This window comes from Semicossyphus pulcher, unplaced genomic scaffold (assembly GCF_022749685.1).
Source record: "Semicossyphus pulcher isolate SPU_LCO1_2020_fin unplaced genomic scaffold, fSemPul1.0.p SCAF_12, whole genome shotgun sequence".
Lineage (NCBI taxonomy): Eukaryota > Metazoa > Chordata > Actinopteri > Labriformes > Labridae > Semicossyphus > Semicossyphus pulcher.
This window is the reverse complement of record NW_027211626.1, coordinates 13,663,279-13,951,636: the sequence shown is the minus strand read 5'-3', so window position 1 is coordinate 13,951,636 and position 288,358 is coordinate 13,663,279. Positions and strand designations below refer to the sequence as shown.

The following is a 288,358-nucleotide window of genomic DNA, read 5'->3' as shown; positions in this document are numbered from 1 at the left end:
TAATCTAACTTGTCAGAGACACCTGAGCTCAGTCCACAGCAGCAGAGAACCACGTCTATAGAGAGCATGTTATAAACAGCACAGAGGGGGACCACAAACCTTGTCATTGACACAACAGTCTGAGTGAGCGTGTGTGTGTGTGTGTGTGTGTGTGTGTGCCTGCCAGCTCCCAGTCTACCGCTATTGTCTAACAAGGTCTAATTAGCACTATGGCACAATGAATTAGCATAATTATGCAAACAGGGCTCCGCTAAAGGCTTGGCACAAGGGGAGGCTACGGGGGGCACCTATTACAACACACACACACACACACGTACACGCTCATATGCACAGACATACACAGTCAGGAACAACACTTAGACACCAGTACAGCACATTAAACACGCATACATGACTGTGACAGATTTACTGGATACAGAAAACACACACACACACACACACCTGTCTACTGCTGAAACAGGAAGTGACAAGATTCCTGGCTGTCATGTGCAGCGATGATTGGCTTATTCAGGGTATTTGTGTGTGGTTCAGACACTAAATATGACACTTATGCTGACATTCATCCTCTGTTCTCTCCTGTCACAATCAGACCTCATACCACAGGAGACACACACACACACACACACACACACAGAAATGACCACCTAACCACCCCCCCGCTCTCCCCTCTGCTCTCCCTCACACACTCAAACATTCTGGGCTTATAGTATTTACCAGCAGGGGTGATAGGTGAAGCCTGTGGGAGATAATAGGGATGACTGAGAGGCTGAAAGGCTAGTAGCCATTCAGACAATGACAGCTGTAGTGAAGAAGGCTCTATTAGGCTTCATTAGGGCGCTTGGCTCTTGATTACACGCGCTCACAAAGACGCACACACACTAAAGCGGAAACAGAGAAAGCATGGCGACAAATTAATCTGAGCTAAGTGCATCTGAGGCTTTCGGGGGAAGAATCAAAACACAAAAACATGCAGAAAATGTGATTTATTCCCGTTTGTGTATGTAAATATAAGTGTTTGTGTGTATTTGTGTCTCATACTGTGACCTTTGCCTGCATCATGAACCCGACAAGTAACCCCACGGCCCAACAAGCCCTCTTACGGAAAGCCCTGCAATGTCAACAAGCTGTACCTAAACCCTCTTAAACTCACATGCACGCACACACACCTCCTCTGATGCATTCTTAGTCACCGAACCCCAAGGGCCTGTATTGTGTCCTAAAATCCTGATCCCTAGCAGGAAACAAGTACCCCTAAAACCCCAAACAACAGCAGTACAAAGCTCTCTTACAATTACAAGCCCCCGCTGTCAGCTAGAGAAGCAGGAAGGTCGCAAGTTCAGAGTTCAAATAGTTCTGAGTGATCAGGACCAGTCTGATACGGGCAGAATTATTCATTGAGAACATTTAACAAGTTACAAATGTAACTGAAGATCTATGACTACGTAGAGGGGGTTCTGTGGTTGGATACGTCATCAAAGTGAGTTGCTACAGTATCAACAAAGCAAAGATCCAATAGCCCCCTGTATAACACAGGTATCCCCAGGAAGAGGTGTTCAAGGGTTCACATTTTGAACCGGATGCAGTCGACCCACTCAGACTTAAATAAAGAGAGACTGAGTAGCAGCATGATGCTCGAGCAATTAACAAGCAGCAGAACAAATTTTAAGTCAAAATATTACCAAACATATTTCTTTATGTGCTTTAGACTACTTTTTTAGTAAGTCATTCTTTCACCTCCTGTTCAACCCGAACAACATTTTGTAGCATACTGGTTAAAAAAGACATGCAGTTTAAACCCTGTAAGACCTGAACCATGACATTATTTTTAGAAAATTCTAGTTTTTTGAATCTTTTTTTTAGCCTTCTGACAAATGTATGTATGAGTTTTATCAGGCATTTCTGTTTTGCAATTTGCTGGTTATATATATTAATTTTTTTTTTATAAAAGCATAGACAACAAAACATTTTTACCCCTTAAAAGTACCTCACAGAGCAAATATAACCACCCTCAGAAATGTAGCACACGTCTTATAGAACACAATTTTTGAACGCTTAAACTTAAATATTTCATTAAATTGTCACTTGAGCGTCTTCATACTTAGAAAAATTTGTTATATATTGTACAACAATATTTTTTTGAAAATCAATTTGCAAAACAAAACTACAAGCAGGAGAGCCGATTACTCATCCATTATTGTGATAAAGCAGATTGGGTATGTACAATGAATATTGATACATTTACGGATACATTATCTTAAAGCTCCTGTGAGGAGTTTTTAGCTGGTTATGAAACAGACTGAAATCAACTCTGATTACTCTATATGAGCTACAAAAGCAAACCAGACCATCAGCAACATTGATTGTTTCTCCATAGTTATTTTTAATGTCTGAGTCTGCTGGCGAAGTGTCAGACGAAGTGATTACATTTTCCAGGGCAGAAATTTAAAGTGAGAGATACATATAACTGATTTTTTGTTAAAAACCACCACTTAAGCAAAAAAAAAAGGACAAAATCAGCAAAGAGATAAGAGGTACAGCTTTGTCCACAGGGGGCGCCAAAATCAACACAAACAGAAAGTTCCTCACAGGAGCTTTAAATACCAGCTGTATCTAATTTGATAAACACACTTATGACACAATTTTACTATAAAATAAGTAAAAAATATTAGGTCAATATATGTTGCTTTAATCCAGTACATATTCCTTTTGAAGTATCAGAAACAATTTCAATGTCTGTCTTGCCTTATCAGAGAAAAACCATGTGTCGGTCAGAGACTGACAACCTCCATTATTGATGTCTCATCGAAAGGTCTTCTGGGTAATATATTTACCTTTTGGATTATCCATTCACTGCATGTATCTGGTTGTATTCAACAGGTTTTTCAGGAAAAATTATCACACTAATGATGCAGAGGTCTTCAAATATGATACCCTTGGTTATAAAGGGTTAATTTCCTTCCCAAATCAATATTTGTTTTTCATAACACTGGAGATTTCTAAATACACTATGATTTATTAAAATATTTCTTATACGAGTGAATGCCCTTTGTTACATTAACAGACAGATAAACTAAATTGGTTTTGGCTGTAAATTTCCTTCCAAACCACTATTCCCCATTAAGTGATGCATTGTTTCATTTGGGCTTGAACCTTCTTTATAAAGTGGTTAATCAGTCGAGGCAGAAGTGCCTTTATATCCCCCATATAAAAAAATCTGTTTCCTCTCAGTGACACGATCTCTCAGATACACTCTCCATTTCCTAAAACATCTTCATTAAGCCTGCTTGCTGCACCTCTGGTGTTGAAATGAAACCATTGACTCCAGCTTATCGTCACCTTAAGAAACAGCATATTGTTCACATAGGAGCACAGTGGAGGGACAAACACAAAGGCCGGCAGAGAGGGTCATGCTGAGAGGGGGTAGCAATTTTAAGCTGAGTCCACACATTTTGGAGGCAGTGGGCTAATCCGGCCGGGCTTTTTAGCCTGCTATTCAGGGGGACAAGGACCCCTAGGATTTGGGCTTGTCCACACCTCAGGGGTGGAGGATTATCAAGATAGCAGGAGCCGAGGAGAGGGTGTGATGCTGGGTGAACTGAATATGTGCTTATTAGCAAGGCTGTGTGGAGTTCTGTGTGTGGCTGCATGTCTTTGTGAGGTGCACACACAGGCAGGTATGTGTGTGTTTGTGTATTTAGAGGGGTTTCTCGCTGACTCCAACCCCCTAAAATACACCCCAGAGCTCTGACAGGGTCACCTCTGGGCCTTTCAGATCCTCCTCTCAACCAATCCTAATTGATCTCACGCATTACTAGTCCCAAACATGGGATGGAGAACAGGAGGGAGATGGCTGGCTCATTGTCTGAGGAAAGAGGTACCCTTGCTAGTGGCTCTTCACTCCTTACACACACACACACATACACACTCCACCTCTGGCATGCCCACCCACCAACTCCCCCTTCTCCCCCCTTTCTCCTCTCCCCTCCTCTATGCTCTCATCTCCGGCTGTGCTAATCCACCGGCCAAGTCAGGAACTCAGTTACCCATCTGGCCGAGCATGTCTCCAGCTGGGAGGAGAGAGGGATGGAGGCGTGGAGGGGAGAAAGAGGAGAAATTGTAAGAGGGGTAGATTGCGAAAGAGGGATATCATTAGTTTGAGGGAGGAAATGTGAGAAAGAAGAACGGAGGGAATTAGGTATCTTCAAAACACAAAGAACAGAGTGAAAGCTGCTGGAGCGCCAAAAGGCAAAAACATGATGACTTCTTCTTTTTCTCCGTGCAAATCAGAAAGTATTGATCCTATTGTCTACTCGTACATAAAAGGGATTATCCATTCTAGCAGATTGGAATGAGAGCTGCCACTGAGCCTTGTCAGGACTTATATAGTCAGATCCCGATGTGCAATGAAGTAGCCTCTAGTCATGACCTTCACCTCTGATCCTGACTCCTGTGGAGCCATCTGGCTGGTTAACTCTAACCCCTGACCTTTGTCTCAGCCCATCACATGCCTGCAAAGATGGACCTGCACAAAGAGGGGTATATAAGGGTTTGAAAAGGGTCGCTTACTACAAATTTTTTATTTAGAGAATCCTTGAAACCATGTTTTTATGCAAATGTTGTAAATATTCGTGTCTTATTTTTAGGTCTGGTCAAAGACAAATTTCCATTAAGGTTGTATTGTAAACATGTTGCTAAGTAACTAAAATACACAGATGAGCCATAACATTATCCACCTGCCTAACACTGTGTAGGTCCCCCTTTTGCTGCCAGAACGGCCCCGACCCATCGAGGCATGGACTCCACCAGATCTCTGAAGGTGTTCTGCGGCACCAAGTCGTGAGCAGCAGATCCTTTGGGTCCTGTAAGTTGCGAGGTGGGACCTCTATGGATCGGACTTGTTTGTCCAGCACATCCCACAGATGATCAACTGGATCGAGATCTGGGGAATTTGGGGGCCAAGTCAACACCTTGAACACCTGAACCATTTTTTCAGTGTGGTAGGGCGCACTATCCAGCTGAAAGAGGCCACTGCCATGAGGGAATACTTGCCATGAAGGGGTGTACTTGGTCTGCAACAATGTTTAGGTAAGTGGTTCGTGTCAAAGTAACATCCACATGAATGGCAGGACCCAAGGTTTTGCAGCAGAACATTGCCCAAAGCATCACACTGCCTTCGCCGGCTCGCCTTCTTCACATAGTGCATCCTGGTGCCACTTCTTCCAAAGGTAAGAGACACAGACACACCTGGCCAGCCACATGATGTAAAAGAAAACGTGATAAGTCCGATCAGGCCTCCTTCTTCCATTGCTTTGCGGTCCAGTTCTGATGCTCACATGCCCATTGTAGGCTCTCTCGGTGGTGGACAGGGGTCAGCATGGGCACCCTGACTTTTTCAGCAAATTGAGCTACAGTAGTTGTTGGATCCGACAACAGGGGCCAGCCTTCACTCCCCACGCACATCAATGAGCCTTGGCCTCCTATTTCCTTCCTTGGACCACTGTTGGTACTGACCAGACCGGAATAACCCCACAAGAGCTGCAGTTTTGGAGATGCTCTGACACAGTCGTCTAGCCATCACAATTTGGTCCTTGTCAAAGTCACTCGCATCCTTACGCTTGCCTATTTTTCCGGCTTCCAACACATGAACACTGAGAATAAAAGATTCACTTACTGCCTCACATATAGCACCCACCGACAGGTGCCATTATAATGAGATGAACAATGTTATTCACTTGACCTGTCAGTGTTCATAATGTTATGGCTGTTCAGTGTATATTTGTAATGTAAATAAGACATACACAATGACATGTATGTTAAATATATAATCGTTTGCAATTCCATTAAGAATCCTCCTTTGCACCATCTACATCGCTAAAGCACACATGGTGCGACTAAAAAGTAAACTCAGTCAAGCTGAACGCCTGAAAAACACTTCGAGAATGAAGGTGAAGTCAAGGCTCTTGTGTGTCAGGTGAAGCTATTCCACTTCATATCATGGAGCATGTGCAAATCCCTGCTTGAGTCATGCTCTTTCCTTTCTCCCAAACCACTCATCACTGTCGGCTAAAGCAATAAGAAGACTGCAGCCCACTTTCCATCCAAAGGACATTTGAAGGTAGTTGGGAGGAATAAGCACATGATAAACCACTGCAGAAAGCCACGCAGGAGACATACCCCCATTCTGAGAGATGGAATCAAAGCACCTCCATCAAACCATCAATCAAACACTAACAGCACGCAGCATGAGGCTAGCCCAAAGTTAGTGTGTGTGGGTGTGTGTTTGTGTGTCAGGATGGGATAAAAGCCAGGAGGCAGTGCAGATGAAACCAACTTTGAACTGAACCGAACATAATCACATGTACAGCCCCACTCTAATCCACAAACAAACACAATGCCTTCAAGTAGAAAGATAAAGGATGTACTTACAGACATTCCCGGTGTTGTCGAAACTCTTGAGCACTTCATTAACTCTAAGAGGCCCCAGGTTATCCCTGGAAGACAAAAAATAAGTACATTATATTACCTGTACAGCAGTCTTTAGGAGTCCTACTGTATATTATGATTTCTTACAGGCAGTGAAAGAAGGCATATATCTTAAACCCTAATTCAACTTAATACCATTGTTCCTCCTGAAAAGCATCAAAAAGGATTTTACATTTTATGTGTAAAAAAATCTTCCAATATTCATAAAATTAAGTTGTAGAGGGAGTGTGAAACAGTTTAAAGCTGCTGTGAAGAACTTTCGGTTTGTGTTGATTTTGGTGCCCCCTGTGGACAAAGCCGTACCTCTCATCTCCGTGCTGATTTTATCCTGTACATGCTTAATGGTAGTTTTTAACAAACAATCTTATCCTGCTTTTTCTAACAGTCATATGCATCAATCACTTTAAATTTTCAGCCCTGAAAAATGTAAACAAAGGCAGCGTGCAGTTAATCGCTCGCCTGACACCTACCCCCTGCCAGCAGTTTCAGGCATTAAAAATAACGATACAGAAATAATCACTCTTGTCGCTGATGGCTCGGTTTGCTTTTGTAGGTCATATAGAGTCATCAGAATTAGCTGTTTTGACGCTGTTTGTTGGCAATGACTGACTTTGTTCCCTCCTGTCTTGATCGTTGCTTGTGTTGTAGTAACTCTCAGATGTACGTCGCTTTGGACAAAAGCGTCTGCTAAATTACATTTTAACATTGTAATTAATTTCAGTCTGTTTCATAACCATCGAAAAACTCCTCACAGGAGCTTTAAACAAAGTGTTTCTGCTAATCAATAACTATCATAGGTTTTAAGTTTAGACCTTTTTCAGATACTTTCTTCCAGCCTCCATGCCCAAACTTAACACCTTTCTACAGTAGTGTAAAGATTCCTGTTGTAGACATCAAAGTTACATATAGCAATTAATTCAACAGCATCATACACTACATCATAGTGTCCACATCTGGAACTTGTTTAATAATGACTTTTAGACAACTATTCGAAAGGCCCGTCTTATCCTGGCCCTTTGTGTGCATGTGTGTGTGTGTGTGTATGAAACTAGAGCCTTATGTGCATTCATTCAAATGTACTCACCTGAGTAAGGCACTGTACTCAGGAAAGTGGACACTTCTGTACTCCACCCACTGGTCATCTGAGGTATCACTGGGGTCTTGCGTCGAAAGTATTTTCCTGCTGAAAAGGTCAAACGTGGCGAACCTGCGAACAGACACCTGTTTGACTTCTGGACTCTCCATCTGCTTCTGACGCAACACCTACGAGTGACAGGAGTGAAATGCAGGTGAATTGATGAACTTTAGTTTCCAAAAAGGAGCACGTTCCTTTACCAGTAGACCTTCTCAATGGCTGTAAAGTCTTTGCAGAATGAATGTCACGTTTTCCTCTTTCAGCAACATTAGGTTCCAGTTCAAAACACTAGAGTATTTAATGTAACCAAATGATGAATATGCTTAACTCTCTGGTGTTATAGACAAACTAAAAACTGCTAACAGTTACATTAAATCAATGTTTGTCAATCTATCTATCTATCTATCTATCTATCTATTTCTTGTAGGCCAGGAGTAAGAAGTGTAGATTGTATTGTGGCCCCATTGCAGGGAGCTTTTCTTGTCAGCAGAGTGTAACGTCTGTGTAATGCCCATCTATGGGAAAAAATAAAAGCCCTACTTTAACAGCTGCTGCTCTAGTGTGAACAAGGTTCTTGTGCACAGCTAGACAGATTCTGTGGCCAGAACAGAAATAGGTTAAAACTGTCGGCAAAGTTACTGTAGAGATGGAAGTAATATAGTTAAAGAAGTACTTGTTGATATTATTATAAATGCTAAATGCTAAGATATAAATTACAGGCGCACAGCATGGTAGAGCAGATCAGAGTACTTAAGAATCAAGACTGCTGGAAAAAATAGTCGGCTGTCATACTGTTACAGACTGAGTTACACAGATATATTTAATGGAAAATGTCATAACTGTTGGATTAGTTATTGTAATGACATCTGCACAAATCAGACACAGAGACAATGCTCCAAAACATCCCCTAATATCCCCTAACCATATTCACATTGCTAAGGGTAGATGTAAAAACTATATTGACTGCATTATACAATTGTAAGTCAAATCTATCAATAGCTTTGTAGACAACATGTGGAAAACAAACCTGACATGGAGAGACTGTCTTCTAAAATATGTTCCCATCACTTCGTTCATCATAATTATTTCACAGTTATGACGAACTAAGATTCTAACCGAGCTAGACAGTCAGAAATCCATGTCGAACAACACTAGATGTTGAACATTCTACACATGTTGATGATGTGTCTGTGATAACAGTCTAACACCATAACAGGTTTCTTTTGAAGCTAACTATACCTGTCTCAGCAGAGTCCACCTTGCTCTTGCGACATCAGTAGAACCGCAGGTCCCAGCTGGGGAGGTGTGGGAATTAGCGCAGGTGTCTTCATTAATATTTTTCCTCAAAGGCGAAGCCGGCTCGGTCTTTTCTGCAGTAGCGGTCCTGTCCCTCTCCATCTTCTCTTCGAAGCTCTTGGCGAAAACAAAATGTAAAAAAAAATGTACTGACGGTAGAGCTGTCACAGTTTTCGGTGGCAATTTGGTAATACAAAAATAAGGCTTTTACAGTAAACTAAACCAACGCAAAAATCATCGCAGATACAGCTTGACTGTTGTCACCTGTTACACCCACAATGAATGCATGCCACTTCCGTACACTTTTGGCAAACAAGGAATAGCAGTCGATTATCAAAACAATCATGATCAAATTTCAGTTACGGTGGCAGCAGTGCATTTCAGAGTTTGATTATTTTAGTCTGGCAGTGCTGGCTACGTCATCCACACCCGGCTTTGTTTAGGAAATCATGCACGTGCATAGAATTTTCTTACCGCTGTCAACGGTTAAATAACGGAAAAATGTTTGTTTTAAATAACGAAACATTAATATTACAGGTTGAAAAACAATGATCGTTCGTTATATGAAACGTGTGAGCGTTTACTGTCGTGACTGTCAGTTCCTGTCAGGGACATGTTAAGTAAAACCATGTAACAGCTAACTTATGACTTGTTAATGTAGCAGGTTAACCGTTAAATCTTCGTTATGGCCGTTATATTTTCTCTGGTGCGTTTGTCTGCACGTGTCATTTCACCGTCTCAGCTACGATTTTGGGAATTCGCCATTTGTAAACGGATACGGTGGCTCTCCTTGTCGGTCCAACGTTGTTACACGTCGGTAAGGGTGTTAAGTTAACGTTAATAATGCTGTTTTTACTCACCTCAGGCTTGGTGTAACATTTCTGACTGGCTCTCGTCGATAACGTCAAGTCATTCATTATTCAGAACGGTGTCCTCTCACCAGGCTGACAAAACTGGTCTTGTACAGAGGCGCAGAGAAGGGCAAAGGTCTGAAATCGGACACTTTTGGATGTGGCTCACTGGACTCAGACAGGGGATTAGAAATTAAAGGGACAAATAATCACATTAATGTCCAAGAAATGCATGTGTGTCATCTATAATGAGTGCAGGGAAAAATCTGATATGTATTTTAAAAGGCTCAAATGAAGTCTGAGTCTGAAGTTTGAAAACATGAAGTTGTCAGTGATTCACTTTTGTTGTAATTAAAGGGCATCATAAATCACCACTTTAATCACCAATCCTGAAAACCTAGAAATTTAACCTCATACACATAATGTCACCAGGTAAGCATTTAAGACTAAGTGTGGTGAAAGAAGAGGGGAAAAACCCACTGTCAAGTAAAAGTATCATATTAGACATGAGCAGGTTTCAAAGTACTTACTCCTTTATTAAACTACATTAGATTACACAGAGTAATGACAAATGTCACTGTATGTTGCAAAAACTCTAATAAGCAGTTATGTCAGATGTATTTTTTATAGTCACAATATAATGAAATAACAGCTTTAGAGTATTACGGATGGGATTCTGATTACTTTGTATCTCCTACAAAAGCAAACAAGACCATCAGCAACAGAATTGATTATTTCTATATAGTTATTTTCAATGCCTGAAACTGCTAGCGTGGGGTAGGTGTCAGACAAAGCGATTACCTGCACGCTGCCTTTGTTTAAATTTCCAGGGCGAAAATTCAAAGTGAGTTGATGCATTTAAAAACCACCACTTAAGCATGTACAGGATAAAATCAGCAAAGAGGGACGGCTTTGTCTCAGAGGTCGCCAAAATCAACACAAACGAAAGTTCCTCACAGGAGCTTCAATAAACTACATTCCAAGTTTTCAAAGGTTCAGTGTTTGGCCCCAGCGACACTTGCACAGAATACAAGAATCTTATCATAATTTGAACATTTCTTTTGTTTCAGGACACTTCAAACTCATCAGTCGATCGTCACAGTTGTGGACTTGAGAGGTACAAGGACTTGCAGAAGTATTTCAACAGGAGACTCAAGGCAACATACCGCAGGTTCTCCAACATACCTGATCACTCAGTGGTAAGATCTGTCCTCTGCTTTGGATCTGAACCATTTCATTATAACTTCATCAACATCAGTCATCTGGCTACCTGATGCACAAGGATGACAACTAAGTGTATTATCACAACCAATCTCCTAGAGTTAAGAATAACCTTGACCATTGTGGTGACAGGAACACATGGTGTGTATTTCCTAGTTGAATCAGTAGGGTTTGAAAGGTCCAAGTTACACTCAGCTATCAGTTGCTAACTTAAGGCATTAATGAAATTCCAAATTACTTTAACGGTTAAGTGTGATTTTTCTTGAAACAGGTCTGCGGACAGCACCATGTGTATTTCATTGAAGATGATGGCATCTACAGAGTGGACAACAAACAAAGTAAGCAGAAAACCTTAATGTAGCATCATGTTAACAAGGCAGGAAAACTCTATTCTCACATCTGCATCTATAACTTCTTATTTAATCCACTAGGAGGAATAGTAGCTTCCCCTCTTTTGTGAATGGCTAAGTTTTCTGTGTCTGAATGTAGGTGAGCCAGGGCAGGTGCTGAATCTAGGACAAGTCTCTGAGCGGGAGAAGAAGACAAGGCTTGAAAATGAAGAGAGGAAGGAGAGGATCCAGTGGAGCGTCCAGAGAATACGTCTGTCCCCGCGGGAAAAGCATCTTGCTGCCACAGTAAAAGCTGATCACAGAGATGAGCTAAGGTGAAGACCGAATTAGACGTATGAAATATAATTTATAATGCAGTAAGTTCTTTCTTAAAATGTTACATTTGAAACTGAATATTGTCTTTAAACCAGGTGTGTGGTTGTGAGCCTTGAAAAGAGAACTTCCCCTCCTCTGGATTCCCCACATGTCTTGTGTACACTGGACAAAGTCTTCACCTTTGGCAAGTTTTACATAGTTTGCATTTAAAAAATGTATTGTAGTGACAAAAGTGCACTGGCTATATTTAAGAGATATTATTGTGCGTCTCTGTCTGCATGGGTAAAGAATGGGTAACAGACGAGGTCCTGTACTACACCACTCTTGAGGGTCTACGCTGCAGCAGAGTGCTTCGTCTGGACCTGACCTCCGGTGGCAGCAGGATCACTTCTGTGTATGAGGAAACGCATCCTGAGTAAGTGTAATAATGTGATCTAAGACTTCTCTACCACACATAAAACATCTCTAATGGAAACACTCTCATCGCCACAGTGTGTTTGTAGAGGTTGCCCTTTCCAGAGACCGACAGATACTGAGTATCAACTGCAGCAGCAGGACCAGTTCAGAGGTGCTGCTAATTGATACAACTACATCCCATTTAGAGCCTTTCCTGGTTCAGGCCCGCCAGCTGGAGCTTCTGTACCATGTGGAGCACTGGAGAAGGCGTTTGATTATACTGGCTAATACAGGGGCTGGACAGGAATATCAGGTATGAGTTTTTATAAACACACGCTATTTATAGGGTGCAGAAATGTCACAGAAATAATGCACAATGTGGAAACAGTCATTACAAGTGTGATTACACGTTATCACAAAGGGAACCCGCATATATGTTTTGCTTTCTGGATGGTGAATACTGCCAACAAACATTCAATGCCATTATCACAAATGGGGTTTTTACAGGTTTCAGGCTGAGGTTGGGTTGGTTGGTCTCACAGGATGACATTCTTACATTTATAGTTTATACACTTGTACATGCACAGACTGGATACATGTCTGTTGTTGCTAATTCCTTTTATCCTAAAAAATGTAAATGTTATAAAAAGGTTAATGTACCTAGTAATTAGTCCTATTTGTTGTTTTTATTCAAAGTTGGTCCCTGTTTGTTACTTCTATCTGCTGTGATAACACAGAGTATATTTGGAATAACAAAAACATGCACATAAATATTTAATGTTTTATATTAAAAGACATATTTTCATTTCTCAAGCTTGCAGACTTATCCTTCTGTGTGCTCACTAGGTGGTGCAGGCTCCTCTCACAGACCCATCCATGGTCGCCTGGGTCCCTTTGTTTGCCCCTGCCCCTGGCACTGTTATCAAAGACATGGACGTAGCTGGAGACCACTGTGTGTTGGTTGCAAGAACACCTGCTGGTGAACTCTTCCTAATCGTGGTCCCGCTGACCAATCCAAAGGAAGCATACACTGTACAGGTCAGTGTGACAGAAACTTTTTTTTGTTTCCGTCTCGCTTGGTCTTGTTTTTCTGTCATGTTTCTGCATACTTCTTGATTCATGTTTATATCGTCCTAGAGATTTTTATTCACAGCCCGCACATATGCCGCATAGACACAAACAGAGAGCCACATGAAATACATTCTTGGATATATAGTACATTTATTCCGTTTAAGTGTTAACCTCTTATAACTTCTATTTTATCACTCCCAAGCTCCCCTCCTGGGCCTGTGCCATCCAAACCAAGAACCCCGGCGTAGCAGACCAACGCGGTGTGTTAGAGTTCTTAATTTCATCTCCAGTCGGCTCCCCTGTGCCCTACTGTCTACACCCAGAGGAAGGACTACTGTTATCAGGAACCGAAGATGGATCCCCCCCAGAGAACCAGGGCAATTATACCACCACATGCTTAGAGGCCCCTAGCCAAGTAAGAACACCTGACACATGAGACGCATGCACACACTGAAACTCTATCTGCAGGGAGGGAAGTATTTTGTGTCCACAGATAAAGACCTCAATCGTTCACACTCTGGCATGCACCTCTACACTATTCTTCTCACAAACATAACACATAGAAGGGGAAGTGATTATGTTGTATGTATGTACTAGCCTCTTTTTCTCTGTAGGATGGTACCTCAGTGCCAGTGACACTGCTGCATACAGTACCTGTGCAGGGTTTAAGACAGGTGCCACTACTGGTCCATGTTTACGGAGCTTATGGCAGAGATCTCAGCATGGAGTTCTGCCCAGAGAAAAGGCTGCTGTTGGAGCAAGGCTGGGCTCTGGCCTACTGCCATATCAGGTAATGTATCACCTCCGCAGCAGCATCAAACTTAACCCAACTCAGCAGGATATTGGCTGATTATGCTGGAAAATGTCTGTGAGGGCTTATTAACTTGTGTGTTGAAGTGAATCTATGTTCTTTACCTTTATGCCTTCTAGAGGTGGAGGGGAGAAGGGTCTATCGTGGCATAGACAAGCTCGTGTGGAGGGGAAGGTTAGATCAGTGGAAGACCTGCAATCCTGCCTCCATCACCTCTTCTCTTTAGGAGTCTCTTCTCCTTCACTCACTGCCCTCACAGCCTGCAGTGCTGGGGCTGTGCCAGTGGGAGCGCTGTGCAACACACACCCTCACATGATGCGTGCCGTCACACTGCAGGTAAGATAGTAAATCATTACCAATTTGTGTGTCTTGTCCTGCAGTCTATAGCCTTTGGTCTTATCCTAAGAATTTTGGGGATTCCTCAAGGGACCTTTGACAGAGCAGGTGTTTGCCAATATGTAACTGTTAAATAATGGCAAGTGGCTTCACTCATTGAACCACACTGTCTCTACATTTGAGAAGACTTAAACACAAACAAACAAAACATAGCACCTCTCTTCCTGTCTTTAGGCTCCTTTCCTGGATGTGTTGGGAACTATGGAGGATCCCAGCCTTCCTCTAACTTTGGAGGATAGAGAAGAATGGGGGGACCCAGTAGGAAACCCAAAACACAGACTCACCATCTCCTCCTACTGTCCCCTTCACAACATTACTCCTCAGGTATGTTGAGGAAGAAAATGTAGCAGCAGTTTTTTGTGCCTTCACTGTAGTTTTTTTCCCTTATCTGTTACTACTTGCGCTAATTTTTTCATTTGCAATGTCGTTTTAGTCAGTCTCTCTCTGAAAATAAAGGAGGGTGACTTCTGTCCAACAGAGGACCAGAAGCTTTTTGTGTTGTTTAGCTCAGCACAAAAGCACCAACGCCTTAGAGATGTTGATATCGGGAACACAAAATACCATTAATGAGTATAAACTTTTGCCAAGCACCAAAAGAAAAACTACTGATGGTTAATCATCTGCGTGTGTTCTGTGATTTGTTTGGGCTAGTGCTACCCATCCATTTTGCTGACAGCATACAGCGATGATGCCAGGGTTCCTCTGGCAGGTGTCCTAAGATACTCTGAGAAGTTAAAGGAAGCCATTCATATACACTTCCTGACAAAGCCAAAGTCAGGTATGTTCACACATTCGCTCTCACACATGCTACAACATGCTAACTTCTTGATTGTGAAGATGCATTTGTGTGTACTATAAATGCATGTTTTTGTGTACATCTGTCTGTGTGTGCACCCCAGTATGGTATCGTCAGGGTTTTAATAGTTCAGGGTCAGCTCCCATTAGGAGTGTCAATGTGCATGTCTGGAGAGGCAGCAGTAACAAACTTATGGCTGTCTGTCTCGGGAGATTGCTAACTGCATTTGAAGTTCATGACTAAGGTATAGCACAAGTCACCTTGTAGTATAGCGTGTATGTGTGTGTGCGTGTTTACGTGTGTGTCAGCTAATTGCTCCCGTTTCCCCTAAGACAGGCTCTTTCTCCCTCTCACTTATAATCTGTCTTCACTGCAGTGGTGCTACTCCTCTTTACACCCCTCTTCCTCTCTCCAGCACGCGTTATCTCTCTCTTCCACCCTCTCTCACTTTTTCTGTTGTTCATGCACACATGCGCCAGGCAGCTTAAGTGTCTGTGTATGTGTGTGTGTATATGTCTCCCTAATCTGTCTCTCTCTGTTCTCCGGAGTCTTTGATAAAGTGCTGATGGCATAGACACATGCAGGCAGTCGGCAGGCCCATTAGCATGGTAAAGAGATAGTGTATCAGAGTAAGAGATTAGACGCCACAGACTGGGAGCTGTCAAGGTCAAGACCGCACTTGTGAAACAGCCTGCACCACAGAGACAGGGAGGGGGAGGGGGGGTAATATTGAGGGGTTTGAAAAGAGGGAGGGCTATATCAGATGAGAGAAAAATGAATGAAAGGAGAAAAAAGACTGAGTCACAAGAGAGACAAGAATTGGGGCAACTGGACAGAAGGAAGGAGAGCAGAGAAAGTGGACATACAGTAAGATAAGAGGAATCTGCCTTTGACCTCTGTCTCTCTGTCTTCATCTTTCTTTTAGAAAGTCAACCAGCACCAAATGTAGTTCTGAATATCCAACCTGGAGCAAATCACCACGGGCCAGAAGACTTTGCACAGATGCTGGAAGAGGTAAGCTTTTCCCTGGCAGAAAAGCGCTGGCAGGGTGCTTTTGCAGTGGTAACCAGGGTGGCAAGCGGCGCCCCGTCTGATTGGTTGCCTGAAAAAAGCAGCAATGACGACACCAGAGGCTATCTGAAAAGTTTAGAGATTTTCAACTCTAGCGCTCGGAGTGGCCGCACAAAAAAGGCGGCGCGCTCTAGGCGCATGTGCTCTGTCCTCATTGAGAACAAGTGAAAAAATACACGGTGCCTAATGCACCTTAATACGAGGAATTTTTTAACTCTTTAAGTACTTTTTTGCCACTGAGCTATTAAATGTGTTCTTCCAAATAAACCCGCCAATAAGGCAGTTTAGTCTCAAATATGTCTTTTTTATTCATTTTTTTCCCCAAAGTAATTTATTGATAATTATTGACTGCTCTAATTAAATTCTCCATCAATGCTAAAAAAAGTTAAGACAACTTGGACCTGATGTCGGCTGGGTCAGATGGGGGGTCTAATTGTTAATTGTTTGTTTGTATGTACTCTCTTGTTCTTATTGTTAAAAAAAACACATTCTGTACTGACATTATTAAATAGAACTATTATTAATACGTAAAAGCAATAAAGAAAGTTAATTAAAAAAATTAATTAAAAAAAACCCCGATGTCGGTATGGATGCAGTTTTCGTTTTCCTACACCTGTATAAAATCAAGGTTTTCAGTGTACAGAAAAAGTTTCATTTTGGGAAACTTAAACACAATAAAGGTGAATGAAACTTTAATTCTATTTACCACCAAAAAATGATTCTTTTTGACCAGTGTATAGGTGTGGACAAAGGTCATTTGCTTATGAGGCGCTGGTTTGGCTCAGTTGGTGGAGCAGGCACCCCGTGTGCAGAGGCTGCGGTCCTGTTTAATGTTGCTTTCATGCCAACATTAAAACATTGACATTACTTCTGTCAGCTGACTTGATCGGTGTAGACTTACAAAATCTATCCTCTGTGTTTTCTCCCCAACACAGGAAGCCCTCAATCTAGCATTCCTATACACAGAGCTGGGACTGGAGCCACCTCGGCTTCAACGCAAGAGAAAGAGATAGCAAAGCCGTCAGGAGGCGGTCAGGAATCAAACCACAACGACCCAAAGATCTGCCATTGCAACCGGGACAAGTAGGACGGCATGATGGTGCTGAAATCTTTAAAAGAACTAATAGAAAAGAAAACAACAACAGTGAATGTATCTGCAATGGTCTTCTTTAATGTGTGATATACATCCCTTAGAGAGGAAGAATCTTAATGATTTAAAACTGTAATATTGTATTACCATTGTTCACTTCTATTAGCATTTATAAAGTATATCCATGACATTCATATAGCAGGCTTTCTCAGAGATGTAGCACTCTGCAGGGTGGCTGGGATTGAACCGAGTGCTGGTCGAGTACTGAATCACCAAACCCTCCCCTGCCTCTGTCTGGATACGAGACTTTTGGAACACCTTCCCGTTGTTGATTTGCTTCGTGCTCATCAGCACCTTCAGCTGGCCTGGCAACTCATGAACAGAGGAGAGATCTGTCATTACGGATTCTTTGCCAAAGTTAAGCACCACAAGGAAAGCTCGGTCCAGCCCGTCCAGCTCTCTGATATAAGAGAAGACATTTGCGTCAGCGTGGACGTAGCAGAACCAACCGCGGTGGAGGGGGAGCTCTGACTGACGCAGGGTGTTCAGGAAACGGTACTGAGCCAGGACAGAACCTTCATCTTTCTTCTGAACCTAAAGGAGAAAGAAGGGCAAAAGGATACATCAATGAAAAATACAAGCTTGAGCAAGCTCTGGCCAGATGTGTCTCAACTGTTCTGTACCTCGACATTGACGGTCCTGTAGTCAGGGTGCACAGGCAACCAGGTGATGTTGTTTTTGTCGTTAAAGCCTGCAGCCATTTCATCATTCCACTGCATTGGCGACCGCTCAGGGTCTCGACTGAGACTCTGCAGTGACAGGACAGGAATCATTTTGGCACTTTCAATCCTTCTTATAATAAACAGGTTGACAACAGATGCATATGGACACCATTTAATGTAGGCACTCTATGTTACGTGCACCAAGAGAAAGTACATGTAGTATGACATGTCGTAAACCTGCAATAACTCCTGCCTTCATGATAATGATGTTGTTTAACTTTGTCAAAAGTTATATAAAGAAGAAGTAATTTATCACTGTCCTGTTTGTATACATTGTCAATGTTTATGCACCTGCTGTATGGAGCCATGCCATATAATTAAATACATTTTGATTCAGATTAGAATTCTTGCTCCACTTGGTTGAGACGTCACAGTGACTATTAAACTGTTTTCCGAAGAACTCACTGAATTGTATTTTCCTGCAGGGTCCTGATTCTCACTGTCCGTGACATTAATGTTCTCCATGCCGATCTCCTCGCCGTAGTAGGTGGTGGGCGTGCCTGGAAGGGTCAGCAGCAGCATGTTGATGACACGAGTATAGCGCTGACCAGCACTGGAGGCAATTCGAGGTCTGTCATGGTTCCCAACCTGATATTATCAGATGTAAGAAAAGTACAATTGACGTGGAGAGGTGAGTAAAATATGTCGGATGAAAGAAGGGGAGGCGAAATGGATGGAGAAAACTGTAAAGGAAAAATGGTGTTAAAGCAAGAGAGACATCTGAGACTGGCTGGATGACTCACCACCCAGTTGGGCCATTGTCCCTTGGGCATGTTGGACATCCACAGGTTGACCAGATGTTGAGCCCACAAGCCGCTGGTGTTCTGAGGCAGGTCCAGCAGGTAAAAGTTAAAGGGGAAGTCACTTTCTTTAACCAATGGGGTGCCATAGTACATCATGGTCTTCTCGACCTCGTGGTAATCATACGACTCTGTCACCATGACCCTGGATTGGAGAAAGAACATATTTTGGGCATGATACAAAGAAACTGATCCTAATGTGAGTTCCATACTTTTACACTTGCCCTACTATTTGGTCCTGTAGAAAAAAAGGATTACATTTAGTCTGAATTTGCAAACTCTTAATATAATCTCAGAGCTTAATTACGTGCAATCCAATACACTGGTCTGTTTAAAATCATTGCAAAAGTATGAATGAGTTATTTAAAGCTCATATGGGGTCTTACCTGTATCTGCCAGGCTCACGGCTGAAAGTGTCCATATCAGCCCTCCACTCCCTTATCAAATCATGCAGGCCCACCTGACTGGTGGTGTAGTCATGGTAGAGGTCCCACTCTGTAGTTACAGACTCCTGGTGTGTACAAATATAAAGGGGTATGATGTAATGCATTCTAAGACTGACCTATAGGCCAGGTGTTACAGTCAGGTTTTGCATTTGGTCATTCCTAGTAAAGCTGCCCCACTGAGGTCATGGACTACAGTGGATAAAGAGTGTAACTGTATTCTCCTCTGCCCACTAGGAGTTTGGAGAGCTTGGATGTCAGTGTTTTCCTTTGTCAGGCCAAAGCACCGGGTCCAGTCACAGGCCAGGGAGTTGGGAAACAAGTAGAAACCAGATACAGACAGAAGAAGCCAAGCAATAACAGACTGTAAGTCCAACAATAAAAAAAAGGGTTGTTAAAAAAATATTCAGACTTTAGTGTTTATTTTATTGCTTGATACAAATTGGCAAGAAGACAAAAAAGAAAACAAGTAGAAACCAGATACAAAGAGAACAAGCCAAGTGATAACAGACTTTTAGATCCAACACTAAAGCTATGCAGGCAGGAACTGGTAGAAAACTAAATCATTATTAGGTTGCATCAATGTGGAAATTCAACCAAAAGGGTTCTAATGTGTTCACAAAGACCAGCGTAAAGCACTAGTTAACTATCTGAGCTGACATGCTGCCAGAAGAGCAAAACAGCCAATAAAGCTGTTTTTTTTGTTGGTCTACAACCGGCACTAAACCACTAAAGCAATAATAAAAACAGATAGCTGCTCACTTATGATTAGCTGAATCATCTTCAAGGCCGAGGCAAAGTTCCTCATAAACACACTCTATCACATGTGTAATGCCGGACACTGACTCAACAATTCAGCTTGTCAAGTGCAAACTTTCACTCAGCTGTTGATTTTGTTTTTATACTGGTAGGCACCGCCTCAGGGAGCTGCTCAGATCATTAAACTCTGACATGTCACACATTAAGTAATTCAACAAAATAAGAATCAACATATTTATAGAACTAAATGTTAACTAAACTGAACTTTGATCTGCTGAGCTCGGAGAAAAAGATGTTACGTGAAGGGAGTTCATTAAAGTAGTAAAAAAAGACCTCCTGAATACTGTTTGATACTTTCACTATTAAAATTTAACCAGACCGACCCAGATAATTTAAAGATTGTATTGAAAATATAATAATAAAAAATTATTCAATGATTCAAAGGTGAACTTTTTACAGCCACAGTACCAATCAGGTGGTGGGTCTCAAGCACAGTGTAACAAAGTGGTGGGGACTGTCTACATCAAAAACATTTTTTTATTTTTATCGATTAATCTGTGCGTTATTTTCATGATTTAGCAATTTTTTTGTATAGTCTATAAAATGTCCCCAAAAAATGCGCGTCACAGGGTGCTGGTTTAGCTCAGCGGTTAAAGCGAACCCCATGTAAAGAGGAACAGTCATCTACAACCCTCGACCCTTTGCTGCATGACATCCCCACTCTCTTTTCTCTTATATCAGACTCTGTCCACTGACCTATACAGTAAAGGCAAAAGGCCCCGCCTACTCCCCGAACAAAGTCTCCAGAGCCGTATAGAGAGTCGCGTCAGTGGAGATCCAATATGCTCCATGATCCGCCATTGCGATGTCACAACTATCTCTCTCTAGGGCTTTGAAGGTACCGTCACTCTCTCACTCACTCACTCAGAGTTACTCAGTCACTCAGTCAGTCACACACAGACCCATGTGTAGGGCTGATGTCTAAAGGTATAAGTGTTGCAACTATTATTTTCATTTGTAAATTAAGCTGCACATTATTTTCATGATTTAGCTTTTTTTTTGTTTAGTCTATAAAATATGAAATAAATTCTAAAGAAAGGTGCGTCCAACCAACAGTCCTAAACCCAAAGCTTGTAATTTACACTCATTGGTGACTGAGTAAAAGCAGTAAATCCTTCAATTTTAGACCCTGGAGCCAGCTTGAAGAAAAGGCTGAAACGATAATTCAATCATCAAATTAGTTGGCAATTTTTTAAATTTTTTTTTATGGACTCATCTTTTCAAGGTTGATTTATCCCAAATAAAAACTACAACTATTTAGGATCTAGGAATTCTGCAGCAGCCCCAGATGTCGATCACTGAAGACAAATCTGACTTGACCTGACACTTGGCCTCACATGAGGCTAAACGTGTTTGTTACAGCTGCTCTGCCATTTGATACAGATCTATTTCAATCACAGCAGACAGGCCTTACTATTTTTTGTGTTCATGTCGAGTCAGCGTTAGCAGCAACAGCTAAGAGAATTGTAATTGAGGTTGGAGGTTTGGAATTGGAAAAGGTTAACACTCACTGGTGGTTTGTTCGGGTCCACCTGTGGTTCGTCTCTTAAGTGTGCAGCTTCCAGGATGTGCTTCACTGCATCCATTCGGAAGCCATCCACACCCTTCTCCAGCCAGAAGTGAATGATATCCTAAAGTAAAAGAAAACATAAAGTAAGACATTTTTTTGTGTAACAGTCTGGCATAATCTGCTCCTTTAGTTGTACTTTGTGCGGTGTGTAGCAGAGCTGGCCTACGTTAATGTGTAATTAGATGACACATGAGTGTGGATAACTCAATAATTAAGGGAGTCTGAGAAAAAGAAAACAGCCGAACACTGATAAAGGCTTTAATATGAGAGTGTGTGGTCATGTGATCTTACAATCATCTCTCTGTGGACGTGTGGGTTTCTGAAGTTCAGGTCTGGTTGCTCCTTGAGGAACTGGTGCAGGTAGCATTGTCCTCGAACGTCATCGTAAGTCCATGATGAGTTCCCAAACACACTCACCTGGAGGAAAACCAATGAGGACAGGGTTAGGATGTGTAGACAATTGGAAACTACCCAATTGATGGCTGTATTGTTGAGAAAAGACGTATAATGCACCCAAGATGAAAACAAACACCAGGTAGAGAATACCAGATTATGTACCAACCCAGTTATTTGGCTTTGAGGTGGCATTGCAGTCAGTCCAGATGTAGTAATCAGCGTAGTGAGGATCTCTGGTCCGGCTCAGGTTGAACCAGCGGTGACGGTCACTGGTGTGATTAGGAATGAAATCCATGATCAGCTTCAAACCTGGAGGAATCAGAGAGACATTAGGATGAATCAAAGACCAAACATGTCACCAGCCTCCAAATCTTTACATACTTCAGGATATTTAAATACACACCTTTGTTGTGCATTTCAGCCAGCAGATCTTCAAAGTCCTTCATGGTTCCAAAGAGCGGGTCGATGGCGCGGAAATCTTCCACATCATAGCCGAAGTCCTTCATAGGAGAGCGGTAGAAAGGACTGATCCAGACTGCTTTAATGTTGAGGTACTGGAAGTGATCAAGCTGTTGGAGAATTCCTGCAAGACCAGAGAAGAGACATCACAGTGATGAGGACTGGACACTGCAGGTTTTAGCCCCAAGACAAGTCAACATGTCTTTGGATCATATGGTTATAACTCATATTCAAAACAATGTAGTAAGCAACAACCAAAGAGCTTTCCTTCAATAGTTAAAAAAAAATTTAAAAAAAAAGGTTAAAAACCATCATGTTATCAATCATCTCAAAACAGGGTTTTAAATGAAATCCTGAATGCACTATTTTACACTTTGGCCAGTTCCTAGACATTTGAATTTGTACAAATGTTGGTGTCTTTAAAATAGTGCTGCTTACACTACTTAAGGCTTAACATCAATTGAGTCATTTTATAAGCAGTTTTGTGCAAGGGCAGTATCCCACCTTTTTGCATCATAATTAAGGTCACTTTTTTTTTTAATTGTTAAGAAAAACACAAGTCAAAATCAAGTGTTTAGAGATACTTCTGAGTTGATGTTTTAGGCTGACTGAAGTGTCAATAAACCCTTAATGAATAGTGAATTATTATTGTTGCCTTGATGTGGGCAGGACTTAAGACCTGCTTGATATTATACTTGATGAATTATGTTTTGTTATGGGTGTTAAGAGGAGGGCCCTTTGGTTCTGGGTTGCAATAAGGATTGAGGTTCTGTTACATGCAACTGATTACATTGATTGCCATGAGGGAATCTTGGCATCACTGAAGCTCTAAACAAAGATTGTCTTCTTGTACCTTTAAAAAAAAAACTACAAACAGTAGTTTTGTACTGTTTTTTTTAATTTTGATTTTCTGTCTTATTTATCTTTTAATACTTTTAACTTCATATATTCTTTTATCAGTCATATCTGGGTTCTTTTTTTTTCAATAAAAAAAAAGTTGTCAAGAAAGATGATGTATATAAAAACTCTTTAAATTTAAACGGGAGGGTAAAGTGTCATTTTACCTTTGAGGTCACCGACTCCGTCTCCGTCCGAGTCTTTGAAGGACCGCGGGTAAACCTGGTACACCGGGGAGGCCTGCCACCAGCTCAGACACCGCGGAGACATCGCGATCACGGTGATGGTGAGAGCCACCAGCGCGAGCGTACAGGCCACCATGAGCCAGAACAGGATCTCCCGGGGCACTCGGTACCGGGCCTGAGAGGAGTACAGCAGCAGCACCTCCTTCGGCATCCCGGCGTACGGTTTGATCTGCGTGTACTCCTCCTCAGGCGGGTCAAGCTTCACCTCGGAGGAGTCCTGCTTGTCCCCGGGGACTGCGTTTATGTCCGCCTCAGACTCACCGCCTTCTGCATCCTGAAAGCCCGGGTTCCTCGTGCACTCCCCCTCGAGCTCAAAACTCCTGGTGGCTTTTTTAGATCTCATTTTATTTAATGTTTTAAAGAAGAAGACCTGAGAACAACCCGTACTGCTTCAGCTCTTCTACAGTAAGACTGAGGTACTCACAGAGCCAACATTTAGTAATAAAACTGGTGTTTGAGGGTCAGAGTACACACACTCCTGTTTTCTTTATCCCCCCCCCCTACACACACACACGCACACACGCAGAGAAAGAGCGCAGAGCCACTTGAGGAATGTGGGAAACTGGAGAGTATGATGGGAATGGTTGGAGATTAACATTTCATCTGGCAGTGCAGGCTGGGAAAGTTGGTGGGACAAGAATTCATGCCCTTTACTTACTTCAGTTATAGTAGCAATACACTGAATATAGCCTATTACAAGAGGTTAGTCTTTAAACACATCACACACAGAATGTAGGCCTACCTTTGAAACAAAAGTTAAAGTACTAATTATGCAGAATGGACAGTGTATCAATCAGTGGTGGAATTTAATCAAGTACATTTACCTTAAAGGGTCACTAAACCCCAGAGTTTCGGCTGAAGTGCATCTACTCTGGAATAGTAGCTGATTGTGCGCAAGTAAAAATCTGAGGTTCCTTTACTTTCCTTAAGTCTTTACGCCACTTTCTTCTTTTAATCAACCACATTTCAGAGAATATATTGTAATTTTTACTCCACCACAACTTTTTGACAGCTTTACAAATTGAGATTTTTGCACTCAAAACTTTTACAATAATACAAGACGAGATGTAAAAAGTCAAAGATCAATTAGTGGATTTACAGGAAACTGTTTCGATAGTAAGCTAAAGCTAATTTTTGGGTACGTTTTTAAGGAAATGCCTTTGTTTCTTGGAGCTTGAAGAAAAAAAACACTGAAATTAGAAACTATAACCTTTTAAATAAAAAGTTAAGTATATTATAAAGTACAATATTTCCTACATTCTAGAAAAGAAGTAGCTCAAACTACTGAGCATGTCTAAACATTAGTCACTCAAAAAGGACTATGCTATACTAAAACGCTCCACCTGCTCAGCACTGCAACGTTTGGATGCGGGGTACAGAAAAGACATTTCAAGGTAGAATATTATGGAACAATAGAGTGATGCAGGCACCTCTTGGGCCAAACGCCAAAAACTGACAAGAAGGAGTGCACGTTAAATGACGAAAAAACATTGCAGAAAACTGCGTTGGAAAATTGTGTTGGATTACTAAATTTCATATGTATAAATACAGATGCTGCTTATTTGAATTGCTGCATTCATTTTCCTACAACCCAGTGGAGAATCTGGACATTAGAGAAAAACAGGTTGTGCACACTGACACACTTACTAACTTAGCATAATATAATTGAAAAACCTTCCTTTTTTCAATAGATTGAGATTTTTTTCTTGTATTTTGTGTCCAATGGTCCAGAGCAACGACATCACATAGGGCCAGAACTGAAATAAATGAACAAATGCTTTCAGGCATTTCAGGTTGGTAACAAAAAAATAAAAGCAGTTCAAACCGTTTAAACTTAAATCCATCTTTTATTGACGTTTATGTTCACTGTATGGTCTGTAACATCACAATAGAATACTGGGAAATTAGTACAGGAAGAAGGGATGGTGAATACCCTGGGTGTTTTTTTTTTTTTATAAACCTCACCTCCCTTTAGTGTCCTCAAAGGTGAAGGTAAGTGTGTTGTAGGTAACTCTGAAATGCACACAAGCTTATCATTACCTCATTCTGTTTCAAAATACAGCATTTTATAAGAGCTAAAAAGCACAGGAATAAATAAAAAACAAGTGGAATTAATTACTGCCATCACACATCTGTCTAACAGTATGTTTATAAAGAGTGAGCAGGGAGGACAGAAGGAGGAGGCAAAGATTACAGGGGTTCATTTCCTTACTTAAAAGCTCACATGAGGAATGTTGTAGTTTTGTTGCTGCTGTGTAGCCGTCTTCAAATTTACATGACACAATATCCTGTGTAAATTACCTTTACTTAACATCTTCTGAAATTGTTCAGGCATCACCAAACCCTCAAAGCCTCCTTTGAAAAAGAAAGAAAAATGTTCCCATGTGAGGTTAATCCTCATCCAGAATAATGATCAAGTAGTTTCCTTTGTTCCAAAATAAAGAGAGCTTGTTTTGTCATTAAATGACGACATAATGAGGAGAGACTGTGATGCAGCAGGGCTGCTTGTATTCAGTCCATGCAGTGGAATCAGTGTGAATAAAGACAAATTACATTCAGAAAATAAAAGTTTCTCCCTCCTTCCTTCTTATGCGATTCCTCTCCAAACCCAGTGTCTGATATAGCTTAAACATAAACCTCAACTTAAGGGCTGAGTTCAGTGTGGTGACACCTGTTACAATGTTAAAAAGCCGGGAAATATGATGTCCAGAATTGGAATTAATTTCAGGATCAATATTAAATCAGATACTATGAAAAATGTTAAAGATATAATCTCGAAGTTTCATCCTATTTGGAGGCACCTAATGGCGATAAAAGGCGATTGCGGGTGTTTTACGTCCCAGATAACGTCTACAGTTGGCTCCCTTTGTTACGGTTGTAACTCTTGATTTTCCTCGCTGACGGTTGCTTTCCTTTTCAGACTGTTTGCCTTCATCTGAGCGATGAATTTGTTTCTTTTTCTTTGGATTTTCACTTATTTTTGAAGTCGTATCTGAATCGAGCGATCTTTTCTTTGTTTGTTCAGCCATAGTAGATTACTGTTTACTCGCAACACTTGCAGAGACCGGAACAGCAGCCGCTTAGCTCCGCCTACGCTCTCTGGCAGACCAACCACTGCTGGGTGATGGAAAACGCATCACTAACTGGGCGCCGCTTGTGATTTCTTCCGGGAAAGCTGCCACAGACACCCAGTCTGTAATAATACTATATACTGCAAATGCAAAGGCTTTCATCAGTGGGCTATAGTCTCAATCACCCCTGTGTTACCTCATTCAGCGACAGATGGTGACTTAACAGACATCTTTGAGATTATATCTTTAACTATTTTGGGGTTAAAAAACTGGACTGATCAACTTAAAATAACAAGTGTTGTTCTTTCATCACCTCTCCTCTAACGTTGTGTTCCACCACACTGAACATGCCCGCGTCACCCCCATCCGCCCAGTAAGTACATCTCCCACTCACACACATAATACACTCCTCCCTCAATCACAAAACATGCACATCTATAGAGATCCCACCCCTCCCGCTCCCTCCACCACAAAACAAAAGAAAAAAAAAAATCAATCATCCCATTAAAACAACTCAACTGCAAAAGAACTACACATTCAAGTACCTATTTGTCATATGGCACCGAGAGCAAGTGTACCACGAGAATGTAAATCAGCCTCTGAACTCCTGTCGGGCTGCTTCTCTTTCAATACTGCCACTCCAGAGAGCACAATGACTTTACCAGTGAATGATTGAAAACAAGTGTATATTACAGTTTTGTATATGCTATTTGAATGCTTATACAGAAAAGAATACACATGCAAAGTATGTGTATCCACTTTTTTTTTTAAGAGGCTTTTCTGACAGATCTCAGGTTTCAGGTATTAGTGCTTTAGTTGACAGAAATGAAATGGACTCCTGGTTAATCCAGAGTCTAAACCAGGGCTTTCCCAGCTATCATCCTGCGCCTGTAGGGTGAAGTCTATGTCGGTAGCTGTGGAAAAACAAGGACAGGAACACAGCTCTGGGCCTTTTCTCATCTGTCCTAAAGTCGCTCTTTTCCTCATACAGTGAAAAACCTACTCATCTCCCAATCTGCTGTACAAGGTGTAGTTTGTGCTCCCCTTGTTGTTTTCTTATCCATCTATAATAAAACCACAGCCACGGTACTCTGAAAAGCCATATCTATAAAAAACATTATAAAATTAACTTTAAAAAAAAAAGAAGGTAAATATGGAATTGTTTCAATCAAAACAAAAGAGGCCTCTAAGAGGACATTTAAGCGATAGAAAAGGCGAGCTGTAGCCGAAGCAGGATTGTGCACGTGTTTAGAAAGTGAAGAAGAAGAAGAAGGTGAGGCTGGAGTTCCTTAATTACCACAAACCCTGTCTTTGGAAAGCTGCTGTGTGTGTTTCAAATTGTCTACACACAGGCCACACGCACATTAGGCCACAACGAATACCATGGCTGGGAATTAAGATGAAACAAAATATATTTCTATCTTTATATATATATGAATTTAATATATAATTCCTATCTTTCTATCTCTTAAACAACAGCAGGATCAGAAGCGTACAGTTCGGAACAAATGACAGCCGAGAGTCTCTTCTGTCACATGATGAAGCAGAGGAAAGCGAAAGAGACGAAAGGGAAGAGTGAGAAAACAGCTGTTTGGAAATGTCCTTTAAGAGACAGGAGGAGAGAAAGGTGAGCAGGGACGTGCAGGAAGAGTCAAAGGTCTCCGCGGGATTCCTATTCCTGGTTTAGTTTAGACTCGGTACGGAGAAGCCAAACTGGAGATTTGACAGTTTTCTGGTCAGTGCTCCCCTCGTGCTCAGGTTTTCAGCCTCTGGGGAAACTGAGGCTTTAACCCAGAAGTCTTTGGATGGGAGTTCTGTGAGGCGTTCTCCAGGGAGGTGCCCTGTATGCGTACCAGTAATGCCCAGAAACCCAAGCTTGCCAGGGCTGTAGAGCTTGAGGTGTGTGGAAGTCACAGGCTTGTGTGGTCGATTGGCTGCCAGTTTGGTTTACTCATCAAAACGCACAATGCCAAAAATGCAGCCAACAAACTTGAGTCCGTTCGGTTTCTTATTTAGAAGTGGCTGGTTTGAGTTGTGAGGTCGTCCCTTTTCTCTCAGGTCTAAGACAGGCACCAAAGCGTTCAGAGCAGCGTCTCAGGAAATCCACGACAAAAACAACCACCACAAAGAAAGCAAGAAAACGACAGGGGATAGAAAACTGTGCTTGTTGCCTCTCCTCTGATCTATATGCTGTATATGTAGCTCTGCTTTACGAACATCAAAGCAGTTCTTCTTATATTTTTTCCCTGTTTTATTCTACAAAAAGAACCAAGAAAGTCTGTTTAGCCGTCCTCCACATTGGGTGTGTTGTGTTGTTTTTAAAACCAGGATTTCCGATGCGATTGATCTCTTAGTGTGTGAAAAATAAAATTGATCCCAGAGGAAATTAAAAAGGTGACTATGGATGTGATCTCGTGTGGAGAAGTGGTCCTGTTTTTCGTTTTTTCCTTTTGGATCAGGCAGTTGTGCTGGGCAGCTACCAGTGGCACTCCAACTCCGCTCCGTTCTGCAGGAGGAGACACAACGGGAGACGGGGGAAAGGATAGAAGGGGAAAGAAGGAACACAAGACAAGGGAGGGAGAGAAAGGTGAAAAGGGAGGGACAAAAAGAGGGCACACTTTTGTCAAATCTAAAAATACAATCTTTACGGTCACATTCAATGCTTTCGTTCCTAAACCTGGACATCCAAGGCCAGGTTTTCTTCTGATCAACACAACAGAAAAATAACAAAATAAAAGGGGAGAAGCAGTTACAGCAGTGTAAGCCAGGGCACACTTTCAACCTCAGTGTATACGTTCTTTCTGCAACAATACGCCAACACAACAATCCCAAGGTTTTTCGTCTTATTGCGGGGAGTCACACAGAAACGCAGACCGTTGTTTACTTGCGTGCACATGTGGAAAAAAGACTGAGGGAGACAGGGTGCATGCGTGTGTGCGTGCGTGTGACGTGAGAAGAGGGACGGACAGGACCAGAGACAATGACCATTCATCCTCGTCAAACCCGGACAGTCGCGTCTGCACACGGACGTCTTAGACTCTAAATGGAGCTCCACATGCTAAAAGAGAACATCAGAGCGGGGAGTACAGACTGACGAAGGACTGACAGGGGGATAAATGTAGCAGGTCGCCACTCGCATGCCTGTAAGAATGAGTGTGTGTGTGTGGATGAGGGGTTGAAAGAAGAATGGGACAGGGGTGTAACAGTTATATATGTCATCACTTACCAAATGAAACAGGAGGGCTGCGTTAATCAGAGGGTGAACACACAGTTAGACAGATCGATATATCCCTTATCAACGTGTGTGTTTACGTGTGTACTTAATCAATTTGTATTATATATTATTAACTGTATCTCTTATATATAAGTATAATTGAATGACTAAAAATTGCACTAATATTTTTCCTTCCACAAAATATATCAACAGTGGTTTGCACTGCTGGCGTGCTTCAATAACATCTAGGTAGCCCCAGAGGAAACACAGGTGTTGCAGCAGCACAAAACAGATAAGTACAGATAAATACAGAAATATACTGCAGAGTGTGTCACCTGCCTGTAAACTGTAAACAAGCACGCAACGCTGCTGCCGTCACAGACCATGTCAGTGGGATGTTTCAGGCAGGCTTTGGTTATGCGTGGCGGCTTTTTGGTGTGTGTGTTGCCATTATCGGCTGCACCTCTGTGGCTACATATAGGAACTGTTAAGGGAGCAGATGTGTCGCAGACTGTTTACTTTTAGCGGCTACACCTGCAGCACACACACGGCGTGAGGATGTGTTGCTCCACCTGAGCTCTCTAATTTTTAATGCGAGTGATAAAAGTAGTAGAGGGGCTTTGTTGTGTTAAAAGCCCTAAATAATAAAAAGTATGATCATTAATCGTATATGTAGATGAAAATGGTATAATTTCCTGTTTTTTTAATGTCACAATAAATATCGCTAAACAAAAAGTTATCGCAATGTCACTTTTTTCCCAATATCGTGCAGCCCAACACATAACCATAACTAAGGTTGTACGCAGGGCCCGGGAAAAAAAGCCTAAACTAAAATCTCTGATGTTTTTTACCTCTCATTCAATTTATGGTTTCAAACTATTTCTGTTTTTCAGCTGCTGCTGTCTTGTGCAACTCACAGACTGCTACCCTGCCGCCTTCCAGGAAACATTAGTGGCATAACAATACAATTTACAAACTGTACACACAGTGGCTTTAAGCTGAGTGAGTAATATCCTTTTTAGGGATAGACCGATTATCGGCCGGGCCGATATTCGGCATTTTGACGCATATCGGCATCGACCTTTTTTTTCCTTTTCTTTTTTTTATAATTTTTTTTTTTTAATCCGACGGCCGATAAGAGTTAATTTCTTTCCAAATTTGATTTAACTTTGTTTTATTTACTTCAGGAAAGTTATTTATTTATTTATTTAAATTTTCAGTTAACTTTATAAGAGATGCTGCTGACCCTGGGAACTCCCTGCGCCTTTTGTTTGTTTGTTTAATAAACGTATGCTTAAAGGCATTTAAACAAAGTTAAGTGTTGGAGTTTGTATTATTCAAAGTTTTGACGCCAATATTTTCACTTTTACTGCAAATGAATATCGGCTCCAAATATCGGTTATCGGCCTCCTTGACTACTAATAATCGGTATCGGTATCGGCCCTGAAAAAACCAAATCGGTCTATCTCTAATCCTTTTCATATGTATTTTAGTGTGCGTGTGCCGTGCGCATAACGCAAACAATCACAGTATTTCTGCGTCCTTACAGACAAACTAAGACAACACTATGAGGTGAACGTAACCTCCAGCACAAGCTACAAAACAAGATGAACAAACACACACACAGACCCTTTCTCAGAGTTAGTTCGTTAGAGGACTTTTGCTACATCCAGCAAATGAAGACACACACAGACTTACAGGAAAACATCACACACAACTGGTTACAAACAACTGGACGGAGCTTTATGACTGCAATGCTTTTAAATACTGTCATCTTTGTAGCATTTCCTCACAGACAAATCTGATCCATCATTTATAAACACACACGCTCACGTTAGCACACATCCACTGCAACAGCAGAAATCAACAAAACCACAGGTGTCATTGATTTCCTGTTTTTAAGCTATTATTACAGAGAGGACAGACTAAATCCTTAAACACAACATGCAGAGCATGAGTCCAACATTTGTTCTCAAACAGTGGCCACGGCCTTTACTCACCTCAAAGAAGGTACATTTAAGACATGCTACTATATGAGTCAAGGGTTTATTTAGTTCCCATTTTTTAGGTAAACTTTATTGCTTGTTGTTCACAAACAAAGTTGCATGGGATAGAGGTTAACAACTTACTGCACAGGAGCTGTGTATTCAGATCTCTGGAACATTTTAGCAAAAGGACAGGCAGCCAGGAAGTGGTGACTTCTGCTACAGCAATGGTTTAAAAATGACTGCATTGTTGGATATTTTGATACCGACTCTTAAATTGCTGATTTCCATTGAGTATTCCTTCCTCCAAGCCATTGTTCCTGGTGTTGTTAAGACGAAGAAAGGTCGTAGCTGTGTGTTTGATGTGTGTCGTGAGTTTCAAAACAATTTGAAAGGAGAAATCCATATAAAGAATTCCCTGTGGGTCCATTTGTTTGTGTCTGGGTTTATTTCTTAAGGCTACCGATACAAGCTGTAAGAGAGGATTTTAAAGATGAAGGTTGCAGATGTTGCATTGGCTCATGTGTTTGACAAATTAGCGCACCTTTACGTCTGGAAAAAACCACAAACAGATACATCACTCAGAGATCCTCTTAAGCTGGGAGAGGTCTCACTCTGAAGTAGTAGCTGAAAATGTCGCTCTTAACTGGTTATAAGAACTACGACTATTCCCAGTACTTGGGGAAAAGGGGGGAAAAAAACCTTTACCCCAAAAACACCTGGTGTGTTTGCAATGCTGTCTATAACTATGTGTGTATCCAAGTCTGCCACTTGATTTTCCAATATTCCTAATAACACAGTACAAAGTACAAAGTAGAGGTTTGCAGAACCACATTTGCATGTATTTAGAATTTGCCGTATACTATTTTGGCATCTAATAAATACAGACTGATTTATAATGACTCCTCAAGGATATCTTTATGTCAAGTTAATACAACACAGACATAAAAACTAGGTGTGTATGTGTGTGTTCCACTAGAAATACTTTTGACAAAGCTGTGTTGTCATGCATGCTATTATGAGAGCTGACAGGAAGGTGTGCATCATGCGCCGCGCACAGAAAAAACAGATGTTTATCATGATGGGAGGGTGTGGTGGGCTGAATGCCATAACTGAAGTCAGTTGTAATACTTCATCTGCTCTGACTTTGGAGTGTGAGAATAACTACAACACACGCAAAGCGCCAGCCTGGTCCACCAGACGGGGACGAATCAACATAAGAGTAGCAGGCTTTCAGAGAGCACTGAAATGAGTATGCGAAGGATAAACTTGACAAATATGACAGCTTGTATCTCAGACGTGTCACAAAGCCGCAAGACTTTGACAGAACACTCACACAAACTCTTATTTCAAAGAAGGACAAAGCTCCTATTTACCACAGTTACTGACACTCACCCCATCTTCCTCCTTGTACGGGTTCAGACGGTTGTAAACTGCTTCGATAACACTGCGTCTGTAGGAGGAACACAGATACATGAATGTGATTACGTCTCAATTCAAAGCAACGATCAAAGCTTCAACAGAGGGGATGTATGTGAGAAGACGGTTCGGTTAGATGTAGCTATCAAAAAGGGAAACATCTTGCTGGCATCTTATAATGACTGCAAACTCCAGGAAAGAAAGGTCGTCCCAATGACGTACAAAAATACATGCATAAACCTAAGCTGCTGAGCATTGGAGATAGATTAAACTTGCATACGTTTTCTTTACTTCTTCAGCTTTCCTGATGTTTATGAGAGCGCAACTATTTACTAATTATCCCTTTAATTGGCAGTGGTCCTTACTTGCTGGCGAGACCTCCACCTGGTGGCAGAGTGGGCATGCAGCTGTCGGTGGAAAGGTTCCTCATCACTGTTACCAAGTCAGGAAACCCCTCCTCCGCTGGCCGAGACAGCATCTCTAAAACAACAGCAGACATGTTGTTACACAAGCACAGCATTAACCGACCTGGCGGTTGCCAAGAACAGCTGGGAAAAGAGAGAACAGAGGAAAGAAAAATGAGAATAATTAGGAGTAAAGGAAATGAGGATGAAATACAAGTGAATTTGTGGAAATGAGTGTGTGTCTGAGACGGAGAGGGGGAGAGACGGTGACAGAAAAGAGGCCTGCAACTGAGCGGAGAGTGGCTTGAGGCCAGGTCAATGTTCAGCCAGAGCATTCCTCTCCCTCGTTCTTTTCTTCTCTCTTTCTATTCACTTCTTTCTTTCTATGCTCAAGTATTAGACAATACCTGAAGCCAAACATCTACTCTGCAACCAAACCAAACTTCTGCATAACTGTACTTTACCCTGCAGGGCCTGGCAAACTCTTTATCAAGCGTTGGCAGAATTACACACATTAGCTATGAGTTACCACCTGTGTTACATCATCTTACAAGTAATAAAATGACATATCTTTCTAATATTAAATGCAGGTTTTTCATTCTGTGGATTGGAGACAGAGCTGGTACCTTGTTTTGCTCAAATCTATAACAGCTGATCAGCCCTGGTTTCGCACAAACTAACAGTAGCCAGGGGAGAGAGCTGACATCACCACCACAGGCTTTAAAAGTCTGCACTGTGTTCATCATCAGCGCTGGGCCTCATGCATCCTAAGAAAAAACAATTGGTTTGAAATGAGAAAGACAAGAAGAGAAAGAAAGGCAGGAGGGGGGCAGGGAAGCCGTCCAAACAAGACAGGAAATAGGGGAGAGAAAGATGCGTTTACAGAGAGGGAAAGGGAGGAGAGGAGCAAACAGGGAATAAAGAGGGGAGATGCTTGCTGAAATGAAAAAGGAGGTCATGATGGTGTCATTCCTCTGCTGTGAACCGGAGAAAACTTGGCTGGAGGTTAGACAATAGAGAGTACCGGGGTCAGTGAGTGGAGAAAACACGCATACAGATATGATACAGAGTTTCAGCTGGAGAGAGCCTGTGTCTCCAAGAAAAACGTTTGTAAGAGCGAAGATCAAGACATGTTTTACAAGTACATGTTAGTACTTTATTAACACAGCATTGGGTATATTTGATTATAATACCTCTTTCAAAATTAGCGCCCTGACGTGGGTTTTTCAAATGCAGATTGTGTCTTTTCCAATTGCCAGTGAAGTATACTCCTGTCGGTCTCTTTTCTGCTGCGTCACGGTCTGACGTCACAAACGCACCCGAAACAGGGTTAGCAAACAGTGAAGATGTTACGGTGGTTAGGTCTTAATTGTATCTATTACTCATTCAGTCTGTGTCAAACTCGGCGCCGACAAATATGGAACGATGTTCGAGCGCTGCTCGGAAGGAGACGGGCGAAAGTTGTAGCTGAGATGAGCTGAGTCGCAAAGTCGAAAGGGGGCGGAGATTAGCGTGTCGACACAGGTTTTGTGTTCCCATCAATGCCGATCGGAGCCGAGGCGATAATTACCCGGGTCTACTGCAGAGTCATTTTACCCGGGTCTGAATGCCGATTGTAACCTTTCCCACAAAGCAAAAAAGCCAGGTGTTACCAGGTTTTTTGACCAGTGGGAAAGGGGATTAAATAAGAAAATAAATCCACAAAAACAGTATAAATTACCACATGACAGTAGGATGCATACTTATAATTTAATAATCTGAATAATCCAGTGCTGTTTTCAGAAGAAATGAAAGAGAGCTTAAGAAAATTAGCAACATTCTGTAGCAACAATCTGTTTGGTTTGCACATAAAATAAACACTGGTTCTTTTTCTCCATGCATCCATTCTCACCTTCCACTCGAGACTCCAGATATTTGTTGAGTTCAGCGTCTTTCCTCACGGCCTCCTCTGATACTTTGGGTGCGCTGGCCAAACACACTAACACAATACTCATGTTATCCCGACTCCCCTAAGATGGACGAGAGGAGAGAGGAACGAAGAAAAGGCAGGTAAGAGAAGGAGTGAAGATGAGTTCCTGGGCACAAGTGATTAAGCAGTTTACACTCACACAGCTAACCGTACAGATGGCTATTTGATAGTTAACTGAAAGAACCTCTTGGTGACAAAATAAGTGTTTATAGTCATTTCAACAAAAGGTTTGATGGAGGACTCAACTATGCCAGATATCACACAGTTCAATCTCTATAAGCCATTTGCTAAATCACAGCAAAAACACACAAAACTTGTTGCTCTAACACAAATTTGTACACACCTTGTGCAGACAGGTGTCCACCACTTCATTGCAGACTCTCTCCAGGTCATCAGAAACCTCAAGCCTTGATTTCACAAACTCACACAGCTCCTCGTTGGACATAACATCCCAGATGCCATCACATGCAAGGATCACAAACTGATCCTGTTCTGGGGCCCGAATCATCTCGAACACAGCTGGTTCTGGACTAACCAGCTGCTCTGTCGGGCCCTTTCCTTCCACACACTTGTAATCGTAGTCCCCCAAGGCCCTGGACACGGCCAGTGACCCGTTAACCCTCTGAATCATCACTGAGCCGCCCGCGTTCTGGATGCGCTCCCTCTCACGTGGGTTGCAAGGCTTGTGGTCGAGTGTGGAGAAGCACACGTGGTAATTGCGGTACAGGACAGCTCGAGAATCCCCACAGTTTATGAAGAAGAAGTGATCCGGGGACAGGAGGACTCCCACTGCTGTAGAGCCACTACGGTCCATGCCATTGCGAAGGTCAGAGGAGCTGCGCATGTGCTCATCGATCCTCAGGAAGCCTGTCCGGATCCCGACTTTCACAGCCTCCACTGGAGGAGGAATCAACACTTCAATGTTGGAGATGTCTGAACCTGTCTGGGAGCCTTGTGACCCTCCGGCCTCTAAGCTTGCGCTGATTATGTGTTTCAGAAGGTGCTTAGAGCAGTAGTTGGCGACCCTTGATCCAGCGTGACCATCATACACGGCGAAGAAGGACCAGTCAGTCATACCGGGAGCAGGAAGTTCTAACACAGCTGTGTGAGCGTCCTCCATCTCCACCCGCCAGCCCTGCATGGAGCTGAGTCCGAAGCGAAGGCCATTGCCCTCACCGTGTGAGTTGTGCTTCTCCGTCTTGGGCTTGTCCAGGAACGCACCCATGGCTCTGCCCTAGAGAGAACCAGGAGGACACAGGACAAAACAAAAACAAAAAAGACACCGACTTAAAACCAGTATTTAATCTCTGATAACAAAACAGAGTTTGAAATGTTAATCCTCAAGATTAGGAAGTTTGGTAGATTACAGGACATCCCTGGTGACTCACTCTTTGCATAATTTTATAATCACAGATCCAAAGTTGTGCTATAATTACATAAAACATCTTTATTTTAGATCTATACTCATTGTGCAGTTAGTTAAGTAACTGCAATTCCTAGTAAAGCAAGAAAGCTTAACTTCTTCTTAAAGTTGTATTAATTATAAATGTTTGTTTTCAAAGATTTTCTGATCATTGTTAACTATTAGTTCCCAGCTGTGAGAGTAGGTTCTCCATCTCTATTGGATAATGTACTGTATGACAACTGGCCTCCTTCAAGTAGACATTTTGACACAGGTGATGGCAGTTACATTAATTAAGGCTTCATTAACAGCGAGTCAGGGGCAGGACCTTGTTATATTGCATGCTGGCCTTACTAAGTTGCTTAAACAGAATGTGCACTCCAGTTCAAATACGAGTGTGTTCATCATATCAGCACACGGTTACCATGTAAATGTAGGTAGTGTACAGTAGCAGAATTGAAAGAAACTCTGAGGGATGAAATAAATAGTGGCTTTGTGATATAATCATCATATAAATAAGACATAACTCGGTGTCCGCAAACATTTTAACTCAGATCAGTTCTTTACATGCTTCTGAAACTAAAAATGTACACATAAACCTGTCGCACAGATTTTTAAGCATGTGTGTGTGTTTCTCATACAGTTTACTTTATAGGCCTAGAGGTATAATTCACCCAAACAGGGATCATCAATTCACATCATTTCCAGGAATAGCACAGCCACTTTGGTTTATGCTTAAAGTGATTGAGGAGCGAGTTTAAAAGCTTCTTTGGCCAGCCGCATCTGAACACTGAGAGCATTAACAAACTCCACAGTGATTCAGAGGATGTGTTATCACATAACTGCACATACATTAGCTGAATGAACAGCAGCATCAGGTTGCTCGATGGAGGAGAGACATTCTGTATCAAGCCTATGGTAATTGATTATATAATGCAAGACCATAAACTTATACAGTGGCATTGACTGTAACACCACTTAATGGCTACTTAGCCTTGGAAATAGCACTCTTAACTTGTACCTCTATATCAGTGAATGGTACTTAAGACTAAGTTGTGGGTTTAATCCATTTTAAAATTTGGCTGAAGGCTAAAGGTACCTTTTTTTTTTTAAAACAAAGAACGTCCCGACATGGTTTAGATTTAATAACAAACTTATCAAATAACTCAATAACATCTACCTTGCAATAGATGAATGCAGTCAAACACCCCCTATCTATACAGGAAGCTTTTGGACTGCCCACAGCTTTTAAACTACACAAAGATAGTTAACAGAATCATCGTGCAGGTTTAGTACTTTCTGTTCTCATCTAGAAAAGAGTGGATGATCAGTACCAAAGTGTTTTGTATGACTTCCAGTTCATTTAACTGAGATAAAACAGGTGTTATTTGTATTTTTGCATATCAGCAGACACACACACACACACACACACACACACACACACACACACAGGCACATTTGGCCACTGATCACATATCAAAGGGCTGAGAAGCATCACCAGTACACACCACTTGAATTATTACCCTGAGCACAAATACATTCACACTCACATTCAACCCATTATTGAGCAGATATCAAAGCCATGTGCACAAATCACCAAACCAAATCATTTGCTCTTTCACCTGTGTATCAACCACAAACACACTCAGTACTAAGGCTCATTACAAGCCAACATAAACACACGGTTAATGTGTGCAATACCCTGATGGTCTCCATGGAAAAACATATACCAGCATACATAACTTATAAGCAGACTGATGAAAGCATTGATAACTCCGGGGAGTGATGTCACCCGGTCTGATGTTTCCATGGTTACACAGCTTGGAGTGGCAGCTGAGTAGTTTCCTTAGCAACAGTAGCAGTAGTTGTTGGTGGTGGTTGCAGCATGCGACACGAGAATATCATGGCCATGCTTCTGCCTGTGTGTTTATTCATGTGTCCATATCAGGGTGAGGTCCCCACAAAGGTGCCAAAACTGGCCTCGCTCTTACTCTCACCACACAACTGTTTCTTTAACATGGCACACAGGGTAAGTTAAAGTGGATGGCTGATGCTGTTTGAAAGCCAAAGTTTAAAGCTGGTTAACAGAAAGGTACACTGGTCTCAGACATCAAGACAAGCAGGGTAGCTTTAACAAGCTAACTCAATTTAGTGTTCAGCTGCTGATGGGATCCACACTGGGTCGGATTAGCCTGTCAAACAGACTACACAGCAGTGGACTACACAGCAGCGGGCCACTCTCTCTAGTTTAGTAAAATGCAGAGTATTAGGGGTTTGGACGGGATTCCGTGATGCAACTTCTCTGTATAATTATCGAGAGAAAAATGCAGCCGCTGAGAGATACTTCGTCAACGATAACTAAAGTAATGCACAGTACAAGATGTCTAACTTGTGTATAATAAAACAACTTCTTCAATGATCGACCAGCACCTAATTTGCTAAGAGTATTAGCACAATTTGTAATATCAGCAGGGCCGAGAAGATGAGCCTGCTCCTCATGCAAATCGTGACTGGACATTTGCTCTTGTCAAAGCTTATTTGTAAGGCCTCCGTAAACTGATGAGGTTTGTTGAGCCGGAGTAAAAGCTACCATCCTGGCAAACAACTGCAAGTGAAGAAGATTTCCGAGCAAAGCGCGGTGAAGGGCTCTGCAGACTGCCGACAAGGTAGATATTACTAGAGGCGGATAACAAAAGAAAATAGTTTAGACTGCTTTTGCGACGGTGTACCAAATGAGGAACAAACGGACACAATATGGTCAGATTATAGCAGGTCAACACGAAACCTTTTTAACAGGCTAATGGGGAAAAAAGCATGGTGGTGTAGAAGAAGCCAGGTACTGTGCAACAGGTAGAAGAGAAGCTATGTGTAATTCTAAACAACTGAAGCGGGAATAATTTTGCATGTCATTCCCTAAAGAAAAAAAATACAGTTTCACCCCAGAAATATAGTTGGCACAGCTGTCAAACAGGCTGGTTCAATCTGAAGTACAGCAGAAAGTATGGCTAATTGGCATTTAATGTTACTTGTGTAATTTGTGGAGGCCAGTGCTGTGGCTAAAATCAAACACCATGTAATGTCTCCGTCTATTGTTGCCTGAATGTCTGTTGAAATCTTTTTATATTGAACTTTTGCCCTACTGCAAAGTTATAAGTAGTGGAAAAATCAATGGACACTGACTAAAGGGCTAACTACCATCATGCACTGTGCAGACAGAAATGATACCGTCAGATGGAAGGATTGACCTGAATACTGTCTGAATATTGTTCGTCTGATCTGACACGCTTTATTATCTGATACAAAATACCCCCTGTGTGACGGCCAATTGTAGAAAGAGAACAATGTTGGACACAACCCAGGTACAACATTGGCCAACAGCAATGTTCCATAAACGAAGCTTGAAATATATTTTATTACAAAGTGCAGGATTTTCCCATAAAACTGTGTTTAATTCTCAGACTTATAACTAAACTATACCTGAACAGGTTTACCACAAAAATAAAGACTGCAATAAGAAGTACATATCCGTATGTTGTTTGTGATTCTATCAGTAGTTCATTGATAATGAGGAGAGCTTAATGTTTTTGACTCTATTCCTCTTTGCAGTTTACATCTATGGTTAAAAAGCCAAACCTGGCAGCATTGGCTGAAATTCAAGATGACAATTTCTACTAATTTGCTTCGATGCCATTCAGGCAGGACATCATCTTTCTATTGATTAAGCACAGGGGCTGAAGCACCAGTGAGGATAAGTCCAGAAACTGCTTTCTTACATAGTGTTTGTGTATTATAATCAATCATCAGTTTGACAACATATGCGGGGAAGGGTGAGTGGTTTGCGCCAACCATTCTGTATAAAACACACTGATTCTTCCTTCGCAGCTATGATCCAACTTAAAACAAAAAATGCAACTTGCGATGAGGAGTTTAGATTCACAACTCGCTGAAAACATTCAGGGCTTAAGCCTAATAAGCCCTCCCCGGGTGCCGGCTATGAATAAGTTAGCAATATCGGCATTTGAAAGAACACAAAATTTCATGTATCTGGAACAGTTCTAATGCACTGTACAGGGTTTTGGATAAACATTGTAAATACCATTAAATCAGGTATTCTTCTCAATAAGGGATCTCTTACAAATTGGAATGGTGAAAGAAAAAAACAGCCGGGGATATCACAGATCCCCCTCTTTGATGACTCATCACTTAAGTCGCATCAGAAGCAGTTAGTTTCCCTGAACAAGATCTCTTTGAACAGACAGCTTCTGTCATCTTCAGTGCAGTGGCGTCAGGGAAGCTGGGGCTGATTCTTGACCAGACTGGAGTCTATCAGACTACAGCCAAAGAGGAGGAAAGTGTCAGGTTATACTGGATTGTGAGTGAGTTCTCTGCAACAAGGCTCTCTCCATCAGATTGTTCAATTTTTCTTCCTGGCCTCAAACATGAAAAACAGAGGGATGTTGTGAACAGCAAGGCAGAAGTATGAATGACATGTTATTGCATGGGTTCAACATTTTCCATAAGGTACGTGGAACACATAAAATAATAACAAGTGCAACTACTTGCAGTAAAACTAATCTAGATGACTTAATAACCCTGCTTGAGTCTCGGTCACATTTACCTCGTTTATGAGATTTAAAGCAATACACCAGTGTTCTAGATAATTATGCATATCACAGAGTTTGTGCTCTTGTATAAATTGGGATATTAGAGTATTTCTAATAGCTAATTCTGACATAGAAAAAAACAATTCCCATTCTTCAACTCTGTCTGTTTCTCTTCACAATATTCATCCCTCTTGGAACATATTATGAAATATTCCAAGCCTGCCAGTTAAAACTCTATCTGAGTGTACATCTGCATGTTATTATTAGTTATTCAATCATCAGAAACAACTAAAAGTGTACAGATGAATACCTCTGGACGGGGTTAAACAGTATGGTTAGTGCAGGATTTCACATCAAGGTGCCAACACAAACATGCCACTGATGATGCTGCCATTTCTGGAACACACTGTCACACAAATACTGCCAGACACACCAACCACATACACACCAACAACGCAATAAACCTAGCCACAACAAGGCAATAAAACAAGTTAATTCATGTACTACGGTTTCATGAGCACTCAGCACAGAATAGGGAAACAAAACATGAAGGAAGTGTCCTTTTTAATGACATTAGACTGTGCTATGTACACCGACAGTTAATAATAGATTATGAATTTCAAATTGACACCGTAGGGTGGCATATAAAATGTTCTCACTGCCCTTAAAGTAAATGAACAGCTTCTCACGTGAGTCCCACTTGATACACACCAGTATTGTGTCATTAAACTGTAGACAACAATAAAAACATGACGTGTTTATTTACAATTTGAGGCGTGTTCATCACAACATGAGCAAACTAACATTATAAACCAAATAATGCTAAACCATTCACTTATTTCAACATATTATGGTTTGACACAGCGATGGTGCACTGTGATACATTTAAAATTTGTCCTGCAAAATACAAGGTAGCAATATTTCAATCACTCGTCAAATCACCACACTATTGGACCTTGGCATAATAATAACTGGCGCAACATCAGAGGAGCAGATAATATAATACTTATCAGCACCAAGATACATACAAGCATGTTTTAAATGACGGTAGTGGCATTTATAATAACGTAAGCTGAGAGTCAGTTGTCCCCAAATAAACACAAGGCCACTTATGTTGCTAGCTTACCAGCTAGCTAAGTTAACAGTTGTCACAGTGTTAAACACGTTAGCGGGCAACTAGCCAATGTTAGTGTGTACTAAACGTTACTTACTTTGTAGGAAAGCAGCTATCTCTATCCGTCTTTCTTGTGGCTTCTGTGACAGGTATGTTAAAGTACCCAGGCTTGTTGTGATAGGCTTATCTCTCGTTAACGTTTGCCACTTTCGCTTCTCGGCCGCTGCTCGTCAGCTAGCTTTGATGAGGCTAGCCAGCATTTCACACGGTCAGTTCTGCTTTCAGCATGTCTCTGCATCGGAGTGAGGCTTTAACGTACATGTTTGGCACCGCAGACCAAAGGAGCACCAATTAATAACCGTTACGTAGGCTGTCGGTTAAAAAGGAAAACAGTTGTTTCGGCAAGATGTAGGCTATCTGTGATTTTGTAGAACTAGCTAATTTTGGCTAAAGCTAAATGTATGAGGCAGATGACGTTCTTTCTCAACATGCAGTTTAGGGCAGAGGCGAGCCTCTCGCGCTCTTCTGTGATTGGACAAACGCTGCTTCGACGCTAAGACACGATTGGTCAAATCATGAGCCACTCAGACGGACCTCTCCTCTGATATACTGTAAACAGCAACAATCAAGATGTTTGATTGCTCTTTTACTCGCTTCTATTGACAGTTTATATTCTATAGATATTACAATATTCTACATTTTTCATGGCAGACAAATTGAAATGTCATACCGGAAAAAGCACAGGTCAAGTCAAGTTTTATTTGAATAGCCCCAAATTTCAAATATTTGTTTTCTCTATGGCAGCAACTTGGACATACAGCTTGCACTTGCCTGTGAATGGATACAGAGGTTAACCATCTTCTACCTTAGCTTACTGCAATATCTATATTGTTTTAACCTATCCATCATAATTTATTTACAGTGTATGAATAAAACACAGGCTAAAAGTAAACTTAAGAAATATTGAATGTTTATATTTGACATCAAATATGACAAAACTAAAACATAAAGTTCTACTTAGCAATAAGACAAAAACTACTCTGTCCTATAGGCAGAGGAGTTGCTATGGTTAAAAAGCTACGTAATTATTTTATGGTCTATTGCAGTGGGATTACTTTGTTTTAATTTCGTGTGTATTATAAAGTAAAACGTCAAACATTTCACTTTAAGCTCCCTCCAGTGTATACACTATGTGCTGAGCATGATGTCATCGTGTTGGCACCTGTCTGGTTGCCTGTGTGTTTATAAATAGAAAGAACACTTAAAGTATATCATCAATCATAAATGTGATCATTTTGTAAGTGTGTAATAAACTTCCTACCTACACTTAATGTGCCTTCTTTAGGTTGGATTACATTTTATTAATCACTTCTTAAGTCATATGCATTTAAGAAAGCTGGTTGTAAAAGTACAATGTAAATACTTAATACCATAATACCTCCAACTTTGACGATATGACAAGAAATAAATCAAATTACTAAGATATGCAATCTTGAATTACAAAGCAACTCAACCTTAAATATAGCCTTTATATTGATGAGTGAGCTAAGTACTTGCTGCTTGTTTCTGCACTAGTTAAATGACATCTTAGAATGGTGAGTGGTGCGTCAGCTGGCAGGCTGCAATACCATGATTGAGTGTTATTCCTAATCACAATAACATTAAAGCAGTGCCCTTTTTTAACTGTGATTTAAAACAGATGTTTCCAGCAAATTTAGAAGTTTTAGCCATTATCCTAATGTATGTGTTATTTATTTATTACTTATTGTATTCAGGCTGCAGTCAGACTATTATATTATATGCACATTATCATCGTCTATCTTGCTTGTTTCCTTCTGTGTGCAGGCTTCACGGAGAAGTAATCGCTCCACACCCCGTCCCAGGACACAGACTGTAACTGCTTCCCTCCCTGATAATTGCAGAGTGCAAAATTAATCATGACAAAATGATGGTGCTCATAATATGACTACAGCTTAGTGAGTAAGCCCAGTGGCCTTGAAGGAATATTGTTCCAAGTGTTCTTGTTTAAATAAAATGATCCAAGCAGAACTTTTAAACCTGCTCTCCATCTGTGAACGACTTCTATGGTCACATATTTACGTCTGCCAAGGCAAGGCAAGTTTATTCAAAAAGCACCATTCATACATAGAGCAATTCAAAGTGCTTTAAACAGAGCATTTAGAACATTAAAAGAAACATGACATAAATAAGGCATTAAAATGCAAAATAACTTAAAATATAACAACAGGTCCATGCAACAGTGTATGCTTAGGCTTATGTCTACTTTGTCATAACTAATAATTTACCTTAGTTTTTAGAGTTCCCAGAATTCTTTTCTCTTGGGTCCCAGACCCTGGAGTCCCAGACTCCTTTATCTTTCCACACTTATACTGTTGTAAGTATTATCCAGTAACTTGTACAACATTGTTAGAAACTTAAGTTAACTCATCAGTTAAAACTGCTCTCTTATTAGTTCCCAGAACTTTTGTCTTAATGGGTCCCAGACCCTGAATTGTTGCATTCATTTCATCTCATGGAAGACACTGAGATACAGATCTTCAGTTGACTCTATGAACAACACTGTAACAGCCTGTGTCCGTATAAATATGCATTGCAGATTCTAAGTATGTGCATCTGCTTCCTGCATACTATTCCATGCATATTCATGTGCTCAGTATGGCGGATTCATTTAATGATATGTTAACGTCTCCTGTATGATGCACTTGTTTTTTGGTCACCAGCATTATATAAATGAGGTGAAACACACATAAGCTTTAGGCTTACAGCCGCCAGCTGGAATATTGAATTGTTTTTTTTCATTGTACTGAAGACGGAGACAGTTCTTTATCCATATTTTTCTCAACACAAGTTAGCAGAGTAAACACTGAGTTAAGTGCCTTCCCTGCGTTTTCTCTGCTTGTATGAAATCACCCCATGTCTGATCCTCTCTGCAGAGTGCAGCAATCACGCCTTGCCTTGCCCTCCACTCTCCAAACACAAGAGCACTTGAAAAGCTGATTTCCTGCTCCTCAGAGAGAGCAGATTTTCTTTTGTCAACTGAGGAGCCGGGTCAAAACAATAATTGTGCCTGAAAATATACGACGCTCATTTGATTTACATGTAACTCTCATAAGACTGCTCTCAGGGCCTCCTTAGCAGCGCACAGTGTTACATTAGGGCTTTAGTGAGGGCAAATCAATTTCATATGCTGGGTATGATGTACAGAGCGTACGTCCTTATGTGTTTGTGTGTGTGTATGTGAGAGGGAGAAAGAAAACAACCACACACTTGTATACATATTAATGCATGTTATGTGAGGGGGCAAGCTGCTCCCCCCGCCTAATGGGATTAGAGTCATTAACCAACTGTTTACTACATGGGAGAGGACCTCTCTCTCTCTCTTTGTCTCTCTATCTTCCTCACTCTCTTCCATTCCTCTCCCTCCATCTCTCCCTCTCTCTGATCACTAATCAGCGAGACGGCCTAGAAGTGCCTCGGGGCTGAATACGAATGAGCGCAGCTGCCCAGTCCGGATTACTATCACACACAGGCTACAGAGTGACATACAAACACATGCACACACAAAGAGAAAACAGTGCATGTAAACATAGCAGCCTATAGATGGAAATATTCCATTCACATGCATGTGCCCACCACTTGCTGACACATGTATTTTCCAAGCATATGTCAAACTATGAATATATCCCAGACATGCATGCACACACTCACACACGCACTGTTCTAATCACATGCCTGTATAACGTCCAGTAGCAGACATATGCTGGGTCACACCCACTACTTTAGTGTGTCACCACGACAGGAACATGTGTGTACATGCAAGGCCTGTATATTAGTGTCAGGGGGGCATGTGCTTCAGCCAGATGACACCAGTCATCAGGATGTGAAGGGTACAGCTTTATATTTTCTGGTGTGACTGCATTAATCTCAAGCATTGCACATCTATGTCACATTTAAAGTCTTATCCCAATACTCTTCATGCATCCTTTAGAGCTGAAGTTGAAGATGTCATATTCAAGTCAACAGCACACAAGTTGTTGGGCTTTAATACCTTGCTTAAGGGTACCTAAACAGGAAGGTACAGTTACTCTTCCTCTCCCAGATGCATCCCACTACTCTAGAAGTGAAGTCACAACCGTCCAATCACAGGTCTCCCTCTGTAAACTTCACGCCTCCTTCTGTGGCCTACAGACTTAAGAGGATACAGCATCCGGTGCAGTGCTTGTAAGGTTTAGGTGTAATTACAGTGCTATTAAAATGCCCTGCTATAGAAAGGTCGGCCTAGGTTAGTAAATGTGAGCCCTTGCTAAGTTCACCTGCTGAGGTGGGTCAGCGATGGATGGGATGCTGGGGACTATGAGTAGTATCACACCCCCATCTAGTGGCAGAGAGAGGTACAGCTGACAAACAAGTTGGAAGAGATGGGGATTGGAGAAGAAAAAAGGGGGGGGGGGGGAGACAACTTCCAGGTCTGATACAAAGTGTTTGTAAAACTGATGCACTTGAAAGTCTAAGAATAGTTGCTTAAAATAAGTCTCTTGTTGGAGTGGAAAGGCATCTCCTTGATATGATTACGATAATTACTTCAAGTCACTTCTTTTTTTGCTCTGCATTGCAGCGGCCTCTAATCCATATTTTGACTGACTGACTGTAACGTGGCCAGTGCACAGCACCTGGTGACAAAAACAACCTCAATGGCTATTGAAATGGCAATAACCGGATTGATTCACTGAGTGAGCCGTATGCCAAGGTGACCCGGGGTATACATGCAATCTTCGTTTTCTCTCCGAGATCTCTCTCCGACTGATATTGGGAGAAGAGTTCAGCTGGAAGAAATCGTTTAACAAAGCAAGGACGATCTTCTCCCTGAGCAGGCAGAGAGAAGGCCACCACCTCTGAAGCTGCAGCCACTTCATCTCCATAGTTTGTCCCAGCTCTCTCTCTCTCCTTATGCGTTTCTGCTCGGCCCTGAGTCTGCAGTGTCACGTCGATCCCACCCAAGGGAACGCAGCGAGGTAGATTTGTTTGGCTTTGTGGAGAGATGCTCTTGAGATGGAGGGTTCAAGGTAGAGTAAAGAAGAAAATGATGCATAAAGCAGAGAGAGTATTGAAGTGGTGATGTCAGACTCAGCGGGCTCTGAAGGGGAAACAATCTTCTTTAAATCTTTTTGTCATTGTAGATGAACTGTGTCAGGTGCCATTACATAACAGAGCAAAATTCATATTATATTAAATGTAGAAATCATGTTAAAGTTAAGTAGAAAAACGTAGCCACTGTGTTAATCAGAGTGCTAGTAAACAGCACACTAATGGGTTCACTAACAAACCAGCCGAACCAGAGATCGTTAATTAAAGATTCAAATTTATCTAGTGTGACCCACATCTGTGTGTGTGTGTGTGTGTGTGTGTGTGTGCGTGTGTGTGTGTGTGTGTGTGTGTGTGTGTGTGTGTGTGTGTGTGATAGCGCTGTGAGATCCTAGCTCGCCCTGCCGCAGGATGGGTGTGTGTCCATTATTGATGATGTCATTAAAATATGCACAAGGACAAAATAGGCGATGCTGTGGAGGGGTTTGAGCGATAAGGCTTCTTGTGTGTATCTCTGTGTGTGTGTGTGTGTGTGTGTGTGTGTGTGTGTGTGTGTGTGTGTGTGTGTGCTTCACAAGGTCATTCAGATGTGTCCCAAAAGCATTTGATGAGAGTTTTACAATTACCAACTGTAACTTGTATAATTGTATCTGTACTATAAATTATATTTATGTGGTTGGTGTAGTATTATGAGACATTGTACATATAGTATGTATGAAAAGCTAATATAGTAATTCTATACAACAGTTAGTTCCGACCAAGTAATCTGATTGGACTAGAGGCATTCCATGACTGCTGATATAGAGAACAACATCACTGGGACTTTTCACTCTGTGTATCACTCCGCCAGTGGCAGGTGTTCTGAATACTCTTAATTAACATTATAGCAGACCGTGTATGTTTACATTGATCAAGCTGGTACCGCTGAATCACACAGCAGACTCTTATTTCACTGGTTGATGATAAATTAAAACAAACAGATAAATGTACATGATAAAAAAAACAGCGGATCTGTGGTAACATGTAGACACAGAGTGCAGGAGAATGTTTGGGTTGCTTGGCAACAAAGTCCAGTTTCAGTTAAGTTGTGGAACTAGTTGGTGGAGCAAAAGTTAGTAGTTACTTTTTACTACTATTTGCCGCTTGTGTAACTGTGGTATAAAAGCAATATCACACTCAAGGTCGTGATGTTGTAGTAAATATCAGCACAGCTGTGGTTCGGTCGTTGTATATGATGTTTTTGAATTACTGTTACTTCTGCAAAAATGTCTGTTGCATTTTACTGGTTTTAATGTTTCAGGTTGTGCTCATTTCAACTACTTTATAATTTTGTTTGTGGTTTTTTAATCTATAAAGATTAAAATGATTCCATGAGATCATCATGTGATTGTAACATCCTGTTAGAACCATCTATCTCTACCGTTAAAAAGGAAGGTTTGACAAATCATAAGCTGAAAGGTAACTAAAGCTGTCAAAAAAATGTATACTTGAGCATAAGATAGTAAGATTCCACCACCGCTAAAATAAAGCTTATCAAGTCATTCAATACCAGAACTCAGCAGCTCAATATTTCCCACACTATCAATGAGTGCAGCTGCGACACATAAGTAACTTTCACTAATCGTATCCTCAGTGTAAGTTTGTATTCAAGTCTGTGTATATGTGTGTGTCTGTGTGTGTTGTGCTGTCGGCCCAGTGCAGTGTGATCTAACAGCAGCTGACAGGCAGGTTTGAGGCCTCTCTCTAGGGTCCTCAGTGTGTGTTTGTGTATGTGTGCCTGTGTGTGTGTGTCCTGCTCTAGTGGTGTGTGCTAATTGGAAGCTCAGCGGGACAGGCAGCAGGTCCTCTGTAGTGCCTGTGTGCGCCTGTAGACTCAAACACACTCCCTCTCTCGCTCCCTGTCACACACACACACACACACACACACACACACACACACACACACACACACACACACACACAGAGCTCAACAGCAGTCTGGTCTGTTAGCCTTTCTACATTTAACATGAGTCCAGTCTGCAGTCTCTTCACTTATTCATCCCTCTCCACCTCCTCCTCAGCCACCTCTCGCCTGCGCTAACCTGAAACGACAGCTGCGGTGTGGCCGACGGAGACCTGCCCGCCTCCCCTGTCTCGCTGGACATCAGAAACAAACACACACACACAAAATGACACACATATACCACAAAGAAGCTGTGCAGGCATTTCATGATAAAGAGAAGAGAAGAGATGTGTGTGTGCGGGGGGGATCGATGGTGTGCGCAGTGGTGTGTGAATGTGTTATTTACCTGAACAGGCTGGGGACTGAAGGGATGAGACATTCACCTTCTCCTGAGAAATCCCACAATGCACTCACACTTGCATGCAGTCATGAAGACATAAACTACTACACATGCACATATTGTAAAGAAAACGAGAGGTGAAAAGTGAATGGGGTTTGGTGCAGTGATGGTAATTCTGTCGTCTAATCGCACAGAAAAGGTTAAGGGAACTCCTCTCTTTACTTTGACCTCTATCAACAGATGTTAGAGGCCGGGGTCAGCATCCCCAGAGCTCACTTAAAGACTCTTCAAATGTTTAGTTAAGAAGCAGATCTACTGCCCCTGATGAAAAGAAAAGACACGTTTTTGCTGCTTCACAACTCGGCTTCATTTAACCTTGTTTATTGTACGATTGAATGCAAAGTGAATTTATTTTAAGTCCAGTTTTTTGTAAGAATATGTCTCTAAATGACTTGAAATGAAGGCAAAAGCTATCACATCTTCAGTGAAAGTAAAGAAAGGTTTTCAAACAGTGTTCTGACATGACTCCACGGTGTGTACACGCGTGTGTGTGTGGTGCATGTATGTGTGTTTGAGGGGGTGGATGTCACTTTTTTTACAGCATGTCTGACAGCCAGCATATGATCCTGAGATAGCATGACAGCTCCCTTCACACCCCTCTCACCATACACACACGCGCACCCACACACACACCGATACATGCACGTGCACGGTGATTGACAGCTTTGCCACCCTGTGACAGACCTGCTACATCCACCTGCAGCCAACAGGCCCAAGGATAGGGAGGTGAACAGGGTTGAGGGTAAAACAGAGGTTGGGATTAAGATTATGACTTGACAGATACAGGGATGGACAAGACACCACAGGCCTGGTGGATGGATGGATGGATGTCAAAGGTCAAGAGGAGATATAGGCAAAGCTAGAAGAGGGAGGGAAAGAGAGAAAAGGGAGGAAGATGTGTGAGTGATGGGGAATGAGAGGAAATGGTACAGAGAGAGTGGAAAAGGAAGACAGATTCGTCCGAAAAGTAAGTGCGGCAGAAATATCCGTCTATGAAAGAAGCCAAGTTGACTAATAGGCTGTTAATTAGGCTGAATCATGAAGCTGTAACATTGTGTAGGGGACATGAGCAACAGCAAAGAGGCAGTAAGTTACCATTGACAACATTTCACGTCATCATGGCGTTTGAAATAAAAAAAAGTAGTTCCTCCCGCATCTCCGCAGGCCCATTTTTTACATGCAACCCGCATCCCTAATCCCCACTGGGAAAATGTGGACCCTCTAACTGATAAGTGCCAAGGGTTCGGGGTTGTTGGGGGCGTTGAAGGGTGTTGGGATAAAGTGTATAATCCATTGTCGAGGCGCCTTCATCGGAGCACGATTTCACGCAGTGTCCTCCTCCACTCTCCCTAATGTGACGAGACACGTCTGACATTCCACACCTCATAAATCAAAAGAGTGCTCTGGCCTCCATATGTGCTCAACAACAAACATGTCAAGCGCACAAACACACACGTACAAGAATTGAGAAGAGAGCGAGAACAAATGACAGACAAACAATGATTGTTAGGGCAGATTGCAGATGTATGAATTCTTTTCCCCATTAGTTTGCTGTGTATCATTTTGTTGACCGTCTCTTCTTCTTCTCCTGTGTACCGATTGTCACGGTTGAGGGGGCCTGCCGTGTCTCCTCTGATGATGACAGGCGTGTTGTTGACATAAGCGCCGGGTTATTCATCTGCATGCTTGTTTGTTTGCGTCTTGCTGTCCTCTTCCATTCACTCAATCCTCCGGAGTTGGCACGGTGACAATTTGTGGAATATAAAAAAATCTTGATTTGATTCGGATTTGATTTCCATGTGAAAGTGAAGTCAACAACAGGCTTGCACAAGGTGAAAATCAACACTCAACACACAAACATGGAGTCCTTGTGCAATAAAAGCTGTGATACAAATAACTGAGAGGGGAGATTAAAGCTGGAAAAGGTTTTAAAGATTTGTGTTTCATCTTCATGTTTGTGTTAAAAACTGTGAAAAGGAAGCCTCAAAGTAAAAGCCTTAACTCACACCAGAAACTACTTTCAAAGCTCTCTTCAGCGCATGACACACCAGAAAAACCAGACACTGTGAATTAATTTATCTTTCAGCCTTTAATACACACAGGGTCGCCCAATTATGCATTAGAAAGCTATAAATGAATCTCTTTCAGGCATTGGCAGGTGCTTAAATCATTGTAGATGTATCTGGTGCTTTTACTGTGAAAATACTATAAATGTGTATAAAAACTACACACACTCACACATAGAGTACCCCGTGCTGTGCTCGAGGGCAGCCTCACCGTAGGCCTTTTCCCAAAGCAGAGGTGATGTGTCCCGGTCCACTAATGTCAACATCGCAGCCAGGGTCGGAGAGCTGTCAAACACGCTAACACACAACCTTTTCCAGCTAACACTAACGCAGTAAGAGTGTGTGGCTATGTGCATCCCCAAAATGCCAAGTGCCCCCCTGTACCATTTCAATATTTGAAAGAGTTCGTCTTTTGTGTTGCCGCACTTTGCCTGTGAGCTAAACATGAACGTGCATCATGTAGGTATCCCGGTTTTGTGTGTTGATTCCATTTTTTCACTGGGGTTAAAAATGCAGCATATTGACAGATATCAGCTCAGATGAAACATAAAAAAAATAATATTTTTTACAAATTCAGAGACAATTCACAATTTCACATGGCAGCCATTTTCCTTTTTTGCCATGCTAAGGGTTGGAAGCTAAAATTCCGATATTGTCGTGCTGCTGTATTCCAGTCATTTAAACGTAAGGAATCTAACAATCTTTATCATTTCACCGGTTGCAAAACTCAAAAGACAATGAACAGTTTGGACCTCAGGCCATATTTCAAGTTAAAACAACATATGTGATAATGCATTTGCTACTATCAAGCAGGTAGCTAATGTTAGCATTCAACCACTTCTTTGCTAACTGTAATGTTAGCTTCAAATGTATGCTTTTCCTATCGTATCATGAAATACTTAAAAATGGTAATGTTAGCATTCAGACGCTTGCAGTAACATAAGCTAACATTAGCTGTTGTCTGATCATAGCTAGTGGGTTATCAAATATGGCTGTTTACCTTCAAAAATGGCTCAAATCCATTTGGATCATGTTTTCAGTTATTAATCAATCTGGAAGTGGTTAAATGATATGTTTTGTCAGATTCCCTACGTTTATGCTACTTATAATCGTGAATACAGCAGTATGACATTGCAATGCATTGCCGTGAAGTGAGGTTCTGACACAGGACGTGTTGTAGTAACTTCTAAGATCCCTTAACATTTCAATTTGTCCACAGCTTTGGGTTATGACTTGCTACCTGCTAAACTAATGAAATTCCCAACAGCCTAAACAGCAGTCCGTATTCAGCTAGTTAGCAATATTAGCATGCTGGATTGGTTGACTACTGGTGAATATAGTCAACTTTACCTGCTTAACGTCAGCTTTAAAGCATCGTCAATGTTTGTATTTTAGCATGCTAACATTAGCCTTTTGCTTTAAGAATAGTTCCTAAGTATAGTCTACATTTGTGAAAAGCTTGGCTATACTCTACGCTAATATTTTAGTAAATGCCTAAACATCAGTTGTAAAGTTTATACTTCCTTTTTATTAACTGGGTATAGTTTGAATCACTGCTCTCTTGTATGAAGAAGCTAATGTTTCTGAGAGTGTCAAAGGGCAACTTTTACATGCATAAAAATGTTGCAAATCATTCCATAAAAATAGTAAAAGTTGATTTCGACAGGATTGACACCAATATATAATGACACACATTTCTTCTTTCTTCACCCCAATTTGAAGAATATCTACTGCGTACCACATATAGAATATCAGACTGGGTTTACATTTAAATAAACAAATGCTAAACCTGTCTGAATATGTGTCGAGCCTAATCCGTCACACTATAATAAGGCATGGACACACACAGTAAATGAGAAGAACACACATCAGGCACTGGAGATTGCATGCGGTGAAGGCATGTAGGTGTTGGAGCGTGAAGGGTTCCCCTGCTAATACGGATATAATGATGTGACCATAACTATATCAACGTCACAGTGCATGTGTGCTGCCCGATCACAGGAACAGTTGTTCCGTTGATCTGCGAGACATTTCTTGGTGACTCACACCTCATGAAAGAGAGAGTTAAAGATAGATAGAGGTAACAAGATATAGATAGAGGTTGATGAACAGGAGGAGACATCGGACTGTGTGTTGTTTTGACTGCACTGAGAGGGAAGTGAAGCCGACAGTGAGTTGGCCTACATTCATGTGTGAGGGGAAACAGAGAGACAGTCCTGCGTCTATGTAATTATTCATCCACACTCACACACATAGGGTGTATGTTATGTTGTTAGGAGTGTCTGTGTGTGTGCATATGCAGTGGATGCTATGCATGACGTATCATGTGTTTCCAAAAAAGGGAACTTTATTCACCAAGGGCTACTAGGAAACATTGGAGAGCAGCCCAGCTAATTTGAAAAAAACAAACAACAAAACTTGAGTACTTTAAGACTGTGATACCAGAGAAGTCTGAGTTGGAGGCTAATGCATGGCCAAAATGGTTAGTTAGCATATAGGTTAAAATATTAGCTAAAAGTTCTATTGAATGCAAATGTGACTCTATGACACAATGTGTCAGGCCACATGAAGGTTTGTTTTGACAACCAGTTGTATTTTACAGCATGGCGATTGAACAGGAACTAAAAAGACAGTTGGGACCTCAGGCAACATATGTACAATGCATTTGCTGCTGTCAAGCAATTAGCTCATGTTAGCCTTCAACCACTTCCTAGTTAACTGTAAAGTTAGCTACAAATGTATGCCTTTCCCATCATATCGTGAAACACTTTAAAATGGTAACGTTAGCATTAGCCGCTGTATAACTTACAGTTATGTAAGCTAACATTAGCTGTTGTCTGATTGTAGCTAATGGGTTCAAATCAAATATGGCTGTTTACCTTCAAATATGGCCGTAGTCCCTCTGGATGTTCAACGTTCATTGTCTTTCTAGTTGCAAACCAACCAACCAAGTGGTTAGATTATATGTTTTTGTCATTTGTTATTTGAAAAAAAGAAATTAACACTTGAGTGCTTTGAGACTGCGATGCCAGAGAAGTCTACAGTATGTTGGAAAAAAATAGGCTAATCCATGGCCAAATGGTTTTAAAATAGTTGGGATATATGGTCAAAATACTTTGCTAAAAGAAGTAGATAGATTGTTGCAATAGCTGATTTAAAAAAAAGCTTATAATCAGTCGACATTAGAAATGGAAAAACAGTTTAAATAGATTGGATAAATCAAGTGATAAAAAGATTAAATTGTTGGTTTAAAGTTACCCACAAATTTCACAAATAGTGGCATGACAGTTTAAGGATAACAGGTTGAAATGCAGCTTAATGTAATGGTGAATGGACTGCACTTAAAGAGCGTTTTTCTAGTCTTCAGACCATTCAAAGCTCTTTCACACTACATGTCACATTCAGCCTTTCACACACACATTCATACACTGATGGCAAAGTCTACTATACCAATCTCCCATCAGGATCTATGCATATTCGGGAGCATGTCGGGTTCAGTGTCTTGCCCAGGGACATTTTGACATGTAGACTGTAGCAGTCAGGGAAACCGCCAACCTTTCGATTGAGAGATGACCAACTCGAGTCACAGCCACCCCAAGTAATGGGGAACTTGGTTAAAATAATACTGACTCATAAATGTTGAAGATAAAGCAGACAGTAATGGATTTATGTTTGAAAAAAAGTTTAAATTGGTGGATAAATGGTTGAAATAAGGCTGAATGTCTGGGTTTAATGGGCAAAAAGTCCAGCCTCTTTACCTGGTTTGATATCAGTTCTAATGGATTGAGTGGATTTGAGTTTAATTGTCAGGGCTGTGTAGGTTCATCAGACAAGAAAACATTTGGAGCCAGTGATTTAGATTGTGTATGTGTTTGCGTGTGTGTGTGTGTGTGTGTGTGTGTGTGTGTGTGTGTGTATGAGGGTCTAAATGAGACAATGTGACTCCCTTTTTTTTCCAAGGTGACATACTTGATAACATTTTTACTTTCAGATTGTGTGGCATTAATCTCCATCAAATGTCCCAAAAGACAGACAGACACACACACACACACACACACACACACACACTGGCGCACACATTCACACAAACACATAAACATATCACAGCACAGTTGTCGCTGGCATTTCAGTGACTTAGAGCGTCATCCCTAGGCCCCTAGCTTGAAGCTGTGATCTTCACATATATGACACCTCAGCTCAACGAGGTCCATACAAACACACGCACACACACACACATACACACACACACACTTACTGAGGGGATGTCTCTGCTCTGCCGTCACATTCTCACTTCCTGATTTAGACAGACAGAGACCAATCCTTTGGGACACAGACTCACTTCTCTCTTTCGCTCCCTCACTCCTTCCTCCATTCCTTCCATTTTCTTGATCCGCTGCTCCCTCTCGTGGGGACGGAGGGAGGCGGGGCCGGAGGTTAGACTGATGGTGGAGGGTGATACACCGATACACAGCCAGTCTCAGGTTTGCTCCTGCGGGAATGGTGTGATGGAGAAGAGGAGAGAGAAGGGGAAGTAGAGGGAAAAACATGGACGTCTCACTCTGCTTTTCTTTCTTAACCAGTCATGAGAAGACAGAGAGAGAGGGTTGAAATAAACAAATACAGAAAAACAAGTCAAACACAAAACATTTTAAACATATTATTTATGATATTTTTCATACATTATATATTTATTCACCCTGACATATTTTGGAATCAAAAACTTTTTCCCAGAATTTGAGATGAAGTTCTGTTTGTTTGAACAATGTGAGTTTGAAATGACAGGATGTGTCTTGAGAAGAGGTTTGAATGTCACCACTCCACATGTTTTTGACATGTCTGTCACTCTGCTGAAGAGGTCAGGCACATTGCAAGAACTATTCCCAGTGGCTTTTTACTTGTTTCACAACCTGCTCTTGTGAAAGCTCTGCGAGCTTGAGCCCAGTCTGAAAGAACAACACACTAATATACTATGAAACTGCATTCTGACACCCACACCTTCAACAGAATTCACCCCCCTGGTGTCAGTGCACAATAGTGTAGAGACTTACTGCAAGTCAGTTTATGCTCTTTATATAGTCTTTTTTAATTTAATTTAATTTTTAGAGGCCCACTGTGTAAGCCTTACTTCCTGCTCTATCACACTGTTTTTAATGTTTTACCAGTTTTATTTCTATTTTATACGTTCAGGAGAGCAAAATAGTTAAAAACGTGTAGTTTTTTTTTATTAAGCCATGTAAGCCTCATTGACATTAAAAAAAAACCTGGTCAAAATAGCTATGACAGTGAGTTACAGGCAAACAACAGATTATACAAAATATGTAACAAAAATAATAGAATTTCACATACAATTGTATAAAAGATCCTTCAATCTTAAAGTGCTAAACTTGATAGATCTCAGTTTTGTTCTCGTTGGCGGCACCTATGGCGATAAGCGGTAATTGCGGGAGCATACTTGATTTTCCTCGCTGATGGTCAATGATTGCCTTCATCTGAGCATCAAATTTGTTTCTTTTTCTTTGGATTTTCACTTCTTGTTGAAGTTGTATCTGTAGTCATCGATCTTTTCTTTGCCAGCCATAGTAGATTACTGTTTACTCGCAACACTTGCAGAGAACGGAAAAGCAGCCGCTTAGCTCCACCTACCCTCTCTGGCAGACCAACCACCGCTGGGTGATGGAAAACGTGTCACTAACTGGGCGCCGCTTGGGATTTTTTCCGGTAAAGTCGAGATTATTACTTTAAAATCATTGTGATGGGCCTAGATTGGTCTTAAACCATTAAAATATGTAAAAACACTTAAATGAGGGTATCACATTAAGATTTAAAAAAAACACCAACATAACTGACCAGGTTCTGGTCCTATGTTGGACATAGTCCAAAACTGGAAATGTGCAAAATTTAGGCCTCTTTGTGTAGATATCACATCACAATGTTTGTCAAAAGGGCCTGGGTATATTGGGGGAATTGTCAGATAAATAACATCCACATCAACCAGAAAAGGATCCAGCTTCGGTCATACTGTTTGCTGAAATATTACTATGTTCTGGGTCATATATGGCCCGTGTTCTGGCTACTACAATACAGGCAAGAAGACCGAAAGGCAGTATCTGAGGCAATAGCGTACATTCACAGAGAATCACAATTTTAGCTCTAATCCAAACTGTTTATGGTGCCCTTATCGATGATCAAAATACAATGTATTTGATAAACTCATATTCTACACATCTAAATGGGGACAAAGAAAGTGATGTGTGATAAGTTGACTGCCTTCGTAGGCACTAGAAAAAGTCTTGGGCTGCAAAATAAGAGTAAATTGCCGGTGTAGGAAAAATAAAAGCACATAAAATAACTGGTTTAGACTTCTGTGAAACATCGGACCCTCTATTTCCTGCCTGGGTCAAGAGAGACAGAGACAGAGAGGAAGCTGACTTCCAAAGTGCTGTGACGAGGTTTCTTTTTCCTTCTTCCTGCTTGTTTCTACTGTCACTGCTGTCAACAGCCGCTTTAGGTCACTGAGAGGCTACCGCTCCATCTACCTGTGTTTTAGCACATCACACGCCGCTCTGCACTCAGTCAGCACACACACACACACACTCACACTCAAAGGGAGAGTCCACTGGTTGAGGCAGATCAAGGAAGCAGCACAGGAAGCAGGGATTTGTTTATATGGATTGGGTGACCTGGCAGAGGTTGTCAGTTAGATGAAGGAAGAAAGGGAGAAGGGGGGAAGGTCTGAGGAGGCACGGTGAAGCCTTCCTGTGTGGAGTTGATAATAATAAAGGTAAATAATAGATCCCAGAGATTAATTATTGAAGGAGTACATTGATGCTTTCATGCCGCAGAGCTGAGTTTACATTCCTGGGTTCATTCATGAAAAAAAGGGTTTATGGAGAAAAGATGAAAGGAGGATGAGAGGGTGAGGGAGGAGGAGGATGTTGTTGCTATGTCAAGTTTCAGTTAAGCCTTCACTGCAATACACCCTCCACCTTCACACACTCACTTCTGGGTCACATGCATTGGTTGCACTCATTTTGCATTCATATCTACACAAATTGATTATTCCACATAACACTAGAAAGTGTTATTTATGCTGAAAGGTATGCACAAACAATTCATATGTTATATTTAAACCTTATATTGTGTACTGCAGCTGAGATTTGGACATTTTAGATTAAGATAACATCCTCATATTGTAATTTTCTCCTTGAACTTCATTGTCACATGAGTGTATGTACAAAGAGTCAGGCAAACTGGAACTCTTGCTTCTGGCTGCTCACATAGAAACTGGACATAAGAAACAGACAGGACGTTCTAGCCCCCAACACACACACACATACACACACACACACACACACACAGAGTCTCGCTTTTGGGAGTGCCCTATAATGCCAGATCTTTTTGAGCTGACAGGTGACAGAACAGTCTACATCAACGTAGGTTTACTTTGTTTTAACACACACACACGCACACACACACACACACACACACACACGTATACCCTGCTGTATAGTAGACAGCTCCAGACATGCCAGGGCTGGACATGCCCAAAAGGCAGAGCCTGTTCCCTGTCACCTATCAGCTGGTGGCAGACAGCATGGTGTGTGTTTGTGTGTCTGTACTGGTGTGTTTGTGTGTGTGCATATTCGGTGTTTGTACTGTGCATTTTCTGTTTTGTCTTGTGTGTTTTAGAACATTTTCTCACACTCCAATCCTTTTGTTTAATCTGACATTTTCATGACCTCTGCGATTAGCAGTGAAGCATGGACACACCTCCACATGCACTACACTGTATATCCAAAGACATATTTCATACTCGTCACAAATGAGATAAGATAATCTCAACATTAAAAATCTTCCACCTTACCTGCTTATTAATAGATGCCACAGGGGTCTTATAACGATTAGTGTTTTTATCTAATGCAGCGACCACATGTGTGATGAACATTGGAGGATCTTTAATGAGATACATTTGTTTTGTATAAAGGAACAATTTTGTAGGACATGACATGCTGAGGCAATGAATAATACAACGTTGAAATTATATTCATGCTAAAGGATTTACATGCAGCTTTTTATAGCTAGATCGGTCCATGGTGGAGTGATGACCTGGTGTGGTAGTGATTATGTCACACTACAGATAACCATCATCCAATTCTGTCATTGTCAGTGCCTATACTGTCATCTAAAGGCAAAAAACCCAAACCACTCATGTAAGGAGAAATAAAAGCTTTTGTAAACTGAATGAGATTGTGCGTTACTTCATATCATCAGTCTAAAGTCAGTGAGTAAGCTTGTGGAGTAAGTGTTGGGGGTACATACATGTCACAGGACATGCCAGGGAAGAATAAAGGAGACACAAGGAGGCAGCAGCCGACCCAGGACTGCTGGCACGGCAGCCAGGGGCGGGGCCAAGACAGCATGGCACACGTCAACTTCAGACCCCCCTTCTGCTCCCCCTTTCCCCACGGGCTCTGACAGGCGGCACGGGAACCCCTCGGCCCAGTGAGGGGTGGACGGCCATCTGACAACTCCCCACCTGCATGACCTTTACCATGCTTGACCCCCTGCAGGAGACAATCACCTCACAGCAAACAGCCCCACGGGAGATGTAGACACACAGCACAGTCAGAGAGAGACACAAACAGACAGACATGTATGATGCACTCACATATTGACAAAAAGTTAGATAAGGGGGCAGTTAGTCGGAACAAAACATGCATGACTCATTCAAATCTGGCCACCTGCTTTCCAAAAACAAAGAGGGTCTAGCTTAGACAACATCACAACAACTTTTTCACCATTTATATAACTTCATTATCAATTAAATATTATAATATGTATCTATATTTCAGTGGGAAAAAATGTTTTGTAATTGCTTTTTTTTCAGTTTACATGGACTTTACATGATAATTGTATAGATTTTATTTATATTCTTACATTTTAAACAATTATATTACAACTTGGCAAACTTTATCTTGAAGAACATTTTACATTTTTTTATCTATTGCATCTTAGTATGTTTTAGTAATTCATATATATATTGATTTAGTGTGTTATTATCTTATTTTAGTGTTTTATTACTTTACTCCAGTTTTCTGGATTATTTATTTATTTATATATTCTTTATTTTGTAGTATTTTAACATCTTATTTAGTGTTTTATTATTTTGTCCAAGTGTATTTTTATGGAAAACCTTGTAATGTTTTATTGTCTTATTAATGTTCTCCATTTTTTTTTTTTTGCTATTTTGAGTCTCTGTTAATCATACCTTCAGTGTTTCCTCATGAATTCATAATAGTGTTTCCTCAGTTTCGTCAGCTCCCGTTGTTATTGAGCTCTCTATTTACATATCATATAGCCTTGTGCATGAATTGGGGGCGGATATATGAAAAATGCTATACAAATAAAGTCTGATTGATTTTATTATTTGTATGAATATTTATAATGTTACTATTGTCATATTGACCTAACACGTAGTAGGAGTAGCTGTTGTGGAAGCGACACTTTTTTTTTCCTTTTAGAAAAATGCGGCTGTAAGTCGCTGTTACGTCATCAAACGGCGACGCCACAGCTAGCTCGACACAACAAACGTCAAACGTTGGAGTCAGTGCAAATGCGGGAAAGTAAGTGTTTTTTGTTCTTTAAGATATCGACGCTGAAAAAAAGCTTGTATTATTGACAGTGACGGGTGTTAACATACCTTGTTTCGTAATTTAAAGCTATTACCGGATTTGAAGCTAAGAGTACACTGCTTCTGTATTGTTAACGTTAGGACCCCAAACTGTCAAATCAACAGTAACGTCACTTACCTAAGAGGTATATCCTAATAACTTAGCTTATATTTGTTCAACCCTTAGGTTGCCTGTCCTTGCTCTTACTTTTGAGACAACGTCGTGCTTTGGTCAACTTCAACCAGTGATGAATCCATTACTAAGACGGAGACTTCCTCCGTCTGTGAGGAGTCTTCTGACAGACATCGCTCCAAAGGAGCAGTGGACTGACACAGAGCCCGACACAGTGACAAGAGATGGGATTCTGCTCCCTTCCAGAGGGGCTGCTTCAGGACAAGAGCAGTTTCTCACGCCAGCAAAGACACAAGAAGAAGAGGCTACAGCAGACAGGAACGTCAGAAAAAGTGCTGCCTGCATGCTGTGTAAATGTAAGCCCTCTTGTTACACCTGCCCTCGCTGCAACCTGCATTACTGCGGCTTGGCTTGCTACCAGAGCCCAGATCACTCTGTGTGTTCTGAGGAGTTTTACAAGGAGTCTGTTCTACAGGAGCTGAAGGATATGGGCAAAACAGAAAGTGAGGGGAGGAAGAAAATGCAGGAGGTGCTTGTGGGACTCAGACAGAAGGCTGAGAGGACAGACGGAGGGATGGAAAGTCTGTTAAAAGAAGCAGGAATTGTGTCAGATGACATAGACAAAGGGGAAGGAGAGGCAACAGAGAAAGTGCAGGTTGTGGATCTTCTGTCCAGGTTAGCAGAGCTTCAACAGTCCGGAGAGGGGGGTGAAACTGAAATTAAGGCCATTTTAAGGAAACTTGCACAGATTGGAGGAGAGGAGCCGTCGCTTGGACATGAAGATGAGGACACTGAAGACGCAGAAGGGGAGCTGGACTTAGCTGATCGCCTCCCAGAGCTGGATATAGACAAACTATCAGAGGAGGAGCTGTGGGAATTTCTCAACAGTAAAGAGAAAGAGACATTTATGAGTCTGATGAAGGGTGGGGCTATTGGTGGGCTGGTTCCCCTGTGGAAGCCATGGTGGGAGGAGCATGAGGAGGGAGGGGGAGCCCTCGTGGAGATGCTCGTGGAAGAGGTGAGCAAACAGGAGAAGGAAAATGCAACAGTTTTGGATCAGCAGGATAGTGCTAATAAAGTTAAGATGACACAAGAAGTGGTTCAAAATCCGGGCAAATCTGCTACAAAGTTGAGAAAGACTAAAGGAGGAAACGGAAAGGAAACAAACAACTGCAAGGGTGGTTCAATAAATGCCAGCGTCCCTCCAATTTCTGCAAAAATTCCAAAGTTGAGCTCCTTATGCGCAAATCCATCTCCACTTGTATGCTATGGTTTGGTAAATACACTCTTTGGCTACACCTTCACCCTGTGTCTGTATAACAATGACACCGATTCAATGATGTTTGAGTTCTGTGACATGATTCTTGCTCTTTCTGAGGCACTGAACTCAAACAGGGTGTTCAACTCTGTTCAGGAGGCCTTAGACTGTGGAGAAACTCTCCTTTCAGGTGGAGGTTTCCTGGACAAGGAGGATCCTCTTGCCCCAGCCAGGGCGGCGGAAGCCATAGCTCATATCTTGACAGGCAGAGACAGGAAGGATGGTACAGGATACTGCCTGGCAGCCTTGAGTCAGCTTCGCTCTGTGCTCACCCAGGCCAAAAATGCACTGTCTAAAGAGGGAGAAGAAGGGGCAAAGAGACAGAAGTACTTCCTGGCAAGCAAAAAGTGTGAATTCTTTCAAGCCTGGGTGTTGGAAAATGTACACCGGATTAGTTCTCTAGCTATTGAGTTGTGGAATGAACATAGTAGAAGGGAGAGTGCAAGGAGCAGCATGGAGAAAGCAAAGACTGTGATTGAGGGGAACTTGAAAAAAGGGAAGGGCAAAGGGAATGGCAAGTTAATCGAAGAACTGAGCTGATATCTCTCTTGAACATGTCAATGTTTTAAAAATAATGTAATAAAATTGTTAATGAATTATTCTCTCTTGTTATATCTTTTCAATATACGGGTAATCATCGTTTTAAACAGTTGATATAAGCAATATGAATTGAAAATATATATATTCATCTAAGTATAATTGTATTCTTACTTAGAATATCAACAGTTGCCATCATGAAATACATGCAGAAATGTCTTATTTAATGACTTCTTACACTATCTCTTGGAATTAATAATTGACAAAGATGTATAGATACCTTGCGAGGTATCTACATATGTAAATCTTTTCATGTGTCTATGTTGTTGTTTCAAAACCTATTATAACTAAAATTTCAATTACTAGCTTTCTGGGGCATTTCTTTTACCACTCTTCAAGGTGGTAAAGATTGCTCTTTAGTACTACTTTATACTTAATAAATAAGAAAGTATTTAGATATTTTGTCATATAGTTATCTTTAAATAAAGGTATGTACGGTTAGTTTTATTTGTAGTGTTTATCAGAATAAATATGGACTTGCATCACCGTCACAGCACTCATGACCTTAGCCCGCATGCTCTCGTTCGCTGCTCTCGCGGTGCTTTCTTTGACCGGTCACGTGGTGCGGATGCCCTTCCACTGTGCGACGGCAAACATGGCTGCGCTCTTGAGATCAGCCCGGGTACTCAAGTTTTCGCCTTCGGGCTTGCTTCAGATCACAGGCACCAAAAGAACCGGACCGCCGCTCGGTCGGCTGTACAGCGGAGCTCTCGGCGGAAGAGGGACCGGAGTTTGTTCCAGACAGATCAGCCGAGCTTCTGAACATGTGTCCAGGTATCACGTCTGTTAGCCAGTGTAGCTGTGGTCCACGCGTGAGCGTGATGCAGAGATGTCATTGAGGCTCAATGACAACCAGAGACACACGTATACACACATACGACCTGCTGTTCAATGATAGTTTGTTGACATATGTGGCATTATGTCAGAAAAAGATACATACGACATAAATAGTTAGCTAGCTTGTTAGGTAAACATGGCTCCCATTTACACAAGGTGATGATCAGACGTTGTGTAACTAAGCCATGCTCAAAGTCGAGTTCACGACTCAGAATTGAGCCAAATACAGCAACTTAGTTTGTAATCATGATTTGATTGTTAGTATTCAGTGATGTCATCTTTTATTTGATCCTGTGCTAGTAGCGTAGGTAGCTGTTAGCTAAGTAAAAGGCCCATCATTGGAGACTAGACATGAATGTTGTCCTACAGCCTTTAATTTGATTAACATACTTGCTATTTAGCCTTTTAACATTAATTAGACGTTATCATACAATACAGTAGATGATGGATGACAGCCAGGGGTTACTCTGCTGGACCTTTTCCTCTCAAGGTCATACTGATCATTTAGATGTGTATTGTTATCCACTCAACACATCCTGTGCTTTTCAGACTGTTAAGGATAGCTACTGTAAATGTTTTATGTCTAACACACTGAAGAACTATATTAATCTGTCCATTCTTCAACCACGGTTTTCATCGTCAACTGTTTTGTTCCCTCCCTCCTCTCTACCTTGTCTCACCCTTTCTTGATTGTCTTACTTCCATCTATCTCCGCCCCACTCTTTTGTCACTTTACAACCCTCTTCAGTCGCGTGTGGCCATATACAGCGGGGTGTGTGCGTAACTATGCTGTGGCCACAGAGCAGAAAGATGAGTCCAGTGCAGCGGTGCGGACCAAGCAGGTGCAACAGTTTGACTGGGCTCTGGCCAAGCTGGACAGCTCTGTGAGGAGAACGGGTCGCGTCACCAAGACCCTGCTGCTGCGCGTCTTCCATGATATCAGCAGGACAGGTAGGCAGGCCGAGCAATGATCAGGGGGCTTTAAGGAACAGTTACTCAGAGATGTATCCTGTCATTACTCGTTCACATATTAACACTGCTGTAGATTAATTAATGCTTAAGAAAAATCCTCTGCTAGTGAAGGAGCTCGTGTGACAACAGGGAGATGATTTGACATCTCATGAACAATGGCAACATGAATCTGTTGTTTACATTATTTAAATATATATTGAGCAGAGCTTTATGCGTCTTCTCTTCTTAGACAAATTGACTCTTTGCATCTGTTGACATTCTTTTTTCCTCTACCTCCATCCTCACTTCTGTTCCTGTCTGTCTGCAGGTTATCCAAGTGGTAACCAGGCCTTGTTACTGCTGCGTAGTTGTGGTTCCTTGTTGCCAGAGTTACCTCTGCAGGAGCGCAATGATCTGGCACACCGTGTGTGGGACAAGCTGAAGGAGTTAGGCAAGTATTATCTTTCTATTTACCCCTGCTGAACTCAGAAATATTAAACCATGGTTATTAATATTCTTAGTATTAGACTGGGACTAAATAGTGACATAATATACTAAAAGTGATTGTATAGAGTCATCATGCAGTCTATCTTTACATACACAAGGTTCCAGAGAATTACCAGCAGGTTTCTACAATATACATTGTTTGTATTTAGAGATGCAACAGTTGTGTGATGGTACTTATTTTGCACATTGTCCTTCACAGGTGCACAGTATGATGTTAGCCACTACAACGCCTTGCTGAAGGTTTACCTGCAGAATGAGTTCAAATTCTCCCCCACTGACTTCCTGGCCAAGATGGAAGAAGCTAACGTGCTGCCTAACAGAGTAAGTGCTGGAGTGCAGGGTACAATACTCTCAGGTTAGATTACTATTACATTTGCTTGTACCTATCAACCCCAACAACACCAGCGACACAGTTTCATACACCCCTATGAACTTTTAGTTGATATACACATTGTATTATGGATAATGCAAATTAATTATCCACTTCCACTTCTGCACAATGATGTTGAGCGATTCTCGCTCTGTTTAATTCTCTAATTATTTTTCCTGCACAGGTTACCTACCAGAGACTGATCGCAGCCTACTGCCAAGATGGAAATATTGAGGGAGCCAGGTGAGCACACTTTCTCTTCTATTCATAAACAAACAAACAAACAACAGAGTTGATTACAGCTATATCTACAATCAGATCAATTAACCAGCAAGACATCACACCTTTGGACCGGCCCCGGTTTTAACTGTCTTCTCTGCTTTTTCAGCACCATACTGGGTTTCATGAAGAGCAAAGATTTACCCATCACTGATGCAGTTTTCAACTCCCTGGTGACGGGCCATGCTCGTGCAGGGTGAGTGTCGCTGCTTTTGTTCTTATAGTGAATGTTTATCACGCATCATGTTAAAGTTTGGTGCTGAAATTATTGTATTATAAAATACCTGTTATTCGTCACTGTGCAGGGACATCGAGAGTGCTAAGAACATCCTGACTGTGATGCAAGGAGCTGGAATTGAACCGGGTCCTGACACGTATGTGTCACTGTTAAATGCCTATGCTGAGAAGGGAGACATGGACAGTATGAAAAAGGTGTGTGTGTTCATTCAGCTAGTTGTTAGGCAGATGCAGATGAACATTTTATACATCTGTATGTTTTGTGATCTATTTTCCCCTCCTACTTATTCTCTTCATGTGCCACTAAAACTCCCTCTTTCCTTTGCCTCGTTGCCTCTCCTCCTCTTTCTCTCTGTCAGACTCTGGAAGAAGCAGAGAGAGCAGACTGCAGTCTGATGGACAGAGACCTCATGCCGGTCATCTTTACTCTGGGCAGGGCCGGACACGAGCAGCACATCCCAGAGATGGTTGACCGCTTCAGGCATGAGAGGGGTTACGTTCCAGGTACACAGCAGCTGAAGTAATGTCACTGAAAGTCAGGGACAGAGGGCTGGGTGATAATATGATCTTGATAGAAAAAAACAAGCAAAAGATACACATTAAACGACTAACTGATCAGATCTGTTAGTAACCATCTTGTCAGTTTTATGATCCTGAGCAGAATCATAACTTGTTCTTCTTCCTGTAGATTCCATGAACTTGTGTCTGAGCCTCATCACCCAGGGCCTGGAGGACACGGCCTTCTACATCCTGAAGACTTTCCCCACAATGCAGTCTGAAAGCTACAGCACCGACACTGCACACCTGGGCAACTTCTTCCTCAGACACTGTGTCAACATAGGCACGGTAAATGGATGAAATTTAAGTCACCCATAGCTCTCCTAAAAAAACTGTATTACTACAGTATTGTAAGAATTTGATACTAGATAAATTTTAAGGCATGTTGAGTATTAATTTAGATAATCAATTATCAATTATTTGATTTCTTTGTGCGCTTCAGTCACTGGAGAAGCTGGACCGCTATTGCAAAGAGCTCCAGGAGTCAAATCTGCACACCTCACCACTCAGCTTCACTCTGTCCTGTGCTCTGGAGGCCAAGAACATGGGTACAGCACATGTTCAGATTAACTTACATTATTACATTCATCTTTTATTCTTTGTTTTCTTACACACACTCATCTATGTGCATTTGATGATTATTATTTGTTCATTGCAGAGATGTCTTTAGAGCTGATGAAGATTCTGAAGAAGCAGGACTTTCCCATTAGGCCCCACTACTTTTGGCCCCTGCTCACTCAGTGTGCGAAAGAAGACAACACAGCCGGTATGCGCACACACACAAACACATACACACAAGCTTATTATTTTTACTTTGATTCTGCGGTTGAACTACAGCGATAATTTCAATGTGACCACTTTTTTTTGGACCTTTGTTGAATAGCTAGAGTTGTTTAAATGTCCCAAATGAATACTCTACAGATTCGCCTATTTTGTATCAAATTCCTTCTTTCTCTATATTTCCGCACGCTTCCAATAAAAGAGAAAGGGAGAGAAGCAAACCAGACTCTCTCGTGAGAAGCTTGTAGTTGAATTCTTAAGCCACTCCAGCGTCATGTAAACAATCCTATATGTATGTGAGAACCTAATGGGTGCCATAGAGCTGCAAGAAGGAAATAAAAGATGCCTCCCAGCTGTTTGTGCATCCAGTCAAATAGAGCGCCTTCTTTTTAGGTGAGCATGATATTTGCAGTCTACAGGCATTTTTGAGGAGTATAGGGGATTATGACTTCCTCAGTCCTCTGTACCAGAAAGAGCTTTTAAAGGAGTGTTTCCCTCAAATATTAATGCCCCACAGAGTGGTCCAACTGGGACAGATTTCACTGAGCGGGGGCAGTCAAGGGCAAAGAGGTCTGATCCCTGCGTGAGAGAGTTCGAGCAGGAAAGGATGAAACGACACGTACATACAAACTGACTCACTCACACACACACACATGCAGGTCTCTCTGGAGAGCTCTAAGAAAAGATCGCAAAGTTTAGAACTTTGAACAGAGGATCAGAAAGGCACTCTGACTTTCCCCATCTTCAAAGTCTTGCCTGGTGTAGCCGACTGGGTGAATGTCTACAGGACATTGTTTGACTGATCAGTTGTGTCTGTCGGGATAGATTAATGCACTTTGCAACAAGCCATTAATCGCTCTAAAACATTTGATGGAAATTCTTCTTTTTGCAAGGTCTCAAAGGTTTCCTAAAGTTTGCTCGACGATTAAATGAAAACAGCACTTGTGTGTCAGGATGGTCGATCTGGTGACCTTTGCCCCATGACAGGGGGCATCTAATATTCCTTGTTGGGGACCCTGAGGGGATGGCTCACTTGCCCAAAGCTTCCCCCTTGCACATCCAAACACACATACATGAATGCACAGATTGGCTTGAGGTCATTTTGCTCCAGTGGTTGTCCTTGATTCCTCTACAAACCAAACTTTTCTCTGCTCAGTTCTTCACCCCAGTCTTCCTCTGCTCCTTTGCCCCATTTTTTCTTATCAAAGAACCTTGTTCTCAACAGATGGGCGATCCATGTAGGGTCTATATACACGCCTCTAGATGACCCGTGACATTCACAGTGCTGTTTTTACAAGACAAAGGCATTCGACTGAAGTTTAACTACATCACCCTCTGAGTCATTCACTGCCACATTTGAGTTTCGAGCCTGTTATACCTCTGAGCAGTGTGCCTTATTGCACAGTTAAAGGGACAATTTTCAACCTCAGTCATATCATGCTATTATGGGGAGCTAAAAGTGCAATTTGGCTCTGTGCCTTTGGAGGACGCTATCTGCTTCTCCAATGGGCCCTGGAAAACCTCCACCAGACTACATAAAACGCGTCACCTGGTGGAGGCCAGGGAGCTCGCTAAACTACACTTTCTCGTTCAAAATCGTCAGGTTTGAAAAGTAGACTGCAGACCTGAAGATTTTTTTAGACGATCCACCGGTATATTCTTGTCGTATTTCGGATTCTGTACCGCTCTGAGCCGTTGCCTGCAACAAAAACGGTAGTGTTTCACTCCAGCGTCTCTCGCTGGGCCGCTTCTTTCAGAGGGAGGGGTGCAATGCATGCTGGGTGATGTAGGAATGTAGAATGGGCGAAACCACAAGCTGTTTGTACAACTTCCTCCACAGCTATGGCACCAGTTTTAAATATTATTGCTTCTATCGATTACAGAGAACACCAGCTTTATCTGACAGTGGCGGATTGCTCCTTCAACAACAAGCACCATTGATGTCATTGATTCCCGCCATACACGTCTACATTACCGTGGCTAGTTTCACTTTAAAATCAGTCTCTCTCTTTGAAACTTAGCCTATAGTTTGGCTAATATTATAGGATGAAATGACAGAGATGATATTTGTTGTAATATTGCAAAAAAGGACTTTAAATTCAGCTCATGTCCTGAGGAAGGATTGCTATTTTTCCAATCGCTTGTCAGTGGCTGGACTTTTTCTACTCCGCCTTAAGCACATATCAAAGGGTGTCTAACTTTCAGGGGAAAACTGGCATTGATGACTTAAAGTTTGTCTTCTCTATCTGCCACTTAAGACAATTTAATGACTCAGCATTTGCCATTTACCGAATACTGTTCCCGTAATGTGTCTCTGCTGAAGGAAAGCGTTATTTCCTTGTTTTGTTGGTGACGAGCTTGTGGGGGGAAATCATCTCAGTGACAGATAACTGGCACTTGGAGACTTGTCACAGTTCACAACTGATTACGGACGTACCCTGTCAGATGCGTTCAGCAGCGGCTTTGCTTTTAAGTGCTTTATTAATGCTGAGCTGCGGCTCTCTCTTTGGGCTTTTTTAGAGCGATTAATAAATGATGCATTTTGCCCCTGTCAGCTAATTGATGGCATTTGAGCTGGCAGGAAGGAGAAACTGGTTAGACCAGCGCGGCGACGGCGCAGATTGACTTCTCTGTGCTCTCCAGACAGATTCTCAGTTTGAATGGTGAGATGCTTCAGCGCCCGGCTTGGCAGCATGAAGAAGAGGATTAGACATGTGTTTAAACATGCACAACCTCACACACACACACACACAGATATGCGCTCTAACCGCACCGTCTCAGAGCCACACATACACGTCAGACGGCGTCCTCGGTGTGGAAAGAAGGAAGGAAGGAAAGTGGAGAAACTTCTCTTTTGCTCACACACTCGTTTGTTTCCGACAGTGTTAGCCTTAACCCTCATGAATGATGCAGCCTCTCTTTTTTCCCCCCCTTTCTCTCCCTCTCACACTCATTGGCTGCAGGAGGTGTGTGTGTGTGTCCACACTTGTGAGGGGAGGGCTTTCGGGGGGCCAGTGCAGGTGATGTGACTGATGCGGAGTGACTTGATTTCATGTAAATGCAAGCGCTCTGAGGGAATTCACTTTGGATTACGCGCCCCACTGTGCACGGCCCATGAAATATTAAGCGCCGTGTCACTTTTTGTCCACAGGTGTCACTAGCGGGCAGAGAGGGCCGGAGCCGCAGAGTTGCAGGAGAATAAGAGGGGGGGAGGGATGAGGAGGGAGGTGGGGGGAAGAATCCCTTTGCCTTTTGATGAGGTGTGGATTTGGCGGGTTTAGCGGAAGCATATGCTGGCCTATACTTCCCACCTGCCGCCAGCTAGTCACCGCTTGTCAGTCCTTGGACGCAGCGCGCTCTTATCACTTCTGACACGGCGGAGTAAGGAGAAAAAAAAGGAAGGAGAGGGAGGGGAAAGTGCAGAGGAAGGGAGCGTTCTGGCCTCGTGTGTTTTGGGTGACGGGAGACGTAAAGGTCGCCTTGTTTAGTCTGCTGCACCTTCCTCATGTGACCCCATCTTAAACCCTTTCACTCTTTCTTTAACGCACCCCGTCCGTCAAATAGAGCGGTCGCATTAAAGAAGCACTGTCACAGCAATCTGTAATGCGGTCCTCCATGAACTCTATTTAAGGCTCAGCTGAGTTAATTGCTGGGACAAGAGCCAAGCATCACCTTGATAAAGAGAGAAAAAAAAGTGAAGCGAGCAGGGTAAAACTGCAGCTTTTCTTGCTGCATAAAACGCTCTTGTACTGTTTTCAGACAACAAGCGGTCATCGCCTCGCAGCAAACAAATTCCACCTTCAGAGAGTCGCAGACACTGAGAGATAGAGAGACAGATGGTGTTGGAGGCAAAAGAAAAGGAGAAGTGACAGGTACTCATGTCCAAGGACGGGAGGAGATGACAGCGACCGGTTCACTCCACTCCTCTTTTCCTCTCTTTTCTCCGTCCTCACTTCTCGTCTGTGACAGTTAACCTGCAGACATGAATCTGATGGTGATATCTTGTGACCACTGCCATGCTTAACTCACTACTTTGATACTTCTTGCCCGGATGGTATGTCAGGCTTTATGCTGACCAACCTGGAGAGGCCTCTGCTCTTCTCAGTTCTCCTCTGTGCCCAGTCTTTATTTAAATAGTTCAGACAGGAAGAAGGCAAACAGGGTTACTCACATGTGAGGATTATGAGTGAAAAGTAAAAGACCTGGAGGGAGAGCAGTTCAAGTGACACTACCTACATAACATCACATTTAATTTTAAATACTCATTTTTCTTGTATTATTTTCAACTCTTTTTTATTTTGTCGTTTTAGGTTTTTACCAGCTAAATGAGTTTTAAGGCAGCTATGTTTTAGTTGCATGCAGCGCGTTCACATTAGAGGTGGGACAAAATATCGCTACGGCAATAAATCGTCGTCATGCAACATGGCGTAACTCGCACGTTAGGGAACTCCTGCAGAGTTGATTTTTGTTAAAGCCATCACGCCAACACGGCTTATTAGTTACGTCCCTTCCATTTAACATAGTTACATCGGTTTGTGTATACTAAAACACACTACAATGCCGCCAGAGGTTAACAAAGGAGCAAGCACCTCTCAGTCCCACCAGCGGCCTGCTGCGCACGATGCCTCCCCGACTTGTCGTGGCTCTCCTTCACCACCAGAGGCTAGCAGCATGGAGCCCCCCATTACAGATGTAACTGCACTCAAAAGAAAAATGTAGTCTATTTAGACAACCAAGACATCATTGCAATCAACTTTATAAACTTCCTGAGGTCTTAATGTCACCTTGATGTATCTAGTAGACGAACTGTAAAATACAGTTAGGGTGCTTTCACCTGGTCCCTCCTCCACGTCTGTCCTCTCCTCATCTTGCTGCCTGGCTGCATGGCTGTCTCTGCAAGCGTCAACATCGTTAACAACCCACAATGCACTGTTTTTTGGTGTTCTTCCTATGATAGGTCCTACTTTATGTCCGATTGTGTTCTCACCCAAATGGAGCCAGGGTAGCTGTTTACTCCTTTCTGTTGTCTTTCTGCTAAGCTAACATAACAGGCAGCATGTAGAAGCTTCATATTTACTATGTAGGCATTAACGTCGTTTGTGTACGAGAAAATTCTCACTCACAGGTAAACTAATGGCCTTTCTTGGTATCCTGAGCTATTATTACTTAGCTAAGACATGCGCTGACTTTGCCATAAACCTGTCAATAAAGGAAGTAAACAAAAACAGCCTAGGGTTCAAAGGGTTACAGCCTTGATTTGCCCAAAAAAAAACCCCACACAAACAGGCTTGTTGGAAAAGTGCTGATCATGAAAGCTCACTTGCGGAAGCCGGAAATCGCGCGTGCTAGAGAAGGCCGTCTTGTGCATTTCTACGGCCAGCTCTCCATTCACTTGTTTTCCGTCTGTCTGGCTCACCGTGAAATTGATTATGGATTATTCAGGAGGAAAGCAGGTGCTCCCTCTCTTCTTTCATAAAAAAAAGCCTGGATGAAAGCGATTAGGGGGTAAGAATGGACGAGGGGGACGGCGGAGCGGATGGATCCTCCATTGAGAAGAAAGAGGAAGATCGCCTGTTTACTTTTTCTTGAGAGCAGGGTAGATGGATAGTGAGAGGGGCGGATGAATGAGTGATACGGATGGAGGGATGGATGGAGTGGTGCAGGTAGCCTTACCTGGGATAATGCAGCCCCAGACGCAGGTTTTAATGGCGTATAAAAGCCTGGGGCTCATGTTTTATTCAGGTAAGGAGAGAGACTGCCAGGTGAACACATACGTCCCAGGAGGATGCAGAATTACAGAGCCATATATGTGTGTGTGTGTGTGTGTGTGTGTGTGTGGAGTGGAGTGTAAATACACACAGCTCCTTAGGTGTGTCAACTCAAGGAAGCACTTTAGGGTAGTTTGCTGAAGTCCGCATGGGAACAAGTTGTATCGGTACACTGGATGGAGTCATATATAGCATATAGATGCACCTTAAACCGCCTAGCAACACACACTGAGAATACACACACACATGGTGACCCGTCCCGTGTATGTCCTCATTTAGGCCTGTGTCCTTCGTGGCCACGCTCCTAGACACATATGCAAAGTGCTGCAGCGCCTCCTCCACATGTGCACACACTCACACACACACTCACTCTTGCGGGCACACTGAGAGTGCACGAGTGGCTGTTCCATATGCATGTGGCTGTTTTGGCCTCCTTCCCCGGGGCAGGACCTCAGGGCTCTGCCAGAGAGCGGGGCAACGGTGCAAGAGTCCACTTCAGGCCGAGTGCGTGTTTGTGTACATGTATCCTCAAGTTCAGGGTGCAGAGGGAGGCAGCCATTAGCATTTTGTTGATGGAGGATGTGTGTGTGTGTGTGGGAGAGTGACGGAGAGTATGTGCCGTCTTATTTCTCCAGTGCTCACACAGCTGTTTGTTGCATGAATGTAATTAATTTGATGACGCCAACTTCAATTCTGGGAAGTCATGATGGGAATTTTGTGTGTTGCAGGTGTGGTCGAGGTGTTGAAGGGCATGAAGGAGCTCGATGTGACCCCTGATGCCGACACTTTAAGCGGCTACATCTTCCCTGTCTTCCCCAGCATGGAAGCAGCTCGAGAGGCCCTCAAGGTAATCCATAAATCAGTGTGTGTGTGTGTGTGTGTTAAATGAAGTAAGTGTGCATTAAAAAAGTTTTTGCTGACATACGGCTGGTTCTCTTTGTTTAGGAGTCGGGCGTACCTCTGCAGTCTGAGAGCGTCTTGATGTCAGAGGTTCGCTCGTTGGCTGCTAACAACCTGGCCGAACTCTACACCAAATGTAAGCACACACACACACTAACACACACATTTTAACACATTCCAAAGAAGCTCTTCTGCATCTTGGGCACCATTCATCATAAAAATCGCTGCTTCGCCTGCGGGCTAATTGGACCAGCGTTAACACACACACACACACACTCATACATTTGCCCACTTACTCCTCTGTGCTCATCAGGCCTTTTAAGAGATTAGTCTGTGTGAATATGTAAAGAGCGAGAACGAGAGGCGCCTCAACTGGCGGAGGGATGGGATGGAGAAGGCTGTTACATAATGGATGACTCTTCTTGTTTTCTGTCTTTCATCTCGTTTTAGTCTCAAAACATCCACCGCTCGTTTTTCACATACATCGCTTTGTTTCCTCTTTATGTATTTCAGAGTCTCCGGTGGATTTTTGCCACCCTCGCATAATAACGTTTTCTATGTTTTTCAGCATTTTATATACAGCGCACCCTAAGAATGTTTTATGAAGGAAAAGACACCAAACCTTTTGCTGTTTTCAGCATCTTTTAAAGACTTTCCTGCTTTTTTCTTATTTTTATATTATTGTAAATTGAACAAATTTACTTTTTCGACTCATGATCATAAAATCTAACTATTTCAAAATGTGACCTCGGGCAGTGGAAACTCTTAACAGTCGCTTTTCACCATTTTTGACCATTTAGTGGATCATATGAGAGAGTCGGGATGAGTGTAGTTAAATGACACTCACTACTGTAACACTACCTTTGAGATGTTTTTGAGCAGGGCATTAGAAGAGTGAAGTTTTACGGACAGCTATATTGAATTTAGTGACTCTGAGTGTATACAATAAATAATAGCCTGTATTATTTAATCGTTCTTTTTTTAATTGACATTTGGCAGACATCTTAATAAAGTGTATCTTAGTCATTTTACATATCAAACATACACGTTTGCCATAAATCCCAAAAGTTATCTATCAGAGGTGTTTACATACAAAACAAGGGACACAAGTAAAAGCAAACAATGACTGTACAGGTAAGGAGTGATCTCTTTAAAACACAGTCATTCATTTATAAAAATAAAATCAGGCCTACAGGGAGTTACATAGTTAATCAATTTTTCCCAAAAGAGGTCAATTGTTCCAATTCATGATTGCCAAACGCTGTCATCCTCTCCCTTTTATAAATGTCCATTATAACTTCCATCCATGCATTCAGAGAGGAGAGCCATTTTCTAGTAAGAGTCTTTTAACCCGCCACCAGCAGTACATTCATTAAGTATTTATCTTTATTCAGCAGTTCTTTAGGTATATATCCAAGGTATATGGTCTTATATTCCGGGGCAATTATTTAAGAACGTCTTGTACGGCTTCATGTGTCCTTTTCCAGAAGTCCTTAATAACAGAACAATCCTAGAAAATATGGTAATGGTTTGCATTTTGGTTTCCACAGTTTCTCCAGCAAACAGGGAGGTTATTATCGTAATGAGACTTCTTCTAACTTAGCAAATGTTTCCAACTAAACTACCTCCATTTCTGTGTATATCTCTCAATCAATCACAGCCTTGGTCAACAACAATATTTTAAAATCAATGAACAGGAAGCCAGGAAGTTATAATGTGTTGTTTCTTTAACTGATTCTAGGTTTATTCAAAAGGCAACTGGACTTAGTTGAAGTTCATGAAGATGTTTTATCTCTCATCTGAAAGGCTTCCTCAGTTTTAAACTGACTGCTGGATGGAGCTGGAAATATAAGCCTCTGTCTGTCTTCAAGAACGTCAACCAAGTCCAGCTGCCTTTGGATTAAGCTTAGAATTACCATCACCTGGATGACTGATGTTTCTTTAAGTGGTGATAATCCGAGCACCAACATTTTGGCCCAATTGAAAGTGATAGAGGGAAGCCTGACTGTTACCTATATAGAGTGCATTATAGAAATCTAAACAAGACAAAATAAAGGCATGTACAACCTTGCATAAAACCTCAAAGGAAAAGAAGGATTTAACTTGTAGTTAAGTTAACCGTTGAAATATTACTTCATCTCTCAAAACTGTGAGACAAAATCATTAACTTCTCATGTTTGCCACAGCCAGATGTATTTTGGCAGCCCTGTGATATAACGTAAGAAATGAATTAGAATAAGAGTTGTTGCATTTGATTCTGGCCTTGGTTTTGTTGAGTACAGAAGCTGGTTCTCTCGTGTTTCTTTCACCTTAACCCCATCAATGTTTCCTCATGAAACTAAGTTGCTCCTGTCTTTCCCTCTCATCACCCGTCTTTCTCTGTTTTCCAGTGTTGGATCCCTCCTTGCCCTCGTTGGGCCTCGTTGCTTTCCGCAGCAGCCTCATCCTGGGCTTCAGAAAGTGAGTCAATTAGCCCGTCGTGTGTTTACGTCTTAACGTGTTCTCCATCATTTCATATTCCATATTTCTCCATATTTAGCCTCATAACTCCTGACGGGCGTTTTAGGGAGGCCTGTAGCACTATGGAGGTCACTGCGGCATATGCTATGACTATGACATGTGCAGCCTATCACACCATCTACAGCGTCTGTGTCTGTGTCTGTGTGTGTGTGTGTGTGTGTGTGTGTGTGTGTGTGTGTTGTGTGTGTGTGTGTGGGCAGCTGCGGGGAAAAACACTCACACATGCACACACATACGCGGGTGCCTCATGCATATGGAGGCCGTCATCCCTCTGCTCTCGCCCCAAAGCACCGTGGGAGATATGTAAATTAACAGATGCCCACCACTGCCCCTTATACCCAAAACCCCTGCACTGATCTCTCTCTCTCACACACACGCGCACACACTCAGAGTTGGCTGTAGGACCAGGGTCTGACCCGTGGGCTTTTGTTGAAGGGGTGTTTATGAATATTTACGGTTTAACACTACACACCCTCACAGAAGCACTCGGGCCCCTTGAGCGAGGCTGGAGGTGAGTCAAAGAGAAAAGCGCTGACTTGTCTGCGGGGGCCAAAGTTATTTCCTTCGCAATAAAAGCTTTAATACATTCTTAACTTTGAGCTTCACATTCATTGGATGTTTCTGCTTATTACAAACCGTTACTAAAAGTAGAGTCTGTAATGTGTGTGTGTCTCTTTAAGAAATTCTAAGTGGATCCACTAATTCTGTCCCGTCTTTTTTGCCTCTCCTCCATTTGCTCTCATGCATTAACACACACATACACACACCTACACACCCCTCGACCGTTAAGTTGCCTGACAGGGTCATAATTGGGCTTGTCACTTGGGGAGCGTGTGTGTGTGTGTGTTTGTGTGTGAGCGCAGTGTCATTGCAATGCGGGACCTGCCCCTGTCAAAGACAAGGTCAGGGGATAATTTAATCATTAAAGACCTCTTCTTCTTCTCCTCTCATCTCCCCCTCTCTCCTCCTCTCCACCAACTCGCTGACAACGCCAGAAATGTCACACGTTGTCATCATTTAGCCCCTGTGTGTGTGCGTGTGTGTGTGTGAGGATGCGTCTTATGTGGATTTCCAGGCTTTTGTACAGCTGTCTCTCCTCTCTTGTATGGTGGGATTGAGAGTGTCTAACGAACAAATCTGAACCTCTGTCTCGCCTTATTTTGTTGTACTACTCTGTCAATTCAGCAGCTGTGGCAACGTAACACTGTCACTATGATATTTACTTTAATCAGATCCTATTGGCTGTCAGAAAATAAGTTAATTCTACTAAACTTATTACAGCATGTTGTGTCAAGTGAAATTGATATTCCAAACTGGGGGGGTGGGTGAAATTAAATTTTTTTTAAAACAATAAACTAAAGATTTCAAACAAAGTTCCCTTCAGTTTTCAAACTGCAAACGACAAGAAATTGATAATAAAGAGAGCGTTATTTGGAGACACACTTATAACATTGTGTTTTGACGTTTTATATGAAAGAACTGCAGGAATAAAAGTCAAAATGAGGGCAAAGCAGAGTTCGTAGGGTTATGTCTTCATGCGTGCAACTTGAAGGAGAATAAAGCCGTGTTGAAAGTGTGTTTTTTGGAGGTGCTTTTGTAAGTGATGCACATTAACCCTGACATGTTGAAAGGAGTCTTGTTGACCTAGTGGTTTGTGCACGTCGACTGGGTGCTCATGTCTTGTCCTCTACTGCCCCCTGCAGGTCTGACGATGTGGAGAGCATGGTGAAGGTAAGAGGGGAACGAGCCTACATGATTTGACTGCCTGTGTGTGTGTATATATTCCATTGCAGACAAACAGGATTTTGATGATACAGAAAAAGATCCCAAATTTTGAAGAACTTTAAGGAAAGATAATATAACCTAAGAAAGACTTTATTGATCCCCCATTGTGGGAAATTCACTTGTTACAACAGCTCAAAGTAAAAGGACAGGGTAAAACAAGTGATGGCTAAAAAGAAAGCAAGACAAAAAGACAATAAAATACAATAATGATATTAATAATCAATATATACACTATGTACACCTTTCACTCATTGTTCTTGTTTACGTATTTGTACAAAAAAATTGCAAGAACACACACGGTGTGTGTCTTGTTGATAAGGTTGATAAGTAAAGTGAAATATTGCAGAATAACATGACATAATTGCACAGACATAATTGCACGGTGTGGATGAGGTGATAAAAATGCAGAAATATATGTACCAAAATATGATATTATACTATAATGATATATTACAGCAGATATATAAATATAAATAGAAAAACAGTGCAAAGAAGGGAAGTTTATTTATAGAGCGCCATTCATACATAAAGCAATTCAAAGTGCTTTACAAAGTTAAAAACAGAGCGTGAAGAACATTAAAATAAATGTGATGCAAAAACAAAATATATTAAAATAAGAATATGTCCGGTCAGAACACTACAGCAGTATATGCTTACTTCCCTGAGGACGCAGTTACACGTTAAAGTATTAGAAATACCTTTTTTAACTCGTCAGTGAAACGTATTAGTCGTGCTCCACAGAACACTTTGTATCTGCAGGTTCCAAACCCTGGAAAGGTGTTCCCAGAGCTACCTTTTCTCCTGCAAAGGTTCCAAACCCTTGGAGTTGTTCCAACCACACAATTTTTAAAAGCAAAAAAATAGTTTGTTTGTTTAACCTTTGTGTTAATTTTGTCCTTAATTCTACTTCACTGCAAACAACTCTTCTGCTTAGGCCTTCTGTATGTCTTTCTCTGTAGTTATATCTCGTCAGTTATAATTTTTCCTTAGTTAGTAGAATTCCCAGAATTCCTTCCGGTCCCAGGCTCTTACTAAGGTTTTTGAATTCCCAGAATTGTTTTTCTCTTTTGCTTTTTTTCTTATTTAAATAATGAGATAAAAAATTCAGCTGTCAATATAACGGCTTATTCCTGAACAGCGTAGCTATGATAACCACTTTACTCACCATCTGCTCCATAGTCAGTTACATTTAGGAAGAATATACAATATGACAAACGCCATCTGCTGCCTTTTATGCAAATCCCCCTTACGGCACACGGGGCGTATAAATAAAGAAATGTTTAGGATGGATCATTTAGCTTCAGGCAATATAGGCAAGATGGTTTGAGAAAAATAACAACACATTTAATTCACACTAATTTAAAATCTTTCAAATGTCAACCACGACAAAATATTGTTTTGTAGTTTAGGGGAAAAGAAGTTAAAAGACTTGGGGGTTTATTTACTCAAAGAAATGTGAAGGATCGGATCACTTAAAGGGGAATTTAACCCTGAATCCTGTCTGTTACGATGTTATTCTTTCCTCTACCTTCTGTTAAATCATTGTCTCACTGTGTTTGTGTTTAATTTGTTGTTCTTTTATCCAGATTACCGAGCTGTTGAACAAGGACGAGCGCTTCTCCAAAGGAAACTTCAAGCCTGCTGGTGAGTAAACATTTCTGAACACTGTTGTCACTGTGCAGGGAGATATCTGTCTGTGTGTGTGTGTATGTGTGTGTGTGTGTGTGTGTATCATCTATCATCATCCAAACTTGCAGACTGCAGTCTCCGTCTCAGTCACCTTCCAACTATAATTCCGATGACAGAAAAATGCCCGGTGTGTGAGCGCTTGTGTGTGTGTTTACGTTCAGTCTCAGTGGCAGAATACTGCTGACCGGCCCACTTCTCGTCATGAAGCCTGTGTGTGCGTACGTCCAGGTGTGTGTGTGTGTGTGTGAGTGAGTGAAAGACCTGCTCTCTCTGTCTGAGGAAACAGAGCCTGGCTGCTGACACAGTGCTGAGTAGTTAAAAGTGTGTTTGTGTGTGTGGAGCGTTAATGTCGCTCCGTGTCAGTGTGTGTGTGTGTGACACAGAGAGTCCCCAGCGCTGGAACTGGTGTGTGTGCACTGGTGGGAGCGATGGAGACTGTTATCCATGTCACATCCCATTAGACGGCATCTGCGTGTGCCTGTGTGTGTGTTTGTGCGTTTGTGTGTGTGAGAGTTGAAGTAGGGGGAAGCTGTCAGTGCCAGCCAGCGCACATTCACTCACACTCCAGCCCAAAAGCAGCCTCTGTCAGCAGGAAACACAAACACACACTCTGCAGAGGTTACAGAAAAATAGTATAAATGCACAAATGGATGCAGTGACTGACACGGTGGCAAATGAAATGTATTCCCATGACAACTCCTCAATATGTGTGTGTGTGTTTCCATCCCTTCCAGAAACCATGTCCTTCTTCCTGTACGGTCTGATTGAAGGGATGTCAGAGAGGGATGTTCAGGCACAGGAAGAGAAACTGAAGCAATACTTCAATCAACTGCACGCTCAGGTACAAACACACACATACTCGTACTGTAATAAACTGTATATCCAGTTCATTCATAACCTTCCTGCTTTAAAAGAGGCTTACACACTCTGATCTGAGATGATTTGCAGTGTGTAATCACACTTGGATTATTCCCAAATACACACACACACACTGCAGTATACTCTGACATGGCCTCCTCCCTGTGCTCCATTTCTGAACAGTAACGGTTTGAGTTGTTGCATCCAGACATGTTGTGGAAGATTAAATCAGGCTTTACACTTATTGGTTAAAGGTTACGTCTTAACTGGCCGCTTGGAGGTTTTTAAACCTTTTTTGGGGTATTTGAGAGGGGCACAAACTAATCAACATTTGAAAAAAAAAAACTTTTATTCACTGATCATGTTTGGCAGAGCTGCATCTGCAGAAAATACAACAGCATCTCTGCCTTTACATGTTTTACAGACTCTTAGTAGCCCTTATAAGCACTAAGAACAGCTGGAAGGACTGATCATTTGTTTAAATGAGTCCTTAATTAAGAGTAGCGACTTTGGGCTATTGATGAACATTGTTTTTTTACAACAACATGATAATATACATTATTACACACTATTACTAGCTCTTCATACACATCAGTTTGACCAAAGCGCCATAATGAAGCTTCGCTTTTATGCCACCTTTTGCTTTTTTACATTGGTCCACACAACGCCGGCGTAAAAACGCGTGCTTCACACACACAAACAGGGCGCTGTTCTGCCCTGCTGGCTCCGCTGTTTACACTGACACCGTTTCGCCTCTGTTACTACCTCTGATGCCGGCTTAGAGGCGGAACAACTTCACCCCACCGTGTCGCCTCTGTGAGTTTTACATAAAAGATGAGGTGTAATAATCCTGCCTTGAACTGGCAGTGTCTCAGGGGCTACAGATTACTAATTCCTGTTCACTTGGAGTCACAATTTGGTAATTTTGATGTCACCTTAACCTTTGACTTTCTGAACTTAGTTTACCTCCTGGTAAATGTCAATCATATGTGAGTTCAGCAGCATCTAAATGCAACTTTATTTTCAGCAATCATTTCTCTACAAACCTAAACACAAGTTCTGGGAAGCTTTTAACAGAAGCCATCGCTGAGTTTCAGTCAATCTTATGTCAATTTTTCTCCTCCTCCACTAAAAATTCAACAGGTGAGGTTTATTTGTTTCAAAGCTGATCAGTAACCTTCCTCTTGTTTCTCTGCAGAACATCACCATTTCAGGAAACATCTACAGAGGCATCAGGAACCTCCTGGAGTCTTATCACGTCCCAGAGCTCATCAAGGTACAGAGCCTGACCTCCTGTCTCCTCATACAGATCAAATAGTTACTGTTGTTATGTTTGCTTTGTGATGTAGATGTTTGATGTCAAACGTTAACTCGGTGCTTGCTTGTGTGTGTCAGGATGTGATGGTTTTGGTGGACCCCAAAGAGCGAGTGTCCAATGGCTCTGCACCTGCTTTGCCCCGTTTCACTGTAAGTAGGACAGTGTGAGGGAGAAAAATGCACACAAAATAATAAAAGTTTATTTCTCCATCTTTGCCTGTAAGTGACGTTGTGTCTTTATGCATGTATTTGGCCATGTACATGTTTAACACCTCTGCGTCTTTATCAGCCAATCGAGGGAAGGGCTGTGGCTCTTGAGAGGAAAATCGAGCAACTGAAAGCGGAGAACAAACCAATAGGCCCCCTTGTCAGACAAGCCATCCTAGCTCTCTGTGCTGAGGAGGTAATGCTTTTTAGCGTGACTCACTGAAACTCATCCTTTTTCTTTAGATAAGTTGCTTTGTCTTTGCGTTCAGTCCTGAGACTTTTTGTTGTGTAATCAGAACCTGCAGTGCGCCCTTGAGCTGAAGCAGCAGCACGAGGAGGAGATGACAGCCAGCTCCTACGCCATCCTCATCAACCTGTGCTGTCGCCACGACAATTTGGAGGAGGCGCTCAACCTGAAGAGGGAATTGTGAGTGGAGCTGGATACACACACAAATACTCTACACACACACACACAAGGCAGCACTGCGACCAGTATTAGGCCATTAAAGTTTAACTTGAGTGGTATTAGGGGAGACATTAATGCAGGGTCCAGCCACTCTGTTGACTGGCTAAAACACAGGAAACTCTCCCCTCTTCGTCCCTCGTTTCCTTCTCTTTACTCACCACCTGGTTCCTGCGTCAGACTGAACTCCAACAGGAGAACGTACAATAGATGAACTCCATTAATGTAAGTGGAATACATTAACCTAGTCTGTCTTTCTCTCTCTGTGTCTCTGTCTTCAGGAGTCGGAAGGACTCCTCAGTAGCGCTGAGTGCCAGTAAATACATCAGCCTGGTCAAGATCCTCTGTAAGAACGGCAGAGTGGACGGTAAGTTCGTGTTGGGCTGCAACTTCTGATTACATTCACACCGCTATTTTCATTTGATTCATCAATCATGCCTCTAAAGTTTCAGGTAAGTAAGCTGGATCACAGTAGATCCGGCTTCAACTTAAAAAGGCCTTCACTTGTGGATGTGTGTGTGTGTCACCCGCTCTGTCACCGTCTGTCCCTCTCCCTCCCTCAAACCACATTAGCCGGCCATTTTCAGAATGCTACGGTGGGTTTCCTTCAGCCCATCGAAGACCCAATTACCATCAGTTTTGCCGCTCTGCTTTTTGCACACAATGACAGGCAAAATGTTTCCCTTGTCTGTCCTCGCCTCGCCTCCCCTCCCCTCCTCTCCCTCTCTCTCCGTCTTCGCCTCTGTCTCTCTATCTGACCCGGTCTGTCTCGAAGCGTGTCATTCTCTCATTCTCCCCCCCTCGCGCACATCCGCGTCAGTGAGAAATGAGAGAGGGGGAAAATTACAGGACTGTGTGTATTTTTCCAGAATTATTGAAATCCGCCTTGATGCTAATGGCAGATCATGTCCGCCGAAGTGCTTGAGCATTTCGCACACACACACACACACACACACACACACACACACACACACATGGTGACACACAAATTTGCATGTGAATTCAAGCAAAAGGCATTTGGTGGGCAACACAGTTGGTGTGTCCGTCTGTGTGTGTGTCGGGGTGTGTATAGGCAGCGCTAACGCATTTGCCATTAGCCAGAGTGTGCATATGGAGGGGACGCTTGTCAGGCACATTAGCACACATGGCTAACCTTGATGTTAGCCTGTCCCCACCCAGACGCAGGTCCGCCTGGCTCCCAGCACACACCAGGCCCAGCTGAAGATCATGTCTCCTGGCATCTTGCTTTATTTCTCACCCTCTCTAATGGCTTTGTTGTTTTTGCCCTTGGTTCAAAGCCTCCCGTCCCACTTTGCTAGGCAACTTTTTTTCCACCTTACTTCTTCCTTTTGACTTTATGTCACCTTCTTTCCACCTTTTGTTCTTTTACAGTTTTCATAAGAACTTCAGTCTTCTCACAAATTAATTTCCGTCTGCTGCTCGCTCATCATCTCCATCACGGTCCTTCAATCTACACATCTGTCTTCACATCTGTCCATACATCCATCTGTCCAGCGACCATCTTTAAATATATGTCATTTATTTCTGGATGATTTGGTTGGAAAAACAATCGCAACAGTGTTATCCTATAATTATCGCAGATTATATTGAACTTACATATTACAATGTTACAATTACATTTTACATTTTACAATTAAATATTTCATGGTTCGATAAATGGATAAAAACAAAGTAACAATGTAAATACATATCTATACTATAAACCTATAGACACACATGTATACAGGTTTGGTTAAGCATGGATGTATAAAAAAATTAACATTAACAAAAATTGGAAAATAAAATTATGCATCACAGGTTCCCCCTAAAAATAATGAAATGTACACGTCTAATACTTACCTCAATACCCCACTCTGCATTATGCTCCGTTCACACTGCGTTAAGAAAACAACCCCCCTCAGTAACTTCCCTAAATGAACATAACTGTTTACAAATTATTGCTGCCATTCAAAGCGAATCAATATAATATGGTTAACTTGTTTAACTGTAGTGATCTCTGATCATATGGCAACGTAAACAAGCACCAGCACCCCTGTAAACTAGCTTTTTGGGGGCGCTGGTTTAGCTCAGTGGGTAGAGCTTACACGCCATAAACAGAGGCTATAGTCCATGACGCAGCGGCCGCAGGCTCGACTCCCGCCCTCGGCCCTTTGCTGCATGTCATCCCCCACTCTCTCCAACCAATATTTCCTGTCTTTCTTCAGCTGTCCTATTATAAAAAGGCAAAATGCCCCCTTAAAAAAAATAGCTTTTCAAATTCCACATGAATCATTCTATAACAACTAATGTGACTATTGTTTTTTAGTTCCTACCATATGCATAGAAAGTTTCCAGAAAATTCCAACACTGTAAACTAAAATCAGATACATTTTTACGTTAACTAGTGTTCTTTTTTGTAGTGATTTTCCCACTGTCAATAGCTAAACTGAAGTTATGGTGTAACACTGTGATCGCTCACTGTTATGGGCAGTGGAAAACCATATTATTAGATCACCTGTTTGTCGTTCTCATACCAGAATAAATCCTTTAACCTCTTGATCCTGAGATTTAGTAAACTTGCCATACACATAAACTTGTGCTTCAGGAGCCTGAACGCCCCTTTACCTCTTTCATCCTTCTCTTCTCTCCCTCCATCTTTTAAATGCACCTCTCTTCTATCACTGAGCATCTCTTTGACCTGCCCTTGCGCCCCTGCCTCCATCTGTCCATCCTCCCACTTTGGTAAACACAACTTGTTCTGGCATTAGGTGGTCCTGGACTTGTCTCTCTGTGTGTGTGTGTTTGTGTGTGTGTGTGTGTGTTTTAGGATAGAGACATCACCAGCAGTCATGCAACATTAGATGAACCATTGAGCTGTGTGATGTTTGTTTACCTGGCCTGTCTGCCTGCCCATCTTTTGATATGTGTGCGTGTTTGTGTGTGTGTGTGTGTGTTCTGGCTCGCTTTGCTGGCCACGATGCTCGGCTGAGCTGATGGATATGCATACTGGCTAAACGGAGAGATGGAGGGAGAACGAGGAGGGGGGGGAAAGGGTTTGGACGTTGGACGAAGGGATGTTAGCTAGTGTAGCTCCATTTGTGCAGATCAACTCCAACCCATTGGTCTCGGTGATTAGCGGGTCTGTCAGAGTGTGATGGAGAGAGGTATGATAGAAGGAGGGAGGGAGGGACACATGGAGAGAGGCAGAGAGAGAGAATTAGTTACAACTAAAGTGATGAACATTACAGACCTGACAACAGGTCAGGTCATTACAGGCCAATTGTTTAATGTTGATACCACCATCTGTGTTCAGGTTGTTTTTTATACCCTGCAGCCTTTGTTCAGTTTGTATTTCTATGTCGAAGTTCTATGTTTAAGTTACCTGAAATACTTTCTTCCTTAATGTCCACATTTGTTTTATTTAGTTGCATTGCTGTTGGATGATAACCTGAATGACATCATCCAGCTATCCCTTATCTTTACCGCTTGAGGGTCGCAGGGGGGGCTGAAGCCTATCCCAGCTGTCATTGGGCGAGAGGCGGGGTTACATCTGACTGATCGTCAGTCAATCACAGGGCTGAAAGACAACAGACAGACAGTTGCGCTCAAGTTCCCATATGGTGTTAATTTTAGAGTCACCAATTAACGTAGTGAGCATGGCCCAATCCCAATCTCCACCCTAAAGCCTAAGCACTGAACCCTCACGAACTTCAGGCGTGCAGTGCGTGAGTGCTTAAGTCTGTGAGGGTTTGAGAGCTGCATAAAAGTGAGGAATGGGACACACTATCATGACACCACACGTTGCCTGGAAACAAGATGCATGATAGTGTTTACATATTTTAGCAAACTATCAAAAGTCAGAAAGGCACAAACATTTCTAAAAACGTTAATAAATAACCACAAAAGTGATGAACCACATGGTGTCACTTACAGATGAACGTAGGCTATTTGCAGTTCCTGTCAGCGTCCATGCTCACTTTGTTTTTAATTTAGTTTTTTTGGTTCAAACTTTATTAAATACTACTTTAATATACGGACAGTTGTTTACATTTAGTGTGGGGCTGGACAATCATGTTTGCATACGTTAGCAACCCACGCATGAACGAAACATGCAAACTCTACACAGAAACCTTTTCTGTAAAGCGACAAATAAAGGCATAAAAGCCCAAAAAATAATCTTTCAAAAAAAATGTACATGACAATGTTGACAAAACTTTGCCCCTTTTTGTTCATCATTCTTGTCACTCTCTCATCCAGCTTACCAAACTTACCCCTCTAACAAGCTTCATCCCTCTCTTATTATCTCCCCCCCTGTTTAGCTGTGTCTCCTCCAATGCCAGCCACCCCGACTCCACCCTTCCTTCCTTTATTTTCCTCTGTCCCATTAAATCTGTGACAGCCTTTGCTTCCCATCGCCATAACAACTGGCACAGAGAGGTGGAGAGTCAGAGAGACAGACTGAAATTAGGATGCCAAAGCACTCACCAGTGGCCCTGTCCCTCAGCCCACAAGTGTGTGTGTGTGTGTGTGGAGAGTAACACTCCTGTTTGAGGGGTTTTGTTATATTACCATCTCCTGAAGTAGGTGTTAGTAGTGTTTTTATTCCTACATTTTGTCCCCTTTTATTTTATTTGCCTTCTGTGTTTCATCCAGCAAGAGCAAGGAGTTGAGTTGAGTGAAAATAAAGCAAGAGGCTGATATCAGACTGCAGTTTGAACAACTTGATTAATACACATTATTCAAATATATTCTGTGTATGTGCATCTCTCCATCTCCTTCCTCTCAGTCTTGCTGTATAGATTAGTGTCTGTGGTGGAGAGCGGCTGTATCGCTGTCAGCCCATTAGCAGCTGTCTAAATAGACAGTAAACGCATCTTAATTACCTTACTCTGATACACCACATATCCACACACACACACACACGCACGCACGCATCCCTTTTCATCATTTAGCCCCTAGTGTTGGCCAGATGGGCGCGTGGCCCGGTAAAAAGCCATCCATTACCGGCTGGACTTGACCAAACTGATCCACCCCTCAGCCCGCTTACCGGGGTCTCTCCGGGGCCACGGCGGGCCCTTGTCGCCACATACCTATAATTTAGCCCCCCAAGTGCTTTCTACATGGCCACGGCAAAAAGCCGGCCTCCATTGTAGGGGTCCTGTAATTGTAGTCTCGTTTAGAAAACCGCAAGTAGCAATTAGCGCAGAGTTGGCATTATACGGGGTTGGATTTGCATCCCTGCTGGGTGCAAAATGCTGTTTTAATATGGGTTTGTTTTCCCCACATGGAATTAGCTAAAGGGGCCTTTTATCATACTCACACACCCAACTCTTCTCGCAGCCAAGCTCTGCCCACCGCTCGCTTTCTCTCTCCTCGTCTCTCTGCATTATCTCTCTTTCTTCTTGTCTTTTGCTCCTTTACATTCATCCTTTTATCCCTCTTTACCTTTAACTCACTCTGAGCACTACTTCATCTGGCATCCCCGACATCTTTCTTCACATTAACATTTTCTCTCTTTCTCTCCCTCCATCACAGAGGCTTTGGACATACTGAAGGAGATGAAGGAGAAGGACGTGGCAATGGATGACACACATGTCAGCATGCTCTATCACATGCTTAATGCTTTAGTGGCCAAAGGCGACGTCCAAACCATCCAACGGCTGCTGGACACCATCTTCACCCTCGGACTGGCCAAGACCTCTGCCAATCTCACCTCACCCCTGGTCACTGCCTACCTGGAAAGGTAAAACTTGTGATTCATACACAGAGATACACCTGGGCCACATAGACACATATTTAATGTAAAAACATGAATTTGTTGTGTTTTTATTTGTATGGCTAGAGTTCTCGACTAACCAGCCAACCAGCTCACTTTTGTTTGCGTCTTTATCTGCCAAATCCAGTTGCCAGGTGTGTGTATGTATGTGTGTCTCAATGAGTCACTCATCCCTCCCTATGATCATAGCCGAGGTTACGTTCTGGGTCAGCGATTCAGACAGAGAGAGGATGTGGAAATTGCTCATTTATGTGTGAGTGTGTGTGCGTAGTGTTAGAGCCAGGTTTTGTTTGTTGGACGATTCGCCAGCTGCAACCTCTCCCATGAGCCCCCACCCCTGATCCCCTGAAACACCCACTGCTGTACTCCAAGGTGTAAGTGTGTGCGTGAGAGAGATAGCCATCGATGCTTCCTCCCGTAATGCAAATATGCAAATGAGCGATACCAAACACAGGCTGTGGGGTCACTGGTGCTGCCCCACCCCTCAACTCTCTTCAGTATGTGTGTATCATTTAGTGTATGTGTGCGTGTGTGCTTATTTGTCAGAGCAGCTTTTAAGTAGATCAACTCATTAGCATGTTAATTATGTACAGAGCACTAATTGCTGGATTTAACACAACCGCGCATTGCGCCGTTAGAGGCCCGCCACTGCAAACACACACACACACACACACCCTGCACATGTATTCATACACACTGTTTACCTCTGGTGTACATGCTGCGGTAGAAGTAGACCTTTGTACATGGAGCTTGTACAAACACACACACTCACGCTCAGACGCTCACACACACACACACACTCGCGCTCCCCTGCCGATGTTTGTTTTGCTGTAAGTCTGGTCTCTGGCACAAACAAGAGTTTCCAGGTTCACTCGTTAATCACTGCCTCTGTGAGATTAGCAGGCTAATTTACTCCTGGGTCATCAACAGCAGCCAAACACACACGCACACATGCACACACACCAGCTTATCGCAGCCCTATTCACAAATCAAGTGCCAGTTGTACTTTCTCCAAATGATACTGCAGCGTGAGCACAAGTGAACAAGCTAGCTGCTGGTATTCCACCGTCATCTATCTTGGATTTTTGGATCATTTGTGTGTTTTTTAGCTGGATGAGTTTCAATGCTTGGAAATAGTCGAATAACAAATTTAAGATAGAGTTGTGCTCTTAATCTGATCAAAGAGTACACTGTTTAGCTTCTTTAAAGTTAAATTCTTTCTTTGCTGTCCTCTTGTTACCAAGATTTAATTTAGAAGATTCCTGCATAGGCTGAATTGCTGAATGCCTTGAGGTGAATAACGAGTTTTTAAATGGAATACTTTCTTGGAAATCAATACCACTTACATTTTTCTCTTGTGAAGATGCAGCAAGATTGTGAAATGTTTCGGTGCGTAAAGCAGATTCAACATGTAGTTGCAGCAGTGGTTCAGCTAAGCCTCAGGGCAGGTTTTAGTACCACAACACTTCACTTTTGCGGTCCATTTGAATCTCCTCGCTCACTTCTCCTCTTTTTATCTTTTATCTTCATCAAATCGTCTCCACCTCTTCATTCCGTCAGTCAGCGGACAAACAGACAGTCGAGAGGAGGGGGGACGGAGGGAAACGATAAAAAAGGACAAAGCAGGCGTCATTCCTGCCTGCGCCCGTCTCATCGCTGCGTCAGCGCTAATGACTTAATGAACACTTCTCTGGCAGATTAGCCGTTGACAGCCCATCATATGCGCCGCCCCGTTAGCTTTCATGCCCGTCCGATCAGTTTTGTGTGAGCTAACCTGCTACTACGCTAGCTGGTAGGTTGCTCAGATTGCCACATCCTTATGAAAGCGATTAGCGACAGGAAATGCTAATGAGTCCAACAAAATAAAGAGCTGCCAGGACATGTATGATAAGACGGTGAAGCCGTGGTGTTAGACGAGGAGGAGGAGTTGTGAGGGAAGATAGTGGGGGCTTGGAGTAAAAAATGCCTCATTCACTTTCACTCTCTTCTACTGTGCGTACATGGAGTGTAAGTGAGTCCTAAAATGAGAAAAGTCCAAAAGCTAATATGCAAAGTTGAATATAAAAACAAGGTAACAAGTAAAAGGAGGTCACAAGAAAAATGTAAAATCTTGAGTAGATAATGGAAGCAATAAGAGGTGAAGCATACAAAAAGACCAAACGGCAGAAGGACAAAGTTAGTAACTAGCTTGAGAGCAAAGTTAGCCAGTAGCTGGAGAACGGTTAGAAATGAGCTTGAGTACAAAGTTAGGTACTAGCTTGAGAACTGTTAGAAACTTGCTTGAGAGTTAAGTTAAGTTAGCAAGTAGCTTAGGATGAAAGTTAGCAAGTAGCTTGTGAACAAAGTTAGCTAGTAGCTTGAACAGTTAGAAAATAGCTTGAGAACGAAGTTGGCAACTAGCTTGAGAACAGTTAGAAATGAGCTTGAGTACAAAGTTAGGTACTAGCTTGTGAACAAAGTTAACTAGTAGCTTGAACAGTTAGAAACTAGATTGAGAACGAAGTTAGCTAGTAGCTGGCGAACAAAGTTGAAGATTTAGCAACAAAAGAGACAAAACCAACTCTTAATGAATGCTAATGTTGCTTGGTATATATACTGTATGCAATGGTTAGCTAACATGTCTGCTACGTCAATATGTTCAGGTAATGTGTGATAAAATGCCAAATGTTGTGTTGTTGTCAGCTTGTTTAACTGCCTCAGAGAAAATTACCAGTAAAGGCAGCTTTGAGGACCTTAACACTCATACAGGCACACACAGAGTTGAGCAGGTTACTACATCATGTTGGAATACACCTGTGTGGGTGCTGGCATGAACATCCATAAGTGTCACTCTTAAACACATGTAACTATGGTAGTGGTGTCATGATCACAGTCTCATTTGCGTTTTGACACAGACACCTCGTCCTCCCCCACGCATGGACAGTGTCTTGATAACAGGCCTGCCGATCTCCGATGAACAAAAGAGCGGGACAGAGAGGAAGAAAAAGAGGAGGGGGGGAGTGAGATGAGACAAAATGAGCTTCCTTGTCTAATCCTTCAGGTTTCCACTGAGCAAAGCGCTCGGTTTTTTTTTTTTCAGGGCTTAATTGGCTGGAAAGTGGCTGACATGCAAAGTTGAGGACATTAACAGGGCTGTGCGCCGCAGTAAATGGCAACGCAAAGTGACAGTTAAATTGTACCTAGGGGAAATTATCCATCTTTCGACATCCTTAGCTCTTTTTTTGGGGTGGATCGGTGGGCGGAGAGAGGGGGAGAAGGGAGGAAGGTAGAGGGGGTGTAATTGCAACGCCAGGCCGTTTTTTTGCCAATAGTGATGGGATCTTTTTTTAAGGTGTCTCATTAGGAATAGGGGATTATAAGTAGCTGCGGAGGAGCTTGATGGAGGAATGAAAGAGGTGGACACATACAGGATGAAACAAGGGATGGAATAAGGGAGTTTAACATGACGTGACTACAACAAAGCAAGCTGTATGCACCACGGCATAACAGTTAAGGCAATCGTGCATGCAGGCTATTTTACGTTAATTACAAAGTTGTCCTCACTTTTTTTCTCGCCCTTGTCTCATTTTTGGAGTAAATTGAGCACCCATGACACAACAACCCCTCCGTCGGTCTCACTCCATCTCCACACTCTTTCTCTCATTTTCAAAAATCTCTTAGTCTCTCTTCTGTGTTGTTCAATCAGACTGTTGTGCAGTTGAACAGCCTCTTGACTGGCGCTGCTGAATAATGTTGTCCCTCTTCATTTCAATTAGCGGACCTCTTTACCTTCCAACCCTAATCACTCCATTCCTCCTCCCTCCATCGCTCTCCTCCGCTTCTGCCCCACAGAAGCCGAACTCAAGGTCAAAGCGTTTCCTGTTTTTTTTTTCCCAGATCGTTGGTCTTTTTGGGCATATTTCTCTTATCCACTTGTCTAATTGATTAGAGGAGAAAACACTTCAGAAATTATACCTGTTCGCTCTCAATCTCTGTCTCTCTTCCCCTCTGTCCATCCGTCTCTTTCTCACTCACTTACTCTGCCCCCTACCTCCCCCACGGGTGCCCTATCTGCTTTGACCTCTGTGTGATTGACATGGTAATTACCCAATCAACAGATTGATGGCAGCGCTGTCACAATAGAGAGGATTGAAGTGGTCTCTCTCCCTCCCCCTTCTCGCAGCTTCTCGTTCTCTTGCTTCCTTTCTCATCTCTGCCTCTCTTCTTCTCTCGTTATCACTCCATCAGGCACACTCATCCTCCCTCTACGCGCTCTTTTGTTTGTTCGTCCGCTTGGGAAGGGATGGGAGGATAGACTGAGCAAGAAAAGGATGACATGAGAGGAAGGGGTGAGCTGGTGTTGGGGAGTAATGTTGTTGCCATATTCCTACTAAATTGCTCAGCTGGGGGGCGAGGTCATCGGCTGACAGCGTGAAATCAAAAGGAAGATGGTGAGGAGAAAAAGAAAAGGAAGAAAGGCAGTAGGAGTGAGACAGGATCAGGAGGAAAGGGAGATGAGAGGAGAGGAAATGAGAGGAGGTTAAAGGGGGTCGGAGAGGACAAAAGAGGAGGAAAGAGCGAGAGAAGTTGGATGGAGCGAGAGGAGCTGAGCGTGGAGGGCAAAGATCAGTCGAGTCCTTTTGTCTGTTACATTGCTTCCCCTTTTAAAGCCTGTCCAGAGAGACATTAGCCCCTCGCAGGCAGGTGTGTGAGAGTGCGCCTGATTGTGTGAGAATGATGTATTGGGGCCAAAAGGTTTGATCACCCACCGTTGTGCTGTCAAGAATTCGAAGGCTTGTATTGTTACGGTGGGTCATAGTGCTCCAATAGGAGGTCACAGGTCTGACCCCCAGTGATACACTCTATTCTCTGCTGACTCAAACCTGTACATGACTGATTGGACAGACATGACTTCTAACTCGTGTGCTCTCTTCCTCTTTTTGTGTGTGTGTGTGTGGTAACTGCAGTAACGACCTGTCCGGAGCTCTGGATGCAGCCCTGGAGTGTTACAAGCGCTACAATCAACTGCCTCGCATCCACAACATCATCGTGGCTCTGGTGGAGAAAGGAGAAACCGCACTGCTGCAGAAAGGTTACACATACAACGATGTAGCCTGTAGCTTTGTCATTCTTTTCTGATGTATCAATATAGTTGTACAGCATTTGATGAAATAAGAGAACATTTATGGACAAATAAGATTTTCACCTTCAGTACTCTAACATACAAAATATATTTAAAGTGCAAGTATTTGCTGGTTCCATTCCCTTAAACGAGCAATTCGTCCCTGGAAAAAGCCGCTGTCAGTCAAAGCTGGTGTTCTCTGTGCGGAAGACGCTGGAGTGAAATACTACCGTTTCCAGTCAAGGACATCGATCGCTGCAGGCAATGGCTCAGAGCGGTACAGAATCTGAAATACGACAAGAATATACCGGTGGATCTAAAAAAAAACTTCAAACCTGACGATTATGAATGAGACATGACTCAGTTATAAATGCGGAATGTCTGGTAGGGAATAAAGGAGAGCAGGCAGCGTTTTAAGGCACCTTACGGAACAAATTATTACACTTTTTTCAACTAAACACTGCAGACATCGGAAGCGGGCGTTCTAGATTGAGGTGTAGTTTAGTGAGCTCCCTGACCTCTGCCAGATGATGCGTTTTACGTAGTCATAGTTTTATGTAACGGAGGTTTTCCAGGGCCCATTGGATAAGCGGATAGCGTCCTCCAAAGGCACAAAGCAAAATTGCATTTTTCCTACCATAATGGCATTAGCACCCCATAATGGCAAGATAGGACTGAGGTTGAAAATCGGCGAACTGGTCATTTAAGTATGAAGATTTTTGTCTTTCTCAACTGGATACCTTTTGGATTTGCAACTTTTCTTGATTCCAAATAACCAATATGGATACATCACTTTGAGTTCTGGAAATATCATAAATATTGTCCTCTTTTGTAGGTCATTTTATAGACAAAATCCTAAATGATATATATATATATGACATACTTTAACAGATCACTAGCTGCTGTTTTTAACCAACATCTCGTATGATCAACAAAAAAGTCCCTCCACCATCCCCACATTCTCATTAGTGCTATGATTGTTATGGGTGGAACAAAATATCGACATGGCAATATATTGTCCTCCTTACTCGAGCAATACAATAATCGATGCTGGCGCCAAATATCAATATTTTAATTTACGAATGAACGACGCTCTAAACAGACGTTCCTGCCATTTTGACTCACCGCATCAGTACTTCATGACTCCTCGCTGTGGGGCCTAATGAGGGAAACATGAACAGAAATTAGTTGGCCAAAGAAGAAATTGACAGCAGGATACAAGAAGAAGAAGAGAAGACATCGGGATAATGTCAGACAGCGGTGAAAAGAAGTTAAGAGATGCACCAGCTACTTTCACATCCATCGCCTAATTTGTTCTTTAGTTCTGTAAATGTAATTTACAGACTGAAAACACATTCATTGTTTCTTCTCAGTTTGTGTCCAGTTCTGTAAAAGTGACACCAAATTGCAGTGAACAAATGCATTGATCCTGCACTTTAACTTTTTAGGGGTAATTTGTTTTCTTCAGTTAATCAGATATCCTGATCGCTGTATCGTGATATTATCTTTATCGGAAATTATAGGACCAAGAGGGACGGACATGCAGCAAGTTCGTCATATGCACAAGAATTACGAGGAAGTTTCGAGGCTTCCAAAGGTCCCCAGTTAGACTCAAACTCAGGGACTTTGCTTTACTAGACTTAACTTGTTTCCCTCAAGCTTAGCTTCGTCAAACTTTATGTTTCCCCTGGTTGCTTCTAACTTTCTATTTTTCACTCGTGTGTCAGCCCTGCAATGTCTGCATTTAACGCACATGTTAAAAGTGCCAACAATTTCAAGGGTGTGTAAGAGCACCAGCAAGTGAGAGAAGTTTAGGCCAGGGTCGCGTTGAAGCACGTTTGCTGATCACGTTTTAAACAGCTTCCCTGTATGTCGACAGCAGCGTGGTGAAAAGGTCAAGTTCAGTGCGCTTCAGGGGCAAGTGGCTCTGGAGTGCGTGGAGGTTGAAACCGTGCAGTGGAGCACCTCTTTTCCTCCCCTTTCATCCACCCTTTCGTCCACCCTCGTCTCTGACCCCTCCTGATAGGTGACCTTCGCCGCACCTTCAAAAACAAAAATTACTTTAACAATGGTTATCGGACTGAGGCCGGCATGTAAACTGGTGTGTAGATCCTGAAATAACAAATGACTCTGTCTCCCACTCGCTCATATACAGCAGTAAAGAGGGAGGACCTGTGACATAAACCTTGAGTCGCACTCGACCTGACGGCTTTGTGAGCACATGTTGAGTGTCGCAGGCAGCTGCGCCATGGCTCGCTCCTCTACGACTCGTGCTGTTGCAGTGCATTGATAGTCTAAAAATTCACCTTAAATCTCCCCATGTGACATAAAAGCAGTAATGCACTGGAACCATCCAACAGACTGACCTTCAGTGGTCCAAAACACACTACAAGCATGACATGCCTTGTTGAACGATCTTGACTCACATGTCTGACCTCGGTTTGAGTTCAAGCATCAACAGAAAAATAAAATGTAGAGTTTTGTGTGAGGCAACCATAGCAACAAGTGATCTATTGTGAATGTGGAAAAGGTCATCATACATGCTTTGAACCTGGACTATCTACCATGGGAGGAAAAGCAAATTAATAAGTGCTATAAATGGTAGTAGGGTTCAGTCTTCCACTACAGCCTCAAATTAGCATACACAACATGAAGTGTATTAAAGAAGTGGACACATCCACAGTGACGTTTGTAGATGGCAAACCCTATATCATATATTATGGCTACATGCATTATTTAAATATATGCATGATAAAATAAACGAGATATAGTTTTATTTAAAATATATTGTATTTGTTTACAAGAAGACATTACTATGGGAACATGTCATAGTGTTTCATTTCCCTTTTACCATATTTTAGGACTGTTGGTCTGTTCAGAAGCTGTTGTCTGCCTGAATCTATATTAAAGATAGAAACTCGAAGATTTTCATTTAAATAATGTCTGTTAAGTCTCTAGGGAGGGAACACAATGGTGGTTGAGCCTATGGCCCACTGATGCAGAATTACAGACTGGGTGTCTGTGGCGACTTTAGTGGAAAAAATCACAAGCGCTGCCCAGTTAGTTACGCGTTTTCCATCACCCAGCAGTGGTTGGTCTGCCAGAGAGGGTAGGCGGAGCTAAGCGGCTGCTTTTCCGGTCTCTGCAAGAGTTGCGAGTAAACAGTAATCTACTATGGCTGAACAAACAAAGAAAAGATCGATGACTACAGATACAACTTCAAAAATAAGTGAAAATCCAAAGAAAAAGAAACAAATTCGTCTGATGAAGGCAAACAAAAGCGACCGTCAGCGAGGAAAATCAAGGGTTACAACCCTAACAAAGAGAGCCAATCGTAGACGTCTTGTTATCTAGGACGTATGCGCCCTCTGTTGCCTTTTATCGCCATTAAGTGCTGCCAAACAGAACGAAACTGAGAACTGAGATCATCCCCAATTTTACTCTTAACTATAAAAAAGAAAATGAACATCATGCTGTACTGAAGAGGACTTCAAACTAACAATTGACACCATAAACTTATTGGAAAAATGTTTTCATCTGTCATCTTCTTGTCAAATTTTATAAAGTCTGACATCTTTTTGCTAACGGTGCAGCCGCCCCCTGCTGGCCATTAGAAAGATTGTAGGTTTAAGGCACATGCACCCTTGCGTCAATTTTGAAACTGAGTTGCTTCGTCCACTTCTTATACACATACTATGATTTACAAGCAGAACATAATCTGTAAATTGTCCAACTGGCCTTCAGCATACAAACTTTAACCATTTAATGGTTAAAGTTCAAAAAGCAACATCTCAGCACAGTGTTGTTTGTTGACTTGAGAAGACACTTCCTAAAGACGGGGGATTATTCAACTCTACTTTTGCTAAGCTGAATATGCAAGTCCATTTGTATAGCTGAAAGTTTGCAGTGTGTGTGTGTATGGTACCTGTCCGGAAGCTGCCGCATAGAGATAGCACATAACGCTGAGCAGAGCGCTTCAGCAAGTTCACAATGAGGGCTTAGGCTTTCATTCGGGACTTGTGTGCGTTTGTTTGAGAGCAGACTTGATATGGCTGCTTTGTGTCTGGGACATTGTGCCAAATAATGGAATCAGAAGGAAAAGATGAAGTGTGGCATGTGTTTGTTCACCTTGCAGGCATTTTAATTCATGACCTCTCTCTGCTCTTTCCTTTGTCTCTCTGTCTTTCTCTTCAGCCATGGACTTTGTGAGTCAGGAGCGAGGAGAGATGACCATGCTGTACGACCTGTTCTTTGCTTTCCTGCAGACAGGCCGCTACCGTGAGGCTCGGAAGATCATTGAGGTAAACGCACACGAAACTCGTACAAAGGAACTTTAGGAGCCAAGGCAATTTTATTCAATCTCAGAGAAGCTACCTGATGAAAAGTATCGGGATGACATCAAACACCATCATGGCACAGAGGACATGCTGGATGTAATTGCCAAACTCTTTGTTCTCGTGGCTCATCTGACCTGAATATTGTCTGAATATTTATATCTTTGTCATCTGAACTCCCGCTATAAGCCCCGTAGATTAGTGTGACAAAAAGAGAGAGGCAAAGCAGGCAGATAAGAAGCGATTTTCACATGGATAAAACGGCCGGGGCGGTCAGGGACTGGATAGCAGGACAGAGAGGTTGATGACTAGAGGGATAGAGGATGAGCCTGACATCAGATGAAGGGAAACAAGGCCGTTATGTTGTCTGATCAGGATGAGAACAAGAGAGAGGAGAAAATGCCTCTCCACTCTGCTCTCTCTCTCGTGTCCTGGTGTGCTCTAAAAGAGGGATTTGTCCCCCCTTGAGGATTTCCAAACCCTCTTAAATATCATCGACATGTTATTGTGGCTCTCATTCCCCTTCTGCTGGATTGTACGCCTGTTATCCGACTTATAACAGAGAGTCAGAGACATGCAAGCGATGTGGTTGTGCTTGTAAATCGACTACAGCTCTGCATGTTGTGCTTGATTTCAGTAGAAGATGTAGGTTAGAGTGACAAAGGCTCAGCCGCGTCACCCCATCTGTATAGTCCTTATAATATCATAAGATAGTAAAAACATCCATTCACAATACTCCAATCAAAAGGTTCAATGTTGATTTAAAACAGCAGCAATGTCTATATTGATCAAGCTAGTACCTCTGAATCACTAAGCAGACTCTTATTTCATTGGTTGGAGATAAATTAGAACCTACAGATAAATGTACATGATAAAAAACAGTGGATCTGTGGTAACCTGGAGACATAAGCTGTGTCCAAATCCAGGCCGTCCCATTTCGAAGGGTCGTTCAGATGCGGCCGGCAAATGCGTCCACCTTTTCCGGGTCCATGAAGAATCCATCGGGTGCATCCTTCACGGCCCTAGGGTATCCCGAGATTAATTGCGTGCCAATTCAAACAAGATGGCGGACTCTTACACAGCCGATGAACACAGTTTTAAATGTAAAAGTTTTTGGTTTCAACTCAATCGAATAGCTAGCAATACAAATATTAAAAAATAACAAAAGTGGCCTTGAAACAAAGTAGCTTTAAAATAGTAAGTTACGCGCCATTAGTTATGATAGCTAGTTAGCCTGTTAGCTACCTGTTGCTAGGCGACAGGCGCTGTGTTTGGTGACGCACGGTTAAGAGCGGGAACAGCTGGTGACGCAAACAGGAATTCCTGTGTAGACCACCCCGTCTCATTTCAATTCGGCCTTAGCAGCCTACGCAGGCTACAAATGACTCATCCTCCATAGAGAACGTCATTCCAAGGACGCAGGCCCGGAATGGAGACACAGCTACAGAGTGCCCTCCACCAGCAAGTCTGCACTGATGCTGACTTGCTGACCAGGTGCAACGCTGTGTTATGATCGTCATGAGATGAGAGACGTAAATATTAAAGTTCCATTAATTAATTTAAGTTAATATAAACATGAAATAGTAAAATTACGTCAACAACTTAAAGTTAACGTTTTATTCAGGATATCACAGATAAGAAATGTCACAGAGGAAGCTCGGGGTGAAGTTTATTTTCCTCATATTGTGGAGTGATTTAAAAGACCATGACAATGTAGTGAACAGTACATTTAATTTGAGCTTTTTTGCTGAAAATCTGCTGTTGCTTACATTAAACAGAGTTGCATAAAAATGATCTCCATAATTCTTCTCGAGCAACACGTTTCATGCTGCACATCAGCATTTCATCCATTGTTAACCTATTAATATTGAATAATGCTGCTTTAAATTAAAATCAACTGAGCACTGACCAAGATAACCCCTTAATGATATTTCAAAGCTTCACCTGCGTAGATGTTTAGAACAGAAAGTTCTGAACTTTCCCTCATTACACTTAGAATACAATAAAGTGCTTAGGATATATATCGTACAGTAAAACCATTTCCGTCACTTAAATATTCATACACACACACACACACACACACTCAAACACACACATACTTTTTCCCTCTGAGAGCGTCAAGTGGCAGCCCGGAGTGGTGTCTCTCTTTAGGCTGTGTTTGGTATAATTGGCAGCTGATTAATCACAGCTAATTAAATGTAATGATAGAGAAAGGTGGCCAATTTTGCGCTAAATGGTCAAGGTTAGGTAGAGGATTGTCAGGTGGCCCGGCCTATTATTGCGGCACGCACATGTGTGTGATGGTCAAGGTTAGGTAGTATAGCTAAAGAGTGGTGTGCCATTATGTGTTTTTGTGTTAGGGAGAGGGGTTTTGGCCGTGTGTGTGTATGTGTGTGTGTGTGTGTGGACTAAGTGGCCAGGTGATTAGTGGAATTAGAACATTAGGAATTGAGATGGAGAGGGTTTGTTAAGTGGAGGTGAGACGAGGTCGGCTCCGTCTTTTTCTTTTTGTGTACATGCACTTAAAGGTGAGAGAGAAACCTGTTAAGATGTTTGAGCATCTAAAGGCCTCACAAGACTCCGAGCGACGGACAGTAATACAGTCTGCTGTGTGTGTTTGTGTGCGGGTCAGAGGATTGTCCTGGTAATCTTGACCTCATGACATTTTTCCATTATCTTTTTGTGAAAGTGAGAGCGTCTGTGCTGTGTTTTGTTTGTTTCTACTTTGTGTTCTTTTGATCCTCCGTCCCATGCGTGTGTAAATTATGTGCCTTCTTATTTCTGAGGATTTTGTTTTCTGCCCAGATTAGGGAGATTTGTCCTGACGGATTCGAAATCCCAAACACATTGGTGTGTGCGCGAGTAGATGTGCGAAGGCTGCTTTGAGCCCGCAAGACTTTACCAAGTAAAGGGAATCGGAGGCAAAAAGATGGAGCACTTGCACTGGGCCTTAGTCTCTAAGAAGATTAGACAGACTGCGAGAGAGAGAGAGAGAGAGAGTGCAACACATTTTAATTTGTCCCTTTGGCTGGTTGGGTAAGAACATAATGCCTTCGCCTGGGCTGGATGGAGGGATGGAGAGGCAGGGAGAAAGACAGAGTCGGCGCAGGGGGAGATTTGGAGGAAGAGGGAAGGGATTGAGAGAAGTGGGGATTGAAAGAGGAAAGGATGACGGCAGTGAGGGATGGTCAGAGAAAGGGATGAAGCCCGTCTTTTCTTGACTTTCCCCCCCCTCCCTCTCACAGTATGATGGGCTCCCATCAAAGAGGCCAGCGGGGATTGAGCGCAGTTGATCCCCGTTCAGATTAAGTTCCTGGCTCTGTCTCTCTCCCCCCTCTTTTTTTTCTCTTCACCAGATTACCAGGAAGAGAGGGCAGTGAGATTTCTCAATCCTAGTCTTATTCAGATTGTATCAAAGCCCCAAGAGACAGATGAAATCCTGATCACTGTTAGTCCATGATAATAATCATCTAGTCACTCCACATATCAGGCTAAATCTTTGCTACACGAGCCTGCAGATCAATCTATGTCAGCCCTTATTTGACAGCAAACTCACTCTGTCTATCTGCATATCACTGCCGCTCTAAAAGTACCGCAAATCCCCCAAAAGTGCAAACTATTTATGGCTGTTTGTGCTTTGTAGTCTCTTTCTCATTCTATGATCTGTTTTGAATATTTAACATGTTATTTTGAAACTAAAGTTAAGAAGGTATTGAGCAGGCTTTCCTGCTAGCTAAAAATTCATAGATACAAAACATTTAAAGCTTTTTCCACTTAAGCCTTTGTTGCAAAGATATTTGCCAAACTAATAAATTACAGTCACAAATAAAAAGTGTTTGCGAATAAAGATATATTGTAGTATTGCTTCCCATAGGCTTGTCAATTTATCTTATATATCGTCTATTCTGATGTCGCAGCTTTAAGTCTTAAATAAGTAACATTTTTCAAGTTTTTCTTTCAGTTGTGCTTCTTGTTGTCTGAAGATATGTGTCAGTTTTTCTTTGAGTTCACTTCTCGATCAATCTCGAAGATTTCAGTTTTGTTCTCTTGGGCGCCCCCTAATGACGTTGTATGGTAATTGCGAGAGGACATTTCTCAAGACGTCTACTGTTGGCTCCGTTTGTAACTCTTGATTTTCCTCGCTGACGGTCGCTTTCCATTTTAGACTGTTTGCCTTCATCTGAGCGTCGAATTTGTTTCTTTTTCTTTGGATTTTCACTTAGTTTTGAAGTTGTATCTGTAGTCATCGATCTTTTCTTTGTTTGTTCAGCCATAGTAGATTACTGTTTACTCGCAACACTTGCAGAGACCGGAAAAGCAGCCGCTTAGCTCCGCCTACCCTCTCTGGCAGACCAACCACTGCTGGGTGATGGAAAACGTGTCACTAACTGCGCTGCTTGTGACTTTTTCCGCTCAAGTCGCCACCCAGTCCATAATTCTGCAAATTCAAAGGCTTTCATCAGTGGGCCATAGGCTCAACCACAATTGTGTTGCCTCATACGATAGTGACTTAACAGACATTTATTTAACTGATAATCTTTATTACTGTAAGGTCGCTGACAGTAGGAGTACTACTGTTAAATAGCTTTTTACTTATTCTTATTCTACTTCTGTGTTTATTGTTCTGCACCTAAACACCAAGTCAAATTCCTTGTATGTGTAAACCTTCTTGATTCTGATTCTGATATCATTGTAAATAATCGATTTTTTATCTCTTGTGGGGTTTGTACTTTTGTTTGAACAAAACAAGAAATTTGTCACTCCTTTCATACATTTTATACACTCAGCGATAAATCACTAAACCAAAAAACAGACTGATTAAAAAAAGAAAAATCATTTTTGCTTGCAGCCACATTGTGCAGCTCCTATGCCACGTGCATTTTACCAGACTCCCCTATACACGTTTTTTTTTTTACTGTCCACCAGTTTTGTTATTTGATGATGCACTACAATGTGTTTTTATGTGCTGTATGTTGTGAGCCAGCTCAAGGCCACGTAAACATGACCTTCACATTTCTTCTGCCCGTATACACTTCAGGATTACCTGAAAAACATGTGGTGTAAACCCACCATGCTCATACAAAGGGTCCTTCTGCAGACAGTTTCATGTTTTAATGCAGGGATGTAACCATTATTATTCAGTCTTATACAGAATATGAGGCTATGATCGCTGTGCACTAAAGGGTTGCAACAGTGGAAATGCTTCAGGCTGTGTAGATTTGTATGTTGGGATATATCTTATAGATAATCCATAAAAAGGTTTGTGTTTGCAAGGTTTACTTGAACTGAACTGAAGGACATAATTTCTCTCCCTTATCATAACGTTATATCGCCATGAGAAATAATTGTTGATCTGGAAACATAGCTAAAATACATTCTTCGGGGTGTCCACATGTGCTTCATACAATGACATCCAGGACAATCTTGTGCAGCTGCTGTCTGATATTGTTATTTTTCTGCACTCTGATTTTTCTTCAGAAATTTTAATCTGTTTTTTTATTCCTCCTTTAGACCCCGGGGCTGAGGGCACGGCCTGGACGCTTCCAGTGGTATGCAGAGAAATGCATTGTTGGCCAGCAGGTAACACACTCACACACACTGCAACACACACACACACACTCTAACAGACAAACACACAGGCTGAATCAATCAAGGCCACAATTTTTAAAAGCAAACAGAAAAAATTCCAGCTTTTATTGTGTATTGTTGTTTGTTTGTACAGATGGAGACCTTGGAGCAGATGGTAGACATGACAGCCAAGCTGTTTGAGTGTGACAGAGACGAGATGTACAGCTACGCCCTCCGTCTCTGTAGTAAGTCTCTTTCTCTCCTTATTTTTGTTTGTTTGTTCTTTTATTTTATCTCTCTCAGTTTGCAGCCCCCTTGTTTCTCCTGCTGCCATGACCTCGCTGCTCTGGGTGGTCTTCTAAATGTACAATGTTTTTGCCCCAGACATGGTGTGATTGCTGCAGTGGAGAGCAGAGCAGATAACAGTTGTGATTGGAGTGTTAAAGCAGATTGTCAACCTATTACCCCCACTGCCCTACACACACACACACACAAACACTTTTACGAGTTAGTGTGTTTCCTAAATTACAGCATAGTTGAGGGTCAGTCAGTTGATCAGATTAGAGCTTTGATTGCCCTCTCTCAGCGTGAAGCGCTTTGTCAGAAATTACTCCGCGATGCAGGCTGAGTGCAGAGCTGCAGCCACGTAAATCTGTGTCATGGCTCTCATAATAAATTACATTAAAAAAAACACACCTTTGTTTTCTTGTGTTCAGAGGATACAAACAACTGGCAGAAGGCTGAAGCGCTGTGGACGAAGATGCAGGAGGAGAACATCATCCCCAGAGAGAGGACCCTGCTTATGCTGGCAGACATCCTGAAGATGAACGGCCAGGAGGTGCCCTTTGAGGTGCCCGAGGTAAAACCTTACTAAATAATATGTACATCACAGCACCGCTCATTAGACAGATCTGTTATTCAGAAGAATAATTGCCAGGAGGTTCCTGAGGGAGGAAAAGCAGAGGAGATAAGGCTGAAAGCAAAGAGAATCCCAGGAGCTGTGGAGGACTGTGAATGTGCCTGAGGTCAAAAATAACACACGAGCATGCAGCACTGAAATCACAGAGCTGCCTGTGCATACATTTCTGTCCTGAACTGTTAGTGAAATTAGACAGACGTGCCATAAGTAATAGAACTGACATGATCAATTTATGGAGAGATAACCGTCAACAATTTTTATAACCTACGATAAAATGTTATGTTTTCATATATATTAACATATTTTATGTTTGAAAAATGTCAAACATTTTCTGATTCTAGCTTGTTTAAAATGATGATTTGTGTGTGTTTTGCATCATTTCCAATCAAAAATGGACGTTGGATCTGTTCGAATATCTATTTTATATCTATTTTGTATATGGGGCGTCTGCTCTACCAACTGAGCTAAACCAGCGCCCCCACAGAGAACCTTATTGAATTCAAATAGGATATTGCAGTTTTAAAGCAGCCAAATCACACTAACAGAAACGACATGAAGCTCACACAAAAGGTGCTATAGAATAAAATGATATAATAAATATAAAAACTAAAGAAGCTAAATCTTAACAAGGAAACTAAAAGCCCTCTATAGAGCTCAGAATATGTACACACATGCTTAGTAATTATCCTTACATGCTTAGTGTAGGTCTAGTAGGAGCCTTATTGAAACTGCGTAAATGAGAATCGAAATATATGTTTAATACAAAGGTCTCATTCCCACTTATTTTCATACTGCATAGATTAACCAAACACCTCTAATCATAAGAAGCAACCCCCCCAAAAAACCTCTAAAACACTTATCAGCTGCTCTCACCATCCGGCCCCCCCTGACCCCTCCACCACCCTGCTCCACTTTAAGCCTCCGTTCATTACATGCAGAGGAAACGGGATTGAAGCTCTGATCTGAAGTGTGGTCAATCAGAGCGACTGGCTGGTGAGAGGAATTACAGCTTGATCTGTCTGTAAATCTGTAATGCCAGACTAATTTAGCCAGCAGCTAAATGCCACCATATGTCCGCCGCTGGATCCTTAGTTATGTATGCATGTGTGGCCTCCACTGGATTCTGCCCATAAAGACTAAATATAGCAAAGAGAATCGGAATATGTATAAAAAATGATGATAATAATAACAGAGGAGAGTTTTGCTTTGAATAAAATCCGATTTCTTTCCTCCTTGCTGCTTTATTCCTCAGCCTTGTGTTGCACGTGAGTGTGCTCCAATAGCCCAAAGCATGATGAGACAGGAAGTGATTGCTGTTGCCTGGAGCGATGAACTTAGTGACCCCTGGGGCTCTTGGGTTGACACCCCTGCTCTGACACACACACTCTCTAACGTGCACACGCTTTCCTTTTGCCCCTGGGGTGCCAGACCTAATTTGCCCCTAGCCAATACAGCTTAACCCCCTCCCCTCACTGCTACACGGGTGAACGCGCATCACGGGACCCTGCCCTGCCGGCCCTGCATTGTGTCATACACACACATACACACACTCTAACTGCCTGCACACAGTCGAACATGTATACAGGCTTTAATGCTGGATGTAGCTGTGTTTTGATGGAAACATCAGACTGAGTTTTCTCTCTGTTTTCTGCTTGTTTGTCATTTTCAGACGTGGTACCAAGAAGATGCAGCCAAAGAGCAAGAACCAGCAAAGACAGAAACAACCAACAAGCAGCTGACCCCGGCTTACAGTGGCACTGAATACCAGGTCCGTCTGATGGCGCTGTGTAAGAGGGGAAAAGCAAAAGGTAAGGTCACACAGGACGTAGAGGGGCAGCTGTGGCTCAGTGGTAGAGTCGGTCGTCTCTCAATTGGAAGGTTGGGGGTTCAATCCCTGACTGCTACAGTCACATGTCGAAGTGTCCTTGGTGGCATGGGCATAGATCTGATTGGAGATTGGCCGTTAATGTGTGAATGTGCGTGTGAATGAGACATGTAGTGTAAAAGCAGCTTTGAGTGGTCGCAAAGACTAGAAAAGCGCAGTCCATTTACCATTTATATGGAGCTGATCTTAACACACAAGTGGCATATTTGAAAAACACAAGCTGTAGTAACACAATTTTTTCTTCTTCCCTCCTCCTGCTCTCTTCCTACAGAGGCCTATGGGATTCTGAAAGATGCTGACAAAAAGGGTGTGGCCTTAGGGCCCGCCCCTTATGACCAGCTGATCCGTGCCCTCTTGGCTGAAGGATCCATAGAGGATGCCATGGTAGTCAAGGACATGTAAGTGCCTTAACATCTCATTCTTCAGCCGTGTACATTTTGAGCATAGACTGTATAAAAAGATGGACGACATGACAGCTCCCTTAAAGAGAAGCTGAAACATTTCGAGCGCCCCCTGCTGACTGGCTGCAGTATAGGTCATAAAGCCCGCCTCCTCCATGTTAACAGATGGGACATGAGTCAAACTATAAAATCTAAATGGTTTCAGTCATTATAGTTTGTTCTTATCCTGCTGATTTATGTCCAAGTGTTCATTTTTCTTACAAGTTAATTACTTATATGATGCTGTAAAAAGGATGATTGACAGCTCTGTTGACAAATCCGGCTCCTGCAGCCGATCTGTTCCGGGTTAGCAGAGTAGATGAGGAACGTTGAGAGGAAACGTAACTAAAACAATCACTACAGTCATTGAAGTTTCCACATCTGTGAACGTTAACCTCAGACAGAAGCAGTTCTGCTGTTAAATACGCCGGCGTGCGGGCTCTTTGTTGTTTTGGGTAAGTTAAGTGCGTGTTTTTGTAAGCGGAAGTGGCTACGGAGGCTCAACCCGCCGATCTCACGTCACCACGCAAGATGTCAGCGCCTGTCACGTGGGCTGTTTAGGCTTCAATTTTATACAGTGAGAGCAGATGGTCCATCTATATAAACAGTCATTGATTCTGACACATAAACAGTAGATATAATAGAGGGTAAATATCAGAGTGCATACAGCACATCTCACTTTTACATTTTCTTTCCCTGGTATCCAATGTATGTGTATCTGTTCTTTCTTACAAATATTCAACAACTATAAATCAATCTGTTTATATGAGAATATTATTATAATACATTTGAATAGATATTACCACAAACTGACACATTCAACAAGGGATGTGGTCAGTCTGTGGCACCGGGTCACCTCAGGCTAAAACTCCTCAACAGACATGAGGATTATAAACTGATTGTGTGCTAACACATTCAGCCCTGCTGGATATGAACAGTGGTTCTTACTAAGCCCACACACACACACACACACTCTCTCACACACACACACACACACACTCTCTCACACACACACACACACACACACACACACACACACACACACACACGCACACACATGCACGCTCAGATGTACAGATTAATTTTGGTTTTCTGGGAAGCGGTTGACTTTTCGCAAAAACATCAATCTCCTTCCAATTAGTAATGTATCATGTGTTGTTGTGTTGTTGGGGTCGTATCAGAGCTCGAGCCCGGAGACAAATAGATGGACAGACAGAGGTATTAGAGATCTGAGCTTAGTGCGGGGCTGATCTTCTCAGCTCTGTTTGTCTTTTTATGTAATCTCCTCCTTTTTCTTTATCTCCTTTTGTCCCTTTTCTTTATATCACTTTCTCCCTGCAGAGGAAAAAACAGACGCAAAGTGTTGAGAAAAAGATGATAATATAATGACATGATACGCTGACAGAAAAGATGCGGTTACTAATTTGTCGGAGAGAAAAAAAACGGCGTAAAAACATCTTTTACACTATCAGTCTCTCCCCTTGTTTTCTCTCTCTGTGCGGTTCACTCTCTTATGTTATGAGGAATAATCGTATCAATTTTAGACGCGTGTTTCAACAAGCGCGAGGAAATACAAGTGATAACCCATCTCCGGGCTCTGTTTGAATTGGTTTATGGCATCCCTGCCTGGATAAAAGCCTCGTTTATCTGCACTCTAAATGAGAAGTGAAATGAGCTGAGAGGAGAGTCGGGGAAAGACGGAGGAGAGGAAGGAGATAAATGGGAAGGAAGAGTGAAGGAGGGGAGGAGGGCGAGATTTAATCACGTACGAGGTTAATGAAGACGCTATAGGCATTAAGTCTGTGCGTGTGGGTGTGTGTATTTGTTTTTGGGTAATCTGTACAGAATTGAGCAGCGGGGTGCTTATGGCGAGATTAAGGGATTGGGAGAGAGTGATGATGATGATGAGAGGAAGAGGTGGATGATAGATTCATTGGCTAAAGCACAATACCACTAGAGGGGAAAAGGCTGTCTCTTGAGCAGCAGTGAGTGTGTGTGTTGGGAAAAGGTGAGCGAGAGACGGCCTCTAGAGATTTTCTTCCCCTCCGATAAGAATAATTCTGACCCCCCCCCCCTCCCCTCGATGCTCGGTCTCCACTACAATCCGTCGGCGACCCTGTTCTCGCTCCAATCTCCGGCGTGACCCTGTCACAGCGGCTGCCGGATGCCGCTTGGCCTGGTGTCGCAGCGGTGATAAGGATTGCCGGCCTGATGCTCAATTGAGCGGAAGGATTAATCTGGTTGCGGGGCTATAATAAGAAATCAAAAAAAGACGGGAGGCAGGCTTGATTGAGGTTTTAGTGGCAAAGAAATGAAAAGGAGGAGGGCTGAAAGGAAACGGCATATAGAAGTGATGGGGGGAGCAGGAGGAGCGACCAGAGGCCTCAATACTGCAGCCTGTCCCAGCTTCACACACAACACACACACGTAAGAGCTCAGCGGGAAGTAATCAACTGTTTGCTGTCTGTATTATTTTCAGGGTCGCAGCAGGCGCTTTACAAGAGGCTCAGACTTGCTCTGGATCACATTTGTTCCCATTGTCTTATCCGTCTTCTGTCTTTCAGCTCATGTGTTTATTCACTCCACATATCTCACATGCCTGTCTGAATGTGATGCCTTTTAATGGCCAAGTTCTCAGACTTAAAAGCCCCAGAGATATTACATCACAGATTATAAAGGTTTGCTTTTAATGCTAGGGAACAGTAGCAGCTCTAAAGTTGGAAGTAATGGACTTTCTGATAGCGGTGTAAAATCCTGTTGATAATAATAATATATGATGCACCACTCAGATATATTGTTGAAATCTCTCTTATGGTATACATAATCTCAAATCACACTATGGAAATATAAGTGAATGAATTTGTCTATTTTTGTGGCTCAAACAGACGTATCCACCATGGGATTATATTTAAGCAATATCACATGAGAGGGAGCGATGTTGTACCGAATATCATGATAATCACAGCCGCGTCGATATTCGGTATAACATCACGACTTCGAGTGTGATATTGCTTTTATACAACAGTTATACAAGCAGCAAATAGTAGTGAACAGTAACAACATATTACTTTTTACTTGCTCCACAACTTAACTGAAACTGGACTTTTGTTGCCAAGCAACCCAAACATTCTCCTGCACTCTGTGTCAACAGGTGACCACAGATTTTTCATCATGTACATTTATCTATATGTTTTAATTTATCATCCTCCAGTGAAATAAGCACCAGCAGTGTGATTCAGAGGTACCAGCTTGATTAATGTAGACATACACAGTCTGCTATAATGTTAATTAAATTAGAACACCTGGCTGAGGCGGAGTGATACACAGAGGGAAAAGTCCCAGCACTCTTGCCTCTTGTCCAATCAGAGTACTTGGTCAGAGCTAGCTGTTAACAAACAATATAGAAAGCCGCATATACAACACATTTATTTCTTATCCTTTAGATAATCTGATAATGGTTTGGTCCAAATCAAAAACATTCATTGATAAAACCAAGACTGGATGCTAGTCTAGCTGCTCTGTAGACTGTACTTGGGCCAGGTGGTGCTTTGAGCTAAATGCTAAATCAGTATGCTCACAACGACAATGTTAACATGCTGATGTTTAGCAGGTATAATGTTTACCATGTTTACCATCTGAGTTCAGAGTGTTGGCATGCTGACATTAACAAATTAGCACTAATGTGATGTACCGCTGAATATAACTTGCGCTAACTAATCCCTAACATATTCAAGACAAGAAGCTAATACAGAATATGCTGTGTCTCTCTCAGTGCTGTGAGTCACGTGCCAGCCTTCCAGCTCAGCGACACGGCCAACACTCTGCTCATCATCACACAGAGTAAGAAAGGCCAGACTACAGGTAAGAAACACACTTGTTTAGGTAAACACACAGACATACTCATACACACACACACGCATACTTATTCTTGCTCTCCTCCTTCACAGATGCTCTTGAGGAGCTGAGGTCCATGCTGCGTGCAGACCAAGTGCCCGGGCAGATCGCTATCACCAGACTGGTCCAGGCCCTCGGTAGCAACGGCGATTTGGCCGGTATCCAGGAAGTGGAGTTACTCACGAAGGGCCTCGGCACGTACCCCAACCTGTCCAGCATGTTGTTTGTCAACAACAAGGCCCTAGCAAACATCAAGAAGTAAGACTGATTAGCATGTAGTGTATGTGGAAAATGTTTAACCTTGTGATTACTTGTACAGCACAGAGAAATGCAGTTTAATGCAATGCCAGCAGCAGAGTGTGACATGACCCAGGTCGACACACTCGTAAAGTAAAAGCTAACAGGGCGAGTGTGGCGTCAAGTACAAATGGGGAACGCGGTCATAATCAGATTATTCATGGATTCCTTTTAATGTCATAAAACACCCATCCTCCACTGCTGCTTTGTCGCTTCTCAAACACCAGAGAACAAAATATAAAACACATTGTGCATCAAACTTTCATCGCGCTACTTGCTGCATTAGCGCTGTCCACCAGCTCGAGCGGCACCGTCGCCGTGCCAACTCGGAGGGACAGCAGGAAGTGAAGAATAGCAAGACGGTCTCACGCCCGATTGGCCATCGCGGCGCGGGCCTGTCAGCTTGAACCCTGACCTCTGGGAGCAGCGCCCTGAGCAGCTCTGACACGTGCGTCCCCGCTGTATCTGAGTCAAGCTGACTGGTTAAGAGCCGGGGCGGAAAAGCAAGCAGGCTCGGAAAGCAGAGCGCCACATTTAGAGGGGCCCCCCGCTGAATTATTCAGACGGTCCCAGTCGCAACAATCAGCGTAGATATGTTCCCCCACCTCTGAACGCTCTCGCATGTACATACACAGAGACGCACACACACCCCGTGTGTTAAATATTCATTACGACTGGTGAAGGTGGGGAGGAAGCAGGCAGCGGAAAGTGTTAGTAGCGAGGTCGGGTTGCCAGATTGAGTTGTTTTAGATTTGTAGTGCTTTGGTGTGCAGGCTTTGTTTGGTTGTGGCAACCTCAGCAGAAAAACATTTCACAGTACGAGTGTGTTTGAGTGAGCATCGGTGGAAGAATGAGGTGGTCTGCACTCAGTGGGTAATGGACAAAATGAAACCAGTATCTTTTTAATAATAAATTATGAAAAGTCTGGGAGCAGAATTTATTGTTCTTTAATTTCTTATTATATATCTCGGGGATGTGTTCCTTCACAAAGGGGTCGATGATGATGTTGATACAGCCAGATTGGAAATGTTTGTACCTCACAATTAATATCCAATAACACTCTGGAAGACGTGTTCCCTTTATATATATGAGTGTATGTATATGAAGAAGCATAACATAGGTGTTGCAGAGGTTTGGGTTGGTGTTTTATACATCCAACTTTCAAGTGAGAATTCTGCTCGCCTTCTTATTTCGGGAAACGACATTTTCAGAACCTAAAACACTCTGTTTGTTTTGATCTGCAATAACTGAACCAACCCCTTTCTTGTCTTCCCTCTTATCATCTCTCCAGTGGTGATGTGGAGTTGGCAGTTGAGGAGCTGGAGGCCCTCCTCACGAGTCCAGACAGCAAATACCCCAGTGTGGCCTACGTATTCAAGAGGGTCTTGGAAGATGAGAATGAGCATGCCATAGACAAGTGTAAGACACACGCACAAACACACACACAATGCATGCATGTATACAGAAAGAAACAAGAATGCATTATATATGAGACCACAAGCAAAATGATTTAAAATAGATCAGTATAAGAATTATGCAATCTAGCCCTGTGAAAACACATGATGATATCCCAGCTGACCAGATGTGCACGTTGTGTTGCAGTGAGCGCGATGGCAGAGCGGCTAGCCAACCATTTTGCCCGCTACAGACCAGCTACAGACCTTTTCTTCCAGCTGCTGGATTTAGACAAAGTGGAGGACGCAAAGTTCATGCTGGCTGTGAGTATGAGTGTGTGTGTGTGTGTGTGTGTGATCCAAATCAGTACAGCCAGGGAGCCAATACATTTATGTGTGAAGACGAGGGAGATTTGTCTCAGTGCAAACTCTGATAATGCTGGTGCTGAATTGTTTAGGTTGGAGGAGGCTGAAATCTGCACACCGTGAAGAAAAGCTGAAATGTTACTTTTTGTGACCACTTTAAATACATTTTAAATAATCCACAGCACTTGGCCCCGATGCGCACTCCCTCCTCTGAGTGTCTCGCACTCATTTTAAATTATTATATCAAAGTAATTAAAATCTGCAAAAAAAGGATCAACAAGGGAAGTGGGGATGAGTTTAGTCCATCACAACTCCCCGGTGCATTCGTCCGGTCAGAGCCTCCCACTATCGCTGACTTATTTATCCACACGCGCATTTGTGTCGGGAAATGCTTGCCCACACTCCAGCGTCGAGTCTGGCGGTCTGAAATTGGCCTCCTCTCTGCTATTTAACTTATTTAACACAGTTCATACATTACAGCTCGGTGGCTTTGCATCGAGCCAGGGGACATGAATATGTAGAAGGAAGAGGAGGTCGAGCTCAGGAAATGATCAGGGAAAGAAACAAAAACTTGAGATGAAGATGCTGCTCTCCTCTCTCTTACAGCGATTAATTCAGTGATTACACCTCTTAATCATTCAGTTGCATGTGACTCCAGTGCACACTGATAATCTCAGATGTATTACTTACCACCCCTACTTACATCACTTTTTACACATGAACGAAAGGAATCTGTTTTTCTCAGGTCATTAGACTCTTCCCACACGACCTTTTGTAGCTTTGACATACCCTTATTTTTTATTTTTGGACATATTCAATTGGGTTTTAACTTTTATAAATCATACGCTGCAAAAATAGGTCTAAAATCAGGTTACAAAAATGACAATGGTTTCATCTTGATTATACAATCGAAGGATAGTAGACATACAGCAGTATATTTCCAAATATGATGAGTAATAAACAGTTAAAGAGTGTTTTTACAAATTGTAGTAACTTTTTAATATAGTGTAGAAAGAGGGTTCATACATGACTTGCATACAAGAAACATATAAATTAAGTTTAACACAGTATGTCGGTTAACCAGAGTAACAGTGAGAGCCACATGAAGACACACAGGGAGGAATCACTCAGACATGGAGGCGACATGTGTCTCCTCCCCTCTCCTTCCCTGACATCTTGAGTGATTATCCCTCTCAATCTTTAAACAGGGATGTCTGACTGGCATGCATGTTAATGAACAGATACATTTCTCCCCACTCTCATCTTCATCACTATTTAAACACAAACTATGGATAACATGATTTCAAAGCTATAATATGCTTCTCACTTGAAATGCAGCTTCATGTTTTTACCTTTTCGCTCTACAAACAAAAGTTTTAAAAATATCTGTGATCAATGGGGATTTCTGTAGTTTGTACCGTTGGCAGTCCAAAATAACATGAGGTTATACCTCTCATAATTGTGGAAAGGGTGAGGGAAATGTATGTATATAGCACAGGTCAATGTGTTCTCAATCTCGAATCCCATCGGCTATAGTCTGACAACGATATAGCCTCTGGGGACACCGGTGAACATGTCGGGCGTGTAGCCAGCAGTTAGCGATAACGACTTCCAGTCAACACTTCCTTTTTCTGCATGCTGCAGTGTTTACAGAAAATTGTGATGGTGATTTACTTTAATTAACGGGTCTTAACTTGCCGAAATTTCAACATCATGACGCAGCTTTGTCAGGTCTGTCCTCAAGAGGAGAAGAAAACTTCTAAGCTCATTGGTTGAAAGGAGGTCGGATCGATCGTTTCTGATGCATTCGAAGAAGTTGGGAAATTTAAACGCTGAACTGCTTTCAAGACTAAGTGTCAACGGAATTTATCTCAAGTTGAATTTTAGATCTAGAACGGGTTGTTAGCCGTTAGCTGTTAGCATGCAGATGTCTGTTTAAACAGATTAATAAGAAGCTAAATCACCGTTTGCTCTCCTCACAGACCTTTTTTCCTGCATACGCCGCAGCCTGCTGATACGTGATTGGTCAATATAACTCGGACTACAAGCGTACTACAAACGGAAACCAGAACACTTCCCAAGCGTCCCAAAAATCCACGTCCCTGCCTTCTGATTTTACATTTCTATGTAGAATGTGTAAATAGAGATTAACATATTATAAAGACATTTAAACCTTAAAAAAGTCATGAAAACAAACTTTAAATGACTGAATATAAAAAAAAGTGTGAACATTTATATAAATGTGGAGGCAATTCTAATATAAGAAACAAATAAATACATAAAAACATAAGAATAACAATTAACACAGTGTTATTATTATGCAGCAGAAAATACGCTGCTTTAAAGGACTGCTGAAGGTGGTGTGCTACTTGAATGAAGATGTTTAAATCATGAATTCAGAGCAGTATTGGCATAGCAAATTCGACAAAATTGTTGTCCTTGTATCAGCACTTTTAATACAAGAAGCCCACTGAAACAAACTCTTTCAAACCGTAAAAATGTCAGCACTCAAGCAATAGAGGGAGTACCAAGAGAACAAAACTCCTGGAACAAATGTTCATGGTGCTGGAGCACGACGTCTTCAAACTGCACAGCCTTATCTAAAAACATGTTCTCATTTGTCTTTGTAGTCAAAGTGTTAACTTTAGACTCCACTGATGTGACCCAGGCTAAGCTAACCCTCCTCAAAACCGCTCCTCCCGGGTCACTGGAGGGTAGCAGCCCGTCTCCTCCATTCCGTCATAAGTGAAGCAGCACCAAAACTCTGAAAAGCTTTTAAGTAGGCGAGCAGACAATAATGACGACAAGGCTATCAGGAGAGAAGGAGGTGAGGCCGACGGGGAGCGAGAGGAGAGCGAGAGGGATGAAGTTAGTCATTAAGAAGCGAAGCAGTGAGGAGGGTGATTGAGGAAAAGGAGGAGGCATTCCCTGGGTATAAAGAGCTTTTAGGCGGTGTGTGTGAGAGGCAGGGGAGGCTGTAGGCCCGGGCGGTTGTGGCGTCACCTTAGGGAGTGGTCGGTGTAGCGGTGGGGGAGAAAAACAGAGGACAGAGTGAGTGAGAGCACGGAGCAAAGTTGAGTGAAGTGGCACAGTGTTGGTCTAATTGACTGATTGTACTAAAGCCATTCTGCCGCTTGGTGACTCAGGAAGACAGCAGCAGTGTGTGCGCGCCTGTGTGTGTCATCCTGTTAAAAGCCTTACAGGCCACTTGCGTTTAATTCTGTACGAGTTGGAGAAGGAATGAAACACGTTAGTTCACGACTGGCTAGTAATCGGACCTCATTGCTGCTCAGTCAGGAGAACACTCTCTCTCACTCGGAGCAGAGAAAGGTTAATGCATCGCCTGCACACACACTCTGCGTATTGAAGGTATGCTTGCATGTCTTCATCATAAGCTGTCATGCAAGGGTTAAACGTTCAGCAACGGTAGCCTCTCAGATATCGATTCAGAGTGTGTTGTAATGTTACCTAAAAAAGGAGGCATTACAGCTGCAATCAGAAGGATTTCCTCATGTTGATATATTGTGTGATTTAAGCTTATCACAAATCTCTTTCTTGTCCCTCTTGGCTTGCTGTAGCGCTGTAACGCCGTGGCAGAACAGAAGGACATGCTCTTGTCCTACGTGACGCGGAAGGCTCAGAATCCTGGACAGGTAAAGTCACACATTAAGAGTATTGTTGTAACTCATAACACTTCGAAATGAAGAAGTTGTAACAAACAGAAATTATCCTTCGATAGCTGCAATTTACTTAAACCGTTTTTGGACACATTTGTAAAAACTTTATTTAGACTTTATTTTTATGTTGAAATATTTTTTTCTGTAGCACATTATAGCCCAGTTTAAGCAATGAACATTGATAAGACAAGACATTTTTCCCTTTTTCATCAAATCCACACACTCACTGACCACGTTCATACAGCAGCCATTTATCTCTATCTAAAAAAACAAACAGTTAAAACCCTGAAAAATAATGGGCCGTTTTTAAAGTTATAACAACATATTTGATCATCCATTAGCAACCAGCTAGCTAACAGTGATGTTAGCTAGGTAGAGGTGAAATGCTTGTCATACTAATTGGTCAACAAATATGTAGTTTTACCTCAAAATTGGCCCAGTTTCCTTTTTGTCTTTTGATTTGCTGATCAATCAGGAAGTGTTGAAATAATCATCAGATTTGTTGCGTTTATAAAACTAACAACCTCAAATGCAGCAGTAAAACATTAGCATTTAAGCATCCCTCCCTGAGCGTGATGTCAGAGGATAATGGCCACAGTATCAGTAAAGTTAATTACAGTTAGTGATTTGACATCTTTCTCTCTTTGAGCATTTAGGCTTGAATTTCACTCAGAAAGTGGAAACTAGCCCACCTGAAATGTGGACCTTGGTTAGCCTAGCTTGCTAATGTTAAAATGGATTCCGATACATTACTTCAATTTCAACATCTGCTGAGTCATTAGCAACTCCTTTGTACTCATTGTTTGTCCAGCGTTATAGAAAGGAGGGGTGTGTTTTTTTCTATATCTCATGGGACAATTTGTGGTGACAGTAAATAACCAGACTGTGAAAACCCACTGCAACAGGTAGCTAGCTTGTCCTGTACCCTCAGCGGCTGGTACATCAATGTTACCCTGTGACTCAAGTTACGACAAGGAGCACATAACACAAGTATTGAGTATAAGTATGTAATGATGTAAAGAGTACTCCAACCACAATTGTGACTAAGAACTGGGCTAAAAATGTCGGTCCCCGACCTGCTTGTGTGGCTGTTAGAAGACAGTGATATAATGACGTACTTGGCACCTACATAGAGCAGTTAATTTTACAGTACCTATTACTGTTCCAACTTTGTCATTGTAAAACTAAAAACCTCAGACCCCCTTGAGGGTACTTAAAAATAAAAAATGTCTTCTCCTTGGTATTTGTAATTTTAGCATTAACATTTTGCAATTGATTTTATAGCAAAAGCTACGGTTATTGTTTTTATTATAAAGTTTTATTAATGTCATATTTGCAGTAATTTGCACATTCAAAAATGTCTATTGTTCAGATTATACATTTCTGTTTGTGTGCACAGTTGGGAAAGATCAAGGCCCTGCTGAGCCTGATTCCAGACGTCGCAGAGAAGGAGGTGCTGTGCTCGTACCTGATGAAATGTCACGGTAAGACTCAAACACACATGCTAACACTGTCCATGGATCTGTCTCGTGGAGGAGATAGCGGTGTGGCAGGCGGCTCGCTGGACTGTGGCTAAGTCAACATTAGCGGACGCATTAACAATGCATCAGGTCAAGGCGTGTGTGTATGTGTGTGTGTGTAGTCAGAAATTCAGGGGTTAGAGGAACACATGTCCTCTAATGAGTTAGCTGTCCTGGCTAGCCTTGCGTGCTAATTGCAACACGGTCCAGCACTCAACTTTCCTTTTTTTTTCCTCCTCTCTCAATCGCTTCTTGATCTCTCCACCTCTCTACTCCTGTTCTTGTCCTCAATTTCTCCTTGTCTTCCTTTTCCTTCCTTTTACCTCCATCCTCTCCTCCTTTCCTCATGTCCTCCCCTTTACTTCACCTTCTAACCCTCCCGTCTCCCCTCTTTCGTACCTTGTCATACCAGAGATGAGCAGACATGACTATTTAATTAGCGTAAGCTAGCTGGTCGGTCATGGCGGCCATAGGGGAGACAATTAGTGATGCTCTGGGAGCCTCTGTTCTCTGGCCCGTCTGAGAAAAAAACCTCTAGAAAAAAGTTAAAGAGTCAAGAGAAAGGAGGAAAGAAAACCCTGAAAAAAGGTACACAAACACCTTTATTTTTACAGGTAGTTTTTAAGTCTCTTTCATACCAGTGACACGTCAAGTTATGGCAAAAATCTTGATTTGACTAATACCTGTGTGCATTGTCCTGACTTCATTTAAGATATCAGTGTTTGCCGGCAAGTAACTGATGATGGGCCAATATGGAAAAAGACAAACAAAAATAACATGAATCATACTTTTTTGCCTCAAATGCACACACCTCTTTTCACTAAATGTCTACATTGAAATATCACGTGGAGTTTTCCGTCTCATTTTCTTCCTTTTTCTCTCCCCCCCCTCTCTTGTCTGGCAGTTCTGGATAAGGACTTACCGGCAGCCAAAGCTCTGTACGAGCAGATGCAGAAGGAGGGAACAGTCATAGACGAGCTGTCACTCAAACGGCTGGCTGTGCTTTACCGCAATGCAGGAGAGGAGGCGCCCTTCCCTGAACCCCCCGTGAGTCTCTCTCTTTCACACATACGCACACACTACACACATGCCAAGAGACGCCCTACGCTATCATTCGTTTACAAATGTGTTTGGCAAGGATTATGGGCAGTATTTTTATGTGAAGTATCAAACAACTTCTATGTCAAACTCACACCCACACAGACCATGTGCTCACTAACAATTATTGATTTTCCTCTAACGTACACAAGCAAACTATGATTGCAATAATGCTAGCTATACATCCCAGACCATCACACAAAAATATGCTTTTAATAAGTTGCTCTCCCAATCCCAAATCAGTGTTGCTTTTTGGCCTCAGTAGATAGATCATACTGAGCAAACTGGACTTGTGTTTGTGTGAGTAGCTGTGAGAGGAGATCCTGGAGCTGATAATGGAAACTAATGGATGAGTGCTCAGCTAGCCTACACAGAGTTAATGAAAACAGTTTTTTTCCTACAACAATTATGTTGAAGTCATGGAGGATTTTGAAGAGCTGAAAACTCAACTGACACCATGAAGCTTTGCTTACAGCACTACAGTATAGTAAGGCAGGGCGATGAGTTGAGATTTATAATGCAACTAATTATTTTCACTATTGATTCATCTGTCCAAAATTCTTTTTTTTTTTGCCTTTTATGCATTTATTGAGAGACAGGACGGTGTCAGAGGCGAGTGGGGGAGAGAGTGGGGATGACACCTCGCAGGGTGGCCGAGGGTGGGAGTCGAGCGTGGGGCCACCACATGACCACGACTACTACTACTGAGCTAAACCAGCACCCCAAATTTTTCTTAGTTAATGCGTCAATTGTTTGATCTGTAAAATGCACAAAAACTGTAAAAAATGTTTCTGGAAGTCCAAGATGATGTCATGAAAATCGACCAACAGGCCAAACACATTTGCATTCATATAGGACTAGTTAAAGTCAAACTTAATCTTCTACGCTACACCTTCTTCTCCTTTGATACTACTCATTTAAACGTAGCATGTTCAGGACTGGTTCCTTAGACAACACTATGTCATCGGTACCCATGAACTTAAAGTTATTAACGTCACACCTTTCCATATTGATACAACTATGTTGACATGAACAACATACATGAAGAGATTTGTGTACAAGTACAGAAACAAGCACACCTCACAGCCCCCTAACTGGTGCTGGCAGTCGTCCGGCTGGTGTCTTAATGCGTGCCATTGTGTGTGTGCTGTGGTCTGTGCGTGCTGTAGTAATGTGACAGAACAGTCTGCCTGCTCAGGGTAGTTCAATATACCTCGGCCTGCAGCTAGCCTCCTGTGTTTGTGTGTCAGAAACTGTGCCCACGGTCACAGAGTACATATATTGTGTAAGCGAGACGGTGTCACTGCAATAGCCGCTCTCTTTTCCCGGCTCCAAGTGTTTTTGAGAGTTTCAGCACATTGCACATTTTGTAAGTTGATGTAGCCCTATTTTTGGCAGAAAACTCACACACACACACGCACACACACACACACACGCACACACACACACACAGAGGCCTCTTAGCCCCAGCACTTTTATGTGCCGTCCCCTCGAGGCAGGTGTAGAACGGAGCCCACCTCTTACCTCCCCATCACTCACCTGCAGTGCAAAGATAGAAGGAGAAAGAGGGATGAAGGTGGAGAAGCTGCTGCATTATTCACTGAGTGTCAGGATAGTTAAGTGATGGCTGGTTTTATAAGCAAAGCAGAGCCAGAGGAGTTACAAGGAGAGGGAAAGGTGAATATAGACGGGGTATTCAGAAGTTTCTACAAATAAGTCTGAGGTAGAAACCTACCTCTCCCTCCCCCGCTGCTCTCTCTTCTCTCCATCTAAACATTTTCTCTCGGTGCTCCTTTTCCCCAGAGAAGATTTGCCTCTAAGTGGCAAGTTTAGGTGACTTAAGAGAACTTGTGTGATTACATTTGATAGTGTGCATTTCACAAGAGAAAAAGCACTTCATGTCGTCTTCATCTGATTTCACATGGAGGTAAAATATTTCAATTAAATCAACCATATAAAATGTGGTGATGTAGAGTATTTTATGGCCGCCAAGGATCAACGAAAGGATTTTTATAAGATGTTACTGACAGTTGTCTCAGTGTTGTCTTGCTGGTCACTCTTCAGGTGAGTATCCACTGTAACACCTGATACTAAAAATTAGCTGCAACCTAATGGTCGATGCATTTATTTATGTGAGATGCATGTTTTTATCACCATTACTGTCATGTCCCCTTGGCTGCCTAACATTTTTTAATCATTAAATATAAAGGGAAAACAAAAGTTTTTTTAGGAGCATCTGCTGAAGATGCTAAGTGTAGTTTTTGATCATCTAATGATTCCAAGCAGCAGGACTCCCCCTTACCGACCAATCAAAATCAAGAAGGGGCGGGACTTCTGATATTAACGTCAACAACAATGGCGGAGGAGAAGCTAATCCTTTCGTTTCTTCGAGGTTACAATTTCCACGTGTACGGCTGCTACTAATGCCATGACAAGATTCCTTTCCAGTGTTTTTATGTTTACTGTCCTAAATTTCCTTGAATAAAAGCAAATATTAAGCATAGAGAGCGAATTAAAACAGAACGGTCACTACCATGGGAAGCGGAAGTGCCGCGATACAACTTTCGTATCCTAGCAACAATAAGCGCCGACAAGAAGCGCTCTCAGAAATTCATTGTGGGACTTCCCAGACCAATAAACGCTGTTAGTAGACCGTAGACACAGGCCCTTAAACCACTGCCATGTTAAGTTATCTTTAATTAATCTTTTGTTACATTTTTGTGAATAAAACTTGCCCACAAAGACAGTAGAACGAAGCTATATATAGAATTTCAGCACACTTCCTCAAGAGTGGGGGCATTTATCAAGTTGAAATGAGGAATTTACAACAAGTTTGATGAGAAAAAAAAGATTTATTTTTGCAAAATATGATTTTATTTGCGTGAGATTTAACTTGAAAACAGAGACTGTATTTAGTAGAAAGTAGCTCCAATGTTCACAACGTTAATTTCTAAGTATTAATTTGAGGCGCTTTTAAGTTTAAGCGCCACAGATGAAGTTCGGTTCTGCAGTATGATGGTAAAGGCCAAAATCTCAGACGGACATCTCAAAACGTGGACAAAAAAAACTACTGGCAAAATAAGTTTTAGTAATTAGGGTAAACTGACCCTTTTCAAAGTGTTTCAAACCCCTGTAGGATCCCTCCCTCTCCGCTTTTATAGTTACACATCTATTTATCAGCATTAATTACCACATTAAAAAAGAAATGTACATTGTAAGGAGCCAGAGTAATCTGCACAAAAGCTCTCACCTTCTCCCCTCCGAAAAACACCCAGCACAACACTTTGTGTGGATCAAAACACTGATTAATTAGCCAGAACAGAAGCAGAGCGCGAAAGTGTGTGTTTGGGGAGTGAACTACAAATCCCTTATTTGTGTATTAATGGGGATTTAAAGATGAAACGAGACAACCTGGTTGGCGAGTGGAGACTATTTAGACAGACCCAGGAGGGCTACACAGCTGCTTACTTTTAGAAAGAGGCGCGACTGAAACACACATACACACATCTTACTGTTAAGCAGGTGAGCATTTATGCTTTATGTTTTGTGTACGTTTGATTCTAAATGGTCTTTCTTTCTCTTTCCAGGAGACCTTTAAATTTTACGCAGACAAGCTGAGCAAAGAGAGAGCTGCCCAACTCCAGACGACAGCTGAGGAATAAAGAAGCTTCCTTGTCTCATCTCACCTCCATCCAAATCCTACTGTTTTCTTCCTCCTTTCTTTTTTTTTACAAGTTGTTTGAGCTGAAATGTTGGATATTATGTTATAGCTGTTGGATGTTGAAGTCTGTCCACTGCACCACTGACAATGTTGATGTTGAAGATGACGATGTACAGAAGTATTTATGCTAATAAATGATGTTAGGAATCAACCTTCTGTGCCTGGGTCGTTTTTGTGGGTTGAAAGGTGATGATACATTTTGTCAGGGCAGCAGGTAAAACACCAGTGGAGCTAATCACATTAACGGCTATTTCTTTGTTTTCTTAGGTGTTAAAGGATTTGGTTTAGTATTTTAAATTGTATTTATTGGAGCAGTATAAAGAATATTCAGACTCTTTTCATCCAAGATTAGTTAGAATTTTATTTCAGTTCTGTACAGCTCAGTGTTGTGCTTTTGAAGGCACAGTACTTCTACTTTACATTTTATGCCACTTAAGACTTCTACTTCACTTAATGTTAGAGGTAAATATTAGGTACCCACTTCATTCATCTACCTGCCACAGTTACTTTATAGCTAAAAATTCCACACAGAACACCTATAAACACTTGTTACAGAGCAAAATACCCAAAAGTATATATAAGTTAAAATTAGCTCCTTTTTTATTAGCTTCATTATTAAAATGCTGCTTGCATGTTGAAGTATCAGCATTAGGAATAGGTTACTAAATGGGGCTGTGAAGCAGCATAATAAGTACTTTATTATTTTTGATACTTTAATTGTATTTTATTCACAAGACAGAGCTTCTATTTAAGTAAGATTTAAGTGCAGGACTTATTATAGAGTATTCTTACATCGTGGTATTGGTACTTATGTAAATTGTCTTAGTAATGTTTCCAACTGTACTTTGAGCATTGTTGGGGAATAGTCTAGGCTACCAGTATATCAAAAGCAAGTATATTTCCAGTGTAAATGCACAACCTACCGTGTCCATATCAGGTGGAAATGTCTTTTTGTTTCTCAAGAAACTATGTAATAAACCCTCTTGACTAATGTAACATACTATAAAAAATATTCCCCCAAAAATATTGGTTAGATTTAAATCAGCTTTGCTCTGAAAGTGTCTGCTATAAAATGTGTAAATATATAAACAGCTGCAAAAGATGTTTGAACTGCCTTATACAGCCCGACCCTGACAGCCTCTCGTCTCTTCTGTCCCCTGACCTTCATCTGCTTGGCTCTGAACTCTTTCTGCTCTCCAATACGTCAGATATTCCTCTTTCATGTAACACAAGCTGCTCTTGACCCTGACTGAGGCCTTAGATAACACACACACACACACACACACAGAGGTTGTGTGCAAAGTGACGTCGGAGGGTCAGGCCAGGCGGTGGGGTTTATTTTGGATACAAATTAAGATGCACGAGAAGAAACATAATTTGGAATTTAAGTTATGAAACAGGGTTTGTTTTTGAAAGATTTTACCACCCACTTAAAAATGAGTACAATCGTTAAAAACAAACAAACAGTAAAGATGAGTTCAAAATTATGGACCCTCCTCAAGAGAGAAAAGTATAACTTTGTTCCTACTCTCTAAAAGGAAGTTATATTTTTTTATCATTCGTGAACATCCAATCTTTCAAAACTTATCATTATTGTGTTATATGCACCTGATATTTCTTCTTTAAGGGCTGTGTTTGGCTCAACAACCAGAATGTGAAGGATAATCACTCAAAATAACACATTGTATAAACAGTTATTAAACTGCACATCTGCAAGTGACTACACAATGTAACCGAACAAAAAGGCTAAAAGGACAGCCGAGTATGACAACAAAAATAAACATGCTCAAGTGGAGGAATTTGATTTAATACTTTACTAATTTGGACTCAAACCATGTCAGTAAAACATTTATCAGGCTTTTGCACCAGTGCAAAAATACACAGCTTACATAATCTTCAATCTAGAGTACAAGCTCTAGTGTGACTTACTAAATCTCTACCAGGCTCTATTTTTCAGTGCTTCCTATACTGGCACACACATTGTTAAGCTTAATAACCTTACATATACAAAAACGATAAAGCCGTAGAAAAAAAAAAAGAAGATTGAAAAAGGGAACAAGCAAAAGCTGCAGATGGATATCTGCCAAAGTGGCGCTCTAATCGTTTGCCAAGAAGGAGCAGAGATGGAGAGAGAGGGAAAAAATGCCATCGTTTTAACTTTAATGATACTGCAGTGCTATGCTGCCACCCAGCAGCAGACAGCGGTACTGCAACAAGTGCTTCTTACTCTCATTCTAATTATTACCACTTTAAACTTAATGCTTTGTACGTCTAAATTACTTCACACATCAAGAACTTTTTTACACCCATTTGAGGTATCAGGGTGATTATTTCTACAATTAAAAATAGTGCAGGAGTGCACTATCTCATGTTTAAATTATTGTGAAAATGAGAATTAAAAAAATACATATTTTCCAGTGTAAATATCCTAATGAGAATACTAAAATCACAATGGAAAGCATGGCTTAGTGTCGAACCAGCCGGACTAAGACCTGAATCACTTCCTATCACTGCTACAAAATAAAACACTTCTGTAAAGTACAACTCCACCCTTGATTTTTATGGCAGTGGCACAGATGTGTTCACCAGTCCTGACTGGACTTCTGTTTGATGAATCTTAGGGATAAGTAATAAAGCCCCATGAAGCACAGACAGACTGCCAGCAGGACCAGATAGCACGAGTACAGAGGGTACTGGTTCAGGGCCATGGCCTCCACCACCTGAAAGACAAACAGAGGAGGTAACAAGAAGAGAAAGATTTAGATTTGTCCATGGACAGTACTTTGGTTTTAACGGGTGTTTACATTTAAGTTCAATACCACCTTACATTAAAAAATCATAACTCAATATTGCTTAAGTCAACATGTTTACCTTGGATTGATACAAACTCTTATTCTAAAATGTGTACTCCAAAACTGCACAACATAAACTCTGATCGACTGATTTAGTGTTTGTTTTTAACTCACGTGTATGCCGTCAACATTGAGCGTGAAGTTTCCGATGGTGACCGGGTACTTGTTGCCTCTGAACTGTACCTGCAGCATGCCCTCAAATCCCCAACGCATGAAGGAGATGTGAGAGAGCCACGAGGCAACTGGGGAGTCAAACACACACACAGGTATAAGAATCACAAGCTAACCAGCATCTTTTTTCTCTTCACGCATATTATTCCACTCACCGAGCCACATGTTCTCCAGGCTGATGACAAACCCTCCCGTCAGGTAGAACACAGTGAACAAGGAGTTGCCCATGAAGGCGGAGGTCTGCAGGGTGGGCAGTGAAGCAGCTACGAACAGAGCCATGGCTCGGCTGCAGTAAACCATCAGCCACACCAGCAGGAAGTTGAGCAGGAAACGCTCCGGAGCCTCGTTAAGCCCGGCCAGCCAATAGATGGGCAGGCCGTACACCAAGGTGAACACACAGTGCTCTGGTAGCTCCCCCAGGATCTGAATATGAAGACAAATAAAAACAGACAAACCCATAAACATTCAATGTTTGCATGCAGTTATACCAAATTTCCCTTTATTTATTAGCACCTTGTTACAGTACTGTACATGACCGGGGTGGTTCATTACACTGAAGTGTGTTTTCAGCATGGTGTTAGACTGCCCCCTGCTGGAGAAGCTGTTTAATCACGGTGGTTTACCTTGGCAAAGAAGTAAGAGGTGACAGAGTACATGCCGTCCTCCAGCTCGTGGTACAACATGGCTCTCTCTGTGTGACCTGCAGATAACATAAAGGTATTATAATACCTGATACAGTATTAACAATGAGTCATACGTAAACGTTGATAAATTTCATGGCCTTGACCTGCCTTTAACTTGTCTTATACTGGCTGACTGCCAGGCTCAGTCCCGCTATCGATGTGATGTGACTGATTATAATATAACTCAGAGTGAAGGGACACGGTGTCTAACTTTATCTCTTACAGATCTGATAACTTGTTCATAACTTTGCCTTGAATGTTCCACTCTTACATATCGATCCTACATGTTCATGGTGCTTCTGTTACCCTATGTCTTTCAACGTTAAGCACACAGAGTTTTATATGTGCAGTAAAAATAAAATTGTAAAAAAAATTCTTGACAATGACGAGAACTTGACTTGCATTTAGCTATGACGTCCAGCACCACAGCGAATGGGGTGAGAGCTCCGATCATGTACAGCAGAGCCACGGTGTCCTGAATGGACAGGCGCTCTTCTCCGGCCCCGTAATAGAGACAACCGACCAGCAGTGACATGAGGAGGGCCTCGAAGCCGTGGACCAATAAGGTGACCAGGTCTCTAAAGTCGTTATACATGTGACGCCTGAGGCAGAAGACAGAAGAAGGAGGAGATCAGTGTTCACAATGTGTCGCTATTTAGAGCTTTAAAACATCCATGTGTGGTGTTCTTACCTGATGAGGATGTTGAATTGGTTAAGTCGGCCAGGCAGTCTGTTTGTTTCTTTGGAAATGGTGATTACTTCTTCTGTTACTGTGCTCAGCTGCTGAGCGCTGCAGGCAGGAAAACAGTGGATCATCTAAGTTAGCATACAGCAAACATTTCCCATAAATTGTTATCAAAAAAGGACGAATCTCTTGAAATCAATCATCTTAATTGCACTCTTGTGTCAAGAGCTAAAATTTAACCACAAAGAATTTTGCACCTAATCAGTCATTTCTACTAACAGTTGAATTGTGGATCAGAGAGCTGTTTTCCTGAGTCAAGTTAAGAAGGTAGCCCTCTTTACTGATCCAATCATGCAGTTCAAGCATTATCCAAAAATGCCCTGTAGCTGCTCAGGTACTAAAGCCCATATAAAGAAATATCATTGTTAATGTAGGGAGAGGGGAGTTACTGAGAGAAACAAAAAGGTACTCATACAAGAGAAACATTAGTAAAAATGTGTGAATATATAAGGAGAAGGGAAGAGGCCAAAGACACACACTGCTACCTTTCAGTTTGTGTCTGTGACACATCTGTCCCAGCTGGTTTCCACATGTGATCGTCTGTGTCACGGACCTTTTCCATGAATTGCAGAGCCAGAACTGTGGACCGCTCCAAACACTCAGCCTCTCGCTCTGGACTGCGCCGGTCTATACTGATCAGATCGACTGGACACACACACACAGTTTTATTCTATGTAATGCAGATGTAGTGTCTAAAGCTGCTTCCTATTTTCTTCACACACTTACCATAGAAGTCAGAGGGGTTGCAGTATCGTGGGCAGGGGTATCCTAGCGCAGTGAAGTAAGGCACCATGTCGCGAGCAGGGCCGCAGTAAACAGCTGAACCCGACGACAGCAGGACGACGAGGTCGAAGAGCTGGAAGATGTCAGAGCGAGGCTGGTGGACCGACAGCAGGACCAGACGGTTTCCCCGGGCCAGACGGGACAGTGTGATGACTAGGTTGTGAGCTGTGAAGCTGTCCAAACCTGAGGTGGGCTCGTCCAGGATCAAAATTCCTGAAATGTAAAAACACCTTTGAATAATCCGACATGCTTGCCTGAATTGTCCCCCAGTGTTTAATTTTTGTTTATCGGCAGGTGGTTCAGGGGATGATGTAACATAAGGTGGCAGAATTAGCATATCAAAGCCTGCTGTTATAACCTTCCTTTCCTGAAAGGTATCGACATGTATAAAACTGAGCTGATGTCTGTTATTTAATTACTTGCTTCTTGCTTTTTACGTCTAAAAAGAAAGACAGATTATAAGAGAGAAAGTTAAAAGTGGAAGTAAAGAGGCAAGATCAACAGGTTTGTTTTTCCCACCTGGGTTCCAGAGAAGTTGGACGGCTATACTGACTCTCCTCCTCTCTCCTCCAGAAACTCCCCTCACGTAGTCGTTTCCCACTCTGGTGTGAGCACACTGTCGCAGCCGCAGCTCTGCGATGACATCATCCACCTGTGACAAAAAACAGGAGAGACTCAGTTTACGAAGAATTTAGGTTCAGCTATAAAAGACTGATTGCAATAGTGATGATGTCAAATGTGATAGAACAATTACATAACTAATAATTGACATCTGTGAGCTTTTTGTTGAAACTATGAGAATATGACAGCCTCATAAAGTAGGCAAATATTAACATTAACATGAATGTTACTGGAATCCAACGATGTCACTAAGCATTCTCACTTTACAGGGTTCACGTCCCAACTACTATAATAGGAATAATTCACTAAAACAACAGGCAAATAACAGGCAACTTTGCAGCCTTATTTCCCATTGCGAAGAATTTGTAACAACCAAAAGGGATGTTCAAATGTTGCTTGGATCACCTTATCAAGCAAAGAGGACTTACAACCTTGTGCGATAGTTAATTTGTTCACTGGGTGTTCTCCTTTGTCTGATAGGGTAATAACTAATCTTACCCTCTGGTCCCTCTGAGCCTGTTTGAAGTGGGTGGGGAGCCTCAGTTTGGCAACAAAGGAGAGAGTTTCCCGGACGGTGAGGTGAGGAAGCAGGCGGTCGTCTTGGCGGACATGAGCGATGCTCTTCTTCACTAGCTGGGGTGTGTTTGGCTTCCCGTTAATCAGAACTTGGCCAGACGTCATTGTGCCGCCCTCATCACGGCATGTTATGATGTCCAGCAAAGAGGTTTTACCACAACCTGGGAGGAGACAGAAAAATTCGTAGTATGAACAAAAATCACTACACAAGTCAAAACCTGCACCTTCTTGTTCCAACCAGTAAACATTATTTTTTTGGTCTAGTTTGTTCTCTTTGAGTCTGTGGAAAGATAGAGACAGTTATCATTGATTCTTTAATAGATAGTTTTATAAACCGCTCTGCAGTTTGAAATGAAGGCTTTTTTTTGTCCCAATGCAGCTGACATGAGGCCCAGTTTGACAGCAAACAGGCAGGGGTAACAAATTACCAAGGAGGCCAACACATATATTACCTTGATTAGAAACTGTAACACAGTAAAGCTGTGTATTTGTCACCTGAGCTGCCAATGACGGCCAGCATCTGTCCGCTGCGGACCCGGAGGCTGAGCTTGTTGATGGCTGTCTGCTTGTTTCCTTTTATCTCCCATGGCAACTTGAACTCTGATAACCTCTCATACCAGGGGATCTGAGCAGCGGTGTCCACCTGGATACAACACACACAAGCACAAATCATAACACAATAAGCCCATACAAGATGCACATATCCAGTATAGACAAGTCAGGAAAAAACAAAAGCTAAAGGTGAGTGTGTATGAAAGCAGAGTCAGTTACCTCATAGTGCAGGTCGCTGACCTCCAGCTCATTGCACCCTCCGCTGTAAGTGAAGTAGAGACTGCTGTCTTCTTCAGACGAGAACAACTCTGTGTCTTGATGCTGTAAGAAACAGGTAAAGGGTCAATGAGTTTCATAGAGGCAAGGATATTTTTTATTTGCATCCATATCAGTTCGGAAGGACGCACTGCACTTAATCTGAGAAAGCGAGAGTAATAAAACTCTCTTTATCAAACTAAAGATTTATAAGATAAATGAGGAAATCTGAGGAACACTTTAGTGCTTTAGCCAGACACTGCATATCTCACATTCAAACTTTATCAACTACTTGGTATTGGACAAATCGAATGACTCACTTATTTATTGATCAATAAGTGCATGCGCGAGTATGTGAGCACGTTTCAGCTGGAAGAACACGTGAATACTTGTGTGTGCATTCACATGCCCCTGCTTCTCTGTCTCTTAGAGCAGATGGTCGCCTGAGTGCCACTGTGGGTGCAGAGTTCATTTGAAAATGAGACCAACACTACCTTTATGTAATCCTTAAATCTAATTAAAAACATGTCAGGATTCAGCACAAGCTCATAAATCCACTGTACAATAGACGGTGTGTAATACGGTGTGGTTTATATGTCTTCTTGTGACATGAATATTTAGTTTTACTGATTACTGAAATTGACTGTGTCCACTGCTAATAACAGAGTAAAGTAAAGCTGCAGAGTCATTCTGCAAACTTCAAACAGAAGTAACACATTTTAAGCAATTATAGTGAAATTCATTCATGTTAAAACATTTTATATTAATAGATAAAATGTAATGTAATGTTTGTAATGTAAAATGTAAAATGCTGAATATATTTTTTTAATTTATAATAAAATATAAATCATGTTTGTATTTAACATTTTGGTTAGAACTATTAAAGCAATATTTTTTCTTTAGGTTGAACAACTAATTTTGTTGAATTGGGCAACTATGAAACACTAAATTAAAAATGTATTGAATAAATATAAATTAAATACAATAAATAAGCACAAACATCTCATTTAATAAAATCAGTGGTTTTGCAGCAGTGAAAAGAGCAGCTCAGTGGTTGTCGGGACGATAGGAAAGAGGACAGAAAGAGAGTTTAGATGTGTTTCTGGTTTTAATAAAGTACAATTAGAATAAGGGCTTAAAACTAATGTCTGTAACAGAGCTTAAAGCGGTTAAAAAGATTGTTCTGGTGTTTACCTCTGAGGAGCCGTTTGCATGACTGAAGTCAGTTTCTTTGTCCATAATGATGCAGGATGCTGGTCGACGCTTGTGGGGTCAGAGGTCACCGCACCCCTTTTTCTTCTCCTGTTTGGTCCCCCTATTTCTCCTGTAAGGGTCTCCCCTTTCGATCTCCTGTCGGTGCCCCTTTTCTTTTCTCTGATAGATAGTTTGACTCCAGTCCAGCTGAAGCTCTCCTATCGTTGTACCTCTCTCTCGAAGCGCCTAAGTTCATGTCATGTCAGTTCCTCCCCTGCTCGGTCCTGTCAGTCAAAGCTTTTTCTGCTCACAGCGCTTAATTTGAGGACTGAGGTGTGTGTGTTTTTTTGTTTGGTCATATTTATACAAGTCGAGATCAAAGTTCTCTGAGATAACGCGACATTCAATGTGTGTTTATTGTTCCCGACCGCTTGCACTGCTGCTGTGTACAGGTAATGTGTGCAGAGAAACACAGCCTGGGCCTGTCAGTGGACTCCGCTTCAGAGCTTCACATGCTGTTTATTAGTCGCGTGGATATGATCTGAGACGGACGGTGGTTGTTTGGAGAAGCAAAATGGCCGGGGACAGGAACCGTTTTTATTCCATGGACACAGTGGAGCCAAACGAGACACAGGAGTCGTTTAAGTTCGTGTCGCAGGTGAAGAGGGATGTTTGGAAGGACAGCGGAGAGGAGCGATCAGAGCCATCCTGCTGCCTCAGCGTCAGCCAAATCTCCTACACAGTCAGGTACAGTGAATGCTGAAGACACAGACAAAGTGTACAAGAGGATGACAAAAGCAGACTCTGAATCAGCTAGATTACATTTTACAGATTCTGTTTTATTATTATGTAAACACTCAGGCTGGTTTATCTTTAATTTTATGTGGTCCAACTTTAATTTGTAATGAAATAACAGAGAATTACACGCAGGACATTTGGAAACTTGCACGATTTTGTCTTAAAGTGACAAATAATGCACGTTGTTGTTTGATATCTTTATACTTCCGTAACAAATGTAGATCCTTTTCACAGAGGGGTCTGAATCTACTCTGTGAATATCAAATATATTAAAGTCAAAATATGTCTTTGTGTGTGTGTTTCAGTGAGCGTGTGGGTCCGTGGTGGGACATACCCTCCTACAGGAAGCGATGGACTCGTCAGATCCTCAATAATGTCTCCTTCCACGTAGACAGTGGGCAGATCATGGGCATACTGGGCAATTCAGGTTTGCAATTAATTCTGTCCAAAAAGTAAATATTAAAACTTGAGAAAAATGAAGTAAAAAATCTGATTTTTTTGAGAACAATAAGATACAAGACAATGTGATTTTTTTTATTTATCCAGGCCAAATAAAGTGGCTAAGACTAGCGTGAGTGTGGGAATAGTCAATATAAATTCATCTTAAATATTTGACAATATAAACCTGATTTATTTTAATACATGTCCATGTGTATCTGTGCATTGTAAAGGTTCAGGAAAGACCACGTTGTTGGATGCCATCTCAGGGAGGATTGGAAACGCTGGCACACTGCTGGGTGAGGTCTTCATCAATGGCAGGAAGATGAAGAGAGAAGAGTATCAGGACTGCTTCTCTTATGTGCTACAGGTAACACAGAAATCATCTATTTGTCACCTCAAAAATTAAATACAATCCGTCTGAAATGTGGCCTCAGAAGTTGGTTTGAAGTTATACCTAAAGCACACATATGTCACCTTCCCTTTGCCCTAGTTCTCATCACACACTGACTTCAGGTTCAACTTTGCCCCACACTATCACCTGTGAGGGGCTTCATGCACACAGTCTGTATGTGTTTAAGTTGCCTGTGGTCTACCAAACCACAAACTCAAAGAACAGGCACCGTATTGCAAAAACTCCTGAAAGGTTGCCCATGCCTCTGGATGAAATTAACTAAAGACCCTTGCTAGCCTCCTCATATACTTAATCTCTCAATGAGAGGTGCTCAAGTGTATCCACAGCCTGAATTAAAAACACTGGCTTAAAAGCGGCCTTGCTTCGTTTCAAATCATCTCTCTCTTCTCGCTGATAGCAACCCCCTCTGCTCTCTAAGCCTCGTCATTAACTTCCCCTGCTAAGCTGTAGATGAGGAGGTGATATGAGCTCCTGATATTAAAGTCATTCAGATGAGAGGCTGAGGAGAAGTGGGATTGGGAGGCCCAACGTGTTAATTGAGGCAGGCAGCAGGTTCAGCAGGATCAAGCAATGAATTTGTGTACGCGAGTGTGTGTGTGTGAGTGTGTGCGAGGCAAAAGTATGTTACAGTTAGTTTGCACATACATAAACTGTATCAGTGCAAACATATATTCAAAATATATGCAAGTTACTTATACTTCAGTTTGATTAATGGCAAATAAGAGGAAGAAGGTGATCTTTTAAACTTCATGATGGAGATAAATAGTATTTAATTGATTTCATAATATATTCTCAATCAAGTTATCTGTCTGTCTCACTTCATCTTTACTTGTTTCTTTTCTTCTTTCACTCCCTCTTTCCTCTATCTCTTTTCCAGAGCGATAACTTGTTGAGTTATCTGACAGTGGAGGAGACCCTGACCTACACAGCCCAGCTGGCCCTGCGGAAACACTCGGCCGAAGCCATCAAGAAGAAGGTGACTTTTGATGGCCTCTATTGTCCGGTTCACTCTCTGCTTGTGATTCGAGCTTGACATTTTCTCCCACCTTGAGGAAATAGAAAAGGACACAAAAGGAGAAACAGAGGATGACTCTTGAAACAGAATTTGTAATAATAAGGACGTCACACAAGGTTTTTTATCTCATGAGTGCTTATCAAAAGTAGCAGATTTTCCTTTTCTTTTTCAAGACACCTTCTCAATTTTATGGTCATATTCTGCTCTAGGTTTGGTAATGTAAGTCATACAGCTCCGAGCCCACTGCAAATGTATGTTTTTCTCTGGTTCTACTATTTATAGGTTTGTGTTTGTGTAAAATGAACTTTGGTTTTATTGTAAACAACATTTCTCCCTACACTTTCAAATAAGATCTCCTCATTTAGGTCTTTGCAGAAAATGACGACTAGTTAAAATAACCAAAAGATGCAGAAAATATGTTTTTTCAGACCTCGAATAATGCAAAGAAAACAAGTTCGTGTTCATGTTTAAACAACAGAATACTGAAGTTTTAACTTAGAAAGAGTTCAGACACTATATACTACAATATTTGGTGGAATTACCTGTTTTTTAATTACAGCTTTCATGCATCTTTGCATGCTCTCCGCCAGTCTTTCACATTGATGTTGGGTGACGTTATGCTCTCTTGGAGAAAAAATTCAAGCAGCTCAGCTTTGTTAGATGGCTTGTGACCATCCATCTTCCTCTTGATCACATTCGGAGGTTTTCAATGGGGTTCAGATCTGGATTAGGCCGACCATGACAATAAGAGAGAGAGGCTGATTTAAGGAAAATTTGGAGTGGTCTCTGGATTTTTCTCTGGAGCTGTATAAAGTTGAGTTACAGTTAGTTCAAGTATCTAAAATGTATCAGTTTGCTTTTTGCTTCAGCCAGTCATCAGCTTCTGTCTTTATTACACGGCTCCATTGCCAGGAAATCTTTAAATCTCCCCTCTTTTATTTTAGGATTATGTTTTTGGCTTTTTGCCTTTGTTTATAGGACAGCCAAAGAGAGACAGGAAATGTGGGGAGCAGAGAGTGGAGGATGACATGCACCAAATGATCGGCAGACTGGGAGTGGAGCCTGCGATCAGTGCATCGAGGACTGTAGCCTCTGCACATGGGGCACCTGCTCTACCAACTTAGTTAAAACCAATGCCCCTAAATCTCCCCTCTTATGATATAAACAAAACACCTTGCATGTTTTGCCAATAGGGTCTAAAAAGGTACTTTAGCAGCCTTTTTCTTTTATTTGGATATTTCTTGTTTTGACCTACAGCAAACATAAACCTCCTGGCCTTATCCTCCACACAGGCGAGAACACGCAGAAGAACAGGAATATGTATATAATAATCCTACTACTACTAGTGTTTCTCTTGTCACCTGACCCCTGACCTCTGGCTTCTACAGGTGTCTGCAGTAATGGCCGAGCTGAGTCTGAGTCATGTGGCCCACAGTGTCATCGGAGGTCGAGTTTTCCCGGGGATCTCTGGGGGTGAGAGGAGGAGGGTCTCCATCGCCAGCCAGCTACTTCAGGACCCAAGTGAGTTCCTCTGCAGCCGGGAAACATTTTATCTGTGTATCACAAACATCACACTTTGGACGGGTGCTACTGCTGCAAATTTAAATCATGCCTGAATTTCTTATCTCAGATGGGAGGTTGATAAACTGAAGCATTAGAGGTGTTTATAAGCTTTAAACACCTGAGACACAGATTATACAAAAGGGGCAGTGATGTCAGAAAGATGTCATATCGCACGTGATATTTTCTACAGCAACCAAACTTGAGTCAGGACTGAGCCATCCTGAGAACAGAAGAAAGTTCACCAAAGTTCTCCCCAAAGAGTTTTAGAAGTCCACACTGAAAAACAAAAGGATCTAAGTAATGGAGGAGTAAGTAAAGGACAGGAAGAGGAAGAGGGAGAGATTGAGAAGAGTAATGAAAGACTAGGTTATCACACCACCAAGGAAATGAGCAGAGACCTGCCTGTGTGTGTGTGTGTGTGTGTGCGCCAATGTTCTCATCCCAGGTGTGGTTTATCAGGTCTAGAGTCCCCCAGGGAGGATGAAGGGTCTCAGTCCTCATTCAGGATTAGAATGGCCACGGACACACACACACACACAGAGTCACACACAGAGTAATGAGGAGTTTCCATTCACTGCCTCTCCAATCAACCAGGAAATGAATTAATCTCACAATTAAAGCATCTGCTAATTCCACTCTGCTTTCATAATGCAGAGGGGCAATCTTTTAATTGTCCTAATTAGAGTAATTAACTAAAAAAAAAAAAGAACTCACTTATCTCCACAAGTTAGGTTGGCCCCGCCGAGAGTCCTGCATGTGCCACTTAATAAAAAGTACATTTAAAAGTTTCGAACTTAAAAGAGGAAGAAAGTTATCGTCCCGTCTTACTCTTGTTCTCAATGTTTGGATGTGTGACAAGCCGGTGATGATGTCATTGCAGGGGTGATCCTATTGGACGAGCCGACCACCGGCCTGGACAGCATGACCGCCAATCAGATCGTGGTGCTGCTGGCGGAGCTGGCCAGGAGGAACCGTATCGTCATCGTAACCATCCACCAACCGCGCTCTGAGCTCTTCAGGGTGGGTTTGGAGATAAACTAGGGAAAGGAGAAAGAGTTGCAAGAACACTGAACTTTCTCTGAAGGAAAGATTCACTTTTTTTCAAGTTTATCTCAAAAAAAGAACCACAGAATGTGAATGTAAGGGAAACATTTTCTGATGTTTATGCTAAGATGATGCTTCGGCAGGCTGCGGTATTCAAATCAGCTGATCTTTTAAAGTTTAACATTAAAGAATGTTATTTCTGCTCCTTGGTTTCTCCGCCAACATTTCTCTGCAGAGAAGCGATAGACACACAGTTTTTACTTATAACACTGTAAGAATTACAATGTATTTATGATTGCTGAAAAACATTAAAATAACAGGGGACACTTTCAGAGCAATCGAAAGTTATTTAAACATACAAAAGGTCAAGTGAGTGCTGCTATAGAGCTTGAAAATATAGATCACCATTTTCAAGGATCATGCGTTGTAGTTAAACTGTTGGTTGGTGCGTTTGTGTGTGTGTGTGTGTGTGTCAGGTGTTCAGCAGGATCGCTATAATGAGTCGTGGAGAGCTGGTGTTCTGTGGGCAGCCAGAAGAGATGGTCGACTTCTTCAGCCAGTGTGGATATGAGTGTCCAGACTACTGCAACCCCTTTGACATCTATGGTACACCATGCTACGATCCTGGATGATCTGTTAATTTACATTGTAGCCATTCATCTATGTTGAAGCACAAATACATAATATGTAACAATTGAGAATATACTCAAATTAAGCCTGCGTTGCGTTGACATAAAAAATGTATTCTGTGCTTTGAATTTGAACAGTTGACTTCACCTCAGTGGACACACGCAACAGTGAAAGAGAGGCAGCCACCTTCAGTCGCATGCACGGAATCACTTCATCCTATCAGAAATCTGACATCTACCAGAGCATGCTGGGTAAAATGGGACAGAGCCTGCAGCAGGCCGACAAGCCAGCCATCCCCTTTAAGAGCAAAGAGTCACCCAGTGGTGCAGCCAAACTTGGAGTTCTGCTCAGGTCAGTGATGGGCGAGTCTTTGGCCCCCTTCTCTGTGTGTTTAGACATCATCTGTAAAGGCAATAACAGATTACTGCCCACCAAAGACATCAAATTCATATCACCCATATTTCTATGTTTGTAGACGGACAGCGAGAAACCTCTCCAGAGACAGGATGGGCGTCCTGATGCGTCTGTCCCAGAACCTGATCTACGGCCTCTTTGTGGCTTTCTTCGTGATGCGTTTAGACGCCGACATCAGCAAAGGTGCTGTGCAGGACCGCATTGGCATCATCTATCAGAGTGTTGGAGCTTCACCATACACCGGCATGCTGAACGCTGTGGCTCTCTGTGAGTTCCTTCACCACACATCTGTACATAGAAAGGAAACATACATTTTACTGCAGGTTTTTGATTTTTCCCACAAAGTGACCACACTAACATACTATGTATAGAGGCGGGTGACATTTTGTTCTATATAACTGCATGTGTCTGTACATCACCCAATAAATATCTACATAATGTGGAAACGATGACTTCAGGGAAAATCTGAAGTGCGTGTGGTCTATCATCGTCTATTATCTTTATTAAACAGCATGTTTGAAATGTCTTTATCTCCGCTGTGTACGCTCGCTTATCTCTTGTTCAGTAGGTGGAAGGGTTCTGGGGTCTGCAGTATTTCTGTTCCCTTCAGCAAAACGCGTTAAGTCTAGCTCGGATTGTCTCTTGTTGATAGCGCCTGAGAAGACTTCTTGTTCTTTCAGTGTTTCTGTAGGTCAGAGGATCAGATAAGTTAAACTATAGTATTAAAATGAGAGATTTTAACTGCACTTTGATTGCAGGAATATGTGCATACAAATTACATATCTTGTTATTTGCATTGGATTTATACAGTTCTGTTTGCATTTGCAGTTTTATACTACCCACAAAGGGGGTGTGACCTTTACTCCATTGACAGTGCAATGAACGCAAGTGCCCTTTTACCTGCAGACCTACAGTACCTATACTATCTATATTGTCTGTGTGTACATGGAATTGTGTCTCTACATGTTAAACAAGTTTATGGTTCGTATTTATAGCAGCTGTTGTGACTTAAGGTAACCTCTAGTGCGGACAAACTTTAACATATATAGACAGAGAGAAAGAGAGAGACAGTTAAACAAACACCCTCTGCCCTGCACGAACTACTGCAAACTACAACCACCAGAGAATATGTACCACTGCTGAATCCTAATGATTTTATATACTGCTCTTATAGGTTGTTTTACGGGCGTCAAATTAAATGAAGGTTAAATACACTTAAAAATAAATAGGCAAAATGTATTAAGGCCTTAGTATAATCTATCTCAGCATTTATGTCCTACATAAGATGATATATAGACAATAACCTATTAAGGATATTGGCAGTATGGGATAATTTTCTGTTCAATGTCTCTCTCAGTTATCAGCTTAATCTAAACTCTCAGCCTTAGGGCTCTGGCTGTCACAGATACTGAAGATAAGAGATGTGATAAAACTGAGCAGGAGTCACACTAGAGTTAAAAGGTAATTAAAAGCCCTCCATAAGCACCCAAACAGCCAGAGGTAGTGATTGGGGATATCATACTGACCTTGAATCTCATAGATAAAGACTGATAGGATACAATACAGACGAGTGGCGTGTTCCAAGAGAAAGGTTTACTGAGTTGGCTGGATACCTTTGCGGAACAAGAACAAGCAAAGCTGGAATATGGACTAGAGAAATACTCGATGGCTTAGGTTTTCATTGATATCGTTTAAGTGATGGGATAGAGGAACATGCATTATTCTTTATGATGCAACTCAGTACACCATCTGCTCTCTCTCCTCTCTGTCAGTCCCGGCGTTACGAGCCATCAGTGATCAGGAGAGTCAGGATGGCCTGTACACTAAATGGCAAATGTTCTTGGCCTACATCTTCCACATCCTGCCCTTCAGCATCCTGAGTGTGTTCATCTTCACCTCCTTCCTCTACTGGTGTGTAGTAAATGTGTTTGCCACATGGGGCATGTTTTTGTTTGGGGGGATGCAAGCAGCATATTCAACCACTTGTCAAGAATTTAATCGATATGCCTATTCAATCTTTGCCCCCTCAACATCTAAGCTCTAATTCTTCTTTTGTCCCTGCCTGCGTTCCTTTCAGGGCCGTGGGGATGCACCCTGAGACCTTGCGCTTCCTGTGTTTCACAGCTGTAGTCATGGTGCCACATATTATAGGTAAGCTGATACTATTAGGGGGCGGGTTTGTTTTTTTTAGCTTATTGTTTTAAAGCAAAGGCTAATTCAGCTTATACAAAGTAAATAATAGGGGCATGACTAGCCTTCTTATCTCAACGATTCCCATCCTATCACTAAAACAATTTGTCTTTGTTCACGCTTGCTACAAAAACTTTAACAGGAATATACTCTAAATATTTAGGAGTCTAAAACAGATGCCTTTAACTGTTTGTGGCTTTTAGTTGTTTTATTGTTGTGTTTTTTTTTCCTTAGGTGAGATGCTGACTGTAGTGCTATTAGGAGTGGTCCAAGACCCTAACATGGTCAACACTGGAGTGGCTCTGCTCAATATTGCAGGGATCTTGGTGGGATCTGGATTTCTAAGGTGAGACACCTGTTTTTAAATAACTTCACTGTGGTTTGGACCTTTGATAAAGCAGCTTTCACTGTAAAAGGTGTAATGCTTGCCACTGCTAACCTTTCAAACATGCTGCTGATAACACTCCTTCTTTTCCTCTTCCTCTGAACAGGAGCACCCTGCAGATGCCGGAGGTCTTCCAGTGGCTCAGCTACCTGACCTTTCAGAAGTACAGCTGTGAGCTGCTCATAGTCACCGAGTTCCACGGACTCCACTTCACCTGCAGTAAGTTGTTTTAACCGTGGGAGCATCCTTAGTGTGCACCTACCCTGACAATGAAAAAGGACCCATGAGTAGAATGAAAATTGTATTTACAGCTCACAGACTGTGTGTCCCTGCATGAGTCAAACTTCTAAGGAACACAATTTCACGCTATGGGTCTATGATGTCAAATTTATGGTGACAATTCACAGTTCATCATTTCGCCAATGTTTCATTAGGGTTGAAAGTATGAGTTCATTGTTCAAGGACACTTGGCAGGACACATCGAAGGACACTGATTAGCCGTCATGTAAACTGTTGCTGTGTCTATAAATGAAGACAACTGTTAACTCTCCGCTGTGTGTCATACCTACAGATACGACCAAGCCTCTGCCGGGAGCCTGCCTGATCACTCAGGGCGATCAGATCATTGATGAGGGCTATCCTGGCGCTCTGTCCCGATACACACAAGACTTTCTTCTCCTCTACGCCTTCCTCCCTGCACTGCTGCTGCTGGGCATGATCAGCTTCAAGATCAGAGACAAGCTTGTGCGTCATTAAAACAAAAGACTTATTGACGTAACTTTTGCACTTCAGCCTTTCCTCCAACATTTAACGAATATTTCGATATCAGCACTTACCTTGAACATTTACAGACAGTTTTCAGTTCAAAGACCTTCTGTCAGACATATTCTCAAACAATCTCAGTGCAAGCTGGAGGAACAGCAGCGTTAATCTGTTGACTTGGATCAACTCATGTACATTAAAGTTAAACATACAAGTGGTCCTGATATTAAAAAGCACAATTCATCAACTTGCTGATTTAAGACAAATCTCAACCTCAGGTCCTGGACGTCTTAAAAAAGCAGTTTCTGTCTGGAACAAATATTTGCACTATTGTCAAATTAATTATTTGTATATAAATGTAAACACAAAGCAGCACATGTAAATTATAAATCATTAGTTCGATTAAAATTAAATAAGTAAGTAAGCACTTAAACGTCTCCTGTGTATGGCAAGTATTACTTTTGTGTTTAGATGTTTTCATTGTAATGTGCAATAAAAAGGAGTGGATTCCTATTACAATAATACAATAGTTTATTTTTAGAACATTTACTTTTATCAGTATACACGTATGAATTGTGAAGTAATGTAATAAAAATGACACAAAAAGTTTATGTTGTATTTACATTATTATGTGGTGTGTGTGTGTGTGTGTGAACATAGCGTAGCGGATTATCTCTCATGTCTCCAGCTCCAGCCCTTTCCATGACTTAGATGCATTCCTCTTATACTGATCCAACTCCTGAAAAACAGATGTAGACAGGAAGTGAGAAATAAAATTACACTTTTTTTTAATTCGAATGAAGTACAATGAAAAAGTGCATGAAGTTCCTCAGACATACTGTACACTGATAGTGCACAATATAATAAGTAAGTAAGTAAAGCTTTATTCATAGAGCACTTTTTCTAACAAGTGCTTCACAAACAGGAATTAAAAACATATAAACAAAAGCAAAAGGCAAAAATCAGAGTTAAATTAAACAAGGCAAAAAAGAAATTAGTAAAATGAAAACAAACTTAAGCACAGGACAGGAGTGGAGCGTTACAAGAAGGCTTGTCGGGGCTAAAACAGCAAAGGCACGATCACCTTTTGTTGTGGTATGAGAGCGCGCGATTGATAGAAGGCCGAGATAAGATGATTGGAGTGGACGAGAAGTAGAATATAGAACGAGAAGGTCTGAAATGTAACTAGAGGCGAGGTCATGCAGCGCTTTATATGTTAGTAACAGGATCTTGTAGTTTATTCTGAATTATACAGGAAGCCAATGGAGGGATGAAAGATCAGGGGAGATATGGGACAGACGACTGGTTCTAGTTAATAATATAGTACACTATAGTACACTATCGAACATTAATTCAGGCTTAAGCATGTGCTAGACAGATCGTCTAGGTAATTTCTATGTCTTTCTGTTGGTCAAGACATGTTTAAAGCAGGCTTGGAGAATAGCATCATGTTATGTAGAACTGATTCTACAGAAATGTTGAAACACATTTTGTCATTTTAGTATTTCTTAGCTCTATATGCGCTAATTATTTAATCATATATTTTTACCTGGCAAGGATAAACCCGACATCTGTACTTCACATCACCTTTCTGTATAATCTTGTAAGGTTTGGTTCTTTGACCTAATGGTTAAAACATTTAAAGGGTCTATAAGATAAGATGAGACAAGTTGTGCGTTTATTGATGAGCGTTTTCTTGGAAAAATATAAAAAATGTATAAACATTCCCTCCAGTGGTGTCTCAGTGTTGCTTTTCTTAGCCAGGTCTCCTTTAAAAAAGGATCTCTGATCTTAACGCCATAAATGTGGCACTGAATATACGATAACTCTTAAGAGAAAGACCCACAGGGCTCCTGCAGGTTGAAGCTCTTCAAGGCTGTTTCTCTAAAAACTCATGTTGCTTTGTTGGGATTTGTTGCCTTTCCAACCATAATTTTTCATTAGGAAATTGAAATATGGGAAAGAGTTTAGAAGTGGCATGTGGATTGGAGAAAATATGATCTCTTAGCATTACATAAAAGAGATTTTTCATGAAGGACATCAGTGTTCAATCTTACCTAACGTGCAAACAGGCCTCCACAAACGTTTCCTCTACACTCATTTGGAATAACCTTTCACCCTTTTTTCTCTCATTGGTGAACGAGACCAATAACATTCTGTGCCGTCAAATGAGCAGCATCAGGTGAGACTCAATCAGCGATAACAGGATAGTGACTTGAGCAGGTTACTGCAGTTCAAGTGCCACAGTGGCACAGGGGCAGGCCAGCGAGGAAACTGCTAATCTTTGAGGCCAAGAACACAGGATATATTACAACCTCTTAATGAGACCATAACAGAAATACGAGTAAACACAGGTTACTGAGAGGGAAAGGGTTACTATCGGTCATTACCCTCCTTTAAGACAGGTGAGAAGAAGACACAGGTCCTATGCAGCAGATCTCTAACGAATCGTGAAATCTTATTGGGCAACAGAAGGGTGACAACTGATTCCATTAATGTATTTAAGTGCCGTCACTTAACAGACGCAAGGTATTCACACTGTATATAAAGTGTTCTAAATAAGCATCATTAAAAATCCAAGCTGATCATCATGACGCCAAGTTAAGAGCCATGACACTGATTGCAGAGGCACAGACAGTCCAGAATCACAGGTAAACTACAAAGGTTCAATCAGTGCAATAGCAGTGCAGAGCAGATCTCTGCCGATGTGTCATGGGGCACTTGTGTGGGGAACCGCACCTTCCCTACCTCCCTCTAACCTCCAGAACAAATCGCACTCAACTGTTCCTCAGGGCTTCCTCACTTTCAAAGTGGTCGTGACAATTCAAGTATTTCAAGTAATCCAAAAGATGTTTAAGAGCTCACAGGAATAAGTGTGCAGAAAATGTATTTGCCTGGTGGGTCCTGTTGTATGCAAGATCAGTTGCGTACAGACAGCTACATACACACATGCAAGATTCCCCCCTGACTTCTGCCTAGAAGAGATAATGGTGGGTTTTTTTGCTTGTAAGGTAGTATAAAGTAATTCAACTCAAACATATGATTGGTCAAGATGCGTTACCTGGTCTTTCTGGGCTCTCATGGCATCAATCTGAGGCTCACTGTACCGTGGGTCTTTGGCCGGATCTTTCAGTTCTCTCTGCTCACTGGTATTCTGCAAAGAGAAAGTCAGTTAAATGTACAGACATGCATTTAAAATGGACTGTTGTTCATGTTAACATGTTTATTTCTAAGAAGAATGCTGTATTTTATGTACAGAAAGCGGATTTATTTGTGAACATGACAACAAATGTCATTATATATTACTAATAAAGAGAAAGGTGCTGTCAATGATTGAATTACATCTTGGGGGAAAACAAGCTCATAGACTTTCTTCCAGAGGTCCTTTGGGTTTTTGGCATGAAGAGAAGTTACGTCCACATCAGCAGCGGGAGGGGATCCTAATGAGAAAAAAAAGAAGATTATTTTAACACAATATCACATCCTCACACACTCTGTGTATCTTACAACACAGACTAGTAATAGCATTTTTATTTAAGTTAAATGCATCACTGCTTCTGGCCACAGAGCGGTGCTGTGCTCACCTATTTGGCTGAAGGAGTCCGAGCCTGCTGGAATGATGAGAGGCTTGGTGGAGTCACAGGACACTGTTTTCCTGATCACAACATTAAAGAAAACAATTATTATTAATAACATTAAAGAAACGTGTTTTAAAAAACTGAAAAATGCAAGTCATAGTCCATGTCCACAAGTAGTTCTCCTAGTTCTCCTCCTCACCCTCTGTCGAGACCGAAGGCCAGGTGAGAGAAGAAGCTCTTGGTTTTTGACATTAGGCTCTCCGACTTGATGCTCGTGAACTGATGACAAGATGGGGAAGAAGAACAGAAAAGAACTGAAGCAAAATGTAATAAAAGATAAGTGGAACAGCAGCAGTTGATTGAATTGATGGATACAACAGAAAGAATAATACAAAAAACAAAATTATATTAAGTGTAAAATTGTTGCATGTTTAATAAAACCACACTTACAATGAGAGAAGCTGCGTAGTAGTGGGCGACAAAACGCAGCGTTTTAGTAACCACTTTCCTCTTGTCAGAGTCAAATTCCTGCGATACAGATGGAAAAACAGTTACACCAGTGCTATTATGACTATAATTCACCAAACTACTTCTGTTCCTCAAAAAGTAATTTTGCTCAAAAGTAACATTAAGGTTGAAGCATGTGTTTTACCTGAAATATGTCATATTTGCTGCCAATGATGAGCAGAGGAACAGGAAAGGGACTGATCAGCTCTCTGTCCTGTTGACAGGATTTACAGTTAATGCACAATTCAAGCGCCATCTTACATCAGTACTGGACAAAGGCCTTAACACCCTTTATCTACAAAATAAGAACAATCTCTAAATAAATCTATAGACACTTTTTAAACTTCAAATGTGCAGTCTTAATAGGGCAGAGAAATATTTGCTAATTGTCACTCAATGGATGTATATATTATTATACAGTGTTTTGCCCATCTGGATTTTGAGAGTCACATTCATAATGATTCATCCCTCCCTCTCCTATCCACCTGTCGTGTATTAGATGTGCAACGTGTTCTTTTGTTATAAGTCACATTTCAATTTTTAAAATATAAACATTATGTAGGAACCTGAGGCAGGCTAAGTCTTACAGGAAAGTCTTTAGGCAAGACGCGTGCTGAGTGGACAGGCGTCTGGTGTTTGGCTCCAGGTTTGGCTTTCTGTGCTTGTTGAGCCTGGGAAGAGACTTTCTCCAATTGAGCTTGTGCTGCCTGTAGCAACTTTTCCAGGGTCCCCCACAGGGCATTTGGTTTAGACAAGTCCAGAATGAGGATGACAGCCAGAGACCTGGGAAAGACAAAAAGGACTATGTTCACTGCCAGAATACAAAAAAAGGTAATGCTATTGCAGTGAGGCTCAGACCTTGAACACACTTTCTTTAATGGCATAGACATTGATTTTAAAAATACATTCACATATCACACTCTATAATATATCAGAAAATTTCAACAGTGACATGTAAAAGACACATCCAAACAGGCAGGAAAGTGTGTAAGTGACCTACTGGATGCTGACAGGAGTGATGGGGATCTGGACCAGGTCTGACAAAGAGGTCCCTCCTCCCAGCTCCCATAGGTGGGCTATGTCTTTGGGCTGGCAGAGGAAACCACAAGCTTTGTCATTCCATGTTATTACAAGTTACACATAATTTGCAGTTGTATACAGATTCTACACTTCTGCACTTCTTACAAAAAGCTGTGTTATTACTAAAGTAAAGGGTGTCATTTAAACAGACCCGCTTTCACAGTGATTCTGGTGTTTTGTGCTCAATGTGCTGGAGAATTGGAAAATGTGAAGGTGGATTTTTAACAGCTCCTTTAAATAAAAAAAATGGTTTTATGTGGTCACGTTTTAGGAATTATTGATTAAGTGTCTTTATCCTATTCTGTCTCATGTGTCCAAAAACACTGGTCTTCCTTACTGTGTTGTGTCCTCGGGCCCGTCTGCCAAAAGTGTACTCCAGTGCCAGAGTTGGCTTCGAAGGTTCATCCCTGATGGATAAAACAAATGTTAAGTAACAACATAATCTTAGCAAAACATAAGCTTAGCTAAAGGAGGTTTAGGTTTAGCATGAGGCTATTTATGTTTATATGAGATTATAGCTGATTACCCAGCCCAAAAACACTCACCTGTCAAGACATCTGAGGAGAATTGACGTTTTACCCTAAAAGAAAGCAAAGGGTGAACTTAGCTGTAAGTTATATAGCTCTTTCCATGACAAAGGTGCTTAAATGTTAATGTTAGCTACTGTTTCCACGACGAGAAACAGACCCCAGCCTTGCTCCCCATCAGAAACACGGTCCTCTCGCTGACCGTCTCTCCCTTATCCTCCTCCCCATCTCCCGTCTCCCGTCTGTGGACCTCGGCCGCAGCCTGCTCCCATAGCGTGTCTGAACTTAAAATACGAGACAAAAGCGACATTATATTATAATACGATAATGTTACAAGTGTATGACATTTTTAAACAAACTCGTCCTCACCTTAATTTTGGCATCAAATGTGATAGTTTACAACCAAAGTTGGCAAGCTACGTTAGCTAAACTGCTAAAACTGAAGAAAGCCGTTACCAGCGTTGCCAGAGTAACGGCGGGCGCAATTTGATGATGTCATCGATTCTTCCTCATGGTGTATTGTGGGAAACGTGGTGCCTTCTTTGAGACAGTCAAGCAAAGACTGTATATAAAGATCTATCTATCTACGTATACAGTCATTGCTTTGCAATGGCAAAATCAGAACAAAGGAAAACATTTTGTTCCAACTTTGTTAAAACTGCAGTTTTCACTGCTATAGTTAACTTTGATCAAAGCCATTAGAGTCTTTAAAGGTCATATTCAATTATTTTTGTATTAAAAAAACTAAGCATGTCGTTAGTATTTTATGCTCATAATAGGATATAACCACCCTGTTTCCCTCACTACATGTTGTATGACTGCCTTAAAACATGTCTTGTTTTTTTGATTGTTTGCTCGTTCATGGATAAAATTTCAGATATGCTCCCTCAATAAAATCTTAGTCCATGATCACTGATACCTATAACACTTTGGTCAAATTCCCCCCATAAAATGTCATAATTGACTCTGGCAGATCCTGACAGCTATTGCAGCTATGCATTTTCTGAGAATTCAAATAGGGTGTTGTGGTTGGACAACCATCAGTTAAGATCCATCTTTTCATAATTTTCAGTGGTTTAAACTACTAATAAATCATGAGACAGTCTGGGAATACACCTCTTTATTCAGAACACAATAATTTTATTCAGTAGCATCATATTCTCCCAAGATGAACCATAAGCTAGTAAAAAGGCAGAAAACTTCTAAATTAAACGACAACACATAAATACTATATCTGAAATTATGCCATTTTGTTTACAGAATTCTTAAAGCAGAACAGCTGAGATCTTCAGTGGATCCGTAAAGGTATTTCTCCATGTGGTGATCTTGAATGGTCATTGTTCAGAAGATCCTGAACAACTTGAGATGGGATTTTTTGGCAAACCCTTCAAAATCCATATTGATGGTAATAGATGATAGTGAGTCTCTTTCTTGATATAAAAGATGTTATCAATGCTCCATCATGACTTTTTCCTGGGCTGGTCACAATAGGGTACATTTTCTAGTAGAAGGCTCTCTCTGGGTCTAAGCACTGTGAGAGACAGAAATGCAAACTTAGTGAGTACAAATCATGAGTACAAATGTGATCACTTAGAAAGAAGTCAAGATTCCTGTTGTATATCCTTTGCATACTCTTTTTACTTTCTAGCATGGTTCTGCATTGTAGAAAAAGAGAGGAAAGAAATGATGACGTACCGAGAGTATCTTTTCCTACATGTTCCATTTGTAACACAGTCTCTCGAAGAACAACTTCCACATCTGAGCCCATTTTTATCATCTGTGAAAACAGAAAGGTTATGAGAAGCATTATGACACTTTCACTTTCTGGGCACAGACAAAAAAATGCTGAAAATGCTGACTTATCAGCTTGAAAACTACACTTGAGCTTAAGTATTTAATGATGCTGGAGATACTTTCTAAAGCAATGATGCTGCAGGAGATCAACATATATAAAGCAAAATAATACAGGAATCAGTCCTCATTGTTATTGTGCTTGTATGCAATTCTGAGTCGTGACAGTTTCTAGAGAGTGCAACATTTTATTTGAACTAACATGCTGCATCCAGCAGCATCTTGCAAGAGGGCAATATCATTGTTTTGCAGCTTTTGCTTCTTTGTTTCACTTTTTCTTTAGGCCCTCTTCCAGACTCCTTGGAAAACATTTTAGGTAAAAAAAAATATTATGACTACAGAGCAATGAGATCATAAGAGTAAAATACACATCCATTCTTAAAATGCAATATTAGCAAAGGACGGACAAATCATATAAATATAAACATTTCATGTCTTACCTTTTGGATGTTTTCTTCTGAGGTTTCACTTTTGTTTTTCCGGAACTCCTCGTTGATCTTTAATCTCGCCGCTTTGTGGGAAGAAAAATCATTATGCATTTGATACTGCAATGTGCACTGTACACTTCAAATGTGTATATTTTGCCTACGTTGTATATATTTAGAAAAATGTACATATTTCTTAAATATCGTTTTTTTTTTAAATTTGTCTACTTATAGATTTTATTTTCTATCTAATATTAATCCTGTAATTGGAGCGTCCCAGCATAAGAATTTCACACAAGTGTACTTGTATAACCGGAGTGACAATAAACGTCTTGAATCTTGAATCAGAGAATGCCTTCAGCTGGCTAATGTTTTATAAGGTTGGTGAACATGGGCCAACAATGATAAACAGATGTTCATCTACTGAGCAAAAACTCACCTGTCATCGCATTTTCATCATCTTTGAATACAGCCAGCCTTGTTCTGTGCAGCGTTTTAAACACTCTCAGGACCTGTATTTATACAGACATTTAGCTTTTTAAGCACAGCGACAGCTTTAACTTGAACTGAAACAGCATTGTTTGGTGACACTTTCCGCAACATACTTCTTAGACCATGCAAACGTGTATTTTTTAAAGGAATCCAACAAAAGGAGAGAAAATAAACCATTGTTTTAATAATACTATTTAATATCCTGTTCTCACCTTCAAACGAGTACTCATGTTGACTTCTTCAGCTTCTTCCGGAATTGGAGAAAGAACCAACGCCCAACGACCAATCAGCGTAGACGCTAAAATGACGTGTTATTGTAGCCAATGAACGTTCGCTGTAGTTTCACAGCACCAAAAGCGGCGCTGAAGCCAGTTATCTGCGACACCATGGCTGATGAAACAACGAAAGCGCAAGTTGCCCAGCCGGGCGGAGACACAATATTTGGAAAAATCATACGCAAAGAGATTCCTGTTCAACTACTCTATGAAGATGACAAGGTATGCATTAAACGCTGTCACCTATAAACACGTCTGGGTGCACTGCTCCTCTGCAGTGTGTCTCAGCACCCTGCAGCTGACGTTAAGCTAATATAAGCTACGAGCTAGCTTTACCGAAACTAAAACTACTGTGTTTTAATGTAGGTCATTTATCACAATAAAACATTACATATAACAGTATGGTTGATCTCAGAAAAAAGGAAATTGATATAGGAAATACTGACAACATAAATCTTTACAATTAATGATAAAAACTTTGCGGACGTTTGCAAGGTTCCTATGCAAGATTTTAGTTTTTCTTCTGCATGAGTCTTGGCCGCTGCAGACAGTTGGCTTTCCATCGAGGGTATGGCACGGTTCATGCCAAGTCTTTCTGCAGCCTTTAAAGCCACTAAGTTACTGACTGTAAGCATATACAGTATATGTAAATATCTTTTTTATGGTGAAATCAGCAGTTGCTAAAGTATAGCTGCTTTAATACTGTACCAAATGAAAACCTCTAAATGTGAAACATAGTCCAGCCACAAGATAACACATTATTTATTCAGTCTATGGGAACACCCGGCAATTCACACTGGAGTCAAGCCAGCCTCCACTTCGAATAACACAGTCAAGCCAGCCGCCACGGTTTTCTGGAGAATTTATATATTGTTATAAATGAATATGGCTACAGGCCTTCTATCCTTAACTAGTTGTATGGAAGCGTATTGCTGTCACGCCGAAATAAATTAAAAAGATCAGTATCATGTTATAACGTGATAAATTTTATGTTATAACAAGATATTTTCATGTTATAACGTGAAACGTTTCACGTTATAACATAATCATTTATTGTTATAACATGAAACGTATCCCGTTATAACGTGAGAAATTATATAACATGAAACTGATGTTTGAGTAAGGAATCGTCTATCCACGTTTCTTTACTCAAACATCAGTTTCATGTTATAACAATATAATTTCACTTTATAACACGAATTACAAATCTTTTTCATTTATTTCGGAGTAACAGCAATTCGCTTCCGTACTACTTGCATCTGAGACCTTAAATGCAACAAGATGCCGATATTGTTTATTGTTTGTACAATGTCGGTGATGGATAACTGCAGCTTTTGAAAAGGCTCATATTGAGACATGTCATGTTGTGATTATGTCATAACCAAAAATTAAGGCAATAACACTATTTACATTACTGAACAATACTACCTTGTGTGTTTAGCCATCAGACTGTAAGTCTTGGTGCAAAGTATCTAAATATATATACAGTATGTGAGGAGGACAGCATATAAGCCATAGACTGTATAAAAAGATATATACAGTCATTGATATAAGCAAACACATCAACACCTTAAATTGAATGCCCAGTTGCCCACGTTGTCTGCCCAAACTTAATTTTTCTTCTTTTTTTCTTGTGTTGTATTTCAGTGCATAGCCTTCCCTGATATTGCTCCTCAAGCTCCCACCCACATCCTTGTTGTCCCAAAAAATCCAATTGTTCAGCTGTCACAAGCAGAGGAAAGTGATGCTGCAGTAAGTATGGATTGTATGATCTTTCTTGCTGGATTTTTACAAGACTTCACTGTGATGTCTTTTTCCAACAACTTTCTCTCAGTGACCACTAGAGGGAACCATTGACAGCCAACCTAATACATGTCTGTTTGTTATGAGTTGACAGCTTGTACTCACACATGCATTCATTCATTCTCCCTTTCTTATAGTTGTTGGGACACTTGATGATTGTCGCAAAGAAGTGTGCGGAAACTGCAGGCCTGTCTAAAGGCTACAGGATTGTTATCAATGATGGAGCGGATGGAGGCCAGTCAGTTTACCACATTCACGTCCATATCCTGGGTGGACGTCAAATGAAGTGGCCCCCCGGCTAACCTCCATCGCTGAGCACAGACCATCCTGCCATCAGTGTTCCACCAGTGCTGTTAAATCTTCACGTAATACGTTTGTTCTGTCAAACACAAACTGGAAATTCATCAACGATAATAAACCGACGTTACACCAACAGAGTCTTCTTTATTTTGACTAATTTTCTCATACCAGAACTAGTTTTTATGGATATAAAGATATCTTAAATGTGTTCATTGCAAGTACTGGTTGGAATACAAGCACTTCTGTTACCTTCAAGTGGCCTGGGGTTACTGATGTGAGGAGAAACCTGAACTATTGCAGTTTAAGACAGGTAATTGTGGGTCTGTGTACATTGTTATCAAGATGCACGCCCTATTTAAATAGAATAATAGTTCCTTTGTATTAAGTGTTGCATTTAGCTGAGGCTAGTTTGAATATGTTACTCACATTATACTTGTAATATATCTATATAATGCCACCAATAGGCTGTATGCAGTTTATGGTTTCTGTGTAAAAAGATTCAAACAATCGTGCAAAAGTTCAACAGAGTTCAGGCAACAAAAAAGGGAAGCTAAGCTCATTTCCATCTGAGACATGATCAATGGCCTAGATAGAAGACAGGAGCGCTGTTATTAGGTAAGAATAATAGGAATTCAGCCTGAATACAGAATGAACCCTTGCCTTTTCTTTGATTCAAAAGTACCTGCCAAGAAGTGGAGTGAGTGAATACAGTTTTCTTGTCCCAAGTTTTTTAATTTTTAAAAGCTGATCCGATTGAATTTATATTGTAACATCACCAGTTTATGTTAATGAAGCCCAGTCAAATGAGAACAGAGAAACAAGTGAATGGCTCTCTTTTATTATCAGTAAGAAACAATGCAGGTAGTTGGAACAAATATAAAACACATAAAACATCCATAAAATAATAAACAAAAAATAAATAAAACTGTTTTTTTTCTTTACAAAAATAACAAGAAAAAAATGGCAAAGAACACTGATCAGATGACACATGTAGAATTTCAAAAATAAACATGTACCTAGCATTCACAGTCCCCTAACTTCAGTTTTCTGATAAAACAGGGAGGAGGGGGGAAACAAACACGATTAGAGGCTTCATTTGTACAGAGAGAATAGTTCCAGAGAGGCAAGGCAGTCGATTCTGATATCAGGCAAAGTGATATCATTCTTTGTCAAGCCATTTGACATTTGATGCAGCCTTTGCTGCTTCTGCACTACGTCTGTATGAAAAACACCACAATCTGATGTGCAAAATAAGAATTTTTTTTTACATTGTTTTCTTTTAGTCAATGCCCTTCTATAGTCAAAATGGGCACTTGGAGGCATTGAAAAACATTACAGTACAGTATATAGAGAAGGAAATGAACATGTATTATGGTACCTAAATTCACTATTGCAAGAGTTTCTAAGTACTAATATACTGCCTTACTCGAGAACACAGACTATAAGCTGAAGAGAGACTTACTAAATGGTTAGTCTCCATAAAGTAACTAGAAAAGCAGCAAAGTCAATGAGAGAGGTTAACTATACTGTCTCTGCAATTCCATTGTATCAGTACGCTGGAACTTCCCCCCTTGGTGGAAATAGAAAAATGCACCTACAGTATATACACTGATATGAAGCCGTGTTACCAGCTCTTATTTTCGAAGATGTGTTGCACACAATGAAAATTAAAAACATTGGAAGCGCAAAAGGCCTCCTTGTAAATTGCCTAGTTTGTTTTAGTCAAACATTAGCTAAAACCAACCGCGGCAGCTTTTCTACATTTAGGGTTTGAGTGTTCTTGAACTCAAACTCGTCAGCGACAGTAAAAGAACATTTCTTTTAATGAGGTGCCTCAAAGCATTACAAAGTAAAGGTTTGCAATCTTCAATACCAGTATCTAAATATCATAAAATATTTAGTTTCAACAGTTATTTTCTTTGCTGATCATTGCTAGTTTAAAAATAATCACATCATCTGTGACTGATAAAGTAGAAAAAATCCAATTAGAAATCAAACAGTAGGACACTTGAGTGGATGTACTGCAAAAAGGGCACAGCTTTTTTTCAGGCCAAGAAAGATATGGCAACAATGATTTAACTAGTGTTTCATTATAATAAATACAACTGTTGAATCTTTGATTTGTTGACAGAAAGATGGTGTTGACATTCAGAGAAATTTGCAGAGGAAGGTGAGAGACGTATAAGACGAGCTGCATTATTTTAAATACAGATTCCCAAGATTTTGCACAACAGATGAATTTCAACATGGCTCGACTGTTGGAACATGACAATGTAATAAACTTGTTAACTTTGGTAAGTGATTTTTTTGTGAGAATTATCATTGGTTTCCAGAACGCTGTTACTACTGTGAAAAAATCTACCTTTCAATATTAGTACGATCACAGACACCAACTTTCAGGAGGAAAGCTCTCAGCTCTGTCCTGTACATGCTACTGGAGTTACACACTTTGTGTAACACTACGGGGAGATAGAGGAAGGACAAGACTAAAACATACAGGAGGAGGGGGAAACACTTGAGAACAGAAATGGGGAGGCACTAAAATTTTCTTTTGAAAAGAAGCCGTTATAGAAATGCATCGATGGACGGTTAGAGTTCTGACATAATGTAAAACATCTGCAACTCCTGCTTGATTTGTGAACAGTTTCAGGCATAGAAAGCATGTCTGTATGATGGTGTGGTTTGGCAGGGTGGTTCCTTAAGGCTGCTGAAATATTCTTTTATAAATCCTTGTGGTGTTCTGCATTATATAATTGTGTAAATAGATTTTGCAAGTGTTATTTTACAATGCATTCTGTTTATCCTAAATGTACTGTCATAAAGTCTTGAATATTATTTAAGGGGAAAGGGGCTGCTACTGTCCAGGATGCGTTTTAAGGCATGTCCTTAGTGTATGTAGGGTCCAGACACGTGGAGAAGGCAAGAGGAAAAGACTGGAGGAGAGAGGAGACTGTACAACCACTGTCCACTGAGAGAGCAGCCAGGTATCCTTCTGTCCATCGGGGAGTCGGCCAGTGAGTACAACTGTTTGATAAGTTGATGAGCTCAAAATGATTCTGTCCAAATTGTTAATTGGCTTATTTTTGTTTGAGTGTTTGTCCATAATGCATCAGGGTTTAGCGTGTTGAGTGAAAAGGTCAGTTGAAGCGCTTCATTTCCGGCCAGGTCTAATAACTCTTTAAAGTATGTTTATATTATACCCATAATCCTCGGCTGGTATCATGAGCAGAATGGCAACTGTTGAAATGTTCCTCCACCTGCTTAATGAACACTAATCATCAGCCACCTGCACTCCAATCCAGACTCGTGTTTATTTACAAGATTTCTGTTCACTTCTGTGCAATGGCCTCCTCTCCGCTCGGCCGTATGCGGTTGAAGGTCAGTCCTCCTACTCCTGTTAACCCTAAACCCATGCTGGGGTCTCTTGCAGTCGCCTCTGTGTTGGCAGAAGAGGCCTGAACCCTGGCTGTTGATCCTCCAGGACCAGGAAGGACCTCCGGAAGTGAATCTTTGGCTGCGGGCGCAGACCCAGGGCTGGTGGCAGAGAGGGAAGTTGTTTTGGCGGTTAGGGGCTTGGTAGGTGTGGTGGGGCTGGTCAGGCCGAGGCTGGCCAGGGCGTCCAGAGTCCCATCTGGGTCTACCATCACATTGATCACTGTGACGGGAACAGGAAGAGAATAGATGTGTGAATTAAAGGCCCTGAAACATATTTTCCTTGTTGGTTTCTAACTATTGTATGATATGGAACTCATTATTTTAGGTATGCAGAAGCTTGTTATTTCACACTGGTAATAGTCTGATTCTATGTGTGTATGAGTATGTTTCTATACCTTGAAGCTGCTTTTCAACTCTCTTCAGTTCAAGCAGAATTGAGGAGATCTCCTGCACAGAGAAAAACAACAGCCACAAATTGATTACTTACAATAAAACTGTTCTTCTTGTAATCTGACACTGTTCAGACAAATGGGGTCTGTACCTTGTTGGAGGTTTTCAGGAGTGGCACATCACTCTCCGATCGCAGTTTGTTCTCAATTTCATCCCAGTTTCTGTCCTTATCCTTGAACAAGATCCTGGGGACAATATAAAAGGACACATGTTCATTCACAGGGACTTCAGCAACCTGAAACAGTTGCATGCTGAGGGATTGATAGATAGATACATTTTAAATAAACACATATTCATGGATGGTTATAATTTAATGAGGTTACTTACCTGATTTTTCCTGCTGTTTTGTCAATAGAGTTTCTGATCTTGGAAGACAGCTGAGACACTGAGTGGAGCAGCAGGCTGTCCAACACTGCCTGGATACACAGAGGAAAATACATTTGACAAGTTAGAGTCAAGACAAGGATTGCCTCCATGTTTGTATATTTTTGATGTCATGTTTTCTGTGTTGCAACCTACCTCCTCTCGGTTCCAGGTTCGTCTCCTCAGAGCTCGGGGCTCCAGACTGTCCGGAGCACGTGGGCGGAGCTCCACTGGCTTGCCGTTAATCTCTGGTGCCTTATTGGTTGAAATGACAGGAGGGATCTTCCTGAAGTTGAGGCTTTCATCAAACACTCGATCCACCAACTGGGAAGAGATGTAAAGTGAGGAGAGGAGAAAAATAACAATCAAAAACTTCAAGAACTTTCTCCAGTGCTATTAATTATGTTTTGTTAATAGAGTTAAGAAAAGGTTTGTTAGAGATGAAGGTATTAGGAAGTCTGTCAGAGAGAGCTAAGCAGCTCTGAAGTTTTAATTGTCCAGCCAAAAGAATTTTAATCCCGTAATATTAAACTAAGTAAATCCTCTCACTGCAAAAATAAGAATACAAAAAATAAAAGAATGAAAGCGGAGCTAATGGGAGTTTAATAAATGAATACCTCTCACAGCAGATGAAAGCTTCAAAGCAAGAGAGGCAGCCATTTTTATCCAAGCAACACAGGAGGGATGGCAAAGGCTCAATGGAAGCACACACGCAGTAATGACAGAAGAAGAAGAAGAAAAACGGGCACCTTTCTCATGCTCTCCTGTATATCCGGCTGCGTGGGACGTGCAGGGCCTACCTCTTCCCGGGTGTCGATAGCCGATCCCGGGGTGGTGGCAGCGGTGCTGACGGTGGTGCTGGGCGCTGTGCCAGATGAGCTGACCGAGTCGATCTCGCCAGCCACATCGTGGATCTCGCGAGCCAAGATGGCCAAGTCCTTAGCCAGGTCTTGGCTGATCCTGCGCACACATGGGAATAACCTGTTAACCATCAGACAGATGGAGGAGTTCTTTAGGACACATGAACACATGCAACGTGCATACATAATAACATGGAATCACATACTGGTCAAGGTAAAAGTTAAGTTAATGACAGCTCTTAATAGACATTACATTTAATTATCCTTTTAAAACATTACATACATTACATCAACTAATAGTCTTAAACAGATCAGCAAAGATCAATACCTGGCTATCTCCTCGCTGTGTGCTGTCCAGTCTCTGATGTACTCCTCCTGCTCTTTCATGCGGTGTTTGACCCCACCCGGACCCGTCACCACGCTGGAGACCGGGCTCGAGGTGGTGCCGAGTCTCGAGCCGCGGTGTGGGACGAGGTGATGAGGCCGCACGTGGGAGCGTCCGCCGTGCTTTGGAGAATTACGGTTAGAGCCAAACTCTTCCTCTGAGGTGGAGCCGTACTCCGGCGGCAGACGTCTCCACCTGCTGCTACTGGACACTGTGAAGGAAGCGGAAGGGCAATGTGATCGTTTAGTCAATATTACTGTGCTTTACATTAATACATTTGTTATTCATGAAGTTAATAAATGAGCTTGTGAACAGAGGCTTTGTTACGGAAGCAGCCCTCAACCAATCCTGCTTTCCCCTGACAATCTTCATATATTGTGCAAGTAGAGGCGATAAATCTGTGTTCCGAGGCAAAAGATTATGGAGGAGTAGGGATTATTCTTATTATGGATTTAAATACAATTATTTCACATAAATCATTAAGATGAAATTTAGGTTAGAAAACATGTATTAATATGCAATGACCTTCATTTTAAAAGTAAAAATGGTGGGCTGCGATTAAGAAAGATTGGTGAAGCAAAGCACTTTTTTGTATCTTTTTGTTATATACGTTTTTGCTAATGAACAGCTTTAGTGATGAACATAAACAAACAACAAAGACAGCAGCAAACAGAATTTCTAAATAAGTTGATCTAAATGGTCCAACCCAGTCAGCCAACAAAAGCATCTAACAAGGTACAACAAACCTTGACAGTCATGGATATGTTAAGCTGCTTTACAATGGTCACACATCAGCTGCATTAATGTAGCTGAACCATGATGAGACTCCAGTGCTCTCTCAGTCTCTCAAGGGTCAAATGGGACAAAGTGAAAGTGTCAAGAATAAAAATCTCCACAAGGTGGAGCACTGTTCCAAAATCATTTGCTCATGGGTTTTGAAGCTGAGCTATGATGTTGTAAAATGTTCTGGCAGAAGTGAGAACGAGAAGAGCATCTGGGTCTTCATCACAGCATCACACGATGGATGTCATGGAGGAGACACAGGGTTGACATGGAAACATGCTAGAGCTGGGTCATTGTACTTTGCTTTCACTCACTAAAATGTCTATGTGATGCACTTATACTACATCTAAACTTTTTAAGTTTATATATGGCAAACAAATTTAGGATATAATTGCAAAATGCAAAATAACTTTCTACAGCTGAGACCCAGGTCGAACACACACACGCGAACACAGACTGAGGAACCAAGGCTCTACAGGTCTGGTACAGTACCCAGCTGCTCTTCCTCTGCATCCCCGCCCTCAGGTTCGGGCTGAGAGCTCTCTGGACAATGACAACCAACCACAATACAGTGGAAATGATTAGACAAACTGACACAAAATGAGATATGCAATGGTGTCGTTTTGGACTTAATCTTTGACCAACAGCAATGGACAATTTCCTTCTACTCCTTGTTCAGAACAAACCAGAATTTAGGCATGCAGTTGATGTGCTCACCTGTCGGCGAGCAGTACCCAGAAGTAGTGGTTTTAGTCTTGGTCTCATTCAGTTTTGACACGCTGTTGGCCCTCATCCTGGGTGTCAGCCTGTTCTCTGTTGGGGTTGATGAGCGCAAGCCCAGACGCAAAGCAGTCTCAGCTGACAGGCGGGGTGAAGAGGTGGAGCTCCGTGTCATTGTACACTCTGAGTCACTGCGGGCTGAGATAGAGCCCAGACGGTTCCTACGCGGCTGAGCCAGCATGTCCAATCTTGACAACCCCTTCCGACCGGATGGCGGCTTGGAGGTGGAGCTGGTGGTGGACACCTCAGAGGCGACTGACACCCTGTCTGCATCAGCTAGATCAGTGTCGGATGTATCTCCCAGCCTAGCGCGGCGGAGAAGAGAGGCTCTTGTGGGCCGCGGCGTAGGCAGTGAGGCCTGCTTGTTGAGGGAGGAGGCTGTGGCTGCCTGAAGAGTGCGGCTGGTTTTGGAGGTTCCACTGGTGGAGGTTTTAGCAGACCTGCTGTCGAGTTTGGAATGCCCCAAAGGTCCAGAGTAGGTCTCCTGGTCTGAGGAGAAATTGTCAGAGATGGGGAATGAGGATGTCTGGTCATCATCAGTGAGGTCCAGAGAGGGCTGGCGTCTGGAGGAGGCAGAGGAGGGGTGAACAGAGCGGCGTGCGTCAGTCCGGCTTGTCACCTCTGTAGTTCTTGTTTTAGACTTCCTTTCCAGGCGTTCACGGGCACTTGCGTTGTTGACGCTGGTCTTGGAAGTTGTGCTGATGTTGCTCTTCTCCCGGTGCAGGCTGCTGAAAGAACGTCGCTTTTGTTCACCTCCAGATAATCCTTTCCTTTCTGCCTCACCTGCAACATGACTCGCTGTGCTGGCTGTGTCCACATCGGACTCAGGAGAGATGGAGTCAGTCCGAGAAGGAAAGCCCGAACCCTTAGCAGTGATGCCAGTTTTACTACTTTTTTGGTCTAGTTTGTTTTCATCTCTCAGCTTGGCCTCCAGGAATGCCATGACAGCTTCAGTGTCCTTCAGGAGTGTAGCAGTATCCATGCTGCCCACAGAGTCACTGCGTTCGCGCCCATTACTGCCTCTGTTGATGCGAGGGATGAGCTCTGCAGGGACACTGGCGCTGGGCTTCTCAATCGTGAAGCTGCCCTGGCGTACCAGGGGTTTTCCAGACTTCTCTCCTACTTCTCCTCCTCCTGCTCCTCCTCCTCCTCCTCCTTTCCGCTCCTCTGACCTCTTCCTCCGCTCAGTGCTGCCAGAGGTCCGGACAGTAGCCTTGGATGGAGAAGAAGTGGAGCCTTGTTTCCGTTTACCGGTCATCTCAATGTCCCCAAAGGGAGTTGGGGACTCCCCGTCTCCCTTGTTCTCTTTTTCCTGGGGTTCAGTGTCCTGTTTCTCCCCAATCTCAGACCTCAGTCCCAGAGCTCTGGTGCTGGGTTTAGCCCGGGGGTCATCTACAGGGAGCTGGGGGAGGGTCCTGCGCTTACGGTCGGTTAGACTGGAGGAGGATTCACCTCTGCTGAGGGACGCACCGGACTCAAAGGCATCAGCTGCAAAGAAAAAAGGACACAGCACATTTAAGTTTATTGTATACATGTGAATCCTTCAAGGTAAATCCATTCGTGCTCTGAGAGTCAAGCGACTATGTACCTCTCTCTTTGTGCAGGAAGGTGGCTGTTTCTGCTCCTGAGCCCTCTGGGTCAGTCCTGGTGTGATTAGCTGCAAGACTTGCCCACTCAGAGACCCAGCTCGAGTCACCGGGAAGAGCCTAAAGGGGGCACAAGGGGGGATAGTTTGCAGGAATGAAGGGCTGTTGTATTAAAATAAAGTCATGTATTTGTATTAAGGCTGCTTGTGAGCTTAAATCCAACACACCAATGTAACCCTCATTTAAAAAGCTTTAAGACAAGATGAACAGTTGCTCATCATTTTAGTTGGAAAAGACACCTGCCATAAAAGACTGTATAGAAAGGCTGTCAGTGCTTATATACACTGTCCCCTCCCTCTTATGAAATTGCCTGGAGGGCACAGCACGTCTCTCCACATCTTAGTATGATCTAGGTCAGTCTGAGGGAGGACTAGCCTACTCCCATGAGCGCGCCAGGGGAGTAGAGTGGTCAAGCAATGGGAGTGACTGTGACTCACATTATAAAACTCAGCCATGATCTTTAGTCCAGCTCTTACACACACTACACTGGACCGCTGCGCATATTGAAACATTGGTAGTCAGAGGTCATTTTGTCATAATGGAATTTTTCTAATAAAAATGGAATTGAGAGTCACTGTGACAACAAGGGACAACTTCACAAAAACTTTAAAAACAGGAACTATAAACAAACAATCTGTCAGAGAAGGTTTTCTACCTCTTTCCCTGTCTCTCCTGTCTCCTTTCCTTTTACTTCTCCTTTAAGGTCTGACAGAATAGAGGAGTCCTGGTTCTGCTGCACACCAAACACCTACAAATATTTAGAAAAAGCAAGGGGTAAAAAAAAAAAAAAAAGACATGCTGGACATTTTCCTAAAGGATGACACATGCAAGAATCTTACTGCATTACGTATGTATGTCTGTATTCTCATACTTTTATTCTGAATGCAACCTAAATATATATGTTTTGCAGCAGCACACTTTAAAAGTGTAATGATTTAAGGTCATTTTATTCCACAGCTCTACTGATAAACCAAATTGAACTGAACAGAAGTAGATGCTGTTGAATTCACACAATCTGCAATTGATAGTTCAGCACCATGGCAACGAACAGGAATCACCCACACTTACTTATATAAACACTATATACAAAAGGCAGAGGGAATGAAAGCGGACAGACTGTGAGCAGTGTGCCAATTAGTGTGTCAGCTAATTACAGGAATTAGCATAACAACACTTCCAGTTTTGAGTGTAATGCACTCAGACTAACACGGACTAGAAATACATCCCGCTAATGATATCCCTGCTCCTCCTAAGAAAACACCTGTTTACAACATTTAAAGGGACATCTGCCTCTTTAAGATGTTATTTGAGAACGTTTGAAGAGTTTCTATGAAATTATCTTTATTGGCTACAACTTAACTTCCTTAAAAAAAAGTACATAAGCTGCCAGTCCCAACTTTGTTGTCTGGTAAGTGGCAATTTAAAAGTTGTGAACTTCTGTCTACCATAGTTCAGCGCTTTGTTGAAGCATTTAAAGGAAGTCCTTTTAATTCCTACCTACCTTACCTGTAATGATAGTCGGAAGTAATGTTAGCGTTTCCACTATTTTAAGCTTAGCCAGTAAATCTCACTATGAACCGAACATTAAACCTTCTCTTTCTAAGTGTAATGCTTTGCCACAGTACAGGGGCAGTAGTATGAAAATTATGGTGGTTTTTCGCACATCCCTGGAGCATTGTTTCATAAAACAGGCCAGTGCTTGATGGAGCAAGTCTCCACGGGCTATTACAGAAGCATTAGGTTTACCAACAGGACAGGGAAGATTGAGTGCTGGTCGAGCAGGGCAACAGAGAGGCAATAGCTTTGTTTTAGTGGCAACAACACAAACTAGTCCCAAAGGATCTGCTAACCCTAAAAGTGCCAACGAAGCAGGTAATAAAGAGACAATTAACCTTGCTCTGGTTTGTTTGTGTTAGTCAAATTCCTCTTTTTAGCGTCACTGCAGAGTTTAAATGATAACGTTGTCATTCTACTTGCTACTTTTATGGTTACAAATAAGCAAGTAATAAGACGGCACTTCTTTCTTCACGTTTTCTGGAGAAATTACAGCAATCTGAACTTAAAGACCTAACATTTAGTGAGCCGAATAACCTCCATTTGAACTTGCTAAGCATTATAATAGACCTACTATCTTTTATCTCCAAAGCCCTCCTCTGGGTGTTAGAATCAAAAAATAGTTACGTGTGTTCTGTGCTGCAGAAGAAGATGAATATAAAATGTAATCGCCTTCAGTTTTTGGCAAACTACAGTGCCTTTACAGATAGTAGATAGTAGTAAAAATAACCACGCTCCATGCAGTTTAAAGTCTAGTAAGGTCTACTCAACTGTTGTCAATTATCTATAAATAAACCAATGCAAAAATCACTATGTGTGTGTTTTGTTGCAGTATCATGCAGAGCAGACTTTAACAAATGTTAAAGAATGTTTTTATGAGGTAATTGTGGGAAAAAAAAAGCTTGTTCTTTCTAGCATAGCATGCAAAAAGTTCTTCAAAAGAAAAAAACACTGGTTTGGGCAGAACTTAAGAAGATGCAACTCAAGAAAAATGATTGTGATTGTGGAGAAAGAAAGAAAGAAAGAATCCTACATGGTGCAGCAAGGTGCTAAGATCTCTGAACTCTCATACCTTGTCTATCATGCGCCTGGCCTCCTCTTCCTCTGGGTTCCTGTTCTCCAGTTCGATAGTGTAGGTCCCCTTATCGCTGTGGTCATCATCTGCCTCCCCTCCAGCAGTTCCCAAACCTCTCCCAACGACTGAGGCGTCCTCGCTGGGGCTGGTGGGGCTTCCCGTCGCCAGACCGGTACTTGCTGAACTGCGACCGATACTCGGGTCCTCTGACCTCTGCTTTAGAAGGACGCGGGCAGCGGTAGGGGCACCTGCAGTCACTGTAGCTGGTATTGGAGCTGGGACCTTACCTGGGGGTAACAAAATATAGTGTAGAAATACAGCTATTACAAAAACATGGAAATAATGCTTTCACAGAGGATAATAATGCAGAGGCTAGATACTTTAAACAAAACATGATGCAGTCTTCAATGTAATGATTTACTTTACTCTCTCTTTCAAATGCACTGATTTTAACATTTTCTTAACAAAATACACAAAAAACATATAGACATTAGACAGGAAGAGATCAGAGTTTCATTACCAGAGTCTGAGGCCGAAGCTGCAGAGGTGGAAATGCTGAACACCTTGGGATGAGAGGGAGGCTGAGGACACAATCCCTCTCCACCTGTTCCTCCCACCTGCAGGGGTGCAGTCTGGGAAAACGAATACGACCGGCGCTTGCGAGGGTTTTCCTCGTCGTAGAACTCGATCATGAAGGCAGTGCGGGAGCCTGTTCCTCTGGGCCCACTCACTGTTATGTTCCCACTTCCCCCCGCTCCTCCTCCCACGTGGCCGTGTGCTGCTTTCAGGCGTTCCTCGAGGGCGTGGCGACGGTTGGCGAAACGCAGGCCCAGTCCATTCTCTGAATCACTCTGGGTACCATCCTCATGTTTGCTGCCTATAGGACAGAAAAAAAGAGAACAGCGGTGAGTTACATACAAGCTTGTACAGTAAGAAGACACAACTGTTTGCTAACCTTTTAAGGCCTAAATGACCTTTGAGCTTTGGTCCTTGGCTTGGATCCTATTCAACTACCACAAAAGACCCTACATCCACCATATCTAGTTTACCTACCACATTATTGCAATTTCTACATTCTGATCAGTCTGGGTTGAATCAGCATGTCCCCTCAGTGCTGTATGAAGGCAGACAGTGTGCCACACTAATCCAGACATGCCACCCACACGGCTACTAGCCCTGCCTCCTGGCAGTGAGAGAGAGCGGCGAGGGGGAGGGGAGGAGGCGAGCATGGAGCAGGGAGAGCGTGTGTGGGAGGGGGGGTTCAGGGATTGAGGAGGAGGAGGAGGGGATGTGAAAGGAGGCTGGGAAAGAAAAGGGGAGGAGGATGGGGAGGCGAGGAAAGGAGAGAAACTGAATGAAGTGGGAGAAAAGAAGGAGCCAAACAGAGAGAGAGAGAATGGGAACCCTTAACTGAAGGAGGCTCAGGATATAGTATATTGCTACTAGTTGTGAGTGACAGCCACTCAGACAAACAGCTCGTCTGTTAGAGAGCCAACAGCCAGGCAGTCAGAGGAGGAAACTGTTGTCGTGGATGACCATTAGAAGACACTTCCACTTCTCTAAATCACTTCCATAACTCATTGCATGAGTTCATATCCAGCTAAATGCACATGCTTCAGTTTCTTCTTCACTCTTCACTTATTATTTTCAGTGGAGTAACCAAGTGGTGATGTTCAGAGCTGTTGTTACTATAGCCACAGTGTGAAAAAGATGGATCAAGTACTGAGGCAGACAGCCCTCCTTGAGTAACAGCACTCTGTGCTAGCATGGCTAAGTAGAGCTGAGAGAGCTGTGACTTTATTCATTCTTATTTCTTTCCAGGTGTGTATTTACTGTAATCCAGTCAAAGTCAATTTATGGACTTAGAATATAGAATATAGATATTGCACATTTGATAATTAAAGCATTATTCAGCAAGGTGCAAAACCTGTCCAATTTAGAACAAGCAACATGTCAGTATATGACAAAATCAAAATTAATACTGTTGTTCAGTCAGTGCACTCCACTGCTTTATAAACATGAGGATCAGTTTACTTTTTATAGTAAATACTACTCAGCCTGTTATAGCAGTTGTATAATGTTTCTGTAGCTATGTATTAGCTATGTCAAGTCTGCAAAAACAAGAAGAGTTTAATTAAGACAATATGGATCTGCATTATGGGAGTTGTTGGATCTAAATGTTTTGGAAATTGAGCCCATGAAGGGATTAAATATCCAGATATTTTAGGCTCCACTGCTTAGGTCTTTTAAATTTCCCCAAACTTTTAGTACAATATTAACTTGCTGGATTACAAGTACTGGTTCTATCAGTCTATCAAAATGTGGCCTGAAGCATGTTTCTGAATCCGCAGCTCATTTGTGAAATTCCACCACCCACCTCCTCTTTTCTTTTATTACTGTTTGAAATGTAATAAGGCATAACTTTCATTAAAAAAAGAAAAAAAACCCAACATGAATAGAACGAGACAGTAGAGCAGCAGAGCGTTACAGCAGTAGCTCGAGCGATCAGCAGATAAGCAGACAGAGAGAGGCATGTCTTTCATGCTGTGTGCTCCAGACAAAGAAGCCGTTGGCAGGGCCAGAGGAGAACAGAGGTATCTGTGAGAGTCCAGCGCTCTGCCCCACTCGCCCCGCCATGACTCACAGTGGAGCTGGCCTCTGCCTCCACCGCTGGCTGCACACGCACACACACACACGCACACACACACACGCACACACAAGTACCCAACCCAAGAATCACTTGACATGCAAACATACAACCAAAGAATACATTCTATTGTAGTGTATTTGAGCATACAATACAATAAAACAATCTTTAAATACTACTGTCAATAAATATTTGAATAATGTGCATGAAGTACTCATCATTAATCCTCTTCAGATCACACATTTATAGTCTCACACTGATCAAAATCGCATGTTGTTGGTGAGGAAAATGCAGATTTTCACGACAGTTCACACTCAAAATAATAGACAGTGAAAACATTTTTCCCCCGCAGTCCCCCGACAAGAGAAAGACTCACCTTGATGTTACAAATCAAAAGCTTTTGCTCAGTTGCCTCCTCTCAATTTCCTCACTACACCGCTGCCTCTCTCTCTGCCTAGTACCTCTAGGACACACCCTAAACACATCTCACACGCCTCTTCTTGCACATGCTGCAATGCTTGCCTTCAGATCAGCACTGAGCATGTCTGACATACGCACATGCAGCGAACACAGACAAGACGGAATTTCACCAGCGCAAATCCACATGTGAGCGGCACGTGCTTCACACAAGCCCTGAAACAGCACCGAAATACAGTCCGTCTCTCACACAGACACAAAGAGATGATCAATGCCAGTTTTCGCTATTTGTAAATTTGTGTCCGTACTCTCTCTTCCCAGCCATCATTTGCATCGCTGTTACTATAACAACTATCTGCCAAAAACTGCTCTCTCTTCATTGGCTGCTTGCACTGCAGTCCAGGCAACAAGCCTCTCTCTTTCTCTCCATCCCGCTCCCTTTCTCTGTCCAATCACCTCTGCTTTTGCTGCTGTTTTAAATGCTGTTCTCAGTGAGGTTCTCCTGCCTTTCTCACCCCTTCATCCATCTCTCCCTAGTGCCATTTTTTCACTCCTCACATGCTCACAGTCAGCATCAAGCTGTCTACCTGCCCTCTATCCATCCCTGTTTGTCCTTTCCGTCTCTGTATTCTGTGGTTATTCTTTGTTCTTCCCTCAACCATACCACATTCCTGCAACTTCCCTCTCTTTCTTTAGGTACTGTAATACCAAGCTTATCACGTATCAATCAGACACAGCTTCATCTGGAAAAACTGCAATGTCTGGCTGTCCCAAAGTCAGTCAGATAGTCAGTTAGCAACATAATCATCCAATCAGGTGAGCCACTCTGTCAGCCAGTTGACATGCATGCAGCACTATCTCCATCTAATGAATTAGCCTCCCTGCCTTCAACTCCTGTCTTCAAGATTTCCATTTTCATCACCTCCCATTGGACAGTCCCTACCCCCACATGTCAGCAACATCATAAATTGGCCTCCATTTAATTAACTCATGACCAGCATGTAGTCTACCACAGCCAAGCTTAGTATCAAGTTTAAACTCTGGCGGCACAAAGCCTAGCAGCAGAGCAGAGCCTGGTCTGGCCCATTCTCACACACCCCTGGCAGCAGGAGCCTACTCAGCAGTTGGCTGCTTTCAGGTAAAGTGAACAAAGAGATTCAGAGAAGCATGCAATTCACAGTCATGGCAATCTTAAACCTTACCCTAAGGATACATAGCAACAAGCCCATAGAGGAAAACAGTGAATATTTAGAGGATTAAACAATGCAAAGAAAAATCGACCCAAAAGCCACATTTATGTTCTTGTAGTCTGGAATTAACTTCCATGAAGTAGTGCATGTGTAGAGCTCGTGCTCATAACTGGTCAGTTAATGGTGAAAAAGCTCAATTCAAACGGGCAATGCTGATCACCCTAAGCCTCTTCATTGCATGTCAGAGCAGTGGAGGAATAGATAGGGGTTTAAATGTTTCTCCCCGCTAGCAAAGCTAATCCCCTGGTTTGGTTACCACTGCCAACAACCCCATGTGTCTAACAAAGAACAAACCCGGATTTCATGTATTATAGTGAAAAACAAATATTAAAATTACAACAAAAATGATGGGCATATTGTTGCAAAGTATAACTAAAAAACCTGTGAGAGAAAGGATGGAGAAATGTTCAATCAATAGGGAGAGGAGTAGAGAGTAGTAGCGGGAACTTACTCGCAATCAACAGACATTGAAATGGTAACAGAAAAAAATCCCCCACCTTTTAGCCTTTTGAGATGGACCGGCACGTCGCTCTTGATGCTCTTGCTGTCGTCCTCCGTAGACTCGCTGCGCACCAGAGTGGGGTCGTTCTGGGCCAGCCAATCGGCCACCTTGCTCTCCGATGCCATCATAGCCGCCTGCAGTGTGCTCAAGTCTCTCCCTCCTGCTCCTCCACTTCCTGCTCCACTCTTCTTGGAGCGAGATCTGTGGTGGTCTGGTGTGAACTTTGACACATGGTCTTTAATGGTGACTTTCCCAGGAGAAGTGTTGTCAAACTCTATGGTGAAGGAGGCGTGACCTTGAGCTGTGGAGCAGACATTTGTAGTTTTGTTACTGTGTCAGTGTCAGTCAGAACAACTACTAAAAATAGATGTGCTAGGGCTAGCACTTTTAAAAAATACACATATAAATGTGACTTTTTGATATCATTAAATCGATAAACGGATGTTTAGATAAATATGTCAAAAATCAGCTGATTGCTTTTGTTTCAGAATGAATGCTTCTCTTTTTGTGCTTGTCAAACAGGGTCTACTTCCTGTTTCGTGTTGTAAAGTAATGTCCCTTTATGCTACAATATATTTCTCATGAAGGCAGACTTGATGGGACATTAACTTTAAAGTGTAAAGCAGGAGAATAATGCACAGAGATACTTGGTACAAGAAATCAGAATAAATGAAATGTTCACCTGCTGCTGAGTGAGTGGAGGTGCCCTCTGTGTCCTTGGTGGGAATCTCATGAATGCCATTATTGGCCATATGACCCTCCTTGGTGGGAATCTCAAAGTAACTGGAATCGTGGGAGGCGGTCGCATGAAGGCCGTCCTCTTTAGCTTTCTCCCCTCGACGTGCCTCTTTGCTGTCTGAGGTTAAAACATGTAAAGATGTTACTATGAAAATAATGATGTTGACAAGGGCCATTTTTAAATATTGAAATCTTGTTGAGTTGAAACAGGTCAAGCAAAGCACATTGTTATGACTAGTATAATAAAACAGTATAATTTGTATAACAAAAAGTGGTAAATGAGGTTTATCGCTGTGAACTTAAGTTGAGTTTATATATATGTTTATAAAGTCCCATAGAGCTATGAGTAGGAGTAGATGTGGTTACAATCTGACTCAATCTCCATCTACATATTTACCATTTCTTTGTTCAATATAAAAACATCCCAATGTTTAAATGTCACAATGAGAGATAATTCAAGGATTCATTATTCTAAGTCAAAGGTCAAACAAGGCCGCAAATAAGCCAATTTAATCATGGTCCTCTTTTCAGCGAGTGTTTCTCACCATTTATCAAAATGACTGTCTCCTAAGAGTGGAGGATGCAGCCCTGTATGCATATTTAAAACCTCTCTCTGTTTCTATGTAAAACTCTCTTACTCTTATGTCATAAAGTACATTCAAACACACACACAAGTCATGTAAGTCGGTACAAAAAGTGCTTTTATAGCTCTTTAAAAGCTGCTTTGGGGGAGTTACAATATGGAGCACTTATTTTCTTGTCTGTTAATATTAACAAACAGAGCCTCTGTGGGATTTGAACATGATAAATGATACTTTCAGAAATTAGAGTGGCCATCTGCTCCATGTTTGGGAGCAAGTGTGGGGACATATGGCAATCAGCAATAAGAAGCAAGACACAGAATCGGACTTTGCAGAATTTAACTACTGGAAAAAATTGTGAGTTAATTTCTCATGGATAATATATTCTATAAATATGATTGTGAGGCTTATGGACCAATGAGACAAAGCAAGTTCCCAGAAAAAGAGTTTCTGAATTACATGGATAATTTCCCTCTTCAGTATTATCAACCAAAGCGAAAGAGAAACTACTATAAAATCTCTTCTTTGAAACATGATCTGTGGTTGCCAGCATAAGCTGCTCTGCAAGTTTGGGAAGATTAACATGGATTTATACCAAGTGAAAATATTAGGATCTGGAGATCTAAAATGTTGAATGATGCTCAAGATGCAACTACTTAAGTGATGGACCAAAGATGGAACTTTTATGTAATAATTTATACTACAGTATACACTCCATTCAACCAATGTTCCCTATCAACTATCAAAACAAAAAGGTTAAAAGGTTGAATTTAAGTGTCGCTATTTGCTCATCTCTTGATATAATGTTGAACTGACTAAACTTCCTCAAATACATGTCAATACGTGTGATTACTATCAGAGCTTCCACTGACTGTAAGTTGCTGTAAGTCACATTGCTTGTCTGGGAAGCACCTAAGAGTTTCATGGATGATTACTATTTTGTTTGTGTTGGATTAGAGTAAATATGCTAAATCTCTGCTTTATATAATCAATTTAAATATGTCAATAGAGTCTTACACAGAAAAAGAAAAAAAGTTACTCAAATCACAAATTATTAACAGCCTTGACTGTACGGGTATAAAACACAGATACAAAAGGCATCTGCTATGACGTCAGTTTGACATTAAATAACAGTGGCAAAAAATAAAACAACAATCCTTTTGTAATCTGCAGGGCTTTTGATGTATCATATTAAAGACATTTTACTGACTAAATACTTCTTAAAAGAGTAACACAGCAAGTGCACAGAAGGCAGATGTAAAATTAATGAAAAGTTGATTCTAATTAAAAAGCCTTTACTAGCTCCATTGGAGTATGTGGAATAGAGAGCAATACTTACTGGGGATTAGAGAGTGGTTAGCTAATGATCGCTGCAGTATAGATTGAGAGAGTCGTCTGTTTGACTGCTGTGTGTATGAGTGTGTGTGTATTGGGAGGAATGGGGGAGCTGGTGCAATGGCGTAACCCAATCGGAGTGAGTGACAATACAGAAGGAAGGGGGTGGGGGGGCTTCAACAACACAGCCTATTCAGTGGGAGGGAGAAAAGGACAAACACTAAACCTAACTGACATCCACATGCATGCAACAGAACACACACAATAAAATCACTTCCTGCCTTTAAACACTCTTTCACTTCCCTTTTACTGCTGTACTGATGTCAACAGTTTATTCGAGCCGATACAGAGAGCGTGCTCATACTATTTTAAAAACACCCCCTGGAGCATCCGCTCCACAAAACAAATCCAACATCACAACATCCATTCGGCTCTCAGTTAAAAAGTCAATGCTCCAAGAGGGCAAAATGCCTTCCACTCACCCACTTCCATGACTGATGTAGCCAATCCCATCGGCCTGATTTTTTGGAAAGCCTTTGTGGTTTCAAATCACCCTGCCACGCTTGCACAGATTTACTCCCAAATAAGAGTCTGATTTAATCACACTCTATCAGAAAAAATCATTTCAACAGAAAAGATCTGCATGGTATAACACAGACATAAATGAAATATCTGATTGTTAAAAGAGCTGATGAAAAAAGTATTCCTTTTTTAGGCTGGTGAAGACGATGCCAGACTATCCATCCAGATGTGGTGAGAGATTTGAGGACTCTTCAGTCTGCTCCAATGTTTGTGATTAACCTCCCCCCAATCCTTCTGAGCACACTGGTCCACTCTAAACAAGCCTGGCACAGACTGATTTTGCAGCGCTGAGCTGTTGCACTATTGGTGTAGCCTCTAATCCTGTTACTCTGACTATCCACCAACAGTTGACGGGATCCCCCCCAGTCCAACAGTCACTAAACACACACACGCATTATACACACACAGATGCATATTGTACTCAAACTGACATACATACAGGCTCTGAAAAAAGCCTTTGTGTGCATTATACATTGTTATACATACAAACCCACAGTATGGCAGGTCATTACCCCTTCATTGCTCAACACAGGGCAAATAAACAGAGCTAAAGGGCATTGACATCATGATACTGTTTCACTACTAACTTGCACTGCATGACTGAATTTACCAATGACTTTCAAATGGCATATTTGTTTGTACTGTAGCATATAGTTATATGCACCTACTCATATAAGTATAATAGCACCTTCTATTTTTCCCTTTTGGTAAAGAAAACAAAGATATGCTATAACTTTTAACACAAAATCCTTCTGTATATTCATATATAAAGTGTATAATGTTGAATTAAATACTTTACAACTCAACAGCATTTAAGCATCTACTTTATAAGCATTGAAACCAGCTCTCATCTTGGCAGCAAGGATTATTTGGAAACATGATTTGTGTCCGTGTATGTTTGAATTATAGGGATGAAGACATCATGTGTGCGATGCTAGTGTCACTTTCAAAATTTGAATACCTCCTACCTGATATGGAGCTGTCATGTTTTTTACTGGATGGCTTTGTTTCCTGTTTAAAGGAGTTCTCATCATCGGCATCCCCATCCCCCCACCAAGACGGCTGGCCGTACAGGGGGGTCCCACGAGGCAGCGCTGTAACATCCCCTAAGACGGAACCCCAAATACAGACACAGTTTAACACAAATGTAGTTTGAACTTGGCCTGTTTAACATGTTTATAATATACTTTGCATACTCTGACTCTGGTACTGTCGGCATGAAATGTTTAATGTACCATGATGACACAAAGTGAGCACAGCTGTTCTTTGTGTATGTGTGTTTGTGTATTTATTCCCCTCTGGCCAGGTCTTGCACCACTGACCTATTTTCCGAACTTCAGCCGGCAGGATGGACACACACGTGCACACTGTCTACGATTCTCTCTCTCTCTCTCTCTCTCTCTCTCTCTCTCTCTCTCTCTCTCTCTCTCTCTCTCTCTCTCTCTCTCTCTCTCTCTCTCTCTCTCTCTCAGACACGCAGTTCCAATAAAAGAGGGACTTTCCGTTTGCCTCTCTGTCCCCATTACAATGAAAGCTAACATGGTACGAGCATCCTGTGGTCACTTCTTTTTTAAGCTGGACTGTTCAGTAGAAGAGTGACAGGAAATGCTGTTGAGTGAGATGGCAAAGAAAGGCCTCCAGCTGTATCTGAAAAAGCAATGTTTTGTTAACTTCTCCCTGCTTTATACTTCTTCTCCCGTTACCTTCTTTTGCTTTAAGTACCCCCTACTCTGAGCTATGCAAGTTCATTCCCCGTATATTCAGATAATTACAGATGCTCTGTGCCAAATTGCACGCAGGAAGAAGGAGCCTTCTATATTTAAGCTACTGAATGTATGCTGACTGTGAGGTGTAATATGTGGGTGAGGCCTGGTATTACAGTAGTAACACTGCAGGATTACATTTACAGCACCGCAGAGAGGATGTCATTAAAAACATGAGTGGCAGATGGGTAGACATGCAACACCGTATGTGTGTGTTCGCTTGTTTGTGGTGCAAAAGGGGAGATGTACTGTATATTCGTGCCTGTGAATCTTACTGCACTTTAAGAAAAGTAGTGCGGGCAGATGGGTTGGCATTATGCAGGCACTCTGACCCTGTTACTGTTTAATCTGTGTAATAATGCAAGCCCTGTGTGGCCTTGTTTCAACATCTGGAGCTTAGCCAGGACCCCTGCTAGCACCCCAGCCTGGTCAGCGATGACAATTATTAGGGACACCCATAGACCTGAACTACCCTCATGTTAACACAGAGTGACTGCATGTTGGTGTGGTGGTTAAAGCCCTTTCCCTTGCGATCATGTCTACCCCCTACTGGTTTGAGATAAAACCCCACCACAATTAATTTCACCACGTCTTGTTCAACAATGTGTCTTCTCAGAGGAGAAATCCCTCCTACATTTTGTGTTTTGTACAAATGTGGATCCTGAAATGTCGTCAGCTTGAGTATTTAAATTCAGTAAGTATTAGACAAAATCAACACAGCAAATTGCTTCAACTCACGATAAGAAAAAAAAACTTAATGGGACAGCTTGACATTTTTTATACTATCACATTTCTCTGTGTGATCCGTCTCTCACCTCCTAACCTCTCCTCTGCTTTGTGAGAGTCCACAGGTTTAGCTGACAGGTCTTTGGAGGAAGAGACCCCGTCTGTTGTTCTGCTCTCTCCTGGTTTTTGGCTGCCAGGGGACTTCAGCGACTTTGATGGCGTCTTAGTGGGCGACTTGCTTGTGGTTGTGGCGGTAGTGGTTTCCCCGTTGGACGGTTTCTTGCTGAGCTGTAGGCCGCTGGTGAATTTTTCATGCTTAAAAAATATAAAGAAATGAAACATTTGTAAAACTGTGCATCATGGATAATCACACTTGAAATAGTGTGTTAGGGCACAGGTTGTGCATATGTGTAGTCTTACCTTTAGGGCCTCTTCAGGCACAGTGAGCTCTCCTCTCACCACCGTAAACAGGTTGGTATGTGAGAAGAACAGGTTAAGGAAATAATGGCTACATAATACATGTACATGCACACTGACACAAAACAGTCCAGTACTGCAATCTGTAATTCAGACTACCTTGAACTTTGGAATAAATTAAATTAATAATATCTGTGCTCAAACTGGCTGTTCAACACATTTTTTTGAAGTGACTGGTAATCATATCAGGGCTGAAGACATTAGAAGGTCAGAAAAGTGAAAGGATATCATATCCAAACCTTAGCTTGTCCTCCAACTTCAGAGTGATGTACATCTGCTCCTGGATTCGGACATCATTTACAAAGGTCTGTAGAAGTGGGGGAAAGGGAAGATCAAAACCAATACGGTAACGTCAAATGTAACAATGTAAAATAAAATGAACATAATTCAATTCAACTTCAAATTCAACTTATCAATTGTTCAACTACTAGTTTAATTAAAGCTACAGTAGCCAACATTTTTTTATATGAATATGAAAAATAACACATTTTGATCATTGCATTTCCCTATCGATATTAAATTGAAATGATGTTGATTGCTGATCTGCGACTGGGAGCGCCCGTCCCATTGTATTTAGTAAAAAATTAGTCCGTTCTGAATCAAACAACCAATCAGGGTTAGCGTTCCACTTAACTAGCCAATCACAGCGACGCTGTACAAACTACAAACAAGCATCATCTGGCTTCCACGTGACACGTGTCAGCAGCATGCACGCAGAGGTTTTGTCAGTCAGGAGCTATGGCAACTTGTGGTAGATTTCCTGTACCTCCTTTGCCGCCAACGGCATATACTGCTAAAGAAGCAAAAAGAAGGAGCCCTAAATAAAAAGAGGGATCAGACGAGTGGGAGTGTAAGTGGCTGAAGAGCGTTGCCCTGTTCCTTCCTGACAGGTAACGGTAGCTCTTACGGTAACAGCTAACGGTAGCACTAAGCTCCAACACCTAGAGGTAAAAAGGTGGTCCTCACCAAGAATCATAACTAATGATAACTTTTGTAGTATTTGAACATTCTGCCAGCAATAAAGTGTACTTTTTTGGAATAAACAGCATCTCTCCTCTCTCTCTCTCTGTCCTTGCCTCGGTGCTGCAGAGAGACGCACCACACAGCGGCTGCTCAGCACACACCAGTTGCAAAATGCGCTTGCATGTTTGGTGTAGCGGAGTAATACAGAGAGGCGGAATGATTTTTACGTGGGAATGTTCATGTTGCCTACTGCTGCTTTAAAGTGGAAGTAACAACTCTTACTTAAATGTTACTCAGCTATTTTGTTCTGGTTTCAGGAGCTGCAACAGTTAAAGGAAACTCTTGCTGCCAATGATGTTAAAACTGCATGTGGTCAATGAGTACCAGGTTTGTATAAAGCCATTGTGAACAGTAGAATCAGCTGATCCTGGTTTGTCTGCATAGCCAGTGCTAAAGGCCGAAGCACGACAAAGAAGGTCTTTCCCTCTAACTGTTTTCTTTTCCTTCTCTTTCTTTCTCCTGCTCCCATTACCCCTTTTCACCCCTCCTTCTACCATGCAGCTTAAAGACTGATCAGGTTTCACTGAACTGCAAATGAAATTCTATCACACTTGCGCTGCTGTAGTAATAAAACATTCCTGCTTTCTTTCTAGTGAGAGGAATTCATGACAGCTTAACAAAACAGCCATGACACTCCTCTAGTAAGGCAACTGTGACACGGCCCATACACAGCTTTTTATTCACCACTGTGGCAAATCTCTGTATATCTGCTGACTCAGCAGGAGAAAACTTCCTCTAAATCCTGCCAAAGGAGCTGGATGGTCAATGACACAGCAGGAAGCGGCTCTGAGTCTGTCTTCCTGTCTGAGAGCTGGGGAGGATGTGAGGGACGTTCTGCATATGTATCCAATCTGGTGTGCTGTGACTGAGTGCTGATCACTACACATGACTAACCGCATGTGGCCGAGTTTTACTGAGCTATAGAGTCAAAGAGAGAAGTCTGGTGTATCGAGACTGGGAAAAACACAAAGTTCATTTGTGTTTCTCAGGGTAATGATACAAGATTACTTTTATATGTTTGTTGGCTTTTTTTTATCCTTTACACCTCAACCTGCTTAATCTAGTTCACCTTCAGTCAGTGATTTACTACATTTCCCAAAATACCTTTCAATATCCTACAAAGACCACAGACCAAAGCAGCATTGCGTCATCAAGTGCCACCACCCAAATCTGTGCCCCGTATTGGGCAAAGAACCACGCACGGGCAGGAAAATGCTAAAGAGCTGTTATGTAGTGTGTTGTAAAACAAATAAACATGCGCATCGTTATACACACAACATTAAGCCTAACAAAACTGGGTAATACAATCATAGGTATGGGTGTCTGGATAAGCAATATCAGGCCACTGTGTTGGGTCATTGATCAACTTGGATGGGGAAAACTGGCATCCGATCGATGACCCATAATTTCAGGCAAGGTGGCAAAATAATTATTTGACATATCTATTAAACAAAGGCATGTTTAATTTGAAATACATGTACACATGTATTCAAATGGCAGTCACATCTAAATGGGGCAATGTTTTGTAAAGTGTAAGTGCCAGTATGGTGTTTGTGGTGCGTTTCCTCACACACTGATCAAAACACTGAGTTCTTTTTAAGAGCAGCTCCAGTCATGTTTTAAGACATATAACATGCTCTGCTTGAAATAATAAACTATGTCTGATATGTTTTTTCTGCAAAAGACGTTTAATTACCTTGTAAAAATCCTCCCCCATAGTTTAGTGACAACTTATTGAAACTTAGCTAGCTAGAAATGTAGTCATTGGTAGTAGTAACGTTAACATTAGTAGTCAGTAGTGAGTTAGCAAAAATTACGATGACAGTTACAGCTGGAGTGGTTGCCATAGGTTACACATAATGATATGCATAGTGTCACCCCGTCCGTTAACAGGATTGGCTCATTAGGTTTGTGATGTCTCGTGACTGCTTATGTTGTCCCTGATATGTCTTGTAGCACATGAAAAACACCACACGGAGATGTTCACAAAGTTAAACATTGGATTTTCACTGGAGGGGGTCTTTAAAAATCTGTGAAACATTCTTAGTATGCACACCATTTAACAACCCTATGAGAATATTACATTAGTGCTTGTGATTACCATGAGTGGAATGCTAATCACGTGAAATTAGGAAAGTGATGGCAGCCCCGAGGTTCTGTTTTGATTTTTTTGCCCTCTTTTTTTATTTGGATCACAAAATATGCCCTAAAGTTGTAATTTGCATAATTAGGTTTAGATCCCGATTGATTTCAGCCCTGATACACATCTTTATTGACAGAGAGATTGATTAGTAGCAGAAAAATGGAAGGTTCTATTGACTGCAAAAAAAAACAAGTTAACCTCTAACCCTTCAGAACATCAGCACTTAGGTGTTTACTTTAAATGTCTTTGTTTCCTTTCCTCTGTATCCCTAACATTTTTTTCAATCCATCTCCTTCTAAACCCTTCTTATATCTCCCCATCCCTCATGCATCATTTGACCACCTGTTCTCCTCTACTTTCTTTTGTCCCTTTGTCTTTGTCCTTACCTCTCTCTGTTTAGCATATTTCTATTTGCGTACTCACCCCATTCAGGCTGCCCAGGTCCTTGACCTTGTGTTCGTCAGTCCCTGCCTCATAGTTGATGACTGCATGCTGCTTATCCACACTGCGGGACTTCAAACAAAAACACACACAAACACAAAGCATTAACCCAGCGGGTACAGAACATAATGCTATTATTGAGATTGAGATTATTAGACATAGATCAGATGTTGTTGGGCTACATTTCTTAACAGACAGAGAAATTTACTCTTCGTATGTGCTGCTCTTTTAGACGAACCACGTGAACCTGACTTTGAGCTGCAGAATAGTTTCCTACACAAGCCATTAGAGGGCTGTGTGTGACTGGAGCATTCAGCGCTATGTTGAATCTGTGGCATCTCATGTCAAGAATGCATTACTAACAGTTATCATCCATGTTTCTATGCAAGATATCTGCTGTAATATCAACTTAGAGGACATCAGCAGGAATTTCAATGTCTTTGCCGCTGCAAACAACACACCTGCACAGCTCCAGACACACACACACACACACACACACACACACACACACACACACACACACACACACACACACACACACACACACACACACACACACACACACACACACACACACACACACACACACACACACACACACACACACACACAGAAGGAGAACAGTGGTGCAATGAAGGACGAGAGGTGAAAGTATTGATTTTCTGTGGTGTCCAGAATAGCCTATCAGCTGTTTTGATGGCAAATTGTTTCCAGCATGGAAACTGCAACATTCTGTAAAAAGCTGTGAGCCTCAAACGGAAATATATTGTGACATTTGATAAATATCTTTTAGACATATCTAGAAGTATGCATTGAAATTGACAAATTTGCTGAACTCCAAATGTCCATTAGAGCGTCCTTCAAAAAGGTGCATCAATAAAAAACAAGAAACAAAGTGAGTCCTTCTCCTGGAACTATTTTCTTTTACATCAGCATTAACAGATCCTATTCTAATTTAAGCTTAAATGCTTTACAAGTCTGCTGTGCCTGAGTTTGCAGCTGCTTGCCTGTTGTTATATTTCCGTGTAAAATAGGACATTTCTCAAGAATGAGCTCATCATTTGGAGGAGAAAGCAGGATTTAAAATTTCAGGCTTCGGTTTTTTCCAGTGCTGACCAAACACAGTGATGATATATGATAAATATGTGGACCTGCATTAACAAAGGTCCATCTCATTGAGAGAATATGGGAATGAGAAGTAATGACTTTGCACTATAAGATCGAGGCAAAATGTTCTTGTGTTGAGGAATTCAATTCAATTATGCATCTGTCCTATAACCTAATTACTCCCCTTGTTTAAACAAAAATACAACTGGGCTGCACACTCATGCTGAAACAAAAATGTCAATAAAATGGTTGTAGTGTTGCTGAAGTGAAGCCAAGAGAAGCAACTCTAGAGAGCCAACCATGAAACTGATTACCTTAGTGAGATTAGGCTAGATCAAACAGGATAGAAACCAACTGAGCTGCCTCTTATGCTTCATTCCGAAGGATAGAGCAGACTAAGGCAGTCACACGCAGATACAGGGTACTGCAAACCAACTGAATATGTTCAGAGGCATCTAAAGAATACAGATTTAGGGAGCTCATATGACTAAAAATAAGTGTCAGCAAAGTAAACACATCAAAATTTGAAGACACCGAAAACTTTCCAGAAATGTATTTGCAGGAGTAAATACTAATCTTGCAGATATAGACTTAGAGTAAAAGAAAAGGAGAGAACATGAGGATAAGCACATGAAGAGATAGAGACAGGAGGTAAATTTGATTCATTAAAACACACACACAAACTGTGGAGGAGTTGAGCTATGAGACAGAAGATATCATCCTGAGAGACAGTAGAGCTCCAATAACCTCGCTGTCTTTTTGTATTTGGTTTATAGCTACCCAGAGGAAATATAATATGATTAAAGCTGACATCATGGAGATTGTGTTCATCTATTTATTACTTCCGTCCCCTTAACCATAAATAAATAAAGTAAGAATCTGTTCTGATCATAATGCCGGAGCCTGTAATCAGCACTATCAAAACGATTGATGCAAGATTACACCAAAGCATTCACCAAACACTCGCTCAGGCTGCTCGAGTAGCAGTGCGATAATTGATATTCTGTCTGTGACTGTGTGTGTGCGTGTGTGTGTGTGTGTGTTTGTATTTAATTTGGTGCATCAAAAAAGCATTTAGCCATGTGATTAGGCCTTGGCTAGATAGAGCAGTCACATGGAGAACAAGAGTAAGCAGCTACACAAAGTGATTTACAGACACACACAAATGCAAATGCTCCCGTTATCTTTCCATCATTCCAAAGACATCACAAGGTTAGCAATAGAAGAAAACCACACGTTCACACATGCAGGGCACTAGTCATCAGAGAAATATTAGCGAATGTGTTCGAATAAATAACCTTGATCTTTTACAACTCTCCATGCTTCTGTAAGTGACCTTCTATCACTTCTCTCCTTAAGTTTCCTCATCAAAGAAAAGGGCTGTGAGAGGATTTAGGCCAGCTGGGAAACCAAGAAAAACTCAGCAATCAGCAGACTAAAAGGGCAGCAAGGGCAGCTTTAGACACAGCGCTGTCTTCTATAAAAACGTGTCCTCATAAATAATGTAGTATTTTCCATTGGGATGAAGTTCATTCTTGATCTCGATAGGTGACATAAGAAAGGAAGATAGTACCATAAAAAGAACTATATTACTATACATATTACTAGAACTAGAATTAGATAGCTTAATGTTGGCAAACCCCTCTCTCCTCTCCAGCTCCACCCTCTCGTCCAAATATGGTCACTGTTTGTTCCAAAATAATACAAGATGGTATCAGCCATGATGCTAGGCTACAAAACAGCAGTCTACAAACCAATGTCTTTGTAAGACTACCCTGGTAGAGGGCAATGAAGTTCTGTTTCAGCACATATGTATGTAATTTGCATTTAGACTGTATGGGCAACATCAATAGTCCTATACTGTAACACAATGTTAAAATATAAAACCCAATAAGGTTACAAACTACTGTTCAATCACAAGATGAACATATATTAATGTAGGCGCTTAGTATTATACTTTATGTAATACATTACATTCTACATAATGTTTTTTTATGTAGAATGTAATGTACATGATTAGATAGAAAGGGCAATCTAAGAAGTTCCACCAACACAGTAAAATAAATTAATATCAGTGAGAGTCCTGAATGTTTTCTTTACAATCAAACTCTCAGATGGACGCTGATACCAGCAAAAACTTCCCTCGACCTGTAATGTCATAACAGAGACTGCTGCCATGGATGCACCCGCTACCCACTACAACTGAGCCAGTCAGATAAGATCTAACTCAGGAGGTATCTGCCCCACTTTCTATTAATAGTACAGTGACTAGAGGTACACATGAGTATACACATGGTCTCCCTGGATGTATGCACAGCTGCGTTGACACCACCTCAGGACACACAGACACCAACATGAAGACATATACACAAGTTCTGCTACTGCAACGGCGACAGGATAAGCAGTGAGGGCTCATTTGTGGAAAAATCACACTAGTACGATCTTTGCACAGATTTGGGTGTGTGGATGTTTTTTTCATTCATTTCACTACTTATAGCACCAGCACCTCAATCAAGTCTGATACCGGGTGAGCTTTGTTTGTTTCTATTTAGAAAGTAGTGACTTTGCTTATGAAACACAGTGCTGTGAGGCCAGCAGGTTATTTATATGACTGAGAGGAACACCTTAATGAGTGTCAGGCTACGTGTGTTCACTTGTTAGCATATTACCTTGACACCTACTGAGACTCAGACTGCCACTATTCTTCAATATAGCCAGCAATGGCTACTGAAAAAAGTGTATATCTTCTCAGTTTTTTGTTTAATGAGGCTGCTGTCAATTAAGACGCACGTGTGTTAAATTTTCTCACCTGTAGCATGAGCTCACAGTCGTCCCGGCCAACAAAGATCATTTCTCGGGGCAGTCGGTGGCGAGTGCCCCCGCTGCTCACCAGGAACCAGGAGGTAACACTCATCTCTGCAAGCTGCTGCTGCCTCTGGTACACACCTATATTTGACAGAAGCAAACAGGTAGAATTAGTTATGTGTAGCCCAATAACAGAGTTATCATTTAGCTGCATTTCTAGAAGAGGAAAGACCATTATTTTGCCTCGTCATTGGCAGAAAGTTACAAAGGTAAAGGTACAAATTGAAAAATAAAATAGAGAGTTTAATGACACACCTCTGGTCCGGGTAGCTCACTGCTGATAGACTGCTGACAACACAACACAGCTAGGCCATCCTGGGGAGAGAGATTTCATTTATATTTACAGAGGCAGGAAAACACATAAATAATGCTTCCTTGCAATATGATATTGACAGCTGAAATGTTTGTAGGAACATATGAAGTAGTGAGATAGTAGATGCACAAATAAAGTGTAAACATTGGTAGGAAAACACTAAATCAAAACACTCTTCATCTATCTTGCTTCATTTTGTTTTGCTGGTAGGGGGAATGAGGTTGAGTGGGCGGTCTTGCAATGTGATGCCTCAGTGTATACGCCTGCAAATGAACACTAAGCCAGCCAGTAAGATACATCCTCTCTTTCTCTCTGCCTGCCCTGATCATTGCCAGATGTTTGGGGAGGAAGTGATGTAGGAATGTTGGCCCGCTTCCCCAGCAGGACATTTATTTTCCCTCCTGCCTTCCTCCTCCCCTCGCTGTCCTTCGGTTGAGCTGGAAAGGAGGTCAAAGCCAGCCACTCTGACTTTCTAACTTCCTAGGCCCGAAAGAACTGACAGACGTGTAATTTTATTTTTAGAGGTTTGATGGCTGGTTATACGACTGTCGGGATAGATGCTGTCTGACTGATCAACTGGCTGGAAAAGGATCCTTTCTCACAACTAAACGTTTTTACACTGCCTCACTGTTGCATCTCAGAGTGAGGTAGAAATGTTTTGCTAACCTAAACGTTTAAATTAATACAGAGGTTATTATTATCTAATCATTTTGATAATTTGTTTTATATAGACAGTTTTAAAGGGAAGGTTTTCAGGGTAATATCAAGCGTTACTGAAATAACAGGCACTTCAACGTGTGTAGAAGGTGCCAAGAAAAGCCCATCAGAGAGGGAATTAAAGATTATTAAGCTAAGCTCTTGCTCACTTGACCTCATAAGTACTCAGTATACCAACTCAATAATCCCCTGGGTAAAATTTTAATCAACTACACACCTCTAACGGTTTCTTGCACGATGCTGTTGGGAACATGACTGCACCGAAGCAACAGATGTCTCTGATGTAGAAGGGATTAGCTTTCTATCACAGAATATCCAACCGTTTGATAGGATATGTGAACATTTAATGAGGACATTTTTGACAAATGCAAATTACTGTGACGAGTAATCCGTTGCAACAGGCAGTCATAGGTAAGTGTCTTCTTAAAAAATATTTTATGACAGTTATGGGGTTGCATCTAGGGATGCACGATATTGGATTTTTTGCTGATATCCAATATACCGATATTTTACAGCTCATTTAGCCGATTACCGATACCGATATGTTTTTCCCGCACACCTAATTGCAGAGATCATCAACTCTCTTCTGTATTGGAATTAGCGTACAGTATAACGGTGATACTCTTATCACATTTGTTACAACGGTCGGGATGACGGGTCTTGAGATGGTTAATCAAGTTTGTAGTGTTGAAAGACTTTGCCTTGGCTCCTCCTCGCATCACCGAAGCTGAGCAGTCATTGCAAATAGCAGTATTGCTATCTATTTCGGACACTTTGAAAAACTTCCACACCACGGACATTTTGGCTTCTAACTCTCTCATGCTGCAGGTAGACACAAGTGACGTCATCACGCTGCGCCGCGCAGGTCTTCTTCGCGCCGGGGACATTGCGCCGAGGTCGGGCATTTAATCAAGTATGCAGCAGCCCATTATTCTATCGGTTAATTATATTGACGGATATCGGCTTCGTGTCCGATATCGTGCATCCCTAGTTGCATCCTTCACCAAAATAAAAGAAAACATGGGGAAAGAATGACCACAGTTTGCAGAACAATGGAAGATGTGTTTTCATTAAATCAAATCGTCACTGCCCAGATTCTAGCTCAGTATCTCATGCTTATATGATGCTTATTAACATACTTAACATACGTTACTCATAGCTGCACAGTCACATGAATGAATTATAAGTCAGATATGGACCAGTTATTGTGTTTGGAAGAAACAACACACTATGAATTCATTATCAGAGAAAGCCTGCACAGAACAACAACAGCATTGCCATTACACTATAATTATGTGTGGTTTCCCTTCCCCGGTGTAACCAAAGCATCTGAAGGCTTGCTTGTCTCAATAACCACTGCACACTCAGGCAGAATGCAAGGTTGAGGAGAATGTGGCTGAGGAGGCTGACTAAGATGCAGACCAGCCTGTGCGGTGCCATTGAAAAAACCTTCTTGCTATCACACATGAAAGACATGGCACAGCTGGAGGAATGCAGTGGTGGGTCTGACAAAGGAGACACAGCTGTCTGCTGTACATGTGCTCCTTACAGGCCTAATGTTAAATGATCCCACATTACAAAAAACATGTTTTCTCACTTAACTCTAGTGGTTTCTGTCCTTGCAGCTAGTTTAAGCCACATTTTTAGATATCTGTATCCTGGACTTCTACCTCCACCTCAGTACAATGAAGAATTATGCAACTAATACCCCTTTCCCATCAAAATAAGTGCATTGACGCAGATTTTTCCGACCCGGGAAGACCTGCTAATAGATGACAATTTTCTCTTTTCCCATTGCCAGTGGAGTATACTCCTTTCGGTCTCTTTTCTGCTGTGTCACTGTCTGATGTCACAAATGCGCCAGAGAAAGTCGCCTTATTTCTTCTTCCCCTCGGATCAGAAGAAGCTCTCTCACCTTGCCAGTGTTGCTGCACCTTGCACGAAACAAAGAACAAATTCGCAGTTGTATGTTGTTCTTCTGTATTAACAGCGACCGGAACTCCAATGCACATCATAGCATCGCGCCGGAAAGGGGGCGGCGATTAGCCCAGGTTTTGTGTTCTCATGATTGCCGGCCGGAGCATCTAGGCAGAGTCATTTGACCCGGGTCTGAATGCCGATTGTAACCTTTCCCACTAAGCAAAAAAGCCGGGTGTTAGCGGGACCAGTAGGAAAGGGACTAACTAACAAAGCACTGAAAAATTATATGTAGGAAATTCCACAGCAAAAAAAGATTCATATTAATTCAATGTTTAGCAAAAACATACTTTCATCATTCTTCTGGTTTTGTTTCATCTCCACTCCAATCTTTCAGCAACTTGTGCTGGGGCTAATGAGGAGGAATAGTGACCTCATGGTTTTGGCAGGAATTCCCCAGCCCCCAGACCTGACACACAGAGTTAAGGAGTGAAAGGGAAGGATTATTCTGAGATGACTGTGAATTCTTTGTGTTGGAGGAGACGGTTGTGAAGAGACAGGAAGTGTGCACTTCACTTCCTGTAGTGGACGGAGCTTACAGAGTAAATGTGGTGTTGTTTTTAACGAAATGAATGAAAAACAAAGTGCCATCCGCAGTGAGGATGCTCTTTCACAGCTTCAAAGGAAATGAATCACACTCTCATGAGGAAAATCATCTTAAACACTAACAAAGGGGCTGATTGAAGCAAATGAGTATGAGCACTATTATTAATATTCATTGTGTCATTAATGTTCAGACAGCTGTGCTGGATAATCAGATTTATCGGCTGACAAATTGTTCTCACAGTTGTGTTTCTGTTCCCCAGCCTGAAGTTATTTAAGCAGTCTTCTGTTTTTTTCTACAATTCAAACTAGCCAATCACAAATACTGTCTTAAAGCTGACCGGACATGATGTCAATGAGTTTATTTCCCGTCATCGCTAATATGTTTCTTTGCGCAACCTGTGGCTGCAGCTCTCCACGTAGCATCTGGCTCCAGTATGCATCCGAGGATGATGCAACAGCTGGGTAACCATCCGCACTACTCATCTGCTTTTTCTGTTTAACCTCCGAGACCGTCACATCACCACAGAGACCCTGATAGCTGACTCAGACCACATCACTGACAGCTGCCATTTGTAGCCTCTACACACAGATTTACACAAACACACACACGCTAAGTAAACCAAAGCGAGGAAGACAGTAGGAGAGAAAGAAGCGGGACAGACGGAGAGAGACAACTCATACTCTCGTCACAAAAAATTCCACATGGTCTTATGATGAGAGCCAAACTTAGCCCAAGTAAGGGTGTGGTTGTCTGCCTACATTGTAAAAATGTAGCTTAAATCACAGTGCAGCTACGGTTAAACTCACCAGCAGCTACAGTATATATGCTATAGTAAGAAACATGTTTGGCTAGGTGACACTTTTGGTCCAATGCTTCTAGGGGAATTACTAATGACAAAATAAAGATATTTTGCAAGTCACTGATGAATAGTGATTAAATTAAAAAGCTTTTAGGCGTTTAGTGCTCTGAACTCTCTTGTCTGGTCGGTCTTTCCAAAGAGAAAACCTCTGCCAGACAGGAGGTGATGCAGCTAGTGTTTACAACAGCAGCAGGAGCAGATTGTTCCGATATAAATAGCACTAAGTAGTTAGCTTGAGCAGTGATAGCCCCCTTGGCTGAACAGGCGAGGAAAAGAGCAGTTACTTTATGAAATTTAACTCTATCCACGAGCGATGCACTCTGACGCACTGCAAAGGGATTTCTCGGGAGTGTAGCACTGAAACGCCACAGCAAAGACAGCTTAGCACCACAGATGTTGTCAAAATGAGAGGACATGACTTTTGTAGATTATAACTTTTTGTCAGGACTGCAATTGAGGTACTGAGATAAATATTGTAATCAATATTTTAGCTTAATAATGGGAAAAAAAGAGGAAAGAGAGAGTACATGCTGCTGGATGGCACCTTAGAAGCAAAACAAATCACACTGAAGGGCAAGACAAATAAAAAAGCAGCAGCCTATTACCTTAAAATTGCTGAGCTAAGGTCAGCAAGTCAATACATAGCAGACAAGGGAGACTGAATTGCACCTGCAACCTAGACATCTTTTGGGAGTGAGGGAAACCTTGAGACCCTGAGGGCCGTAAAGAACAAACCATATCTAGACAGAAAGGCAGACAAGCGGACAGACAAAGGATTTTCTAGTCCCTAATGGCTGAGTCTATAGTAGATTTACAAACATAAAAGTCTACAGTAGAGAAGGTAGAGGATCTATTGTTCCTCTCTAAGCTTCAGACAAAAAGAGAGACTGATGCGGGTACAAATATCCAGGACACACGAGCATGCTGAATCAAAGTTATTCAATCAACGTTATCTGAGCTATAAATTATAAACTTCAGTGAATTTTATGTTTAGAAAACATACATTTTTCCATCTGAAAAACTTACTTCATCACCATCGGTGCGTCCTGGTTTTACAGATTTACCTTAATCATTACCGGAGTAACAGTTAAAGTCTTGTGAAGCACCATTCTAGAAATGATTGTTTATATATCATTGATTCTAATGTTGCACTTTGTACTATAAGTAATCTAAGTGAGGAATGAGGACATCTATGTCAAAGACAAACCCTGAAAACCATCATTATGAATGACAAGTAAATATAGATTAGCTCTGCAAGGCTGCCACTCAATCACATGACAGCTGTTAAATAAAACAGTACATAAAATGTTCTTGGTCTCAACTTAAGAGTGCACAAACGAGTGCTCCATGGCTTCTCCTGGGATGTCAGTCTCTTAGTGTGTGATTCCTTCTGACATTTGAATCACGTTGGCCTACTTTACCTCTCCTCATAAATGAAAAATTGGGAAAAACACTCCATATTTGTTTTAACATTCACCTTGTCAAGCCGTTAAAAACTTCATTTCAACATAGTTATTTCTGTAAACTTTAACTGAAGGCTGAAATCCAGGATAAGCACTCAGTACTTTGGGCTCTGTCCTGAGACTGATTGTAGTTTGACAGTGTGTCTGCCCACCAAGGATCCCCCCCCCAGCTTCCAAACACTGCTTGGATAAGCGCTGCCAAATAAGGATGGAAGAACATTATATCACACTTACATACATGGCGACTGACTGGATCATTTGCTATTTCTCTCCTGTTGACCCTCCCAAGAATAACATGGTTGTCATATGATTCAAATCAAAAAGAAATACATCCTAACATTCGACAAAAACGGGTCATACTCTTCCCTTTGTGCTTTTATAAATCAGGATCCTGCAATTGGAGTAAGATTAAAGAGCTATATTTTTAATTTAAAAAATGTTAAAAGATATATTTATACAGGCTATATAACAAAGAAAACCACTCATGGAATTGAAAAGTACATTATGAATGGTTGAGCCTATAATTAATGCAGCCCGATAAAGACTGTACCCCAACATTAATCACTAATAATAGGATGCAGGGAGATAATAAATCATTATGGTGTCAGCATACCACCCTAAATCTGCAGAAACCTGAGTATGCATGTTTCAGTAGGGCTTTATGTGTGTTGATGTGGCCTGTACATGCAGCATGTGGCTGAAAAAAAAAAACTCCAATGCAGCAGAAAAGACCATATGGTGCAGAAAAGCAGCCACACGCATCACATGAGCAGTTGGCGATAGCAACAAACAAGCAATACACCTCCATTTAGCCAGCATCCGTCCAGCCTGCCGCATTGTTATCACCATAAACAAAGCCGGCTCACCCCTCTGGCCTTAAGACATAAACCCAACACATGCTCACTGACCCCACTGTTCCACGTGACCCACAGACCTACATATGGAAATTTACACCTCACGGATATTAAGAACTATACAGCATTTTAGTAAAAAACATAACTTGCCCTTAAGCTCTGTCTGAGAAAGTTATTGTTCTTGAAGAAACCACAGAGGGGAAACCAGCCCTCTGAACACGCTCTCTTACTGATAGAGAGATAGTAAAAAAAATAGATGATTAATAATCCAAGAGTATTAATGACACAGATGCCCCGCGGCATTGTCTGTTTCAGTGCATGTGATTAATTCCCCGAAACGTGTGTGCAGTACATTTTTCTGAAAAATACACTCGTTTCTGGAGGCAGCTTTCTCAATGGGACATAAAAATAGAATATAATGTGTGCAGTAGACTAATATTCAGACTTTAATGCAGAAGGTTTAGAGCAGTAAATATTAAATAAGACTTGAGCTGAAACAATTAGCTGTTTGTAAATGGGAAATCTTTGAGTTTTGGAATGATGATTAGACAAAAAAACGGGATTGGAGATTTTTGCCTCAGGTAGACAGAGTCTGCATTATTTAATACAATGTATAGACCAACTTAAATCTATATATGGTAAATGGACTGGTAAATGGACTGTACTTATATAGCGCTTTTCTAGTCTTTGCGACCACTCAAAGCTGCTTTTTACACTACATATCACATTCACCCATTCACACACTGATGGCAGAGGCTGCTACGTAAAGTGCCCAACTGTCAATCAGATATCACATTCATACCCATTGGCTATGCCACCGGGAGCAATTTGGGGTTCAGTGTCTTGCCCAAGGACACTTCGACATGTAGTCTCAGGGAGCTGGGGATCGAACCTCCGACCTTCCGATTGAAAAGCGACCGCCTCTACCACTGAGCCACAGCCGCCCCCAGCCGTTATATTCATACATATATATTGTAAATATTCCATGTTAGTGTTATAATGGGAAACACCAAATTATATTTCAGCTGTTTTTTTCGTTCACCATCTGCGATATTATCAGATAACATAAGTCATACAGATAAATCACTGTATTATGCAACAACATAAGCCAAAGCACACAGCGTATCAAGTATAGGTGGCTCTAATGAGTGCTCTCATGGCCCTGCTCGGCCCCTGCTGAGCAGATAATGCCTGACCCGTGGCCCTTTAACGGGAACATTAGTATTTGACCAACGCTGCCACGTTGATTATGGCACCAGCAACGTTAAATCATGCCCACAGCAATAGCCTCGGCAGCAGACAAAAATAGTGAACTGTCTCACTCTGAAATCCACACTAGCACTTAGGAGGGAAAAAAAACACGTTAGCATAACAGGACAATCAGGGGAGCCTGGCAGAGGGAGAGATGGAAAGAAACTGCCCAAATACAAGATCAATATCTGCGGTGGAAAGAAGCACAAAATACCGGAAAGTCAGAGGGGAGTATGTTACACCCCGAAACAGATGTGGTCTCCCTGTTTTATTTTTCATTCAAAACCCAGACACGCCCTTGATGTTCCATAACAAGGGAGAGGCTAATGATTATGTCTATGAATTGCTTCAAGCTTTTTTTCTGTTCAGCCATGCTGTCTTTCATTTTTCTCCCAATTTCCTAGCACAGACTTTTCTATTCGCCTTCCTTTTTTTTTGTCTCTCTACCTCTGCACACAAGCCGGAGCTGCACCACGCAAAGCTATCTTCCTCTCATAACCCTTTCAACTTTTCTACTCTGGTAGATTACAAAAGTGAGATACACTTCTATTTTGAGCCACAGACACCCTAGTGCGAAACACTTTTATAAACATCTTGAACAGAATGGAGTAGATTTGAGTTCTAACACCCATGCTTGGTTGTTTTCAGTCACAAACAAAACTCCCTGACCACTGAAGTAAAATGAACTCACTTCCTAAACTTCCTACTACACACAATGGCCATGGGCAGGCCGGACAACAAAGTCTTCAGTCCCAACTATAGACTAGAACACAAAATAGGCTCCATTACTGAATGAAATACTACACTTGTACATCTATCTCATTGGCCACAAGTTCATCACAAGAATTATGATAGCAAGGCAGGGGCACCTTCAAAGTTATACACAAATAACAGCTTGCTGATTTTAAGCAAGAAAGAAAGAAAGCAAGAAAGCAAGAACACTACCTATTTATTCACATGGTCACTCTAACTGTGTAAACGGACACGTATAAAGGCATGGAGGAGGCTGCTTTCACTCGGAGAGTGCAGCAACCGTCCTGTGACACTGACACACTTTTTAAAAATGCAACCGCCTGTAGAGCCAACCAGCCTGCCGGCAGCCACATTTGTGGGAAGGACAGGAAGGAGGCAGAAAGAGGCAGAGGAATTGAGAGAAAGAAAAGAAAAAGAGCAAAGCTGGAGTGGTTGGTATTATCTGCACAATTTATGGCTCAAACCCAAAACATTTGAATTTTAACAGATGAGGGAGGGGAAGGAAAGAAGGGACTGAAGCCTCTCTTCTTTGCAGCCTATTGCTCTACAGCTTTCAGAGAAAATATTAGTCCAGTATGTGAACAGTGAACTGTGTGACCTGACCTGGAATACAACAACCATTATTGGTACCTTTAATGCTAATTGCCGGAATTAAAGGAAATGATCATGACGAATTAATACAATAAGGCTGTTGCTATGGATGGATGTTTCTGTTTCAAATGTTTTAGCAACTGTGGAACTTTGAGGCTATGCATCTGCCATGAGCATTTAGATGAAATTCATAATTCATTCAAAGCAGTCTGATAATTAGATAATAATTACACCATGTGAAATGTGTCATTGCTTTGTTTGTAAAAGGTATGCAAACAAGGCATCTTAAAGATCTGAATCAATTTTATGGGCCAAGTATGTGGGCACATACAAGGAATCTGACTCGTGGTTTTCTTTGCTCTCAGTGTACAAACCCAAAAATTGACATACTAAAGGACAGTTTAGACACTTAGACACTACAGAACTAAAACTACTATATACAGGCCTATAGATAGAAATAAATATTACAAAGTATTAATATATATATATATATATATATATAAATGATATAAAAAACACAACAACACTATTAGACAATAGTAAAATGGTGCAATAAAGATTACAAAGGTTCTGAGATAAATATGGTTATGAATCAGGTTGTTATGTACCAAAGGTAGATGGTTTGTAGTATTTACAGTAATTACTGAGAAAAAGGTCATACCAGCATTAAAGATGATGGAGTTATAGCTCATCTCAGCTCCATAGCTCATCTCCCAGAGTTTTACATCTTATATGATGATGACAGCAAAATCAAACTCAACACAAAGAGAGCGGATGCATGTAGGCCAGCTACATCTGCCCCACGAAAACAAAGCCTTCCCACAGAAGGAGAGGAGGGGGTCCGGCATCGGGAAACACTCTGCAGCTACATTAAATAGCGAAATGCCTCCTCACATAATCTTCCCTTCAGACAGCGTAAATAGACTCAAAGAGGACCCTGAGGTTAGTGTGTTTTCAACGAGATAAACACAAAGCGTCCATTGTGACCGACCTTCATTGATGTGCATCCTGTCTCGGTTGCCTCCGCCGTTGTAGAAAGATGCAACGAACAGAAAAAAACGGGTCAAGCTTATGCTACTATTAAAAGCAAATAATAATAGCATTAGGGCAAATGTGCCGGGTGTTTTTACAGAGGAAGCAAAGTGGCGAGGCTCTGTCGCTGTACAAAGGCGGAGCAGGGCAGGCTGGTCATGCTGCTGCCGGAGCCACATCCAGTTAGCCAACAGGGAGTCACAGCAGTTTGTCTAGCCGTGATAAGACTAACAGTATTTATGTACAGCCCTTGTTTATTAAGGAAAGCACATCAGTTTGACTCCAGGTTTAATGGCTTTTACATGAAAAGCACCAAAGACTGTCGGTCACCTCTGAGAATTTTGTATCAACATTGAAACCCCACATTGACATCAATAGAGGGGCAGCAGAAAAAGCAGAACAGCGACTCTTTCCTTTTTTTCTACCTCAAACTTCACGTGCGTCTAACGGTCGACCACCTAGCTAAAAGGCTACAGTTAGTTAGCCTATATATTCTAAGGTACGCTAAATAAAAGTGAAATTTACTTTTCACTTACCCTTCTCCTCGCTGGTGTGTGTTGCTGTGAAAGATGTGTGTGTGGTTAGAGCCCAGCCCTGCCGTTGCTGCAGTTCAGTCTGGCTGTGCGCGTCGGCCTTCTCTCCCTCCGTTGCTCAGCAATACGCTACTCCCTGCAAACGAGCGGCGAGCGGACCATCATCGGCGTCAACACACGGCCGTATGAATGATAACTTCCGGTATCAACTTTCATAATAAAATCAGAGTGAATAAAATTCTGAGATATGTCAGTGACAGATAGCCCGTGACAGACTGAGTATCTTGGCAAATGAGTATGTTGTAAATAATGAGTTGCAGTTCAGCTTTCCTTGATCTGTCAGGTTAGATGAGCACCTGGAAATCATTGTCATGTGGGCTATGTCAGGTCAAACAACAACATTTTACAAAATGATATCTTATTCATTATCCCTGGTATTTTGTTTCTTGTTAAGGCCTTTTTACAGCAGAACGTTGATATTAATCAACTTAACAATAATGTTTGAAAAGCATGATAGTAAATGTATGGGGATTAGCTGGGAGCTACCCCAGTTAAAAAAAAAAATCAAAACGATAAAATAGTCTACAATATACCCTATTAATAATGAAACTATTAATTCGAAAATAGTTAGAAAACTTTGTTCTGGTGTTCATAAAGAGAATGGAAATAAAACATCTGTTTTAAAGCTGCTGTGAGGAACTTTCGGTTTGTGTTGATTTTGGCGCCCCCTGTGGACAATGCTGTAACCTCTTTTCTCTTTGCTGATATTGTCCTGCACATTCTCAACAGAAAATCTTATTCTGCTTTCTTTAACAGTCATATGTATCACTCACTTTAATTTACTCGTATATAAAAAAAAACAGTTTTTATATAACTACTAAGGCTGTATGAAGATTTTAGAAAATGCTCAATTATATGCCTTACTTTCTGTCAAATGAAGGCATAGAATTTAAAATAAAGACATTTGTTTATATTTATTTATAATCACAAAATTCAAAAACGGGTTAATACCTTGTAATCCTGTTGAACTGCCCTGCTCAGGAAAAATATTTTGGGAATCCATCTAAATCTTTAGTAGAAGTACAATGTTGTCTTAATGTCTTTCTAACAATATGTTTTTAAAAAGAAGCCTAGTTAAGTTAAAAAAAAATTATTATAGGAACTGTACCATGTTTAAAACCGAAGAATAGGAGAGTCAAATTGTGGCTTTCAACTGAGGTAGGCTTCCAGAAAAGAATTTAGGCTTATGGTAGTTTTTACTTACATGATTATGTTGATTTAACTATGATAATTCATTTGTAGCTGCAATGGGTCATTATAATGTTACAGTATATTGTACAGGATAAAACACAACAGTATACAGTTTATGAAAGGGGAGAGGCAAGGGAGATTCCCTGCATATGGCAAAGTAGCTGACATCACTGTGAACAGTGTGGATCAGAGGATTGTATGCATCCAATTATAATTTACAAAAATGCACCTTTCAATTTTGAAGGCAATTGTCGTCATTTCCGGCGTTCGTGTTTTATTCTCCACCTTGACAGTTTATCCACAGCAGCGCCTGCGTCTACACTTCCAGCCATGGATGCTTCCAACTCGACCAGAAGCCCGTCAGACAGAACCGAGTGGGCGGGTTTCCTGGACTCACTGGTCGCGTTTCAGGATCTATTGTTTCTGGAACATCAGCTGGGCTGCGCAGCTGGCAGTATTTAAAGCTGAAAAACGACAATGTCTGCTGCACGAAGGGCAGTTCAGAGAAACTCCCGAGAACCAAACTAAAGAAACGATTAAAAATTAATGAGAATGTAACAAAACAGGAATATAATTGCATTTTTTTTTCATACGTGCATCCATTTTTTAGAGATTTTAACCACTTCTGTCCTAGAAAATACAAAATTAATAAAACATCGTCACACCTGAGAAGAAACTGAATAATTAGTGAAGGTAACTGGAATGGTTTGTTTGCATCTAAAGACGATTGGTATCGCCTTCTCGAGTTCCATGCAACCAGAGTGAGAATTAGAAGGTTTTATGCTGTAAGGATTAATCGTAAATCAAATAAAACCTTTTACTGTGTTTTTGTTTTTTTAATAATATGTACAAACATTCAAACCGGAGACGTTGTAATCCTTTAAATCGTCTCGCTAAACAGTGACGCAATGACGCTCCGTCCCTGTCGACGTGAAGCACTCGGTTTATATTCCTGAAAGTATCGGCTGGCAAGGCGGGGCGTTTATTTGATATTTATTTTTGAACTGTACACGTGACTCTTTACTTAAAAAATTATTATTACATTTTGATATTTTTAGTATTTGAAGTTTTGAAGGCTACTTTACCAAGGTTGGCTTTTCATTACACACTCACCTTGATAGGTGCGTCCTTATTAAAGTTAAAATCAGAGATCAACTGGTTAATTAATTCTTAATCCTATTAATTTTAAACGTTACTAAGAAGGTCACCATTTTTATTAAAGATGTATTGAACTTTTGAATTTACTTAACTTGTGTCTTTAGTTGACATTGTTGTTGTTGCGGGAGGTTCTGTGACACAAATCGAACGACCTTGTCCGTTGGAGGGGCGTTGGAAGTTGGAGTAGGAATGTGCAGCTCGTGCGTGCTGTCTGTTGCTAGCGAATGGACAGACAATATGGACGACCCGCGGGATGTTCAAATTTCCAAGCGAAACGGGAGCTCCAGGTCTTTATTATCGGCCGGTTCCGCGGTGGCAATGGAGATTAAACGGAAGAAAATACGACAGAGTGCTGTATTCCTACAAACAGAGGTATGGACAAAGACTTACAGAGTTAATTTTGTGTGTTTGCCGTCAAAACAGAATCACAATGACAGTTCACTTGACGCTGGAGGAGGTGCAAAGTACAACGATACTAACAAACAAGCTTATATGCGCTTTGTTTAGTGAACACGGCGTAAACATCGATTTTCTTATTCTGTTGGCTGCTCAAATAAAATTTCCAATGTCTATCTCAAACATTCACACACCTCGATTTTGGACGACAAAGCGAGCAAGTAGGGCCACTTACCCAAACCGGACCTGCCCCTTTCAACGTTCGTCAGCTCGTGCCGTGCACTCTGCTTTGTTGAACGTAGCTATGCGTGCACAGAATTAATGCTCTTTTCCTTCCTCTAACACCGCCTAAACTAATTTCATTTCAGACCAAGAGCATGAAACGATGCCCGAGTCTTCTGAATGACACTCTGCAGATAGTAGAGGATATGAATTTGTTGTACATACGACAGATTTCTAAGAAGCTACAGGTGCATATTGTAGTTTGTTGGTTAATATGGAGAATGATGATGTTTGTATTCCTTTAACTGTGCTTTTATCTCTGAACTTCATTCTATTCCTAGTCTATTTCTAACCTTCAAAGAATAATTTTACCATGCCAGATTGAAAAGGTGTTATTGTAGTGTAAGATGTGTTTGTTAGAGCTGATTATATCAGACATCATCATTCTCCATTTAGGCTACAAAAGCGTTAGCTAGACCTATCCTAATTCATTTTCCTGCCACTGTTCTCTTGTTTTTTTGCATGATACCATCCATACATTTTTAAACTACATCATCATCCAAATTGCTTGTAATCTACATATAATCATGTACTAACTGTCATTGTCCTCCCATCTAGCAAATGTATTATATAGCATCCCTTTTACACATCACACCCATGAGAAGTTGCCCCTGAGTGATGAAAAGATGTTTGCTTCATATGTCATCATAATGTGTTTATACATGAGTGTATCAATGTCAAATTAATTGTGGTGTTGGTACCTTCTTGTAGTGGTAGCTAACAGTGGTGTCCTGATATCTTTGTTATGTTCTGTTGTTGTATTTATAAGCAAGAAACTCTTAAGCTCCATTTGACCAAAAACAGTTTCTTTATGTTTTAACCTGGAATCAATCTAGTTAATGTCTTTGCCAAGGAATAACTCTGATTCAGATGCACAGATGGTTAAGCGGACAGCAGAGGCTGGAAGATGTTACATGTTGGTTTAACACCTTTTTTTTTTAGTGTAAATGAAATGTATTTGTTGACTTGACAACAAAGGGCTGTAACACCTTTAACACTTGATTCGAGGGCAACTTCACTCTAACTCCACTCCACTCCAATATCTCCATGTTGGCACTCATCATGTCTCTGATCTAATGATAACATACACTAACACAGACTAACATAATTCAAACCAACACTGCATGCTGCTGATATTTGTTTTGATATTAATTAATTTAATCGTGTTGCACTTTCTCTGTTGTATGTTCTGGCCACGAAGAACTCAAATATACAAGACAAGCTTGACTTTGAGATGCGAATGCGCGAAGGTGCCTACAAGCTGCTCCTCGCCTGCAGTAAGAGAGAACAGGTTCTGAACGCCTCCAAGAACCTGCTGACCTGCAATGCCAGGATCAAGGCTTATCTCACACAGCTGCAGAAGAAGAAAGAGGAGCAGGACATGATGGGAGTTAGAAGGTGAGGAATTTAGGCTAACTGTGTTAGCAATTTACAATTTACTTAAAATGAATGGCTCTGTGACTTAATCTAGGACTAAGTGTGTTTTGGAAAGTGATTTTTAAACTTGATGTGCTGTTTTGTTACAGTGAAGTTTATGTTTTAATACACAGATTGTGATCAATTGCAAATATAAGTTTACATTTTATTTCAGACTTTCAGATCCAGTTTCAGATGACCGTGTCCCCTGTAGTGGTACAATTGCGATGTCTGGTAAGATACTCCCACCTTTATCCAGAATTATAACTGCAGAACCAGTGTGCAGAATGAGACTTAACAAAATGCAGGTCAAAATGTAATAGTTTTTATGATGATATATTTATACAAAAAAGCTGTGAAGAAATGTAGAAATGAAATCTCAAGTTGCTTTTTACTAACCTTTCTCCTCTCTGCTCATGTAGGACTGCGTATTCCTTTGATGTGGAGGGATTCAGACCACTTTAACAACAGAGGCAGTAAGTTTGTCCTTCTTTTGCTATCATTCATATCGTCAGTTTAGTTTTACCTCGTGTTAATTTGTGGATACTTTCTGTACAAACACATCCTGGACTTCCCTTGTGTTAACAGGCTCTCGTCGAGTGGCGCTGTTCTGTGTGATGCAGATAGGCTCAGAGGTGTTTGACACAGAGATGGTGGTGGTGGACAGATCGGTCACTGACGTCTGCTTTGAGGGTGTCACCATCTTGTAAGTAATTATTCTCATGCTGGTCAAATATGCAAGTTAATACTCTTTTAACAGCTGCTGCCAAGTTGGGGAACAAAAATTTATCTTGGACTTATATTCAGAATATTCTGCTGGATATTTTTAGTTAGCATTATAAAGCAGAATTTTTTCTAAAAACACCAACAAATGTATTGTTAGGGAAGGATGGTACTGGTCATAATCGTTGTGAAATAGAATCTATTATTGTTTTAATAAAGTTGTCCATCCTCTCTCATAGTAAAGAAGCAGATCCTCTGTTTGAGCTGAAGGTGGAGCTGTGGAGCTGTGCCCTGGAGGAAGAGCTCACGTTGGTAAACACGCCAAAGAAGCTGGCCAAGAAGCTCCGCAACTCCCTTGGAAAGAGTGCTGGGAAGAAGGTCTGCCCTCTGCTGGACAGTCAAGACCCTGACACCTTCCTGCAACACAACCCAATACCATTGTATGTATTGTGTTATCCCATAAAAACCCATTACAGACTCTTGGCTCTCTATTTAAGGTCTTTGCAGCTGGGAACAAACTTGATTATGGCGTTTTACTGGAACAAAGATCTTACCTGCAGGCTCAACAAATGACACTGAGTGATAAAGGTTAAACCAATATTTGGATTAAAGGATAAAGATGTTTTGCATTTGGACGTTCATAGATATTTTTTAGTACCAATAGATTGAAATATTTGTTTCATAAAAACAGAAAACCTTTGATGTTTCGGCCCGTATTTTATTTATGTCCGCAAAAATAAGCCTTACCTAACAGCTTTTAGAGCATCAAGTGAAACTCTACTGAACATCTGTAAGTGATACGTACCACCTGTTCAGTGGGAGGAGAAGCTTTGCGATCATTAGGCCTTTGATCAAGGAGATAATTTACAAAAATCCTGTTGGGTATGTTCACATGCTGGTAAAGAGTCTTAACATTGATGTATCCCTATTATTATTTACTTTGGCGGTAGAGGTGAGCTTGAACATTTTGTGCTTGAGCCTTGGAAGCTAAGGACTCACAAAAAAGCGATGCAGAATATACTTAAAATAATACTGAACTTTGTGTATGTGTTTGTGTCTACCTTTACCAGTGGAGCCAAGTACAGCCTGCTGGCCTACACCACACTGTGTCTGCCTGAGGCTGAAGGCAGCTTTCAGTCGCACTCCCTCATTGTCCTCCAGAACGGTAAGAAGGAACAGAAATGTAATGTGTTAAAAATGGATTTGCTGCTGCTTTGATTCGACACAGTGGTAATGATACAGTATTTTTCAAACAAAATCAGCAGTGATTGAAGCTCGGCGTGGATTACTCTTCTTCCTTTCTGTGAGTGATTAAATGGATAAGGAAGTGAGTGCCCAGGCAGGTTTTTGTAATCCAGCTTTTATTGTTAAGGAGTGAACCTTTATGAGTTTACATTATGGTATGTTAGTATTCAGGTCCACAGTGCTTATTATAAATGTTTACATAACTGTGAATGTTTAATGCCTATATAGCAAGAAGATATGTAGCAGGAACACACATCAGCTCTCTTATGTGTCTTTGATTTGTAACACTCCACTTTTTAAAGCAAAGAAGGTCATAAAATCCTTTTTACCTTTTTGCATAAGATTATAATGATTCCTAATGGGTACCTTTTATTTTTACTTAAAGCATATAAGAGTTTACCAGTAGGGATAGACCGATTATCGGCCGGGCCGATATTCGGCATTTTGACGCATATCGGCATCGGCCTTTTTTTTTTTTTTTTTTTATCTGACGGCCGATAAGAGATCAATTTAAAACTGGTTATTTTGGCTGTGATGCATATGCTTAAATGCATTTAAACAAAGTTAAGTGTTGGAGTTTGTATTATTCAAAATTTTGACGCCAATATTTTCACTTTTACTGCAAATTAATATCGGCTTCAAATATCGGTTATCGGCCTCCTTGACTACTAATAATCGGTATCGGTATCGGCCCTGAAAAAAACATATCGGTCTATCTCTATTTACTAATGTATGTAGATCTCTTTATGTGTAGAGTTTGATCTGTAGTGCTGCTTTTCATCCCCACAGCTGAGTGGTCATCCTGGCTTCCGCTTTATGGCAACCTCTGCTGCCGGTTGGTGGCCCAGCCTGCCTGCATGACACAGAGCATGATGACTGGCTACCTGAACCAAAAGGTGCCTTGACTACACTAGCACTAGCATGATTCCTGGTGTTGAACACTAGAGTCCATTTGTTTATTCTCATGCTGTTAATTTTCAGCAAAATGTGGAGGGGATGAACCGCTGCTGCAGTCTTTACTGTGTGCTGAGTGCCGGCTGTTTGTCCTGTTATTTTACCCCGGAAGAAATTGACGCTAAAGTGCAGCCCACTCTCAACGTACCCGTCAGCAAGGTGAGACAGGATACAAACATATTCCACACTCTAATTTGCATTTCATGCACAGCTGTTGTTATGAGCTTCCTATTTAGGGGGACCTGACTACAGGGGCAACATAACAAAACGCACAAAACTGAATACTGTGTTTTAATTTATTATAATAATTGTTACATAAATAAATATAATGTCGCAAAAGTAGCACCAAGGGCATTGCTACTACTGTCACTGTTACTGCTGTTACTACATTATCATCTGATTTAATTGCACTGTCTGGTGAGCAGAATTTGGAAGTAATTATAAACTCCACATTCATCATTTTTTATTTGAATCTCAGCTCAGCGTTTTCCCTAGCTTTTGCAGAATAACCAATATACAAAATGCCACATTACTCACTTCAGAATCTTTGTCATTTTGCTGCTGAATTATCTTTTTTTCTGCAATATCAGCGAAGTACTTTTTAGTGCAGTTTTTCCACATAGAGCTCTCATTATGTGGAACTAATTTTCGGCTCATGAAAAGTTATTTTTGTTGTTTCTGCAGGACACTCGTATCCGTGTGATGGAGAAGGAGTCAGCGGGCCAGAAATCCAGGAGTCTGCTCATCATCAACCCTTCACCAGAGGGATCTCAGACCATCGTCTTCACCACAGAAACCAGAGAGGAGCTGGAGGACTGGCTGGACGCCCTCCACCAGCACCTCTATGATCAGAGTGAGTGAACACAAAGCAGAATCCCTTTTTGATATAAAAACTATAGCTAACTTACATGTTCATGTGTGTTTGGAGCAGGAAAATGTTTCTGTTCTTCTAAAATAAAGGTCTTGTGTGTGTTTGAGAATTATGTAAAGAGAAGGTGGAGTGTTGGATAGAAAGTGGCTGCACATATATTTAGCTGAACTCAGAACAGATAGTTTAACCTTTTATCTGTGTCTCTGCTGGCTCTGCTTATTTATAACCAGGCCAGTGGCTGCACTGCTGCAACCAGCTAATGAAGATCGAGGTAGCGTCACCACGGAAACCATCACTTTTCCTCACCAAGCAGGCTGACTCGGTTTACAATGACCTCAGTAAGTAGACTAATTGGAACGAGTGGCTGAATTGATTCAGATTGAAGTGGATTCATCGGTGATCGATGTACATTTTGTACAGGATTGTATTAACAAACACAGAGCATGACTAAATCTATATACCACGCATAATCATTTCAGTTTTCAGTTTTATATTTTTTCTCTTCAATAATAGATCAAAAATGGAAGAAGATGAATCTATTCGGCATCATCTTAAATTTCTTTTTGTTTGACTTGCAGGTATAAATTCACCTGGCAAGTTTGAGAGCATCACAGACATGATCCATAACAAGATAGAGGAGACAGACGGCCACTTTCTGATTGGTCCTGAGGAGGAGAAGGAGGCGCCTAACTGGTCCACTTTGTTCGATGGGTCCCATTCAGTGTTAGTGCAGAAGAGCATTCTGTCCAAGAGCAAAACCTCCACCCCTTGTTCAAGCCCCAACCCAAACACCAGCTCCACACCCAGCAGTAACAAGAAGCGCCGTGCCCCGCCCCCTCCCTCTAACGCAGAGCCTTATGCTCCTCCCACCCGTCCAGCCAGACCTCCGCTGCCTGCTCCTCTTCGTCCTCCTCCTCCTCCTCCCCAACACCAGGAGAAGGAAAACTCCGGCATTTGCACGTCACGTCCAGCCACAAGGTCCAAAACTGGCAGGCCGTCTCTGGATGCCAAATTCTCTGCCATCATCCAGCAGCTCCAGCGGAACAACACCGGAGGTGCCGGAGCCCTAAGCCGCAAAAACGCTCCGCTGGGCGTCCTGGATGTACAACCTCAAAGTCAGCCTCAGCAGCCGCTCCAGCAGCTGGAGTACCAGAGTCACCACATCCAGACCACTGAAGCCACCGATGAACACGGCTTCTTCAGACAAAGTCACGGTCCTGGTCCTGTTCCTGCCCCGAGGAGCAAACTGAGGAAGTCTTTCAGAGAGAGGATGAACCTTAAAAACCTGTAGATTCAACCATCTAACCCTACTTTATCTCTAATACAAATAACAATAATAGAACTTTTAAACTGAGCTGGTAGACGGTAACAAAATTAGCATTATATTTGCCTAGCTCTTAAGTGATAATGTGATGATATTTTTGGCTTTAAGGAATAGTTTGACATTTAGGAAGTGAGCTTATATGCTTTCTTGCTGAGAGTTAGACAAAAGAGACAATACCTCTCATACCTGCACATAAAGTATGAAGCTGGAACCAGGAGATGGTTAGCTTAGCTTAGCATTAAGATTGGAAACAAAAAGTGTAAATGTGCACCAAACAAGATGTATTTTATTACTTATGATCTTGAGAGTTGCTGATTGCTACCTTAAAACAGTCGGACTAGCTGTTTCCCACTTGCTTTCAGCCTCTATGCAATGCTAAGCTAACCATCTCACAGCTCTGGCCTCATAGTGGGGTGATAGATTAGTCGAATCAATCTTCTCGATCTAATTTCCGTAAATGTCAAACTATTTCTTTTAACCTAAACGACAGGTGGGTGATGTGGTCTCTGAGAAAAGATCCTCACAAAGTCCATCATGACAAATCCCAGTTGACACCTCATACCACACCATCAATAGCGTATTGATACACCTCCAGCTCCGCTACCCATTTATAAACTTTCTCATGTGCAGCTAACCCGTAGATGAAATTGAGAGCTGAACGTTGGCGTGAGCTCCGCCATCATCAATCCCACTAAAGTGGAAAAGGCTTATTTCTCAGCTCTGCCACTGGAACATGGAGCGAAGAAAGAGCCCTTGCAAAAGCACTCAAATTGGAATTGATCCATTGGCCGACTGTGGACGAGTCATTCCTTTTGGAACTATTGACTTATTCCACTCACTGTGACAATTTTATGACCACTACGGCTGATTTTAAGGGAACAAGATTTTAGGAGCAATTGCAGGCACTAATGTGACTCCATTTCCCAGAGGTCTTTATAATGGAGTGACCTTGGTTTTCAGTGGCTACACAGTATGTCCAACATAATTTAACACTGCAGCCCGTAAATGCTACGAGCATAATTGAATGAATGAGTCTTTTGAGTGGCTAAAATAATGAACGCCCTTGTGTTTGTGTTTTAAACATATCCAATTCTGGCAACCACTAAATATTTCAACCACTTAACAATCACATGTTGAAGAACGCTCTTCATCATTTCAGAGAATTTACACACAACATTACACTTTCTCTGAAACTGCCTGGCTGGATGAAGCAGTATGGTGAAAGCTACAATCCCATTTTATTTTATCTCACCCTCTAAATTCTCTTTAATCAAGAGAGGGGGGGATGTAGATTTGGGGGGGAGGCGGATTACAGGAGGATTTAGTTTAAGCCTTGAAAGAACCGAGAATGGGTTGTACAAAGGGGGGGAAGCTGCTCGGTATAAGCAGTGTTTTCATAATGTTTTTAATGCTCCTGTGAATTAAAAATACATTAGTCACTTTGGTGTTGTACTGTAAATACCTGGGAAAACAAGCGAGGGTTTAAAGCTCGGACCTCATTGCATTAGTTTTTACTGATGCAGATGTGTTTACACCCTGACCTGCATGATCATCATATCAAGTCATCAACATCAACATTTTGCACATTCTCAGCTTGATGAAACATACCAGAAACAAAGGACACTCAATCACATGAATGCTCACCTAAATAATAGTATTTCAGATTGACTGTGTAGCTCCAGTTTTATGCAACGAGCACAGGAAATGTCCCTCTGGACATTCATTTGACTTTCAGAGAGCCTGGATGGAGGGTGTGTGATCTACATATACATCTGTTTAATGATCAAACAAAGACTCAACATCCTTACTCCTTTAATCTAACTAATGAGCCAAGATTTATGTGTTTCAATATCTTAAAAATATGTCTATGTTTCTCTTCTCATGTGACAGCAATAACAGTAACAGCAATAATTTGTAGTGTTTATGTCTTGATAAAAATGTTCTGATTTGTTCTCAATGTTTCTTTCAGCATATGAATAATTTAGACCTTAGGTGGCACTTTGTTTATGTACTAGTAAGTAGGAATACATTACTCTTGCCCTAGTGCTGAATAATTTGTGTGTAGTGCAATGTGAAAAATACTGTAGTTATTTTTGTTTCTCAATAAGTGCAATTTTCCCTTCCTCACTCTAACTGTATTTTTTTTATTATCGCTGATCTGCAATAAAACGTCCTACATTCCACCCTGGTGAGGGCTGCTTTTCTTTTTGCTGAGCTTGAAAGTATTGCTGAATATTTTTCATGGTAAAGATTTACCAGGGGGTGGCAATAAAAGTCAAAGCAGAGCTCTTATTGTAGCCCAACACACATCCCAGAGAGATACATGCACGGGCACATTTCTCCACTGCAGCAAATACTGGAGAGGCTGCTCTGGCTGTGAGCCCAGAAGTAGCCTGTTGTGAAGATTAAGGCGGATGGAATCTCATAGCCAGATAATAGTATTACAATAATAAAACCCCATTCACACTGCATTTACTCTAAAAAAAAAGCATTACATTGAGTACACTGGTGTTAGATATCAGCGTACTCCGGCTATTTAAAGAAAACAAGCGAGGAAACGTGAATAGATAGTAAAATATTTTAATTAAATATACAGGAGGTCATATACAAAATGTCTTTATTTTTTTGTCTTGCTCGCCAGCTGGGTGATTGGTAAACAGATGGCTACTGTATCAAAAACACTTTCAGGATGCACATTAATGAAAACAAAAAAGTGAAACGACAACAAATAAAAAGAGTATCCTAATTCTTAAATCGTAGTGTTCGTTAAAATCTAACATGATCACGGTGACCTTGAAACAGAGCAAACAAGGGCACAGCTAGATTGTGTAACCGACTTTTATACTGTTTTTTTAATACTATTTACAGATTATAACAGTTTATATGATAACAACCACGCGGCACTATCTACAGTGTTATTTACACAGAAAATAAGACAAAGAGAGAGAGAGGGGTTGTCATGAATTGATCCCGTATGCATGTTCTGTACAGGAGCCGGCACTAATGCCAGTTTAACCTACACACAGCAATGTACAGTACTTAATCTGAAATTAATGTCTTTATCTAAGTATTCAGTAAAACTTTACACATCTTTTTTTCTTCTTTTGAAACACATGTTGAGTGTGTATGTCGAGTATCCTGGATTGCAATTATAGTGGTTGTAAAAAAAGCCAGAGCAGGTGTTCTTTCCACCTCGGGCTGTGGAGCATGGTGTGCATACTTTACGGAGTCTGGTACCTTTTCATCGCTGCTAAAAAAACACGTAGAAGACACATGCCCTGCGGATGACAGACACCAGACCTGTGTCAATATTAGCTATCGGTAAATCTTTTCAGGATCTTCTATAATCAACTGCCTGACACAGTTAAGCTTAAGTAAATAGTGAGCACAAATACTAACCATCAGGTTGAAGCATAGATGTTTTAAAAACCATAATTGTTGTGCCTTACCTATCAAGTCTGGTGTCTGATAGCCAAGTGTGCCATATTAGTTTGTATGAGTGTCTGTGCGCTGCGTTTCAGACAAGAGTGACAGTAATATTTGATATTCCTACCCTGCTACAGGAGATAAACCTTAACTGTAGTGCTAACTCTAATCCAAGACTGCAAAGGCACAGATATTTGCAAAGCAATAATATCCTAAGTGACAACATTCCTATTAAAATCATACAGTGAGTCTTTTCAGCGTGTTGAATAAAAGAGTCCGTTCATCTTAAAAAGCTTTTCAAGTCAAGAACAAAAAGATGAAATGCTGATTTTCTTGTGGTGAGCATTCCACAGCAGACGGCTGCTTCATTATGCTGGTCCTACAGACAAAAACAAGCTGCTACAGTCGACTCATCACAAAGGGCGTTTGGGTCAAACGAATTTAAAAGTATAAAATTAAAAACGGCTTTTGTCAACTCCGACGACAACAAAAAAAACATTCATGATTTGTCAACAGATTGGACATAAAAACTGCTTGTGTTGTGTGATCGGAACTGAGATACAATACAAACCTGAACAGAGTAAAAAGTGAGTCTACAGTACATCCGATTGTTACGATGAAACTAGTCCATGTTACGCAGCACCGCGGTGAGTGTCAATGTCTATTCAAAGGAGTCCAGGTGGATTCACTGTGGCACAAACAGGCAACAGCTTTCAGCGTGGAGACATGTAAACAGATGCAACACAACCGGCTGCCTAAAAGTGTAATAATGCGCTAAAACAGCTGTCGAAGATTACCTCTAGTTATATAAAGAATTTCATTTACGTTGTCATGTTACTTGTAGTGTTTTTAAGCAAAAAAGTTTAGCCCTCAGACGCAGTAAACAAATGGCTTTTCTCTGTTGCCCTCCACTTTTCACACGTCCAGAGCAACGACCTGACTCATGGTGACTGAGAGCGGCAAACTGATGTGTGAGCACAAACACATGAGCACTGTGCAAATAAGTATACGACGACACAAACGACAAAAAGATACAGTAAGTGGTGATAAAAATAAAGAACAGTGCAAAGTATATAAACAAATGCATACACAGATAAAAAAAAAGGAAATGGAATTATCAGTCTGTAATCAGTCAGAGGTTCATAATCAGTGTTTTCTTTCGACTGAGCCACGATCCCCGAGCGAGAGAGACAGAAAGAGATGCTGAAAAAGTCTCTGAGGATGAAGAAGAAGAGGGAGACATCCTCCTCTCTTCCTCACAGTCTGGTGCTGGGGTGTACCGAGGAGAGCTGAGGCGGAGGGAGGGTGGAGAGGGGGTACAGGTGGTGCAGCAGGTCTCCGTACAGCGCTGCCCCGCCCGGGTGCCTGTAGAAGTGGTGCGGGGAGGGGCTGGAGGCCAGCAGCTGCCTGTGGAGCATCATGGAGTGGAAAGCTAGCGGGGGCACGAGGGGGGAGACAGCTGACTGGCTCTTCAGGTACTGTAGACCCGGGTGCTGCTGCAGCCCGTCCGGCATTCCTGGTGACACCAGGCTGCCGTGTGGGTACATGCCGGGGTAGAAGGGGGAGGCGTGGTGCGGGGGGTAGGTGGTTGCGGGGTGGCCTTCGGGGAGGTGGTTGTTGAGGTGGACGCCGTGGGCCGGCTCGGCTGGTTTTAGCTCTTCGGGGTCGCTGCGTCGGATAGCACCTGCAGGATGGATCGGCGTCACCACACGGACTTTCCTCTCCGGGACTTCCTCGCTCTCAGGTTCCACTAAGCTCCTCTTACCGGGCCGGATGGGGCTGGTGAGGGAGGAGTCACTTGAAGCTTTCGGGCTGGGATACGACTGTGACGACGACTCTGCTGGGCTCTGTTTCGCAGGAGAGATGGTCATAGGAGGAACTCGGCACGCTTTAGGATGAGAATCCAAACCCTGGTGCATGATGGGATACGGGAGACTGCAGAAGGAGGGCTTGGAGAAGGAGGAGGATACCCTCTGAGAGAGAGGTTTGGAGATGGTGAAGTCTCTGGGCTCGTCATCCGCCTCTCTCCTCTCGCTGTGCGTTTGAGTCCGCTCGCTGTAGTGAGATCTGTAGGCCAGGCCCTCCTGCTCCAGCCCGCCGCAGACAAAGCCCCCGTTGCCTTCGCGCTCCCGGATGTAGTGCTCTCTCCGCTCTCCGTTGGGGAAGCCGGCCATCCTCTCCTGACTCAGGCAGCTCTCGGTTTGCCTGTACAGACTGTGGAGGTGGGGGGAGGAGTAACAGTCGGCCGCGTAGCTCCGGGATTGAGCGGCGGGACCCTGGAGGAGCGCGTCCCCGGCGTTCTCTACGCTGTCCTGGGCGTGGGTGCGGGTCAGATATGGCTGCCACGGGAGAGTGACTTGCGGCTGGAGGTGATGGCTCGTCCGGCAGCTGTAAGTCTCTGTAATCTCCCCTGCTGCGCTCCTCTCTGATTGGCCGCTGCTGGCTTGCTGGTGAGGCTTGCTGCTCTGGGCATGCTGGATGACTGACGGCCTAAATATGGGCGCAACCTCCGGGATGTTTCCCACAACCTCCTCCTCACCCTTTCTCTTATCTTTTTCCCTTTCAGATATATCAGAGAGGGAGGATGCGGCTGTGGGAGGCGGAGGAGACGTAAAGGAGAAAGGGTTGGACTCGCACACTTGGGAGAGGAGCTTCTTTTTGGCTAAAGGAGACATGACCCCCTGGCTGGCTTTGCAGTAGGCCGCCGTCTGGGTCGACTCCTTCTTAATGACGCCATAGTCTTCTTTCTCCGGGAAGGAATCTGTGCTCAAGTCTATACACTGTATCTCTGCCTGCTTACACATCGGTAACACCTTCCCCACTCTCCCACCGTGGCTTTCTAAAGAGTCTTTGACCCTGGAGGAGGGCTCGGGTAGAGCAACATGTCCGGGAGGTTTGTTCTGATCCCAGCGGTGAGGCAGGTATGGGTGTTTAGGAATGAAATGCCCTTCAGTTTGCTGTTCACAGGAGAGCTTCGCTTGCAGGGCCTCGCTGACTTGCATCCATTCAGGCTGGGGTCCGGCCCCTGTGTGGAGGAGGGGTAGACCAGCATGTGAGGCTCTGCAGTCTGGCTCTTTGGGGCGGTTTAAAGACGGCTGCTCCACTGCCAAGGACTCCTCTTTCTTCAGGGTGACATGTAACTCTTCTTCCTCTATTATGATTGGTTCGTCTCTCAGAGATACTTCCTGTTTTACGGCTGCAGACAGCTCATGATTCTCCGGTTTTTCGTTGGAGTCCTGCGTGGAGAAAAATGATAGCTGTTAAGGTTTCGCCAGGTAAAATAAATACGGTACATATATTTTCTTATCATTCGTCTTTTTCAAATGAAACATTAAGACTGAGGGTGAAGCGTAGATGAAAAAGCACCGTGAGATAAAAACACAATTGAATTTAGAGCTAAAAGGAATAACGATGAGTCAGCACTGACCTGCGATTGTTCTTGGCCTTTCACCGTCTCCCCTCTGTCCTTTTTACTCTCCAGCTTGAGATTGCCAGGGCCTTTCAACTTCTTGGCCCCCACTCCTTTGACTCCTTTGACTGCTGACACCTTCTCCTGGCAGCCCTCCTGCTTCCTGGGTTTGGTTAAGGGGAGGGGCTTGTCCGTCTCACCTTTGATGTGCCTCTCGTACGGGAGGAGGAGCCTGAGGGAGAATGCAGGCGAAGGAATGCAGATGAGTATGTGGTATGATCGTGTTACGTCATGTCGACTTGTAAGACACAATAACTTTAACATAAACAGAAATCATTTTTAACTATTTAAGATTGAGAAACTACACAGTTAAACTTCTAATGTGGGCAAAGAAAAACATTTTCCAAGCAAACATCATTGTTTTTTATCCGTCCATAAAACAGAAACCACTTTTGCTAACACCAAAAACAGAATGAGCTGCAGTGTAGCCACAGGCTCTCAGAGTATCAAATACCTTTCATTAAAACTCCCTCTTTTAGTACCTGGCAAGCATTAACAATCCTATTGTAATTAATCTTTGTTAGGGGAAATCCAGGTTCAAACTGGTGTTAGAGTACGTGTGTGTGTGGGAATGTGGAAAACCAGTTATCTCCTGCTGAGACAGATCACATTTGGTATTAGTTAAGCCACGAGAGAGAAGAGTGTGTGTGTGTGCGTGTTGTGTTTATGGGTGTGTAATGCTAATGTGGCTGGAATGAAAACCAGGGAAATGTCTGGAAGAATTGGAATCTAATTATTTAAAAGAATATATTCATTAATACACGTGTAATTAATCACAGAAGCCCCTTAAAAGTGGTTTTAACAGAATCCATTTGACATGATTTAATGCGAATAGCTGCATAAGCTCGTATTTAATTAAGTCCACACAAAGTGACTCGAAACATTCTGCAGAAAAAACATTAAACTATTCTTGACTTGTGTTATTTCTGTTCTGAAAACTTCCCAAGTCGTTTTTTTTCCCTCATCTGATGTCATAACTAATGGGAACATTAAGCTCTGGGTAACATAACAATACCCATGTGTAAAATAATGACATAAAGGAACCAGCGAGGGAAACTTTTAGACTTTTATTGCTCCGAAAAAGAAAATGGAAATTGGCACTAAACCAGAAATAAGGAACATTGTGGAAGAGGAAACCAGGACAACTGAGAAACTACAACACTCCAAACTTCAATGAGCTCTTCTGAAAACCTCGCCAGCTCCTCTGTCAGGTTTTTTTTTTTACAATAACAATCCATAAAAGCCAGACAGAAACATGACTTTCTCAGTCATGTGAAAAAAGCAGGCCTTCTCGTGTAACGACAAGAGACGGTTGCAGTATTCCTTTTAAGGGACATGGCGGTAAAACAAACAATGAATCAAGAGCCGTTTCGCCTCCTCTTCAAAAGGGAAGAGAAAAAAAAAGCCTCGGAGAGTTCAAGAGGCTCTGTGGGATTTTTTGTTATTTTTCCTCTGAACAAAAGTGCTGGCAGGGAAAGCGGTGAAACTACATTTCATACAGCTGGTCTGGCACCCGGCCCCAGGCCAAGAAAGGAAATGTACTATTAAATGTGACTTATTGGAAAGAGGGAGAGCAAAGGGGTTGTGAAAGAGAAGAGGGGAGGGAGAGAGAGCGAGAGGAGAAAGAAAGAGAGGGAGCGAAAGAGGGGATAATGACATGTTAATGAAGAGGAAAAATGAGTCTGGATGAAGAAACCTTGAATACAGAGATAAAAATATGCATCCTTTTTAACTTTAAAATAGCAGCACTGTTATTTATTACAAATAGAGCAGCAGTTCTCAGGCTGTCTATAATTATTCATCATTTTATGCATAGAAAACGCAGCTAGATTAAATGTTTCACTGTTAAAACAGTGTGGATTCAATTTCTCCAGGCTAATAAATGTGTATTCAACATGTGCAGTCATTCCATTAGTGATCAAAGCGCTGGAAAAGTGGCATACACACACACACACACACACACACACAGTATACCAGGGTGCACTGCTGACTATCACAATGATCTGTGGGAAAGAGACGGCTGCCTTGGCCTGGGTCAGCTTTATGGAATGTCAATATGGGGTGGAGGGGTGGGGGCGGGTGGGTGTCGCAGGGCCCGGATAATGTAAGAGCCGAGCCCGGGAAATTACTGGAGCCTTAAATAGTTCCAAATGGAAAGACTGAGATGCTACGTGGGCGAAGAACAGTCGAAAAATCAGCCACAGGAAGTTCACTTCATTGTTGGGAATATTTGCTTTGTTATGCTTGAAAAATAAAAGATGATTTACCAAAAGCGAAGCCTAGAAAACTTTTCTGTCTATAAGTAGCGGCCTTTATTTCCAAGATATACACATTTGTTTTTATATTCAGAAACGGCTGAACAAGCACAGACGGTTTAGACGACAGAGCGCTCACTCCTTGTTCCATTTTTACATCAATGTTTCAAAGAAGTGTGAAGCCCTCAGTGTGAATCACAACAGTAATTTCAAGCACTATATATATATATATATATCTTAGTCATGATCATGTGATATAGAACTCATAATACAATACCACTTATATAAGTAGCAATTTCCTCCAAGGAAGGGGAAGGGTTGATCTTGGCAGGCTCTGCACTAGCTGAAAGGCAGCCAGGTGTAGTTCATAATTAAGGCCACTAGGGGGCGTGTGTTGCACTGAGAAATTCCAGGAAAGAATTTCATTAAGGCGGGAGGAGAGAGGCAACATTTTTTATGAGGTCAATAAATACTTAACTTCCTCTCATGCCAATTTATCAGCCGGCTTTTGTTTAAGCAGCCGTTTTTCCATGTTGATAACAAGCAGCTAAAATATGCAGAGAGGAGATTAGACGTTGAATAGGCGCAGAGAGAAGATGACTCATGTAATTAAGATGAAAATACGACTGCATATATACATATAATTCTTTATATTCCACCGATCTGTCTTCAGTTAGATCAATAACAGAGTAAAAACAGCACATCAAACCACAAATGTCTACTAAGCATGTCTGTGCCTTTGAAATAATGGATTGCGCACAAAGCACCTCCTCCTAAAAAACACAACTTGGCAAAAACAAGGTGACTTTACCAGCAATGTGCTGCTCTCATCTGAGTTTTGTGTTACAGGAACAAGCCGTGTGCTAGAATCCAAGAAATGCCTAAGTCACCAAATAAGTGGAAAAAGCCTGCGGGCTGTTCCATTTCAACAGCTTCCCTCCCATCCGAGCAGAAATTAATTTAAACTGGTGTTGTGTTAAGATCACAAGAGCCTCTTCGTGTGTTAAAAAAAAAAAAGGGGGAAAAGAAACTATTTAAAGAGCTGGTGGACAAGCCCCGGGGGCTGTAGAAAGATTCAGAGGAGAGAAAATGACTTACTTTTTACAAGCCTGCCAGGAGAAGAGAATAAAATTAAAAAGATAAAATCAAATCTTTATCAAATCTAAATGCTGATGATTAAGCACAATCACAGCGATGAGGATAAAACAATAGCTGCTGCAGAGAAAGAGGGAGACAAGATGCCAGCAGACGGATAAACAGACATTGTAGCTGGTCCCTCTGCTTTGGATTCATGCCTCAAAGCCCCTCTTTTGTCTGGAAGCCAAACCACTTGAGGTGACCCTCATTCATGCAGTTAAAACAGGAGGGCAGCAAAGGAATGTATGAAAAACTTAAGTCCTTTGTCAAGTCTGAAAATACCAGATTTAAAATGACCTCTACTGTTCCCCCGGGGTTTGCTCTCATTAGCTGCTGCTGCAGCTCGCAGTAAATGTTCGCCATAGCAGGTGTGAGCCAAGAGAGCAAACTGTTTAAAATAAATGTGTAATACTCTGCTTAAAGAAACATTCAAGTGTTAACACCCATAAATATATAGCATATGTTCCCTCATGCTGCCCTGCAGTGGACCCAAATCTCTGCTAGAATGTCATTAATTTAATTTGCTACACTGAACTAGTTATTAATCTCAGCGGACTTGAATAGATTCTCATACACTCAATTGGCTGTCACACGTCAGTGCCGTAATTTGTGATTTCTCGTCGCCACCGGGGGGAGAGGAACCTTGGACCTTTGATTAAATCCCACGCATAAAGAAATGACCCAATGTTGTGATTTGTTAGAGGGCTGCAGCAAAAGGAGTTTTTTTTTTTATCACTGAAAGCTCAATGAAGCGTTTTGTCTCGGGGAAACCATCTCGCTCTCTGAGGTTAAAATAGCCGCCTGCTATTTTAGTGTAAAGAACAAGCAGCTCTTTGGCTGCGTTCCCACTCAAGCTGAAGTCCAGATTGAGCACAAGAGTGGAGGATACACACAGAATTTGGCCGTGCTTTTGATGCGGACAACATGTTGAGACATTGTTTATGGTGCCTTTAAGTAATGTTGACAGACGCCATGTCCTCTGCCATTTTCTGTCCCAGTATATTAGGAACATTAAACCATTTATGCTTATTAAAATGTGTCCTTTTTTTCCTTCTTCCTGCATCACCAGGGTTTTAAAGCAGGGAGGACATGAAGGTGATACTTCCTCTATAGCACCTCTTATTGTAATAGCTTGAAACTTGAGAACAGAGTGACTAAAATCTGTTCGAGCTAAAGTATGAGACAAGGCAAGCTTAAGTGTAATGCGCCACATTTCATGTTTCTGCAATACATCAAGGACAATGCAGAGAGATGCTGACGGGTGCAGGATACAGAGCATCCAGCAGAATAAAATTAAAAAACAATCCCCTCTCCATCGTCTCTTCTAAAATCGGACTCTATTCTATTAAAATTCTGTGTGTGTGGACCGGCTCAAGGTTTCCTAATAATTATGAGCAACAAATGTATTTTTATATCTGGAGAGCAGCTTTGGTGGATGCGGAGGAACATCGATTCCAGGAGGAATGAATAAAGGCTGAATCAATAAAACATCTAGTCGACTAAAATTGGAACAGGCGCGCATCTGTCTTAAAAGAAACACATATCTGCATGATGTGAACTGGAGAATACTTCACAGGCCTCAGTGCATCTGGCAAACATCTAATACTTTCAAGAAGAAATGATCCAATCCACAAAAACAAACAAAAAAAACATCATCTGTGTTGTCTGCCCAAAACCTCTGAGTTTTTTTAAATAGCAAATTATTCTAAATAGCTTCTCTGTTGCCATGGATACCCCCCCTCCTCCCCTCCCGTCCCAATGCCAACCCCGTTGTGCAATTACATTAGAGTGCCAAAGCATGGTGAGGTATTAAAAATCAGTAAATGAACAGAGATAGTGAAATGTGATGTTTCTGTAACAAGAGATCACGTAGGAAAGCAGGAAGATTAAATATGTAGGAGCTGTTAAAAGGCGCTGACCTGTATAATGAAAGAAACAGCATGAAGTGCAAGGCAGGGGAGTGGGAGAGAAGGAGGGGTGGAGGGGAGGGGGGGGGGGGGACATAGAGAAAATGGCACAGCACAGAAGCAAAAGGCAGTCTATTTCAAGGTTATTGATGCCATCTTTTTCATGACCTCATTTTTAATTCAGAGCGCTGGGCCCTGACAGCTAATCTCGGGAAACGGTTTAAATAAATATCATTAAAGCTTCCCCGTAGCTGCAGCGAGCGGCAGACCTTGGCTTGGACGTCTCTGCATTGATTTTTCTCGGCGCACTAATGAACGGCGCTCTGCCACTAAAAAACAGTAACTTTGAAAATGACAATTAGCCGAGGTTATCTCCTGTTCAATTCCTGCTATGTAACTCCATTACTCGCAGTGATTACTACCTGCTCCTGGACGGCATAAATACAGTGATTATGCCCCCGGCTCCATCTTTCACAATAACATCTCCTGGGAAACCATTTCACATGATTTGACCATTGGGGCTATAAAGGGATAATGTGTATAATTTAAAATGAGGGCTGAATGCTTGTGGATATTCACTGACTTTAACACAAATAACACAAAGACAGCCTCGAATATCCACTTAATTTAAAGCAATTACGTCCTGAAATATTATTTCCATTCTTGCGAGCTCGAGACTTTTTATTCCCAGCCCTCCTCCGCTGAGACAAATCAGAAGTGATCCTTCTGAGAGGAGAGGAAAACGTAAGTGCTGTTCCAGTTTGTACACTGTACATTCTTCCACGTGAATTATATTTCTGTAGCACATTGACTAATGATTAAAGGTGGAAACAAAGACGCCTCTGGGGAACAAACACACACTTCAGCGAGCCCACAAACAGCCTCATTCATCATGCGGAGAGAATGGCCGTGTTTGCTGAGTTAATACAATGAAGCTAATTGCCCTCCAAGCAGCCCAAACACAGAGGCTCAGCTAAAATTATTCCCCTGAATGGAAACTTGCTCGGCTTCAGCTGATCTCTCTCTCTCTCTCTCTCTCTCTCTCTCTCTCACACACACACATGCCCCATCACCCCCACCCCTCCAGATTTACACCTTCCCTCTCTGTCAGCCTGATATTCACTGCAGTGTGTGGATATTATTGCTTTGTATTGATTCAGCATTATTTTCTCTCAGCTGCTTCTCGGTGGCTGGAGCAGGAAAGGCCAGCGCAGCAGCAGTCACACCTCAGCGCTTCCCACACGCTCTCGTCCCACCCCAGCCTGCCTTCCTACGACCATATTTATGCTCTATAAACCGATGAACAGTGTAGCTTTTCAGATCAGGCTTCAAAGAAATTCCGAGCAGAGACGTACTGATTTTAAAGCGAGATAAAAAAGTCACAAAACAAGCATCAAAGACATATTCTGTCGTCAATAAAAAAGCTATGTAGCCAGCATTATCTCTGACGCTCTGTTTTGAAAGTCAAATCTGTTATCAGTATAAATATGGAACTCCTCCTTAAAGCAAGCATTTGTTTAACCTCCGGGACACTGAAAGCTCCCCCATGCAAACATTTAGATTGTCAACTTGTGTACAAAAACAACACCGGACAATAAACTCTCTCTTACACCTCTGGTTTCGCAAATTTCCCGGAAAAGCCTCTCCGGCCCCCGTGCATGCGTTTGCAAATTCGCTTACATCATGCAGGCTTGACACAAAATGAGGCTGCCCGGTACTGCTGGATTACCGACTAAGGTGTGATTGTGTATGGGTGTGTGTCTGAAGCAGCTGGAGGGATGTGGAGAGGGTCGGCGGCCTCATGAGCGACCAGTTATCTCTTTCTGGGAAGATCGTATTTGGCATTTGTTTAACCTTGGGAAAGTGTGCGTGCTTGTGTGTCTATATAATACCCTCACAGCTCCCTCAGGGTGAGATCTGTATGCTTGCTTTGGTTTGGTAATACCATCCGACTGATTGTACAATGTGAGTTCAAAAAGCTGAAGTATCTTACTCTATGATAAGGTAAATACAATAAACAAGTGTTAGCATTTTGTCTTGCATGCAGTTCTCTGTGCTTGCAATGCATATATGGTGTATAGAGTAGTTAATGTATATGTGTGTCTGTGTAGGTCAGTTAATAATTCAAAACTTTGCTGTCGTTTACAGCTTTTAAGTCCTCTTTGGCTTGTAAAGCAGCATAGTTGAAGTTTACCGTTTGATCGGTTCCAAATTGCGACACAAAAACTGTAAAAGTCGTTGTATAAGTCCCAATTTTAATACTTTACTTCGATATCTGTGTTAAGTGGTGATGTCACATCTCCGAATTAAACTGTTTCCGGGTCCAAGCCGCTACAACCATAGACTGTATGGATGACGTCACACCTTCCATAAAAGTGAAGCCAAGTGAAGTGACGCCCCCTGCTGACTTGCTGCAGTATAGGTCATAAAGCCCGCCTCCTCCATGTTAACAAATGACAAGGAGTCAAACTATAAATGCATCAAAATACACGCCAAATAAATGTTTCTCAAACATGGTTTCTGTCATTATAACTAGTTCTTATCATGCTGATTTACGTCCAAGTGTTCATTTTTCTGACAAGTTTAGTTTTAATTGTTTATCTGATGCTGTCAAAATGCTGATTGACAGCTCTGTCGACAAAACGGCTCCTGCAGCCGATCAGTTCCGGGTTAGCAGAGTAGAGGAGGAACGGCGAGAGGAGACGTAAATAAAACACTCACTACAGTCATTGAAGTTTACATATCTGTGAACGTCTGCTTCAGACCAACACAAGAAGCTATTCTGCTGTTAAACACGAGGCGAGCGGGATCCTTGCTGGTGTTTTTCAGTAAGTTAAGTGTGTGTTTTGGTTAGCGGAAGTGGCTACGGCAGCTTCACCTGTCGATCTCTACTGCGCAGCTCTGGCTCCAAATGACGTAACCATCGCAAGATGCCAGGGCCTGTGATGGGGGCTATTTTGGCTTCAATTTCGTACAATAAGAGCAGATGGAGATGTGTCGTCCACCTATATATACAGTCACTGGCTACAACGTCTCTTATTTACAATATGCCGCAGGGCTGTTTTGTGTTTTCCTCGCTGCTTTAAGAGAGCAAAACTCACTTGAGTGTTGCGAACGCTTCGTCACGGACATGTACCGTCATGATCGCCATTGCAGCCGCCACCTACAGAACAATCAACATCACTGTAGGCTTCCAGCTACCGCTAGCTACAACACCGCTAGCTAGCAGGATTGCAAATGTGACATGGTGAAAACAGATGGTAGGCTGTAATTTGTGTTAGTAATTTGTTTCACATAAAAATGAATTGAAATAGTGTTTAAATAACTTGCATACACGTTTTTATTTTAAAAATAGCTATAGAAAACCTTTTGTGCTCTGGGATATCCCCCAAAACAGACTGCGTCTTATATTCCAGGGCGTCTTATATTCCTGATTTTACAGTAATCATGATGAGTGATGCGTTGCATACTACCCCACTGTTTCAATAGCCCTATTCTTCATGTATGTGTAAGTGCACCGACTTCCCCTGAATGAGATCAATATTTGTCTTGTAGTGTCCTGATGTTATGAATAAAGCATTGTGCAATCCTATTTGATGCAGCTGTGTGTGTGTGTGTGTGTGTGTGGGGGGAGAGTTTATTCACTTCGGGCGATGCAAACTGTTCCATGTGTGCATGCATAGCAATAACATGTCATATGTAACTGCCATCCATAATAACTCACCTCTCGTAGTGTCTGCGTGTACACGTGGCCGCGCTTGTGCTGCTGGGGTTCCCGCCCAATTCATCATACACATGCTTCCACTGTCTGCGGACTGTGATCTAGAGGAGACAAAGAGGAAAAAGACAAAGAGAGAAAGACACAGAGACAATGAGATTAATGTAGAGTTGGGGGAAATTAAAGAAACATGAGGGGAAGAAAGAATATGAAAAAGAAAAACATGAGGAGTTGACATCATTTTGAGGTCTCGGGGAGTTACTGAGTCATGATGTTCCAGTTATTGAATCCTCAACACTCAATTCTCTAACATAATAAGCTCTGTTAACATCATGCAGTCAGTTGTTCCTGCTATAACCCCTTATCCCATAACTGATGACAGGCTACAACACAAAACACGAAACTGCAGGCCGCCGCCGAGCTAACAAAGCCCGGGCATGAAATGTGAGATAATCAGCTGCAGATATGAAGGGTTTTAAAAGGGATATGAGCCCCGATTATATGAGCTGTATCCTGTTTATGGTCTGGTCTGGCTGTCTGTTTGGATGACATTATACAGGCGAACTAATGAAGAAACAGGCGTGAGCAATACACTTTGACGACTTAACATCAAACAACGACTTCATTTGGAAACAGTCGCACGTGAATCGTGAATGAATAATCGTCAGGTAAGGCTGCCAAGTTAAATGCCTCATACCTACACACTCAGTTCTTGTGTACGTGCGTGCATGCAGTATATTTGGGTATACATGGGAGTTTCACTTCATCACCAACATGGGAAAAAATGAGCGATTTGACCAATTTCCGTCTGACTAGTGCAGAGCAGGGGAACATGTGTTTTCCACTCGAAGGGGGTTTTCAAACAACGGCATCATTTTTGCTAAATGTGGCTCTGAGCGAGACTTTCTTCTTGGGAAAATAGTGACTGACCTCAAGGGGCAAAAGGAGGGCAGAAAGAGAGAAAGAGAGAGGGAGGAAAGAAGGGAGGTAGGTAGCAAGGGAGGAACGGATGACAGAGAAAAAGAGAAAGAGAAAGCAGGGAAAGACAGAAGAAAGAAGGGAGGGACTTTCACGAGAGAGTAGGAATATATTGCCACATATGTGAATACTTACCAGCTCATATCCTCCGAGTTTCTGAGCAGCTTGAAACATGGTCCAAAGGTTGACTGTGGGAGACAGAAGACAAACAAGGCAGTCAGGAACTCTGGGAAAGGACTTGAGCTGAAACACATCACGTCATATACAGTCATTACACCAGAGAGCCGAGATAAATATGGTACTGGAGGAAGTATTTAGACCCTGTTGTTAAAGCACCAAAATGTAACAATACTCCATCACGCTTTAAAGCCCTGCTGTGAGGATTAACAGCAAAATGTACTTCAATATGAAAAGTTTAAAAGCTCATTAGTTTCATTATTATGTATAAGATTAGATTATTAGTCCTGTTACATCAACATGTAAGCATTGTTTGTATGTGAAACTCTATACTGTCTATAGTTTCATCTACAACAATGCGCCTTGTTTGTAACCCAGTTTGGTCTACAGAGTACAAAATTACTATAGATGTCTAAAAATGATAAGCTCCAACTTTTTAGGGTCCATTTTATTGTAAATATCTGTACAATAAAATGTTTAGTGTCAGACAACACAGTGCCAAAGTGCAAAGTGTATATAGATATACGTATACAGAGACGCATGAATGTACAGAATTAAGAAAAAACCCTAAAAATAATGTACAAAAGTACATGTGAAGTAGCAGTGATGCGATAAATAAGTACTGCAACTACGATCTATAATACATAGATATATAGATATATGATAGAAAGATATTTATTGTTTTGTATATTTATTTTATGTATGTATTTATGTATATATATATAAAATAGATATATATACACATAGAAAGACAGACGGACAGACATTTTATAGAGATAGATAGATGTATAGATAGATAGAGATAGTAGACAAATAGATGTTTAATATATATAGAGATAGATGTATAGATATACAGATGTAAAGATAGATGTGTAGATAGATATAGATAGTAGAAAGATAGATGTATAATATAGAGAGATAGATGTATAGATAGAGATAGATATAGATAGACAGATGTATAGATAGATAGATAGATAGATAGATGTGTAGATGTATAGATAGATAGAGATAGTAGAAAGATAGATGTTTAATACAGAGAGATAGATGTATAGATATAGATAGACAGATGTATTGATGTATATATAGACAGACAGACAGGTCAATAGACAGAGTTTGATCGATTGATGAATCTAACAGTGGTATTTGTATTTTTGGAACATCTCAAAGGAATACGGTGATTATATATTCCTGCACTGGCACAATGAAAACAGCTTTTTATCACTTCCACACAAAGCAGCGCTGCTCTTCAGCTGAAAGGATGCAAATGAATATTGAATACTTGTACAATCACGTCTGTGTGATAAAATACAGCATATGCTTCATCCTGACAAAAAGATTTGTTAACCCTCCGCTGCAGCCTGCAGGTATGAATGAAAACCATTACAAGCATCAAACGCTTGGCAATATGCTCAAACTTCTGTTTGAACTAATGCAAATTCATTTGCATTGATTTCCCCATGCAAATACCGCATGACAGGCCATATCAAAATACAAGTCTTGTGTAACATTTTCCTAAAAATAGCCGCATGAGCTTTCAGAAAGGCTTCAAACGGCTGTCTGTCTTTGAAAGAAAATATTTCCTGCAAACAAAGAAGCACAGGTTCATTGGGGGACTTTTTTATGCCAATGACATTTGTATTTGCTTTCTGTAACATCATTGTTTAACATTTTTATATGAAGGCCTATAAATAAGAAAAGGAGGCCTCGCCTGGGGAGAAATCCATCAAAATTCAATCTGTGCGTACACAAAGCCTTGCATTTGTCAAAATGACATTTTCCTATCTCCGCATTTGACAGCATTGATTTTTTCCTTCCCTCCTCTCTGCGACCGTTGTCAATGCACGGGTGGAATAACAAAGGGAGCTGGGTAGGTTTTTCTGTTTGAACTGAGCACTCCGGCGTATTGTGCTTTCTGACTGAAACAGAAAGATGGTCTATTTAACTAGCTTGTTATGCATCGACTGTAATTACCACAATAGCACGCAGGACTGGGAGGGAGCAGAACAGATAAAGGAAATGAGCGAACATGCCTTTTCTTAGATGTCTTGTCATTAGCAATTTCTTTTCTTAATTCCCCTCTATTTGGCAGGGGCAATTATCACTGAGATAAGGATGACAAAACAGGAACACAATGCAGCCTCAATGACACACCGATGGCACGGCAATTAGACAACCAGGCTGAAAGAGGGAGACAAATTGGAACTGATGTTCACAATCACATGCTGATGCCCGAGCAGTGAAGCACACACGCGTCTGAAACACACACACACACGCAAACACACACAGTTACCAGTTAATCTTGCACATCAAGGGCATTCAGAATATACAATGTAACCACAACTACTCCTAGTTTATTCCTCCTGAATCCACTTTCGCTCATTTCTCTCAACGCCTCGCCTGCACCCGTACGACTTCAATGGCAGCAGCTGTAGAGCAAAGTCAATATTAACCAAGTGATAAAAAATAGAAGGACAGCAACTCGCATGAATAAGCTGCAGCAGAGAACTGTTTTCTTCTCCCACTGTACTGTAACAGTCAACTATTTTCATTTCATTTCCTGTGATTCAGGCTCTTGTGTGCGTTCAGCTGCTCTGAATGGTTTACGGAGGTAATTTAAAGACACATTTTCCCTTCTTTAAGAGAAGTAGTCAAGGAGTTTTCAATGGAGCTATTTGGAGGTGTTTTATATAACATGTATGAAAAAAGAAGTGTAATGTATTACATTAAGTTGATCAATAGAAATAGTATGCAGCTGTTTTATAATGAAACATTTTAATTAAGCAGGTATAGTGAGAAACATCCTCTGGGTCCAACTTTAGTGTGAAAATGTTTTGTTTTCATCTGTTTAAGATCATTTTACTGAATATCTTCAAGGTTTTAACTACTCACCTCAGACCAAGAGCTGTAATGAGCACTTTTTAACTATTTCTTATATTTCATATACTACACCATGGCAGATTAATTGCTACTCTTCAGTGGTGTGCCCACAATCTTTGACTGTGGTCGCCAAAGTGGTGTACTGAAGTATGCAGAGGTGGCATGCACACATGCACATGCACGCCTGCAATGCATCAATTGGCAATGAGTGTCTCCATTATGTATTACTTATTAAACTGCCACACTACTATAGCTTCAGTTCTTATCAATGTATTTACTTTCTATGATCTACAGATATATAGAACTACCTTAAAACAGAACCACTAAGAAGTTGTACCTCCAAAAAAAGGCTTCATATGAATACATACGAAAAATACAGTTATGCTATAAAGTACAACCAAAAATAAAATAAATAATATTAAACGGAAAAAATATAATATGGACAAAATTGTATCAAACTTCACATCTAAAATACAACAAAAACCAACCAAACAGATCCCACCTCTGACCAAGCAAGTAGCCATAATCATAGTTTGGGATAATGTGATGGCACCTGGAGGCGGCCAATCAGATTTAAGGTGGCCCTTAAACCACTCCCTGGGTACATCCCTGCTAGTGACAATAATAAAGTAACTGTTTAAGTCTATTTTTAGGCAAATGTTACAATATTTCTCTGCTTTCAGCTGCTTAACTGTTGTGATTAGTTACATTTCATCACAGTAAACTGAGTATGTGTTATTATTACAGACATGGAGTTAAGAGGCTCATTGGTCTCACATCAGCACCTTTGCTCCAACATGTTTAATGCATACAAACCCTGGAGTGAAATATAAATTCAGCATGAGAGTGAGGAGGGCGAAGAAGTGGGAACTGTGTTAAACCAACAAAATTAATATTAGCGGGATTAAAATATGTTACGAGCCACTGGAGGTGAATGCAGATCGACTGTATTTTAGTGCTTCGTGTTTCTCTGCTGGGCCGTTGAAAGATACAGTCCTAAAAAAACAGGTAAGACTGCACAGCGGGGGGATGAGTTTACTCTGGGGTCCATGTTCAGATTGAGACGGGTTTCTGAGGCCCAGCCAACAAAGCATGGGTAAGTCTGGTAAATCATTCAACCATCTGTTGCTTTGTTAAACTCCAGAGGACTCCATAAAAAGATTATTACTCAAACGCAACTAAAATAACATAATTTCAATTTCCATTGCGGGAAAGCGAGCTCTTTGATCTTTTAATGCATTTGTAGCGAGTTTAAAGGAATAATATGAAAACGGTGCCTGATTACATCTAAGGGTTTGTTGTATTAATTATGAAGTGTTTTTCCTTTTTTTCCCCTCCTCTTTACATGTGCTGATGTGTGCTCGCTGCCAAGGACGAAGTTTAAACAGCATGATTTCACCATTTAATGAGGGCCTTGCTTATGATGTGTCTGGTTTTGAGATTCAAAGCATGTACTGTATGTAAAACAGTTGGCGCGTGGACCTCGACTTCATTCTGAGCTCAAACCGAGAAATGCCAACTAAAACTAAAAGCATGTCGGGTATGTAATTCTCCCTTCGTCTTCCTCTCTCTATCTCCCTCAACCACAATGACCTATTTAAGCAACAACATGTCGGCAGTCAAGATGACAGGATTGTCAAAATACCGCGGTGAGGTTAGCAGAACGAGGCGACCACAGCTTACCTTCATGTAATAGTTTAGAGTAATGACTTTTTACTGTGCTATAAACTGTCACTGTTAAAGTCAACAGACATCTCTCTCCCTCTCCTGCCTCTCATTAATTTGCTGATGTTGTCGCGCTGATGTGAGCGGCTAAATCTTTCTTGGCTCGTTCGACATGAATGCAAATGTGATTTCCTTCCTCGAATAAAGAGTGAGAGAAAGAAAAGCAGATTTGAAAACCACAGTTTGAGATGAGTGCCCACGTTCTCATGTGTCTTACCTCGAGATCAAACGCATAAAACAAACGCACTTCTCCAGTTTCAAGAGACCAGAGCGCGCCCTTTATGATGTTTACGTGCATGTTTCTCCTCTCTGTTCTCTGCACACCTAGTGCAAGCTAAGCATCCGACCTATATTAGAAATCTTTCATCTCGGGCAGACGTGTTTCCCATACATGTGAAGTTCTTTTTTGCTCTGTTAGAGGACGTTCTTGGCCTTCACAGGAAACCCCTTTGACAAGTGTGAGAAGATATTCTTTCCTCATATAAAAGCCAGCCAAAATGTGGTGTGACAGGGAGCCTCCAGAGCCTTTTACTAACCGCTGGATGTGATTTTTCTCAGCATACACAATTATTGCTTTAGTTTATTATTACCACAGATTGAAAGTGTGCTTTTTTACAGTTTAACAGCAGAGTAATTTAGAGATTTCGGGCATAATGCCTGCAGCAGTTGGCAGCCGCCTCCACTTCTTCCCCTAAAGCTCTCATATTGTGGAGAGTTAGGACAAAGTCTGCCCTTGACTTGACTGAAAAGCAGCTACTGGTTTCCTCGTGTGATCACAACGGGGGGGCACTATAGATAACATGTGGTTAGAGTTGCTGATTAAAATCCACACTGGGTTTTTCCCTGTGTGGATTTTAATGACTTACAGAGTGCAGTTTCACTTTTGATATCTTAACTCTAATTTGAAACATACACTTATACAAATTTTTTTTTCTTTCCAAGCACAAGAAGTTTCGGGGTTTAGATGATTTTTCTTAATGTAGGGAAATTCTGAATAGGTGTTGGCACTTTCAGCCTCATTTTATCACCAAAATAACCGAGTAAAATGTATCCACACAAACTTTACTACATCTCCATTGAGTCTTTTCCATTGTTTAAACATTGCCAGTGAGGGAATAAGAGGAGAAGTTGTCCTACTCACTCTGTTTGAAGCCGAGGAAGGGGATCCTCTCTATGGGCGTGTCTCTTTCTTTCATGTACTTGTAGAGCTCCACTAAGAAAGCCTGCTCCTCCGCTCGGCTCTCCTCTGATGTTTCCTCATCTTTCTTCTCCTCCTTCTCGTTCCTCTCCTCCTTTTCCTTTTCCCTATCCTTCCCTCGCTCCTTCTCCTCTGCTGAGGATTTCCTGCTGAGGCCGTTGGCCTTGTGTTTGGCAGAAGAGGTTATTTTCCCGTTGGGTACCGTTTTACAGCTGGGTTTGACCTGCGGAGACAGAATATCAGAGGATTTAACTTTGAATGAATATATCCTTAATTATTCAAATTTGGATGAAATGGGTTTGGGTTCGAGCACAAACAAACATCCTTACAGGCCACAGAGGCAGCCTCTCATTGATTATCAATGCAGCAGCTTTTCTTGTCATCACAGATTAGGCACAGATTAGTTTGACTCCAGCTACGAGAGAGAATTGCTAATATTGATCCAACTGTCCAAGGTCATATGAATAACAGCCGTGGACGGGCTTTTAAGGTGGAGATTTCCTTCACTTTGAATATCACAACCAATGTCAGATGGGGGCTCGGTAAAAAAGGATTACTGTAAAATACAGAATCAATGACACAAAGTCTGTTTAGCCGAAAATCATTCAGCAAATGCATGAAAACATCTGCCAACAGGATGTGATGATTTTACTTGTTTCTAGTACAAATAAGGCTTTCATTTCCCCAATCAACTGACATGATTCTGTTTGTAGTCGAGTTATTCTCCTTCTATGTTCACAATGCTGCCTCCTGTTTTTGGGAAATACAGTGGAAGAATACATGTAAACATCTTGTTCCACTGTGGGATCATGTTGCACTTGTTTAAATTACTATGAAGTGGTTTGAGGAGGAGAAAAGACTCGCAGACAAACAGAGTGCTGATTTACAAGTGCGCTGTCATGACTCATCCATCACAGAAGAAATGAGTCCGATGGAAACAAATTATATTGTTTGAAAGACGGAAATATTGATCAATAATCGGAAAAATAATCTACTAATATTTTGATAATCAATTAATTTGTCATTTTCAAAGTAAAAAGTTTCTAGCTGTTTTTTTTTGTGGGGATCTTATGATAATAATACTGATTATTTTTGCTCAAACAAAACAGGCAACTTCATGACTTTGCCTTTGGGCTTCAGGAAACTGCATGCAACATTTTTCCACTTTTTATCAAGTAAATGATTTGCGGATTCATCGGTAATAAAAGTAGTCGTTGCAGACCTTTAAATGTTCCACTTGTTAAAAAAGAAAACTATTTCTATCATCATGTAAAAAAAACACTTTATAATCCTATAAAATAAAATTCACGTCCCCAAAATAGGATAATCTCTGTTATTAAAAACGTTTTATGTAGTTCTGTTAGCCCATCCCTCTCTTGTAGACAGTCAGTACACCCGCGTCACACTCAACTGACCCTTAATGAAACATGTGGCCCTCACAGTCCCATGTTACTGCATGTACTATACAGTTTGTAACACTGCCGCTGCTGTGTCTCATAGTGAATCATCGAAACTGAAATGTTGCAGCCTTGTTCTGTAACTAAAGATAAGCAGACAACCTGCAGAGCAACATAAGTTGAGGTGTCAAATGTCATTATCGCAGAACAGAAAGGAGGCTTTCGGTAAATGCTTTATTTATAGTCATCTTACTAATCCTTTGTCTCATTATATTTCTTTGTTTCGGTAATTGTCTTACCTTGGCCGTTGTTTTGCTCTCCGGGCTGCAGGGGTCCTGTGCTGCCACTGCTGTCGACCCCTGTGTGGACCCCGATGACCCTTGACCCTGAGCCTGACTGTGGGAGTCCCTCCTCTGAGAGATGGATAGCTTCTTCTTCCGGGGTCGCCCCTTCAGGTTGGGAGCTGAGGGACAGAAAGCCGAGACAATGAGAGATCAGTTTCACTGTTGCGGCTCCGTGTGATTAAATTATTATGTTTTTGTTGCCAAGTGTGATGATTTTATCTTAAAACAATGTTATTACACAACACTTGAGAGGAAGAATTAAAGACAGATGAACATGTTTAAATGCATTTCCTCGCTGGAAAGGTTGAGGACGGAGGCTATGACGGGAACATTTACAATCAGGGAAAGGAATTTCACAGGCCTGCTAGCCTGTAGCTAATTATTTTTAAACTGGATTAGTGCAACATTGTGCTGAATGGGGTAGCAGGCTGCCAAATTGCTCCAATATGCTAGTAAACACAATCCTCAAGTTCCCTCTTAGCCTGAAAGAGAAACTGTTATTTGAATTCAGACAGATGTATTTTTGAGATTTCCAATGAGGGCGCCGTAACAGTTGAGCAATTAGCAAAATACTGTAAATGACAGAAGCGGGTTAACCCACAAACCCACAAAAGGGGAGACAGTTTCTGCAAAGGAAAATATTTGATACAGATGCTACAAAAACTCAGAGCCTGTGTGTTTCTTTCCACCGCAACAACATATCACATATGGCTACGTTCTTGTTTTTCAGCATCATAAAGAATTACATTATACTACAGATATACCACCGATCATCATCTGTTTAGCCTGCTCATGTCTTCTTAAAGCTGAACGCTGTTAATTAAAAACACATGAACCTGCCTGATAGGAACTCTTTGTTTGAAAGGCTGGCAGATATAATTGCTCAGTTCACATTACACACACAATAAAGTATTTAAGCCCTCCAAGTCCTTTGTACACCCACGTTTATGTCAACCCGCGACTGTAATGTAACTTCTTGGCAGAGAGCCTTGCCTCCACGCAGCAACACAAACAGAGATAAGCTCAAAGGAGAGAGAGAGAGAGAGAGAGAAAGAGAGAGAGAGAAACTTCAAATAATCCAAGTTCAGTCACGTATTTCACAGCGTCAACATTCTTTCTCTCCATCTGCAATGACAATTAAATCACATCCAAGGTTGTTCTCTGCCAAAAGGCCTGTGTGATTATTTTTGTCGGATCAAATTCCCATCAAGAAAATGTTACAATAACACTGGAGCTGAATAAAAAACCGAGAGGCAGTCATTAAAAAGGGTAAAATGATCACGACTCAGCAACCTATCACTTCATGTTGTTATTTTCACAAACACTGCTCTGTGGCGAAACAGCGCAGGGAAAATTCCAAGGGCATTTGTTGTGCATTTGTCATCCCTCTGGCACTGAAACAAGTTTTCAACACTGTAATCTTTACTTAGAAAGCTCTGGGTGTGTTTCTGCCTCTGATGATTTCTCACTCTGCCTCTTTTATTCTGCCAATTACTCATTAATGCAGAGAAATTACATAAACCCTGTGATTTATTTATATAGTTATGTCTACTCTTAAAGGGACGGAAACATAAGCTGCACATATCATAGCATTTATAGCCTAAGCTAATGCTATGTTGTTAGACTAAACAAACCATGAATAGTCTAAGTCTAAGCAAACATTACTGTACACAGTGCATTATAAACACAAACAAAACATTATGTGACTGTAACTTCTGTTTGCAGATTTATTCATTAACATGTGACTTGTTTTCACAAAGGTTGCATAGGTTTCATCGAGGTCACACTCCCACTGCGGTGCTGTTTTTAGTCCAATCACTAACCCCCCTGACACCCAACACCGAGTTACATAACCTGCCTGTCTGTTTACATTTTTCATCAGGTCAAATACTGCTGCGTAAGAAAACGCTGCAATTACAGCCCAAAAAAAAAAAAACGCTGCTGCATAACACGCGGCGACACGACAGCGAGCGAGTTTAAATTCATTGACTTATTGATAGAGGACAACCCGACACGCAGTCAAACAGCCAAAAGTAGATGTTGCTGGAAAACGGAGGTCAAATGGTGCATTCGAGTATTTTTGTAAACACACACACGAGCAGGCACACAAGGTTAAGCGCTGTGCAATCTTTCCGTGCTGCGGAACTGCTGATGTGCTCTCCTCGTGGCAGGAGTTGCATAAGGGAGGAGTCATCAGCTTTAGAATAACACAAAGAAAAAATCAAACAACGCGCTGACTCTGTGCAGATTGATTTTCTCGATGGAAACATTTATGGACATTTATAGTCTGTAAAAAAACAAAGCCAACATCACAAGGTAATGATTTTTACAGCACCCTGGGGGATGGGGTATTTTTACTACTCTGTGGGCATTAAGTGTTTTTGTCAATGTACTAGAAAAGAAAGAGATCATTTAAGTACACATGATACTACCCTCCACAGGCCTAAATTGGGCGCTCTAGTCTTTCACCAAAAATGGCTGCTAAAAAAAGTTCCTTTTTGCTTCCCATCGAGTTACTTATTTGTCAGTCTGTGGCTTTTCTGCTTATCTGGGCTGCTGACATGACTTGGAGACGTGCCATGAAGTGACCGGTGGACTCTTGCCTGCTCCTTCAGTAACCCCAGAGGGCAAACGGTGCCCACATGTACCCACACACACACACAAACGTAAGCACACACACTGCTTATGAAGTTGAACAAAATCCTGGATCACAGCTTGTCAGGGGGGAGGCGAGGCCACGCAAACGCACACATTTATATATAAATACAGGTGAGGGGTATTCCCTGGGGTGTCAATCCATCATGTCTTGTCACAGAGCACAACCCCCGAGTCACAGAAGTCCCGACGACGTCAGCAGCGAAACGCACAACCTGACAACTTGATCTCCGGATGCAGACGAACGCTCTCGGCTCTTAACAGCTTTACAACACGCCTTTGTCTAATAATTTCTTTCCCCCCTCAGATTCAATTAAATACAGCCCTAATACCTCTGTTTCATTGCCATTCAGTTGATGTCCCTGATAATGAAAAAGTCATTAGAGGCAGCTCAGGAAGGGTTCTGACGGTCCTATGCATCAACAGAGTGGAGCCACAGGGAACCCCGACAAAATGGACTGATTGATTGAGAGGCTGCTGGGACTGGAGAGACGTATCAAGGCGACTGGAGGATTCAGCTGATGGATACCTCGGTTGATAAGGCTCACACAATTGACAGGGAAAAAGCTCAATACCTACATGTGTTGACTTAATGATCTTCTCTTTAAAAATCCTCTTTAAAGTAGATGGAAAAATGTTTACTCTGATGCTACATAATTTATTTCAATCCAAAATTAAGAGCTCAGGGGTTTTTAAAAAACCCTTTGATGTATTTAAATAAATGGTAGACAACCCGAACTTTGATTTGACAGTTTGGAACAACTTCAATAATCTGTCACAACTACAGATGTGTGCAGTAGTCACTGTTTTTAGCCACCAAAGTGATGGTCGGTCAATTTGGTATATCTCTCAGGTGCAATTGTAATTAGGTGATGCTCTAACCTTGCTCAAAGTGTGTGAAAAAAGGACCAACATATATCAGCCTCCATTGTAAGGTGTGTTTAGTGCTACTTAGCTAATGTTAGCATGCTAACATGCTAAACTCAGATGCTGAACGTGGTCAATACTATACCTGCTTACAGTCACCATGTTAGCATTGTTATTGTAAGCCAGTTAGCATGTTGTGTCAGCATTTAGCTGACAATGTTATTTTTCAATAAAGAACATTGATTCCCTTCACTTTTCTACATTCTTCAACAAGACAAACAATCTTAAAGACCAGCTCCAGTCCTGTTTAAAGACATAAAATGCTGTTTGAAATAATAAATTGTGTCTGATATGTAAAATTCCCCAATCTGTTGAGTTCCTGCCCACTATGCAAATATCCAACCACCCTCTCCGTCATAGAAAACAAGACACGTCTCTGCCATCGTTTAGTGGCAACTTGTTGAAACTTAGCTAGCTTGAAACGTAGTAATTTATAGTAGTAATGTTAACATTAGTAGTCAGTAGTGAGTTTGCAAAAGTTTCGATGACGGTTAAAGCTGGCTCGTGTATCGCCAAAGTGGTTGCCACAGGTTGCGCATAATGATATGCATAGAGCCCCCTCATCCATTAAGGTTGAACACTGGATTTTCACTGGAGGGGGCCTTTAAGCTAAGCTAGCAGCTCAGTGAGGCTGTATTTTTAACAGTGGTGCTTTAGCTAAATGCTAACACAGCAAGCTAATATTGAAAAAATAAGAGTTCCTGCACTCCTTAGTGTAGAAAAACGTAAATCACTTCAGGGTAAACATTATTAATTACAGACAAAACAACTCCAGTCCAACATCAGGATATAAAACCTGCTGAGCTCCATTACAAACATTATGTGTAAATTGAATATTGACGTCTTTATAGACGCAATGGCTGTTCTGACTCACCACACATGAGCCAGCTAGATTAAATAGGTGTTATCCCCTATGCAGACACAATGTGACTTGCTTACTAACTATGGAACAACCTATCAATCTGCACTTTCATCAAACAAAACACCCACTCCAGTCTTCACTCACACTCTTAATTCAACAGTTTAACTTCAACTTCCTCTTAACATAATGAGGTCCAAGTTCAAACAAAAAGGTGAAGGACGAGGGGGAGGAGGAGGATGAGTGAGGCATGACTAGAACAAGTTGAGGTTAGGTGAAAAACATGTTTTGACATATTTTGTCGTCTCACTTGGTTGGAAATTCACTAAAGAGACCTGGCTGACACCCACTCAGCAATTATCAGCCAAGCTCACAGCCAAAGGTAACATTCATGTTGCAATACAGGGGGGTGTGCACAGTACACAATGTCCCCCAGGACACAACAGAATACAATCACCGCACAATTATGCAATCTTGAATCACTTTCTATACGAACACCTGTCGCAATGAGATGAGGAAAATCTTTTACGCAAGAGTACCATGCTAGAAGAGGATCATACTAAGATGTTGTAATATACAAAACAAATCAAATGCTGAAGCACAAACCAGCCATTTAAACAAAGTGCACGGTCACATTTTAAGTCAGTTAAGCAGCACAGAGACGTTGATGAATAGTTAATAAGAGTTTCTTTGTTGTAATCGATTTGTAATCTCCAGGAGAGATCCACTCAGTCAATTTGAAGTCACTCCTTAATGAGTTACACGGTGAAAGGGCAGAGGACTTAAAGGATTCTTAACCAAACACAGTGTAAAACAGCGTGCGAGTGCAGACCACAGCTTCAGGACAAATAAATATCCGCGCAGGTGAGAAACAAATCCTCCGCTGGGATGGATTTGTAAAACGAAACTCTACCTGTAAACACGCCCACACGCAGACAAAGAGGGCCACTCAGTTCAGGCGTGCAGGGTTACAGAGGAGCGTTGGAAATTTACAACCAGTCATAAAACATATGGCACCGTGACGGGCATTATTTAAACTATAAAGCACAGAGCAGATGCTTTTTTTATGTATGTAAAAAAGGAGAAGGAGAACTTCCTAGATGGAAAACAGAAGCAAAATTTAGTAGCTTAAATTAGAGTCAAACTAAATGTGATTCATGAGATTTAAAATATGATTTTAAGGAACAATAACGCCACGAGGAAGAAATGTGAACCAAAGAAAAGAAAATATATAGAATACTGAATAAAACCTGTCAAATCACATTATCACATTATCTGATGCAACTGTAACGACACAGACTTTAATCCGTAGAGCAGCAGAGCATTAAATGTGTGATCAGTGAAGTGATATTACACTTTGGTGGAACATTTTAACTCCACTGGAGGCGCAGGGATGTGACGAGGGAGGCTCCAAAGCAGCAAGGCAGCCGTACCAGAGAGACAACAAAAAAAAAAAGGCAGCGATGAGTGATGTCTCAGCCAGGAGTGACAGGCGACGGCGCGTCTTCACTACACATCAAAGAGCTCAGAGGTTGGAGGGATTTCAAGTATTTCTGCTCAAGGACTGCTTGTTTCTGACCAAGTTGTTTCTATTGCATTAAGAAACATGTGCAAGCTGTGTGTTTTCTTTGTTTGTGAAATATGTTACACATAACTCTGATCAAAAGGTTCTTGCACAAGGTGTCAGACCCGCATCAGTGAAAGCACAAAAACCTTACCATACATATTATGTATTCTATTATCTACTTTTACTTAATAGAACTTTAAATGAGGGGAATTTGCACTACAAACTAGTTCTACATCATTTACACAAGGAAGTTATTTCCCCTGGACATTTATATAGTTCTCTCTTCCTCCTTACTGTCTAAATTTAAATGGCTTAAAAACATTACATCTCTAAAAATGATTCTGTCCAGCTCTTTAAATCCAGAAGATATAAGAGATGAGTTCCTGAAAATGTTGATAACATTCATCTTTTTTTCACTTTGCAATATTACTGGAAAATCCTGGTAGATTTTTATTGTTGTGACTGTTCCAGCTATGAGTCATACTGACTTTGCACTCACCACCTCGGGGAACATAACACCTGTAAAACAATGTCAACCAGCAGAACCTTTTAAAGCATTTTACTCAACCTTCAATTTTGCATAAACTTCACATTAATCACAGCTTTTGACCCGTAAGTAGAGCCCTATGCAGCCACTTTTCTAATTATGTTGTTAGATGTATGGATGGCAGAAGGATTGTTATTTGCTCAAGGTTGAAGGTTCTCTGTGGAGTTTGTTTTTTAAATCTCTATTGAGCTGTGTTTTCATGAGTGGGTCCACATTTTCTTTGTCTCATGTACCCTTCTTTTTGTGATACATTGTAGCCAATGGTTTCCCACTATAATGATCTATAGGTGGCAGTAATGAGCCAAGAAAGCAGCGATGTCAGCAAAAGTAGAGAAGAAGAACATAAGGTCTACTAAACCGTGACGTAAACAGTGCAGCCTTGACATGGAATGAGCTGCTAAATACCTACATCAACTTTAAAGGTCTTTTACAAACTGCCCTGAAGGCAACATGTTGCTATTTTACATATCCTTGATTTTAGATGCAATGTGTTACAGATATCGCTGGTATGCCTCTTTCTCTTCTATTTGGAATTGGTTTCTTTCATGTATTTCAGGTGATGTGTGAAAAACTTCCCTTTTTGACTTACTGTATCTTAAAGGGCCAGTTTGCCGATTTTCAACCTCAGTTCTATCGCACTATTATGGGGAACTAATGCCATTATGGTAGAAAGCTCTCTGCCTGTGGAGGACGCTATCCGCCTCTCCAATGGGCCCTGGAAAACCTCCGCCAGACTTTGTAAAATGCACCATCTGGCGGAGGCCAGGGAGCTCGCTAAACTACACTTCCACAATCTAGGACGCCCGCCTCTAATGTCTCGTTCAAAATCGTCAGGAAATGTAGACTGCAGACCCAAAGTTTTTTTAGACAATCCACCGGTATATTCCCGTATTTCGGATTCTGTACCGCTCTGAGCCATTGCCTGCAGCGATCAATGTCCTGGACTGGAAAACGGTAGTATTTCACTCTGCTGTTCCTTTCAAAGGGAGGGGCACAATGCACGCTGGGTGTTGTAGGAATGTAGAATGGGCGAAACCACGAGCTGTTTGTACAACTTTCTCCACAGCTATTGCGCAAATTTCAAATTACGGTGAACACCAGCTTTGACTGACAGCGGCTTTTTCCAGGGGAGAAATGCTTTTGTAAGATTAAAAGAAAGAAAAAATCCAAGCAATTACATAAGGAATCTTAACTAGAACTGTAAGCTTGTTTTTATCAACTGGCACTGCCATTATGTGTGTTTACAATGTAGATAATGCTATCTCACTCTAGTTGTTACTGGCTAGCTAGCTTACCGTAATGGACATAAAAGACAGGCATTTCATTTTTGCTGTGATCAGTGGGACACAATAAATGAGTAGGTGAAAGAGGAGAGAGCTCTGTTTGAGACAAAGAGTTCAAGACGAAGCACCTTGATCAATTTCAAAATTAATCACATATGGCAGTCAATATATACTAAGTAGTATTTGTGTTGACAGGCGTAACAACAGTCATTTTACATTTAGGACAGGGTCTACGCCAACCTAACTTTGGATGTCTAACTTTAGTTAGGATGCTTCTGTAGAAGCTGAATTCCTATCCTAAGATAAGGAAGGATTTTTTCCCAAACTAAAAATATTTCTATAATACCAAAAGTTCTAAATGTCATCCCAAGCAGAGATAAGATTAGATTTACGACCAAGAAAGATTCTGTAATGAGACCTCTGACTCCCTGGAAGAAGAGATCGTGTCAGTCAATGGGTCCCATCCTGGCTAAATAAAAGATAAATACAATTAAAATAAAGGATTTAAAATACACTCCGCTTTGTATTCAGCCTGTGTTTTCAATCTCAGCGATGCACACGGTTATATTTGCTGGGTAACACTGAATGCAAACATAACACCACGGGGCATGTTTAATATGAATATGGAAATAAGTAGCTCTCTTTCGTCATAGTTCCTCCTCTGATGTCTGAAACCAAAACTACACTCTTAATTTTCCGTATGTAAAGCAGTCACTACTGCCGCCTCTGTATCATTTTGCTGCTGACTGTAGTCACCGTCGCTTTTCACGTCCTCATATCAGACATTTCTGACGCGCTCATAATTCTCACTTTGTCACATCTGACAGCAGAGTTATTCCTCTGTTCCTGCGCTTCAGGCACGTTTCATTCGAGACGCACACTGACAGCATAGGAAAAAAAATTAATGAACAGTGATACTTCAAGCATCTCTATCACGGCAATCATCAAAAAATTACACAACGCGCCCACAGAGTGAGACAGAGTGTGTGGGTGGACAGAGAACACTGTTTTTATTAATCATCAAAACCTCCGCAGGTTGATAGATGATACAAGTGTTAATTAATTTCTCATAATTAAACAGAGGGGGAGATTATCATTGATAAAGTGTACAACATTTCACAGCTGAATATAAGAGTACACAGTTTCATATTAGGTCAACCTCAGGGGGGTTTAACATCAATAATGCTGGAGTATTTTCATCAGTTTTGTTATTTTCCTGCCTGTTTTTCGCCCCTGAATGCAACATAAGAAGATATTTATACACTGCTGTGGCTGAGAGCGATTCTGAATTTAATGAGGAATGCATTTGGCTGCTTCTTCGGCATGACAATGGATACTAGTTACTGTTATTACACAAACACATGCAGGTTTTTGCCAAGCCTTCAACAACAACAGTCTCACCTTCCAATATAACAGAGGGAGAGCAGAGTCACAGATAGAGAGAGAGAGAGACACAGATGGAGAGAAGAAGCAGTAAACACCAACAAGCAACCGGAGCGACAATTTAAATTTTTCACCCATGTTCAGAGTCAGTGAACAGCGGTGTGTTTGCAGGGAGCACCTGTATCAGGAACTCTCGTCCTGGCAACTGACACACAGGAAATCAGTGTAATACAAGGCTATTAGAGCATGCGCACGAGTAAAAGGAACGGATTAGTCCGGCTTGTTACTAAAGGAGCTCTAACAACAGTCCCCCCGAGGTGCAGCCGACTCATCCGCAGCTCCTCAACAGCTTCTTGTAAACAGTCTTTTCCTTCTTACAACACACAGCGACTTTATTTACTCAGCCTCAACCTCGCTTTTCAAAGGCAACACATATTACTAAAATGTTTTCATGTGTCAAAACCTGAAACGTTCAGGCTTGAGATATCTGTCTGAGATTTGTCTTTCCTAATACAATGCAGGTTAATTGCTTGTGATGCTAACAGCACTGAATGGAGTTTTTTAAGAGAGAGGTAGTGATACAAGTTGAAAACTAACACTAAGAAACAGGTGCCTACATTTTACATACAGCAGACAAAGAGTTTCTACTCGCCTTTTAGCTCTGTTTTGGTCTCTACCAAATAAATCACAGGCTCTTTAGCTGCTAAATGCTGCGTTATGTTCACCAGCTAGCCGCTTACTTTGTTGTCTGCTGTTTGGTGTTGAACAGGTAGCGTATAGTGGAGTAATTCAGACCTCTTTGGCTGGAAATGAGGCTCTGAGAGTGAATTAAAACAGTACATTTGTGACTCATAACACCAAAACAATGCGGTGAAAGATGCTAAAACGGTTAAGGGGGAACTATGGAGGTGGTTGATTGTTCTCACTATGAGCAATCCTCTGACACAGCTATTTCCTAACTGAAGAACGCAGCAGCCCAATTTGAACCTTTTTGAAGCTCAAAACTCGTCAACTCTTAAAGGAGAAGTTCGGTATTTTTAATTTGGGTGTCGAAATGACTCAAAGGAACAAAAACGTACCTCTGTCGTAGCCACAATACAATAGCTGCAACATAATCCCCCTGGGGCAATTGCATCTGATCAAAGTACATCCACTGAAAGTGCTTGTTTTTGCCACAGGCTCAGATTGTTACTCCAGGTGTCCTACAACATTACAGAAATGATCCCTACACAGATCGTCCTTTTTTAAAGAGTAATATCCTTTTTGTGTGACCAGAAACAGAAGTCTCGCTCAAGGAGAAGTCTCGCTCTGAAGTCTCGCAGGAGTTGAGGTGTTACCTGAACAAGGCGATGGTTAAAATCAGGTAAATATTCAGCCATGGCTTTTGAAATATATTCTTGCTGGCAGTCCTCTACGTAAACAAATCCTCTCTCCAACTCTAACTCACGTTTCCACCACCGTGTTCAGGTCACCACCAGTGAGACTTCAGAGCGAGACTTCTCCTTGAGTGAGACTTTCGTTTCCAACTTCCAAATTTGTATAAGTAGGGCCCAGGTTTAAAAATACCGAACATCTCCTTTAAGACTAGAAGAAGTATTTCCCAATACATTCTTTATTTTATAAACAAAATAATCCATGTAAAAGCAGGCCAAGGGCAATGCTGTGCAAATAAACAGTCCTTCTGCATACACATAACAGTTTGTTAGGCAACAAAATAAGAAAGTAAAATGGTCATTAGTACAATTTAGAATAAAAGCTTTATACATTTACCATAAACTACCTCTTGGGCCCACCTGCAGTACCTTCACGGCCCACTCTATGGGAATCACTGCTCTAAGAGACGATGACTTGCACCAAAAACTAATTTCCATTCACCTCCTTTGTGTTTGAGTGACAGAACCGCAAAACAAATGAAACATGGTCAGACACCATTTGTGCTAAGAGAAAAAAAATGTTTTGGTAAGTTGATTGGACCCATCCTTTCATCAAACTCTCCCTAACAGACTCCCGCGCCTTTATGCAGTATGAATATACATACATAATACATTGACAGTGCAAAGACAGCAATCCATGGGAGAATTTCTGGTTTGGGGATATTCTCACCAGATCTTTTCTCCTTGTTGCAACAGCTCTGACAACTCGTTCCACTCTATTTCCCAAACCCATCATTTCCTATACAAATACTGCATTATATCGGCTACAGTCTGTTTTTATTTTCCTCAAAGACGATTCCCTTTAGCCGTCTGACTGACAGCTGTGTGTGCATGCATCATTATCTCCTTCACAGAGCCTGTCTGTTGCCGTAGCCTGTGGCAGACCTCAATCACACAGTATTAGAAATGACTTCGGTTTCCACGGAGCGCCGCGCTCTTTGCCTAGTGCAGGTGCGCCGCACATTAAATGAACCAGTGGGATAAAGGTGAGTAGTTGTTCCAGCCACCTGGAACCACAGACATGTAAAATCAGGTACTTTGGGGCTAATAAGTTCATTTGATTTAGCTTGCGGAAGCCGAGACTTAATGAGAGAGCGAGAGTGTCGCTGATAATGTTCCTGTTCCTGGAAGCGGAGGTCATTCAGGCCAATAAACTGTTTGAATAAATGAAAGACAAATACAAACATGAATGTAAATGTAATCATTCTGAGAAGCAGCGACTACTTAAGCTCAACATTAGGATTCATTGTCTCCTTTATGTCATATAATATATGCTGTAAGGGGTAGAATAAAGTTGGATTAAAGAGAAGTCACTCCGATGTTTAATTTGGTTTAAAATGCTGGTCAGGTGTGTGGTTTCAGCATATAGTCAGACCCACAGTAGAGGGTCTATGCTAATGCCTTGGTAGATAGTGTGCAGTAGATAAATCATGTTTATAGACTGATGTCCTCGCTGAATATAACAAGATTGCTTCCAATTGCATCTAAATATGAGCTTTATGCACGCAAACACGCTGCATAATGAAATACGGCGCTCATGGATATGGAATAAAGAGTCTCGCTCGCCGTTTTTTAAACTGCAGCCCGCCACACGGACTATTATCTGGTGTTTATATTCTAATATGCGACTATAGTGTAAAAAAATGCTGCTTCTTTGTGTTGATCCCGACAATTTGTCAAATTTAAATTCAGCAGCACAAGTGAAATCAATTCTGCCCCCCTTCTTTCTCCTCCGCCTCTTTTTGACTTTCTCCCACTCTCCTGCGTCTCCTATCTATTCCTCTTTCCCTTTCTGTAATAATTATGCGAGCGGCAGCAAATGTAATTACAAAGAGGTGGGGTTGTGTGTGTGTGTGTGTGTGTGTGTGTGTGTGTGTGTGTGTTGGGGAGGTGGTGGTGGTGGGGGGGGGTATGATTGCTGTGCATGCACAACAAAATGCAACATTAAAAAGCTATTATCAGAAAAGGGAACGTTTTGGCAGATATACGGCGGAGGGCAGCTCCCGCCATATGTTTGTGGAGACGGGGACAACAAGTCAGGTAGTAATTATCAATCATCATCAGGAGAAGCTGTCAAAACGCTGCTAGGCCGGGCACGCTCTGACTGGCGTTGCCATGGAGACAAGCCCACGTACCGGCAAGTGTGTGTTTACCGGGACATTAAAAATACGCTCCCATATTTATATCTCGCACTCATAATATCGTGTAAACCGCTGTTGTAGTCTATTGAGGAGTGTTACGACGTGTGTGTGCGTGTGTGTGTGTGTGTGTGTGTGTGTGTGTGTATGGATTTCCTGCCAAGCCATACGAGGGAAAGAGATTTTTCAGGGATAAAATTGGGGATAATTTGAGGTTAAGGGTTTACTCAGATTTCCTTTCCTTCAGGATCAGGCATGTTAAGGGTTACAATTAGCAGATGGGTTTGTAAAGGGAATATTATCACCATATTAAGATGAATGTGTGTATATATGTGCACATAAATAATGCATTTGCCAGTAATGAGCTCATTCCTGTACACAGACTCTCCACTCAGACTGTCACTGTTAATACTCCTCACACGAGTGAAGAGGACATTCTCCCAAACCATCATGACTTTGTCAGTTTCAATTTTACATACTCCTTTTTCCTTTTTTTTGCACAGCCTAGTTCCACTTTACATACACCCGATGCTTCAAATCTAATTTCACTCCTTGTAATACAGGCTATTCAAAGTGCCAGTATTTCCAGAAGAGTGAACAGTAAGTGTGACTTTTCACAGAATCACACATGAGGAATGTTTCTGGAAGCTTTCCAGCAACAATGCTGCTTTCAGATGACAATCAATTTCCATGTGACCTCAATTCATTACCCTTCCAGGAATCCGGATTATTTTCAGATAAAATAAGCTGGAAATTAAATATATAACTAAGTAAACATGAAAGCAATTTAGTGGGGGGGGGAGTGGTGTAAGAGCAACATGAATTTTCCTGCTTTATTATGGCAGTCATTTGGAAAAAAAAAAAGAGGGGTAGTGCTCTTAATTCATTATTTGTGCGCTGTTGTGCATGCTCCCCCTGGGGAGAAGCAACATTACTCTTTCATCAGATCAAATGAAGCGAAGCCGTGCCGTTCCAGGAAGAGCCAATTAAACCGTTCAAAGAAGTTTATTATTGCGCTGGATTATGAAATCATTCTCATCGGATTCATTGGGGTGTGTGTTTCGACAGGGGTGTGAATGCGTGTACTCTGCCACCGCGAGAACTCATAAAAGATATGTCGACTCGAGGTTTCCATTTGCACAGTAAATAGAAAATTATGGTACGCAGTCACAGAGCCGCGTGTTTTACAGGAGAACTTTCACAGACTCAATTTATAGTGAAAATAAGCCGCGATTATCGGGAGGAAACCTTCCGTCTTTGGTGTCTGTTTTCTCCACCTCTTCCTTCCTTCACTCGTTCTTTCTTTCTCTGCCCGCCTCATGTGATCGCCTCATGATGGTAGCGTCACCTGTTAAGCACTTATTAGCACACATCGCATTCGAGACATGGCGGGGTTTAATCTCAGCCCAGATCCACTGACTGACACACACGCTGAGGAATGCAGTGACCTCTGACCCTAGGGGACTTAATAATATCACCAGGTATGTAGCTCAACACACACACACACATGCAGAGTGTAATTATGGCTGAAAAAAAACTCTTGGCAGAAGTCCTTTCTGGGTGTATTTAATCTGCAATAACTTGCTGCACTGCTTTGCTGTCGAGAAACAAGAAACTAATTCACTACAACACAAAACAAGCTGTAAATATCAAGCGAATGTGTCACTTGAGCTCGGGGAAGTAGCTCTTAATGGCTATTGTTCCAGCAGAGGAAATTGAAAAATAAATCCCATTTTGCAGAAAGAAATGTTAAGAGCACGCAGAGGGGACTGTCCCAAATACACGCCCTGTTGTTCCAGGAGTGCCAAATGTAAAACAGAGTCAAAGTTACATAATGTGGAGGGATTTGCTAAAAACGGGATAACCTTCAAACGCTTCCACATCATTGATACTGACAGACTGCAGCAACAACTCAGCAGGACCGCGGCTTTAAAAATACAGTATTTCAATTTGGCTTTTGGAGAGAGAGAGAGAGAGAGAGAGAGAGAGAGAAAGGGGAGGGAGGGGAGGGAGAGATGAAAGGGAGCAGTGGATAAGCTTCAAGGCTTATCCTATTCATTACTGGAGGAAAAAAAAAATCACAGCATCGACCTATAAATAAATGAATGCCAGGATAAACAAGAAGCCCAAACATCAATAAAACATATGTATTCTAATAGATCACGCTCTAGTTACACTTGATGGGATTGAGTCGACCAATGAGCCCAATCATGGGGACTTTATCATTTTGAAAAGCTACAAAGCAATAAGCCACGCTGATTATAAATAATCATCATTCCCAGGACAAAACAGGCCAATGGATACTTTCATCTTCATGTCCATTTTTCCTCGTTTGTATGGGAATGTATTGTTTTTTTAGGGATGTTTATTCTTACGATTTAAAAAAGAAACAAGCACTCTCATTAGTCTGATTGAATTTCATTATACTTTTTTTTTAAACGTATGACTAAAGCAGCTTCCAGCAATGACACCGTTAAGGTAGGCGTCCTATTTTCCCAAGGAATCTCTGCGTCATTTTGGTGGGAGAAAAAAAACAGGAAACATCAATCAAAGCCATGAGGTTCAGTGTAATCCTCACTTTGCTACTTTCATGTTTCAGCGTTGGGACAAAAAACAAAACGATATTTGACGTCACATGAGTTACACAAGCTCTTTTCAGAAACAACAAACTGCTACAACAAGCCTGTACTTGCAGACGAGTGAAAGATGCTCGACACTTAACCCGGCTATAGAGGGCTGAGCTGTTTCTTTGTAAACAGCGTCTACAGTTACACCTATGAGTCAGACGAGCTCGCGCCAGGTCGCAACATGCTGTTCTGTAATTTTTATTAGGGACATTCAGGAGGTGAATCACCCTTTTTAATATGAAAATATGACCCTAAATGTGTCTCTTTTACAGCTTCAAACTTTCCACATCTTTTTATCATGTAAATATAATCGTGCTCGATTGAAGCTACGCTCACCAGCACGGATTCTTCCACATTTTGACAAGTGTATTAATGGAATAATCATCCAAGCCATAATGAATGAGGTCGAGCCAGTCTGGTCAGCTGAAGTGTAAAGTAATTAAGAACAAGCTCCGCAGTTTATCACAGAAAAGAAAAAAAAATCGACATTTTGGTTCATCTTTTTATCTCCTGGCCTGTCAAGTTAATATTTAACACTAAAGAGGATAATTTTGTGCCTTTTCAGTTATTACACAATAACTTTAGTGTCACATTTCTAGGTTTTAATTTTCAATATTTGAGGCATTTCAGTTTGCTACGTCAAACCATCGTGCAGAGACATGAAATTTACCCAATGACTGATCCTTAACAGTTACAAACAGGAGCTAGTCTGGAAACCTTTATTACCAACAAAGTTCAGACAGAAAACTGTACCCTGAAGAAAACTACACATAAAACAGGATATATTTGGTGTATTCTTTCAAATGGCTCCTTTTTGGGAAATTAACTTGGATGTCAGAGTGTCTGTGAGAGAACAGGGAGAGATCTCAAAACAATCACTACTCATAGCCGCAACATGTGATGATAGTGTCACAAGAAAAATGTTTTATTGTGTTGGAACACAGATTAGGACGATTTTATTTCACTGCAAACAGACTTCACACTGTAGTGTAATGAAAAAGGAAGTAACTTAACATTTAAGATTTAGATAACTTGGAAATTCAAATCTCTAAGTTATACAGGGGTAGAATGCTCCAAGACAGATAGCAGCATATATCAGTCAGAAATACATTTCTGAATTGGGGCAAGACTTAAACTGGGATGCAATCTTGGAAAATGTCACCGGTGCTTTGAGAAACCCCAACCATCAGTATTTGAAATTTTGTCATAAAGCAGATCTAACACCGAGAATTAGACACCAAATGGGATCGGTACCAGACCCTTATTTTTCCCTCTTCTCTCCTGGTACTGTTGGCTCTTTATACATGCTGTATAGGAATGTCCAGGGGTTTTCGGTCTGTGGGGGAAGGCTATTACTGCCATTACAAAACTAACAGGGCTACAATTTCCAATGGACCCAGCTGTACATCTTTTAAATGACTCCTCTCACCTTTCCCTTAAGGACAAAACACGCAAACTCTGGCTGGCAGGCCTGAGAGGAGTAAAGAAGATTATGGTCCAGCGGTGGAAACCTTCTCGTGCTATTTCAAGGCTTTTCTGGACATTTGTTACCTGGAACTATAATCAGCAAGAATCAATGATGCACAACTTTTAATGTTTCACAAATTTGATATCTAATATAGAGGATCTTCTATCTACATAAATGCTGTGTGTGTGTATGTTTCTATCCTGTTGGTTGGTGGTGGTGATAGGGAGATTAAGGGTTAATGTTCTAGATTACTTGAAATGAAACCGACTATATGTCTATATTGTATTGATCTCAACAATAAAACATAAGCAAAATAAGTAGCATGATAATGCTAAAACATTTCAGCAAAATACGTAATCAAGATAATAACACACTTTTGTAACATTAGTATAATGCTGTTTTTCTCTGAATTAATACGAAGTAAATGAGAGTAGTTATAAAGGAGAAATGCTGTGTATATGAACTAATAATTCCTGCTTAAGTTACCATTATATTGTACGGGGATCTTAACTAAAATGAGCACTGTCCTTATCTAATATTTAAAACTTAGTTTAAGTCAAAGTGTAGCACCTTTTAACATGTTTTGATTGAATAAAGATTATTATTTTTATGAGGCTTAAGTTTAAAGGGATTGTATAAACATTTATATAAACTCCTCTCTTCTCTCGTGTGAGTGGTGACAGCTGGACACTGTTTAGAGAGATTTCACTGATTATATCAAACAGGGGGAAACAAAAATAGCAGTTTCAGAGGTGTGGAGGACACGTCATGCTGTGGCCCTTTAAAAGTTAGTGTATAACCGGCTGTTCTTTCTTCCTCGACTCGTCAATAATCCTCAGCCCCGCTCCTCTGTGAAACCTTTGCACTGTAAATAACAGGTTTAGAAAAGCCTCTCCCCTATAGCCTGATGCGTACAGTATTTATCTCTCTGTGCTGTTTGCTAAAAATAGATAAGCAGCAATGCAAAGTAATACGTGAAGGGCTGGTGTGTGGCTGATGACATAATAGGGACAATCAGGAAGAGTGTCTTATATGGGCCAGAAGTCGTGCTAATGCTGCTAATGCTAGTACAAGGAAGTGCTTATAGTTAAAATAGAGTCAATACAGGGTATGAATAAGACACATTGTCCCTTATAGCATGGCATGCTTAGTTATGTAACAGAGCTATAATGTACTAATATGGATCTTTCATTTCCTGTTTAAACCTTACACATATAAAAGGCTGTACTTTAAGTGGCCAGATGTTCAGTTATTGTTATATACAGTCCACATCCTGATTATGAAATCAGACTATACAGATACAGCATGTCCTCTTTTCTCCTCTAAATTTCTCCTCTACGGCCTCTGTATACCATGACATATGGACGATGAAAAATTCATGGGCTGGTGGTTAACACAAATCTGCAGAGGAGATGGGAAAACATGAGCTTAGCAAGCAGTTTGCCTATTACATTAACAGACGGGGCTGTCATGGGACGGTATTGGCGTATGCATATTCCATCTAATCTGATTTCATGTTTAAAGAGGCAGCGAGAAAGTGGTTCAACTTGTGGAAACAATGACATCATACTGTATGTTCATCTGGTGACCCAGCCCAATCAGGCTAACAGGGACTGAATGTTTTACAGATATTATCTCGCAGCGCAGGGTTAAGATTTGAGCATGCACGCTGCTTTTCATTTTCCGTCTCCTCATCTGTACTCCTTTAACGCAGCATATTTCAAAATCAGTTTCAGTGAGAAAACCAGAGACCAAACAGGAAATCTTTCTTTTTCTGTCAAACACAGATGCAACACAGTCAGACAGGCAGAAACACCCTCATAAATACACACCAAGCACGACCAAATACAGCCACAGATGTACTCAACTCGCACACACGCACCACAGATCAAAAATAGACGGTAAAATTCTGTTTATGATCAGTGCATCTGGACAATTTTAATATATTGAAGCAATAAATAGTTTTTTATACTCCCTCCCACCCTTAGGGGATTACAAAAAAGGGATTCCAAAGGATTGCACTCAAAATGTTTCTTTTTAATAAAAATCAAACCAGCACTGAGCGAGAGATATTTCAAACAAAACACACTGAGCCGAGCATGAAATATATAGTTTCTGTGCCAAGGAAGGAGACCTGGGGAATATATAGCACAGAAGAGAAAGAGCAAAAAGGGAGGAAGAGAAAGGGGGGGGGTGTTGCTCATCTCAACTGCTTTGCCTCAAACATGATTGCCTCACTAACTTTCAAAATACTGTTGATTTAAGCAGTGTGCACACAAGGAGTGTCGGGTTTCTGAAAGGGTGGAGGGCGACAGGGGGGGAGAGGGAGGTCAGCAGAACTTCAAAATCAGAGAAATGGGAAAAATGTTGGTTGTGATATTTTCCTTAACAGACGCCCCAAATGAGTGACAGTCGAGCTGCTGTGAAGATCTGCGGAGTGGATCTCGTCGCAGGTCAAGCTTACAAATGTTTATGTTGCTGCTTTGTCGCACATACAGTGTCTGTGCCAAATGAATGTGAGTAATACTCCACGCAACCATGACGGCTAATAGCAAAACCTTGAACCTTGTCATCTGTCATTCAGCTCTGCAAAGGCCTGGCCCACTCAAACTATTCCTGGCTTTTTCTCACAACAGAGAAGCTGGCAGTTAAGCGAATATTATTATAGTACAGTATGTAAGACCTCCTTTATTCTTCGATTTATATAAGAGCTTGTTTTTATCTAGTATGTCAGAGTGCAGGGAGTTAGCACTGTAAGGAATACGCGTCTTATTTTTCCTTTTCCGCCATTCTGCAGTGCTGATATTACTTTCCTCCTGGCAAGAAAATTAAATTGGGGACACAAAGTAGCATGGGTATAATCAATCCACGCAGGCAGAGAGTGCATGATAATTATAAACAAAAACTGTGTCATTCCCCGTGAGGAAAGCAGCTGCAGGGGTGACAGGCGATGCTGAACATAAATATGGATCACAGGACTAAAGATCTGCGATCTGACGCAACCGCGGTTTTTGCTCGAGCTGGTTTTAAAAGCACGGCGGTGACGCGGACGTGAAAAACATGAATATAGATCGAGTTGGGAAGAGATCCGACTACTGTCCTTGTCGTAGCGTGGACGGCCTTACATCATCGAGAGGAGTCGGAGTACAACATATATGGTGATTTATACCGTTGGAATTACAGATGATAATAATAATCTGCTGCTGGTTACATAATAAATCTGCCTGTTTACGTTGTTAATATACACTGTAGTGATGTGTTGAAGCCACAATAATGCTACTCAGAATAGACTCGATTCCAACACCAGGCTTTCATCTGATTTACAGCTACATTTCACACAATACTGTACCAACAGGCTTTCTGAAAATCTGCAATAGCACTTCTTTTTTTTCTTTTTTTTCCTGAGGCCTCTCGTCTCCTCCACCCCCTGAGGTAGCCTGACACACTTTCATGAATTAGCCGAGACAAGACGGACGGCTATTAGAGCTGCCACAGCAGATTTGGCTGAATATAAAAGGTCAGAATTAGCATTAAGAGAAGCAAAGAAGAAAGTCCTAAAACTGCTCCCCAGATCAATTTTTAACTTTTTAATATTTCTCAGCTGCACAGTATTTCCTTCTTACGTGTCCACAGCGCTGGTATTTATCCTAATAAAGGTGGATTTAATATGGCTTTTATTGCCGCTTTTTTTTGATACGGAGCCTGTAAATGGCAGGAGAACTTTACTCAGCAGTTGTGTGTGTGTGTCTAAGTGCGAATGTGCAAACATTCATGTGTGTTTGTGCCTATAAGTAAGACGCCCTTGGGGCCTTAGTTCAGTTGGCAGGGAGATGGAAATTACTTAGCTCTGCTGTTTTGAAACAAATCACAAACAAGTCTCCTAGCAGCAATTCGAGCAGAAATAAAAGCCTGCTTTAGACCTAGTAAACCTTCATGTGAATAACTTTAGAAATCTGGTTGCCTTAGTCAAAAAAAATAAAAAGTAGAACTCCCTTTGGCTCTGAAAATAAACCTTTAGCTTAAATGTGGCTCACAGAGGAATGGCATTATTGAGCCAAGCGAATGAGCAACAGCAGCCACAGGATGTTAGCGTTACTATTCATAACTTATTTTCCTATGCCTAAAACCGTTTTCCCTTCTGGTCTCACCTCTGCCGCTCTCTTAAAAATGCAATTACCTACTGGCAAATTTACAGGAAAAGAAAAACAATGACTTTTGACCAGAGGAGCCGTTACTGTGAATGTCAAATTGATGCTGCACAAGAGCCCGCTGAGCTCCACCGTGCTGCCGAGCAGAGGAAATATAAAGAGAGATGAATCACATTATTCCTTTGTTTTAGCCCAGCTCGGGGTTAATAAAATGTGTGGATTCATGAGCGGCAGGGAAAGCACAGTGAATGGCAAATAGACATGTTGAAGCACTTCAAAATTCCTCACTGGAACCACAGAATGTTTTTCAAAGGTGTGACTGGTGAGAGTGTTTGAATGGAGGTCACTGGTGTTCGTAAACAGAGAGACACGTCTGAGGTCAAACTAACAGAGACTAAACGGAAAAACAATATCGACAGCTTATCGAAAAGTTAAAGACGGTCAATAATATTGTACTGACTGTAACTAAAAGAGCATGTTCAGTCCAGATGGTTTCAATTCATTCGCCAATAAAAGCACAAATAAAAGAGTTATTATGTAAGCGAAGGAGTGATGAGTGAAATGAGCGCCCAGCAACCAAAACTTAATTACAGTAATGGAACAAGTAGCAAAGACTTCCTCATTAAGAGTTATAAAACAACAAATATAGGAAACCCAATAACTATTTGACGCTGCTTTTCATTCACATCAAAGCAAACTGACATGTATTATAAAAGCCTCCTGGGGTTTAAGCTGTGTTGCAGCTGCCAAGAGAAAACAAGTCAATCCAGATTTGTTTTTTTTGTAAATGTACATAAATAAGGACAAAGTATTCCTTCATTAAATTAGAAAAGCCTTGTACGTCTTTAGCTAGAAAGAACATTTAACCTAGTACTGCACTCCGATAGAATTGTCCTTAAACTATGACTATGGATTTTGTTCAATTGTAATATTTCCCCAGTCAGTAGGTGTATGAAAGCCACAGGAGACTTAAGCTCTTGTCAGAACTAACAAGTGTTGCTACTGGGAACGAGGCAAAGAGTTTTACAGTCCGACATGTTAGCTGCTACTGGATGCTAATTGAGTTCAATTGTTTTGACGTTTGCTCTGTAAATATCTTACTCCTGTATTTGTCTTAACTCTGCATTGAAACTAATTGGACTTGGCTGACAACTTCCAGTAGATAAACATTATTAATAAGATATTTTTAGTGACTTAATATTGTCTTTCTGAGTACAATCTCTTAAATTTAGCTTTATTAGCAGCCAGTAGCAGTTTAGAGCAACAGTTTAGTTTTTTTTAAATCTAAGAATCATACAGCAGAGTCAGAGATATTAGCTGTTTCCAAATCCAGGGGCTGCATCCTTCAAGGGGGGGATTTTAAGGCTGATTGCGTCACAGTGGCGCGTCGAAGGCTGTCCCAAGTCGAAGGCTCCTTCAGATGCAGCCGACAAATGCGTACTCCTTTTCCCAGCCTAACGTATCTTGAGATTCATTGCGTGCCAATTCAAACAAGATGGCGGAGGAATACACTTTTAAATGTAACACTTTTTGGATTCAACTCAATCCAATAGCTGGTGATACACATGTTAAAGAAACAAAAGGGCCCTTGAAACAAATTATCTTTAAAATATTAAGGTTAAGTTACGTGACGTGAGTTATGCTATCTAGTTGGCCCGCGGGCTACCTGTTGCTAGGCGGCAGCAGCAGCGTTTGGTGGCACCAAGCTAAGGGACAGAACAGCAGGTGATGCAAACAGGAAATCCTCCATAGACCAGACCGACTCATTTCAGTTCGGCTTTGGCGGGCTACACAGTATATGAATGGCTCATCCTCCGCAGACTGCTTCCTTTGAAGGATGCAGCCCCTGAATTGAGGCAGCTATTGCCTTTTTTTCCCAAACATTAATATTCATTATCTAAACCTTCAACCGGCATTACCTACAAAACAACTTTATCGCACACACTTCAGTCAGAGATATGCGAGTGTGATGCTAGTAGCAGCTAATGTAGCTTGAGACGCCCTAGCAGAGATGAGGAACTAGCTACAGAGGTTTGGTAAGGTAGCTGTTTTCAACAACACAGCCCCACATATTTTTTTCATTTTTATGTGTTATGAAGTTACATATGCAGTAGGCCAGAAGTATAATAGGACAACTGCACTTTTCAGAGGTGCTAAAAGCCGGAAACGGAGCGTGTTTTCTCAGCTCATAATATACTGTAATTTTGAAGATGCACGTTTTTCCTAAAGGACAGCAGCTATTTGAATTTAACACAGGAGCTTATTTTTTTGCCCTTTAAAAGTCTTCATTTTGACTGGAAAATTAACATTTTAAATGGACTGAAGTACATTTTCTGGGATTTCACACAATGGAACTAAATAGCTTGGCCCAAAAAGCGCAAACACTGTCCATTTTTCACTAAAAGCAGACTTGAACAAATGGTTGGGGTAACCATAATGACATAATTGAAAGTTTGAGATGAACCGTACTGTGAGAATGAGTTTAAAGTGCCTGCTTACATTCAGAGTTTAGGACATGAGGAGTTTGATGTTTCCTGGGGCAAAGTGCAACACTCCAAACACCATAAACTGTCACTGTAATGGCTGTTGGCATTTCAGATGAGCTAATATGATAACTACAATCAAATCTCCAGCTGCTTCACTCACCGAACTCGTCGCAGATGCTCTCGTTCTGCAGAAGGGCGGGATTTTCGAAGGTGTCCCGGCAGTACAGGATCCTCGTGCTCCCTCCCAACGCAGCGATGCCGCCCAGTGCCAGCACTGTGTGGTCTATGAGCAGAGAGGACGGCTGCTCCCTGAGCCGCGCTAACACTGAGCGGTAGCGGCAATACTGGGGGTAACTGAGGACCAAAACCTTCCGCCCGTCCTCCTCCTGGCCTGGAAAACACACAAAATACAGACACACGGTTAGAAGGTCCGCAGAGATATTACACAGTAAAATTTGACCTTCAATAAGAAGTGTTTTTTAGGGAAATGGAGAACATTTTGGTTTTTTAAGTGCCCATGTAGGATTTGTAGAGAATTGCAGCACTTAATTTTTGAGGACACATTCACTCCTCCATTTCTCTTTATTCTGTTATTCTCTCTCATAAGAGTAGATATGTCTACTCTTATATTCAAGCACATCCATTCACACACAACATCTTTATTCCTATGTGATTCTCTTTGGGCTACATATTTGTAAGAAAGGTGCGCTATAAATAAAATTAAGTTGAGTTTAAGGAAATGAATCACATAATAGAAACATGATATAATATTTGATGTTTAACGGCTAGTTTAAAATAATGTTCATCTAAGGCTGACACCATTTCCTTATACTAACAATACATTTCACTATACTGACATAACACTCTTTCATGTAAACTGTACAAACATGTTATGTCGTCGGGCCGCATGCTTGAAATGCATGACATGCAACGCTGTTGGGGTGACAGCAGGAGTGTCAACAGCAACTCTACAAGCTCGCAACTTTGACTGACAAGGTCTTTTTAACAAGCGAGTTCGAGATGGGAAATCCTCGGAGCAATTTAGACGAGGCAGGGGTGAACGGGTGCTTGCGTACGTGCATGTGAGGCCGCCTGCTGACCTTGTTACCCTACAACCACATACACGTATGAATCTATTTATACAACATGGGAACACAGAATCATTTATGAGAAAACTTATTGTTAAATGCAAACTGTGAGTAAACTATAAAGTTTTCTATCTTGCTGTAAAAGATAGGGTCTTTGGTTTGACAGTAGACAAAGTTGGTTGATAACAAAGTAGTGAGAGACCTCCCATTAGAGCCAAACTTTACCACCATATTGACTGTTTTGTTCCTGGTGTGGGCATACTATTAAAATTCCTCGGACAGTGTGTGCGTCTGACTAATGCATCATCACCTGTGACAAAGAACTGGCAAATAAATCTCTGCTGTTATTTGGAAAAACCGTGGACAGGAAGTGAAACAGTAAACTGCAATAAAAGCGAAGAAGATATGCTTATCGACAGATCTGACTGTTAATATTTGACTCAAGACGAAATTAATAGTCTACAGTTACACCTACTCAGGTAGACAGTGACAACACGTGATGTTTAGCAGGCGTAATGCCATATTTAGGTACATAGTTTAGCGTGATAGCATGGTACTGTTTGCTAATCAGCACTAAAAACAAAGTACAATTCAGGCTAAAGGGAGCGCTGTCAATAGTTTGGCTGTTTGATATTTGGACATTGATAATCCTGCTCATGACATTTCCTTGTCTCTTACAAACAAACTGAACAAGCAGACTTTTATTAAATTAAGCTTCTTTATTCTGCTTTTATTGAATCCTTGCTCACAATTTATCATCCTCTATATGTTGTGCAAATAACAGAGCGCTAGCTGTTGAGGCTGCAGGTTACAGATGGTGATTAAAATGACAGTTCTTATTCAGTCCTTTGTAATTATATCAGAACATCTCCAACCACCCACACAACAGAAATATTATAATCCAAGACTAATTACACGCTCAATAATTGTTTTTTAATGTAGGAGGAGATGGAACTGGTGAAATAGGGAACTTTAGGAGAGAAATATATGAATGTGCCACAAAGTGGACCCAATGTCTTCCCCTGGATGCAGGAGATCTGTGTTCAGATACATATGATTATATCTTTACTGCCTATAATGTTTAACTCTCTCTTTATTAAACAGGCCTGATTGTACCCTCCATAAACATAGAAAGGAAATGATCTGAATTAGCATGTTGACTTATAAAATCACACACCAAGTTCCTGTATTACCTTGTCAGTTAGCATTTTATAGATTGATTGATCATTCCGTCCATAAAATGCCATTAATATAGTTTAAATGTATTCATTTTGATAAGATAGAAGTGTAAGCAATCCTCTAAATATGAACATCTGAGAATCTGAAACCAATGAATTTGTTCACTTTGCTTCAAATGACTCACATGGTTATTCAGAAAAACAGTCGCGGATTCACTAACTGATTTAATTAACTAATCGTTTCAGCACTCACGTCACATTGTGTGCACTCACTTGCTCTCAGTAGTGTGTTGTTTGAAACTGGAGAGCTAATATTTTTCTAGCTTACAAAGCCGACTACACGGTTCAACAGTTGATGAAGCAGAGTCAGGCAGTTTGAAACAGGATTTTTACATGAATTATTCACTGTGCTGTCTGCTTTTACAAAGCCCTCGGACATGACATTCATGGGAATTTCTGCTGGTGAGTTAATATTTCAAGGATGGCTAACTAGCGAAGCGTTTCACCTTGCCTTCCTAAAGACAAACAGGCAGTTTAAAAAGGCCTATTTAAAAATGTATTCCCCCCCTCTTTCATGTTATTTTGTCGAGCTGGAGGCTGATAGCATCGTGGAAATGTGCAGCAGAAACAGGGGAGGAAGGACAGCATTCATAGCATATTTATAGCAGCTGCATTCCTGACAATCAGCGTAATTAGTTCCACTGTACTCCAGTAAGACGACCACTTCAAAAGAAATTATTAAAAGCACTGAACCAGCACACACACAAAGACAGCCTGTGTAGAGTTAGGTGGCACGAAGCCTACAGATGCATAAACACACATAAGTCTACGTACATGCACTCGCATATCACGCTGCAGATGCACACGTTCATTAAAGATTGCAGCAGTTGTCGTATGCAATTACAGCTCAGAGGTAGCGCAGGCTTTGTTTCCAAATGTCAGGATTTTATTGTAAGCGGTCACCGTCAGACCTGCTCTTTCTCCCGAGGACCCTCACACAGCATTTCACTTGATGAGATTCAATTTGGAGAGAGAGCCGCAGGGCATTAATAACTGTACAGAGGCGCTGCAATGTATGCACGTCGGTGTAAGTGTGTGTGTTGGTGCATGTAATGTAAAATGAGCGTACACGCGCTTAAATAAAAAAAGAAAATCCTTTTGTTGTTACAGTCCGACCTTTCAAAATAAAGGACGTCCTTATCTTTACGTAAGCTTTCTAATTGGTTGGGGCTGTGGCTGCAGAGCGAGAGAGCTGGAAGACAGCGTGAGAACATTATGCAATTTGTTTCTCTCTCTCTCTCTGGATATCTTTTCTATTTTCTCTGTCTGTCTGTCTGTCTGTCTGTCTCTCCTGGTGGCAGTGTAGCGTGTTGATCAAACAGCTGCAGTGTGGGAGATTATTTTCAGAACACGCTGTAAAGCTCCTGACCTCATAAACTACAATAGTGTCAGGGTCATAACTGCTCTGCAGGACAGCTGACATTACACTCAGGGCAGCGCTCAATAAATTCTAATACAAAACAATATAAAGTAAACTGGTAAAGTTAGACAGGTACAAAATTTCGTAATGTATTACACTAAAAAAAGCCACAGCATTGATGCTACACTACACATCAACTTGTGCAGCACTACTCAGCCTGTAAAAAGCGTTGTATAATGTTTTGTGCAGCTCAAGAGGAGCTTTCCAAAGTCTGAAAATAACCCTGGTGATGTCATAGTGATGTCATCAGGGTTGGGTTGCATGCTACAACTGTATAACCAAAAGCATGTGTTACAAACTTGGAGGCATGGAGTATAAGAGAAATGGAGATTTACGAGCCAAGAGAGCCCTAATGAAAGATGAACTATAGAGTTGCATCGTGGGAAATGTAGGTTCCATTGTTGGGATAAAAAGTCAGAATATGTGCTTCAATTTTGCTGCATTTAAAGACAAAATCTGGCAAGTTAAACAATGTATGAAATAATCTGACAAATACAACACAAAACAGCTTAAGAAGATGAACAATGTCGTCCTTATTCAGGTGGGTTTTTAACTGTAGTTTTAAAGCACTATTATGCTGTATAATAACTGGCTCTGGAGCAGTAAAAAGATACGCTCGCTCTCCATTTGCTCTTAGTCAGACAAACAGCTAAAACCTTGATCAGTTGCGTTATGGCTTCTTTTTACTGCTTCTGCTCGTAACTTTTATTATTATGGTTGTTGTTAGAGTAGTAGCATAGAAGCTCAATAACAAGACACATTACAAGCTGTGACGATGGTATGAAATTGTATACACTTCCTGCCTCCTGAGTGGGGAGGAATAAAGCCTTAAGGAAATAAAACACTTGGCGCAGAAGAGATTTAATGCCTGTGCCTTATATTGCCGCTGGTTTTAATTGCTTGCTAAATATCTGATATCAAGATAGTACCCCTTTAAATTTCTCATTGAGAGGGAGTAGATATGGGACCATGTGCTAGCCTCCTAAAGGAGCAGTGGGGTGGCAAAACCCATGTGACACACATACAGGAAATGAGTCTAAGTGTGCCGTCTCCTCTCTGAAGTGTTATTTTTAGTGTTGGTGGCTTAACAGACTAAACTGTGAGAGTTTCACAACATTAAAGCTGTACTTTGTTAGGTTGAAGTCGCAAAAATTACCTGGTAAGGTTGAGGAAAAGATCATGATTTGGGATAAAACGTTAAATCAAAGTTGGCATTTGTTTTCACACGCTCTCTTATCCAATCACAGCACAGGAGAGATAGTCAATCAAAGCACAGCAGGGGGGCAGGGGGGGGCAAGGCAGAACTCCAGTGAGAAAAAAACATCTTTGGTAGTAGTAGAAGGACGCCTACAGTAAAATACTATAGCTCTGCCATGCAAAAGCAGCGGTAATATTAGCATACGTCTGGTCCTATTTAGGAGTCTGGCAGCAGAACTTTAAACACTTCAAGGATGACTGACTAACTCAAGTATAAAGTACATTACAATAATGTAACCAGGAGGCGACAAAGGCATGGATGAGTTTAGCTGTCTTAAGATGACAGGATGAGCCTGATCTTACTAACATTCCCCAGATTAAAGAAGCGTGACTGAACCAGTTTCGTAATATGCAAATTAAAATGCAAACAGGAGTCTAATTTTTTACATTTTCAGTCGCAGGAATAACACGACGAGAGAAAGAGTGGAGATATTATTGAACTGCAGGGCTGAAGATTAAAATGCATGCTTCCACTTAAAGTTTAAACCCTCCACCCCCTGATGTCAGGAGGACAATTATATAAAATGGATGGTCTGCTAAACTCATTTGAGGCCTGGAATACTTTTAAAATTACATCAGTCACATAGTTTCACAAAGCAGTCTTTATTCATAGAGGCATAATGTAGAGTTAAAGGTATTGTTTAGACCAAAGAGACTGCACAACGAATCAATACAGTATGTTGCTGCTTTGGCTTTGTAGGATTGTTCTTTGTTATGAATCATGACCCGAGGGATGAGACAGATGCCACATAACTGAAAGGCAACCGAGCACGAAGGAAGCTACAGTATATCTGTTTAATTTATCCGAAAGACAAAAGCATACAAACATCTGTCACTCAGGTGCCGCAATATTATTCTTCTAGCACCTCTTTTAATCAAAAGCTTCACAAGCAGAGATGGAGAGCAAAGCGCAGAACAAACAGCGAATAAAAGGAGAAGTTACAGTGCAGGGCTTTTGTTTTTTAGACGTATTGATTCTGAAGATGTGGCTTCCAGGAGATCGTCATTTTCTATTCGCAACAGCGCAAAAAAGCTGCTAGCAGACACCTCAAATAATACATTTGGAAATCCATCACAGAGAATTTTTCATGTGGCGTTTAAGGAAGTAGGGACATTTGAGAGTCGTCTGCCAAACAGAAACTTTTTTAACGAGAACATGATGAAATTCGTATCGTCCTCATTGCAACATCTGTATCTGCTTCCTGTTCATCTTCCTCTCACAGTTACTCATGAATGAGATGTGTTTAGCAGCTGACTCTTTGTTCTTGGACATCATGGACGCTGAATTTCCCTTGAACACAGGATCGCATGTCAAATCAGGCAAATCACTAACAGTGAATATCAATAAAGGCTGAGTCTTTGCAAGTGGATTGTTTTGCCTACAATGACGTTAAATTAAACTGGGGTCAAACAACTAGTCGAATAATCAATTAGTTGACCATTTTTTTTTAGCTTAAGATCGATTTCTGAAGACGTGTTTCTGCCTTCTTATACCTCTTTCCCACAAAAATTAGCACGTTGACGCCGGCTTTTCACACCCGGGAAGACCCGCTAATAAATGCTGATTGTCTCTTTTCCCACTGCCAGTGGAGTATACTCCTTTCGGTCTCCTTTCTGATGCGTCACCGTCTGACGTCACAAGCGCGCTGGAAACAGGGTTAGTAAACAATAGTACGCACAAAAAACTTATTTACTCTTTGATAAGCAGCATGGAAGCTAATGAAGATGTTACGGCGGTTGTATTTATTACTCATACAGTCCATCAAACTCAGCGGCAACAAATTTAGAACAAAGTTCGAGCGGAGATTAGCTCGTCGACTCGGGTTTTGTGTTGAGGCAATTATTACCCGGGTTTACTGCAGAGTCATTTGACACCGGTCTGAATGCCGATTGCAACCTTTCCCAGTAAGCACAAAAGCCGGTTGTTAGCGGGTGTTTTCTGACCAGTGGGAAAGTGGCTTTAATGTGAGGATGTGCTGCTTTTCTCATAAATGCATGTCAAATATACGAAAATATATCTTCGCATTTAGATCCAACAAAACAGGCAAAATGACTCTAGGTTGAACATGTGGAGTGCATTTTGCTGTATTTTATAGAGTTTGAAAACAATAATTGGATTTATCTTAAAATCAGTCGACATAATGATAATAATTGTTAGTTGCAGCCCTGAACTAAACGTGGAAAGACAAGAATACGTCAAAAAGCTTGTTGCTGCAGCCTGTTTAGGAACAGAACAGTGACTCAAAAGTACTAGGGGGTTATAGTTTATGTGCACAAACATGCAAAGCAACTATAAAATCCATTAAACAAACAAATACTGAAGTACTGAAGCTGCAAGGGCAGCTCTGCAGTCCACATTAGACTGGTAAAGTCATTAGCTCCATTAGCTGTCATGAGACCCTCTGCGCAGTAAAACACAGATCTCAATCTACTCCAACACAGTAAAAGCAGCATGCTGTAATATATGTGGACAATATTTGGCTCATAAATATGACAAAATTATATTTAACAAAGCAGGATGGATTTAGTGTTTGTGGGGGAAATATTCCAGGGAGGCGTCTCTTGCTTGGAGGAAAACTGCTTGACAAAAAGGATCTTGTGTAAGAGAAGAGGCCAACAGGGGCAGAAATAGATATGATGGGAACCAGCACTGAAACGTCATGATAGCAGATATAATTAAAGAATATTTGCTGTAATTGCACTGAAAGAAAAATGTCTGCCTCTCTTCAATAACCAGCATGATAAATTACTCGTCGTAATCAAAATCTCAGAAATGCTGCATATGACATGAAAGTCATTAGTTGTGGTTGAAGCAGCTGCTCCGCTGGATGAATAGCTATTGCAATGTTTGATGAAACATCATTGATATCATTGAATTTCAAAAACAGGAAAATAAAAAGGCTGATGTACCGCTGCATGTCGGAGATCTACTTTTATTGGTGAATTTCTGTAGCAGCTTTTGAGAATAAAAACTAGTCGTAATAAGAGGGCTGCTGACAGTTAAAAGCGGATCTGCGCCGGCTAATTAAAACCCAAAAGTGACTCATGTTAGTTGTGTCATTTAAATTCACCCAAGCTTAAAAATATTCAGAACTGCCCACAAGCTCTGACAAGATCTTTCAGGGCAAGTGTGCTCATTTCTCCTGTCACAGCGGAGCAGGAAAAAGCTGAAAACCATTACTCTCATGCTCCCTGTCACCCGCTGTAGTCCTTAAATCACTCACTTGCCTCAAATTTGCTGTTGTCAACATTTCCACATTATCTGCCCGGCCGAGGAATTTACTGGATCCCCCTGCTGCTTTTGTGGGCTTGGCGAGAAATGGCAAGGCATGTAACCCAAAGCCAATGTCGGGTTGATATTTGATGTGTATTTTTTCAGCTTTTTTAACACCAAAACAAGCCAAAAAGCATTAAAAATAGGCAGAATGTAATAAAAGTAGTGAGAAAAAGAGAAAAACTGAGGGGAAAGGAGAGAGGAGAAGATTCTTGTTTGGTATTCTCACGCCGTCCTGAAGGCTCTCTGCTCCGTGCTCTGTATTGATCTCCGAGGCTGCCCTGTTTCCATTTAGCCTCTTCTCATAATATATAACACATCTCTGATTCATCCGCCTTCTCTCTCTCTCTCTATCCGTCTCTCCCTCTCTCTCACTTCTCAATGAGGGGACATGACACTGAGAGGGGGCCATATAAGCAGCAGCAGGCGCCCGATCTGGCTATTGGTTTCATGTTATTGAAACCTGACCAAATAAAGAGGGAATGGCATCTGTCAATGACACCAAATGGAAATGAAGCGCAGGGGAGGAGGAGGCGGGTGGGCGTCACAATTTCACTCGCGGCAACCTTGTGTTTTCTATGGAGAGAGAATTACATAAAACAATGGAATAAATTCATTTGCATGATTCATCGCTCGTCCAATCTGTGAATGACTACACGCTTGTGGATGAAACAAAATGTGCTAGAACATTTCGCTAATTGTGAGCTAGTCGGTACTGTAAACAGAATCACATTAATTATGCGGAGGATGCGGCATCAATCATCACTGTAATGGAGTGAAACAAAGAAAAGCTATTAGGTGTGTATTTAGTGTAAAGGTAGAACTAAAGGAACACTTCAAATGGATTTCATAGATCTATGTGGAGTAACATACTGCCTTGACTCAGTCGTCGTCCGTCATCAGCATCACATCAGTCACAGACACTGACTCGCCTTTCCCCTGCTCATCATATCAGCTGCAATCTGCTCCTCACACTCAGACACACACAGCATTCAGATCTTTAAAAGGGACACTATTTCAAGTATGTCTGACTAGGATTAAATGTTGCCAGGTAATATGACTGATGTTATTATAATGCCAGGTAATATAAATTATGTTATTATACTGCCAGGTAATATGACTGAAGATATAATTGTGAAATTCCCCCATGGGATTAGTATAGTCTGAGCTTATTAAGAAGACTTCTTCTTCACTGACACATCTTGGTACAGAAAATAAAGTCACAAATGATTGATCTAACCTTTATATACAGTTAGCAATGGATTAAATGAGTAAGTGTGATGTGAAACAGGTCGCTCTCAATAGCGTAGAAACCCATCGATGCATTTCCTCTAGGCATCTGTCAGCTTACTGTTCACAATTGGTTCTATATTTCTCATAAGCATCATTGTCAGCAGGAGCCAAAAGCTGCTTTCAGCGACAATACCAAATAAAGTAACACAGGATGCTGCCCGCTTTGCACCAGACGGATACATTCAGCAACTTGTTGATAAACAAAGAGGTGCATTTAGCAGCTAAAGACGCAGATATTTCTTGGGGGTGGAGACCAAAAACAGAGCAGGGGAATTATTAGAATTACATTCACCAGGTGGTTCAGCTGCCAGCAAGCTGCCAAAAGGATCAATCAATAAGGCTTTAAACTACAACAGTTAGTTTCGACCAAGTAATCTGATAGGACAGGAGGCATTCCATGAGTGCTGATATGGAGTTTAACATCACTGAGACTTCTCACTGTGTGTATCACTCACTGTCTGAGTAACATTACAGCAGACTGTGTATGTCTACATTGATCAAGCTGGTGCCTCTGAATCACACAGCAGAGTCTTATTTCAATGGTTTTTTAACAATAACAACTCATTTGCTGTGTTTTCAGTGCAAGTAGAAACTTCTTAACAGAAAAATAGACTTTTTCATTTGTTTTTTTCTCACCGTATTATGCTCTAAACAGTCATCCTTTCAACAACATAATTACATTTTAACACATACCTCTGTAAAGCACGGCTGCTTTGAGTCTGGTATTTTGTTTATTGGTAAAGTAAAGGTTTTATGTGACAAGCCCAGGGGCAAGTAAACTAAAGTCAATTTTTACGACCAACAAGAAAGCCAGAGGCAAGTTTGTCAGGAGAGCCGGTGACGAGGAGCATGTTTAGCTGTGTTGTGGTGAGAATATGAATATTTGGGACACACAGAGCTTACGGAAATTGAAGGCGTTGTTTAAGCTGCAGGACTGGTTTGGGAAGTTCGTACGGCATTAAATCTACGGTGCTGACAGTGAATTAAAGCTGATCACATTCTTGAATCTATAATGCCTGATATTAAAAAGATTTATCAGGTTATCAGGTACAAGGGGGCGGAGTATGACTTTAAGATATATCTGGCTTTTACACTCAGAGGCCATGTCTGTGCGCTAATTCTTCTTAGATAATCATATTCCCACAAAAGGGCACTAACACCCAGAGGAAATGTTCTATTGAAACCGTACAGAGGGCTGAGAGAGAGAGAGAGAGAGAGAGAGAGTAAGAGAGAGAGAGAGCCCTCCATGCATGCTGGCTCCTGTTCTTAATTATAGTAAAGCACTAAAGTGCCTCATTCATTTTGGCTGGGTGGGGCTGTGGCCTGTGACAAAGAAGGGGGAAAAAAAGTAGAAACATTTATACAATTTTCACCTCAATTTATTCAAGTGTGCACGAGGATTGAGGACACACAGCTATGCATACAAAAACAAGCACACTCATAAGAAGTGCACATAAACAGAGAAAATTCAACTTCCCTCAGCCTAATTCCATCCCAGATGTTCCTGCGGTTGACAAAGACAGAGAAGGGGGGGGTGAAAAAATGGCCGTACCACATTTTCAAAAACACACACCCATATTAAATGTTTTCAGTTAAACAGAGAAGAAGAAGAAACAACAGCAGCACTTTCCTCGGGTTGATTTATGTGATTCTATTACATTAAACATTCTTTCCCCCGAGCAGGCTCAGCTCCCTAGCAACCATCGCTCGCAGCCCTAATGTGTCTGGCACGCGGCCAGGCAAAGCTGCCGGCCTTATTGATTGCCAGATTGAAAAGTTTGCTTTTAATAGGTGCTGTAATACATGAAGGAATTATTCAGGGAGCGTCCTTGTCAAAAACCCAAATTGGTTCCTTTGACTATCAAAAAACAACAGAGGCCTCGTAACAAATCAGAAGGGCTCCAAAGGGCCCCGGTTTTTCTGTGCGGGAGATGAAATTACACGACGCTTTGGCCCCCTCAGAGTCATCAGAAGAAGAAAAAAAGTTGAAGCGCTGATTACTACGAGGTTAGAGGCCACGTTGTCGCTTCAAATGAGGAAGACAAGTTTGTGCCATGTTGATCCCCCTTTGTGTCGTGATGGATTGGCCCTAAACACCGCTCGCTGTCTGGTCCCCGGCCGCATCCTGACTAATGAAAGACTACTGCTGGGTTTTTGGGGGTCAATCCACTTATGGCGCAGTCAATTCTCAGAGTAAAAACAAGCTGCTCTGCAAGAACCCGAAATGTGCAAATACCACAGGGAGCAAATTTAATCAACTATGTTTGGTTGCAGCTGCCTTTTTGACGACGCACAAACAAGTGAAATGCTCGTCTCAGTGTCTCTTTCCCCTCTCCTCAAACACGCCTAAAAGCTCTTACACCCAGGTGATGATACTCTATCTGCTATGACGGCCGCTCTCATTTGTCACGCAGCTCAGTCCGACACAAACTCAATCGAGCAGCTGTGATCAGAGATCTCGGAGAGGGGTTGTCACCGACACGGAGAAAGAGGGAGAGTTTTTCTGAGCATTTATAAACCTCACATATCCTCCTCCTGCAGAATGTAACGGATGTCATGTTTGGCTTTAAATGTATCTTTAATGGGACGGCGAGTTCCCATTTGAGTGAGTTCTGCTGGGAAGGTTAGAGCAACGGAGAAGGAGAGGGAGAGGGGAAGAAAAAACATCTTATCAGGAGATTGGGAATTGGGTCAGGCGAGGAATTACATGCCATTCTAGATCAAAGTTGCCGTGTGTATTTCCTCAAAGAAGGGCCCCCTCATTATCAACGCAGACTTACTGTATTTCTCAGGGCGTACACTGTGTAAAAGGAAACATGATTTAATGTGTTTTGAGTAAAAGAATGAAGCAAAGAGGGGGGAAAAGAATAATACTAGAGGCTATTTGGGACAGGCATGTTTCCCAATGGTAAAACTGTAATGAGAAAAGAAGAGGGGGGGTGTTTGTATGAGATGTTTAAGGGGGGGGGGTTGTCATTCAGCATGGCTCCATTGTGAATTCCTGTCATTATATAAGAAGCTCTCTTTCTCTCCCCGTCTCTATCATCAGATCTGTACGGAGGAGGGAGGCTTTAAATAAACAGCCCGTTGAGCTAAGCCAACTGGAACCCTTTTCAATAATTACATCCAACACAATACTCGATTTACATTGCATTTATTTAGCTGGAGGACTCGACAATGTGGCAAAGAAAAGAGTGACATTAGCAGCGGATGATAACAACTAGAGCGGTGCGCTCCCCAAGGGGGAGACGTTTTAGTCTGTGGATTAGAGGGAGACTTTACAGATAGCAATATGTCATTAAAAACCAGTGCCATCTGTTCACATTTCTTGTTTATGTGCTGTCTGTGGTATCAAGCATATTGAATGTACAAAAGAAAAGCCCGGGAATGCAAACTGGAGGATTTTCTGTTGCATATTTTGGTGTTTGCAATTAGCTGTGATTACACATTTTAAAAAAAGAACCACAAAAGAAAGAACCCTAACAATTGTTTTTGTCTCCACGAGCTCTAATGATCCGCGTTTGAAGTCCCTGCACAAACAGTTTTCACAAGCCTGCTGTGTTATTCATGTGACATACACAGAATCTGGGTAAAACAAGCAGGTAATTTCTGATAAAGTGCCTCCAGCTTGTCTTTAAAGTCACTCATTCCGGTTTACAGAACACGACCTCTGATGTGGCAAAAAAACCTCTGCTTTCCAACAGAGCTGTAATCACCTAAATGCAGCGTGTACGTACAGTGTTTGCAGCTGCTCGTCTCACGTTGCACGGGGAAGATAAGAACTTCAGTGGAGAATATCACCAAGGCCTGATAACAAGTTTAAGTCCACTCAGGCCAAAAAATGCTTCTTACTTTTTGTTTCCTTTTTTGCAACCACTAAATACAACAAGTTTAATACGAGCGGAAAATGACAGAGCGAGATGTTTTTGTTTATTTTATGAAACCTATCCCCGGACTGTTGTGTTTAACAGTATAATAACACAGTGAGAGGAGACAAGAAATGACAACAATATGAATCATAAAAATATTTGGCTCAGTCTTCTGTTGTCCTAAAAGTCATAGTGATGACTGGCAGCGTGTGTGTGTGTGTGTGTGTGTGTGTCACCGGCTATAAATGGACAAAAACACAGTTGAAACTCATGAAAGCCAAATACGGAAATATCAGGTTTGTTTACAGAATATTTCCCAGCTTATCTGAAGTCAGCTGTTCTTTCTCACATTTAATAAATTAAGTTCCCCCTTCTTTATTGGATTATCGTGATTCTGTGACTCTTTAACTTTTCATATTATCCTCTGGCACGTCGAACGAAACAACAGCTTTCCCTGAGTTATGGCTGAAGGGGAGAATCGAGGGAAAAAACAAGACTGGCTGAATGCCTCTCATTTTGCCAAGTGCTCCTCAGGCCAGTACATAACAAGGAAATGGACTGACAGGTTGAGAAAGAGGACAGAGAGGCATCAATGATCTATTGTTTGCAGCCAAGGCGCTCCATCCAACTCCTCTGGCAGTCAATATATCAAAGAAACCAAAATATATTACACCATCTGCGCAGAGATATTTTGCAAATACAAATTACGTCATTTGTGTTTTGTTTGGCTTAATAAAAAGCATTAAGAACATTATGTATCCAAGCAAGTATGTGTGAGCATGCAGCACACACACACACACACTGCTCCCACCAAAGGTCTGGAATCTATCAAAGCCCGCATTGCAATTACCTTTCAATGCTGGTAAAATGCATTACCCCCGCGCTATGAAATGAACACTATGTTATTCCTACAAGGCTGGAAGTCTATCTCCCACACTGTGTACTACAGCATATATATCCAGCAGCCGGGCTCTGAGATCCTCATGTATCAGTTGTGCCTTACACATGACGGCAGATATTAAGTGGATGTTGTCGAGAAGCTGATCTGCAATCAGCGGCGAGAGCTATTTTTACCTTGGCACAGGTCTGGCTGAAAGAAAAGGTGTTTTTACAACACCATAATGCCAAGGTGGAAATGTGTATTCAATGCAAGCGTTTTGTTCACACATGCTGTAGAATTCAAGTTATTATTATCGATGTGTCGTTTGAAATCATACGACTATAAAATGTGCGAAAAGGGAGCCGTGAGTCAAGATTATCTTTTTACGCTCGCTTCTTCATCAGAATGAACTGTTCAAAAACGCTTCAACCAGTCACAGACTAAATCTTTTGTTTATGTTGACGTCAAATTAAAAGTACCTCCGCTCTCTACACTCACAAGATAATGCCGTAATCTAACTCGCGCTCGTGTCCCCTTTATCTGAAACAGTCCATGCTGTTCGCATTCAAGTGTCACTTAAGTAAAAGTACATAAGTGTTATTAGCAAAATGTACTCAGAGTATCACAATTAAAGTGCTCACAGGCCTACTCAGTACTCGTAATGCAGATAAATGGCTCCTGTGAGTATACTCTTATAGTACTGGATTATTATAACTGATGAAAGTATAAGTAGCTGGTTGAAGTGGAGCTAATTTTAAATAGTTTCTGTTCTGTTGTTGGGTATTTTAATCTGCTAAATGCATCATATTTGATCCACTCATCATTATGTTCAAATCAGGCAAATAAAGGGGAAGTAGAAAGTGCAATATTTCCCTCTAAAGAAGCATAAAGCTGCGTAAAATACTCTATTAAAGCAGCACAAATCTGCATGTTTCCCTCCACTCATGTGGGTGTTTTTCTTAATGTTGATTTGAACTTTTAGTCCTTTTGATACGCACAACAGGGCGTCCAGAAGACGACAGTCTTACATGCATTCATAAAGCAGATGGACTGGCATGCTCATGAAATATGCAGAGTTATTATTTGTACAATCTGTGTGTGTCTAGAACGCCTACTGAGCAGCACAGACTCATCTAACTATCTGATCCGTCAGGGAGAAAGTAAACATAACAGGGAGACATGTAGAAAAAGCTTTGAAATACTAATGTTGCTGTAATACTCGAAATGAGCATCAATTTGAGTAAGACGGATATAGAAGTCCTTCCAGAAAGGCTGATGGTTGGGTAACACATAAGTGTGAGTCAGAGAGTAACGGGAACTGGCAGGCAATTTGTTTAAGAGAAAAGAGCAAAATGTTCCTCAATCAACACAAAATCCTTTCATAACAGGGACAAATTATGTGAAATAACTATCAGGAAATGTTTCTAAGAGGGAGATTGGCTGGCGTATTCTACAAAGACCTCACTCCCCTTTTTTCTGTCTGTTTAAGATGCCTGGCAGAGGTCACATCAATAGCATCTCTGTTGTTCCAGACCTGACTAATGGAGAGAAGAGAGACACAACTGTTGTAATGGAGAGTCGGAGCTCTCTCATTTCCTCCGAGGCCGCTCTCATTGTTTAACCATCCACCAGCCCTCGCTCAGGTCGGAAAACACATTATGTGACATTCCAGAAATAAAATAACACAAATTATTAATGAATATAGCCATCCAAAGAAGCTGAATTTGATTACGGTAGGAGTCATAACAGGATATGGCTCGGGTGTTGGGTGGTCGCTCTCTCTCTCTCTCTCTCCCTCTTTCACAGTGTCTCTTTCTCCCATTCAAATTCGAGGCATGCTCAAACATCTAATAGATTTTTCCACCCCGGCACACAATTTACTGCTTACAGATTTAGAATTCTCTGGCTTCCGGCCAGTCAGAAGTGAATTAATGATATGAGCACATCAGTGAGGAAAAACAGCTTGTGATTCTCTCTCCTACAGGTCTGAGCATAATGAAGAAGATACTGCCATAAAGCCACCCCCTCCTAACACCAGCAGAAAGAGGGAGAAAAAAAAACACACCAGAGAAGGAGAGAAAAAGAGAAGGGGGGTAAGGGAGGCACATAATCAATACAAACACTCCATTAAATTACTTCAAAAGGGGATTTTTCGACAGTTTGTAGAATTAGTTCTGCGCAGGAAAGCAGAAGGGGAAGCAAATATGTTCGAGGGGCGGAAAGCAAACGAGTGCAAACGATACAATCTGCCACATATTCTGAATGGAGTAGCACAGTGTCGCTGTGTCTTACAGGGAAGTATAACATTCCTTCTCTGTCAGAGTCACAACATACCATTACTCTCCTAACACCACGACGCGTTCTCTTTATCTTTTCCAAGAAACCGCTTACTCCTTCCCACGATGCAGTCGAAACATAAAACATTTTCATGTGTGATAGCGAGTCAAAGTCCCAAATATTGTTCTGTATTGTCACCGAGACAAATCAAGCATGAGAAGACAGCATCTGTCTGTTTCCTTATCGCCGGCTCCTACCCGTATAAACATTCTGTGACGCTCACAACAGCCTCTGAAAAGGGACAGAATCTAGCCTCTACATCAAATTGAAATGTTCCGACTGAAATATTGTCGGGATATCAACATCGGGTATATGTGCCAAGCCTGGCATACAGATCAGATGTTGCATCAGAGAGAAAATACACAGCGGCTCTTTCCTCGAGCGGACGGGGCTGTAAAGAATTTTGAAACGATATCGCTGGGTGTCTCGCCGGCCTGCCTCACCTTCCAGCTCAATCAATGTATGTTTAGCTCTGAGCACGTAAAGGGATGTTTAAATGCATCTCAATTCCAGACTGCAGACTCATCTCACCGAACAGAATCCGAGCGTAAAGTGACAAATTCAAATATACTCCAATAAAAAAAAGTTGGTATTTTGATTTAAAAAAGCTTCATTTAGGAGTGCGCACACTATTATCCCACAAAGCAATGCACAAAGCAAATTGAGGAGCTGCTCAGAGCTGAAAAATGCTTTAATTATAATGCAATTTTGCGGCTCAGTTGGTAGAGAAGGTCGCCCATTTATCGTCGGGTTGGTGGTTTGATCCCTGGCTCCTCCTGTCCACACGCTTATGTGTCCTTGAGCCAAACACTGCACCCCCCTGCCACCCCTCCCCTTCAAACTGCTCGTGATGTATGTGTATGGAAATAAATCTGGACAAATGCACCTCTAAATGTCAGCGATCCTGCTTTATAAAGGGAAAAATCCATAACGCCATTCTCTTCATGGTTAAAACTCACAACAAAGTGCATCTGGATTCAAATCAGTCACATTAAAAGTGGACATTGATGGAGATATTGCATGGAAAGCATCAATCAAAGTGCATCATTTGCATTTGCTTTCTGTACAGCAAAGAGATGGCTTTCCTTGAATGATAAAATGACCTTCATTAGCATCACTGACTGAATATTCCATAAAACGCTCACTTTCTTTAATATCTGATCCATTCTGCATTCTTTGATTTAGTAGACTGTGTAAATCTATTTGGTTTTACAGCGGAATTACAACATGCACTGTGGGAAGAGCTTCATATCTTAAACACATATTTGCCAAAGATAAAAAAAATAATTAAATGGTTCTATTTACTTAAAAAGGTGCAGCAACATGAGTCAAAGCGAGGGTCGGCTTCTTCAGAAATACTTTTTTTTCCCCCGCCTGCATGGTTACACATTCCTGTCTGGATGTTTTCTCTAAGAGCCCTGATCCTCGCCACACTGACGGATGAAGCGGCTACGGATGATACTATAGCGAGGGCAGGAGTCAGGAACACCTTCTATGTTCCGTGAATGCAGGAGTCACGAGCTCTGACCTTGTGTAATCCTCTGCAGCATCTCAACTCAAAAATCTGCCCACTGGCTTCACAACCGAAAGCTTGAATTAAAGAAAGACAACACAATAAAGCTATTGAGCTATTTTGTGAGCATCTTTTATACATTTATTTATTATTTTCCTTCTACCGCTCTATGTTTCTCCCAGCACAAGCCGGCAAACTGTATCAGCAGATACAGCTCTCTAACCCTCGGCCTCCTTGTATACGACCAGAAACCAATTTCAGCAGGCAGCAATGAAAAAAAAAAAAAAAAAATCAGGCCAGTTCTCCGGGGAGAGATAGAGGGGCAGAATGTAAACTTCACTGGCAAGCCATCCCCGGTGGATTGAACTGTAAAAAGAAGCTCTAATGCTCACTTCAATACAAGATAAAGTGAGTGGACGGTTTGCATTACCTGATTAAGTGAATTGCATTACAGATTATGTAAGGACTGCAAACTGCAATACATTAGACTTTATGCGCTGGTAGAAATATGTTATGACTACGCTATTGGAATGCTGTACAGGAGAATCTGTGTAATTCAATGTTATTATACACGATGTTTAATTAAACGTAGCCTCCTTTATGTTGTATATGGGTCACAAAAAGATAGTATAGTCCTTAAAAAACAAGAAACGTCTAGCCAAAGCAGGATGAGAAGGTTGATACTATTCTCATGTATGTACAATAAATATGAAGCTAGTAGCAGCAGCAGTTTAGCTTAGCTTAGCACAAAGACTTAAACCGAGGGAGAATGCCAGCCCAGCTCTTTGGTAATCTTACATTGAAGTTAATGGTCCATTTATTATACACAATGTTTAATTCAATATAGTGTGGTGTTATATGGGCCATTAAAAAGAGAGATCCTAAAAACTAAACACAATTTTAAAGGACAAATGTAACATTTTTGCTATCTTGCTGAGAGCAAGATGAGAAGATCGATACCCTACTCGTGTATGGAAAAGAAATATGAAGCTAGCAGCTGTAGCAGCAGGTTAGCTTAACTTAGCACAAAAACCTGCAACAAAGGGAAAGAGCTAGCCTGGCTCTGTGGCAATATTACATTGAATTATATTAAAAAGGATATAATATACCAATTTTGCTAATTCAGAGACAAGCTAGCTGTTTCCCCATATTTCCTGTCTTTATGTTAAGCTACGCTAACTTGCTGCTGCCTGTAAAATCACATGCTGCACGCAAGACGTGATAGTGATATAAATCTTCTAGCTCAGGGAAAGAACAGACTGATGCCACTTGTTTCACAAATTGTACAAATTAAATCATTTTTCCTTTTAAGTTTCAAAGATCTGTGAGAAAGTTGCGTCATTCTCGAGGCCCTCTCATGCTAGGTCAGCGGCTCCTTTAAAACATTGCCTTTCAAAGCCCAGCTAAAGCTGGAATTTGAATTATGATCCCAATCATCTCTCTGCCTCACAGCTTTTAGAGCCACAGCTGTCCATGCTGCAGGACAGAGACAGTATAGGTCACTTGTTTCTCTAATTAATGACTTTACTTTGTGTGGCTGTCTTTGGTTTCTGAGGATGCAGACATATAGCTCTGTTGTCTTGCCAAAATATAATGCTTAATGTGATGAAAGGCAATACAATCTCTTATTCTGCTCTATGAGGCACATTTAGTAGTAGTAGTAGTATTTCACATTTGTGCCTGTGAGATACAAATACATTACAGTGCACTTAATTCACCTTGGCAGCATGCCAGGAAAAGTTAAGATACGCACTTGGAAAAAAAAAAGAGAACCGTTTCCCTCGATAACAATGGCACACTTTATTGCTCTTTAGCTCACAATGGTTTTCTGTGCAGCTTGTGGTATTGCTGCAGTATCCTGTTATGGGGAACAATCCAATTCCTCTGACATAGTTACAGATCAGAATAACAATCAGCAAAATACATCATTTAAGCTTTTCAGCTAGCAGCCAACTCGGGCTGTTCTGTTCATACATACAAAAACAAAAAAAGAGAGAATATAAAGAGAATATATATCATAAAGAAAAGTCAATGGGCCAACATATTACACCAAATTACAGACGTTCAGCTACAGGATGCTTTAAGGCTTTTTTTCTATCTGATCTGCTGCTGCTGTGGCATGAATATTTCATTCCGGGAGTCAGCAGCATTGCAGAGGCATATTTCATATTTCTATGCAAACCCTTGCTCAGAGTAACGTGCATTTGCCTTGATGAATAAGTGATCTCTCTCTCTCTCTCTCTCTCTCACTCACTCAAACTCTCTGCCCCGCTCATATTGTTTGACTGTCAACAACAGAAACACGCCAAAGACGTAGTGAGCAAACAAACAAACGGATAAGTGAGTGCACACCACTGATTGTCCGTGTGTAGCATGTGTGTATGCGTGTCAAAAGTGTGTGCGTGCGCGGGAGCGTGCGTGTGTGTGTGTGTGTGTCTCTGGTGCCCTGCCAGAGTCTGAGCCCGTTCTGCTGAGTGGGCAGATTCTCTGGCGGAGTGTCCCATCGGAGTGACAAGTGCATTTAGAAACAGCCTGATGGAGTCATTAACGGCAGCGCTGCTCATTAGCAACACACGCACGCACACACACACTTTGACACACACACACACAGAGAGCCCCACGGTAACAATAGCGTCATCGTCAGGTTATTACACCGACAACAGATAAATCCATAAAATCTGGACAATGCAGCGCATTTATAGAAAGCCATGATTCGGAACATAATATCTTTTAAGAAGCACGCTGACACGTCTGATTATGAAAGCAAGCAGTCACACACACACACACACACACACACAGAAGCGCGATCAAACTGTATTGATTCCTGGAATAACAACAAAGCATCCATTATTGATCCTCTTGTCCTTTTTGCGTATGAGATTCAAGCAAAGTCGAGTAATCAAGGGCATTACAGAGTTCCTGGAAGAGCCCGAACGGTAAAACAGAACAAGAGTCATCAATGAAGCATCATTTTCTGCAGAAATATGGCTCATTTTTAAGCCTGTAGCAGTTTCACTTCCATGTAGGCTTTAAAATGATTACTCAAAATGAGCTTAAACTCTGGCTTAAATCACCAGGATACAATCTTAGAACCTGACAAGACAAACTGGAATAGTGACGGTATTTTTAGGGCATGTTTGCTAAGTTTCATTATACCATTATAATCAGCGTAAGGCATTACATCACTGCCATGTGAGAGGCAGGGGGCAAATAAGTGGGAAATGGCTTCAAAGGGAACATTATGTTCTTTCTGATTATTAGAGTCAAATGCCAGTTTCCTATTTGCATCAGATGAGTCATACGCACAGGCATCCAGCTTTATGTTGGGCCTGATTCATGGGTACTGCTGTTGTGAGACCCCGAGAGCCTCGAGAACGCAGGAATCAAACATTCGGTGACACTTAATGGCACCGTGTACATGATGAACACACCAGACAGCCGTTCAGACGCACACAGCAATGATCCTTGAAGCTCCTGAGATACACAGCCAATTACGATCTGTACTGAAGGATAAGAAGGTGTCAGAGGTGCTGTGGACTGCAGTTTGATGTGACTCAATTATTTAAAAATATAACCAGCTGAACGGTGGTATTTTTTGCTACGCTGCTTTTGTTGTTTTCACACACTCACTGTTGTACTGTGGGATGGTAATGCGTTGGCAAACACGCTGCCATTACCTCTTGCCTGCCTCTATTAGTGTGATTCTCAGCTCATTATATCAGGAGGAATTCCAACTACATACTGATGAATTACTCCAGTCAAGACAACACTTGTTAAACCAACCAAAGGACAATAAACATAAGCTGATTTATGGCGGAGGCAGGACCCAAATGCGTGAACATTCAACACAGCAGCCCAGAGAGATTTGAAACACCGCAGAAACCTTTTGGGACAAAGAAATGCTTTAAAAATAACCTAAAAGAAATTGAGGTTTTTCAGGCGCTCACCTAGCTGCGCCCTCTCCCTCTGCACATCCTTGAAGTTGAGTCCGCTGGTCAGGGTGCTCTCTCTGTAGCGGTGGAGAGCCTCCCGCCTCCCGTTGGTCCCCAGCTCTCGGAGCACGGAGGGTTTGAGAGGCTCGGCCTTCAGACAGTGGGCCCATCCTGAGAAGTCTGGTACAGTCCACTTCACCAGGTCCTCCAGCCGAACAATCACCTTCTCAGACACGGCAATTACCTCGTGCTGAAAGGAAGCAGGGCACAATCCCAATTACAATCAGAAGCACAGAGACGAAGTTACATAAATGCAACTGTGCCAAGGTCATGGGTCATTTCCTCGTAACACAGTTGTATGGCTCCGTTTGAAATGGCTTTGTTGAACAGACACACTGAAGCATTTCACAAACAACATATTTGCTCTTACGCACGATTGAAAGTTTGAAATTGAAAACTATTTCACATTGAAAATAACTGCACAAACAATTTGGGAATAATAGAAAATCAAACAACAGAGTAACAACAGTTGTTCCCGAAAAACTTTAGTATCTTATTTCATTGTGTTTTTACAAACCATTACCTATTTGAGGCATAAGGCACTTTCTTCTCTCATTTTCAACAACTTTTGGATACTTTGTGGAAGTGATTTGTTTTCGACTTTATGAATGTGTGTTTTAAAAAGTACAGAACATAAATCTTAGAGGGTTTAATTCAATAAAAAGTGGGTTAGCTGGATCTTAAGAAGTAGTTTTGATTACAAATATAGCTCTCTTTTGAAGTATACAACTTGGATTTGTTTCCATGCATTTCTCCGTACTTGGTGGCATAGCTAGCTAGTAGTGTTTGGATCCTTTATAATACATAGGAACTATTGTCTAAAATTCCCTACAAGAAATATTCCTGAACTCAAAAGAAAGATTACAGAAGTAATGTCAGCATAAGTAAGAGTACTAATAATGGCTCCTCTCAGTGTGTCATATTGTTTCAGTACATCTTATTATGCTGTTTTTAATCACACTATTTTAAGGTAAAAGTGACTTTTAGGTACTTTCCTGTATTTACTACCGAGTTGATTCACAGTAAAGTACAGAATAATATCGTACAGTTGAATCATGTGATTCTTTGGCAAGGCAACTTCCTGCATGTGTCTTATAAATACAGTGCAGTTCAATTATTTCCCTCTGACACGCGGTGTACAAGAGGTATAAAGTAGCATGAAAAGGAAATATTCAAGTAATGTTCAAGTGCCTCAAATGTTAACTTGTATAACTTAAGTTCTTGAGCACCTCTAATAAGAATTGTATTGCAGTAGAAAGTGAACATAGTCAGGGTCAAAGGTCTGACGAAATAACAGGATTATTACAAGGACAAAGATCAGAATCATAGTCAGTTGAGGAAACAGGACAAACGACAGAACGTCCTTATTTAGCCACTAAATTTGTATGTGCGTCAAGTAGCATTACGGCTGTGGATGCACATTAATGTAAGTAAATTACGGCAGCATGAATATGGATGATGTGGATGATTGCTGCATTGAATTTATGCCAGCAGCTAAATCAATGTCAATGAGGACGTTGGATGTTTTGGACTTTTTCGATTTGCATTTACTTCCCGATATCGAACATGAACGCTGAGATTTGATGCTTTTAAACTACATGTTAAAAAGTGTAGAGGAGGAGAAGAAATGTCAGGAGAAAGCTGTGGACTCCCTGACACACAATAAAACTCTGTCAGGAAACTATAAACGTAAATCTATAGCAGTGATGTGCATGGCTGAATAAAAGAGCTGCTTTTGTGTACTCTGTTCAGTGGCTTTACTTAATAACATTTGCTCACTCTCCAGTTTGTGCTTCGACCTTTTTATCCCTCCTAAGGTTGATTCAACCCTTTTTAATAACTCAAATACTTCAAAAAACTGTAGTCAAGTGTAGCGGGAAGGAAGCAGAGATGCTTAAATGTGTTTCCATTTGAAGGGCTAATGGCTGAAGCGTGTTACCAACAGAGTGGAGTGGCGTGCTGGAAGATGGCTATTACAGAAACGGGCAAATCTGGAGGACAGATGTGTGCAGGCAGAGACGCTCTGAGTAGGTCTCTGATGTTTACCTTGGTTATGTCCAATATAGCAGGCATCTGTCTGCCTGTACATATTTCCCTCTTAAAGAGCTACTGACATTAAAATAACATTCTTTGCCCTATATTGACATTTTTACGCACTGTGTGTATAAAAGCAGAGAAGGTGGACGCAATAAAAGGTACATCTATACGAGCTAATAAAATCCAAAAGAGCCGTGCAGTAAATCCGTCTTTTGTGAAGCTTAAGATGTCAAGTCTTTCAAAGCTGCAGTTTCCCAGTTTTAATGGAGTATTTCTCGTTATTTTGTTTCCATTTTCTAAAAACAAACACACAATTTCTCGGCGTTTCAGATTCTCTCAGAGTGCTCTGTCTATACAATTACCCATATTCAGTTCTCACATCATCTGCAACTACAGGCATATCAAATCCTAGCCAGTTGGAGACAGTATTTCCTTATAAAGGAAAAGCCTGCGAGGGATAGCTTGATATAGCTGTGCCTCCCTCACTAAGTAGAAACATCAAACATGGGTTTTCGGTCTTCTTATAATGAGCTGTCTTCAGCTGTCAAGTGGTGGCGGGTGGTTGTAACCGGCTTTCCATGCAATGAAAAACTGACTGCTGTTCCTGCCTTCAGAAAAAGCAGGCCATTTGAATAATGTAGAACAACAGTAAATAGCATTCAGCCTGCAGCCAGGCACCACATTGTACTCTTTCTCTACAGATTTAGCTACTGTACTCTCTGATGCGATGTACTGACAGCACAACACTATAAAGTGTTTCCATTCAAAACCTTAAAATAATGCAGCGAATGTTCTGCTGCCGGTGTGTGAGTCAAACAGAAAAACTTCAAGTAATTCGATAGCACACCAGAGCATACGCACACAGCAACAGCAACCTTTAAAAACACACAGCCTTTCCCTCTATATCAATCAGCTGAATGACACAGTGCCTTGTGTGAGTGTCAACAGATCCTGTTTGGGGACTTGTTCGGCTCGAGAGCGAAACACAACAGGTGAGAGCAATTCAGCAGCTGTCAACACGGTCCAGAATATAATCAGTCTATGAACGCAGCTCAAACAGGCTACATCCATTAGCTTTGCAGTGTACTGATCAGTTAAAACGGCAGCTGAAGTCCAGGGTGCTGCTGGTGTGATGCAGCACATACAGTCAGGAAGCTGAATGCAGGGGCTTGCGGTTTCAGGAGTCATGATATGCGATTGTGAAATGTTTAAGTAGAAGATGTAGAATTAGGAAATGTGCTATGTTTCCATGAGAACCACGCCATTGTTGAGAAATGACAACAGCGTTGCGTCAGAACTGAAAACCCTGCAACCAATGGCTGTTTCCCGTTTGTATAATCTGTTGATTCAGTTTGTTTTTCACTATAGAGCCTGAAAATAGTAAAAAAAAAAAAAGAACTCAAAATGATGACTTTAAATGACTGCTTTTAGTCCAATTTTCCGGTATTTTACAGACCAAAAAAATGAATTGAGAAAACCAGTCAGCTATTGAGAAATGATAACAGTGTTGCATCAGTCTGGGTTGCCATTTATGAAATGAAAAACAGAGAAATTTCTACCAGTAATGAGAAAAAGACAAAACTAGGCCTGCGACCAATCATTGTTTTTTGTTATTATTGTGTAATCTGATGATTCTGGTCCTGTTTTAGGCTATAGAGCCTGAAAATAAGGGCGAATCAATGTCTCTTTTTCTCGTCTTTTGGGCTAATCAATGAATCGAGAAAATAACTGATGAATTCAAGATAATGATAACTACATTTTTTCTAAATCAATGACTTAAACGGTGAATAAATACATGACTTAAATCCAGCTGCTAAAACAAAAAGCCCTACCAGGAGTAATCACTTCAGCTGTATTAACTAACACTGCAGGGGTCTTCAGCTGGGATTTAGGGGTTGTAAAAATGTGCTTTAAAAACTTGCTCTTCTGTAAATGCAGCCTGTCCACACTGTCCTGTCATATCGAGTTAGGCAGCTGATAGTTTAGCGGCGCGGCAGACACAGCCAGCAGGCCACTTGATAATATAGGTCAGAGGACTGTAAGCCCACAGCCAAGAGGTGACACTCTACATCAGCAACATACCAAATGGCCCGGTGTCATTTCACTGACACTTCCTACACACATGCATTAAGAGCGTTTATACACCCTCAATCTTACAGTACATGTCTTAATGTACTGCCATTATTTCACTTCCAGGAAGTCGCTGCTGCCTAACTGCTCATTTTTATGATTGAGTTAAAATGCAGGGTAACACATTAACAGCTGAATGTAACATTCTGTCTCCGTTCTATCAATAATTCATGTTATTACTGCAGCTGCGAGATATCTCCAAAAACATTACTGACTGAATTTATTGCTTTGACTGCACATAATGGACTGAAAGTAGAGGAAAAAAATAATCTGCTGTGAAACTGTAGATAACTCTGTTCCAGCTAATGCATGACTCCAGCAATCTCATTGAAATTAAACTCGCTACAATCCATATCATTCAATTTATATGGATGCTGCAGTGTACTGGTGGCAAAAACAGAACATAAGGGGGACGCTCCCATTGCTATATTGGGTGATCCAATTAGAGACAATGCACCCTGAAATATTCCATATCGTTCCCAACAATTCCCCGCGAGAAATCCACGCCACAGAGAGGGAGACATTCCTGACTGTCAGCGTTCTGCGGCGGAGCGTCTCATCGCTCGGACAGGACTTTCAGCTTGGGAGTCAATGGGGTGCACGCTCCCGGTGGGTGGGTGTCTTTCTATAACGTGGGTACACACACACACACACACACACACACACACAGTGCTCCTGTCATGCTGGGAAGGTTTCAGCCTGCTGCCTCAGAGAGGTCAGCTCTGGAATTCGTAAGGCCAAAGGAGATTAGTAATTGAGTAATGGACATGGTGACATGGACAATGAGGAGACAGAGACGGAGAGAAAAAGAGAGGAAGAAGGAGAGAGAGAGAGAAAGAGAGGGAGAGAACGAAGGTATGAAACACAATATGAGTTCATTATCTTCCTCCCCGCCCCATGACTGACCTTGGCTTCAGTGTCCCAAAACAAACTTATCTGGGAATTAAAAAGGAGCTCTGGGGAGTGAGCCAGGCAGAATTGAATTAGAATATGTTTTCCTCAAGTCTAGGAAGAGTTCAAGGTATAATATTTAAAAGGTGAGAATTATTGTACATAATGTTCTGCCACTTAATGCATGCAGTGTATTCATATGCATAAAAAGTTGCTGTAATATCTGCAGGGTGCTGAGCTCATCTTTTATTCACTGATTCCATTAAGAGATTGCTCAGGTGATATATGAACTAAGCATTCTTTTGCGGTTATAACGACAGAGAAAAATAGCGAGATAACAGGAGGTTTCAAAGCCTCTCTGAAAGTGGGTGAGGCATCCATCATGTAAGGTGACACCACAAAAAAAAGCTCCGTCAGCTCCTTTGAAAGGCTGCATCTTTGTACTCGTGTATTTTAGCAAATCACACGGAGACAAAAAGAGACAAAATGCGCGATGATCCGACATGATCCATCTGAGGAAACGCCATTAACAATGAAAAATATTGGCTGGAGCATTAAGCAGGAGCTTCTCATCTGTGGCTGCATTCTCCTCAAAGGTTATAATAACGATCCACTGTAGCTGGGGGCACTGGAGTCATGCATCAAGGCAAATGTTTGCCTGTTCAAGTGGTTAGTCAATGACAAAGTGGGAAAAAACTGAGCTAAAGAGCAGCAAAAGGCTCTGCTGTGTTGACAAACCGGGTGCTGCTGAAACATATCATTACTGAGGCGGGAAAGACACAAAAGTTTAGCGAAGAGAATCAGAAGATTGTGAAGGACGAGAATGACAACTTCTTTACCAATGGGAAATGTTAGCAGGGGTTTTTATAGCCTTTGAAGTCCTGGGTATTCCATTTTAAAGGTTTTAAATTACACTATCCTAAAAAGCTGGTAATAATTTACATGCTATTTCAGCAATGGTGAGGAATTCACTGGAGGGCAGTGTTCAGAGTTAATGACTTGTTCTGCGGCAGGAGGAGGCACACATGCGCGCACGCCACACATGCACACTAAAAGCCCACCCTCCTCCTCCTCTCCTACCCCAACTCTAAATTCCTGCCATTGTTGTGTGAATGGGGAGATTTGGTATAATGCACAGACGGGCCAAAGACAAGGCGGCAGTGAGGACGCTGTAAAAAGATCACTGTAAAAATGTGCCATATCACATTTACACTGGAGTCATTCAGCAGAACGACCTTATCCATCAAAATGCTGGTCGCATATCTAAGCCACTTACACTTAATTCAACCAGCATCCCAGATGCTTGAATTACCCATTCAGGGTTTTTCCCTTAGGAAAAATCAAAGAAGCAGCAAATGAATACAATCTAATTTCCCTACAAGCTGGCTTTCCAAGCACTGAAACACATGCATGGACTCCTGCCATGTACTGAAGAAATGGCTCTGGATGCATGCCAAAGTGTTTTCCACAGCAATCAATACTGGCCTACTGCTGCAGTCCCCTGCCTGTCAGTGTGTGTATGTGTGTGCGTGTGTGTGTGTGTGTGTGTGTGTGTGTGCCAAAGCCTTGTCAGCTAGAGGGACAGAATAGAGGAGAAGAGAGGTCAGATGAAATCAGAGGTGATGATAATAGCACATTAATATAACATGATCCAGAAATATTCTCTGCGGTTGTGAATTCCCATTAAGAGCGCCATGCTGTATTTGCACTAAAGTGGGATGTATAGTATATGATAAGCATGAGCAATTAAGCGCCTGGAGCAGAGTGTACAATAAGTGGGTGTTGCGAGGGGTGAGCTGTTATCTACACGCAGCTCTCTCCTAAAACGAGGAGTCCAAAAACAGCAAGGCTGTTTGGAGGCAGAAGAAATAATGTGTCACTCAATGAGTTTTAAAACACATGTGACTGTTTAGTCGGTGGCAGTTTGCAGGCAGACAAATAGAGCAGAGGCCCCAATAGAGGGTTTGTCATAATGGGTGAGCAGCTCGGCACAAAGCCTGTTTAAAGAGCAAGCAGAGCTCAACTGGTGGGGGTAAACACTGCTTGTCAGACTGAGACACAAAGAAAAATAGAGCTTCCTCCACATATGGACTTAATAATTAACTTAATAGATTAATAAATTTCCTCTGGTTCTGTTTATCAGCTATTCAGCAATCACAGGCGCCGAGAGTTCAGTTTATTCAATGAATCATTATTTCTATTTCCAGCCAGGGTTTTAAAGCTGGCTGTGTTTAAAAGGAATTGACCTCCGACCCCGCGACAGAAGAAAAACAAGCACAGTAGGTCATGGGTTGGTTCCTCTTGTCACTGCACAGCCCAGCGAAACACGGCAAACACACAGAGCAGGAGAGGCTGGAGGCAAACAAATACCTGAGAAATAACCAGGAAATTACATCATACCTCTGCGTAGAGAACACAAGTGAATCAGTAATCCAATTCAATTGAACCAGCTCAATATAAGGCTGTTCTGGTGTCTCGAAAGAGTCGTGCCTTTTGGTATTTGGAGGATATTGGCTTCAAGCTTAAGATAATACTGATCTGCAAGATATGAGGCACCATCTCACAGAGATTGGGAGCAGCAGCTGTTTACATGTCGAATGAAACAAAAATAAATGTCTGTTTTTAAGTTGTGGGTAAATATTCAAGAGTAAATCTAACACCAAGTAAGAGTAAAAGTCTTGAGCCTTAATGACACTGAGCTGTGGCTTCACCTCTCAGTGCAGCCTGTGCTCATTTAGTACTTAAAATCTTGCGAAAATAGCACACTTCCTGAGAGCTGAATCTTATCAGGCTCATATCTGTATGACTCACTCTGCTAATTTTCAGCCAGTCAATTACAGATTTACAATTCAGTGCAACTCCACAGCCATTAATCTGTCTTTATACCCTCCCAGAGTCCTGAGGAAAAATGACTAATTTTAGGTTTATAAACTCCACTTCCTGGCGCAGCTAAAAATGAACTCTTCTTCTTCTTCTTGTTTACATTTTAAAAAACAAACAATCTTTTCACACATGCATCATCAGCCGCAGATTCTTTTTACAGCCAGCGAGTTTTTATAACATCACAGCTTTTTGTGCGGCTGGTTTACCCTTCCTGTTTGTTTTTTGGATTATGACTTGCATCTGTAAGCGCTCCTCGCTGACTCATGCAGGGCAGATTAGTGTTATGGGGCAAAGTCAGCGAGAATCTGAACGGGCTCAGTGAAGGTCATAAACTGACTTGAAGTTGTCAGGGCAATTTCCACTGTGTAAAATACAGTAAGTAGTCTGATTCGCTGAGAGCAGGAGGTTTGACAAGCCCTTTAATTGAGGTCAGCCTGCAGGCACTTACATTGCACTTAAACATATCATCCTCAAATTATATTATTTGATAGTTGGACTTAATCTGTAATCAGTCTGAAGCTTCAAAGCATCTGCAGGATTTTTGTGCTGTGATGCAAGTTGCTGCATAATTCATGCTTTGTTCCTCTTGTGATTTTACTCTGTTATCAAATACACACACTCTATCATTCTGTGCTGCACTTTATGTTCCAAATTATTTCCGATTTCATTTGCATTGCTAGTGCAAGACATAATATTTTCCAGATATACCCAATGGACTGGAATGTAAGCACTTTGCAATGCAAATAAGTCTTTGGGAAAGGGGGCGGAGCTGATGTGTCGTTGCGCAAGTGTGGCCTCAGAATCGGCGATGCATGCTCTCAAAGTAATTACTAAATAATTGCAGCGTGTTAAAGGCTAAAGCGAGAGGGCTGCAGGAGATGATACCCGTTCATAGAAGAATTCTGCCTCAAAGATGATAGCTTGTCTAAGCGGCAGGGCCATAAATAGCCACCTTTCTCATGAAAGGGAAATGTGATAGCCACTCTATTACTCAAGAGGAAAGAATGTAAGTAAACCATCAGCGGAAGAGTCGAGTACAAACACGGCTTTGTCCTTCCCTATAAACAATATAACAGCAGCAGAGAATCATTTCCATCCAGCCGCAAGTGATCAAAAGCAGAGAGGAGTAATTAAAGTGCTGTTGTCGCTAGCGGAGGAATATCAGAGAGAAAACAACACAGTATTTGTTTAACTCCCGATATCAGAGTAATGCCATTCAGAGCAGCGATGTAACCGGATCACAAGCGCCACATATGGCCACAGTCAATCATAACTATTGCTTTTCTGTGCCAACCGCGGCGTCATGTAACACAGAGGCGTTTTAAGTGCTCGCGAGCTGACAATATCATATTGTTGCGGATGGAAATGTCCACATGGAAAATTATGCAAAGCTTGGAGAGTAGTTAAAACGTGTCAGCGCTGGCTTTGCTCTGCTGCCACGCTTTATGACTCGCTCTGCCTCTTTCAACATCAGGCGGCATTACAAAATATCTAATAACTATCGTAGCGACTGATCTGAGCCAGGTTGACCCCATGCATTCATTGTCGTTTCGCAATTTCCGCCCATATGCCAGTATTTGACACGCTTTACCAAGAAATGAAATGACAGAGTCTAGGCGCAGGATTGTTGCGGATTTTCCCCTTTATAACACAATTAACCCCATAGAGCGCAGCGGCAGCCTTATTGAGCGCAGCTGGACAAGTGCAGATTCAGCAGTTGACACCACAATAGGCAAATAGGCTAAAGTAAAACTAGAGAACAAACACCGCCGTAGGTCAATCCTTTTACTGCTCGGATACATCAATGTCAGTATCAATACACGCGTTTATGAAACCGTGCCCCAGGAGACTACACATCCACTGCCAACTCTTAATGCAGTAAAGATGCTGGTTAATAAAAAGCCTCGCGAACAAGGAGGAACAAAGAGAATATTCACAAAAAACACAAATCATTTATAAATATTCAGCAGGCGATTAAAATTCCTACCTCTCCATGGCTGATCGTCCGTCCCTGGGGAGTATCCTCGGGTAGAAAATAAAGTTTAGAGCTTGATAAAAGTTGCTTGCTTGTTCTTTCTTCCCAGAGCAGCTGAAGCTCCGCTATGCAAATAGGATCCTCCGGTTTACATCTGACGAAGAAAAAGTCTCCGAGAGACAGAATCCTCGCTTTGCCGTCCCGGTGAAATTTAAAGGCTTTATAGAATATATATGGTCCATGTAAACCGCAAGACGAGCCCACCCACTGTAGAGGAAAAACACAGACAGATAAATTAATGAATGGTTATCAACTCATTTGGTAAACAAATCGTAGCTAAGTGAGCACAAACATTTCAAACATCCCTGCGTACCTACACACGGCGAGCAAATACCACATTAGGATATCTCAGTTTTCTGCACACAATTAGCATCGTGTAACTATTTTTAGACGTTCAACATATGACACAGATGTGGTCATACTAAATTTAATGTGGCAAAGTTTTGTGGATTAGGCACGTGCGAACAGTTTACAGTAGGTGGTGATTAGCTTAATGCGAAAATGAAATAAAACGGCGGTTGATAACAAACGTTACCTTCAGTGAGTTCGGCTCCATCTCGACGTTATGAATTGATTAAACTCAACACGCTCTCCAAACTTGCTGGCTTGAATGGATTGCCGAAGGTCCAGCAAGGTACATATTTCTGTGGAGTTTAAAACATCGTGTATTGGTCGTTTAAGCGTGTGGGAAAATATTTTTTGTGTTAAACACACGTGATGAAATATTGCTTCAGTCTGAAGTATTTATTTTTCTAATGAAAATTTGTGATTACGAATTTCTGGCGAATTTCTATAAAGCGTAATCAGATGTTTAGTCTAAATATTAACATAAAAATATAAACAGAGAAATAATTTTCAATCAACAGTGACTAGTAATTGTATATAAAGATGAATTACACTATTTACGAAAAATAATATGCATATAAAAGCTATATTAGTGCCAATATTCTGTGTTTAAGGGCTTTTCTATGACTATGTATCTTCCAGGACTTGTGTAAAAGACGTTCAGTATGAAAGCACATTTCTCACAGTAATGACACTGAGGCGCTTGCTGTGGATGCCTCCAAGAAACAATGTTACATGAAAGTTAATAGGGCTATCAAATGATTCCTCAAAAGGCAATGTGGGACCCGCGAGGTGCCGGCTTTGCTTTGAGCGGAACTTGTAACGCGTTGTGGTTCGGGCACGCGGGTTGGCTTTAATAGCCAAAATAATGGCCTTTATATATATTTACATATATTTGAGGCGAGCATGAAAAGACAAAATTGGCCGAGTTAGAAAGCGGGGCGTCACGAGACAGAATTCACGAGGCGCTCCATTATCCAGACATAAATCATCTTAAAACGCTGCGCTGACCTTGTGAAGACAGCGGGGTATATATTTGTCACGGGTTAACACATTTGCACGATCAAAGCCTCTTATATAATTATGTTGATGAATATTTATTACTATAAACATCGAGGAATTACAAACCCATTAGGACACCACTACTAAACTATGAATTATTAATAATATCAATGATTTATTTTACTAAGTTACGCGAACTCCAGGGTTTCTATTTTAGACTCATTGTCCTTTCAGTCTCCGCTGCTGAATGTGTCAGCTGGATTTTATCGGCTGTCTGGAATTATTCATGTGTTGAGAAGTTCCCTCCAAGGCCACAGAGCTGCGCTGTTTCTTCGCCTTCATCCACCCTTTGCCCTGCATTTATCCTCCACTCAGATCACAGAGCATGCAACAGCGACAGAGGCCTACTTCTGACACCAGCTATTTCAAGTACACTATTACGCAATGCGCTTTTTTCTTCCTGAAATTACTGGTAGAGCAAACAGGCGCATTGATTCACGTACAGGAAAGTGTTTTCCTATTTACCGAACAGACATGTTTTCTTAGTCTGCTGCTGCTGCTTTCATGATGAAATGTTAGGCTAATTTACTATATCAATATCTGTAATATAATATGCAACATTTTAATATTTGAGAACAAGATCATAATTTAAATTCACTATTATCAGAGCCTCCCTCCATTGCCCTCTATTCAAAGCAGAACCAGAACATGAGGTCTTAATACAAAAATAGCTGAGGCAATGTTCTGTGACACTCTGATATTTTAAGTACCAGTTTAGTGCATCGTTTCGGAGTAAAAGGTGGATTACACAGAAGCTCATTGTCTTGCATGCGACTGCAGCAGTGCTGGGATCCTGCAGTGAATCTAATATAAAGCACAGCTCTTAGTGTTATCTTCCCTGATTTCTCTCCCAGCCATTTCAGTGGCTGAATCAATGGGGTTGCATTGTTAATGGCAGCCACTATAATGAAGTCCCTGGTTAATCAATGGCACCACTCGAGCTCTTATCTGGCAATTGCAAGTGTTTGCTTGTCAACAGCCAGAGAGCCCAGCAGCCACTGCAACATTGCGATGCAGATATTGATGCTAGTTGGTGTGAATGGAGCTTCATGTTGAGACATTTTTATTGAGTAACTACAAAACAGTATGAGTGGAAAGAGGGAGGGGCAATTTGTGAAAATATATCAAAATATTAGCGAAATCTTAAAACTGAGTTGTAGCACGCACATAATATTCATGTTACAGTCTCATCTGCTTCCTTTTATCTGAACAGGTCTTTGTGATTAGATAAGGTTGAAAAAGAAAATCAATAACACATATTTACATGTTTTAACCTCACGAGTGAACTTGAAACATGACAAGGATGAATGCACGAGCATGAATAAAAAGAATAAGGGTCCCAAACAGGGTCTGAATTAGTTTGTAGATATAAGTAACTTGAATGACATACTGTCAGCCATACTGAACAGGTACATGAATGTAAGGCCCAGTAGTAAGAATTAAAATGATATACAGTTTCCACACTTAAGAGCAGCAGCTTATATTTACTTCAATGTTAAAGTAACCCAACTTTAATCCAGCCTCACCCTGTACTGAATCGTACAGGGTGTTAATATAAGTTTTAGACTCTTTCAAGACTTCTTTCAAGTTTGTTGATGTGAGAATTTTGCTGATTGAACTGTATTCTTTGTATTCTTTGAACAAAACTGGTATTACAATTGCTAGCATGTGTTGACTGCATGAGTGAGCAGAAAAAGCAGAAAAAAGAATCTACACAAACACAGGCTCTAAAAATGCCTTATAATGGGAAATATCTGCAAAAATGGGTGTACTTGGTTATTTGTTGCCGGTGACAGCAGCAACGCTCAATGAGTGGATAAGTGGTAAAACCTTTCTGTTTCTCAGCACAGGTGTTCCACATTCCCCATAATGAGGCAGCCTCAGCAGGGAGCCACTAATGTGGTTGAAAAGTCACCTCAGTATGGAGAGCTGGAGTTACAGTTTCAACCACAGCAAAAGCAATACCACAGCCATTAAAATAGCATACCCGTACATAACTCTGCCCATATGTTTACATGCTTTAATGAGGGATATAAATTCAAGATAGTATGATTAAAAAAATAATATTGACTGTTTAACCACTGCAGAGCTACAGGCAACACACATTTGATGGGCTCAACCAGAATAACACAACACTGAAGTCAGGCTATTTATCCATTTATAAGTAGGCTACTGTATTTTCTATTTAGTAGTATCGAGACACACCTTTAACCGTGTTAATGTTCTTAATGTCATAATTCAATGGGTTTGAAAGGAGTTGTTGAGTCTGCAGTTCTCCACAGCACATTAGAGTCTTTAAGCTAACCAACTTTAGCAGCTAGCTTCTGAACATAATAGTCTAGTAGGAAGATAGGTTCCCCATGCACCCTGTGGATATATTTTTCGAACTTAGTTTTTTGTAATCCTCAAGGTGTCTAGTAAACAAATGTTGATGTTCCCAACTCTAAATATTGTCCCAAGGGTCTGTTTGGCAGCCATTTTTGCAGCTTGGTTTTCTGACAATAATGGAAAATCATAACTTTTGAACTAGACATCATACAGAGACAAATGACCTCATTCTGTGTAATTGTGTCTTCATCACTGTCATCATCATCCCTGTCATCACCTCTGTATATATATAAATACCCACACACAGAGAGAGAGACGGAACAAGCAAGTTGTCATTGTTCCTTTTAGATAAAATAATAAAATGGGGTAAGATTTTGAGTGTAAATTAATCTGACTTTTTCATATTTTTCAGGTTTTAATACACCAAAATTTTTCAAATCATGATAATAACACTCTCAATCAATTCCTCATGCCAGTTAATTTTGTCAGAAATCCTAGATGGCTGCAAAAATGGCTGCCAAACGGACCCTTGGGACAATATTTTGAGTTGGGAACATCAAAATTTAGGATTACAAAAAACAAAGTAAGAAAAATATATCCATGGGGTGCATGGAGACCCTATCTTCCTACTAGACTATAACGTAACCTAGCATTTAACAACTCAAGACCAAAATACCCTCAGAAGTTGAGCAGAACTGAAATAAAAGCAGAAAATACTGGAGGTGGCCAGAAACATGACTTCCAAATGATTACTAATGTTGTTGCTCTGAGTCTGCTAGATGTGAAAGTAGGCGACAGTTTGCTGCCAAGTTCTGCATATTAACTGAACAACTGATAATATGAATGTTATTTACAGCTTGTTTCCACTGCCAGTT

At 41.5% G+C, this 288,358-nt stretch overlaps 14 protein-coding genes and 1 long non-coding RNA gene across 16 annotated transcripts in view; 6 read left to right on the top strand and 9 right to left on the bottom strand.

Moving 5' to 3' along the window:
• Nucleotides 1-9,031, bottom strand: part of camkmt (calmodulin-lysine N-methyltransferase) — a 117,107-nt gene extending 108,076 nt beyond the window's left edge. The window contains exons 1-3 of the mRNA XM_069659059.1: nucleotides 8,858-9,031; nucleotides 7,568-7,746; nucleotides 6,427-6,491 (exon numbers count right to left, since the gene is read on the bottom strand). Coding sequence (XP_069515160.1) covers nucleotides 6,427-6,491; nucleotides 7,568-7,746; nucleotides 8,858-9,016 — 403 coding nt within the window. The 5' untranslated portion in view covers nucleotides 9,017-9,031. The remainder of the gene's footprint in view (nucleotides 1-6,426; nucleotides 6,492-7,567; nucleotides 7,747-8,857) is intronic.
• A 568-nt stretch (nucleotides 9,032-9,599) lies between these two features.
• On the top strand, nucleotides 9,600-18,360 carry prepl (prolyl endopeptidase like). The gene is made up of 15 exons (XM_069658690.1): nucleotides 9,600-9,731; nucleotides 10,836-10,964; nucleotides 11,258-11,324; nucleotides 11,476-11,650; nucleotides 11,747-11,835; nucleotides 11,940-12,066; nucleotides 12,144-12,360; nucleotides 12,894-13,085; nucleotides 13,321-13,533; nucleotides 13,733-13,908; nucleotides 14,049-14,265; nucleotides 14,500-14,649; nucleotides 14,977-15,103; nucleotides 16,047-16,135; nucleotides 17,128-18,360. The coding sequence occupies exons 1-15, from the start codon at nucleotides 9,600-9,602 to the stop codon at nucleotides 17,203-17,205; spliced, it is 2,178 nt and encodes a 725-aa protein (XP_069514791.1). The 3' UTR covers nucleotides 17,206-18,360.
• On the bottom strand, nucleotides 17,352-24,036 carry slc3a1 (solute carrier family 3 member 1). The gene is made up of 10 exons (XM_069658689.1): nucleotides 23,616-24,036; nucleotides 22,496-22,675; nucleotides 22,259-22,401; nucleotides 21,988-22,113; nucleotides 21,638-21,757; nucleotides 19,251-19,375; nucleotides 18,808-19,009; nucleotides 18,470-18,652; nucleotides 17,966-18,091; nucleotides 17,352-17,876 (listed from the first exon to the last, which is right to left on the bottom strand). The coding sequence occupies exons 1-10, from the start codon at nucleotides 24,034-24,036 to the stop codon at nucleotides 17,445-17,447; spliced, it is 2,058 nt and encodes a 685-aa protein (XP_069514790.1). The 3' UTR covers nucleotides 17,352-17,444.
• Nucleotides 24,037-28,548: 4,512 nt separating this feature from the next.
• ppm1ba (protein phosphatase, Mg2+/Mn2+ dependent, 1Ba) lies at nucleotides 28,549-43,345 on the bottom strand. Of its 2 annotated transcripts, XM_069658262.1 has the most exons (7): nucleotides 42,973-43,345; nucleotides 36,099-36,989; nucleotides 35,678-35,795; nucleotides 33,748-33,862; nucleotides 33,359-33,416; nucleotides 29,991-30,007; nucleotides 28,549-29,270 (listed from the first exon to the last, which is right to left on the bottom strand). In XM_069658262.1, coding segments are annotated over exons 2-7 (1,191 nt in total). In that variant the 5' UTR covers nucleotides 36,981-36,989; nucleotides 42,973-43,345; the 3' UTR covers nucleotides 28,549-29,269. The 2 variants fall into 2 exon arrangements, with proteins under 2 accessions (XP_069514363.1, XP_069514361.1); XM_069658260.1 differs by lacking the exon at nucleotides 29,991-30,007.
• Nucleotides 43,346-61,969: 18,624 nt separating this feature from the next.
• On the top strand, nucleotides 61,970-64,047 carry znhit2 (zinc finger, HIT-type containing 2). The gene is made up of 2 exons (XM_069659065.1): nucleotides 61,970-62,009; nucleotides 62,244-64,047. The coding sequence occupies exon 2, from the start codon at nucleotides 62,305-62,307 to the stop codon at nucleotides 64,045-64,047; it is 1,743 nt and encodes a 580-aa protein (XP_069515166.1). The 5' UTR covers nucleotides 61,970-62,009; nucleotides 62,244-62,304.
• A 651-nt stretch (nucleotides 64,048-64,698) lies between these two features.
• lrpprc (leucine-rich pentatricopeptide repeat containing) lies at nucleotides 64,699-124,261 on the top strand. Its single transcript, XM_069658881.1, has 38 exons — nucleotides 64,699-64,878; nucleotides 65,690-65,892; nucleotides 66,221-66,343; nucleotides 66,599-66,720; nucleotides 66,954-67,012; nucleotides 67,158-67,244; nucleotides 67,354-67,480; nucleotides 67,645-67,789; nucleotides 67,974-68,131; nucleotides 68,286-68,391; nucleotides 68,502-68,609; nucleotides 75,120-75,238; nucleotides 75,337-75,427; nucleotides 77,682-77,751; nucleotides 79,515-79,542; nucleotides 81,183-81,240; nucleotides 82,020-82,126; nucleotides 83,342-83,419; nucleotides 83,539-83,610; nucleotides 83,750-83,863; nucleotides 83,964-84,094; nucleotides 84,412-84,497; nucleotides 89,666-89,873; nucleotides 94,853-94,977; nucleotides 99,202-99,308; nucleotides 104,853-104,921; nucleotides 105,064-105,154; nucleotides 105,626-105,768; nucleotides 107,498-107,636; nucleotides 107,985-108,111; nucleotides 111,926-112,014; nucleotides 112,101-112,305; nucleotides 113,636-113,763; nucleotides 113,947-114,062; nucleotides 117,683-117,757; nucleotides 119,181-119,265; nucleotides 120,206-120,348; nucleotides 123,987-124,261. Exons 1-38 carry the CDS (start codon nucleotides 64,700-64,702, stop codon nucleotides 124,059-124,061), a joined length of 4,296 nt encoding a protein of 1,431 aa, XP_069514982.1. The 5' UTR covers nucleotide 64,699; the 3' UTR covers nucleotides 124,062-124,261.
• A 2,441-nt stretch (nucleotides 124,262-126,702) lies between these two features.
• On the bottom strand, nucleotides 126,703-132,597 carry abcg8 (ATP-binding cassette, sub-family G (WHITE), member 8). Its single transcript, XM_069658882.1, has 13 exons — nucleotides 132,553-132,597; nucleotides 131,323-131,424; nucleotides 131,047-131,194; nucleotides 130,474-130,712; nucleotides 129,874-130,006; nucleotides 129,298-129,567; nucleotides 129,057-129,216; nucleotides 128,518-128,616; nucleotides 128,229-128,428; nucleotides 127,767-127,843; nucleotides 127,299-127,566; nucleotides 127,087-127,214; nucleotides 126,703-126,840 (listed from the first exon to the last, which is right to left on the bottom strand). The coding sequence occupies exons 1-13, from the start codon at nucleotides 132,595-132,597 to the stop codon at nucleotides 126,703-126,705; spliced, it is 2,007 nt and encodes a 668-aa protein (XP_069514983.1).
• Nucleotides 132,598-133,126: 529 nt separating this feature from the next.
• Nucleotides 133,127-142,200, top strand: abcg5 (ATP-binding cassette, sub-family G (WHITE), member 5). The gene is made up of 14 exons (XM_069659233.1): nucleotides 133,127-133,299; nucleotides 133,656-133,777; nucleotides 134,022-134,158; nucleotides 135,081-135,179; nucleotides 136,607-136,739; nucleotides 137,662-137,801; nucleotides 138,302-138,431; nucleotides 138,593-138,806; nucleotides 138,931-139,136; nucleotides 140,642-140,780; nucleotides 140,947-141,020; nucleotides 141,294-141,405; nucleotides 141,551-141,663; nucleotides 142,016-142,200. Exons 1-14 carry the CDS (start codon nucleotides 133,127-133,129, stop codon nucleotides 142,198-142,200), a joined length of 1,977 nt encoding a protein of 658 aa, XP_069515334.1.
• A 577-nt stretch (nucleotides 142,201-142,777) lies between these two features.
• dync2li1 (dynein, cytoplasmic 2, light intermediate chain 1) lies at nucleotides 142,778-148,349 on the bottom strand. Its single transcript, XM_069659101.1, has 13 exons — nucleotides 148,268-148,349; nucleotides 148,059-148,182; nucleotides 147,917-147,951; nucleotides 147,709-147,778; nucleotides 147,292-147,380; nucleotides 146,879-147,074; nucleotides 146,437-146,505; nucleotides 146,235-146,312; nucleotides 145,984-146,063; nucleotides 145,791-145,861; nucleotides 145,549-145,646; nucleotides 145,268-145,360; nucleotides 142,778-142,945 (listed from the first exon to the last, which is right to left on the bottom strand). The coding sequence occupies exons 1-13, from the start codon at nucleotides 148,279-148,281 to the stop codon at nucleotides 142,883-142,885; spliced, it is 1,080 nt and encodes a 359-aa protein (XP_069515202.1). The 5' UTR covers nucleotides 148,282-148,349; the 3' UTR covers nucleotides 142,778-142,882.
• Nucleotides 148,350-149,017: 668 nt separating this feature from the next.
• Nucleotides 149,018-150,952, bottom strand: lyrm7 (LYR motif containing 7). The gene is made up of 5 exons (XM_069658246.1): nucleotides 150,879-150,952; nucleotides 150,614-150,686; nucleotides 150,190-150,260; nucleotides 149,594-149,675; nucleotides 149,018-149,429 (listed from the first exon to the last, which is right to left on the bottom strand). Exons 1-5 carry the CDS (start codon nucleotides 150,894-150,896, stop codon nucleotides 149,359-149,361), a joined length of 315 nt encoding a protein of 104 aa, XP_069514347.1. The 5' UTR covers nucleotides 150,897-150,952; the 3' UTR covers nucleotides 149,018-149,358.
• Nucleotides 150,953-151,022: 70 nt separating this feature from the next.
• Nucleotides 151,023-153,177, top strand: hint1 (histidine triad nucleotide binding protein 1). Its single transcript, XM_069658245.1, has 3 exons — nucleotides 151,023-151,163; nucleotides 152,589-152,693; nucleotides 152,882-153,177. The coding sequence occupies exons 1-3, from the start codon at nucleotides 151,053-151,055 to the stop codon at nucleotides 153,044-153,046; spliced, it is 381 nt and encodes a 126-aa protein (XP_069514346.1). The 5' UTR covers nucleotides 151,023-151,052; the 3' UTR covers nucleotides 153,047-153,177.
• A 685-nt stretch (nucleotides 153,178-153,862) lies between these two features.
• cep170aa (centrosomal protein 170Aa) lies at nucleotides 153,863-183,021 on the bottom strand. The gene is made up of 21 exons (XM_069658247.1): nucleotides 182,917-183,021; nucleotides 178,983-179,072; nucleotides 175,622-175,700; nucleotides 175,337-175,395; nucleotides 175,006-175,231; nucleotides 173,396-173,533; nucleotides 169,874-170,047; nucleotides 169,187-169,492; nucleotides 164,896-165,252; nucleotides 164,373-164,662; nucleotides 162,402-162,494; nucleotides 161,689-161,806; nucleotides 160,038-161,588; nucleotides 159,813-159,863; nucleotides 158,481-158,748; nucleotides 158,093-158,273; nucleotides 157,449-157,616; nucleotides 157,257-157,345; nucleotides 157,021-157,114; nucleotides 156,875-156,926; nucleotides 153,863-156,699 (listed from the first exon to the last, which is right to left on the bottom strand). The coding sequence occupies exons 1-21, from the start codon at nucleotides 183,019-183,021 to the stop codon at nucleotides 156,374-156,376; spliced, it is 4,815 nt and encodes a 1,604-aa protein (XP_069514348.1). The 3' UTR covers nucleotides 153,863-156,373.
• LOC138588256 (uncharacterized) lies at nucleotides 183,016-193,962 on the bottom strand. The gene is made up of 3 exons (XR_011307820.1): nucleotides 193,866-193,962; nucleotides 183,228-183,287; nucleotides 183,016-183,053 (listed from the first exon to the last, which is right to left on the bottom strand). It is a non-coding gene; the product is annotated as an uncharacterized lncRNA (long non-coding RNA).
• A 2,546-nt stretch (nucleotides 193,963-196,508) lies between these two features.
• Nucleotides 196,509-203,530, top strand: rtkn2 (rhotekin 2). Its single transcript, XM_069659205.1, has 12 exons — nucleotides 196,509-196,643; nucleotides 198,151-198,347; nucleotides 198,541-198,599; nucleotides 198,788-198,841; nucleotides 198,954-199,071; nucleotides 199,328-199,528; nucleotides 200,159-200,253; nucleotides 201,123-201,229; nucleotides 201,315-201,446; nucleotides 201,972-202,140; nucleotides 202,389-202,496; nucleotides 202,737-203,530. The coding sequence occupies exons 1-12, from the start codon at nucleotides 196,509-196,511 to the stop codon at nucleotides 203,447-203,449; spliced, it is 2,088 nt and encodes a 695-aa protein (XP_069515306.1). The 3' UTR covers nucleotides 203,450-203,530.
• Nucleotides 203,531-206,080: 2,550 nt separating this feature from the next.
• On the bottom strand, nucleotides 206,081-284,304 carry arid5b (AT-rich interaction domain 5B). Its single transcript, XM_069659165.1, has 10 exons — nucleotides 284,284-284,304; nucleotides 283,701-283,955; nucleotides 273,728-273,962; nucleotides 251,772-252,002; nucleotides 228,046-228,209; nucleotides 226,293-226,572; nucleotides 220,508-220,560; nucleotides 219,401-219,498; nucleotides 210,336-210,549; nucleotides 206,081-210,144 (listed from the first exon to the last, which is right to left on the bottom strand). Exons 1-10 carry the CDS (start codon nucleotides 284,302-284,304, stop codon nucleotides 208,165-208,167), a joined length of 3,531 nt encoding a protein of 1,176 aa, XP_069515266.1. The 3' UTR covers nucleotides 206,081-208,164.
• Between the last annotated feature and the right edge of the window lie 4,054 nt (nucleotides 284,305-288,358).

What these genes read in the sequence shown, in the direction of transcription:
- dync2li1 (XM_069659101.1), bottom strand. An exon ending in TCTTGCCTAAAGACTTTCCT is followed by an intron (nt 146,506 to 146,878) that starts GTAAGACTTAGC and finishes TCCTGTCAACAG; the next exon opens with GACAGAGAGCTGATCAGTCC. An exon ending in GCAAATATGACATATTTCAG is followed by an intron (nt 146,313 to 146,436) that starts GTAAAACACATG and finishes TCTGTATCGCAG; the next exon opens with GAATTTGACTCTGACAAGAG.
- slc3a1 (XM_069658689.1), bottom strand. Translation starts at nt 24,036, where the DNA reads ATGAGATCTAAAAAAGCCACCAGGAGTTTTGAGCTCGAGGGGGAGTGC. An exon ending in CGGAGTCGGTGACCTCAAAG is followed by an intron (nt 22,676 to 23,615) that starts GTAAAATGACAC and finishes CTGGTCTTGCAG; the next exon opens with GAATTCTCCAACAGCTTGAT. An exon ending in GGCTGAAATGCACAACAAAG is followed by an intron (nt 22,402 to 22,495) that starts GTGTGTATTTAA and finishes TGATTCCTCCAG; the next exon opens with GTTTGAAGCTGATCATGGAT.
- prepl (XM_069658690.1), top strand. Translation starts at nt 9,600, where the DNA reads ATGGCCGTTATATTTTCTCTGGTGCGTTTGTCTGCACGTGTCATTTCA. An exon ending in GATCACAGAGATGAGCTAAG is followed by an intron (nt 11,651 to 11,746) that starts GTGAAGACCGAA and finishes TCTTTAAACCAG; the next exon opens with GTGTGTGGTTGTGAGCCTTG. An exon ending in CCTGACAAAGCCAAAGTCAG is followed by an intron (nt 15,104 to 16,046) that starts GTATGTTCACAC and finishes TCTTTCTTTTAG; the next exon opens with AAAGTCAACCAGCACCAAAT.
- lyrm7 (XM_069658246.1), bottom strand. An exon ending in TGATGAAAATGCGATGACAG is followed by an intron (nt 150,261 to 150,613) that starts GTGAGTTTTTGC and finishes CTTCCCACAAAG; the next exon opens with CGGCGAGATTAAAGATCAAC. An exon ending in TGTAGGAAAAGATACTCTCG is followed by an intron (nt 149,430 to 149,593) that starts GTACGTCATCAT and finishes TGTCTCTCACAG; the next exon opens with TGCTTAGACCCAGAGAGAGC.
- abcg8 (XM_069658882.1), bottom strand. Translation starts at nt 132,597, where the DNA reads ATGGACAAAGAAACTGACTTCAGTCATGCAAACGGCTCCTCAGAG. An exon ending in AGGCTCAGAGGGACCAGAGG is followed by an intron (nt 130,007 to 130,473) that starts GTAAGATTAGTT and finishes TTTTTGTCACAG; the next exon opens with GTGGATGATGTCATCGCAGA. An exon ending in TCAATGTTGACGGCATACAC is followed by an intron (nt 126,841 to 127,086) that starts GTGAGTTAAAAA and finishes TTTGTCTTTCAG; the next exon opens with GTGGTGGAGGCCATGGCCCT.
- rtkn2 (XM_069659205.1), top strand. Translation starts at nt 196,509, where the DNA reads ATGGACGACCCGCGGGATGTTCAAATTTCCAAGCGAAACGGGAGCTCC. An exon ending in CTGGCTACCTGAACCAAAAG is followed by an intron (nt 201,230 to 201,314) that starts GTGCCTTGACTA and finishes GTTAATTTTCAG; the next exon opens with CAAAATGTGGAGGGGATGAA. An exon ending in TCAACGTACCCGTCAGCAAG is followed by an intron (nt 201,447 to 201,971) that starts GTGAGACAGGAT and finishes TTGTTTCTGCAG; the next exon opens with GACACTCGTATCCGTGTGAT.
- hint1 (XM_069658245.1), top strand. Translation starts at nt 151,053, where the DNA reads ATGGCTGATGAAACAACGAAAGCGCAAGTTGCCCAGCCGGGCGGAGAC. An exon ending in TACTCTATGAAGATGACAAG is followed by an intron (nt 151,164 to 152,588) that starts GTATGCATTAAA and finishes GTTGTATTTCAG; the next exon opens with TGCATAGCCTTCCCTGATAT. An exon ending in CAGAGGAAAGTGATGCTGCA is followed by an intron (nt 152,694 to 152,881) that starts GTAAGTATGGAT and finishes CCTTTCTTATAG; the next exon opens with TTGTTGGGACACTTGATGAT.
- ppm1ba (XM_069658260.1), bottom strand. Translation starts at nt 36,980, where the DNA reads ATGGGTGCGTTCCTGGACAAGCCCAAGACGGAGAAGCACAACTCACAC. An exon ending in TGGACACCTGTCTGCACAAG is followed by an intron (nt 35,796 to 36,098) that starts GTGTGTACAAAT and finishes CGTCCATCTTAG; the next exon opens with GGGAGTCGGGATAACATGAG. An exon ending in TCTGGAGTCTCGAGTGGAAG is followed by an intron (nt 33,863 to 35,677) that starts GTGAGAATGGAT and finishes CTGTTGTTTTAG; the next exon opens with AGATGCTGTCTCGGCCAGCG.
- cep170aa (XM_069658247.1), bottom strand. Translation starts at nt 183,021, where the DNA reads ATGAGTGTTACCTCCTGGTTCCTGGTGAGCAGCGGGGGCACTCGCCAC. An exon ending in ACTGTGAGCTCATGCTACAG is followed by an intron (nt 179,073 to 182,916) that starts GTGAGAAAATTT and finishes TTTTGTTTGAAG; the next exon opens with TCCCGCAGTGTGGATAAGCA. An exon ending in TCCTGAAAACCTCCAACAAG is followed by an intron (nt 156,927 to 157,020) that starts GTACAGACCCCA and finishes TTCTCTGTGCAG; the next exon opens with GAGATCTCCTCAATTCTGCT.
- abcg5 (XM_069659233.1), top strand. Translation starts at nt 133,127, where the DNA reads ATGGCCGGGGACAGGAACCGTTTTTATTCCATGGACACAGTGGAGCCA. An exon ending in CCGAAGCCATCAAGAAGAAG is followed by an intron (nt 135,180 to 136,606) that starts GTGACTTTTGAT and finishes TGGCTTCTACAG; the next exon opens with GTGTCTGCAGTAATGGCCGA. An exon ending in CGCGCTCTGAGCTCTTCAGG is followed by an intron (nt 137,802 to 138,301) that starts GTGGGTTTGGAG and finishes TGTGTGTGTCAG; the next exon opens with GTGTTCAGCAGGATCGCTAT.
- znhit2 (XM_069659065.1), top strand. Translation starts at nt 62,305, where the DNA reads ATGAATCCATTACTAAGACGGAGACTTCCTCCGTCTGTGAGGAGTCTT.
- arid5b (XM_069659165.1), bottom strand. Translation starts at nt 284,304, where the DNA reads ATGGAGCCGAACTCACTGAAG. An exon ending in AACTCGGAGGATATGAGCTG is followed by an intron (nt 219,499 to 220,507) that starts GTAAGTATTCAC and finishes TGTCTCCTCTAG; the next exon opens with ATCACAGTCCGCAGACAGTG. An exon ending in AAGGCCAAGAACAATCGCAG is followed by an intron (nt 210,145 to 210,335) that starts GTCAGTGCTGAC and finishes TTCTCCACGCAG; the next exon opens with GACTCCAACGAAAAACCGGA.
- lrpprc (XM_069658881.1), top strand. Translation starts at nt 64,700, where the DNA reads ATGGCTGCGCTCTTGAGATCAGCCCGGGTACTCAAGTTTTCGCCTTCG. An exon ending in CTAACGTGCTGCCTAACAGA is followed by an intron (nt 66,721 to 66,953) that starts GTAAGTGCTGGA and finishes TTTCCTGCACAG; the next exon opens with GTTACCTACCAGAGACTGAT. An exon ending in TGCCCTTTGAGGTGCCCGAG is followed by an intron (nt 105,769 to 107,497) that starts GTAAAACCTTAC and finishes TGTCATTTTCAG; the next exon opens with ACGTGGTACCAAGAAGATGC.